Source organism: Bufo gargarizans, chromosome 4 (genome assembly GCF_014858855.1).
Source record: "Bufo gargarizans isolate SCDJY-AF-19 chromosome 4, ASM1485885v1, whole genome shotgun sequence".
NCBI classification, from domain to species: Eukaryota; Metazoa; Chordata; class Amphibia; order Anura; family Bufonidae; genus Bufo; species Bufo gargarizans.
Window position 1 is genome coordinate 333,000,190 of NC_058083.1, and position 239,506 is coordinate 333,239,695.

Below are 239,506 nucleotides of genomic sequence, written 5' to 3' on the forward strand. Positions count from 1 at the left end.
GGCAGCACAAAAACAAATACAATATTGAATCTAAAATTAGCAATAAAAATAGGAATAAAAATACATAAAAAAATGTATCCCTCCTTTATACTAAGCTGCGGAGCTCTCGCAGCTTACTCTATTATATGTGGACTGCCGCCCTACGTTGTTTCCTTATAGATTTTCTTAATTGGTGTATTTTCCATAGGATGGTAGAATGTTCTATGGAACGTATGTGAATGTCCAGTGTCTCAATTCACACTGATAAGTGCGTTAGATATTAACAGTGGTGGTGCGCAAGTCCACTTACGTGTCTGGTCGCTTCGGCGCCTTTGTAGTATAGCAGGTGATTTTTTTTTACAGCGCTTGTGCGCCTCTTACCCGATGTCAGTGGTATCTGCACAGTGGCGTCTATTGGCATGCAGTCCAGCTAACAGCCGCTCTACGGATAGTCTCCAGTTGTTAATGACGCTGCGCGCCTGCGCAGTGTGGTTTTCCAGACGCTGGCTGTTCTACGTGTGGACTCTGGTTGCCAGCAATGTTAGACACCTGCGCGATACAAAGTTTCAGACGCTCACAGCCCACAGATTATTGCAATGTGCTGGTTCAGCTTCACACTTGCGAATTTTCAATTCCCAAACATAGGAATATTACACCAATTGTAACAGCGGTGCATAAAAAACTTAGCTTTAGGCTACATGCACACGACCGTGCCGTTTTTTTTTTCCGGTCCGCAAACCGCGGATCCGCAAGAACGGAAGCCACCCGTGTTCCTTCTGCAATTTGCGGAACGGAACGGGCGGTCATTGATATAACTGCCTATTCTTATCAGTTTTGCGGACAAGAATAGGACATGTGATATTTTTTTTTTTTGCGGGGCTGCAGAAAGGAGCAACGGATGCGGACAGCACACAGAGTGCTGTCCGCATCTTTTGCGGCCCCATTAAAGTGAATGTGTCTGCATCCGAACCGCCAAAACGGCGGCTTGGATCCTGACCCAAACAACGGCCGTGTGCATGAGGCCTTATACGGACCCCTCCCCCAGATTAGATCATTTATTAAGGTCTCTAATTTATAAAATAAAAAAATCCTCTATCCAAATGGTCGGTCAGGTTGCGATATTGACAGTTTTTGCCAGACTCTAATTTTCCCCTTCACTTTGTCTATTACCGAGGAAAGATTTAAATCATAAAATCAACTTATAGGAACACCAATCTTTATCCTCAGGTAGTCCAGAGAATCATCTGAAGACAATATCCGGACGCCGGATACACCTTCGGGGGCATTTCGGTTTAGCGGGAGGAGTGAGGACTTAGCCCAATTGACTCAACTCCTCTATCACCTGGTTGACATACGGAACAACTTTCCAGCCCTCGTCCAAAAACAGTCTGCGTATAGCCTAATTTTATCACTCTCTCCCGCTACCCCAAACCCCCGAATTTGACTATCTAAGCAAACTTTACAGGCCAGCGGCTCCATAAATAATGCCAATAAGAGAGGGGAAAGAGGGCGGAAGTGTTAGGTTTAAGAACAAGCCAAATTTATCAAACAGCCTGTGACATTTGATAAATGTGGCACGAAGTACAACATCGCAGACTCTAGCAAAACTGACTTTTACCTTTTGCCTTCTTGATAATTTGCTCCCATAGACTTTTCTTATGGAATAAATGTGGAAGAAAAAAATTATCTGAAGAAAAAACTTCAAAGTTTCTCGTGAGAGTCAAATCTTGGATCGCTACATGCAAAACCAATAGTTTAACCTCTAAGCTATAGCATTACCACATAGAGATGTATGGTTTTTCTATACTTATAAGCTAACACATAGTACCAGTGATTTTATAATCATATATTGTGCTGTGAATAAAGCCGCAATATGTAGATTAGCTTTCTGAGAGTGGTGAAGCTATAGTACACACCCTGCGATTCTGCAACTTCTCCCACTTAGAAATCATGGAGGGGTCTGAAATTCACATTGTAGGTGCATTCCCACTCTAAAATAAAAATCAGGAAATCACATTGTATGATTTTTAAAGAATTTATTTGTTTTGCACTGCTGAACATAAGTATTTGAACACCTGAGAAACAGCAAGAATTCTGGATTTCAAAGACCTGTTACTGTGCCTTTAAAACGTCCACCTCTACTCCACTCAATAATCTAACTTAGTAACACCTGTCTGAGCTCTTTAAAGACCCCTGTGCACCCCACAGTCAGTCAGACGCCAACTACTACCATGAGTGCGGACAAGAATAGGCATATTCTATTAGTGTCGGTAATGTGCGGTCCGCAAAATGCACAAGACGCGGTGCGCTACAGCAGGGGAAAGGGGGTGGAAATGAAAGATGGGACGACCCCTTTAACCCCTTAACACCCGATGATGAACATGTACGGCATCTCTGGACGTGACTTATAAGTACATGTACGTCATGGTGATCGGGCGGGTGCAAGAGCTGAGCCCGCCCGATCAGAGGCAGGGGCCTGGCAGTCACTGATGTTTGGACCCCTGCTGTATGTGCCGGCAAAGGTGAAATCACCAATGCCGGCGCATTAACACCTGCAGTGCCGTGGTCAGCGCTGACCGTGGCAAGTACAATATGGTCCTTAAGGTGAAAAATGGCTTGGTCCTGAAAGGGTTAAGTGGAACGGTCACCATGAAAATGCTATAAGCTGAAAGCAGCAGGAGGAGCTGAACAAAGTGATATTATCACGACCGGCGTGCCTATCACATACGTGACACAAAGGGAGGGAAAAGGGAAGGCTCTGTCCAAGGGAGAGGGAAAGGTGCTGCCCTGACGTCCCTAGACGGGTTCCTCACCCGTACGCCGATCGCGTGCCTAAAACCCTGGCTTTCCCTAAGATGAGCCCTAGATAGTGAATAGGGCGGTGGGAACACTAGTCCGCACCACTAGCTCTAAAGGAAAACACCAAGGGGAGGACAGACAATACAGACAACATATAATCCCAGGTGGGCGAAAACAAAAAGCCCAACAGGGATCCGGAGGGTAACACTCTGGAACAACAACCAGGATTCACAGCTCCAGTGGGTTAGTATAGAAGTCCAGGCAGGAAGCTCTATATCTGGCAACTAGAGAAGTGTGAGAGGAGAATATAAGGAGGTTGGGAGTGCTGGACAAGGAACAGCTGAGGAGGAGAAGCTACGGATCCCTGAGTGAGACAAAAAGGATAGTAAGGCAAACACAGAAAACTATCATTAAGAAACAGCGTGATCTTTAGACATAGAGCGCGCAGCCACCCGCTGCGACTTCCTGACCCCGGGTATAACGGAGTCAGATGTGGCTCTTGACACCCTCGTGACAGATATATACAGTCATGTGAAAAAATTAGGACACCCTTTGAAAGCATGTGGTTTTTTGTAACATTTTTAATAAAAGGTTATTTCATCTCCGTTTCAACAATACAGAGAGATTAAAGTAATCCAACTAAACAAAGAAAACTGAAGAAAAGTCTTTTCAAGATCTTCTGTAAATGTCATTCTACAAAAATGCCTATTCTAACTGAGGAAAAAGATAGGACACCCTTGCCCCTAATAGCGAGTGTTACCTCCTTTGGCTGAAATAACTGCAGTGAGACGGTTCTTGTAGCCATCTACCAGTCTTCGACATCGGTCTGAGGAAATTTTACCCCACTCCTCAATGCAGAACTTTTTCAGCTGTGAGATGTTTGAGGGGTTTCTTGCACGTACAGCCCTTTTCAAGTCACCCCACAGCATCTCAATGGGATTCAAATCTGGACTTTGACTTGGCCATTCCAGGACTCTCCATTTCTTCTTTTTCAGCCAATCTTTGGTTGATTTACTAGTATGTTTTGGGTCATTGTCATGTTGCATGGTCCAGTTCCGCTTCAGCTTTAATTTTCTAACTGATGGTCTCACATGTTCTTCAAGCACCTTCTGATACACAGTAGAATTCATCGTGGATTCTATGATGGTGAGCTGACCAGGTCCTGCTGCAGCAAAGCAGCCCCAAACCATGACACTTCCACCTCCATGCTTCACAGTTGGTATGAGGTTCTTTTCTTGGAATGCTGTGTTTGGTTTACGCCAAACATGTCCTCTGCTGTTGTGTCCAAATAATTCAATTTTGGACTCATCTGTCCAAAGAACATTATTCCAGAAGTCCTGGTCTTTGTCAACTTTATCTCTGGCAAATGTCAGTCTGGCCTCGATGTTTCTCTTGGAAAGCAAAGGTTTCCTCCTTGCACACCTCCCATGCAAGTTAAACTTGTACAGTCTCTTTCTGATTGTAGAGGCATGTACTTCTACATCAACAGTAGCCAGAGCCTGCTGTAGTTCTCGAGATGACACTTTAGGGTTTTTGGAGACCTCTTTTAGCATCTTGCGGTCTGCTCTTGGGGTGAACTTGCTGGGGCGACCAGTCCTGGGCATGTTGGCAGTTGTTTTGAAAGCCCTCCACTTGTAGACTATCTTCCGGACAGTGGAATGGCTGATTTCAAAATCTTTTGAGATCTTTTTAAATCCCTTCCCAGACTCATAGGCTGCTACAATCTTTTTTCTGAAGTCCTCTGACAGCTCTTTTGCTCTCACCATGGTGCTCACTCTCACTTCAACAGTCAGGAGCACACCAAACTAAATGTCTGAGGTTTAAATAGGGCAAGCCTCATTCAACATGCAGAGTAACGATCTACTAATTATGTGCACCTGGTGTGATATACCTGTGTGAGATCTGAGCCAATTTAAGAGGGAATACATGTGAGGGTGTCCTATCTTTTTCCTCAGTTAGAATAGGCATTTTTGTAGAATGACATTTACAGAAGATCTTGAAAAGACTTTTCTTCAGTTTTCTTTGTTTAGTTGGATTACTTTAATCTCTCTGTATTGTTGAAACGGAGATGAAATAACCTTTTATTAAAAATGTTACAAAAAACCACATGCTTTCAAAGGGTGTCCTAATTTTTTCACATGACTGTACTTTAATGGGACAAAATTCAGTATAACTTGTATTTCATTCATTTAAACTCTTTTCTCAGGCTTATACTTCTATAACTAACAAAAGCATATGAATTGATGTTTACAAATGTATTGTTAATTATTGGGGAAAAAATCTCCTATTTTTTAGGGTTTAATTCACTATGGACTCGTCGCTGGATTATAGTATCCTTTGCCGGTTTCGTTTATCACAAAACATTTATACCCATTTGTTAATGTATCATTTACCTTATTATGTAAGGTAAAATCATGTGGTTTAACCCCTTAATGATGTGTTTTTTTTACTAATGTCACTGATTGGCTTTATTCTAGTCCGCTGCCTAAAATAAGCACTGCACTAGTCTCCCATGCAGCGGACAGTGAAGGTTCAACACTCACATGAGAGCAGGGCTCCTACTCTAACTTCTGCTTGTTTACTGCATTTGACCCTTCAATGTCTGAACTCACTTTTTCAACACTCTCATATTGACCCTGAGCTGTCTGCAATGACCTCTGGACTATTTACTAGATTGAACATACTCTGTCTGTCCTAACCCTGGCTCATCCACTGACTATGATGTGGTTCAAGGGTCACTGAACTTAGTCTACTCCAATACAGTATGTAGCAGCCTGGCGGTTTCCCTGCAACAGAGCCCAGATCCATGTACCGAATAAGGGTGAAAGGGTGAGAACCGGAATGTCCACTTAGATAACACCCTTAAAGGTAGCCCTAAGCCAAATCTATTCAATGGTAAATTAGGCCCACACCGGCTGAGTAATGAGGTTTTCCCACCACAAAAACTGATGGTAGGATTTCATACTTTGTCAGCTAATCTCACAAGTGGCAGCAAAATACATGAAAATGGTGCTTTGGCAGCTTTATATTGAGCTCTTTGATCCCTTCATTCCTATTGGTATGCCCTCCCTTTCATTTATGTGAAAACACATTATAAATCATGCAGCAGGAAAACCATGTAGGAGATAGTATTATAGAGGAACTTTTCGGCAAGGGCTGCACCCAAGTGGAAATCTTTAAAAAAAAACTTAAAACCGTTCATACGATTTCTCTTTCGTAAATTTCTAAATTATTACATATCATAGATGTTGGTCACATAGACCATTAAAGTCTAACTTTCTTTATATACTTTTTACTATCTTCACCTTTCCAATAATTTTCTAATTGTACAAAATGCTTTAACTATAAAATGCAGTAACTGTAAGGGTACATTCACAGTAGCCGGAACTGCCTGCCGGATCCGGCAAACCGTATACAAATGGAAATCCTTTTTTCCGGATGCGTTAGACGTATCCTGTATTTAATTTACTTCAAAGCTCAAAAGAGAAAATAGCTCCACCTATGTCCCGGCGCATGCACAGACCGGAAAACCGGATCTGGCAACGTAGCAATTTCCGGAACATTTGGTACCGGAAAATTAATGCCAGATCCAACAAGTGTGGGAGTGTTCCGGGATTTTGGCCCGGAAAAAATACCGCAGCAAGCTGCGTTATTTTGTCCGGTCAAATACCATACAAGGGATAGTGCATGATGCATACTGAACGGATTGCTTTCCATTCAGAATGCATTAGGACAAAACTGATGCGTTGTGCACATCCGTGTGCAGTCCGTATTTTGTGGAATGGAACAGCTGTCCCCTAACTGAATAGTACTATCCTTGTCCGTAATGCGGACAATAATAGGACATGTTCTATTTTTTGGTGGAACGGAAATACAGACATATGGAAACAGAATGCACATGGAGTATCTTCAGGGTTTTTTTGCGAACACATTGATATGAATAGTCTCACATATGGTCCGCAAAAAAACTTAACGGGCGCGAAAAAGAAAATATGTTCATGTGCAAGAGCCCTTAAGAACACAAACCATCATTATTTAAGGGCTTGTTCACACGAACATATGCGTTCCGTGCATTGGGCACCGCAACTTGTGGGGCCCAATGCACAGAGAACATTCGTGCAGGCTCCAGGACGGATCCAGACCCAATTAACTTGGATGGGTCCGCATCCTTCCGTTCCACAAAAAGATAGAGCAAGTTCTTTATTTTTGCGGAATGAAAGTACGGAACGGAACCCCATGGAAGCACTCCATAGGGCTTCCGTAGCGTCCGTGTTTCCGTTCCGCATCAAAGGATTTGCGGACCCATTGAAGTGAATGGGTCCGCATCTGTGATGTGGAATTCACACGGAACGATGTCCGTGTCTTGCGGATCCGCAATATGGAAACGGAACACATACGTTCATGTGAACAAGCCCTAACAGACATTTTTTGCATTGATGTCTTTCTGGGAAACGGATGCTAATGATGGTCCTATTCACTTGTATGGGGGCTACCGATCAGTGAAAACAGACATGGCAGATTTTGTTGCTGAAAATGTAGAAAATTAAAAATGTGCAGTTCAGTGAAATGGAGCTTGTACAAATCCATGTGCTTCCCATCAAAACCCATTCAAATTAATGGAACAGATTTTCAGTTGCAGTTTTCTGCAATAAATTATACAAAATATCTGTAATTACCTTGCTAGGGCTTTTCTGTCTTCCCTACAGTGTAAGCAGAAGACAGAGGGGCGGTCCTCCACACCTCATGCCTGCTTCAGAGTGAGGAGGCGTGTCTCTCAGTAATCCAATCTGATTCGCTGCTAGGAAGCTGCTGGCTAAAGCAAGTGTGTAGGTGAAGAGAGGGAAGGCAGTTTTGGCCTCAGAGAACTAAGATTGATCCATGCATAATGAAGCAGTAACATATGCTAAAATTGATCATTTTTTTTAAATTAGAAACATGACAGTTAAAGTTTAAGTTTTTAAAATATATTTTATCTGATTATAGAACACATGGAACGAGTGCAAAATACAGGCTATGTATATTTTCTTTGCTTTCTACCCATATTAAAATGCATAGATCTACCTAGAACTTTTAAATATGAGACTATAACAACTTTTACTGAGTTGATAACTTGATTACATTTTCCTGGTTTCTATCTTCTCAAATCAACTTCAGTCAGATCAGTCTGCTAAGTATAGAAAATCACTTAGAATAGTTTTGCTCTAATTGCTTATAAATCAATCTAATTTGATCATTATCAGTGGTTCTTTTTCATTAATCTACAGATTCATTTCTTATTCTTTTAGACAACATTCAAGAAAAATACTTCAGAAACTGGGCTTAAGGTGAATTGATGACAGACCAATATCAGCGATTTTCAATGCTGTCGAGGTACAATTTTAAGCAGTTCTTGACAACAATGTAGATATTTCTACTATGAACTTTTTTATATCTCCAGTTTGAGATTGCAATAGAATAAAAAGGAGGAGATATAGGGAAGAAGACTGTCACTCACTTTCTTGATGATATGAAGAGACCTTTATTCAAGGCATAATAGCATCATCGGTGACTAGTTTCAACTCAAGTCTGAGCCTTTTTCAAATTGCAGTTTGTTTGTTTGCATGTATCACAGTGTGCTGCCTTATTTTGTATGCTTTCTGTATGTTAGCTTTATGTGTAACATTTTATTTTTATTGAAAATTTTCATATATCAGGCATAATAAGTGCTTATGTCAATATATTCTTCATTTCCAAAGTATACATACAATGATCAACATAATATTGAGTACATATTATTCATAATCATGCACAAGATAATGTATAGAAATTTTCCTGTTAATGTGTACAAGAATATTTTGTTTTGAGAAACTCTTTATTCCTGGATCTTTAAGGACCGGAGTCTTTATTGATAGTCCCAAGATTCAAAATTGGATAATCCTAACAATGATAATTATGTAACCTCAGGATTCGTTTTGTTTCCAATCTAGAAAGGACCGTAGTCTTTATTAATAAACTTAGAGTCTGGAAATTAAATCACAGGATACAAAGCATTAATATTCATGCATGGTGTATGTAAAATAGGATTCCTTATAAGTGCAGTAAACATGTATATGTTGTATGCCTTTTTACTCTATCTAACCAAGATAACTGGGGGGAGGGTAGGAATAAACTAAGGGCCGGGGGGGTATCAGGGCTCAGGATGTGAGCTTGACTCAACTGTATCTATGTTCAAAGTCTAGAGAGGTTATAGAAACTTTAAGATGAAGTCACTTTTAATAAATGAGTTCCAAATATCCCAAGTTGTATGATAATGATGTAGCTTGTCTTCTCTCAGTAGTCTTGATTTCTCAAGGTTGTGTAGTAAGTGCATTTCATTCAACCATTCTCGAATTGAGGGGGGTGATTTCTCTTTCCATAATCTAGGGATTATGAGTTTAGCAGCATTGAGGATATGCAACGTGAGGGGATGCTTAATGTTGGAGGAGCGGTGATCAAAGACGCTGAAGAAAAGTAGTCTAGGTGGTATTTCAGTGCATGTACTGAAGATGTGACCTAGAATAGCAGTAATATTTCTCCAAAACACCTTCATGCATTTACAGGTCAACCATATATGTGATAATGTACCACGTTCTTCCTCACATCTCCAACACAGGGGGGACGCACTTGGGAACATACGCTGTAATAAAACCGGAGTTCTGTACCATGTTGATACCAGTTTAAAATGCATCTCTTGTATTTTAGGTGATGCTGACTTTGATCTGGCATTCATGATGATATCTCTTGTTTCTGTTTCATTGAAAGTGATCCCTAACTCAGAAGACCATTTGGGTGTATGTTAGCTTTATGGATGTACACCTGTGACTTTGGATGAGCTAGCCTAAATTTTCTTGCTATCAAACCGGATGTTGACACGCCGGGATCAGAGTAATAGTGTTGAGCACGAATATTCGAATTACGAATATTTATCGTGAATATCGCAACTTCGAGAATTCGCGAATATTTTGAATATAGTGCTATATATTTGTTTTTCGAATATTTGTCATTTTATTAACTCGAAAAATCGGCAATGTAATGATCGCATAATATGCGAATATTACACGATCAATACAGGCGTGGTTCAAAAAGGAAAATATAGCACTATATTAAATATAGTGCTATATATTTGTTTTTTAGAATATTCGTCATTTTTTTCCATCTGAAGTTATGTTTCCTCCCTGCTTAAGTTGCTTGACAAACAACTTAAACAGGGAGGAATCATAACTTCAGATGGAAAAAAATGACGAATATTCTAAAAAACAAATATATTGCGCTATATTCTATAGTGCTATGTATTCCTTTTTGGTCCACGCCAGTATTGATTGCATAATATTTGCATATTACGCGATCATTGCATTGCCGATTTTAAAATATTAGCGAAATATCGCAAATTCGAATATGACCCCTGCCGCTCATCAGTTGTAACAAAGGAAATGGAAGCCAGCAGTGAAGAGCAGATATGCATGCTTCCCTCCACAGGTCCAGTCAATTTGGCATCCTCCCAATATGCCCCTAAAGATGTGCTACCCCTTTTACTCTTAATTACAATGAACTATTATATTTTAAAAGACTTACAGTAATATACAATTTTAAAAATCTATCATCTGGTTTTGATATAAATGACCTATCCCGAGGATACATCATCAGTATAATGGTACAGGACAACATATTTAATGCTATTACAGGATATTACAGAATCATACATTACTTATACAATACATTAGTATATAACTTTTAAAACCCAACCACACAAATAAATCAGAATGATATAGAATACATTACATACATGATTGTGTAAACTTAGGCAGGCTGTCTAGACACTAGAGTTGCACCAGCTATCGAACTTTTGATACCAAAGCGATACTTTTGCACCTTGGTCGATATGATACCAGGATTTGCTGATACTACTCTGCATTTCTGCGCAGCCTAGTATCTTTTAGAGAACATGGAGCGTGCCGCCCTTGGCACACACCATGTTCTTATCAGCCTGTGCAGTAGAGAAGAAGTGAGTCCCTGCCCACTGTGATGTGGCCGCCACTGTCACCAATGAAAAGATTAAGGGGAGGGGGCTGTGAAACTGCCACTGGACACCAATGAATATAATAATGAGGAGGATAGGGGGCTGGTGACCTCTGTCATTTAGGCCGTTACCTGTTATTGAGGCCAAGTGCCAGCTGTGTGATACAGCTGGCCCTCGCAACGCACATTTGTATTTGGCTATTAATTATATTCATTAGTGGCACAGTGGCCAACAGGCCCTGCCCCTCCTCAGTATTATATTCATTGGTGGCTCAGTGGACATAGGGACCCTCACTTTAAGTATTTTCATTGGTGGCAGTGTGAGCATCCAATAGGAGCCCCAGCAATTAAATTGCGGGGCTCCGATTGGTTACCATGGCAGCCAGGGCACTACTAAAGCCATCCATGACTGCCATGGTAAGCTCAGTTCTGCTGTATGCACAGGGCAGTCATTTTAACCATATTTTAAGGAACCTATACCGTTAGTGGAATGCACAATATTGTAGACTGTATATGATATTGATATTTTTTATCCATTATATTTTTATCCATTGCGTTTTATGCTGTATGTACTATGGTTCACTTTGAATGTAATTTTAGTGCTTTTTTAATGTATTTGTTTAGCGGCTTCTTTTCAGTAATTAAATAAATAAATATTTGCCTCCACTTGATCCATCTGGTGAGTGCCTGCTCAACTATAATAATTATTGATTAAACGCAGATAGGGTGGATGTAACAGAGCAGTGCACCTTATCCACTACGACTGACAGGAGAGCCACCTTATTTTGTTTATTATCACTTGTCATGTCAATCAATATTGAAAGTTATATGAAATCCTTGGTTGAAATTGATGGACTTATGTCTTTTTTCAACTGTATCAACTATGTAACTATGTATACACTTGTAATAATATAGTACTTTACCTGCATATCTTTCATTGTAAATGAAACATCTGGAAAAAATATATGACTAACATTTTTTTGAATTTTTTTAAGGCTAGGTCTACACGACGACATTTGTCGCACCAATGTCGCGCAACAAAAATATGTTGCAACTTGCATGCTACATGCAGTCACATGTATGTTGCATGACATTTTTAGCTTTGTCGCGTGATAAACCACTTTAGCTCAGTTTAAAAAACAGACCTCATGGGCACAAGGATGATGCCTGTCTACAGCGTCAGTACCTTGCAAGTGGTGTTAATTTGTGAAATAGATGCCGATATTTTTTTGTACTCTATATTGGGTTCCCATCTTCTGGATTATGAGGAAAGAAGAAGGATACAGGCTTTGAAGGGGCGTGCTTGGGTACATCCTCTAAACTATCAGCATTTAACTAAAGGGTTGAGTTGCTATTTAGTGATTTACGCTGATATCCTCAGAAATTTCAAAATTATTATCACATGAACATTACAGCCTTTGATTATTTGCTGGATATTATGTGTGTGCATTTGACACGCCAAGAGACGAATATGAGGCGGCCTATTTCTCCAGAGGAAAGAATCTGTATTACTTTGAGGTATGTTTTTATTGAATTTATGTTTATTTATGCATTCCCATTCTGAAATCTGATAGTGTTTTTGTTCAACCTACAGGTATTTAGCTACTGGAATGAGTTTGTCTTCTTTACATTTTAAGTATCTAATTGTGGCAAATCCACAATTAGTGTTATTGTGAAGGAAACATGTGAGGCTATATGGTTGAACTTGAAAGATGTTAAAGAGCCTGAGCCCACTGAAGCAATGTGTTTGGAGAAAGCTGCAGGATTTTGGTCAAAAGATAATTTCTCAAATTGTTTGGGGGCCTTAGATGAGAAACACATTAGACTTCAAAAACCGCCTTTAAGTGGTTCTAGATTCTTTAATTAAAAATAAAATAAAAATTTCCATTGTTTTTCTGGCCCTTGTGGACAGCAACTAGGTTTTACAGTGATAGAAGTTGGGGGATATGGTAGTAGTAGTGACTTAAATCTTCTGAGCCTATCTGCATTTGAAAGTCGCCTACAGGAAGGTTCCCTTAACATTCCGCCTAATACTGCTCTACCAGGGACTTTGGGACCACCAATGCCTTTTATTTTTGTTGGGGATGAGGCATTTGCATTATCTCAACATATTTTGCGCCCCTACCCACAAAGGTATCTCTCTTTGGTAAAGCGTGTATTTAATTATAGGCTATGTCGTGCACGTAGGGTTGTAGAATGTGCATTTGTTTTTTTTTGCCTTTAAATGGCAGATTTTTCACACTGCCATGAATGCTTCTGTTGGTACTGCAGAAATTATTGTTAAATGTGCTTGTGTATTGCATAATTTGGTGCGCCTTCATGATGAAAGCTAGGATTCTGACACTAACAAATCCCTTCCCAGGATTACAACATCAACCCTACCATTCTACACAACATTTAATGTTGCTTCGTGTCGCCAGAAGGCTCTGTATCCTGGCAGTTTGAATCAATTTAAGATGCCATTGTCATTTAATCTTGTGGACTACTGTACCAATGTATATTTGTGGAAATAATAATGGTCATACACTTTTTTTTTCTGTTCAAAAACATATATTCTAGGGATAGAAGCAGTCACTTTTGACCCATTTCCTTTAATATAAAATAAACAAATTGACGTACACAGTTAAGGCCTCTTTCACACTTGCGTTGTCCGGATCCGGCGTGTACTCCACTTGCCGGAATTACACGCCGGATTCGGAAAAACGCAAGTGAACTGAAAGCATTTGAAGACGGATCCGTCTTCAAAATGCGTTCAGTGTTACTATGGCAGCCAGAACGCTATTAAAGTCCTGGTTGCCATAGTAGGAGCGGGGGAGCGGTATACTTACAGTCCGCGCGGCTCCCGGGGCGCTCCAGAGTGACGTCAGAGCGCCCCATGCGCATGGATGACGTGCCATGCGATCACGTCATCCATGGGCGTGGGGCGCCCTGACGTCATTCTGGAGCCGCACGGACGGTAAGTATGCTGCTTCCCCGCTCCCCACTACACTTTACCATGGCTGCCAGGACTTTAGCGTCCCAGCAGCCATGGTAACCATTGAGAAAAAGCTAAACGTCGGATCCGGCAATGCCTTTCAATGGGCATTAATTCCGGATCCGGCCTTGCGGCAAGTCTTCAGGATTTTGGGCCAGAGCAAAAAGCGCAGCATGCCGCGGTATTTTCTCAGGCCAAAAAACTTTCCGTTCTGGAACTGAAGACATCCTGATGCATCCTGAACGGATTTCACTCCATTCAGAATGCATTAGGATAAAACTGATCAGGATTCTTCCGGCATAGAGCCCCGACGACGGAACGTGGCTATAGCCACTGAGGAAGAGGGAGACCCCTCGAAACGCGTCTGGCTGGTCCTGCGAGTGATATACTACCCACCTGAACCCGAGGAAAGAGATCTACAAATTATCGGCAATATTATCAGCAAACACAAGCCTCTTGATACCAGCAATAGAGGAGCTGATCGGAACTATCGCGAGATTACGCGATCCCTGCATGCTGCTTCCTGGAAGGTGACACGCATCAACATCACGTGGTAACGCCGAGACCGGAGAGCAACAAGCGGGAAGTTTAAAAGCTCTATAACCGAGCGCTACAAAGTACCTTATACACAGCGACAAGCATTCTGAAAGTCAAGGTAAGAGGGTTTACAGTGAGGGGGATGCCCCATTCAAATAACCCGAATATTACCTATATCCTTGTACTTGGAGTGCGGACTCTGTGTGCTGCTACATTTGTATCTTCACTCTGCTACAGCAGTGTTACCAAATACTGGACTTAAATTGATGTAGGGAAATCAACAAGTTGCTACAACAATTTTATATGGACACAGTTCATCACCATTATCTCTTCTTTTTTCTCACTAAGATTATTATTATTATTATTATATTTTTTTCTTATTTTTTCTAATATTATTATCAATATTTCACAAATTCTCACTTATTAATATCACAATTCATTTATTGATGTAAGCAATTTTCTGAACCCCAACAGCATTTGTCAACCACAGATAAGCTAAACTAAGCTCAGTGCATTCATTTTTATGCTATATTTTATATGTTTTATAATTTTTATGTGATATTTTATTGCACATTTTACTATATAAATATTCTACTATAGACATACCAGTTGTTGAGTGCCTGTTTTATTTTAATTTTTATTACGCAATTATTATATTGGATGATCAGGTGAAACATCCTCAAAACAGAGCACCTTGACCACACTAACAGACACGGGTGAGCCACGTTATATTTGTGTCCTTTTCTTGACAGATTTATTGATGTTTTCTTTATTTGGAATAAAACTGAAGAAGAACTTAATAATTTTTTGGAATTAATCAATAATAACCAAAATAATCTAAAATTTTCCATGAACTATAGCACATGTCAAGTCAAATTTTTAGATGTATTGATTAAAACAGATTCAAATCAACTAATTTGTAACACCTATTAGAAAGCGGTATCCAAAAACAGCTGACAAAATGGCTTTTAAATATCCCGGGAGGTCAATTTAGAAGATTAAAAAGAAATTGCACTAAAGAGGAAGATTTTGAGAGAGAAGAATTAAAAATGAGGGAACAATTTATAGTTAAAAAATATCCAATGGAAATATTGGACAAATCTCTCACCAAAGTTAGGAACATGGAAAGGAATTGTTTCTTTGAACCAAAGGATGTAGGGGCTACAGTAAACCAAGAAGAACATATTAGAATGATATTACCTTATAACACACAGCATAAAAAAATAGAAGCTATAATAAAATATAACACTGGCACCTTATTTTAAGAGATAGGGCATTCGGCCCTTTACTAATCAATGGCCCACAAATCACCTACACAAAGGCCCCTAATGTATCACATAAAGTTGCACCCACAGTAATGGAGAAAAAATACAAAGAGCCCACTATACCTAGATGGTATCATTTGAAAGGTTTTTACAGATGTGGCCAATGCAAAACACAAAAATTCGCTCATCAACTAATACTTTCTCTTGGGACCAGTGGCGTACCAAGGGGAGGGTCGGGGGGGCGGGCCGCCCCGGGTGCCACTCACAAGGGGGGTGCCATGATGGAGTCACCCCGGCTCCATCCACTGCTCCCCGGCTCCATCCACTGCTGCACCGCGACGCGACTCCGCCAGGCGCCGGCCTCGGTGGAAGGAATCAGGATTATTGCGGCGGCGCGCAACATGACGTCACGACGCTGACGCCGCGCCGCCTTCACGGATCGGAAGCGGAAGGATCAATTATACCAGCGGTCGGACGGGCATCATCAAAATAAATGTGAGTAAAGTAAATAATTGTGTAATTAAGGGGGGGTGTACCGTGTAATTAAGGTGGGGAGGGAGGGGGTGTAATTAAGGGGGGGTGTTATTAAGGGAGGGGGTGTAATTAAGGGGAGAAGAGAGGGTGTAATTAAGGGGGGGGCAGGATTTGTTCATTTTATTGATGGGGATTTGGATTTTTTTTCTTTTTGGTGCAGATAGAAAGTGATTTTTTTAAGGGGGTGCAGGTTTTTATTTTATTAACCACCTCCGGACCGCCTAACGCAGATGTGCGGTCCGGAGGTGGCAGCGCTGCGCACAGCGACGCATATACGCGTCATCTCGCGAGACGCGAGATTTCCTGTGAACGCGCGCACACAGGCGCGCGCGCGCTCACAGGAACGGAAGGTAAGCAAGTGGATCTCCAGCCTGCCAGCGGCGATCGCTTGCTGGCAGGGTGGAGATGTGATTTTTTTAACCCCTAACAGGTATATTAGACGCTGTTTTGATAACAGCGTCTAATATACCTGGTCCTCTGGTCGTCCCTTTTGTTTGGATCGACCACCAGAGGACACAGGTAGCTGTGTAAAGTACCACAAAACACCACTACACTACACTACACCCCCCCTGTCACTTATTAACCCCTTATGAACCACTGATCACCCCATATAGACTCCCTGATCACCCCCCTGTCATTGATCACCCCCCTGTAAGGCTCCATTCAGAGGTCCGTATGATTTTTACGGATCCACTGATACATGGATCGGATCCGCAAAACACATGCGGATGTCTGAATGGAGCCTTACAGAGGGGTGATCACCCATATAGACTCCCCGATCACCTCCGTCATTGATCACCCCCCTGTAAGGCTCCATTCAGACGTCCGTATGATTTTTACGGATCCACTGATACATGGATCGGATCCGCAAAACACATGCGGATGTCTGAATGGAGCCTTACAGGGGGGTGATCAATGACAAGGGGGTGATCACGCATATAGACTTCCTGATCACTTCCCTGTCATTGATCACCCCCCTGTCATTGATCACCCCCCTGTAAGGCTCCATTCAGACATCCGTATGATTTTTACAGATCCACTAATACATGGATCGGATCCGCAAAACACATGCGGACGTCTGAATGGAGCCTTACAGGGGGGTGATCAATGACGGAGGTGATCAGGGAGTCTATATGGGTGATCACCCCTCTGTCATTGATCACCCCCCTGTAAGGCTCCATTCAGACATCCGCATGTGTTTTGCGGATCCGTAAGTCAACAAGTGTATTTACGTAATAAAATGCCCATGCAATAAACAATATATTGGCAGGACAAGGAGAACTTAAAAAAAAGAGTCTCCAAACGTGATTAACATTAGAAAAGGCTATTAAAAACACTCCCTTACCCTACATTTTAAACAAAAACACAATAAGGACCGTACAGGAATGAAATTTGCAGCCTTAGAAAAAAGTCAAAACACATTGGAGGGGGGAGATCATATTCTCAAGATGTCTAGACAAGAATCGAGACGCATCTATGAATTTGACACTCTACTTCCAGGGGGCCTGAAGTCAGATTTTGAGCTATATGGATTCCTATAGACATGTGGGAGTTTCCCACTGTAATGGAACATCGTGTGTCTGGTGGGACCTCACCAACCTCTTTTTCATTTAGACAAAATGTTGAAGATGCAAATATTTCAAAGTCTTATCATAAAGGGTATGAACAAGTCACATAAAAAATATTAATAAATATTGTACTATTTATATATATTTTTTAAATTAGTATTTTTATGTATTTTGTATGTGTAATTTGTATACATACTTCAACTTTGAACTATAGAAAGTCATCTAAATAAGAAAAAGCAACCAAAGAGCTATAAAACGCATAACAAAGAAAAAACGCATGCAAACCGCAACAAAAATGCAGGTGCGTTTTCACAGTGTTTCCTAAATTGTATCTCTATAAGTAAGACCTGTTACATAGAAACTTCATTAAATTATATAAAAAGGCAAAACTGCGCTGGATTATAAAAAGATCCATGTTGGGTTTTTGGTAGGCCCAATGAAAAAATGGTATAAAAGGAGGGTAGATAGGACTCACAATATGGCCACTGAGGAAGAGGTGGGAACACCTCGAAACACGTCTGGCACAAATAGAGACCATAATTACCCACCATAACCCATCTATATTGCCTATTTTTGACATAAAGGACGACAAAAGGACACTACAGGATAAACTGAGAAATATTTTCTTTACGATCTATTTAACAACTATCCAGGCATCACGTGACAAACATTGAATCACAAGCTCCGGTACACGAGTCACGTGACAGGGCATCACGTGGGACGCCAGCTACAGTGCGAGACCGAAGAAGTACGGCCGCTGCACAGAAAGCCAGGACATACACGCCTGCCGAAAATACAAGGGTGGGTGAGTGTACCAATACCAGGTGGGACGCCTCTGGTGTAGGTATAAAACAAGTCTTGAGTGAGTAGAGACGTTATTTAATCACTAATATATATTTGAAAGAAAAAGGAGGATACTAACAACCAAAAGAGGATCGTTCTAAATATGTCATGTACATGAATGGGCCCATTCTAATTGGTTATAACACATTATCCTTTTGGACATATTGCTTTGGATGATGCAAGAGTGATATCATTGGTGCCTTATTTATTCCATATTTCATATATATTGGACCTAATACAAGATCTCTTCTACTGTTCTGAACTTTTATGAATGGCAAGTTTCAATTTTAGTTTTGATTTTATATCGATCTAAACATCAGTACTGGTCTCAGAAAATCCAGTTGGTCAAAATAAAGATATTGCTTCCTCTTAGAAGACGAACTTCCACTTCTTCCTCTGTCTCGTATTTTCCGCAACTCCCAAGTGTAGCAGTCCTTTAAAAGATCGCCATCGTGTTTGCACTGCCTTCCCTGTATTTGGACAAATATAACATTATGAAGAACATGTACTTTGTATGGAAAACACAATCTTTTATTTACTTATAAAAAAGGGAACATGTGGTCTTGGATATGCATTTAGTGCACCATCCCAGAAATTATTTTAGTGCTTAGGAGTTTGAGAGTTTTTGCCCAAAAATTTACACTTTAATTAAACCTACTCTGAAACTGCACTTGTAAAAGGAGTCTGTGGAAGAAAAGAAGGGTGCGCTGAAATGTAAAACAAGTCAAGTTGGCCCTGGCCAAACACCACCTCCTCCAGCTTGTTTCAATTGTAATTGTACCCGTGGTATAAAACACTAAAAAAAGGTATTTTGCTCTGCTGAGGTGTTATTTAGTGCAGCAGTATGTTATTTATTGACCCTTTATGGCCCTAACTAAAGTTGCACCTAACTTATCATTTTAGACAAGACTACTATACTACATGGTGTCATTTATAGTTTATGTGGGCCAGGGCCTCTTTAAAGTTAACTACACCCTGGAACTAAAAACACAATACATCTCATCAAACACTGTAATAAAGCGATACATTGTTACTGTAAATCTTACTTTTAAGACTTTGTTGGCTGGGTGACAGTGATGGCCATTCCGGAAACACTGCAGTAACCACTTCATCCCAAGCTTTATTTTTTTGCCCACCATCAGCAAACCCTACATCCCTGCTGTCCCATATATATGATCTTTGCTGGACGGCAGCAATGACAGTTTCCTCGTCAATGTCTCGGCAGGACGCAGCCATTCTGGAACTTAATGACAAAACACCATTTTCATTTAAACACCATAAGGCACTGAGTCTATTCAAATATTAATACATTAAGAGCACAATACACACATCCAGCACCACTGCATACACTAATCAACTACACACACATATCCAGCACCACTGCATACACTGCTCAACTACACAGACTGGCAGCTCCAAGACAGCAACCAAGACAATGTTTGTAAATTGTAGTTACAATTTCAAAGTCAGTCTGTGCAAACCTTATTATACATCACCCAAATGATGACAGCCAGTAGCCATATAATGTTTGGAAAACCATTTACACCACTGTAAAATGCTAATAAAGATGACTAAACAAATTCTGATTACAAACACAAATTATTGGAGCAAGTAAGGGACTACTAGCACGATGTTAGACGGTAGCTGTGGCTGGCTTCATTAGGGAAAAAAAGGAGACACACATAGGCGTGTGCAGCCTATTGCAGTAGGGTGTGTATGTATGTATATATATATATTATACACACACACACATATATATACACAAATACACTGCATACATACATACAGACCCGCACTCATATAATTATCAATATAAACAAACATTTAAAAACCGTATTAAAACTTTTTTTTATTAAATAAGCATTTAGCAAACAAACATTTAACATTTTTTAACTTAAAAAAACATTTCAAACTAGAAAAGCTACAATTTCTGGGGAAAGTGTGTGAAGTGTTCTTGCCTCCACCAGTAGCTTACAACTGGAGTGGGCGGAGTAACTGGGTGGAGTGGCTTCAGTAACTGTTGTGTGGTTGGAGTGGCTGGAGTAACTGTGGAAAGGTTGGACTGGGCAGAGTAACTGTGTGGAGTGTTTGGACTGAGTAAAGATAGTAAACATTACACTGACCAATTGATTGATCGAATTTAAAAAGTGCACATGGCAAGCTTAATAGAGTGAAAAATGCATTTCAACTTTTATTTATTTATATAGCACATTTAATTTCAACGATGTTGCCCAAAGTGCTTCACAGTTACGTTAAAACATACATTTATAAAAACATTAGCAGCATTAACAAGCCTAACAGATGAAGGTATGACCACATGCATTTGGGGGGGGGTCTCAGCATCTTGACGAAGAATGGAGGTGAAGGTGTGCTATCTGTTTGATGATAATCAGTGTTTACAACCACTGTTTCCTGGCAACGCTCATGCCCTGTTTATGCAGGCTTTAAGCGTGTTCACAACCACTGCTCAAAACACAATACACGGGATCATGATAGCTGTAATAACTGTGCAGTACTCCTGACTGGAGACAGTGTTGCACCCTGGAGATGTAAATGTGATCCAACAGTGTATTTTTTTCTGTGGTGGCTGCCCAGACCAGTTGGGTATATCCTCTTGAGTCAAGAAGATCAGATATTGGCTTCTTTGCGCTGCACAAAACATCTTCATTGAAATCTCCACAGAGTATTATAGGTTGGCAATCCATTCTTTCCAAAGATTCCAAGAGGCCCAGCATGTTAGTAAGGAATTGGCCAATACTGTAATCAGGTGGCCTGTAAACAACGGCGATCAAAGCTTGTACAGGGGACTCCAGTTTGACAACCAAGAACTCCAAGTCAGTCACATTGTGATGATACTGCTTTTCAAAGGCCTTGAAATGGTTTTTGACATACAAGGCGCCACCTCCGCCACCTTTACTTGCAATGTCAGGACGGTTCGTGTATGAGAGGTGTCTGTTGCGTTTGAACAGGTTGTAATCCTCCAGCTGGAGACTTTCAGCAACAGAAGAGCCTGAGAGATGAGTTTCAGTGAAACATAAAACATCTCCAAGTGTCAACTCGTGGTGAGATTTGATATCTTCAATGTGAGCTGGTAATCCTTCCGTGTTGTGATGGATAATTGTTAATGTTTGTTGTTTGTCTGTTGTCTGTAAAAACTTTAAGAGGGGCATAACACTTTCCAGTGATGCATTCTTCATTAAGTCCAGGGAGGCTGTGATTTCAGGATCAGCAAAGATCTTCTTCTCATCAAAGTCTGTTATGTGCAGTCCTTGCAGTGTAGTCGTTCTACTCAGAGCTACATAGGCCATTCCCGGTTGGAAGACCCGTTTCAATGAGACCACTGCCGACTGTATCGACATCCCCTGACACTTATGAATCGTACATGCAAAAGCCAACTTCAGGGGGAACTGCCTGCGAACAACTCCTTTCTGTCTCAGGTTTTCCTCTACCCTTTCTATGTACACCAAGTTGTCAGCATCACAAGATGACTTGTTATGGTATCTCTGTCCTGCATTTGGATTGTCCAGCACAAGCCCAAGCTTGTTTAGCGTAGTAGCACCATTCTCAGTCTGGATAATTATTCTTGCAATCTTGCCAAATGTCCCATTAACAAGCCCGTCTTCAACATCAATGTTTCTTGTGATCATGATACGGGCACCTTCAGCTGCTTGCAGTATGTCAATCAGATTGTCTTTGTGTCCTTTGAAAGGTTGGTGTTGCCTCTGCATCACTCCTGTTTTAGGGTCTTTTCTGTAATCGTCGGCATCTACGTTGGTGACGTTTGAATGGAGAACAGACACAGTTGCAGCATTATATTTGTGAACCTCTTTGTTGGTGGCAAAGATGTGCAGCACGTCATTAGGGCAGTGGGTGGGATCTGTCAAAGCCTGAGCAAGCAGAGCTTTGTCATCATTGCAAAGTGTTGCCTGAAATGTTGAAAGCTGCTGTTCCTGTGAATGCAGTTAGTAAAACGCTGGGCATGGATATATCTGCTTCCTCACGTAGTCTGGTAAGTTTACAGAGTATCTTTGTCGCCTCAGCATAGATGCACTTTATCAGGTGTGATTTACCTGTCCCTGCGCCACCAGTGACAAAGTAATAGAATGGGTCAGGATTTAGGCCACGCACACGGTTAGTGCACCAGTCACAAACTGAGTAGAATGTCTGAGCTTGTGTCCGGTTAAGTTTTCTGTACATTTTATGAAGGAAATCATGGCACATTTGTGGGGCCTTCACAGTAAGCGCATTTCCACCTGTTTGTTTGTGACGTGTATACTCCGGAACATCTTGTTCATTCTCATGAAGTGGCTCCCATTCTTTGCGTTCCTCTATACATTCCAACCGATCTAACTCAACTTCTGGGGCAAAGGTGTTCCAAGCATCTTCAACAGGGACGTTTTTTACAAAGTCATCCAAGACTTGTTCCACAATTTTGTTGTGTTGTTCGAACTTCTTTTGGTTGCTGGTAACAATTGCAGACACTGCTCTGATTGCTTCTTCTCCTGGTAAGCTCACACAGGCGCCTTTGTAAAAATCCTGGTGTGTTGGGAACCTTACAGTTTTCAGTGATGACTCTGAACGGTGGGGGAGGTAGAGTTTAAGCAGTCTGCTGTAGTAGTTCTCGGGGTCCTTCTTCTCTGAGAAGCGTGCGTACCTGATGATTGCAGGCTTACCTCTTGTGCGTTTTTGAATCGTTCCCATTTCATTCAAAAGGCTGACACGCTTGCCATCTTCCTTTTGCTTCCCATCTTCCTTCTGCTTGCCATAGACAACCCTGTAATGGGATGCAAAGTCTGCCAGACACATGGACTCAAACTCTGGTGTTTCGGGTCTGGCTCTGTATTTGTCGACAAAACTCGGCATCCACACATTAAGAGAATCGGCTGGTTTGTTCTGCAATGCACTGAGCGGGAGACTCATTTTCAGTGCGTTGTCACCAGTTGGCAGAAAAACAACCTCACGTGAGCAAGACTTCATTTTCAGGCTGCACGTACGGGCCACAGACTCCTGGGCGCTGACCTCTCTGTGTTTTGAATAAGCCTGAAGAACTTCTTTCATTTCTTCTCGTTCTGTCTCTGTTTCTGGGCTCATTTCTTTGACTATTGTTTTGAGATGGTCACTCAGCTCGCGTTCTGGCTTGGATATGTAGGACAACATGTACATGATGCAACCATACTCATCAAGAATGTACTGGATGTCCATGTTGGCATTCCAGGCCGTCAGCAAATGTGGATTGTAGTTGTTCACCCAGCAGTCCTTGACATCTCGCTTCATTACAATCACGCTTGAGGAGGTCAATGCCTCAATGTACGAGTTGTATTGATTCAAAGTCATATCACACTGTGCCAGTAGCTGTGACATGTCTTCAAGTTGCACTTTCGAGTTATTAAGCAAATCCCAGACTGGTTTCAGTTTGTTTTTGGCTGCTTGTGGTTTCATTGCACAATCTCCTTGTTCTTCTGGAATCGGGTAAGTTATCCTCGTTTTTGTAATAGGTGGCTTTGGAAATTCAAATCTGCATACTCTGTTACCTTTCTTGCACGATTTTGAATGAGATCTGCTGTGCATTTGAAGTTCTGTTACAAATCTGTGAAGTAGGGCCTGTTTGGCTTCATCAGGCAGCTGGCATGAGATGTTATGATCTATAAAGGCACACACCTGGTCATCACTGTCTTGTCCAAATATAGGAGCTCCTGCTACCCAACAGAGACAATATATATGAGGGCTCCCTCTCGCCTGAAATTCAACCCGGTAAAAGTAATCGATAACTTCACCGATTGGCTGTGCAGGACCCAACAGCAGCTCTCGCATCAGATCATCAACCCGTTTGTCAAACATGCGCATGGTGGTCACTGGGTTGCCTCGAAGGATGTCACACTTTTCAGCCCAGTCTAGCTCTGCAAAATCCACCTTTTGACCTTGTTGCGCCTTTATTGCCGTGATTACCTCTGGCCATCTGAATTCTGCAGCAGAGAAGGTAAGAAAAAATGTTGGTTTACCCAATTGTCTGACCATGGCTAGCAAATTCTTCAGATTTTTATCCCAATAAGCTGGACTCCCTCTCAGTGGTTGCATGAACCTTGTGGCATCTCGGTTTCGCACCAACCTCTCAACCTCACGCTTGTCCTGTAGCAGCTTGTTGGATATTTTCTGTCCATCTCTGGTATTCGGTTTTCCTTTCCTTAACTGGATGGACATGCTGCTTTTGGCCATGTGTGTTTCTGTGACAAATTGCGCAAAGAAGAGATAGCTTGTGTCTCTAGCAAAACGAGTATCAACACAAAAAAGCCTTGCATTGAAATACATGCTCGGGGACAGTTTGACTTGTCTTGCCTGGTCCAATGTATTCTGTCCAGTAGGAAACTGAACAGGGAAAGCCATTGCCTCAAGCCTAGGAACTTTAAAGAATCTGACAGGTGTGTTTCCTTGTGCAGGTGCAATGCTGAATATTCCATCACCGTGTGTCAGTGCTTCCTCTCCAAGGTCAGATGGCTGCAAACAACTGTCTAGGCCAATTCCAGGTCTTAGTAAATCCTTCTCATCCTCAGCATTGGGAGGTTGTTGGTCATGGCCTTCCTGTTGCTCAGAAGCACCCAGTAAACATGCAGACTCTACCTCTGATGGATCACAATTTTCAATGCGTTCAAGTATCTCCATCATTTCAGTTTCATCACAACTGTCGAGTTCCATCCCATCATCATCATTATCCGCATTATCAGCAGCGATTGTCTCATCCACTCTGATTGAAATGTCACTGTAGTCGGGGTGTGTGTCAATGAGTTTTGACAGACCTGCTACTACATTTCTAATGTTGACATTGTGAAACAGCTGGTGGCCTTTGGAAGTCAGACGTCTTTTCAGCTTCACTCTGTGTAACTGGGATGTGCTGTGCGATCTTGGTAGAGTATTGACCGTGGTTTCCACCTCAGATGGCACACACACTACAGCGCCGTGTATAGCTGCCTGTCGACCTTTGGGAAGTGTGATGATCTTGGCAAATGGCAGTATTTTGGCCAAAAGTTGTCTTTCCAGCACATTCAAATCGCAAAGCTCTGGGGGAATGGGCGCCAGCTCCATGTTGTTAGCCACAGCGATGGATGATTTGTGTCCTGCTTTTAAAAGTGAATTACAGTAGTGACAAATCCATTCTTTGGTCCTTTCATCTGGTACGGTGCATTGTTCAGGGCCTTGACAGTGATTGTTGCACACATGGACATATTTCCCTGTCAAACAGGCAGCAACAATGTGTAGATTCGTCTTGTTAATTGCTGTAAATGCAATGTTTCACTTGGTTAGGGAAAAGGGTGTGATGACACATCGTGCACACAAAAGTTGGCCCAGCTTTAATGCATTCATGGAAAGTGGATATAGCTGTCTGCATTAGGCTGTTGTCCACTGGTTGACTGCATTCCTGCATGACATGAGTCCATCGTCTATATTTCATTCTTATTTTGAAGGCACATTGCATCTTATGGGTTATGCGAAAGTCTGCTTGAGTGTGACGCTTCATTTTCATGTAACTCATGCAATGTTGCAAGTGACGTTTTCTGAAAGTAGGATCATTATGATATTTTCTGGTGATGTATTGCTTCTGCTTCAAGTTAAGAATGGCATTTGTCGCATATTTGCTGGTTGTGTATTGCTTCTGCTTTAACTTGAAACCTGCATCTGTTGCATATTTTCTGGTGATGTATTGCTTCTTCTTCAAGTTAAAATTGGAATCTGTCGCATATTTGCTAGCTGTGTATTGCTTCTGCTTCAAGTTGAAATTGGCATCTGTCGCATATTTGCGAATGATATATTGCTTCTGCTTCAACTTAAAATCAGCATCTGCTCTGTATCGGCTGGTGATGTATGTCCTCTTAGTATTGGTGACAGACATCTTTGTAGCCTTGAAACCACGCCTTCTTTCATTTCTGTGTCTTGTCTTCAGTTTTTGTTGTGTTGTGCATTTAATTTGGAAAATGCCTTACTGTCCTTCCATATGCCCTGTGAGGATTTTGCATCAAGTGACCTTGGAGAATGCTTGCTGGCTGGGAATCCAGTGTGTGTTGCATCTTTGGTCATCTGTGTCACTTTGTTCTCCACATGCTTTCCATTATGTGGTTTGTCAGATTGCACCGGTGGGGACAGCAAACCACCTGACAGACGTCTTGCACGATGAAATGAGACTGGCATGAAGTCATACTGCAGTCCATCAATAGGGCCTCTGTTGTCTGTAAGGAGCAATTCATACAAATTATAAATCCTTGCCCCCATATCACTCAAATGTGTAAAAGTGATCATAACAGCTTTTCTTTTTCCAGTGGCAGGAAGTCCATCCTTATTTCGACTATGAGAATCAAACAGTCCATATCTCCCAGACTTGTCTCTGAACAATGCAATGCAATATGGCACTACTATAAAAAGTGCATGTGTAACATCTGCATTGAGGCATTGTAGTCTTGTGGAGAGGTCAACAAACCAACCTTGGTTGTCACTGTCTACCGTGGCTCTCACACATCCCGATAACACTGGAGATTTAACAACGTTATATTCATATTTTTCAGTGTTGACTCTGAGGGGCACTTCTTCCATTGTCAAGTGTTGGTACTGATAGACATTTCTTCGTTTTAACTGTTGTATTGTTGTGCCATACAAGCTGTTGCCCTTCTTCAGTATTTGATCAAGATCATCCTTCCTCACATCATCAAGCTCACTGTGGTATGCCAAAAATGTCAGAGCCATGCATGTACACTGTTTGTTCCTTAAACTTCCATAGTCATGATGACCCTGATGAAATGATGCCTGCACAGATATCTCACTTGGTATGCATGGTTCTTGCATGCCATGGTTTTCAGAAGTGCCCATCACACTGTCAGTGTGCTCTTGAACTTGACACTTAGTTGAACATGGGAATGACACCACAGGTTCACTATGTACCTCCTTGGCACATTCACTTTCACAAACCTCAATTTCCACTATGCTGCTGTGGGGCTCCGGATCCTAAAAACGTGGGTCTGAAAGGTGCAGTTTAGTCCAGCGCATCTTTGCAGATGGCATGATGATATTCACACAGCTCTAATTTTACCACATGACAGGCTTCACATTTGCATAACTCTCTTTACTGAAAATCCCCAGCAGCACAGAAACACAACAACCAATCAGAAAAGTCAGTAGGTGTACAAAAGGCCCTATCTATGACATCACTTCCTCTTTCTTTGCTGCTCCAGCCTGGCACAGGTCAGAGTATTTTGCCTCTCCTGATTACTTTTCATTCTTCAAACGGTCGTATTTTATTAACTGTAAATCCTACAGCGAAGAGCTTTATATTGTTGCATAGTATGTCTCTGCAATATTAACAATGAAGGCAAAGTCGCAGTTTAGAAATTGCCCTTCAAATGTGAGCTTTGCAGAGTGGAGTTTTAATGAATGTCAATGGACGGCGTGAGTTGCAAACAAATGGTCATATTGTGAAAACTATCAGGACTATGGCTTAGCCGTGGACATTTTTAGTGGCAGCAGGGATAGCTGAACGTTTTGACATAAGATTTGTGTAGGTGGGCCTGAAAATGAGGGAGTGGTGGCAGTTTAGAAATCATGTCCTGATTTTCAGCTTTTGCCAGCTCCCACTCTAGCTTTGCCATTCATTCCTATGGGACCACTTTCGCCACAAGAACCACGATATTCCGTGAACCATTCGGCGAAACGTTCCACAAAGTAATAGCAATCCGATCGGGAACAATCTGCACGTTTTGGTAAATTTTTGTCTATGTAGTGTAAAAACTGTGGGAGGAGTTAGGGTGGCAAATTTGGCTATAATAAGAATAATCTAGAAAAGCTACAATTTTTGGGGAAATTGTGTGAAGTGTTCTTGCCTCCACCAGTAGCTTACAACTAGAGTGGGCGGAGTAACTGGGTGGAGTGGCTTGAGTAACTGTTGTGTAGTTGGATTGGCTGGAGTAACTGTGGAACGGTTGCACCTAAAAGTCGGGGTGGTTGCACCTAAGAATCGGGGTGGGTGCACCTAATCGTTGGGGTGGTTGCACCTAAGGGTCGGGGTGGGTGCACCTAAAAGTTGGGGTGGTTGCACCTAAGGGTCGGGGTGGGTGCACCTAATCGTTGGGGTGGTTGCACCTAAGGGTTGGGGTGGGTGCACCTAATCGTTGGGGTGGTTGCACCTAAGGGTCGGAGTGGGTGCACCTAAAAGTCGGACCCCATGACTAAGTGACCCAAGTTTGGTGACTTTAGTTTCAAATCTGTGCAACTGGGAGCAATTTGAAAATTTTCCCTGTCAAAGTCAATGGGAAAAACTTGGATTGCTTAGCCGTGGACATTTTTAGTGTCAGCAGGGATAGCTGAACGTTTTGATATAAGATTTGTGTAGGTGGGCCTGAAAATGAGGGAGTGGTGGCAGTTTAGAAATCAGTCCTGATTTTTCAGCTTTTACCAGCTCCCACTCTAGCTTTGCCATTCATTCCTATGGGACAACTTTCGCCACAAGAACCACGATATTCCGTGAACCATTCGGCGAAACGTTCCACAAAGTGATAGCAATCCGATCGGGAACAATCTGCACGTTTTGGTAAATTTTTGCCTATGTAGTGTAAAAACTGTGGGAGGAGTTAGGGTGGCAAATTTGGCTATAATAAGAATAATATATATAATATATGATAATATATATCATTGCTATGCAAGAACACTTAATAATCAGTGGAGCATGCGATTGCATGAATTTAGAAAAACATATGGGCAGACGGGAAGACAGTTTTTGGGAATGCACAGACTAGAATGGGTTTTATCATGTCCCAGAGTAAGACAAAATAGTATAAATGGCTTCCTCAATCCAGTGTTGTGGGAGGAGGGGGGGGGGGTTGGGAGTATAACCCCCCCACCACCCCATCATGCTCGTTGCCATAGGGGTGGGTTGGGTTGTTGTGGGAGGGTAGTATAACTCCCATCATGCTCGTTGCCATAGGGTGGGGTTCTGCTTGTGGGGGGAGTATAACCCCATCATGCTCATTGCCATAGGGGAGGTGGGGATCACCCCCCATCATGCTCATTGCCATAGAGGAGGGGGGAAAAGCCCCATCATGCTCATTGCCATAGGGGAGGGGGGATCACCCCCATCATGCTCATTGCCATAGGGGAGGGGGGATCACCCCCATCATGCTCATTGCCATAGGGGAGTGGGGGATCACCCCCATCATGCTCATTGCCATAGGAGAGTGGGGGGATCACTCCTATCATGCTCGTTGCCATAGGGGAGGGGGATCACCCCCATCATGCTCGTTGTCATAGGGGAGGGGGATCACCCCCATCATGCTTGTTGCCATAGGGGTGTGGGGGAACACCCCCATCATTATCATTGCCATAGGGGAGGGGGGGAATCACCCCCATCATGCTCGTTGTCATAGGGGAGGGGGGAATCACCCCCATCATGCTCGTTGCCATAGGGATGGGGGGGGGTGGTTGTTGTGGGGGAGTTTCACCCCCATCATGCTTGTTGCAATGGGGGTTTGCCACACAGAACTAATGCTCGTTTGTCTAGGCGGGTACATTGGAACAACTTGCTCGTTGTCTAGCTGCTGCTGCCTCTGACGCTTCTCCGATGCTCAGCGAGGGAATGCAAGATGGTGCCGGCTCCGGATAGATGAAATCGCTCCAGTTCTCGAGAATCTCGCGAGAACTGGAACGTCTTCTCCCTGGCTAAGAACGGAGCGCGCTGATTGGATGCTCTCCGTGCCAGGGAGAAGATTGATGGCACTCCCGGGAGAACTTTTAACGCCAGCCCAGTTGAGCCTAGCTCATTAGCATACATGGCGGGAAATATTCCAGGGGGCATAGCGGACAAACGGGGGCACAGAAAGAAAAATGAATTAATGATGAAGCAATACCCGGGGCATGTAAGTAACGCTATGTCTTTAGTTTAATTTTTATTTTTTTGGTGAAAGGTCCTCTTTAAGCGAGTGCGACTGTAATAATACACTAGTCTCTATTGAAACCTAAACTACCTAGGTAAAGTTAGTGTTCAGCAGTATAACCCACAGAAGAAATAATGTCCGATATCAAAGCTGTTAACCACTTTTCCCAGATCTTCTCAAACTTCTCAGGTTTGTGTGCAGTAAGCCATCTTTTCCTTTCAAAATTATAGACTTTGAAAAATTCGGAGAACCAGTCATTCAATGTCTGAGGATCTTTTTGAAGCCATCTCCTTGGAACAAGTATCTTAGCTACATTTAGGATATAATTACATAGGTCTGATTTCACATCTTGTTAGTGCGTATTGTATAAGTTAAATAGAACCAAATTAACAGACAGAGCAATATCCGTATCAAAAATCTTGTTAATTACATTACATATGTCCCTCCAAAAGGGGGTTATAGAGGGGCATGAGTACCATATATGTTCATAGTTACCAATGCCTTGTCCGCATCTCCAGCATGCACTAGAAACTTCTGGATTGTATCTGCTTAGCAACAAAGGGGTTCTATACCATCTGGTGGTAATTTTATACTGGAGTTCCTGATAGTTGTATGCTGGAGAATTGGAGAACGCATTACTAAGTATTGCTATTTTCTGAGTTTCTGAAAGTTTATGTTGGAGTTCTTTGTTCCAGCTATTAAAAAATTCCGGTTCACTGTAGGGAGTATTAATCAGCTCATAACACTTTGAGAAAATACGAGGCATAGGAGTTTTAGAAGAAATTATTTTGAGCCACCATGTGTTTTCGCAAAGGGGTGGGATGGGAACCTCAAAAGTTTTTAGAAAATGCAGCAACCTCTCATACTGCTCCTCAGAGATATTCTGACAAGCAATAAGCAAACTCAATTCTGATTTTCCTATCGGTCTCCCCTTGAACCATAGTGCCTTCAAAGGAATCACCTCCCCCTTAGCATTAATTTTCAAATTGTCATGCCAGAATACCCAAGAGGTTGGAATAATGTAGGTAATTGGTGATTCTCTGAATAATTCCGGAACAAAATGTAACACAGCGTTTAAAGAGTGCCACTTCCTAATTGTTTCTTTGGTTATTGTATTTTTTATTCCCTTTAATCTTTTTGGAAAGGTAGAAGTCTTCCAAAGCATAGACCATAGGTTTATTCCCGCAAGATCATTTTCCACTGATACCCATTTTTTTCTTATCGGATGGAGAAACCATTCAAAAGACCTAGAAAGCCATGCAGCTTTATAATACTTCTCGATGTCCGGGAGATTGACCCCTCCACATTTTCTGGCTCTGGTGAGTAAGATAACCTACAGGTTTTGCCTTTCCAAATGAATTTTGCTAATAATCTCCTAAATTTGTTAAAAAAAATCTTTGGGAATATTAATGGGCAGTGTTTGTACAAGATACAGAATCCTAGGGACTATAGTCATTTTAATAATATTTATTCTACCTAACCAAGAAAGCCAGAGATCTTCCCAAGCCTTAAGTTGCTCTTTAGTCTGCTTGAGAATTTTGGGGAAGTTTAATTTGTATAATTCTCCCATATTATGACAAAGATTGACCCCCAGATATTTGAAAGCATCTAGAGTGGGTTTCAAAGCACTCAATGAAATAATTTCCTCCCAGGCATTGGACTGAACGTTAATGTTATAGATTTCGGATTTGGCCAGGTTCATTTTGAAGTCTGACACTTCCTGAAAAAGTGTAAACTCATCAATCAAAATCGGTAATGAGGATCTCGGGTTTGTCACTACGAATAGGGTGTCGTCCGCATAGGCCGCTATTTTATGCTCTTCCGAACCTGTGTTCAGGCCATTTATACTCACATTTGATCTGATTTTGGTCAGAAATGGTTCTAGGGAGAGAATGAATAAAAGCAGTGACAGAGGGCATCCCTGCCTCGTCCCATTTTTGATAGAGAAAGGGTCAGACAAGACCTCATTTACCTTGATTCTCGCACTGGGAATCGTATATAGGGCCATGACTTTATCTATAAAGATTTCAGGGAAACCAAATTTAAGAAGTACATTTCGAAGGTAAATCCAATTTAACCTATCGAATGCCTTCTCAGCGTCAGAGGTGACCAGGATTGTGGGAATGTGTTTAACTTTAGCAAATTGCATTAAGTGTAACACTTGTTGTGTTATCTTTAGCCTCTCGGCCAGGTATAAAACCCACCTGGTCACCTCCGACAAGAGAGCCTACTAAAGGTCCAATCCTACCCGCCAATAATGCCGCATACAGCTTTAGATCAACATTTAACAGCGAGATAGGCCTGTAGTTTGAACAGTCAGTCGGGTCTTTCCCTTCTTTAGGCAGTATTGTGATATGAGCGAGAAGAGATTCCTCCCTACATGACTCATCCTTTCCCACCGAATTAAAGTATTCCACTAGGCGAGGGGCAAAAATATCTTTACATTTTTTGTAGTAGCATGCTGTAAGTCCATCAGGGCCCGGACTTTTACCCATTTTAAGACTCTTTATGGCCTTAAGGACCTCCTCTATGGTAAATGGGGCATCTAATGAATTTTGTTGTTCCAGGGTCAGGCTGGGGAGTGTAATATTTCCTAAGTATTTTTTGATCTTGTTATACCTGGTATCTCTATCCTTTGGTGACTCTGTGGAATTTAAATTGTACAGTTTCTCATAGTACTCTCTAAATACAGAAGCTATCTCGCTAGAGTCTTGTATAATTTGGTCAGAGCTATTTTAAATCTTGTTTATATTATTTCTAGCTCTCTCTTTTTTTTACTAATCTAGCAAGTTCCTTACCGCACTTATTGGCGTAGAGATAGTGTCTATATTTAGCCATGTAAACGTACCTTTGAAAAGTGTGATCCATAATAGTCTTAACACTTGTCCTGAGTTCCGCAAGTTTTATTTCAATTTTTTTGTCTAGCGCAATTTTGAGAGTTTTCTCAAGGGACCTAATTTGTTTGAGAAGTGTCTCCACTTGTCTCTCTCTATCCCTCTTCTCTTTAGCCACAATTTTCATTAGTACACCTCTCACTACCGCCTTATGAGTTTCCCAAATTACAGAATTATTTATACCTTCTGTCCTGTTTTCCCTGAAAAAATGTTCTAACTCCTTGGAGACATACTTTTTGTTTTTTTGTTGTTTAGTAAGCTTTCGTTTAAGACCCAACTATTAAATCTTTTACTAGAGTGATCGGTATTGAACAACATAAAAATAGGAGCGTGATCTGATAGCAACCGAATATCTTAATCTGATTTTTGGACCAGACCTATATCCTTTTGATTTATTAGGAAAAAATCTATCCTTGAGTGTGATTGGAAAGTGTGCAAATAGAAAGAATAGTCTCTTGTGTTTGGATGCTTCACCCTCCAAATGTCAACTAGTAGGTGTTCCTCCAACATGGCTCCAAACCTTTTTAGCTTTTGTTTTGAGTAATTAGACCTGCCAGAGGAGGAATCAATGCTAGGGTCGGGAGCAATATTGAAATCTCCACCAACCAGTAGGTAGCCTTCACTAAATGTGCTAAGTAGTTTAAAAACGGACCTCAAGAAGATCACCTGTTTTTTGTTTGGTGCATATATGTTTGCAAAGGTATATAATGTTTCACCAATATATCCTTTTGCAAATGTATAACTGAATTCCACATTTTTGCCAAAAACAATCGAGACACCTTTTTGTTTCTTTAGTGGTGTGCATTGAACCATACCTTATAGTAATTGTTTTTCATTACTGGTGTGAAAGTTTTGCGAAAGTGGGTTTCTTGGAGAAACAAAACATCTACATGCTTTTTCTTAAAAAATGCAAAACTTGACCTCTCTTAGATGGGATGTTTAACCCATTAGAATTGAACGAAACACAGTGTAGGTCGGGCATTTCAGTAGATTATTTACTTTGAAAAGACTGTGCGTTAGATCACCCGGGGAGGAATATGAAGGAAATATATAAGGGGCAAGGTAGGGAAAAGGAAAAGTAAAATAATAAATTAATTACTTTAAATCAACTCTTCTCAAATATCTATATGAGCTTATAAATGAAAATACTGATTTGACGGCTACGCAGTAAGGGGGGTAATTAGAGGATGTAAGTATTTGGGGAGGTTGTGCAACCTATAAAAAAATGCAAATAGATGTAGGTACTCCTCCAAACAGCAGAGGAATAGTACCAAAAAAAGGTATTGACAGTGTCAGTCCTCCTAACAATAGAGGGACTGAGTTCCTACCACACTGACCGTGTGGTACTGTCAAGGATAGGGGGGAGAAAAAAGACAATTATGTGCTTTCAATAAGATACCGCTGAGTCCACCTCATTGACTCATGTGGTAGTCACGGTATCAGTAGAGTTCTTACACCTGTAGTGAGGGGGGAGAAAATGCCCTAAGACAAATAATAATCAGATAACCATGTATTAACTGTAAATTAACTGAAAATCTTATCTTTTCATGTTAAAAGGAAGGTCAGGGGTCTCTGGGAGTCCCAAGGCGTCCCCATGGGGGGTACTCTCTGGGTTCCAGTGACCTCAGACCAAATCATCAACAAAGAACCTCTAAATAGAGAATTTGGTAAATGATAAGACTTGTAACATTAGAGAACATTAATCAGTAAAACCTTCTACCATATTACATCAAGTATACCTAAATTTCCGTTGTCTGTATCCCAAAATAGTTGAAAGAGTTCCCTCAATGGCACATACTAACAACTATCTTTTACAGGTGAGAGTGTATTTAAAGATAAATGTAGTAACAGACTAAAGTAATCATATATCATAGAAATATATAGACTTAGTGAAAAGGATATGTCACCCATATTGTCAACCGGGTGTATGATGTCTGGAAGATGGTGTAGAATCTCTCGCCTGTTTCTTTGGGGCTCTAGGGCGATGTAGACCTTCTTCATCCCTTCTTCTCATCTGCGGAGTCGAGATCCGGCCCTACTTGGAGATGCTAGGGAGACCCGGTGGTGAGGGAGGTGATTCCTCGGGCAGCCATTCCGGAATGGAGATGTGGGTTAACTCCAATTTGTTTAATGAAAAAGCTAAATCTTCTGGTAAGCGCACCGTCAGCTGTTTCCCATTGAGATTAATTGATAGTCCAAACAGGTACAGCCACCTGTACTTAATACTTTTCTCTCTTAAGGACCTCATCAGTGGGATAAGTTGCCTCCGTTTCTCCAGGGTGAGTCTAGAGAGATCTTGAAAAATTAAGATTGTACCCCCTTCGTATCTTCGAATCTTGCTTTTCTATGTATCTCTTCTTTTATGGAGAAACTCAGAATATATCAGAGAATGTCTCTTGGAGAGTCTGCTGAGACTGATTTCAGCCGATATACACTATGTGCCCTCTCCAGGCCTATGTCAAAATCATCCTCTTTTCCTAAAAGTTCCAGAAAAATTGAAGTAAGGGCTTTTGGCACATCTTTATCATCCACTGATTCTGGCATGCCCTTAATACGTAAATTGTTTCGCCTAGAGCGATTCTCCAGGTCGTCTATATGCATTTGGAGATTGAAAATTTCAGTTTGCTGTGCGACCTCAATGGAGTCTATTCTATCATTCAAATGTTTGAGATCTGTCTTGATCTCGGATAGATCACTTTTTAATGGTGTGAACCAGTCCTTGAAAAGTCCTTGGATATTTTCTATAGTGGGTAAGTTTTTGATATGTTGTATAAGGTAATCTTGCTCCTGTATAGATTCTTCCTATGAATCTGAAACATATCTCGCTTCTTTTTGATATTTGTCAAGAACCTTAGATGTTTTTTCCTGTACAAATTGCGGGGCATCTGGACTGAGCTTTTGTGACCTAGAAACACTGGGAGTCCCGGAGGTTTTCCCACCTTCCATTAGATTCCTGGGCTTGGCCATTATTTTGGAGGTAATCTCACTCAATATGCAAATATCTATTTAAAGGCTTGGCGTTTCTGCTTAAGTCGATTTCTTGAGTTAGACAAGTTTACATGGTGATCACATGCGCATAATATTCTTTAGGCAGATCCCCCTAATTATTGCTATTAGCACATGTTTGATAGGTTAGACTAATGTGACCACTGAAATTATTCTAGACTGTATAAATAGGAGGATAACTGGTGCACTTGATTTTGCAAAGAGGAGTGTATCCCCTTTAAATTGCGCAAAGTAAGTAAGAGCCGAGCGTTTCACTAAATATCTCCTTTGCCAAATAATATAGCTCTGTTCCGCAGACAGGGTACCGGACGAGGCCTCCGCACCCAGCCGCGTTCCTCAAAGCTGATTTTTATGGCACTTGAAGGGAAATGAAAGTCCTGCCAATGTAGTGCAGCTGCCCCTATATTCTATTGGCCAGCGGCTTTATTTTCACAGGGCTACACAGAGATGTTAGGCAGTATAAGAGAAAGCGTCTCTATGTCAACGCTATGTGATTATTTCAGTAGCGCTTTTTACTTTACTGCACATCAGCTAGCAGTGTTTATGTCTTTTATTTAGCTGCCGTTTTTATGTTTGTATTTAGCTTAGTGTTTCTTGGCTCACTGACTCCAATTCACCGATCACTGACCCAGGTATGCTAGGCACTAGTTTATTGGTGTTGCTACAAAGTGTTGTCGCCGATCTGTGTTATATTATAAGGGCATTCGCCCCACACATCAGTCGGCTCCCCTGTGTCAGTCCCGATCAGCGCTATATTGCTTATGCCCGCCTGTCAGCTCTGCTAACAAGAGCGCTCAGGGAGACACACTCAGCGCTTCTAATTAACACTTACTTTGCGGAGGTGCAGCTCCAGTCAGCAATGGGACCTTCGCTGCAGTGTCGTTCCTCCTACAATCCAACAATGCGTCCCCAGAGCCGGCAGTTAGTAATCCTTATTTGTGATTTAGCAGCGGGACCTCCTTAGCAGTGCGATCAATTCCACCGATATATAGAGAGTCCTCTTGTGTCGGTCTTCTGTCCCCTCAGGCTCTTAATAGAGGGGCCGTCACTGCTTTCTTTTAAGTTCGGGTGAAGATCGCAATCCGCTCTTATCTTCAGTACTCTTCAGCCGTACTCTTGCTGTTCTTTTATGCAACGCTGTCTCTGGCTCGATTATCTGCAGGGCACCAGCGAGGTAGTTGGGTGATATTTATGTACACCGCCGGCTCTTCACATCCACTTGTCTTTTTATTTTAAGCAGAGGTAGCTTGCGATGCACTTTTAGGAATGCGCTATAGAGACTGTCAGTAAGAGCGCTCTATTTGGGATCCGGTAGCTTGATCTGCTCGGGAGTTCAGGGACCGGGTCTCAGTAGTTTTAGCAGCCGGTGGAGCAAACAATGGTCCCATTCAATGCTCTTAGTTAAGTGCCAACTTGATTTGTCACTGGTTCAGTGAATCTGTCTCATGCGATTGAACTTGCGATCCACAGAGTATCCCTGAAAACGGCAGCTAATATTCACTATTTGTAGCGCTGCGTCTCTTACAGGCAGTCGGGCACTAGCAGCGATGTACTGACTCAAACGGTCCGGCTGTTAGATCGCAGGAGCTGTCGCTTGTATTCACAAACAGGAGTTCTCTCTCCACCATGCGCCGCGATCTTTTCAGGTCCTGTCTATCTTTCTACCACTTCAAGCGGCTCTGCTGTAACCCCCAGTCAGATGTTATTCTGTTTGGTTCTGCTTCAGCAGACCTGCAACCGGGAAGCTGAGTGAATCGTGTGTAAACCTGGGTACGGCACTTTTTGTAGCGATGCGGCTCCAGCCAGCAGTGGGACCTCTGCTGCGATGTAGTTCTTTCTGTAATCCAACGTTGTGTCCCCAGAGCCAGCGGCTAATAATCCTTAGTTGCGGCTCAGCAGCGGGACCTCCTCGGCAATGCGATCATATAAAGAGTCCCTGGAGAGGTATCTTATGGCCACAAGGAATTACCGGGGTTTAATTAAAGCTGACTGTTAGTTCTATGTCCCAGCACTTGAATCGGCTACACTCCGGTGACGAGCGGGTACTGCGCAGACTAAACAGCTTTTCCTCTTATATTCGCAGCGATCCTCCTGCAACTCTGATAACGATCTCCCGGCATCGGCTTCTATTATAGCTCCAGTTCCAGCGCCTCTGCAAACTTTCTCCCTCTTTATCAGTAGATCATCAACGGTTAGGTCTGCTGGGGTTGGATATCAGGAATGCCGGTGATTCGGGCGGGTGTTTCTCATCAATAAACCGCACATACCTAATGGGCCCTCAAGACTACAGGGGTTGCATTTATATCAAAGGGAGGAAGATCTTCCTCAAACAGGCAGATCTATCTGTCCACCAATAGTATATAAGCGTTAGTTAGCTTGCGAAAGCAGTCGGGGATCTGCTTGTGTGCTAAACTACTTACTTTAGTCCGATGCTCTAGACTGTCCCACAGGCCGCAATATCAAATTTCAATAAAATCCGCTCCAAAAGATATCCTCAGGTGCAGAATGAGGTCCTGTTTCGGGATGTGATTTTTATCCAGATTGAGCAACTTTTAACAAAGTTATGTCGAATTTAGAGCTAGCTGTGTCCAGAGCTCCACACTTTGCTTCCTCCGCTCTGCTCCTTTCTGTGGCCAGACCTTTCTTCTTTGATTGACAGGGCCAGCAGTGGCAAAACAACAAGGGAGGGGCTGGCAAACGTGTAGAGCATGAATGCAAAAAGAAGAAGAGTGTCATAATTGCACAAAAGGCCTAATTTGCATAATAAGAGTATCATAACTCAAGAGCAGGTCCTCGGATCAGCAAAAGAAACAGACTTTTAATCAGATGAATCAGTGCTTATGTATCTATGCAAACAGCTGGATAGGGAGGTCACTGGTGATTTGATTTGCTTTAAACATACTACTTACCAGGTTGGAGAAATTATCTGCATTTTCTGATGAACATGCCTCTACTGCAAAACTTGGAATGACATTAGCAGACATTTCTTAAAAAAAAAAAAATGTATGTTTAATATTGCTAAAAAAAATATTTCAAGGATACATATTGTTAACGCATACCTTTTTTTTTCATACCAATATAAAAGTTACGTTTCCAAACTTCTCTATTTTCTCCTAGTGTTTTGTGTTCAATTAAAAATTCCAGTTTTTTCCATCTTGTTCCATCCGGATTGCACAAAATGAACTCATAGTGTTCATTGCTATGATTTGGCCAATATAAATCCTTTCCTTTTTGAATTAATAGCTCATAATCCTCCCGTAACCATCCTCCTTTTTCATAAAAATAAGAGATGACTCTTCATCAAGCACCTGGTAAACCTTCCAGTGCATTGTTATAATTTTTATCTGAATGTCAAATAAAATATGAATATGACAACATATTTTCCATATCTAACTGTTAAATATATGCAATCAATTAAGAATATATGTTTTTAACCACCTCCGGACCGCCTAACGCAGATGTGCGGTCCGGAGGTGGCAGCCCTGCGCACGACGACGCATATACGCGTCATCTCGCGAGGGCCGGGATTTCCTGTGAACGCGCGCACACAGGCGCGCGCGCGCTCACAGGAACGGAAGGTAAGCGAGTGGATCTCCAGCCTGCCAGCGGCGATCGCTCGCTGGCAGGCTGGAGATCCGAATTTTTTAACCCCTAACAGGTATATTAGACGCTGTTTTCATAACAGCGTCTAATATACCTCCTACCTGGTCCTCTGGTGGTCCCTTTTGTTAGGATCGACCACCAGAGGACTCAGGTAGGTCAGTACAGTCGCACCAAACACCACACTACACTACACTACACCCCCCCCCCCCCGTCACTTATTAACCCCTTATAAACCCCTGATCACCCATGATCACCCCATATAAACTCCCTGATCACCCCCCTGTCATTGATCACCGCCCTGTCATTGATCACCCCCCTGTCAGGCTCCGTTCAGACGTCCGTATGATTTTTACGGATCCACGGATACATGGATCGGATCCGCAAAAAGCATACGGACGTCTGAATGGAGCCTTACAGGGGGGTGATCAATGACAGGCGGGTGATCACCCATATACACTCCCTGATCACCCCCTGTCATTGATCACCCCCCTGTCATTGATCACTCCCCTGTAAGGCTCCATTCAGACGTCCGCATGATTTTTACGGATCCATGGATACATGGATCGGATCCGCAAAACACATGCGGACGTCTGAATGGAGCCTTACAGGGGGTGATCAATGACAGGCGGGTGATCACCCAAATACACACCCTGATCACCCCCTGTCATTGATAACCCCCCTGTAAGGCTCCATTCAGACGTTCGCATGCGTTTTGTGGATCCGATTCATGTATCCATGGATCCGTAAAAAATCATGCGGATGTCTGAATGGAGCCTTACAGGGGGGGTGATCAGTGACAGGGGGGTGATTACCCTGATCACCCCCTGTCATTGATAACCCCTCTGTAAGGCTCCATTCAGACGTCCACATGCGTTTTGTGGATCCGATCCATGTATCCATGGATCCGTAAAAAATCATGCGGATGTCTGAATGGAGCCTTACAGGGGGGGTGATCAGTGACAGGGGGGTGATCACCCTGATTACCCTGATCACCCCCTGTCATTGATAACCCCCCTGTAAGGCTCCATTCAGACGTCCACATGCGTTTTGTGGATCCGATCCATGTATCCATGGATCCGTAAAAAATCATGCGGATGTCTGAATGGAGCCTTACAGGGGGGGTGATCAGTGACAGGGGGGTGATCACCCTGATTACCCTGATCACCCCCTGTCATTGATAACCCCCCTGTAAGGCTCCATTCAGACGTCCACATGCGTTTTGTGGATCCGATCCATGTATCCATGGATCCGTAAAAAATCATGCGGATGTCTGAATGGAGCCTTACAGGGGGGGTGATCAGTGACAGGGGGGTGATCACCCTGATTACCCTGATCACCCCCTGTCATTGATAACCCCCCTGTAAGGCTCCATTCAGACGTCCGCATGCGTTTTGTGGATCCGATCCATGTATCCATGGATCCGTAAAAAATCATGCGGATGTCTGAATGGAGCCTTACAGGGGGGGTGATCAGTGACAGGGGGGTGGTCACCCTGATTACCCTGATCACCCCCTGTCATTGATAACCCCCCTGTAAGGCTCCATTCAGACGTCCGCATGTGTTTTGTGGATCCGATCCATGTATCCATGGATCCGTAAAAAATCATGCGGATGTCTGAATGGAGCCTACAGGGGGGGGTGATCAATGACAGGGGGGTGATCAGGGAGTCTATATGGGTGATCACCCCCCTGTCATTGATCACCCCCCTGTCATTGATCACCCCCCCTGTTATTGATCACCCCCCCCCCCCCTGGTAAGGCTCCATTCAGACATTTTTTTTGGCACAAGTTAGCGGAAATTTTTTGTTTGTTTTTGTTTTTTCTTACAAAGTCTCATATTCTACTAACTTGTGTCAAAAAATAAAATCTCACATGGACGCACCATACCCCTCACGGAATCCAAATGGCATGGCGAGTTCCTAGAATTTTTTATTTTTTGTCGCAAGTTAGTGGAATATGAGACTTTGTAAGGAAAAAAGAGAAAAAAAAAAAAATCATCATTTTCCGCTAACTTGTGACAAAAAATAAAAAATTCTAGGAACTCGCCATGCCCCTCACGGAATACCTTGGGGTGTCTTCTTTCCAAAATGGGGTCACTTGTGGGGTAGTTATACTGCCCTGGCAATTTAGGGGCCCAAATGTGTGAGAAGTACCTTGCAATCAAAATGTGTAAAAAATGGCCTGCGAAATCTGAAAGGTGCACTTTGGAATATGTGCCCCTTTGCCCACCTTGGCAGCAAAAACGTGTGAGACATCTGGTATCGCCGTACTCAGGAGAAGTTGGGGAATGTGTTTTGGGGTGTCATTTTACATATACCCATGCTGGATGAGAGAAATATCTTGGCAAAAGACAACTTTTCCCATTTTTTTATACAAAGTTGGCATTTGACCAAGATATTTTTCTCACCCAGCATGGGTATATGTAAAATGACACCCCAAAACACATTCCCCAACTTCTCCTGAGTACGGCGATACCAGATGTGTGACACTTTTTTGCTGCCAAGGTGGGCAAAGGGGCACATATTCCAAAGTGCACCTTTTGGATTTCACCGGTCATTTTTTACACATTTTGATTGCAAAGTTCTTCTCACACATTTGGGCCCCTAAATTGCCAGGGCAGTATAACTACCCCACAAGTGACCCCATTTTGGAAAGAAGACACCCCAAGGTATTCTGTGAGGGGCATGGTGAGTTCCTAGAATTTTTTATTTTTTGTCGCAAGTTAGTGGAATATGAGACTTTGTAAGAAAAAATAAAAAAAATAAAATCATCATCATTTTCCGCTAACTTGTGACAAAAAATAAAAAGTTCTATGAACTCACTATGCCCATCAGCGAATACCTTAGGGTGTCTACTTTCCGAAATTGGGTCATTTGTGGGGTTTTTCTACTGTTTGGGCATTGTAGAACCTCAGGAATCATGACAGGTGCTCAGAAAATCAGAGCTGTTTCAAAAAGCGGAAATTCACATTTTTGTACCATAGTTTGTAAACGCTATAACTTTTACCCAAACCATTTTTTTTTTTGCCCAAACATTTTTTTTTTATCAAAGACATGTAGAACAATAAATTTGGCGAAAAATTTATATATGGATGTCGTTTTTTTTGCAAAATTTTACAGCTGAAAGTGAAAAATTTCATTTTTTTGAAAAAAAATCGTTACATTTTGATTAATAACAAAAAAAGTAAAAATGTCAGCAGCAATAAAATACCACCAAATGAAAGCTCCATTAGTGAGAAGAAAAGGAGGTAAAATTCATTTGGGTGGTAAGTTGCATGACCGAGCGAAAACGGTGAAAGGAGTGTAGTGCCGAAGTGTAAAAAGTGCTCTGGTCATGAAGGGGGTTTCACCTAGCGGGGCTGAAGTGGTTAAAATGCATACCCTGAGAAAAGATGTTTTGGCATCATCATTTAATGGGTACTGTTTCTTTTTTACATTTTGTTTTATTTTCCTTGAAGGCAATTCCTCATCTCTTCAAATACTGTAGTTGCATCTTTAAACAAAGAACATTATTTTTTTCTATATTGTCAATTGAATTATCGCATATTCCCACATTAATTGCTTTAACTATTTCAAGATTGGACCATTCACACCCCCTTTCTGACAATACATTGTTAGTGCTTACATCTTTTACAGACATTCTTTTTTTTCTGCTTGGCTATGTAAATACATTTTGTATCTTTTTAGGCGATATATGGTGCTTTATTTTTGTCATTGTCATGTAGCTTTTTTTATATTCATGAAAATGTAAAATTAAAGTAACAAAAATTTGGATTTTTACATTTTTTCCGTTTTTGGATCTGAAAATACATTTTTTAATTATGTCCTCTTTCCATGACAAATATTTTGTTACAGGAGATGTATGAGTTAAGGTCGCTGTGGGCAGGCCTACAAGCTGTGGTATGCCCCCCATAATGTCAAAGACCTGTGGGGGCATTCAACTGTAATTTATTTTAGTTTGGTTGTTCTTTCTTCTGTTAATAGGGCTGACATATTAGTGTCACTTACAGTGGGAATACAGCTTCCATATGCTTCACAAGTAAGTTTGAGTAGATACCAAGCCACAGCAATCACAGGATCACTAACACCAGAGCAGAAAGTCGCATTGCCACCTGAGCTTTATACGCAGTGATCATTAAGCATTATGTATACAGTGCTGGAAGAAGGTGGATGTTAAAAAACATCTGTCTTCTCTATGGGCAGCTTGGTAGTTACTGATAAAAGTGCAGTTGCATGCTTGTCGACTTGTCCCAATTAAAGTGAATAGAGCCAGAGCTGACTTCCGGCAGCACTCATGGGCTAGGGTAAGCACAGATCCAACAGGCTGTTCCCAGGCCGGAACAGTATGTTGGACTCTGCTAACGCTAATATGAAAGTAGCTTAAAATAAATGGGCTTTTCACATTAAATTTTTTCCACTAGGTTTAGCATGTATGGTACAGACCAAAAGTTTGGACACACCTTCTCATTCAAAGAGTTTTCTTTATTTTCATGACTATGAAAATTGTAGATTCACACTGAAGGCATCAAAACTATGAATTGACACATGTGGAATTATATACATAACAAAAAAGTGTGAAACAACTGAAAATAGGTCATATTCTAGGTTCTTCAAAGTAGCCACCTTTTGCTTTGATTACTGCTTTGCACACTCTTGGCATTCTCTTGATGAGCTTCAAGAGGTAGTCACCTGAAATGATTTTCACTTCACAGGTGTGCCCTGTCAGGTTTAATAAGTTGGATTTCTTGCCTTATAAATGGGGTTGGGACCATCAGTTGCGTTGAGGAGAAGTCAGGTGGATACACAGCTGATAGTCCTACTGAATAGACTGTTAGAATTTGTATTATGGCAAGAAAAAAGCAGCTAAGTAAAGAAAAACGAGTGGCCATCATTACTTTAAGAAATCAAGGTCAGTCAGTCCGAAAAATTGGGAAAACTTTGAAAGTAAGGGCTATTTGACCATGAAGGAGAGTGATGGGGTGCTGCGCTAGATGACCTGGCCTCCACAGTCACCAATCCTGAACCCAACCGAAATGGTTTGGGGCGAGCTGGACCGCAGAGTGAAGGCAAAAGGGCAAACAAGTGCTAAGCATCTCTGGGAACTCCTTCAAGACCATTTCAGGTGACTACCTTTTGAAGCTCATCAAGAGAATGCCAAGAGTGTGCAAAGCAGTAATCAAAGCAAAAGGTGGCTACTTTGAAGAACCGAGAATATGACATATTTTCAGTTGTTTCACACTTTTTTGTTATGTATATAATTCCACATGTGTTAATTCATAGTTTTGATGCCTTCATAGTCATGAAAATACTCTTTGAATGAGAAGGTGTGTCCAATCTTTTGGTCTGTACTGTATGTCATAAAACCTCCTGAAGAACACATTAAACATGTCTACAGGACTCCATTGGTTAGAGGGAAGGTAAAAAAAAAGTAGCAAAGAAATATGAAGAATCACAATACATTAGTAAGTATCTTGTGTTAACTGTGTCTACAGGATAAATGCCATTAGCTGAAGTGAGGCAACCCCTTTAAACATATAATATATTTCCCCAGTCATTAAGAAAAACGTGCAGGCATAAAATATGTCCAATTCATAATTTTTGGAATCTTGGAGGGGTCTGATGGAGAAATAGAAATCAACACCATCTAGAAGCAGGCAGCTATTTTGTTTCTTAATTTACAATTTTTTTTTAGAAGAAGCTATATTATTATTAGTAGTTAAATTAATGGGCCCTCATGCCTACGGCAATTCATAAAAATAAAAAAAGTAAACATGGGAAAATTGAAAATTATGTGCACAGAAAGTACATTTTAACTGACATAGAAGTCTAAATAACTTCCTCCTATGTTTGATAGTATTTAGGATTGCATAAATAAACTAGTCAGTTCTATTAACATTAACAATGACTTAGGCTGAGTTCACACGGGCGTGATGTTTTGGCTCAGGAGCCAAAACAAGTCAGTTTTCACTGCGATTGCATTCAGTGTTTGTGTTTTTTTCTGCGCGGATAGCATCCGGATGACATGCGTTTTTAACGCACGTTAAAAAAAAACCACGAACATCCTGTTGAGTCACATGTTTACTTGAAACACAATATAAACCCGCCCAGCATGCTCTTCAGTTTGTGGCAGCTCCATTTTGTGTGGATCTAAAGTGTGTGGATTGTATTTTCAGGTGTTCCTTTTGTAAGCAGGATGTCGTCTTTGCCCGCGTCAACTCCTGATCTTCTGCTTTTGCACTGGTTGGTGTTTCGTTGTTTCGGAGAGCGGAGAGAAATGCTTGAGGAAGAACCGCAGAGGAAGAGGATGTGGGTTCACCCAATAATTGCACAGAGGGCTTGCAAAGGGCAGTTTCAAACTATGTATGCAGACCTGCGTGAGCACCCTGCCAAATTTGTCCGTTATTGCCGAATGTCCATCCCTACATTTGATCTGCTTTTGGGGGAGTTGAGGCCTGGCTTAACGTTCATGAACACCAACATGCGGCGTTGTGTTTCCGCTGAGGAATGGCTAATTATAACTCTGAGGTATGTACATTTTTTAGCAGTCAGGAAAAAAGCTATGTATTTTATGTCCGATATATAGCTGATTAAAAGCTGCATAATATCATGAAAAATGTGATGGTGATAGCGTTTATCAAACTCATTTTCCTCATTACATTTTGAATTCCGCATGGGGACCTCCACAATAGCATGAATAGTGAGGGCTACCTGTGCCACCATGTGGTTGCGACTGCGAGCTGCTGTGCTGCCACAACCAACAAGGCAGCAGTGGCTTCAGATTGCACAGGGCTTCCAGGAGAGGGCACAATTCCCCAATTGTATAGGTGCCCTTGACAGGAAGCATATACAGGTGAAGAAGCCACCGAACTCAGGGTCCCGATTCTATAATTCTAAACAGTTTTTCTCTGTAGTTTTGTTGGCCTTGGCTGACACAAACTACAGGTTTATAATTGTAGCTATCGGGGCCTATGGAAGTTCGGCAGATGCTTGCATCTTCCGGGCTTCCAGCGGTGGCTTCAGTCCAACCAACTGGACCTTCCCCAGCCAGCTCCTCTTCCTGGCTCTTCTGGGCTACCTGCGCCATATGTTATAGTTGGTGATGAGGGTTTTGCTCTATCGCCAAACCTGATGCGTCCTTTCCCTAGGCGAGGATTGAATGAGGAAAGGCGCACATTCAACTATCGTTTAAGCAGGGCCAGAAGGTATGTTGAGTGTGCCTTTGGGATTTTACCCAGCAAGTGGCATATTTTTCATTCAGCTATTCAGCTTGACCCTGAGAATGTCAATAATGTAATTAAAGCGTGTGTAGTGCTCCATAATTTCACTCGCATACATGAGGCCAGTCCAGATGACGATGCAGAGGTGTTGACTTCAGCAGTCCATTGAGACCCTTCTCTACTTGGAAGAGCTGGTTCAGCAGGACTGAGAGTGAGAGCATTATTTTCGGACTATTTCATGTCTCCTGCTGGTTCATTTACATTTAATCAACAGCCCTTTTCATCTGGTCAAAGATAATATTGTTTACATAAAGTCAAGATGACTATACATTGTATGTATCCTGGATGTATTTTTTTTTTTAGTTAGTTATTTTTTATAAAGTTAGGGACTCGCAAAAATATGAAGACCCTTGACGTGCGTTGCGAGCTGACATAATTCACCTGCATAAATAATATTAAAAAATGGATGTGAAATATTAACTAATCCCTCGTAATGTCATCTTTCCTGTACTGTGTATCTTACTAGTAATAAAACAAAAAACAGTCAAATTGTCTTTTTTTTGGTTTACAGGAAAAATAATATGAACACAAAATATAGTCATATTTGACATAAATAATCACATTGAAAACAATATATAACTTCCATCAGTTTACAAGTTGTAGTAACGTGAGGGTGTGAGAAGAGGGGGCAAAGTGCTGTGGTGGAGCAGCCTGAGCTGCAGAGGGAGCAGGTGGAGGATATGTTGCCTCTGCACTGTATAGGTGGCCATATTGTTGGGGTGGAGGGGGGAATGGTTGCCGAGGAGGAGGAGGATAATGGGGAGCCCTGTTAGGAAACTGCGAAGGAGGCCTAGGTGGTGGCCCATAGATGTTCCCATATAAGCGCCAATTTTCCAGCGCTATAAACAATTCTGTAGGATCTTTCGGCGGAGTGGCTGCCTGAATAATGATCCCAATGGCGCCTTGGGTCTGCAGATAAAGATCCTCTGGAACTTTTTTAAAAAGTGTTCCAAGACTGCGCCCATACAATTCATAATGGTCCTCCTGCCGGACTCTGGACAAATAGTCCAGTACCCGAGTATTGACCTCCACTTCAGCTTTGGGCATTGACAGTTTCCGACGTGCCCCCAGCTGAAGTGAAGGTGCAGACTCTGCAGGAGGGATGTGGGGCGTGGAGCTGGTGGATGGTCTGGCTTCAGCCATCTCCTCTGTGTCCAGGGAAGGGGGATTCTCTTCCTCAGCAGCAGAAGAATGCTGTTGGGCAGCCTGCTCTGTTTCTTTCTCCAGGTTGTCTTCTGTCCTTCAATAGAGAAAACATTATTAAAATACATGTTTTTATAGGGAACCTGTCAGCAACCTTATGCTGGCCATAATCACGCCAGAATAAAGTACAGACCGGTGAGTTGATTACAGCGGTATGTAATTTGGAATAGTGCAAAGGCATTTTTTTCTGAAAAGCCACATCACAATCATTGCAGACAGGGGCTGGAAAATTGTCACGATCACATGAGAAGAGTCATGGTTTTTACTCCAAAACTCTGGCTCTCAATGACCACCTGCTGATTGACAGTCTGTCAATCATTAGCAGATTGGTCGGGGAGAGTAGGAGATTATGAATAACCATGACTATTCTCAGGTAGATTTGACTCTTTTCAAGGCCTGGGCTGCAATGATTCTGATCCTGGTTCTCAGAACCAACTTACTTTTAGGTCATAAGTGACAGGCCACTGAAATCAGCATTTGTGTCACTAATTTATGCTGCACTCAGGGAGGTTAGCTTAAACTTGATGACAGGTTTCCTTTAAAAATACTCAATTTATTTTGAGCCATACGATAATTATTATTTAGGATTTATAGTAAGCATATATGATTACATATGTACTTACGGGCGCACGTCCATTATGTCTCGTAGGAACATGAGCTGTTCTATATAAATGTAGAGCCTTTTCTTCAGTGGCCCTGAACCACTGCGGCCGTGAAGGGCCATTTCCTTTCGAAATTGGTCCCGGCAACTCCACCATCTATTCTTTATTTCATCAACTACAAAAAAACAAAATAAAAAAAGGAATTAATACATGACATACTGTATGACTACCATGTGGTTTTGTAGGGATGACCTCTATAGCATAGCAAATGGCAAACTGTCTCCTCGGATAAAACATGTGCTATGTAAAATGGAGGACAATGTTACACATGTGCTATGCTACTTTGAACATAAAGTCATTATCACAAATGTGTATATATATATGGACAGTGCAATTACTTAAAGTACTGCGCTCAGGTGTTTTGCCCCAAACGTTTGAAAACACCTCCTTGGCTACTTCCTCCCAGTCAGCATCTTTCTTATATCGGTTATGGTAGTCACCAGACTGACTCTCCCACAGACAAGGCCTGTCCTGGACCTCCACAATCAGCTTCTCCACGTCCATGGGCTTTCTGGCTTGTCTTGGCATATTTGCAGGTCCTCAGAACAAGGGCAGCCAAACCAGGTTTGGGACATGTAGCAATGAAAAAACTCACTTCCTGTCTAATCTCCCTTTTCAAGTGTTGCTAAGAAACCTACGTTAAAAACAGAACGCAGCGCATTGCATCCGGATGCAATGCGTTATTAACGCATCCCCATTAATTTCTACGGGGCCTGTCCTGCGTGAAAAACGCAGAATATAGAACATGCTGCGATTTTCACGCAACGCAGAAGTATACTCATGTACACAGCCCCATTGAAATGAATGGTGCCGGATTCAGTGAGGGTGCAATGCGTTCACCTCCCACATTGTACCCTTGCGAACTCAGCCTTAAATTTGTACCTTTACTTTTCTCAGCAGATGCTGAATGGCAGCAATTCTCCAGTAGTTGTTTTACCTTTGCGTCAAAACCCTTCTCAGTAATCATTCCTGACAATCCAACAAAAAAATTTAATAAAATGAAGATTTTAAATATAAATGTTGCAGAAAGTAATAATGAAAACTTGTTAGATTAAATTGCTTTTCTGGGATTTTTATATTGATTACTTACACTCAGTATAGGTCATTAATATGAGATTAGTGGGGGTCTGACTGTCAGGACACTGGACAATCAGCTATATGAACAGTCTGCAGAACTTCATGAGCACTTAGGCCCCTTCCTACTCCAGTGACATCACGTTCATCAGTCACGTGGACTAGGCACAGCTCAGCGCCATTCCAGTAAGTGAGACTGAGCTGCAATAGCATGCATAGCCACTATACAATGTATGGCACTGTGCTGGGTGAGCTGCAGGGAAGCTTCAGCATTCAGGCTACTTTCACATTAGCGTTAGGCTTGTCCGGCAGGCTGTTCCGACAGGGTAACAGCCTGCCGGATCTCTACTAACACTAGCCTATGTGTGCCGCCCAAAGTCCGCTCCGGCCCTATTCACTATAATGGGGATGAGCCGGAGATCCGTCCGCAGCACGGCAAACATGCTGTGGTTTTTGTCAGGACGCCTTTTGGCATGTTTGCCATGCTGCAGCTGGATCTCCGTCCCATCCCCATTATAGTGAATGTGGCCAGAGCTGACTTTCAGTGGCACATGTGGGCTAGCATTATTTAGATATGGCAGGCTGTTCCCCTGCTGGAACAGCCTGCCGGACACTGCTAACACTAATGTGAAAGTAGCCTTACAGGAGTGCTGAAGTCTCCTCAAACAGCTGATTGGCGGAGGTGCAAGTAGTCAAACCCACACTGATCAATATTATAATCCAAGAAAACCACTTTAATGTGTGTAAAATGGTGCAGCAACTAGTTTTTTGGTAGGTGCTTCTTCACAAAAGATATTATACAGAATTTTGTCACATTGAACATGGTGTATGATCTGGAGACAAGTAGTTACAAGTATGAGAAGCTCTGAAATTGAGAATTATATATATCAGATTATTGAAGATAAATGTTTATATAAACGCTTGTTGCAAATAATTGGCCTGTGTAAAAAGGGTCTGCCAATCACCTGGTGAATGAGCAAACGCTCGTTCATCAGGTGACTGTCATTCTGTCCAACACCAAAAATCACGGTTCCTGTGCAGAAGATCATCCTGTTTAAACAACGCTTGGAATAATGAATTTCTATATGGACAACCAATTCCAGTATTGATTGGTTGTTCCCCGTCATGTTCCGAAGGACAGGCAGACCCCAAGAGCGTCTCACAAACACGACGAGACCAATAACAGACTAGGAAGCCTACTGAATACTTTACCACTGGACAAGCAGGGAAGGGTACTGTGGCAAAATCATCACTGGTTCAAGTGCACCGGTTTGGCTTGGGGCCAAACCCAGAGGGTGGGCACTAAGTGAGCCCTGTTTTTCACTGGTGGTGGGGATGAACTTAGCCGAGGGATCACCAGGTCGCACGTCCAGGATGGTCCCGGTGCACTTGGCCACTCACCTGCAGAGACAGATGCGGGTGCACACACCAGTGGTTTAGACATACACAAGACTAGACTGGAACCCAGGCACAAGAACAGTAACCCAACAAGAGCACAGGACACAGTTCAGAAAAGACAGAACGGGAACAGACAAGACACAGAACTAGAAAAGCAGATGCCTGTTTTCTATGCAGAGTTAGTCCATGGGCGAACAGACAGAGCTGCACAACAGGACACAGAACTGACAGATAACTAGACCGTATGAAGATGCTGTCCTAATCAGAGGTGCACACATGGACTAAAATATCTTCCCTCTGCAGAACCAACATGACCAGGCTACAATACAAGGCAGGCAAAGAAAATGCTACACCGTTACCGAAGGTAAAACATACAGTCAACAGGACAAGATCAGAAGCAGTTAAGCACTGCCAGGCTGACATGAACAAGGATACAGGCAAAACATGGTAAAACAGAGCAGACAGACATGAAAGCAAGGAAACATCAATACTTTACCATGCGACACTAATGGCAAAACACCCTCGGCCAGCTGCACCTAGCAAGGCTCAAGGACACAAACACAGGCAACAGTGCACAAACAGAGGACCACAGCCCCAAGCAACCAGCATACACAGGAATCAGCCTGCAGTCAGTACCCGAGGGAGAAGGCAGCCAGCCTACACGGCCACAACTGTTACAGTGATCCGCACTGTGACATCCCCATTTAGAAGAAACGATTCATGAATTGTACATTAATACAACAATGGTGGTGTTTATTGCATCAGGCCAAAAAAATATATCTATTTATTTTGATGGCTTTTGGGTATGATTTATAGCAACCTTTTTATTTTATTTATTTTTTCCATTTTTTAAGATAATAGTTTACAATGCATTATTAAATGCAATAATAATTTCTTGCTTTCTGTGGAATGATGTTGTATGGTACTTGTGCTTTACTGTGCTTTCTCGCTGTGTGTTAAATGGGTTCTACAGGTTTAGGGCTGAACCCAGATATAATCATTTTTTTTTTTATTCTTTTACTATATATATTAGAGGAGCATCGGAGCATTTGCAAGCCTGTGTTTGTTTTGAGTCAGTGACATACCTAGCTTTACATCGCTATGCTAGGCAGAGTCTTCCACCTAGCAGTAAACCTGGTGACATTACCAGCACAAATGGGTAGTCTATAGCACTGTGCTAGGCTGCTTTGGAGGAAGGAAGTCTCTGACTAGCATAGTGATGTGAAGCTCAGTGCATCACCAGCTCAAACACACACAGGCTAGCCCAGTGCAATGCAGCATGACAAAGGGGAGCATTGATGCAAGAAAATGCTTCAGGAGCGCCGCGGCCTTCTCACTGTTTACCGCAGGCCCATAATTAGTTCACTGGAATGGAGCTCAGCCACGCCCAGGCCAGCGATACTAGTTGTGACGTCAATGGGCCTGAACGAAACAGAGAGGAGCACCGCTGCCTTCTCAAACCGATGATCTATCCAGAGAATAGATCATCAGTAAAAAAAGAACTCCAAAACCTCTTTAAATACTATGGCCCAGATTTATCATTAGCTCAAGTCAAAATAATGGAGTGAAAAAGAAGCAATTTTTTGCGCAATTGTTAAAACTGCGCAAAAATTAGCGACTGCAACTTTTATTGGCTCCGCGCTATGCTCGTTGGTTTTCTGAAAGTGAGCGTGTTTTCTTATGTAAATGAATCTCTAGACAGATTTACTATTGCGACAAACAAATTGCGCAATTTCACTCCAGTGAGGACCATGCTTATCTTATGTGACTTTTTAATAGAACATGCAACTTTTTCGTAAAGACGTGTGACTTTTGTAAAGCCGCTTACTGAAGGATAAACTGCTACCGTCAAACCACATTTATCACAGTATTAAAGGACCATTAATAAATCTGACTTAGCCAAAAGTGACTTTGGACATACACTGCTGCCCATAATTATTCATACCCCTGGCAAATTTTGACTTAAAGTTACTTTTATTCAACCAGCAAGTAATTTTTTGACGGGAAATTACATAGGTGTCTCCCAAAAGATAATGCGACGATGTACAAGTGGCATTATTGTGGAAAAAAACACATTTCTCAGCTTTTATTTACATTTGAGCAAAAAATACAAGATGTTCCGCACTGTGGAAAATCTCAGAGGACGTGGTCGGAAGCCAAAAGTGACACCTGTGCTGGCCAGGAGGATAGTTAGAGAGGTGAAAAATAATCCAAGAATCACCACCAAGGCCATCTTGGTGAAACTGGGCTCTGCTGGTGGCAATGTCTCAAGGCAGACAACCCAACGGACACTGCACAATGCAGACCTAGGAGGATGTCACTTCTCCAGATAAGGCACACAAAAGCTTGCTTGGCCTTTGCAAAAGCTCATCTGGACAAAGAAGAAGACTTCTGGTCTTCTGTGTTATGGTCAGATGAAACAAAAATTGAATTGTTTGGTCACAATGATGTTTCCTTCATTTGGCGTAAAAAAGGAGAAGCCTTCAACCCAAAGAACACCATCCCCACTGTCAAACATGGTGGGGGTAACCTAATGCTTTGGGGTTGTTTTTCAGCCAATGCACCAGGGAACCTAATCACAGTAAACAGCACCATGAAAAAAGAGCAATACATGAGGATTCTCAACGACAACATCCGTCAGTCTGCAGAGAAACTTGGCCTTGGGCAACAGTGGACATTTCAGCATGACAATGACCCAAAACACACAGCAAAAGTGGTAAAGAAATGGTTAGCAGACAACAACATTAACGTTTTGGAGTGGCCCTGCCAGAGTCCAGACTTGAAACCTGAAAGATTTGGATCTCATTGCTAAAGATGAATGGGCAAAAATACCTGTGGAGACATGCAAAAAGCTGGTCTGCAATTATAGGAAGTGTTTGATTGCTGTAATAGCCAATAAAGGCTTTTCTATTTATTATTGAGAAGGGTATGAAAAATTTTGGACTGGACACTTTTTGCTCAAATGTAAATAAAAGCTGAGAAATGTATTTTTTTCCCCACAATAATGCCTCTTGTACATCGTCGCATTATCTTTTGGGAGACACCTATATCATTTCCCGTCAAAAAATTACTTGCTGGTTGAATAAAAGTAACTTTAAGTCAAAATTTGCCAGGGTTATAAATAATTATGGGCAGCACTGTATGTGAAAGTGGAGTAAGATGTAAGTGTACTGATAAATCTGGCCCTATGTGTAAGCCGAGCTTAAGGGTAAATGCACACATTCAGGATTTATGTGCGGACAATTCGCACTGAAATCCGCAGATGTTCGCAGGGAAATCCATGCAGTCAATCCGCTTAAATTGGTGCGAATTTACGTTCAGACGGATCTCCGGCTCATCCCCATTATAGTGAATAGGGCCAAAGCGGACTTTGGGCGGCACACATAGGACGTTTGATGCGGATTTTACTCTCCCTGTTGGAGTGAATGGAGAAAATCTAGTCAAGAAAAATAAAATAAATTGACATGCTGCGGATTTTAAAAGCCACACCGCAGGTCAAAATCCGCATGGAAAAAATGTGCATGAGAATTTCAAATTCTCATAGAATACAATGTACATGACCTACGGTGCATATTTTCCGCATGCAAATCGGCACAGAAAATCCTCACGCAAACCAGATAGTGTGCATTTACCCTTAGGGTGTTGCTACATATCACATCAATGCTGATTCAAAACTACAACAAAAATCAAAAAACCATAAGGGATAGTTACTGCCATTTTACACAGAGGTCTTAAAGGGCTTCACATGAGTATGCTAGGTAAAGACTTCCGCCTAGCAGTGAGCCCGGTGACGTCACTGGCACAAATGGGTGGTCTACAGTACTGCCCTAAGCTCTTAAAACAGCCTAGGGCAGCGCTGTAGATCGCCCATTTGTGACAGTGACATCACTTGGCTCACTGCTAGTACGTCACCGGTAGTAAAAGCTCTTTTCCTGTGCTATGCAGTGCAGTGCAAGGGGGAGCTATGATGCTCCACTTATACAATGCTATATGAGTGAATACAAGGGCTCAGAGCTGAACTCGGACAACTTTTTTGCATTGCAAAAAGTGATAGAGGGACTTTGGTCTAAAAGAGGGACAGTAGGTAGGCATGCTGTATCTACTAACTGGTAAAAAAAAGTTGCTTGTATGATGCCTAAAATGTCTATTATTTCAACTGCACAACAAATTAGAGGAAGCTATAGAGTAAAAACAGCATGACTAGACAGTTTTCAAAACTACTAGACAAATAGTGATTCTTGCTAATATGGAACTGCATACACACTTGAGAGAGGTGAATCAATGTATAAGCCATGTAAGATAGCGGAGGGAGAGCACACTTAGGCACCTTTCACACGGGCGAGTTTTCCGTGCGGGTGCGATGCGTGCGGTGAACGCATTGCACCCGCACTGAATCCTGACCCATTCATTTCTATGGGGCTGTGCACACGAGCGGTGATTTTCACGCATCTATTATGCGTTGCGTGAAAATCGCAGCATGCTCCTCTTTGTGCGTTTTTCACGTAACGCAGGCCCTATAGAAATGAATGGGGTTGCGTGAAAATCGCATGCATCCGCAAGCAAGTGCGGATGCGGTGCGATTTTCACGCATGGGTTCTAGGTGACAGTCTATTCACTGTATTATTTTCCCTTATAACATGGTTATAAGGGAAAATAATAGCATTCTGAATACAGAATGCTTAGTATAATAGTGCTGGAAGGGTTAAAAATAATAAAAAAGTTAACTCACCTTCTCCTCTTGTTCGCGTAGAGGCCGGTCTGTTCTTTAGCTGTGGCTGAAGGACCTTTGATGACGTCAGATCACATGCTCTATCACCATGGTGATGGACCATGTGATTGGAGCATGTGATCTGACGTCACCTCAGGTCATTCAGTCCACAGCTAAAGAACAGACCGGCATCTACGCGAACAAGAGGAGAAGGTGAGTTAACTTTTTTATTATTTTTAACCCTTCCAGCACTATTATACTAAGCATTCTGTATTCAGAATGCTATTATTTTCCCTTATAACCATGTTATAAGGGAAAATAATACAATCTTCAGAACATCAATCCCAGACCCGAACTTCTGTGAAGAAGTTCGGGTCTGGGTACCAAACATGCGTGATTTTTCTTACGCGAGTGCAAAACGCATGACAATGTTTTGCACTCGCGCGGAAAAATCGCGCATTTTCCCGCAACGCACCCGCCTCTTATCCGGGCAAAAAACATGACGCCCGTGTGAAAGAGGCCTTACAGTTAGATAAGTTGGTTTGCAGATCTGTGAAGAGGCAGTGAATCTGGCAAGTCTCCTCATCAGCTACTCCAGAACACTCCCACACTTCCTCCTGCCTGGATTTCCTGGAGAGCTGGACCATGCCTAACCACAGACAGTGGACTAGTGAGACCCCTAGTGGTCACATCTTTGCAGCTTATGTTTGGGTAGATGCCGACAAATAATTTCAATAAAGTGATTTACAGCTCTGATAATTGCCGTATGTTTTGCCCTATAAGATGCACCAGCCCATAAGACGCACCTAGATTTTAGAGGGGGACAATAAGAAAAAAATATTTTTCAGTAGAACTCAGGTCAGACCCCCAATGTTAATCACATCCCAACAAGACCTCAGATCAGACCTCATATAAGAGCCTCATGCCTCTCAACAGTCCCCAGCAGTCTCATATCAGCCCCATTGCCTCTCATATTAGCCCCCAGCAGCCCCTTATTGCCCCACATTATCCCCGAGCAGACCCATATTGCCCCACATTAGCCCCGAGCAGACCCATATTGCCCCAGATCAGCCCCCAGCATCTCCTTATTGCCCCATATTAGCATCTCTATATTGCCCCCATATCAGCTTTCAGCATGACCATATTGCCCCCAAGATGTCCATGTTGCCCCCATATCAGCCTCCAGCATGTCCATATTGCCCCCATATCAGCCTCCAGCATGTCCATATTGCCCCCATATCAGCCTCCAGCATGTCCATATTGCTCCCATCATCTCTATATTGCCCCCAGCACCTCATGTTTTATAAAATAAATAAAAAACACTTTCCGTCCTACTCTGGACACCGCCGCTCCTCACCGCCTAGCTTGGTCTTCCTCCTCCTCCGCCTGCTGTGCTGTGAACTGGCGCGCACAACGTGAGGTCACAGCGCGCCCTCACACTGTGCGCTGCCTTCACAGCTGAGGACCAGAAAGCAGTGAGTACAGAGCCTTCACCGCTTCCCGGTCCTCCGCTACTAATAAAGCGCTTCATTAGTATTCGCCAAATAAGATGCAGGGGCATTTTCCCCCACTTTTGGGGCAAAAAAAAGTGTCTTATGTGGCGAAAAATATGGTAGACCCCTTCCTAAGAAATAAGAATACATTATTGTATTGTACAGTGACTCTTTCAAGACAACAGAAATAAACAAAATAGCCTTCAGTAGCCTGGAAATAGATGAAGATACAGTAAATTTGTGCCCCCTTACTACAGTGCTGCCCATGTACTTTTTCATAAAATAAAAAAGGACTACTTACAGTACTCTGTCATCTATTTCATGTAATATAAAATTCCACGCTCTTTTTTTTTTCTTGTCCATTAGTGAGTTTTAAACCCTAGGACACTGCATGAGAGTCAGGCAACCCACCAGTAAGCTACAGGTCTACCTATTGTTAGTAGTGATTTCCTCTAGCAATGTGATTCAGAAGGCAAATACACAGTCTCTTTTCTAGGGCTCAATAAAATGTTAATTTTTGTTAAAGACTGATAGGGGTTTTGAACCCAAGAACACTGCATGTGAGGCAACCGTCTAAACCACTGAGCTATAGCTTCAGATAGCAACCTGATGGATTTTCTTCATTTATGTGATTGAGCATATTAAAAGTACAATGAACCTAAAAGTCATTCTGACGCTGACTTGTCAGAAGAGTCAGACATCAGAGCCACGCATCACTTGAATTTGTCTCTTATCTGATGTTTAAAAACATTAACTTCCAAAAATTCCAGGGTACAAACCAGCAACCTAACCACTGAGCTATGCGCTCATATAATACTGTGATAGGTCAGCTTGATAGCATTTCAGACACAGAGCTATAGCATACAAATACACAGTATATCTATGACTCATTCTCACTTCGACCCTGACCTATGAAGACGATAAGTCAAACTTAGATGTCAGAGTCAAATATCAAAGTCAGGTGTCACACTGGCATTATTCTGATACTTGACTATGATATCTGACCATGTCCTAAAATGAACACTGTTGGAATGGGATTATTAACTTGGCCTGAGTAATATACTTGGTACGGTAAAGAGCTATCTGGGAATGGTATGATGGAGCATATGTTTGTTGTTTCCAGATTGGCTGCCATGATGTAGTGTGTTTGGGGACGCAGAATATGTAGGCTGATATGTAGTTTGTTGTGCAGGATAGTAATGGACTGGGCCTGAACTTGAAATAGCTGGGTTTGTTAGTGTGCTTGTGTGGATTGAGGAGGCTGTGTTGAGTCAGATTCTATATAATTATTATTTTTTCCGTTTCCCATATTTAATTTCTACATGCCACTATTTTGCCTTTAGATTACTTTTGAGAACAGTGAAAGCGTGCATGGTAAAATGGTAATTTATATCCTCCATTAGTGGGTGGTTAACTGGCATGCTAATGGTTAGTTATCATCATGCTGGCACCTTGTACACCATGTGGTAGTGATCGTTGTGGCTTCTGCTGATGTGCCTTGACCACACTCTGCTGATGTTTCCTGTGGGGCATCTGCATTGTCATATTCTTGCTGTGTTGATGTGGTTGGATTCAGATTTTCCATAGTACTGTGTAAAGATATACATTAGTTTCAGATTTTTCATAACACATTTCAATATATAAGACATATTTATTTTCTAAGACAATGACTGGTCTTAGAAAATCCAGTTGGTTGACCTTGCAACAGACCTTGCTTTCTTTTAGAAGGGGAGCTGCCACTTCTTAAACACTTGTGAACATTTCTCAGTACTCTCCTGTAGCAGTCCTTCAGTGAACGCCATCTTGTTTGGGCCTCTTCTTCACTAGAGTTCAAATAAATGTTAAAATTAAAGTCAAAACCATGTGTCATTGACACTATATAAATAATTAACTTAATGTGGCTGGCTTAACTTGTTTTACTAACATTTTATTGTTTTTTGGCTGCAACTTAGGGTCTCCCAATTCTCATACAGTATTTCACACACTTCAGTCCAGCATTTATTTTTCTGGCCTCTATCAGCATATCTGACATCTTTGCTGTTATAAGGCTTTCATCTTCTATTTCAAAACGTGATGGGGCCATTCTGCCAAACAAACACAATTTGTTAAATTGATTTAGTTATGGCAAAAAAAAATTAAAATCACTACTAAAGTGTCAATTTAAGGTGTAAAATTATACATTCGCACATTTAATCTGCATGCATAACATCATATTTTCAGCAAATATAATGCACTTTAGAATGTATTGTGATTGACCATACTGCTTCATATGGTAGCTTGATTCCTTTTTTTCATCATTGTGCTCCGCCTATATCCAGGGATTTTAACCAGCCAGCACTCCAGCAGCAGTGGCTGTACAGTTCTGTGGTATTATGTAGAGAGAATCTGAATCGCACCTCCTCATTCCTATACTAATGACTACTGTATGTATTTTGCAGCATTTCTATTGATAAAACATGGCTATACAGCACAAGTATCAAACATTTGCTGTGCCCTAAAAGAGGCATTAGTATACAGTTTGATCAAAGAGCATAGGCCCACTTACCGTGACAAGGTTGCCTCTTATACTGTACATTGTACAGTTCTGTGGTCCCATCCTACAGAAAAACACATTTTCCTATAGCATGCAAGTGCGTCCACCGCATCTGAATTGCAGGGTGGTCATAACCCCTGAATACAAGCATCTTCTAATGTTATAAAACATTTTCAGAATCTGCCAAGAAGCCAATATGGAGACACAGGAGATTAATAAGTACCTTGGGGGAAAAAATATCAAAATGAAAAATTCTATTTGCAGAAATGAGACAACTATTTTCTACATAATGCATACCATTGTTAAAAAACAATAATGTAATTAACAAAATGGAGATTTAGCTTTTATGTTTCTTTCATAATCTTTGACTGGCTCTTGTGCATTTGGTCATAGTACAGTGTGAGGTATGCTAATTCCTGCTTGCATGATATTTCATGTTGGGTGTGACAGGTGCTGTAACAAAAACACGCTTTGAAAATAATGGAATTTAAGGTGTATACATACATATAGGCCAGTATTTGTCCTAAAAAAATTTTTAACACTCCTTTTCAAATCCTAAACCAATATATAGAAAGAGTAACATGGCTGTGTATTAAATATTATTTGTAGGGAACACTGTAGCTTATGTGCTGTGGATGATTATCTGGTTTTGGGACTTGAGCAAGATAAGGCTGGTTTCAGACAAGCGCGTGTCACGCTCCGGACTCGCAGCGCAAGACCTGTCCTGAACTTCCAGCACTGACGGGGGTCGCATAGCATTCTATTGATTTTTATGCTATGTAACTGTCACGAATACAGGGGAGGGGAGAGACACAGAACTAGGCCTCAAGGCTAGGGAGAGGGAAAAGGTCACCTCAGGAAGCCCCTAAACCTGGCCCTGACTCCTGTCAGGATGTATAGACCCTGAAGGTGAGAAAATACATATGCCGGAACCTAGACTCTAGGAGCCCTGAAATGCCCTAGGTAGTGCCGGCAGGGAATGAGACTACTGGTTCCTTCCAAGGTGAACGATCCAGCGTCTCCCTGAGGCCTAGTAAGAGCAAGCACAGGGGAACAACCAAATACAAAGAGCAGTACAGCTTATCTTATAAAAAATGGATGAGCAGGAACACAGGTAAGGTCCACACAACAACTCTTCCAAATCCAAGCCGAGAATATAAACCGCATGGTATGAAGTGTTAGACCAAACTAAGTAGGGAATGCAGTAATGACCACGGGCTGCACCTGACAAGAGGTGTGGCCATTACCAAACCACAACACTGAGAATCAAGAGACTGTCAGTTAACCTCACGTGCAGTCAGTCTCTCCGTTCTTCTAACCTCTGTCACAGAAGGACAGTGACAGTAACCCCCCTTTTTACGGGTGACCTCCGGACACCCAGGACCGACCTTATCTGAATTAGCCCTGTGAAACCCACATTCTCTTCACTGGAAGGGTTATGGTCCAGAGAACGAGATACTGGAGGGATCTACAGAGAATTCCGGAGTCCACTATCCTGGCAATCTGAAATTCAAGATTACCGTCCATCATGACAGGAGTGGGTGGGATGGAGGACAGTTCAGCAGGTTTGCATATCTCTTCAGTAAGGATTTGTGGAAAACATTATGAATCTTTAAAGCCTGCGGAAGGTCAAGACGAAAGGCTACCAGGTTAATAATGGCAGTGATCTTATATGGACCAATAAACCATGGGCCCAACTTCCGCAAAGGTACTTTCTTCTTAATGTTTATTGTGGACAGCCACACAGAATCACCCACTCTCGGGTCCGGACCACTCATACGTCTCTTGTCAGCCATTCGTTTATACTTCTTGCCCATCTTTTTTAGATTATTTCGAATTTTTCGCCAAATATATGACAAAGAAGAGGAAAATCTTTCCTCTTCAGGTATATCAAAAGTTTTAGTAACAGAAAATGTGCCAAACTGTGAATGGAACCCATATGCCCCAAAAAACGGCGACTTATCGGTGGACTCCTGCCTTCGGTTATTTATACCGAACTCGGCCAAAGACAAAAAAGAAGACCACATCTCAGATAAGTCTCCAGATCAGTCTGTCTGTTTGACTAAGGGTGAAAGGCCGAAGAGAAAGGCAATTGTACCCTCGAGCGAGTGAAAAACGCCTTTTCGAATCTGGAAACAAACTGAGTCCCCTTATCAGACACCACATCAGAGGGAATACCATGTAGCTTCACGATGTTGTCAACAAACACTTGTGCGAGAGTTTTAGCATTAGGTAGCCCTAGTAATGCTACAAAGTGCGACATCTTACTAAAGCGAACAACAACTACCAGAATCACAGTTTTTCCAGAGGAATTCGGCAAATCTGTGCTAAAGTCCATCGACAAATGAGTCTAAGTTCTGGATGGGAAGGACAACCGAAGTAGAGATCCTGAAGGCCGAGTATGTGTCACCTTAGCACTAGAGATGAGTGAATTTCGGTTTGCCGAATTTTTTGAAAAAATTTGTTTTGATCCAAATAAATTTGCAATGAATTGCGATAAAAAATGGATGGCTATTTCCGGGCTACATAGAGCCTTTATATGGGTGTAGAACACTCTGCCTTGCAGTAACATGCATAGGGAGTGTGCTGGGGTAGTGAAATAATACTGTCAGTCAATGCAGACTGCACACTTCACTTATTTGTGCAGTCACGGAACCAAAACTGACCAAATAACTCAAGTATTAACTCAGCCTTACAGGTCCATGTTAGTGTCAAAAAGAATGACACTCCTTTTACACCCTTGTCAGCTGATTCCACATAGATGTCTACAGAACCTGTTCTATTAAACGCTTATACAGAGTGGAGAGGGTATCAGCAGTAAGTTTGTGTTGAAGTTACTGCCCTTCCTCTGATCCTTTAAAACAATAACCCACAAAAAATGGATCCTGTCTGGGGAGCATACGCCTTCACCCGGTCAGCATTTGCTCAGTAAACCATGAGTATTGGTAATGCCAAAAAACAGGAGTGGATCTAAAACAGAGATGACACGTGAAGGTAATATTTGCATGTCTTCTGTGTTTTTTACCCACTCCTGCTTTTGGCTACAAAATCATAAGCCAATTCTGATGCGACCATAAAGGCCTTACAGCTGCTACACAGACAGGATCAGTTGTGCATCTCCTTTTTCCTTCCTTCTGACTGATCAGAAGAAAGGTCAAATAAATGGTGATTTCAAGAAGGCCAAACAAGGAAAATAGCGACCCTGTCATAGAGTGGGGAGGGTGGTAACAGCATGAGAAATCCATAAAGTGGCGCTATGACATAGTGGTGAGGTGGAAGCAGCATGAGGAGACCACCAAGTGGCACAATGATAGGGTCTGGAGGTGGCAGCAGCATCAGGAGGCAACAGAGTGGCACAATGACAAAGTGTGAAGGTGACAGCAGTATGATTAGGCCACAGAGTGACACGGTGCATAGTGTGGAGATGGCAGCATCAGGAGGCCACAGAGTGGCAAGGTGACATAGTGTGGAGATGGCAGCAACAGCATGATACCACAGAGTGGCATGGTGACATAGTGTGGAGATTGCAGCAGCAACAGCATGATACCACAGAGTGGCAAGGTGACATAGTGTGGACATGGCAGCATCAGGAGGCAAAGTGAAATATTGTGGAGATGGCAGCAGCAGCATGATACCACAGAGTGGCAAGTTGACATAGTGTGGACATGGCAGCATCAGGAGGCCACAGAGTGGCATGGTGACATAGCGTGGACATGGCAGCATGATACCACAGAGTGGCACAGTGACATAGTGTGGAGATGGATAATCTAATCTGATGCATCAGGCATTGGTGGGTGGAAATCCTGGCTGATCCACGCCTGATTCATCTTGACAAAAGTAAGTCTCTACACATTTTAGGTGGACAGGCAAGATCTTCTTGGGGTAACTATGGCCGCACAAAACACCCGCTCTGATGCCATACTACTGCCCGGGCAGGACAGCTTTTCCAGGGCAAACTCGGGCAGTTGCTGCGACAAATCCAGTTTGGCTGCCCAGTTGTCCAGCGGAGCTTCTATTAAGGCTGGCAGGGTGCTGTCAAAGTATGCCACCACCTGCTGGTTCAGGTCCTGTTCGAGGTCTACCTGCTGCTGCTGGTGAATAGTTTCTTCACTATGCGGGTGAAGAAAGCAGCGACTCTAGACTCAGGCTGCTGGTGCTGCTGTCACTTGCGACGAAGTCGCAGATCCGGTCAACCAATCAAGAACCACTGGGTTGCTGATCAAGACACGAACGCTAGCTGACATGTGGACCTGAGGCCTCGGGAAGAAACCCCTGCTGCCACGCCCCCTTACTCTGCTGCCACCTGTGCCTGCGCCAGAATCATTTACGCCTCTAACACTCCCCTGTGCAGGGCCTGGCACTTCTCTGTCTAACATACTTTTAGCTGAACTAAATAAATTAAAAGCAAATTAAAACACACCTAAAAGCGCCAAATATATTTTTCTTTTTTTACCAAGATAGGCAACTAAAGGATTTGAAATTGACAACAAAACTATTTCAGTATAAATAACAGCAAAAGTGAACTGTGTCTATTTTTCTCATATTGTAGTGAAATATGACAAGAAACGCTTTTAGCACAAATAACATCAAATGTGACAATAAACGCTTTTAGAGTAAATAACAAATGTGAACTGCATCTATTTTTCTCGTATTGTAGTTAAATATGACAAGAAACGCTTTTAGCGCAAATAACAGCAAATATGAACTTAGTCTATATTTCTCTTTTTATCTAGAAATATGGCAATAAACGCTTTTAGAGCAAATAACAACAAAAGTGACCTGCGTGAATATTTCTCGTATTGTATTGAAATAGGCCACTAAATGATATCAGCGCAGTTAACAGCAAAAGTGACCTGCATATATATTTATCTTTTTCCACATATAAAAGCCACTAAAGGCTTTTCAGCATAGCACTTGCACCCCAATAACTAATTAATGGAATGACAGAGCTGTATTATGAGACTATCTGGATCCCCAAGTAAATGTTTCCCTGCACTTGCAAATCGTTTTTTTTTTCACAATGAGGATTCTCCTATGACTCGCCGTAGCATCTGCACATGTCTCTCCCTGCCTGTGAAAATATTCCTCTCACTATCCTTTCCCTGCACTAGTAGATCGCTTCTTTCCTTTTTTTTTTTTTTTTTTTAACAATTAGTTTTTCTTTCACTCTCCCTAGCGCCTGCATACTCGTCTGTCCTTGAACAAAGTACAATAGTGAATGGCAGACTCTAAGGCTACTTTCACACTTATGGCAGAGTATTCCGGCAAGCGGTTCCGTCGCCGGAACTGCCTGCTGGATCAGGCAATCTGCATGCAAATAGACAGCATTTGTAGACAGATCCGGATGCGGATCCGTCTCATAAATGCATTGCAAGAATGGATCCGTCTCTCTGTTTGTCTATTTTTTTTTCACGTTTTTAAAGGTCTGCGCATGCGCAGACCGGAAGGACGGATCTGGCATTGCAGTATTTTTAATGCCGGATTTCAATGTATTCGGGCAACTGTTTAAATTCTTTTTTTATTCGAATTTTTAGGTTCAAAGAACAAATTAAAATAAAATGATAGTGAAAATCAATATCGTATACGTAAATCAGAATGGTGAACATATCATTAATGTCATGACATATGTTACCACAACAATATATAATAAGCAAATAACGGTATAAACGTATCAAGTTTTCTATAGCGATTGAACCTATAACCCTTAACGCTGAGGCGACAATCAAACAAATAGCAAATTAGGACCGCAGTCTTTAATACCTAGATGATAGCGTAGTTGCATTTGTTATATTCTTATGTCACTACAGTTGACTAATATTCAGCCAACTTCTTAATTGCTGCATGTGACAATATATTCGGGTCATCCCAGCTACATTACAAGAAGAACCGTAACTTGGGGGGGAGGGAAAACAATTAACATGGAGTACATGAAGGGTGGGGGAGGGGAGGGGAATCAGGCTTAATCTAACCCTATGATTACAGGGTCCAAGCGAGGAAGCTAAATATTTAAAGATGTTCAGTTATGGTATTTTTTTCTAGAAGTTTGATCCAAGGGTCCCATATTTGGTGGTACCTGGGCATCCTATCATCTCTAATTAATCTCAGTTTCTCGTGATTGTGTAGGATATGCATCTCTTTCAACCACTCTGAGAAGGATGGGGGCTCTTTACTTCCATAGTTTGGGAATAAGTAGTTTAGCTACGTTTAGCATATGTAGTGTCAAAGGATGTCTAATGTTAGACGTTTGTATGTTGAATATACTGAATATAATCAGGTTTGGTGAAATTTTTGCTATCGTGTTGAAGGTTTTACTTATTATCGTTTCAATGGATTTCCAAAATGTTTCTAGTTTTTTGCAGTGGACCCAGATATGGGATATAGTGCCTCTATTTGTCTCACACCTCCAGCACAACGGGGAAATGTCTGGGAGCATACGATTAAGTATAATAGGGGTTCTATACCATCGTGAGACTATCTTGAAGTGATTTTCCTGTATTTTGGGACTAAGTGATTTAGATCTTGCATTTGAGATGATGTCTTTTATCTCAGAGCTATTGAACTCCCTACCTAGCTCTGCCGTCCATTTTTCGAGGTATGAGGGGGGTGAGGTGGGATTGTTGAGTATATTGTAAATAGAGGAGATAGCTTTTTTTTTATCTATCGGGGTGTTATTTTTGATGCATTTTTGTATTGTCTTTAAGGGGTTGGCAGGAGAATTATAAGTTTCTGACTTCATTACGTGATCTTTGAGCAGCGAGTATTCCCTGAAGGAAAATATCTGATTCCGGAAAATAATTGTTAAGATCTGTATCTGAGATGAAGACATCATCATATGCTAAATTCCCTATTGGCACAAGAAGTAATTCTTCCACCTAAAATATATTATTTTTTAGATCTTTGAGATGAGGGGGGGATCAATGTTCCGACCGGGGTCACTGCTCTATCAGAAGTCAGAAATTGCGTTTTCATATTAGTTTTATGCCAGATTTTTTAGGAAAAACTGGTCAGAGGATCTCCTATTTTTTTTGTTTTGTGGGGATAAAGGTTTTTTACTGATTTCCACAGCAACAAGCGGTGTTCAGGGAGCAGCGATTCCCTTTCTACATCTATCCATCTCTTTCTGGACGGTTTAATAAACCACTCCATTAGTTTAGCTATATGTATTGACTGGTGATATTTTAGGAAATCAGGCACTCCCAGACCACCGCTCGCCCTAGGCATAGAAACAGTACTATATTGTATCCTACTACTATTTGATCTCCAAATAATTTTTTAAATCATCTTCCTGAGAGTGTTGTAGAAATATTTAGGGATGTCGATAGGCAAAGCCTGTAAAATATATAGAACATTGGGAAGTATCATCATTTTAATAGCGTTTATGCGTCCGAACCAGGATACATACAGTGTCTCCCATTCTTTGAAGGCTGACTCAACCTTTGTTAGAAGAGGGAGAAAGTTCAATGTGTATAGCTCCCGGAAGTTCCTGCTTATGTTGACGCCTAAATATTTAAAGGAAGTGTCAGATGGTTTTAAGGGGGTGGTAGAAATGATCTCCTGCCATTCTGATTGGGGTATGGTGACATTATATACTTCAGATTTATGCAAATTAATCTTGAAATACGAAATAGAGCTGAAATCTTCCAATTCTTTTAAAAGCGTGGGGATCCCATGTAGGGGGTTAGTTACCATGAACAGGGTGTCGTCGGCATATGCCGCTACTTTGTGTTGTTCCCTAGAAGTAGTGATACCTCGGATGTGAGGGTTGGATCTTATCTTTATTAGTAATGGTTCCAGAGAGAGGATAAATAGAATGGGCGATAGAGGGCATCCCTGACGTGTGCCATTTGAAATTTGAAAGGCAGTTGATAATGAGTCGTTCACCCTGCAGCTTATGGTGATGTATACATGGCTAAAAATTTTGAATATAAATGTCTGGGGAAATTCAAAAGCATTTAGGACCTCTTCCAAATAAGACCAGTTAAGCCTGTCGAACGCTTTCTCTGCGTCTGTTGCTACAAACGCTAGAGGTATGTTCTTTGTCTGGGCTAATTGTATAGTATGGAGAATTCTATATATGTTATCTTTAGATTCCCTACCTTCAGTAAAGCCGACTTGATCGTTATGGATGATATTTGGGATCATATTCTTTAGTCTGTTCACCAGGGTTTTCGCATAGATTTTAATATCCACATTTAAAAGGGAAATTGGCCTGTAGTTTGCGCATAGCGTTGTATCTTTGTCTTCTTTGGGTATTAATGTGATATGTGCTTTGAGGGATTCTGGACGGAATGAGTCGTTTACTGCTATATTATTAAAATAGTTGCACATGTGGGGGATTAGAGACGATTGGAATTTTCTGTAGTAACTAGCAGTCAGACCGTCTGGGCCGGGGCTTTTACCTTTAGGAAGAGATTTTAGAACCGACTCTATCTCAGTTTGTGAGAAGGGGGTTAATAGCTTCAATTGCTGGTCTGTGGTCAATTTAGGTATGTCTATTGAATTTAGAAATTCTCTAATTTTGGATTTCATGTCTACTTGGTCGGGAGCATATTTATTTATGTTGTACAATTTTTCGTAGAAGGATCTGAACGCTTTCGTAATATTCGCTGAGGTGGTACATAGAGAGTTGGTCTGATCTCTGATTCTAGTTATGTATGACCTATTTCTTTGTTTCTGTAGAATTCTGGCTAGTCTCTTGTTGCAACCATTATCTTCTAAGTATTTTTTATATCTGATAATATATAGGAATTTTTGGTTTTTCTGGTCCATTAACTCCAGGAGTTTGGACCGCAAAATTGTGAGATCCTTTATCACTTTTTTCTCCATAGATAGTTTGTGGACTGTTTCCAATCGCTTTATTTGGGATAGGATATCACAAATTTCTCTCTCTCTGAGTTTTTTTTTATATGAGCCTAGCCTAATTAGTCTACCTCTGATCACTGCCTTGTGCGTTTCCCATTCCAGGGAAGTGCAAGTTCTGTCCTGTAAATTGTCAGCAAAGAATGATTGTATATCTAACTCAATTGCTGCTAAGTCTTTGGGATTCGTCAGTAAGCTCTCGTTGAGCGACCAATTAAATGAATTGTTCTTAGGCTCTCCGGGAGAAAGCTGCACTATTAATGGGGCATGGTCTGATAAGTGGAATGATTTATATTCGGCTTTTTTCAGGATTTGGACATCTCTATTATGCATAAAGAAATAATCTAGTCTGGAGTATAGATTATAAGTTTGGGAGTAAAACGAGAAATCCTTACAGCTTGGGTTCAACATTCTCCATACATCAACCAACCCATGGAGGTGGAGTTTTTTCTTCAAAGTTTTGAGGTCACGGTACGCTATCCTAGCTTTGCCCACAGATGTGTCTATGGTTGGTTCTAAAGGAGCGTTCAAATCACCTCCTAGGACCAGAACGCCCTCAACAAACGAGTCTAGCTTGTTCAGGACATGTTCGAGAAAGCGATATTGTAGTGTATTGGGCGAATAGAAATTGGCAAATGTATATACTTTTCCATATAATTGGCCTTTGACGAATATATATCTGCCTTCTCCATCACTCAGTGTGTCCATGTGTTGGAAGCCCAATTTCCTATAAATAACACTATCGAGACTCCTTTTCTTTTAGATAATGGTGTGGTTGAGTTATACCAGTGGCAGTACTGAAACGTTTTGGAGAATGGGGTCAATGTTTTTTTTAAATGTGTTTCTTGGAAGAAGATCACATCCACCTTTTCTCTTCTCATGTATGTTAGGATCTTGGACCTTTTCTTAGGATTATTGAGACCGTTGACATCAGCCATAACTATCTTGTATTTTTGTAAGTGTCATGGCCTGGTATGTGTCTGATTCCCTGGATGTTAACTTGGGGAGGAGGGGGGAAACTGGGAGGGATAGAAGATTAGTAACAGTATTCGGGCAACTGATCCGGAATTTTGGACGGAGATAATACCGCAGCATGCTGCGGTATTGCCTCCATGAAAAACGTTGTTCAGTGACTGAACTGAAGACATCCTGATGCATCCTGAACAGATTTCTCTCCATTCAGAATGCATAAAGATAAAACTGATCAGTTCTTTTCCGGTATTGAGCCCCTGTGACAGAACTCAGTGCAGGAAAATAAAAACACTAGTGTGAAAGTACCCTAAGATGGCCACCGTATTTATAGGGCTGTGACATCACCGGGGTGGCTCGCTGCTGATTGGCTGCATGCATGGCATTATGGGTCATCCCGCCTTCAGAGTTCCTTGCCTCATGTCCTCACATATGTAGCCGCCATTTTAGCAACCATTGTAGCCAGCTAGACTCCATGTTAGGAAAAATTGTGATTCATTACCACGAAGCGCATGGGAATTCGCATTCGTTCAGAATCTAATTTTTCCTGAAATTTGGAACGAATTCGACTTTGTCAGCTTCGGTTCGCTTATCTCTACTTCGCACGTGCACAGGTACTACAGGCTGACACATAGCCCTCCACACATTTATGCAACCCTAGTGACTAGAATCTACGAAAGATGAGATCAACCGTGGATCTGCTCCCAGGGTGTCCTGTAAGAACTGTACAGTGATGTTGCTTGAACACCTTGTACCGTAATTCAGAAGGACCAAACAACTTTCCCGGAGGACAAGAATTCTGGTGCATCTCCCTGGGCCTCCAACACCTCTGCCCCAAGGTCGGGATAAAGGGCAGATATTACCACCCCTTAAGACAAGATAGGACCAGGATCTTCCAAATCCTTTCAGATTTTCGGGTCGATCCCAGTCTAACACCACATGGACCTTTTCAGGATCCATATGAAAACTTGAAGATAAGAGTAGGTAACCCAGGAATTGCACTTCCGGAACTGCAAATGCACACTTCTCCATCTTAGCATATAATGTATTCTCTCTTAGGATCTGCAACACTTGTCTCACGTGATCCTGATGAGTCTCCATGTCTGGAGAATAAATTACCATATCATCCAGATACACCACAACAAACCTGCCCACCAGATGATGAAAGATGTCACTAAGGAAATGTTGAAAAACCGCAGGGGCATTGGTTAACCCAAAAGGCATGACCATATTCTCAAAATGACCCTCAGGGGTATTAAGTGCTGTCTTCCATACGTCCCCCTCCTGGATCCTTACCAGATTATATGCCCCCTCATATCCAGCTTAGAGAACACCGGCACCGACAATCTGATTGAACAAATCTGGGATCAAAGGAAGGGGGTAAGGGTCATGGACAGTGATATGATTAAGCTCATGGAAGTCCAAACATGGCCAAAGAGTTCCGTCCTTTTTCTTCACAAAGAAAAACCCTGCATCAACTGGGGATTTGGACTGTCTAATATGTCCCTTAGCCAAACTCTCGGTGATATACTCTCGCATTGGCTGCTCTTTCGGGTTCAGAAAGATTATACAACAGAGATTTGGGCAATTTAGCTCCGGGAATAAGGTTGATAGGGCAATCATCATCTCGATGTGGGGGTTACTCTTGGTCTCCACTTTCAGAGAATACATCAGCAAAATCAGAAATAAAGGAAGGTAAAGCTTTAGTGGTTACAACAGAAAGTGATGTGCTAAGACAGTTGTCTATGCAATAATCACTCCAATCAAGAATCTGTCTCACTTGCCAATCGTTAGTAGGATTATGTTTACCTAACCTTGGTAACTCTAGCACCAACAGAGCAGGCAGATCCTCCAGCACAAAGCACGAGATGGATTCTTGATGAAAATCACCGACTTTTAAATGGATGTCCTGCACAATTTGTAATAAACATTTTTGAGTGAGTGGTCAACTAGGTTAACCCCTGCCCCACTGTCAATAAACACCTCAATTCCTACAGTTTTTGGGTCTAGCGCCACCTTGGCCAACAGGAGAAGTCGGGTACTACCAGTAAATGAAAAAAGTAAGTTTTCTGGCTCTCCATCCACACCACCAATAGTAAGTCGGGGATTAAAAAGTTTTTTTTTGTTTTCACCTTGACGCTGAATGTACGGACTGTGGGGTTTTGCTCTGGTAGACAGGCTAGCGGACGCAGTATAGAGGCAATCACAAAATCTTTAACTTAAACAGTTCAGTGTTTATTCACACATAAGGAAAAACAAAAATGACCGATCACATTCGTAGTGTTTGTTCACACCATGCAATGTCCATAGAACAAAATGGTCACCTGGTTAGCAGTTTTCCACTCACAGTCCACAGCAGGCTTTAGGGGCCTGTTTTCCGGCATTCGACTCTCAGCCCTTTAGCACGGCACAACTTCACAGGTCCCAAAACACAGAGATACCCCAGCTTCTCTGTCAGATGGAGGATAAACCACCCCCAGCTGAGTTTGCTGGCTGGGTTTTTTATATAGGCCAAAAACACCTGGCCTGGAGTGTGGGGAGTAGCCACCCACCCAGCCATACTAACAAAAAAAAACTGTGTCAGTCAGCACTAGCTGCCGCTGACACCTAAAACTACCGACTCTTACCTCACCGAGGCCAGGAATCTCGGTGACATATATCTTCCTTTAAAGATGGCCCCTTGCTCCTTCCTACAGAACATATATTCACAAAATGTCCCTTCTTTCCACAACAAAAACAGACTCCCTTCATATGACCAAAGCTCTTGCCAGCAGTTCCCAGAGCAGCTCCTCCTAACTGCATATGCTTGTCACAAGGCGTAACCACAGGTGTCTCTCCACCATAAGTGTCAAAGTAAGCTGGCACATTATTCGACAGTACGTTCTTAGGGTGAGGAACCCTAGATCTCTCTCTCAGGCGTCTATCAAGACGTATAGCAAGGGACATAGCTGCTTCCAATGACTCAGGATTTTCATGAAAGGCCAACGCATCATTCACCCTCTCAGATAGCCCCTGACAGAATTGGCTATGGAGAGCAGGATCATTCCACTCCATATCCGTAGACCCATCTCCTAAATTCAGAGCAATAGGTCTCCGTGGAGCACTCTCCCTGCCGTAAGGGTATCCCTTAACTACACTCAAACCAGCCTTTCACTCAGCACTTTCACGGGATCGAGTATCTCTTCTTACCCCTAAAAAACAAGATACACCCTTAGATGATGACAATAATGGAAATAAACGAGATATTCGGCTCCTAACTACATTTGATGAAGCTGCTCCTTGTGTAAGAGATATTATTTCCAAATATTGGCACATCTTGCGGATGGACCCTGATATCTGTACAGTCATTAAAGATCACCCAGGTATCACTTGCCGAAGAGGCATGAGTATACGTGACAGAGTAGTGAACAGTCACTTTGTAACACCACCTACAGTGAAAACCTGGTTGGATAGGTCTATTAAGGGGTGTTTTAAGTGCGGTGGTTGTGTTACCCTGTAAATATATGTCCTGTGGTAAGACATTCAAAAGTAATGTTGCCAACAGAACATATGAGATAAGCGATATGATCAATTGCAAATCCAAAGGTGTTATTTACAAGAAAACATGTAATATTGGAAAGACTACCAGGGAACTGAGATGCAGAGTTGGGGAACATTTGGAAGATATTTCCAATCAAAGAGATACGGTATCACGTCATGTGAGAAATGAACATGAAGGAAGGACTGACTGTTTAAAATTTATGGGCATTGATTGAAGAGGTAACTGGGATAGAAAAATCCTACCGCGTGAAGCAAAGTGGATTTTTTATTTAAAAACTGTACAATGGTCTGAATGAAAAAACGTAATTATAGATGTTTCTTATATATAAATAATGACCATGATTGTACCTGTGAATCTTGGGACCAATATTAATTAATGCGGGCACTGTTTATTAAGTGTGCATATACAGTACTGCCCATAATTATTCATACCCCTGGCAAATTTGGACTTAAAGTAACTTTTATTCAACCAGCAAGTAATTTTTTGATGGGAAATGACATAGGTGTCTCCCAAAAGATAATAAGACGATGTACAAGAGGCATTATTGTGGAAAAAAAAACATTTCTCAGCTTTTATTTACATTTGAGCAAAAAATACAAGATGTTCCGCAATGTGGAAAATCTCAGCGCTCCATCTGGATGTTCAGCAGTTGGTTGGGCATGTAACTGCTTACTTTAAGGCCTCTTGCATACAAACTTTCATTCCGTTTCCGTTCCGGGTTTTTTTGTGGACCGTATACGGAACCATTAATTTCAATGGGTCAGCAAAAAATCTGAGGGTACTCCGTGCATTTCATTTCCGTTAGAACATGTCCTATTATCGTCCGCATTACGGACAAGGATAGTACTGTTTTATTAGGGGCCAGCTGTTCCGTTTCTGCAAAATACGGAATGCACAAGGATGTTATCCGTATTTTTTGCAGATCTATTTTTTGCGGACCGCAAAATACATACGGTCGTGTGCAAGAGGCCTTACTCTGTTGGTAGTAGCACCTGTCCTATATAGAGTACTTTTTCCCCATTTATGAGACCCACTTGTTTTTTGCTTATAAAACCTAATAAAAAAAAACTGAACAAAACTTTTATGTGGAAACCCTTTCACACAAGCAAGTTTTCCGTGCGGGTGCAATGCGTGACGTGATTCCACTTGGATTCTGCCTTCAAGATTTTGTTATCCCAATCCCCCCCTCTACTTGGTTGGGGGATATGTTGGATGCCTACAAATTTAAGGCATGATGCATCCCCTCTATGTGTTTGGTTTATGTGCCTCTCCACTGAGGTATCCTTTTCCTTGGCAATATCATTGTAATGATCTCTCATGATGCGTCTAAACTCCCTCTTAGTCTTACCCACATAATCTAGAGGGCAGGTACACTGTGCCAAGTAGACTACTCCCACTGTCACACAGTTTATAAAATCCCGGATGTCGTACTCGACTCCCGTGTGTGAACTCCAAATATTTTTTGTGGGATTGACTTGGCTACAGGCCGCGCATTTGCCACATTTGAACATTCCTAGTCGTCATCTCGGCAGCCAGTTCCCCGTCGTTGGTTGTAGGGGTTGGAAATGGCTGTTAACCAGTCTGTCCCTTAGGCTCCGTCCTTTTCTGAAGGTAATCTGTGGATACGTTCCAATCACCTCCTTCAGGTTTGGGTCCACACATAAAATATCCCAATTTGCGCGTGTGCGTTGTCATACAGTACGTACCAATGACTCGGATCTGTCTATTTGATGACTGTTCTGCCTCTGCTTTTTTAGGGACCAGGAGCAACTCTCTTTTCGCTCTGCAGGCTGATTCAAATGCAGACCTGAGGATACCATCAGGGTACCCCCTGTCCCTAAACCTTGTTCTTAAATTATTTGCTTGCAATTTGAATTTGTTCATACTAGAAAAATTGCGACATAGCCTAAGGTATTGGCCTTTTGGTATGCCTTTACGTAGGGAGTAGGGGTGTACGCTGTCCGAACGAAGTAGGCTGTTCGTTGCAGTTGTTTTTCGGAGGACTGATGTCCTAATGTTGTTATCTGGGCCCCTCTTGATTAGTACATCCAAAAACGGAAGTGATATTCGGTCAGACACGGAGGTGAATCTCAGTCCTAGATCATTCATGTTAATGATTTTCACAAACTCAGTGAATGACCTTTGGTGCCATTCCAGAGTACGAACATGTCATCTATGAATCTATACCATAGAACTATGCTTTCATGCCACTGATTTAATGATTCAGGCCATATAATATTGGCCTCCCACTAGGCCAGGAGTAAATTTGCGTAAGATGGCGCACAGGGACTTCCCATCGCGGTACCCCTGAGCTGGTGGTAGTAGTGGTCATTGAAAATAAAATTGTTCCTGCTTAGACAGAATTGTAGGAGATCCAGTATGAAGGTGTTATGTGGTGCCAGTCTTCTATCCCTGGTGGATAGGTAGCTCTTTACAGCTCTCAGGCCTAGATGATGTTGGATTGAGCTGTAAAGAGCTTCCATGTCTATGGAAGCAAAAACCATTGTCTCGTCAATACATATACCATTAAGTCACAATAGCAGATCTGATCTATCTCGTATGTACGACGAGAGGTCTAATCAATTTATCCACATAAATGCCCACATTTTGTCCTAGTCCCCCTATCCCTGACACAATAGGGCGCCCCTTCAACAGTGTTGTCCCCTTGTGTATCTTGGGCAGGGAGTAAAAGGTAGGGAGAATAGGGTTTTTTGGCAGGAGGAAATCATATTCTGATTTATCAATCAGTTTACGTTTCAGTCCATCTTCCAGGATGTTTTTTAACTCCACCATGAACAGTGGACCTGGGTCATTTTGTAAAATCGTGTATGACTCTGTGTCATTAAGAATGTCTAGACACATTCTTTTATACACCACATTTCTGTCCTTTTCCAGTTTTTTAAGAGATAGAGATTCCTCCCTGCCTAAGTTATTGACCCCTTTCATCCTTGGGCTGATCTGTTCTAGATCTCTGGTGACTAAGGGCTGTTTCACACTAGCGGATGCCCTGTTCGACATCCGCTGCGTGAATGACAGCCAAGACCCGATGCGGACTGCAGAAGCGCGGAGGATTAACATGATTGATAATGCTCCGTACCTCTCTGTGATCTCTTTACTACGAAATCACAGTGACAACTTTATCTCGCTGTGATTTCGTAGTAAATAGATCACAGAGAGGCACGGAGCATTATCAATCATGTTAATGCTCTGTGCTTCTGCAGTCCACATCGGGTCTTGGCTGTCATTCACGGAGCGGATGTCACGCATGGCATCCGCTCTTGTGAAACAGCCCTAACTTGCGGAAAATATACATGTGTGAATTCAGGAGAGGTGGAGGCATTTGCGTGCTTTTTGGTTTTAATGTGGTGAAGGGGCCCTCTGCGCTGTCCCTTTCCCCCTCTTCCATCAGTCCCACCAGGGTTCTTGTTGCTGTCAGATCACTAGCATCTATATTCAGTTCCTCACATTTTTCCCTATCTTGTAGTTTAAAGTGTTTGTGCCACTGTAATTTCTGTATAAAAAGGGCAATATCTTTGCTCCATTCAAATACTAGAGTTAGGGTCAGAGATAAGTAGGCTTAGCTGTATATTCAATACTGAGCAATATCTGCAGATCTCGCCTAGAAGCAACCCCCACCATAAACCGCCATGGCCCCATAGAAGTGAATGAGGCTGTGTGAAAAGCGCATCACAACCGGATGCATTGTGTTGCATTGTAAATGCAAGTAACTTAGCAACAGTGAAGGGATTTAAAGACAGGAAGTTGCATTTCATAGCGCGTGCCTTCATCCAGTGCATGAGAGAGGAGAGTTTGGAGAAGATCACTGCCCTTCCAGAGCAATTTGGACCACGCCAAAGGCACCCAAAGCAATGGATGTGGAGAGGCTTATTCGGGACACAAGGTCGTAGGAGTACCACGACTTGTACAAGAAAGGAGGCAGCATGGGTGGACATAGCCCAGGAGTTATTCACAGCTATATGGGATAAAACTAAAGGCCAGTTGCCAGAGTTTGTGTAAGTGTCCAATCTATACATGTGTGAGCCTAGCTGTCCTTCCTAGCACATGGCATACAATGTCCTCTGTAGGATTGTATTGATTGCAAAAAAAAATAAAAAATCTGGTATTTTTCTTACAAAGTTGTTGACGTTAAGAATCGTGGCGGAGCTGCAGGGACCAATTCCGGGAGGAAATGCAGCATCAAGGCTGCAGTGGGTTGGGCCAATTCAAGAAAAGGCCCTATATGTTTCGAGACCAGCTGATGTTCCTGCATCAGGTCATGGAACTGCGTCCATAAGTGAATAATAAACAATGAGCACTACATGTTTATCAATACACACTGTATGTTGACTATGTGTGTAATGTAATTAGTAACAATGTGTAAAGGAGAAATGTCATAGTTGGCGATAGAAACCAGGCCGAATCCTCCTTTCACTTGCAAAAGTAGGTGAACAGCATTACAAGTGGAATCGGGTTATTTGCTATTGCCAGCTATGCCACTTCTATTTTCCCTAATGTATGTAATATGTTGTTTATTTAAAGAGGACCTTTCAGCACTCCTGACATGCAGTTTTACTAGTTTCATGCATTCCCCATGTAATAACAATCATGGAGCATCTTCTATTATGGCTGTAAGTTATACTGTTCCTTTACAGTTGCGTGCGAGCAATCATCCCGATAATAAAGAAGTGGTGTTACAGTGCGGTGGGGGGGGGGACTCCACACCGAACACCGATAGGAAGCGGGAGTTGAAACTAGGACTGGATGCCGGGATAAGGGAGCAGGTCACCCCCTATTGAAACCCTGATCCTAGCCCTGACTCCTATCCGTATGAGCGGACCCAGATGGTAGGAGGGCTCATACACAGGAACTTTGGACCCTGAGTAACCCTGATGATCTTCGAAATTAAGGTCAGGAATTAGAGATTACCTGTTCCTCCACAACATGGACGAACAGGAGTCTCCATAGGCCTAGCAGCAATTATAGGGGAAGACAGTGAACAGCAACTGGATCGGCCGGTAAGAACCCAGTGATACAACAACACACCTAAACAACAAGCACTTACCTGTCGCAGCAACAGGGTGGAACACCGACACCAAAAACTACCTGGACCCCCATGCGGACAGGATGCATGGTAGCACCAGGCAAAGCTGCTCACTGACCTGTAGTTCCCCCTCCAGGGAACCCAGGAGCCCTCTCACCAAAGGCACAGACAGACTGGGGAACATCTAGCATCCAAGCAGGACAATACACACCAATGACAGTCCATGCATGGAACAACAACTAGACATCCAACAGACCCTGAACATAACCCATACCAAACATATACTAGGGAAGGTAGGGTAGAATACATAGAAACATAGGGAAGACATTAATGTCAAACTAGGTGGCCCTCATACTGGACAGATGGAATATCCAGGATAGGAGCAAGGCTCCAGCACCAACCAAGGCTGGAATACCACAGACCTCAATCTCACAGCAACAGGATAAGTATAGCTATGAGACCACAGATCCACACCTACCGTAAACCCCATAACCACCAAACTGGGGAGAGGCCAGGAAACAGGAGCAGTGCACACACATGCAGAAACAATATGTTGCCCCAGCCAACTGCATGCATGGCAAACTACACTGGGACCGAGACACAGCCGTGACAAGTGGTGCCTCTAGCTGCAGTATTTGAGAACGGTACTATGAAATGCTTCCAGACTGCCAGTATGACAAAAATATAAAATATGTTTCATATCTTTTAGTAGTCTGGAATCAAGCACTATTTTTGATAAAGTATTAAAACTGACGGTTTTTAGACAACCATTAGATGAACCCGTTACCTTCATCTAAGGTGTCATGATTACAAAAAAACTGTACTGCCATCAAGATCCTTCCATTTGTGAATATTTATAATATGACATAAAACCGATTTCCATTATCTAACAAAAATTGGTTACACGTTTGGCGCTACAGTACCATAAGTGATTTTTTTACATGTGCTCAGACAGCTCATGGCAATTTTTTTTCTTACTAACTTTTTCTTTCCAATACTTTTTGCCAGATGCCAGATATTAAATGTATGAGTAATACCGGAATATTCCTCACAGGCCATCTTCCTGATTGACACATGTCTGTCAGTACAGATTAGTTTCACGTTTACCTTTTCTTCAAGTAAACTATCCAATGCAGTTTATAGGCTTTATTTTCCAAGTTCACAGAAGACAATACAGGAACAACCTGTTGTATATCAAAATAAATTATTTGCTTTGACTGAAGATCCATAAGGCTATCTACACAAATTTTGCACGGGTGAATCACATTGTCCATCACCAGACACACACACACACACACAAGTATAGACTTCTATTATGACAAAATGCCTCTTATAGGCTTCCGCGGTGCATGCCGTCATAGAATTCCGTTAGAAACACTATTTGTGAGCCAATGTTGGACAATATGTTCCTGTTCTCTTTTTCCCATATGGTATTGACAGAAGGAAATATCTAGTTTCTTTGGTGTCTAAAAAAAGTTGCTTCAGAAATTCCATGAATGCCAGTCAACATAAAAAACTGTTTTATCTTCATATAGGTGTTGCCACTTGTCAATATTCCACCAGCAATAACGATATTTCCAATAGGTATTTGACTTGTTCTTGGTTGACTTTCCCAAAATGTTAGCTGTGGCACTTCAAACAGACAACAAAAACAGAAATAAAGCTTCCTACTAAATGCTTTTTAATTTCCTTGAATTTCATTTTTCAACCTGAACGTTCTGTGCAAGTTAATCTACAAATGAGATTATCCAGAGCACTTTCAAAAATGATGCACTTCACTTCATGGACAGTAGTAGGATAAGATTGAGAAAGACCATCTTCTTGTAATTCAGAACAAATATCCATATCTGCCTGATTTTTTTTACAGATGCTATCCTCTTCTTCTTCTATCTCCAAAGTTCAGGATTCCACTTGCGATAAATGAAAATAGGTATCCTTATCTTTGGCATGTGTCGTCTGACAGCTATCTGAGTTTCCTGCATCAAGAATATATTCAAATTGACTTAATTTTTCATGAAAAAAACAACACAATTTAAATCATTTGGTCCTGCCAGTCCACTCTTCCTGCATCGGGGTAGAAATATTCAGCAAAGGAGTCTCTCATCCTAGAAACTGCTACAGTGGTCCGCGGTCCAAAACTTTCAATACTGGCCAACTCTCTGTCTTCAGGAATCTTGTGGACATTTAGTGGTTCTTTTATGAGGAGGTAGTTGTGGCACTAGGCAGAGCTGCTCACTGACTTGTAGTTCCCCCTCCGGGGAACCCAGGAGCCCTCTCACCAAAGGCACAGACAGACAGGGGAACGTCTAGCATCCAACATCCAAGCAGACACAACACATGCCTTCAAACACAACACATGCCTTTAATACCTCATCAACAGTTTCCATTTTCAGTTGAATTGGTTTGGTGAAAATCCACCATTTAGCTACCAGAATGCCAAATGTGCATTCCACCATTCTTCGAGTCCTACAGGCGGTAGTTTAATACTCGTTTGTTCCGGTTTAATCCGCGGCTGGAATAAGGTTTAATTAGATTGCCACACATCTGAAACGCCTCACCAACCAACACAAAGGGCATGGTGTCACGGTAGGTAAGGTAAGGGAAGGAAACCGAACACGACAAGGCAAACAAAACAACTGACTAGGCCCAAATGCTAGGGAACAAGGGGGTGACTGCCTAGCAATCCCTAAAACAATTTCCCTAAGCTGCTATGCCCATGTGCATATCTCGATGGTAGATATTCACAAGCCCACGTACCTTAGACTATAACACACTGAACCAAACCCTCAGCTGTAGGGAAGAGGGAAAAAGACACCCAGCTCCTTCAACAACCGAAGGAGCTAGCGTCACCCTAGAGGCCTAGTAAAAACAGACACAGAAGGAAAAAGGGAGAGGAAAAAGGGAGAAGGACTTATCTAGAGATGTATTGGAGCAGACGATCCACCAAACTTCCAGAGCTCACACAAGGCAGAACTATAACCCGCAAACGATATAGGGAGAGGGAGGAATAAATAGCCTCACCAATTACCTAAAGAACAACACCTGGGAGGAGATAGGATTCAGTTCAAACTCACAACAAAACAAACTGTCAGATCGAGTCACATGCAGCAGGGCGTGACACATGGGGGGAGCATCAGTACCTGGTAGAGGTTGAGGTGATGGAAAATCAAATTGTCTATTGTATAGCCTTCGCCCCATGTCAGAATTTTTAAACACCATGGAATCATTGGTTAGGACATAAGCCCCAACATTGATTGCCACAAAACGGTACTGGGCATCAGCTATGGCAATTAATATAATAAAAAAATATTTTTTGTAGTTAAAGTACTCAGAACCAGTGCCTTGGGGCTTGATAATGCATATGTGTTTACCGTCTAATGCCTCAAGACATTTTGGAAACTGGCACATCTCCCAAAAACTTTCTGAAATTTCGATCCACTGTTGCCAATTTGGGTGTGGGATCAGAAGAAAATAAAAAGACTGTAAATAAAGATGATCAATTATGTAAAAAAATAAACAATACAAGCTATATTATTTGGATGGCCTTGTTTGGGACCCTAAACTGGACATACCATTTAATACTCAAATGCTTTTCTTTGTTCTGTGGTAATTTTTTGGAAATCCAGTGATGGAACGGGCTCTCCATGGAGAACGATAGGCGTATGGTTCTGGCCAGTATTGCTCACAGTGCTGTCAATGTCTCTAATGGTCGAGACAGGGGTCAATCCTGACCATAGTAGCCGGTGCAGTTACAGTGAGCAATACTAATGCAGAGCCTCCAAAGCCCTTGGCCTGCGCAATCAAGAGCTGCACTAGGTAGAGTACAGTATCAAATAAATAAAAATTTTGTACCATGGGGTATAGAAATATGTCAGGTTTCAGCTTTGAACCCAGAAAAGCTACATTAAAAAATTATACAAAAATAACAGTTAATATACAAATATAAAAAAAATAATGAATTACCTTATGGTAAGCATTAAGCATTCTGCAGGTGAAACACTTAGACGGAAAGTGCTGTCCTGTCTTTCGATGTAGCAGATGGTCAAAACTGTCGACGCTTGTCCGGATAATTCCGCAGTTCGGGAAACAGAACTTCAAATGCTCCCTTTCTCATTCTGGCAGAAGTAATTGGATGCACCCAATAGCGACGGCGCTATCTGGCTGGAAGACATATTCTCCCGTGGGAAACAAGTATTAGTGGGGCAGCATCTGAGCGGTATATGACCTTCGTTTGTTTTTTATAGCCACTGTACAATTTGCATGTGAAATTAGTTCCTTTGATGTTTGAAAATGTAAATACCGGATCCGTTATTCCGTCTGAAACCAGATGAGACGGATCCGTTATTTCACTGGATTCGTCAGACGGATCCTTTATAAAATATCTCTGTTTACATATGATTTTCCAGGTATTTCCGGCAACGGACCTGGGGGGGGGGGGGGGGGAATATCCGTTTGCATGCCGTTTGACAATCCGGCAGGCATTTCTGGCAACGGAACTGCCTGCCGGAATACAATAGTCTGAAAGTACCCTTTATCTCTAAACTGTGCTACTGGATAACAAATAGATTTAGTTGACCACTCTGAAACTAGTTATAAGCCACTGGAAAAAAAATAAAAAGAAAACAGTTCCTTATTTTTCACAATAACAATAAAAAATAAAGGAATTTCCAACGTTACCTTTCATAAACAGTCCGGACCAATGTTCAAGTCAGAATAATTCCCTCCATTAGGTTGATGTAGAGACTGAAATTGAAATGAACTACGTTAGCTTTTCTAATGGTTTCTTCTACTGCATTCGATTTAGCAGTGGTCCCCCCAAAAAAAATTTAAGAAATTGGTAACAGAAAACCATATAAATGCCGTTACCAATCTTGCATGGCAATCTGTCTTGCCTGTGAAGGAGACAAATACATACACCACAGACTGGCAGTCTGTATATATCCCCTGCACCTACAGTCTATTGTCTTTATCTATATATATATATATATATATATATATATATACATATATATATATACATATACATATACATCTGCGCTCACAATAGATAGAGATATACAGTGGATATAAAAAGTCTACACACCCCTGTTAAAATGTCAGATTTCTGTTCTGCAAAAACAAAATGAGACAAAGATAAATCATTTCAGATTTTTCCACCTTAAATGTGACCTATAAACTGTACCACTCAATTGAAAAACAAACTGAAATCTTTTAGGTGGAGGGAAGAAAACAAAAAAAAAACTAATTAATGTGGTTGCGTAAGTATGCACACCTTCTTATAACTGGGGATGTAGCTGTGTTCAGAATTAAGCAATTACATTCAAAATCATGTTAAATAGAAGCCAGCATACACCTGCCATCATGTAAAGTGCCTCTGATTAACCCCAAATAAAGTTCAGCTGCTCTAGTTGGTCTTTCCTGAAATTTTCTTAGTCGCATCCTACAGCAAAAGCCATTGACCACAGAGAGCTTCCAAAGCATCAGAGGGATCTTATTGTTAAAAGGTATCAGTCAGGAGAAGGGTACAAAAGAATTTCCAAGGCATTAGATATACCATGTAACACAGTGAAGACAGTCATCATCAAGTGGAGAAAATATGGCACAACAGTGACATTACCAAGAACTGGACGTCCCTCTAAAATTGATGAAAAGACGAGAAGAAAACTGGTCTGGGAGGCTACCAAGAGGCCTACAGCAACATTAAAGGAGCTGCAGGAATATCTGGCAAGTACTGGCTGTGTGGTACATGTGACAACTATCTCCCATATTCTTCATATGTCTGGGCTGTGGGGTAGAGTGGCAAGACGGAAGCCTTTTCTTACAAACAAAAAAATCCAAGCCAGGCTACATTTTGCAAAAACACATCTGAAGTCTCCCAAAAGCATGTGTGGAAAGGTGTTATAGTCTGATGAAACCAAGGTTGAACTTTTTGGCCATAATTCCAAAAGATGTTTGGCGCCAAAAGAACACCATACCCACAGTGAAGCATGGTGGTGGCACCATCATGCTTTGGGGCTGTTTTTCTTCAGCTGGAACTGGGGCCTTAGTTAAGCTAGAGGGAATTATGAACAGTTCCAAATACCAGTCAATATTGGTAAAAAACCAAGAGGAACTTCATCTTTGAGCATGACAACGACCCAAAGCATACATCCAAATCAACAAAGGAATGGCTTCCCCAGATGAAGATTAAAGTTTTGAAATGGCCCAGCCAGACCCCAGACCTGAATCCGATTGAAAATCTGGGGGATGATCTGAAGAGGACTGTGCACAGGAGATGTCCTCGCAATCTGACAGATTTGGAGTGTTTTTGCAAAGAAGAGTGGGCAAATCTTGCCAAGTCAAAATGTGCCATGTCGATAGACTCATACCCAAATAGACTGAGTGCTGTAATAAAATCAAAAGGTGCTTCAACAAAGTATTAGTTTAAGGGTATGCACACTTATGCAACCATATTATTGTATTTTTATATTTTTTCTTCCCTCTACCTAAAATATTTCAGTTAGTTTTTCAATTGAGTTGTACAGTTTATAGGTCACATTAAAGGTGGAAAAAGTTCTGAAATTATTTATCTTTGTCTCATTTTTTTTACATAACAGAAACCTGACATTTTAACACGGGTGTGTAGACTTTTTATATCCACTGTATATATTGTGTTCACAGAAGCAGAAAAGATAATATCCCTTTAAGATTAATTATATGAATGTAAGGTTAGCTCAATGACACAGCAGACACAACAGAAAGCATAGAGTTAAACTGTTGTTACTGCCCAGGAGTCGTGACCAATCATAGTCATCCTCACACTGAGCTGGAGTCTTGACCAATCACAGCCAGTCTTACATTTATTCTGTGGGAAATCCCCTAGCTGGAATAATTATTCACCAGAGAGAGGAGCTGAACAGACACACAGTTCCAGTCAGAGTTCAGTTTTATGGGAACAAGAGGCCAAAATAGGTAATTGAAAAGTTACATATATGTTAGTATTGTGATTAGAACTGTATACTGAACTAGTTATATGTGTATTTTACAGTTCCACCACCAAATTAAATTGCACCCAAATTGCATAAAAGCATTCCAACTTCACAAAGCAATTGTAAAGAGCAAACTGCAAACCAAACAGAGCAAGTAAAACTATTGGTTAAACCTCAGATACACCTCTCAGAGAGATCATAAAGTTCTTAAATATGCCTCCAGACCACATCTTGGGAAAGCCTGCATAACATGGTGAGTCAGTGCAAACCCTTCATCATCCACAATTACAAACGGAGCCAGCAGACCAGCTGATCTGGGCAGTCTTCTGGGCTCTGGCATAGCAAACTCTGGCACAAATCCACTCACCCATTCTAGAAGCACAAATGATGCGAGCATCTGCTGTGCTCCCATAGGCCCCGATATCAACCATTATCTGAGGAACCGTCGAAATCCCAACCAGGAACTCGAAATTCAGTGAACTAAATGAGTTGCCAGTTGCCAAGAACCTGTAGAAAAGAAACAGAAATCACATTTATGACATTTAGTTTGCCAACATTATTCATACAAAATGGCCTAATACACATGACAGTGTGGGTTCCCTGGCCACATTGTGTACCACAAGCAGCTAAGCAATATATGGGCACTGGCCATGTGTACTCTGTACAACAGGTGAAAATCCATTCAGTGAAATTGGTGCACAATATGCTACATCTGGAGCGGTGCCAAGTGTAGGCAAGGATCTGAATGCTACGGAAGCACTACAGGGCATTACAGTGGATTTTCAGCACGTGCCTGCACAAACACTAAAAATATAACATTGTCACCGCCAGACATCTGAGAAGCTCTGACAGACGTTCTTCAGAACCTCCTGCCTGAGGTGCTTTTGTTTTGTCATCTCGTTTCCCTCTCTCAGCTGTCATCTAGTTGCACTGATTGCATCCCATTAAATCCCCTCCCATACTGCATCACTTTGCGGTTTATACAACTTCCTGGAGTGTGCTGATGCTAGAAGCTGTTACTGCTGCATCCACAAGATAAGTCTGTTTTCTTTATTTCTGTTTGCCTGTGGGCTTGATCCTAGAAGACCCTGACTCCCTCCGTATTAAGTGTAGGGAGCCGGTGGTCGTGTCCCCTCACTATTATAGGGTGTTCAGGTGTCATACAGTCGAGGAACGAGGGTATGCAATTATCTACCATTGAGATTTTTGCATAGGCTGAGCAGTAAGGGAGAGAGCTAGGGCTCTTACAGGGCTTACCCTCCTGTTCCTTAGTTTTGGATCAAGTCAGTCGGATCTTCATTTGTGTCTTCTAGTTTTCTGTAACACCATCCGTGACATTATAAACCGCCCAAACCGTCTCAAGCATGGATCCGGTTTCACTTTTGACTAAACGCATGCAGGGTAATTCATTGGAGGTAGCAGATCTCCGTAAAACTGTATATCAGTTTCAGGTCACCGGTTCAGCTTGCGTTCATGGAGTTTGTTCTGAGCCTAAGATCTCGCTCCCGGATACGTTCTCCGGGGGTAGTGAGAATTTTGTTCGTTTTAGAGAGGCTTGCAAACTCCATTTTCGCCTACTTCCCCATTCCTCTGGTTATGAGGAGCAGAGGGGGGGGGGGATCATCATCTCGCTGCTCAGGGATAACGCTCAGTCCTGGGCTTTTTCGCTGCCGGTGGGGGCATGGCACTCTGTTCAGTGGATGAATTTTTTTTAGCCCTGGGTCAGATATATGATGATCCGGATCGTATTGCTCTGGCCTAGAGTCTAGACTACGTCTTTTATGCCAGGGTAAACAGTCCGCAGAGATATACTGTTCAGAATTTCGGAGATGGGCAGCTGATACTGGTAGGAATGATGCTGCACTCCGAAGTCAATTTTGCCATGGTCTTTCAGAGGGATTGAAAGATGCATTTGCCTTTCATGAGAGACCTACCTCCTTGGACTCTGCCATGTCTCGGGCCGTTCGTATTGACAGGCGTCTTAGAGAGAGAGGAGAGATCACTCCTGCCTGTCATACTCAGTCCAAGGACAGTGTGGCGGTCTCATTCAGTGCACAGGAGTCTCAGTCGCTCTCAATCCCTTCTGAGCAGGGGCCCATGCAGCTGGGTTTGCTTGCCTCTGACAATAGAGGATTCAGCTCTCATAGGAAGGTTTGTTTCTGTTGTGGAGGTATAAATCATTTGACAAATGTTTGTCCCTCTAGGAGATTCAGGCAGTTTTTTGAGAGTAATAAAGAAACAAAAAGAAAAAAATCCTCTAAAAATGTTCCATCTGTTACTATTGGCAAGGTTGATGCGGAAATGGAAGGTTTTCCGTTTGCTTGTAGTTCCCATTTTGTCCTACCTGCCAGGGTGGCGCTAGAGAGCAAGAACATTTTTTGTGAGATTTTTGTAGATAGTGGAGCAGCTGTCAATCTCATTGATAATCAATTTGCTATAACTCATGGTTTCCAGGTATGCACTTTGGGAAAGGATATACCTGTTTTTGCTATTGATTCCGTTCCACTTTCTCATAAATCGTTAAAGGGCATAGTTCACAATATCCGTTTGATTGTGAGTGATACTCATGTTGAGGATGTGTCATGTTTCGTCCTAAGCGGGTTGCCTACTCCTCTAGTGTTGGGGCTACCCTGGCTCACTAAACATAACCCCACCATTGATTGGCAAGCGAGGCAAATAAATGGTTGGAGTGACTTTTGCAGAGAGAATTGCCTCACGACATCTGTTTCTGAGGTTTCTACTAAGACTGTACCATCTTTTCTCTCTGAATTTTCGGATGTGTTTTCTGAGAGTGGTGTTCAGGACTTGCCCCCTCACAGGGAGTACGAATGCCCTATTAATCTCACCCCAAGCTGCCTAAATCTCGTTTATACAATCTCTCCCAACCTGAAAGGGTAGCTATGCATGCTTATATCTCTGAGAGTCTGAGAAAGGGACACATACGACCCTCAAAGTCACCTGTTGCCGCTGTTTTTTTCTTTGTTAAGAAAAAAGATGGTTCTTTAAGACCATGTCTGGATTTCAGGGAGCTGAACAGTATCACAATTCGTGACCCTTATCCGCTTCCTCTGATCCCGGACCTGTTTAACCAGATTGTTGGGGCAAAAGTTTTTTCCAAGTTGGACTTAAGAGGGGCATACAACCTGGTCAGGGTCAGAGAAGGAGACAAATGGAAGATGGCCTTCAATACCCCTGAGGGCCATTTTGAGAATTTGGTTATGCCTTTTGGTTTAATGAATGCTCCAGCCGTCTTTCAGCATTTTGTGAACAGCATTTTTTTATCATTTAATGGGGAAATTTGTACTAGTGTATCTAGATGACATTTAGATTTTTTTCTCCTGATTTCAAAACTCATAAGGAACACCTATGTCAGCACTTGCTCATCCTGCGGGAGAATAAATTGTACGCTAAACTGGAAAAATGTGTGTTTGCGGTTCCAGAAATTCATTTTCTGGGGTTTCTTCTCTCCGCTTCTGGTTTTCGCATGGACCCCGAGAAGGTCCGTGCTGTGCTTGAGCGGGAGCTTCCTGAAAATCAGAAGGCGCTGATGCGTTTTTTGGGTTTTGCCAATTATTACAGGAAATTTATTTTGAATTATTCCTCTGTTGTTAAAACACTCACTGATATGACTAGAAAGGGGGTAGATTTTTCCTCCTGGTCGGTAGAGGCACGTAAGGCCTTTTCTAGTATCAAGGAGAGTTTTGCTTCCGCTCCCATCTTGGTACAACCTGATATCGCTCTGCCCTTCACAGTTGAGGTGGACGCTTCTGAGGTGGGTGTGGGTGCAGTCTTGTCTCAGGGTCCCTCTCCTGCCAAATGGCGACCGTGTGCCTTTTTCTTGAAGAAACTCTCCTCCACAGAGATAAATTACAATGTAGGAGATAGGGAGTTGTTGGCCATCAAGTTAGCTTTTGAGGAATGGCGCCATTGGCTAGAGGGAGCCAGACACCCTATTACCGTGTTTACCGACCATAAGAATCTGGCCTACTTGGAATCGGCCAAGCGTCTGAACCCGAGACATGCCAGATGGTCTTTGTTCTTTATTTTGTTGTCACGCTCCGCCCTGGGGTTAAGAATGTGAAGGCGGATGCCCTGTCACGTTGTTTTCCGGGAGGGTGGAACTTTGAAGACCTGGGTCCAATTTTGGCTAAAGGGGTGATTGTGTCTGCTCTTTATCCTGGATTGGAGGCAGAGGTTCAGGCAGCCCAGGCAGAGGCTCCTGATCTTTGTCCTCCTGGGAGGTTGTTTGTGCCTCTCACTTTACGACACAAGGTTTTTAACGAGCACCACGATACTGTCCTTGCTGGGCACCCGGGGGGTAGAGCCACAGTGGATCTCATTGCTCGGAGATTCTGGTGGCCGGCTCTTCGTAAGTCGGTTGAGGGTTTTGTGGCAGCCTGCGAGACCTGCGCTCGTGCCAAAGTCCCTCATTCACGGCCATCGGGTCCTCTCCTTCCGTTACCCATTCCTTCCCGTCCTTGGACACATCTGTCCATGGATTTCATTACAGACCTGCCTCGCTCCTCGGGGAAGACGGTGATTCTGGTGGTGGTGGACCGTTTTAGCAAAATGCCGCATTTTGTTCCTTTTCCTGGCTTTCCCAATGCTAAAACGCTGGCGCAGGCATTTATTGATCACATTGTCAAACTGCATGGTATCCCTTCAGACATAGTCTCTGATATGGGCATGCAGTTTGTTTCCAGATTCTGGAAGGCCTTCTGTTGTCATTCTCCTCTGCTTTCCACCCGCAGTCGAATGGCCAGACAGAGCGCGTCAATCAGAATCTGGAGACATATCTTTTGTGGCGGAGAATCAGGAGGATTGGTGTTCTTTTCTCTTCCTTGCTGAGTTTGCTTTAAATAACTGTCGTCAGGAGTCCTCTGATAAGTCACCATTTTTTGGTGCATATGGGTTTCATCCGCAGTTTGGGACATTCTCTGGAGAAGGGGCTTCTGGTTTACCTGATGAGTAGAGATTCTCCTCGTCTTTGTCATCTATTTGGCAAAAGATTCAGGATAATCTAAAGAGCATGAGTGAGAGATATAAGCGTGTGGCGGATAAGAGACGTGTGCCTGGTCCGGACCTGATTGTTGGTGATCTGGTATGGTTGTCTACTTAGAATATCAAATTGAAGGTTCCCTCCTGGAAGTTGGGTCCTAAGTTTATTGGGCCTTACAAAATCTTGTCCGTCATCAATCCCATTGCCTACCGTCTTGATCTTCCTCAGACTTGGAAGATCCATAATGTTTTTCACAAGTCCCTATTAAAACCTTATGTCCAACCCACTGTACCATCCTCTTTGCCTCCTCCTCCAATTGTGGTTGATGGTAATCTTGAATTTCAGGTCTCTAGGATTGTGGATTCCCGTGTTGTCCACGGTTCTCTCCAGTACCTCGTTCATTGGGAGGGTTATGGTCCTGAGGAGAGGATGTGGGTCCCAGTGACGAACATTAAGGCCACTCGTCTCATCAGGGCTTTCCATAGGTCCCATCCTGAGAAGGTGGGCTCTGAGTGTCCGGAGTCCACTCGTAGAAGGAGGGGTACTGTCACCGCCAGACATCTGAGAAGCTCTGACAGACGTACTTCAGAACTTCCTGCCTGAGGTTCTTTTGTTTTGCTTTTATTTTGTCATCTCGTTTCCCTCTCTCAGCTGTCATCTAGTTGCACTTTAAATCCCCTCCCATACTGCATCACTTTGCGGTTTATACAACTTCCTGGAGTGTGCTGATGCTAGAAGCTGTTACTGCTACATCCACAAGATAAGTCTGTTTTCTTTATTTCTGTTTGCCTGTGGGCTTGATTCTAGGTGACCCTGACTCCCTCCGTATTAAGTGTAGGGAGCCGGTGGTCGTGTCCCCTCACTATTATAGGGTGTTCAGGTGTCATACAGTCGAGGAACGAGGGTATGCAATTTTCTACCATTGAGATTTTTGCATAGGCTGAGCAGTAAGGGAGAGAGCTAGGGCTCTTACAGGGCTTACCCTCCTGTTCCTTAGTTTTGGATCAAGTCATTTGGATCTTCATTTGTGTCTTCTAGTTTTCTGTAACACTATCCGTGACAAACATGCTCTATTGTAATGAATACATTACAACAACTATAAAACTGTAAGCACATTAAATGTGAATATGTCCACACTGGCAACCAGGGCACACATGGACAGGACCCCTCCATTACTGGATGCAATTTGTTGCCCACACCATGCCCATGGGACACACACTGACATGTGCATGAGAGATAAATATATGTCACGTCACGTGACGATTAGCTTTTCCTCTGGAGAAATGCCGAGCCTCATGTTGGTGTCCTGGAAGGTAAGACCAGGACGTAGAGTTGACAGGAGGCGATCAAAGATAGCCATCAACATCCGACAGAAACCAAAGAACTTGTCTGGGTGCTGCCGCAGATCAGTGTAGAGAATATGGAAGTGGCCCTTCCTGTACCGTTTGGAAACAATTGGGTGAACCCAGGGTCTCCTCCTCGGTTCTTTAAACCAGATTTCCCCAACTCCAGTCCTCAGGGCCCACCTACCACTCAGGATTTGAGAATATCCCACAGAATGAACACCTGTGGTAAGTCCTAAGGCATTGACACTAAATATATCACCTGCTTAAGGGTCCATTCACACGTCCGTTTTTTCTTTCCTGATCTGTTCCGTTTTTTGCGGAACAGATCTGGACCAGATCTGGACCCATTTATTTTCAATGGGTTCTGCAAAAAATCGGACAGCACAATGTGTGCTGTCCGTTTCCGTTGTTCCATTCCGCATGTCCAAACAAATATAAAACATGTCCTATTCTTTTCCGCAAAAATCGGATCCTGGTACAATAAAAAGTCAATGGATCCGCAAAAAACGGAAGACATTCGTATGTCATTACGTATGTAATCCGTTTTATGCGGATTCCGTTCCTGGAAATTAAATCCTGCAAACAGAAACTTTTTATTTTTCTATTTTTTTTTCAAAGAAATCCAAACAACTTTATTTGCTTATTGAAATTTATACATGTTTCAGTTTTTTGCGGATCCGCAAAAAACGGATGACATACGTAAACATTTTCAGGAACAACGGATCCGCAAAAAACGGGATATAGAAAAATACTGACGTGTGAATGTAGCCTAATACTAAGGAAATCCTAAAAACATGACCGGTAGGTGGGCCCTGAGGACTGGAGTTGAGGAACATTGCTTTAAACAGCAGAGATAACTGTTGACTGTAGTCAGTGCAGCAGAACCTCATCCTCAGAGTCTTCCACCATGGTGAAAGAAAGACAGAAAGAGCAAGAATCCAATGCAAGACAAGCAAAGGAATCAAACCAAGCTCTCTAAACGGTAAAAGCAGTAGAAAATGCCCACCAATTAGTCAGCTGACCTACATACATACAAGTTTCCTGGATGTGGAAGGTAAAAATATTTTTCTGTTCATCAGAAGAACAGAAAGCTAAACGGCGATGTGAACTCAGCCTTAAGGTCCATTCAGACGGCTGTATGAGTGGGTGTGCACCCTTTTCGCAATTTGCGGACCACACACGGCTGGTGTCTGTGTTTTGGGGATGCGCAAAACACTACTGCCTTCTGAATGATGCCTTAGAAACGTGAAATCAAATTCTAACTGCCAGATGGCTTTAAGCCTCCAACTTGGTTTTTCAAGACTTCTTAGTGGGTAAAAGGATAGCAACCAAGCAGATTACTACTCCTTCCTTCCTTCCTTTATAAAGAAAAGTAGTCATCTGGTTGGTATGGGCAGCCTCTCCACTATACCTTAATATCTATGATTATCTAGTAATGTGCACTACCTGCTACTGCAAAATAAAAACATAAAAAATAAAAACAGTTCGGTTTGGATGCCTATAGAGGACTGAGAAACAGACCATGGTGGCTGATAACAGAGAGCAACAGGGAGCGAGTGCATCAGGACCTTTAGAACAACTTTCCCAGACACCTGATGTACCTATGTGCCAATTATGGGGTCAAATGATTCAGGCATTTGGATGCCTTTAGAGGACAAACAGACATTAGCGAGTGGGTTGGGACCTTCCTGGGCACTTGATGTACCTACACTTGCAAGAAAAAATATGTGAACCCTTTGGAATGATATGGATTTCTGCACAAATTGGTCATAAAATGTGATCACAACAGTCACAATAATAGACAATCACAGTCTTCTTAAACTAATAACACAAATAATTAAATGTTACCATGTTTTTATTGAACACACCATGTAAACATTCACAGTGTAGGTGGAAAAAGTATGTGAACCCCCAGACTAATGACATCTCCAAGAGCTAATTGGAATGAGGTGTCAGCCAACTGGAGTTCAGTCAATGAGATGAGATTGGAGGTGTTGGTTACAGCTGCCCTGCCCTATAAAAAACACACACCAGTTCTGGGTTTGCTTTTCTCCAGAAACATTGCCTGATGTGAATAATGCCTCGCACAAAAGAGCTCTCAGAAGATCTACAAAAGCCTTGCTGTTCATCAGTCCACGGTAAGACAAATTCTCTATAAATGATGAAAGTTCAGCACTGCTGCTACTCTCCCTAGGAGTGGCCGTCCTGTAAAGATGACTGCAAGAACACAGCACAGACTGCTCAATGAGGTGAAGAAGAATCCTAGATTGTCAGCTAAAGACTTACAAAAGTCTCTGGCATATGCTAACATCCCTGTTAGCGAATCTACGATATGGAAAACACTAAACAAGAATGGATTTCATGGGAGGATACCACTGCTGTCCAAAAAAAACATTGCTGCACGTTTACAGTTTGCACAAGAGCACCTGGATGTTCCACAGCAGTACTGGCAAAATATTCTGTGGACAGATGATACCAAAGTTTAGTTGTTTGGAAGAAACACACAACACTATGTGTGGAGAAAAAGAGGCACAGCACACCAACATCAAAGCCTCATCCCAACTGTGAAGTAGGGTGGTGGGGGCATCATGGTTTGGGCCTGGACGGATTGCTATCATCGAAGGAAAAATTAATTCCCAAATTTATCAAGACATTTTGCAGGAGAACTTAAGGCCATCTGTCCACCTGCTGAAGCTCAACAGAAGATGGGTGTTGCAACAGGACAACGACCCAAAGCATAGAAGTAAATCAACAGCAGAATGGCTTAAACAGAAGAAAATACACCTTCTGGAGTGGCCCAGTCAGAGTCCTGACCTCAACCTGATTGAGATGCTGTGGCATGACCTCAAGAAAGCGATTCACACCAGACATCCCAAGAATATTGCTGAACTGAAACAGTTCTGTAAAGAGGAATGGTCAAAAATTACTTCTGACCGATGTGCACCTCTGATCTGGAACTACAGGAAACATTTGGTTGAAGTTATTGCTGCCAAAGGAGGTTCAACCAGTTATTAAATGCAAGGGTTCACATACTTTTTCCACCTGCACTGTGAATATTTACATGGTGTGTTCAATAAAAACATGGTAACATTTAATTCTTTGTGTGTTATTAGTTTAAGCAGACTGTGATTGTCTATTGTGGTGACTTAGATGAAGATCAGATCACATTTTATGACCAATTTGTGCAGAAATCCATATCATTCCAAAGGGCTCACATATAGGGATGAGCGAACTCGAACTGTATAGTTCGGGTTCGTACCGAATTTTGGGGTGTCCGTGACCCGGTCATTTTCGTAAAAGTCCGGGTTCGGTGTTCGTCGCTTTCTTGGCGCTTTTTGAAAGGCTGCAAAGCAGCCAATCAACAAGCGTCATACTACTTGCCCCAAGAGGCCATCACAGCCATGCCTACTATTGGCATGGCTGTGATTGGCCAGAGCACCATGTGACCCAGCCTCTATTTAAGCTGGAGTCACATAGCGCCGCCCGTCACTCTGCTCTGATTAGCGTAGGGAGAGGTTGCGGCTGCGACAGTAGGGCGAGATTAGGCAGATTAACTCCTCCAAAGGACTTGATTATTGATCGATCTGCAGCTGTGGGTCATTGAGCTGCTGATACTCAATTGCTCACTGTTTTTAGGCTGCCCAGACCGTTTGTCAGTCACATTTTACTGGGGTGATCGGCGGCCATTTTGTGTCTTGTGGTGCGCCAGCACAAGCTGCGACCAAGTGCATTTAACCCTCCATGGTGTGGTTGTTTTTTGGCTAAAGCCTACATCAGGGTGAAGCTGTCACACCAAGTGCATTTAACCAGCAATAGTCTGTTTATTTTTTGGCCATGTACTACATCAGGGGCAAGCTGCGCCCGTCACCAAGTGCATTTAACCCTCAGTAGTGTGGTTGGTCAAGCTATCACACCAAGTGCATTTAACCAGCAATAGTCTGTTCATTTTTTGGCCATATACTAAATCAGGGGCAAGCTGCGCCCGTCACCAAGTGCATTTAACCAGCAATAGTCTGTTCATTTTTTGGCCATATACTACATCGGGGGCAAGCTGCGCCCGTCACCAAGTGCATTTAACCCTCAGTAGTGTGGTTGGTCAAGCTGTCACACCAAGTGCATTTAACCAGCAATAGTCTGTTCATTTTTTGGCCATATACTACATCAGGGGCAAGCTGCGCCCGTTACCAAGTGCATTTAACCAGCAATAGTGTGGTTATTTTTTGGCCATATCCCAGTCTAATTCTGTCACTAAATCCATACCGGTCACCCAGCGCCTAAATACTAGGCCTCAAATTTATATCCCGCTAAATCTGTCGTTACCGCTGTACTGTTGTGGCTGGGCAAGTTATTTAGTGTCCGTCAAAGCACATTTTTTGTTCAGGGTTGAAATACAATTCCCAATTTAGCAATTTCATAATTTAGTGGTTTCTGCTATATCAGAGCTATTTGAAATCTATCCCTAAAAGGGTATATAATATTCAAGGTGCACATAGGGTCATTCAGAATAACTTCACACACACGCTACTGTGCATTTCCAAGTCTAATTCTGTTAGTAAATCCATACCGGTCACCCAGCGCCTAAATACTAGGCCTCAAATGTATATCCCGCTAAATCTCTCGTTACCGCTGTCCTGTTGTGGCTGGGAAAGTTATTTAGTGTCTGTCAAAGCACATTTTTTGTTCTGGGTTGAAATACAATTCCCAATTTAGCAATTTCATAATTTAGTGGTTTCTGCTATATCAGAGCTATTTGAAATCTATCCCTAAAAGGGTATATAATATTCAAGGTGCACATAGGGTCATTCAGAATAACTTCACACACACGCTACTGTGCATTTCCAAGTCTAATTCTGTCACTAAATCCATACCGGTCACCCAGCGCCTAAATACTAGGCCTCAAATTTATATCCCGCTAAATCTCTCGTTACCGCTGTACTGTTGTGGCTGGGAAAGTTATTTAGTGTCCGTCAAAGCACATTTTTTGTTCTGGGTTGAAATACAATTCCCAATTTAGCAATTTCATAATTTAGTGGTTTCTGCTATATCAGAGCTATTTGAAATCTATCCCTAAAAGGGTATATAATATTCAAGGTGCACATAGGGTCATTCAGAATAACTTCACACACACGCTACTGTGCATTTCCAAGTCTAATTCTGTCACTAAATCCATACCGGTCACCCAGCGCCTAAATACTAGGCCTCAAATTTATATCCCGCTGAATTTGAATACAATACATTGGGCCAAATAATATTTTTGTTGTTGTGGTGAACCATAACAATGAGGAAAACATCTAGTAAGGGACGCGGACGTGGACATGGTCGTGGTGGTGTTAGTGGACCCTCTGGTGCTGGGAGAGGACGTGGCCGTTCTGCCACATCCACACGTCCTAGTGTACCAACTACCTCAGGTCCCAGTAGCCGCCAGAATTTACAGCGATATATGGTGGGGCCCAATGCCGTTCTAAGGATGGTAAGGCCTGAGCAGGTACAGGCATTAGTCAATTGGGTGGCCGACAGTGGATCCAGCACGTTCACATTATCTCCCACCCAGTCTTCTGCAGAAAGCGCACAGATGGCGCCTGAAAACCAACCCCATCAGTCTGTCACATCACCCCCATGCATACCAGGGAAACTGTCTCAGCCTCAAGTTATGCAGCAGTCTCTTATGCTGTTTGAAGACTCCGCTGGCAGGGTTTCCCAAGGGCATCCACCTAGCCCTTCCCCAGCGGTGAAAGACATAGAATGCACTGACGCACAACCACTTATGTTTCCTGATGATGAGGACATGGGAAAACCACCTCAGCATGTCTCTGATGATGACGAAACACAGGTGCCAACTGCTGCGTCTTTCTGCAGTGTGCAGACTGAACAGGAGGTCAGGGATCAAGACTGGGTGGAAGACGATGCAGGGGACGATGAGGTCCTAGACCCCACATGGAATGAAGGTCGTGCCACTGACTTTCACAGTTCGGAGGAAGAGGCAGTGGTGAGACCGAGGGAGCAGTGGGCAAAAGCAGAACACCCGCCGCCAAGAGACTCCGCCTGCTACTGACCGCCGCCATCTGGGACCGAGCACCCCAAAGGCAGCTTCAAGGAGTTCCCTGGCATGGCACTTCTTCAAACAATGTGCTGACGACAAGACCCGAGTGGTTTGCACGCTGTGCCATCAGAGCCTGAAGCGAGGCATTAACGTTCTGAACCTGAGCACAACCTGCATGACCAGGCACCTGCATGCAAAGCATGAACTGCAGTGGAGTAAACACCTTAAAACCAAGGAAGTCACTCAGGCTCCCCCTGCTACCTCTTCTGCTGCTGCCGCCTCGGCCTCTTCCTCTGCCTCTGGAGGAACGTTGGCACCTGCCGCCCAGCAAACAGGGGATGTACCACCAACACCACCACCACCTCCGTCACCAAGCGTCTCAACCATGTCACACGGCAGCGTTCAGCTCTCCATCTCACAAACATTTGAGAGAAAGCGTAAATTCCCACCTAGCCACCCTCGATCCCTGGCCCTGAATGCCAGCATTTCTAAACTACTGGCCTATGAAATGCTGTCATTTAGGCTGGTGGACACAGACAGCTTCAAACAGCTCATGTCGCTTGCTGTCCCACAGTATGTTGTTCCCAGCCACCACTACTTCTCCAAGAGAGCCGTGCCTTCCCTGCACAACCAAGTATCCGATAAAATCAAGTGTGCACTGCGCAACGCCATCTGTAGCAAGGTCCACCTAACCACAGATACGTGGACCAGTAAGCACGGCCAGGGACGCTATATCTCCCTAACTGCACACTGGGTAAATGTAGTGGCAGCTGGGCCCCAGGCGGAGAGCTGTTTAGCGCACGTCCTTCCGCCGCCAAGGATCGCAGGGCAACATTCTTTGCCTCCTGTTGCCACCTCCTCCTTCTCGGCTTCCTCCTCCTCTTCTTCCACCTGCTCATCCAGTCAGCCACACACCTTCACCACCAACTTCAGCACAGCCCGGGGTAAACGTCAGCAGGCCATTCTGAAACTCATATGTTTGGGGGACAGGCCCCACACCGCACAGGAGTTGTGGCGTGGTATAGAACAACAGACCGACGAGTGGTTGCTGCCGGTGAGCCTCAAGCCCGGCCTGGTGGTGTGTGATAATGGGCGAAATCTCGTTGCAGCTCTGGGACTAGCCAATTTGACGCACATCCCTTGCTTGGCGCATGTGCTGAATTTGGTGGTGCAGAAGTTCATTCACAACTACCCCGACATGTCAGAGCTGCTGCATAAAGTGCGGGCCGTCTGTTCGCGCTTCCGGCGTTCACATCCTGCTGCTGCTCGCCTGTCTGCGCTACAGCGTAACTTCGGCCTTCCCGCTCACCGCCTCATATGCGACGTGCCCACCAGGTGGAACTCCACCTTGCACATGCTGGACAGACTGTGCGAGCAGCAGCAGGCCATAGTGGAGTTTCAGCTGCAGCACGCACGGGTCAGTCGCACTACAGAACAGCACCACTTCACCACCAATGACTGGGCCTCCATGCGAGACCTGTGTGCCCTGTTGCGCTGTTTCGAGTACTCCACCAACATGGCCAGTGGCGATGACGCCGTTATCAGCGTTACAATACCACTTCTATGTCTCCTTGAGAAAACACTTAGGGCGATGATGGAAGAGGAGGTGGCCCAGGAGGAGGAGGAGGAGGAGGAAGAGGGGTCATTTTTAGCACTTTCAGGCCAGTCTCTTCGAAGTGACTCAGAGGGAGGTTTTTGGCAACAGCAGAGGCCAGGTACAAATGTGGCCAGCCAGGGCCCACTACTGGAGGACGAGGATGAGGATGAGGAGGAGGTGGAGGAGGATGAGGATGAAGCATGGTCACAGCGGGGTGGCACCCAACGCAGCTCGGGTCCATCACTGGTGCGTGGCTGGGGGGAAAGGCAGGACAATGACGATACGCCTCCCACAGAGGACAGCTTGTCCTTACCCCTGGGCAGCCTGGCACACATGAGCGACTACATGCTGCAGTGCCTGCGCAACGACAGCAGAGTTGCCCACATTTTAACCTGTGCGGACTACTGGGTTGCCACCCTGCTGGATCCACGCTACAAAGACAATGTGCCCACCTTACTTCCTGCACTGGAGCGTGATAGGAAGATGCGCGAGTACAAGTGCACGTTGGTAGACGCGCTACTGAGAGCATTCCCAAATGTCACAGGGGAACAAGTGGAAGCCCAAGGCCAAGGCAGAGGAGGAGCAAGAGGTTGCCAAGGCAGCTGTGTCACGGCCAGCTCCTCTGAGGGCAGGGTTAGCATGGCAGAGATGTGGAAAACTTTTGTCAACACGCCACAGCTAACTGCACCACCACCTGATACGCAACGTGTTAGCAGGAGGCAACATTTCACTAACATGGTGGAACAGTACGTGTGCACACCCCTCCACGTACTGACTGATGGTTCGGCCCCATTCAACTTCTGGGTCTCTAAATTGTCCACGTGGCCAGAGCTAGCCTTTTATGCCTTGGAGGTGCTGGCCTGCCCGGCGGCCAGCGTTTTGTCTGAACGTGTATTCAGCACGGCAGGGGGCGTCATTACAGACAAACGCAGCCGCCTGTCTACAGCCAATGTGGACAAGCTGACGTTCATAAAAATGAACCAGGCATGGATCCCACAGGACCTGTCCGTCCCTTGTCCAGATTAGACATTAACTACCTCCACTTAACCATATATTATTGGACTCCAGGGCACTTCCTCATTCAATCCTATTTTTATTTTCATTTTACCATTATATTGCGAGGCTACCCAAAGTTGAATGAACCTCTCCTCTGTCTGGGTGCCGGAGCCTAAATATATGCCAATGGACTGTTCCAATGTTGGGTGGCGTGAAGCCTCATTCTCTGCTATGACATGCAGACTAATTCTCTGCTGACATGAAGCCAGATCGTCTGTTACGGGACCTCTCTCCTCTGCCTGTGTGCTGGGCCTAAATATATGCCAATGGACTGTTGCAGTGGTGGCTGACGTGAAGCCTCATTCTCTGCTATGACATGCAGACTAATTCTCTGCTGACATGAAGCCAGATTGTCTGTTACGGGACCTCTCTCCTCTGCCTGGGTGCTGGGCCTAAATTTATGAAAATGGACTGTTGCAGTGGTGGCTGACATGAAGCCTGATTCTCTGCTATGACATGAAGACTGATTCTCTGCTGACATGAAGCCAGATTGTCTGTTACGGGACCTCTCTCCTCTGCCTGGGTGCTGGGCCTAAATTTATGAAAATGGACTCTTACAGTGCTGGGTGACGTGAAGCCTGATTTTCTGCTATGACATGCAGACTGATTCTCTGCTGACATGAAGCCAGATCCTCTGTTACGGGACCTCTCTCCTCTGCCTGTGTGCTGGGCCTAAATATATGCCAATGGACTGTTGCAGTGGTGGCTGACGTGAAGCCTCATTCTCTGCTATGACATGCAGACTAATTCTCTGCTGACATGAAGCCAGATTGTCTGTTACGGGACCTCTCTCCTCTGCCTGGGTGCTGGGCCTAAATATATGCCAATGGACTGTTGCAGTGGTGGCTGACGTGAAGCCTGATTCTCTGCTATGACATGCAGACTAATTCTCTGCTGACATGAAGCCAGATTGTCTGTTACGGGACCTCTCTCCTCTGCCTGGGTGCTGGGCCTAAATATATGCCAATGGACTGTTGCAGTGGTGGCTGACGTGAAGCCTCATTCTCTGCTATGACATGCAGACTAATTCTCTGCTGACGTGAAGCCAGATTGTCTGTTAGGGGACCTCTCTCCTCTGCCTGGGTGCTGGGCCTAAATATATGCCAATGGACTGTTGCAGTGGTGGCTGACGTGAAGCCTCATTCTCTGCTATGACATGCAGACTAATTCTCTGCTGACATGAAGCCAGATTGTCTGTTACGGGACCTCTCTCCTCTGCCTGTGTGCTGGGCCTAAATATATGACAATGGACTGTTGCAGTGGTGACTGACGTGAAGCCTCATTCTCTGCTATGACATGCAGACTGATTCTCTGCTGACATGAAGCCAGATTGTCTGTTACGGGACCTCCCTCCTCTGCCTGTGTGTGTGCTGGGCCTAAATATATGCCAATGGACTGTTGCACTGGTGGCTGACGTGAAGCCTGATTCTCTGCTATGATATGAAGACTGATTCTCTGCTGACATGAAGCCAGATTCTCTGTTACGGGACCTCTCTCCTCTGCCTGGGTGCCGTGGCCTAAATATCTGAGAATGGACTGTTCCAGTGGTAGGTGACGGGAAGCCAGATTCTCTGCTATGGGACCTCTCTCCAATTGATTTTGGTTAATTTTTATTTATAAAATTTTTATTTTTATTCATTTCCCTATCCACATTTGTTTGCAGGGGATTTACCCACATGTTGCTGCCTTTTGCAGCCCTCTAGCCCTTTCCTGGGCTGTTTTACAGCCGTTTTAGTGCCGAAAAGTTCGGGTCCCCATTGACTTCAATGGGGTTCGGGTTCGGGACGAAGTTCGGATCCCGAACCCGAACATTTCCGGGAAGTTCGGCCGAACTTCTCGAATCCGAACATCCAGGTGTTCGCTCAACTCTACTCACATACTTTTTCTTGCAACTGTTTGTGCCAAATTTGGGGTCCAATGGATCAGCCTTTTGGATACCTTTAGAGAACAGACAAACAGACATAGTGGCTGATAATAGAGAACAACAGGGTGAGTCAGGACAACCTTCCCAGACACCCGTGTACCTATGTGTCAAATTTGGTGTCAGGCTTTTGGATTCCTATAGAGGACAGATAGACAAACAGACTTTGATTTTTATTTTATATACAGTATATATATGCCACGCGACACAAAACGGAAGGTCTTGACCTCTGCAGAATTTGCCTATCCTTGTCTGTAAAACAGACAAGAATAGGACATGTTCTATTTTTTCTGAGTGTGCCACAGAACGGATATACGGATGCACACGGTTGTGCTGTCCACATCTTGGGCAGCCCCACTGAAGTGAATAGGTCCACATCTGACCCGCAAAAAATGCGGATCGGATGTGGACATAACCCACGGTCGTGTGCATGAGCCCTTAGATTATTTCATTAGGTTCTATTCAATAACATTTGACTATGTATGCCTTTTATATATCAGATTACCGTTTATTTATGATATTTGACATTCTTTCAGATATGCTTCAGGGGCTTTTGCCCTTTGTTATTTATCTCATGTACAGGTTCTCTTTTCAGATATGGTGCAATTTACATGATCATTGGGGCACATTTATCAAGCTCGTCTGTTTTTAGGCGTAAAATTAGACAGGGGTATTTTATTTGATTTTCTTTTGTTAAGTATTTATTACAAGTTGCAGTGTGAAGCCCGTGCTGTGGATCGCCATTTGCGGTCCGCAGCCCTTGCCAGTGCACGTCGTGTGCATCAGCCCTTATCCTGTAGAAAGAAGGCCATGCAGAGACACATTATAAATTAGTATAATGCCGTGCGCTCCTGCAAGACGAGCAGTATCCAGAACGGAGGATCACGCTCACGCATGGAGAGTGAACTGAAGATGCTCACACGCAGGTTCATATTCACTTAGATTGGTCTAATTTTTTTGTGCATGTAAAAAGTCACATCTGTGTGGAGAAACCCCAGCCCTGCATTGGAGAAGAAATTAGACTGTTTATGGAACAATTTAAGGTGCAAAAATTTGTAAAAAATGTACTTCCTTGGCCGGAGCATGCGCATTGCGATGCCCATTGCTGGCATGGCATCGCAGTAGCTTATGCGCATGTGCCGCCTAACGGCGTGAAAACTGCAGAAAGGAGGCGGTCCATCGACGCAGGAGAAGAGGAGGAAAGCCGAGCAAGCAAGTGTGACTGCAGACACAGAGAGCCAAGAGAGGTAAATTTATCTGTTTGATCCGTTAGCCGGCGCATGCGCATAAGCTACTGCGATGCCGTGCCAGCAATGGGCATCGCAGTGCGCATGCCCCGGCCAAGGAAGTCAGCGCGCAGGCGCGGGATCTCGCTGAGGAGGGAGAGATGGGCGGGTAGAGGAAGAGGCTGGGCAGGGATAAGAGCCGAAGAGGCAGAGCTGCCTGGGCACCAACGCGGTGGAAGCCGCTCCTGGGCATTTGCGAGCCGTCATTTACATATGCATCAAAGTTAGTTTTTGGCAGTTTTAGTCCACTGAAGCATATAAAGGTACCGTTTTGATCATCTGTGTTGCGGCTACAGCGCTATGGTAACTGTTAAAAAGGGGTAAATGTGCTGACAGACTCCCTTTAAGGCCTTATGCACACAACCGTTGTTTTGGTCCGCATCCGAGACGCAGTTTTTGCGGCTTGGATTCGGACCCATTCACTTCAATGGGGCCGCAAAAGATGCGGACAGCACTCCGTGTGCTGTCAGCATCAGTTGCTCCGTTTTGTGGACAAGAATAGGCAGTTATATCAATGGCCGCAAATTGCGAATTGTACACGGACGCCATCCGTGTTTTGCAGAACCGCAATTTGCGGACAGCAAAACACACAACTGTCGTGTGCATGAGGCCTAAATCTGTGAAAAGTGAGCCTCTGTGAAGATGTCCGGGAAGAATCCGTGTGTGATCTGTGTGACCGTTTTTGCTGTCCGTGTGTCATCCATTTTTCACTGACACTGCTCAGCTGAAAAATAATTTTCAAAGCATCTCTTCCAAATGATCCATAGATGGCATCCATGTTGCATCTGTGGTGTTCACAGACCCATGGACTATAATGGGCGATGGATCAGTGGTAAAAACACAGGCTTGTAGGTGGTAAACCTGTGGTAAAACACGGATGGGTGAGAACGCACATTAAAATGAATGGGTATGTGTGCTGTCATTGGAGAACACGTACCGCACATATCCGTGAATCACTGACATGTGAATGAGGCTTAAAACAGCATTTTTTTAGACTAAACACAGACACAAACACTTTAGTAAATGTGCCCCATTAGTTCTTATTCATAGGGCATGTAGGAGCTTTCTTGAATGCGACCATAGGATGTTTTGCGGTCCACAAATTGTGAATCCGCAAAACACAGATACCGGCCATGTGTACTCCGCATTTTGGAGAATGGAAAGGCCGGCTCCTAATAGAACTGTCCTATCCTTATCCGTAATTCAGAAAATAATAGGACATATGGACACGAAATGCACACAGAGTTATTTCCGTTTTTTTGCGTCCCCTTTGAAGTGAATGGTTCTGCATACATTAGCGCTGGACCTATTGGAATCTGTTTGTTATACTTCAAGTCTGTGGAATGGGCCATACCACCTTCTATGTTACTAGGATATCATTTACATCAGTTTGAGCTGTATCGCTTTCTTCTTGTTTATCCCTTAGAAAAATCTGACAAAAAGAACTAAAAACATTGAAGCAGCAAACTTTGTGAAAAAAAATAATATTTTTTTGTCATTCTTAAAAAACTTTGGTCACAACTGTATGTGCTGAAAGAGGGTCCCTTCCCCAACCTATATGATGGTAAAGGGCCGCGCAACTTTGACTGCAATGGGGTCTGGCAGTGATCAGGCCGATTTCCAGCAGAAATGCTGGGTTTTTAAGCCAGAAGAAAAACATTGCATGCAGCGGTTTATGTCTGACCGAAACCCAGTATTTATGCCAGAGATCAGCCGGATCACCGTCGGACGCCATTGCAGTCAATAGGGATCCGGTGGTGAAGTAGAGGATCCGGCATTGCAGATCCACAAACGGAGATGTGAATGAGGCCATAATTAGTATTCACTGAACTGAAGTGAATACTACTGAGGCTGATGATGCCTCAGACCCAAAGTCACTGGGCCCAGGCCCCCCAGCTACTGTGGACCCGTGCCTGCAGTACTGCCCTGATCACGGCCATGGAGAGAAGGGGCCATGATTGATTTGCTATTGGATGACAAGAAACTTTACAGTAATCCCATCTATAAAGGAACTGCATTGTTATATGTTCCAAGGGCATGGAAGGTGTGTGAAGGCCCTGCAATCTTGGGTGGCACCCTAATGGGGGCCCTTTCTCTTCCATGTATGCCACTGGTATACAGAGAAGTCACAGTCTAGGGCCCAGAACAGGTGCAGGTCCTTTCATTCCACCTTATCACTGTGTAGCCTGCACACCTGGCTATGGCTCCCACTCGGTAGGCCTATATCTGATACACATAATATAGCTACTGCTCAGAACAGATGCGGTTTGGTTTTCCTATTCAGAAAGGGGCTGTAAGGGAAGAATCAGTTCTCAGAGTCGTATCTTGCCCTCTATGCTGCACATGCTGACAGGAAGACTCGGTCCATGTGATAAGACTGCTCAGAGCTTGCTGTGACTTCATTACTAGAACAGTTAATGAGGGCTCCCGGGGTCGTACTGACTGAGCAGGAAGGAAAGGCCATGACGTATTTATTTCCACAGTAAGAAAAGAAAAAAAAAAGTTCTCTTGGTCTGAGAAGGTAAGAATCACTGCTGAGAAGGTAAGAATTAGGGCTTCAGCATATGTTCTGTACCATATATGTTTCAGTAAAGCTCTGAAGCTGTTTAGGTGGCAACGCTGACAGCTGTAAAGGGAAGCCTATGCCATGTTTTATCAGTTATGTCATCACTTATAGGCTCTGCTGGTTTTTCTTTCTCTGTGCAGACCCTGTAAAACCGGTTGCATGACGAAGGAATCTAAGTTTTAATCCTTCTGCCGCTGCCATTGGGGACTTCTCTTAATCTGATCTCTGCACCAAATTCTCCCCAAACCCCTTACCCCTGCTGTCGAATGCTACTGCTAGATCATCACTCAGAGGAGGGACTGGGGAGCATTCTGAGCAGACAGCCCAGGACTCTGCATTTGAAGAGAACACCCCCCACCCCCTCTTGCAGTCACAGCACCAAGGTGATTAAAACATCCATTCCTCAGTCATGCAATATGTATGACCATCAGGTATGTTTAAACTGCTCTCCACGTTGCCTATAGCGCTGTCAGCAGTTTTGAAGGGTCATAACTACTGACAGACTCCCTATAAAATATAACTGGTGCTTTTCACCTGGATTTTACCACATTTTTTAAAATTAACCTTTTGCTTTGTTACATAATAAATAAATAAATTAATTAGCTTTTTTTCACTGCACAGTCAGTATTGGTCTCTGATAGTGTTGAGTGAACTTGTGTTTCAAGTTCGGCGTACAAGGTTGAGTTATGTAAGGATTGTGCTGCGTGGTAGCGGAATCCATAACAGAATTCTTAGATAACCTTGTACGGCGAACTTGAAACACCAGTTCACTCAACACTAGTTAGGGAACCAACCAAGTGCCTGCTCCTGCTGTGAGTGTGCGGTGGTGATTTGAATTGAACCCCTTAGTGACCACTGCCTTTTTACTGTTGTAACCAAAGGGGGTTTTAGCGGAACAACTAGCTTTAATCAAAACTTTAACTTGTCCTGCAAAAAATAAGACCTCATACAAGTGCATTGATGGGAAAACTAAAAAGTTATAGGTCTTGGGATGCGATTTGAAAAAATTTGCGTGGTCACTTTCAATCTAAAGAATTGGTTCACATTTTGCAGTTCTGTAGCATTTTTGTAACTTCAAATTTTGTGTTATTTTACATATGAGGTAACAAATGAGGTCAGTCCTTGAAGGCTATTGTTAATGGATGGGTAATTATGTGCACCCACTACATTCCTGATCATGCAGTGCACATATTCTGAAATTGCAGCTTGATCTATTTAGACATATTGGGAATAGGTTCACATATAGCTTTTATTTTTTTTGTGTGTGGTTAAATGCCAACTCCAGATGTTAGCCTAATGTCTATGGCAGGGGTAGGCAACCTCCAGCGCTCCAGCTGTTGTGAAACTACAACTTTCAGCATGCATACTTCCTCTACTTAGAACATAGAAATGAATGGGGCATGCTGGGAATTGTAGTTTCACAACAGCTCGAGTACTGAAGGTTGCTGACCCCTGGTCTATGTTTTTTTTTTTTTTTGCAACTGGTGTTTGTGTTAATTAGGTAGCGGAACGGATGTGGTCTCATTCATACGGTCGTGTGAATGTAGCCTTATTGAGAGTCAGCCTCATATCCTATCTGTGTCTTTATTAATTGTAGAAATGTTTCAACTTTTTTTTTTTTTTTTTTTCCACAATTGCAAAATGTCTGTGGCCAAAATATACGCTTTTGGTTGCACTGGAAAATAAGTTTAATGTACCCTTACATAACTGTAGACACTTTGCAACAGGATTTGGGGTAAAAAGGCACAATTGTGCAACATCTGCAGCAAAATATACCCTACCGGTGATGTTGGAAAATGTATTTATTGTACAATTAACTGTAGAAGCTTTGCGAAGGGTTTTAAAAAAAATTGCGCAATTGCAGCATCCAGTGCAACTATTGTATTTAAAATATCATCAGCCAATAGATTTTAGGCTTTTTTTTTATTATTATTATTATTATTATTATTATTATTAATTAGGCTGGCTGCCTCCTGCACATAGAGTACTGTATCTTTAAATGCAGATGTGTAAAAGAGTCCATACATATATATGTGATCAGCTCAAGGCCAGTAACACAAAAAATGAATCGCCTTAGGCCTCATGCACACGACCGTTGTGTGCACCCGTGGCCGTTGTGCCGTTTTCCGTTTTTTTCTGCGGCTCCATTGACTTTCAATGGGGCCGTTGAAAACTCGGCTTGTGCACCGTTTTTACACCGTGCCCGTGACCCGTGTTTCTAGGCCGTGAAAAAAATATGACCTGTCCTATTTTTTTCACGGCCAACGGTTCACGGGCCCATTCAAGTCAATGGGTCCGTGAAAATCACGGATGCACCCAAGATTGTCATCCGTGTCCATGATCCGTGTCCGTTTTTTCCTATCATTTCAATGGCAAACTTGACTTAGAATTTTATTTCATTTTTCATGTCCGTGGATCCTCCAAAAATCACGGCAGACCCACGGAAGAAAAAACGGGCACGGATCACGGTACAACGGAACCATGTTTTGCGGGACGTTAAAAAATACGGTCGTGTGCATGAGGCCTAATCCTAACACTAGTATTAAAACCTGTCTTTCTTTATCCAGTAATTCAGTCTAACTAACTAAATATATTTCCCAATCTTAACACTGTCCCTATAAGGCCTTTAATTGTGACAAACTTGTCCTGTCACATCAGCTCAGAATGGCATTTCTGGTTGGGACCTCACATACAGCCTAAGGGCTCATTCACACAACCATAAGATCGCGGTGCCCGTGCTGCAGACTGCAAATAGCGGTCCACAATGCACAGGCACTGGCCATGTAAATCCTGTGTTGTGGTGTGGACCCATTTACTTGAATGGGTCCGCAAAATGCAGCAAAACATAGGACCATGCCTCTGCTCTGCAAAAGACAGGACATGTCCTATCTCTCGCCGTATCTTGCAGATCGTGGACCTGTTCAAGTCAATTGGTGCAAATGGGGTGCACATGGCCAGTGCCCGTATATTGCGGACCCGTTGTTTGCAGTCTGCAGCACGGGCATGGAGCCCTTAGAGACAATTCAATATCATCCCTTCTGATTGGCTGTGAGGCTGACTGCCAGGCATTATGCGCAAGCCATGTCCTGTAATCAATCCTCGGTTTCCCTCACTCGCATACTCAACTTGATATGTAAAATAGCGGGAACTGTTTTGTGCGATTTGTTTAAATTAAATCATCAAAACTATATCTTAGTTTGGAAGAATTTTTTTTTTGTAAAGTTGATCATAAATTTGATTTGTTTGACATCAATTCCCCATCTCTAATTAACAAATTAAGTAAAGGAAAAAAAGGAGAAGAAAGGTAACTCCACATATTCCCTGCTTAGGCCAAGTTCACACTTCAGTTATTTGGTCAGTTATTGTGAGTCCTCACAGAGAGAATCTATAATGGAAAGATCTGCATCTGCTCTGTGTTTTTGATCCGCACCTGGTTTTGGCTCACAATAACTGACCAAATAACTGAAGTGTGCACACGATTGCGCTGTATTTTGCGGTCCGTCCATAATAGAAATGCCTATTCTTGTCCACAAGATACGGCCAAAGATAAGACATGTCCTATCTTTTGCGGAGTGGAGGCACAGATCGGAAGCCCATGGAAACACTACGAAGCGCTTCCATGGACTTTCGGGTCTGTGCCTCCACACGGCATGTCCTATCTTTTGCCGTATCTTGCGGATCACCAACACATTCAAGTAAATGCAGAGTGCACATGGCCAGTGCCCATACATTGCAGACTGTTACTGCTCTGTGTCTCTGCTGTCTGCATCAGGTCTTGGCTGTCATTCACGGAGCGGATGTCACGCACGGCATCTGCTCGTGTGAAACAGCCCTAATATATCAGTCCAAATGTTATTAATACATACTCGGTGTATGTGTGTGTATAATAAAAATATATTCACACACAATACTAATTGTTTAGGTACACACAGTCATATTTGAAGTAGCCATGTTATGGCTTCTTTACTTGGAAATATGACTCAACACAGATAATCAAAGGACTCAATCTAATGTGGTTACGCTATGACTGATGTTTAAATTGCCATGACTGATATAAATAATGAAAATCAGACATTATATAGAACACGACAATCTCTTTCTAACAAAGTTAGAACCAGCCCTGTACCCCACATGGACCCAGAGCTCCCCCATTCATTACTTAATTAATTTGCATGAGGCCTAAGGGTGCGGCCGTGCTATGGTCCTGTACTGCTGCAGTCATAAGGGCTGCAGTGGCTTCTAATTAAACCAATGAGACTGCATTGTTCAGTTGGTCTGAATTGTTAATGGTCGTGCGGCCTCACGAACATGTATATTTCTATACAAATTAAACATGAGGGAGTGAAATTATAACTAAGTAAAAAGAATATCTCACAACTGAAACATGTATGCCAGAAAGTAATTTACAAAAGTAACTAGTTTTTAATGCCAAATTATACTAAAATAACATTTAATGGTGGCACAACCCCTTTAACAAAACAAAACACAAAATCCTAACACGTTTCCCCAAGGTGCCCTAAGTTATTGCAAAAGTTGATGCAACCCAACATTCACAAGAAATCCAGCAGGGTAGAGGTGAAGGTATGGGTTTGCAATGTGACCCCATTTACTTTCAGCAGTGCAATATTGTGATCTTTGGTCAAAGTCAGTGTATAGCCCTAGCCCAAGGCCTCATTCACACGGCCGTTGCCCTGCCGTGGCCGTATTGCAGCCTGCAAACAGCGGCTCCGCAATATGTGGGCACAGACCGTGTGCTCCCCATATCACGGATGCGGACCTATTCACTTTAATGGGTCTGCAATCCAGAGCTGCGGAGCGGAATTGAGGCACGGAAGCACTACGGCGTGCTTCCGTGGCGTTTCTGTCCGTGCCTCAGCACCGCAAAAAAAATAGAACATGTTAAATTTTTTTTGCGGTGCGGACGGATCACGGACCCATTTAAGTTGAATTAGTCTTGATCTGTCCTGGCACGCCTCACGGACGTTGCCCATGCATTGTGGACCACAAATTGCGATTTCCCAGTGCACTGAACGGCCGCACAACTGCCGTGTGCATGAGCCCTAAGAGTATGGCTACAGACATTCTGGGCAGAACTCGTGTCGTGCCCAAGTAGTGCAGTGTAGAGAGCTGCCTTATGAATAAATGGGGTCACAATATGACTCATATGTTTGCTGCCACCCAACAGCAACACGCGAATCACAAAAAATACAACACTGCTGGATTTTTGGTAACTCATGTAGCAGCTGCAGCAAACAAGCGAATCTTGCTGCAACCCCATTAATTCCTTGGGCAGCCCTGCTATACTGCGATAAATAAGTGTTTGGCTACACAAAGAAAGAGGACCTTTCACCTGGAAAAACATTGCGAACTAAGTATCTTCGTTTTAGCTACCTATTCATCAACTTTGCGAATTCTAGCAATCATATAGGAAAGTTTACTATAGAGACAGCTAAGTTTAATTCGCTATGCGATTATATTACTTAGCTTTTTTTTTTATAAATAGAATAATTATAATAATTATCAGGTATTATAATTATTCTATTTATTTTAAAAAAAAGCTAAGTAATATAATCGCATAGTGAAATAAACTTAGCTGTCTCTATAGTAAACTTTCCTATATGATTGCTAGAATTCGCGAAGTTGATGAATAGGTAGCTAAAACGAAGATGGAGAATATCTTCGTTTTGTGGAATAGACAAATACATTCGTTATCTTCGTTTTGTGGAATATGACGAATACATTTGTCATATTCGCAAATTCTACCAAGCCATTGAAGCCAACCATAGTAAACCAGGTCCAAGTTGAAATCGCAATGCGATTAATATAACTCGAAATAATCGCATTGCGATTTCAACTTAGCACTGCTATATTCCATATTAGGCTAGAATTAACGAATATGGAATATAGCAGTGCTTAAGTTGAAACCGCAATTCGATTATTATAACTTGAATTAATCGAATTGCGATTTTCAACGTAATTCTCAAATCCGACAGTACATTCTAGTATATGGAGACGTTCCCATGGTGATGGGGACGCTCCATGAGCACGGAAGTCGGCAGAAGCGACAACGGGCACTGACTGGAGCATTAAAACAAAAAAATAAAAAATATTCGATTTTGCAAATATATAGCACTATATTCTAAATATTCACAAAATCTCAAAATCGCGATATTCGAGAAAACAATTTGCAATTTGAATATTCGCGCTCAACACTACAAAAGAATACCAAAAACCAAACCATGTATTGAGAACATCAGATACTAGATACTTGCTGACTAGCAGTAGACATCTATTTTATAGTTATTAAAACCCCCCAAAAAACAAATGCAAACTCTTAATTCCATCCACTGTGGGTAGCATGAACACATATGGATTTTGGCGCGGAAAAGCACAGAAATCAACACACAGAAACTTGTGTGGAATTTCTCCTACAGAACCTGTCCCCATGTGCAGGTAGCCTTCAAGGTTATATTCGCACATTTGTTGCATAAATTCCTGAAAATGAAAATCAGTTCTGTTCATCTGAATGGAGTTACTTGACTACAAGCCCTGATTTCTGTAAGCCCCATTCAGTTGAAGAAATTTCTTCAACAAATCTGTGTAAATATACCTAAATCTGCTACTATTTAAAGTAATTGAAAACAATAGTATAATCGTGTGCACAATAATGATTGCACAGACATATTAGGCAGGGGAGTAGCTAGAACTGACTGAGCCCCACAGCAAATTTTTGTACTCCCAACAATGACCAGTCTGGCGCCACATGAGTGCATATCTAAGAGTGGGTTTATATCACATTTTTGCCATCCGTTCGACGTATACGTTGGGAAAACAAGGGATACAAAAAGTTGCACACCACTCTTTTGTATCCTGCAGAGTCTAGTAAAAAAAACAAAAAAAAACTTTCTTTTATTTCTTTTTTACACAATGGAATGCCACAGTATGGTATCAGTAATTTTTGGGATAAGTTAAACCGATGGCAAAAACGGGTTGTGAACCAACCCTTACGTGCCCCCAAAAAAAGGACTAGTACACAGAGGGGCAGAAAGTGGAGGCCGCCATGTACTGTATGCTTTAGTACAGAATGCTGGCAAAGCACACAGCCTGGTTCTGGTGGTCAGGGGTTGTGTTCCCCAAGGTTCATTTACTCTTTTGGGAAATACAGGGCACACTACAGTATAATATACTAGAATCTACAGTTTATTCTGTAAAGATATTAGCCCTACCCCTGAATAATAATACATTTAGTGACTATACATTATCAACATACAGAGACTAAATAATACTGTCATACTGGATAATGGCTCATACCATGACTGGATAACAAACACTGTAACATTATAGCGCCATACAGTGACTGAATAGCACCACCATACAGTGACCGGATAGCACCGCTGTACACAGAAGATTTATATGCTACAGTGATCATAAGATATTACTGAAACGGTGGTACTGTACAAAATAAAAGTTACATATAAAGCCAAAGTATAACTTTTTGTGGATCCAAAATCAGTAAAAAATAAAATAAAATAAACACTGCAGATGACCAGATTACGTTTTTTAACATACCTTGGAAACATGAAAGCTGGAATCTGCTGAAGTGATATGTAATCTTGTGCAGATCAGAAGGCTTGGCAGCTTGTAGAACATAACATCCTGCCACACTTACAAACTATAATTTCTGTAAGTGATCCCATCTTGCTGGATATCTAGCAGCAGAACCACCATTTACAGCCTCTTATCCCTGCAGCACAGAATGTAGATTCAGCTAGATTGTATTTGGGACGTAGCCCATTAACTATTGCTTGTCTGAATAATTCATAGAAATGTTCTGCATCTATAATCTTACTCTAAGAAACACATGGCCAAATGTATAATTGCCAGCAATCAAAAATAGGCAGAATGCACTTTAACGTATCTACATAGACTATATGTGCCACACTAAATATGTTATACTTGTTAGGGCTCTATGGTACACTATAGATTTTTTGGGACCAAGACTTTTGTAGCATTTTTGCCTAAAGTGTGTTACCACTTGGTGTTTTTTGTGTACCATGGGTGGACTGGTCATAGACACTACAGGAAAATTTCCCATGGGCCAGGGGGCGCTCCAAACCCTCCGCCAACAAGGTAGATAAAAATCTGATGGTTTCAGCATTAATGTAGGAGCATCAGGCACTTAAGCACTTGGTTGGTGGCCACAGGCCCCCTCCTGAATTCAACTGTATGGCCGTCCTCGGGCAGTTTTTTGGTCTGTTGGGGTGGTATTTTGTTCTGCATTGCTAAACCCCATCTACTTCTGTTGTCCCTGTCTACCTGTATTGGCCCTTCCTACTTGTGTTGCCTCATTGATTTGGACCTACCTACACATGGGGCCACTTTAGAGAGTTTTTCCATGGCCACTTTAGGTTCCCAGTCCATCCCTACATGTCACTTCCTCTGTAGAGCTGTGAGGGGAAAAACATTGGTAAAAAAATGCCTTGTAAAAACTGTCTATTTATTTATTTTTGTATGGGAGAAAAATGCCAGGCAATGGAGACAAAAGAAATGCCAGACCTAGATGATGATGCAAAAAAAACAACATTTTGACCCACAAAATGTTCCCTGAATTGTAACAAAACACCACAAAAAATGCCTGTTTGTCCTGCTTTTACCTGCTCAGTGGTGGTTACAACCTTGGCCATGTGGCTGTATCCACGGAACTCACGACAAATGGAGTCATGGTTGTCTCCACATTTAATTTCCCTCAGACAATAATCTGAGAGTAAGGCTACATGCACACGGCCATTGTTTTGGTCCGCATCCGAGACCCAGTTTTTGCGGCTTGGATGCGGACCTATTCACTTCAATGGGGCTGCAAAAGATCCTTTGAGTTCCGTGGTCTGCACGTTTTGCGGACAAGAATATGCAGTTATATTAAAGGCTGTCCATGCCATTCTGCAAATTGCGGAACGCACACAGACGCCATCTGTGTTTTGCGGAGCGCAAAACGCACAACGGTTATGTGCATGTAGCCTAAGGATACCGTTAGGTTGGCCGTACACATTACATGGGTTGACTGATATCTCTACTGCACCCCCTCTTATACATGCATGCTGATCTTGTACAGCCCTACAGGACTAACTACACACTATGCAGCTTTAAATATACAGTATCTAGAACAGCCATTTTCAGTATACTGTTTCACTGTAGAAACATACCTGTATGCCTAGGACTCTCGGTAACCTGATTATACTAGATTAGTAAACAGAACACATTTAGTTTGGTGCTGGCTGCCCAGACAGGCATTTTCAGTGCATACTTTGGTGACTGGCAACTATATAGGAATGACGTACAGTGCATCTGGAAAGTCTTTAGACCCTTTCACTTTTTTCACATTTTGCTGAAAACAAGGCAAATCAAATTTTCCCCTATCAATCTGCAATATTTTATTAAAAAGGAAAAACTAAAATTTTGCGTGGACATAAATATTCAGACACTTTGCTATGATACTTGAAATTTTGTTCTGGGGGCTTCCCACTTCTCTTGATCATCTTTGAGATGTTTCTACACCTTGCTTAGAGTCCACTTGTCCAATCAACTGAATTTACTACATGATTTGCAAAGAGCCAGCCTTGTCTATATACTGTTAGGCCTTTGCCAACCAGCGTTCCTCCCGCAGCGAGTCCGCATCGCAGCACCAGGCCTAACCTCCCAGCACTGACAGGATTCACTGGTAGCATTATGCCAGTGTTATCCAATACATTCCAGAATGGTAAGTGTTACATTGCATCAAAAATCAATATAATGTAACCCCTAGAAGCGCTGGGAGGTCAGGACGGGGGCTGCGTTGCGGACTTGCTACGGGAGGAACTCTCGTCTGCAAAGGGGCCTTAGTGTTCACAGTTGACCATGCATATCAGAACAAAAACCAAGCCATGAGTAGGAAAGCACTGCATGTAGAGCCCAGAGACATGATTAAGTGGGGACACAGATTTGGAGATAAAAAAAAAAAAACATGTGTATATACAGACGTGGACAAAATTGTTGGTACCCTTTGGTCAATGAAAGAAAAAGTCACAATGGTCACAGAAATAACTTTAATCTGACAAAAGTAATAATAAATTAAAATTCTATAAATGTTAACCAATGAAAGTCAGACATTGTTTTTCAACCATGCTTCAACAGAATTATGTAAAAAAATAAACTCATGAAACAGGCATGGACAAAAATGATGGTACCCCTAACTTAATATTTTGTTGCGCAACCTTTTGAGGCAATCACTGCAATCAAACGCTTCCTGTAACTGTCAATGAGACATCTGCACCTCTCAGCAGGTATTTTGGCCCACTCCTCATGAGCAAACTGCTCCAGTTGTGTCCGGTTTGAAGGGTGCCTTTTCCAGACTGCATGTTTCAGCTCCTTCCAAAGATGCTCAATAGGATTGAGGTCAGGGCTCATAGAAGGCCACTTTAGAATAGTCCAATTTTTTCCTCTTAGCCATTCTTGGGTGTTTTTAGCGGTGTGTTTTGGGTCATTGTCCTGTTGCAAGACCCATGACCTGCGACTGAGACCAAGCTTTCTGACACTGGCTAGTACATTTCTCTCTAGAATTCCTTGATAGTCTTGAGATTTCATTGTACCCTGCACAGATTCAAGACACCCTGTGCCAGACGCAGCAAAGCAGCCCCAGAACATAACAGAGCCTCCTCCATGTTTCACAGTAGGGACAGTGTTCTTTTCTTGATATGCTTCATTTTTTCGTCTGTGAACATACAGCTGATGTGCCTTGGCAAAAACTTCGATTTTTGTCTCATCTGTCCACAGGACATTCTCCCAGAAGCTTTGTGGCTTGTCAACATGTAGTTTGGCATATTCCAGTCTTGCTTTTTTATGATTCGTTTTCAACAATGGTGTCCTCCTTGGTCGTCTCCCATGTAGTCCACTTTGGCTCAAACAACGACGGATGGTGCGATCTGACACTGATGTTCCTTGAGCATGAAGTTCACCTTGAATCTCTTTAGAAGTCTTTCTAGGCTCTTTTGTTACCATTCGGATTATCCGTCTCTTAGATTTGTCATCAATTTTCCTCCTGCGGCCACGTCCAGGGAGGTTGGCTACAGTCCCATGGATCTTAAACTTATGAATAATATGTGCAACTGTACTCACAGGAACATCTAGTTGCTTGGAGATGGTCTTATAGCCTTTACCTTTAACATGCTTGTCTATAATTTTCTTTCTGATCTCTTGAGACAGCTCTTTCCTTTGCTTCCTCTGGTCCATGTCGAGTGTGGTACACACCATATCACCAAACAACACAGTGATTACCTGGAGCCATATATATAGGCCCAATGGCTGATTACAAGGTTGTAGACACCTGTGATGCTAATTAGTGGACACACCTTGAATTAACATGTCCCTTTGGTCACATTATGTTCTGTGTTTTCTAGGGGTACCATCATTTTTGTCCATGCCTGTTTCATGAGTTTATTTTTTTACATAATTCTGTTGAAGCATGGTTGAAAAACAATGTCTGACTTTCATTGGTTAACATTTATAGAATTTTAATTTATTATTACTTTTGTCAGATTAAAGTTATTTCTGTGACCATTGTGACTTTTTCTTTCATTGACCAAAGGGTACCAACAATTTTGTCCACGTCTGTATATTATTTTTTAACCACCTCCCGACCGCTGTACGCACCGATGCGTCCGGGAGGTGGTTGTTTAGTTCCTCCTGGACGCATCGGCGCGTCCTCTCGCGAGACGCGAGATTACGTCACAGCCGGCCCGCGCATGCGCATCGCGGGCCGGCATTTCGCAGAAGACTATTTCGTCAGCAGCCTGCCGGCCACGATCATTGGCTGGCAGGCTGCTGATTTTTAAAAAAACCAATCAGCAGCCATATAACCCCACATATTAGTAAATATGATGGGGTTATATGGCTGCTGTGCTCCTCTGCTCCTTCTTTTGGTCGGTTGGTTCCAGCAGAGGAGCACATCTACTGTGAGTACCCACCACACCACATTTAGCCCCCAGATCACCCCAATTAACCCTTTGATCACCCCTTTTATCCCCCCCTGTCAATCACTAGTGAAAGGAAAAAAGTGATCAGTGCAAACTGTCACTTTTTTTTTTCACTGTTATTGACCGTTAGGTTTTAGGTATAGTTTAGGTCCCTTGGTTAGGTAGTTAGCGATCAGTTAGCGCCCACCGCACCGCAGTCCGTTATTCGCTGATTAGCGTATCGCTAATCAGCATTTGTACTTTTATAGTATCTGAAAGTGATCAAAACTGATCACGGTCAGATCTATAATAGTACTAGTGTCACTTTAGTTCGCCCTCCACCCAAAACGCAGTGTTTGCCCGATCAGGCCTGATCGGTCGCCCACACGTGCGTTTTCCCACGCCCGCCCCACCGCAGTGACAAAAAAATTATTTTTTTTTGATCACTGCACATTCACTTTACACGCACTGCGGCGATAAAAAAATCAGTTTTGATATTTTTTATCAACCGCAGCGGCATCCGGTACTTCGCTAGCCTCCCATTTGTAAGACAGGCTTGCTTTTTTTTTCTTGGGTAGTCTCAGGGAATACCCCGAAATTTAGTTGCCCACATGTCTAACAGGGGGTATTCTTCTGAAGAGGCCTACAGGCTTCTGACCCAGTCGGATGAGGAGTGGGAACCCTCATCTGATGAATCCAGCGGGTCAGAATACGAACCTGTAGAAAGCAGTGGCTCTCTGACCCAAAGTTCGGACGAGGAGGCTGAGGTCCCTGATAGCACCAGGCGTACCCGGCCCCGTGTCGCTAGACCGCAGGTTGCGCAGGATCCGCTTCAAGAGCAGCAGAGTGGGGCTGGTGCTGTCGGATTACGTGGTGAGGCATACACCAGCAGCCCAGCCCTTCCTGGACCTAGTACCAGCACTGCCGTACAACCTGGTGAAGTAGCAAGCACCAGAAGGGCAGTTGAAGCTGGTACGGTGGCACGTGCAGTAGTGACCCCGTCGCAGCCACCGCAAAGACGTGCCCGTAGAGCCCCTAGAATCCCAGAGGTGCTGGCAAACCCTGATTGGCAGTCCCCAACTTCAGCCGCACCCGTAGTTTTCCCTTTCACCGCCCAGTCTGGAGTTCGGGTTGAGACAGCTCAGATCGATTCGGCCCTGGGATTTTTTGAGCTGTTCTTGACTGCGGAGCTTTTAGACTTAGTCGTGGCAGAGACAAACAGGTATGCCACACAATTTATCACCGCTAACCCGGAAAGCTTTTATGCCCAGCCTTTCCGGTGGAAACCAGTCCAAGTTTCCGAATTTAAAACTTTTCTGGGCCTCCTCCTCAACATGGGCCTGACAAAAAAGCATGAATTGAGGTCATATTGGTCCACGAACCCGATTCATCACATGCCCATGTTCTCTGCTGCTATGTCCAGGACACGATTTGAGGTCATCCTGCGTTTCCTGCACTTTAGCGACAACACCGCCTCCCGTCCCAGGGGCCACCCTGCTTTTGACCGGCTCCACAAAATTCGGCCCCTCATAGACCATTTCAACCAGAAATTTGCAGATATTTATACCCCAGAGCAAAACATCTGCATAGACGAGTCCCTAATACATTTTACCGGGCGCCTTGGCTTCAAACAATACATCCCAAGCAAGCGCGCCCAGTATGGGGTCAAATTGTATAAGCTCTGTGAAAGGGCCACAGGCTATACCCACAAATTTCGGGTCTATGAGGGAAAAGATCAGACCCTGGAGCCGGTCGGTTGCCCTGACTACCTGGGGAGCAGTGGGAAGACAGTTTGGGACTTGGTGTCACCCTTATTCGGCAAGGGGTACCATCTTTATGTGGACAATTTCTACACAAGTGTGGCCCTCTTTAGGCATTTGTTTTTAGAACGGATTGGCGCCTGTGGTACCGCGCGAACTAGTCGCGTGGGCTTCCCCCAACGGCTCGTTACCACCCGTCTTGCAAGGGGGCAGAGGGCCGCACTGTGTAACGAAGAACTGCTCGCGGTGAAATGGAGAGACAAGCGTGACGTTTACATGCTCTCCTCCATTCACGCAGACACGACAATACAAATTGAGCGAGCAACCCGTGTCATTGAAAAGCCCCTCTCAGTCCACGACTATAACCTCCACATGGGAGGGGTCGACTTCAATGACCAGATGTTGGCTCCGTATTTAGTTTCCCGACGCACCAGACGCTGGTATAAGAAGGTGTCTGTATATTTAATTCAATTGGCTCTGTACAATAGTTTTGTTCTCTACAGTAAGGCTGGGAGAACTGGATCCTTCCTCAAATTTCAGGAAGAGATCATTGCGAACCTCCTGTATCCAGGAGGTTCCGTGGCCCCATCCACCAGTGTAGTTAGCCGTCTACACGAGCGACACTTCCCCAGTGTCGTTGCTGGTACCTCAAACCGACCGCCACCCCGAAAAAAATGTCGTGTCTGTAGCAGGAGTGGAATAAGGCGTGACACCCGCTATTTCTGTCCTGACTGTCCCGACCACCCTGCCCTATGCTTAGGGGAGTGTTTCCGAAAGTACCACACACAGGTACACCTAGCATAGGGATCACATCTCACCAGGATAGGCACACAGGGCTATTAGGGCCCATTCACTCACAGCTGCTGCAAACGTCTCCTTTCACATGGGACAAAGTGCATAACGCACTTCGCCACATCTTTGGGCGATTTGCGCTTTGCACATTGACCCATGGGGAAGGAGAGGTTTGTTCTATAAAGGTAAAAAAAACAAAAAAAAAAAAAACAGGTAAGCAACAGGTTAATGTTTAGTTCCAAAAGTTAAAGTTACATGTTCTGTTCCAAAGTTAATAAAATTATTGCGTTGTGGCCTGGTTTTTTCATTTTTTTTTTTTTTTTTTGTCTTTTTACCTTCCAGGTGGACCAACCGATCGACCAGCTGCAGCACCGATGTGCCTTCTGACAGAAGCATTGCGCTGCTGTCAGATTACACTCAAGTCGGTGTATGCGGCGCTGCAAGACGGGATTTTCTCCTCTGCAGTGACAGATACGTTTGCCGAGGCATACGAGCTGAGGAGGAGGCGGCGTTCCTATGCTTTGGCAAGCACTTTGTATATATATATATATATATAAAAAAAAAAAATCCCGGCAATGATTTATTCATCCACATCGATTGATGCGAATGGAGAAATCTGGTTTGCCAGGGCATACGAGCTAAGTGGGTATGGATGTAGGGCGGAGCTCCTATGTCCTGGCAGACGCCTTTCCCCTCCATTTTTTTTTTTTGGCAGAGATTTTTTCATCCACATTGATCGATGCGAATGAAGAAATCTGTGCCGTTCATTTTTTTTCTTTCAGCCCAGAGGCTGAACGGAAAAAAAAATCTCATTACCTGTATGCTCAATATAAGGAGAATAGCAGAAACTCCTAATGCTGGCCATACATGTAATGATTGCGGAGACCCTCAAATGCCAGGGCAGTACAAACACCCCACAACTGACCCCATTTTGGAAAGAAGACACCCCAAGGTATTTGCTGAGGGGCATATTGAGTCCATGAAAGATTGAAATTTTTATCCTAAGTTAGCGGAAAGTGAGACTTTGTGAGAAAAAACAAAAAAAAATCAATTTCCGCTAACTTATGCGAAAAAAAAAAAAAATTCTATGAACTTGCCAGGCCCCTCATTGGATACCTTGGGGTGTCTTCTTTCCAAAGTGGGGTCACATGTGGGGTATTTATACTGCCCTGGCTTTTTAGGGGCCCTAAAGCGTGAGAAGAAGTCTGGGATCCAAATGTCTAAAAATGCCCTCCTAAAAGGAATTTGGGCCCCTTTGCGCATCTAAGCTGCAAAAAAGTGTGACACATCTGGTATCGCCGTACTCAGAAGAAGTTGGGGAATGTGTTTTGGGGTGTCATTTTACATATACCCATGCTGGGTGAGAAAAATATCTTGGTCAAATGCCAACTTTGTATAAAAAAATGGGGAAAGTTGTCTTTTGCCAAGATATTTCTCTCACCCAGCATGGGTATATGTAAAATGACACCCCAAAACACATTCCCCAACTTCTCCTGAGTACGGCGATACCAGATGTGTGACACTTTTTTGATGCCAAGGTGGGCAAAGGGGCGCATATTCCAAAGTGCACCTTTCGTATTTCACCGGTCATTTTTTACAGATTTTGATTGCAAAGTACTTCTCACACATATGGGCCCCTAAATTGCCAGGGCAGTATAACTACCCAACAAGTGACCCCATTTTGGAAAGAAGACACCCCAAGGTATTCCGTGAGGGGCATGGCGAGTTCCTAGAATTTTTTATTTTTTGTCGCAAGTTAGTGGAATATGAGACTTTGTAAGGAAAAAAGAGAAAAAAAAAAAAATCATCATTTTCCGCTAACTTGTGACAAAAAATAAAAAATTCTAGGAACTTCACATGCCCCTCACGGAATACCTTAGGGTGTCTTCTTTCCAAAATGGGGTCACTTGTGGCGTAGTTATACTGCCCTGGCAATTTAGGGGCCCAAATGTGTGAGAAGTACCTTGCAATCAAAATGTGTAAAAAATGCCCTGCAAAATCCGAAAGGTGCACTTTGGAATATGTGCCCCTTTGCCCACCTTGGCAGCAAAAAAGTGTGACACATCTGGTATCGCCGTACTCAGGAGAAGTTGGGGAATGTGTTTTGGGGTGTCATTTTACATATACCCATGCTGGGTGAGAAAAATATCTTGGTCAAATGCCAACTTTGTATAAAAAAATGGGAAAAGTTGTCTTTTGCCAAGATATTTCTCTCACCCAGCATGGGTATATGTAAAATGACACCCCAAAACACATTCCCCAACTTCTCCTGAGTACGGCGATACCACATGTGTGACACTTTTTTGCTGCCAAGGTGGGCAAAGGGGCGCATATTCCAAAGTGCACCTTTCGGATTTCACCGGTCATTTCTTACACATTTTGATTGCAAAGTTCTTCTCACACATTTGGGCCCCTAAATTGCCAGGGCAGTATAACTACCCCACAAGTGACCCCATTTTGGAAAGAAGACACCCCAAGGTATTCTGTGAGGGGCATGGTGAGTTCCTAGAATTTTTTATTTTTTGTCGCAAGTTAGTGGAATATGAGACTTTGTAAGAAAAAAATAAAAAATAAAAATCATCATCATTTTCCGCTAACTTGTGACAAAAAATAAAAAGTTCTATGAACTCACTATGCCCATCAGCGAATACCTTAGGGTGTCTACTTTCCGAAATGGGGTCATTTGTGGGGTAGTTATACTGTTTGGGCATTGTAGAACCTCAGGAAACATGACAGGTGCTCAGAAAATCAGAGCCGTTTCAAAAAGCGGAAATTCACATTTTTGTACCATAGTTTGTAAATGCTATAACTTTTACCCAAAGCATTTTTTTTTTTTGCCCAAACATTTTTTTTTTATCAAAGACATGTAGAACTATAAATTTAGCGAAAAATTTATATATGGATGTCGTTTTTTTTTGCAAAATTTCACAGCTGAAAGTGAAAAATGTCATTTTTTTGCAAAAAATCGTTACATTTTGATTAATAACAAAAAAAGTAAAAATGTCAGCAGCAATAAAATACCACCAAATGAAAGCTCCATTAGTGAGAAGAAAAGGAGGTAAAATTCATTTGGGTGGTAAGTTGCATGACCGAGCGATAAACGGTGAAAGGAGTGTAGTGCCGAAGTGTAAAAAGTGGCCTGGTCATGAAGGGGGTTTCACCTAGCGGGGCTGAAGTGGTTAATTTTGCAGTGCTGAAAGGTTCTCGAGAGCACAGTGGCATCCATAATTCTTAAATTTAAGAAGTTTGGAAGAACCAGGACTCTTCCTATAGCTGGCCGCCCCACCAAACTAAGTCATTGGGGGGAGAAGGGCCTTGGTAAGAGAAGTGACCAGGAACCCAATGGTCATTCTTTCTGAGCTCCAAATCTCCTGTGTGCAGATGGGAGAAACTTCCAGAAGGTACCGTTCCTGTACCATTCAGTTTGCCATTTCTCCAATCTACTTTATGGTAGCGTGGCCAGAAAGAAGCCTCTCCTCAGTAAAAGACACATGAAAGTTTACAGAAAATCACCAAAGGACTGTCAGACTGAGAAATAAGAATCTCTGATCTGATGAAACCAAGATTGAACTTTTTGGCCTCAATTCTAAGTGTCATGTCTGGGAGAAACTAGGCAATGCTTATCACCTGCCCAGTACCATCCCTGTAGTGAAACATTGTGCTGGCAGCATCAGGCTGTGCGGGTATTTTTCAGCAGCTGGCACAAGGAAACTGGCAATATTTTGTCACACAGACATTTTTGTGATGTTCTTACTACTTGGGAATGCCGAGGGCCAAGACATTGGGCCTGACACATTTACTAACTTGCCCTTGAAATCAGGCATAAAAGTGGAGTAAAAACTTCTCCAGTCAGTAGTCTTTACTTCAGGTGCACAGAGGGGCACCTCATCTTAAATAAGCGGTCATATTCTCCAACTGACTAGCAGCAAACATCTGGATGCTGCGATTTAACCACTTGCACATGGCTGATAAAATGTCACAAAACTTTACCTTGTTTTAATAATGTGAGCATGGATGTTGATATGAAGAAATTGTTGCAGTAAAAATTATTTTATATGTTTAGCTTTCTGGTGGTCCTGGCGAGATATGCTGTGATGGCTGAACAGCCTGATAGGAATGGAGTGCTGGATCACATTCCTCCATCCTGTTCATGTCAGGTTGCTAAGCCATGACACCATATCGCACACAGGATTGCATTATTTCTATCTATTGTAGAGCAGAGTTTCTGCTCTTCAATAAATGGTAATGGAGCAATCATACATAAGATCTTGAGTTCAGCAATTTAAGAAGCTCTGCAAGTGGAGGCAACCTGTCCTAGTCAGGGTCTAGGACAAGTTGCTGGGAGCTATTTGTTAGTGATTCCCAGAAAATCCCCTTAACTGGCAGTTGTACTATCCAAACGCAGCCACAGGTTGTAATGGCGGTTTCTGACCACTGATGTTCACCTACTCACCGCCGGGGTCCCGGGATCCATGTTCGGGCAAGCACTGTCCTCCCTGGCTGCCTCCGTCATTCTTCGCGTCCGGCCGCATTAAGGGGCCGGTAGCAGCGGTGATCTGCTTCCGGTGTCTTCCCATTTACTGCCTTGGTTCTGGGCTTTGTCATTGCAGATGTTGTCCTTTCTGGAATCTGCTCCATGGTTTCCTTCCGGTTTGTGTTCGCTCATCACTACTCTCGGTTCATGCCTGAACCACCTGAGAGACAGATCCTGAAGAACAATTGTTCAATACTTGTATCTAATCGGGCCTCTCCATAGCAACAAAACCCAGATGCTCCAGGCCTTGGCTTCCTGTACATACACACAAATAAAGTTTATGCATTTTACACTCCCATTCTGTACCCCATTTTAGTGTAAATCTATAACCATGTATCTGCCTTTAAAATTACCTATTACAAATTATAGTTTGTATTGACAATGATGGCAGTAATGATCTTTGCTAAAAACGAAAGGTTACAAATAACAGTGATGATTTTTGCTAAGAATGAAACTGCCATACATTTGTGAGGCTACGTGCATATCTGCGCTGTGAAATACGACAGGCTATTCTGGCAACTTATTCGCCGTCCCGCTGCATACCGCCAGATCCACATTGACTACAGTGGGATCCAGCGGGTATACGGCTGCTTTTCCTCATAAATGCCAGAGTGGGAGCTGCTTCCTACAAGCAGAATTCTGTTCTGGCTCATGGGGGGGATTTGGCTTGAGGATTGAATGTCACCATTATGTTGTCCACATGTCCTAATAGTGCATATGGATAGAGGTTGTCTCCTGAAGCTTGCTATCTCAAACCAATTAAGCGTGGGGGGGTCCTGAAATAAATCGATACCCATCCTTCACATTTTGTGGGGCTGACTTCCGGCACCCCAGCAGCCTACCAGCCATTTGAAGTGGCCACAGCGCTTGGGTGAGCACTGTGGCCCCCTTATAGTATATGGACCACAGCATTGTACATTGTGTAGCAGATGTTCTCCCAAAACTTTGCTGCTGCTAATGTTAAAGGAGTTTTGCATTTTTTTATTTTTTTTTAACTTGTGATCTATCCTCTGAATAGATCAGCAGCATCTGATCGGCGGGGGTCCGACACCCAGGACCTCTGCCGATCAGATGTTTGAGAAGGCAGCAGCACTGCAGGCCCAGTGACGTCACGACTACTATCCATGGCCTGGGTGAACATTCAAGTGAACAGAGCTTAGCCCTGCCCAGGCCAGTTGATACTAGTCGTGGCGTCACTGGGCCAGCGGTAAACAGTAAGAAGGCCACGGCGCTCCTGGAGCTCCGCTGCCTTCTCAAACTGCTGATCGGCAGGGGTCCGGGGTGTCAGACCCCCGCCGATCAGATGCTGATGATCTATCCAGAGGATAGATCATCAATTTAAACAAAGTGCAGAACCCCTTTAAGCTCCCTACTCTCAGCACATTTTTGTGTGTGGCATTTTTCCCCCAATTCTTTCTTGCCAAGATACACCAAGCTTTAGGTGTGATATTTTTAGGGTCATAATGATTGCACCTGCTCGTTCCTACATCCATTGTGTGAGAAACACAAGCTGTGACCCTCAAGTTGAACACCTGCTGCCTCTAAGCAGGGACCCTACAAATGTTCTCTATAGGGTAATACCTATTTGGGGCTCTTGGTAACCACAGCAGCTACCTCAGTGTAAACTCTTGCATTTATAAGACCAAATTAGCTAACATATATGATTAAAATCAGATAATAAACCCTAACACTATAGGGATCTGTAGATGATGCACACTGTTAGGATTACACAGGGTTTTCAGTAAACGTCAGTCTGAAGTGATCTTGGATGGAAGAACTACACCCTATGACTGAGCATGTGAAGAAATATTATTTGGCAGATTGTTCTACATACAATGCAGTGGAACACATTACAGAGTATATATTCTTGCCTTGTATTGTATAATCAATAACGGTGTAATTGCCGAAAAATCCTGGAGCTACACAGTCAGTGCTGAAGTGAGGCTGACGTCCCACTTCTACTGTGAGCAGACTGTTAATGGCAAAGCCTTTTCAGTTGGTCTGCAAGCTGTGTCTAGTGAATGGCTCCACTTAGCTGCTGCATATTATATCATTATATTCTTGGCACATTGCCAGGAATAAGTGGTTGTGTTTCCCACAGCTGCATTATGAAGCTGAATTTAAGACCAGAAGTACGTTCTCAAGTTAGCGACGTGAAACTACTGTGCTTTCTTCTCCACTCTGAAAAGCTCATCATTTTCTCCTTTTGAGTTACAAAATATGCTTGGCATTTGGCTGACAACACCTTCTGTAGCTCATATTGTCTAAAGACCTAAACAGAATGCTAGTAGAGACATGACAATCAGGATCTCGTTGTAGACTACTCCAGTGTCAATCCATGTGACAGAGAGAACTTGTCCTGTCTGTACTGATGCTGTGAAAGTCATGCTTCGTATGTTTGTCTACCCAGCAGATTTGCTCCTCTGTCCCTACACAATGGAACATTAAGCAGGAAGTTAATCCAAGCAAGAACTGCTACGATACCTGTGGAGAGATCTTAAGATTTTCAAGACTATGGCCAATGATTTCAACCTGAGCTTTCTCAAGGAGCTTGAGAGGGAGAGGGTTCTGGAGGTCCTGTATCGAGACCAGACTCTTCAGAAAGCAGAGGAAGAAAGAATAAGGTACAGTGGATGCCCCTATTCTGATGTCTAATATTTATGTCATGTATTAGCCAGAGCTCTAGGAAGGGACGTCACATTTGTAATGTTTCTATAAATCGTTTTCCAACAGTTATAACAGTAGATTGTGTGTCAGCTTTCTATGAGGAGGTGCAATCCTATACACCCCAGATTTATGGCACACAGAGTTTCGCAAGAGCTTTAGTTACTGATAAGAGAGATTCCAGAAAATGGCTAGTTAGATGTGAATGGTGCTGGTGACCACTTTAGCAGCACAGGCCACCTGACAATTGTAAAACCTTAAGAAATATTCTTATCTAACAAGTATAACAGCAGGAACTCCACTATACAGTATTCATGATGTAGTGACTGATTCAAGGAACCTATGTTATTTCCACATACCAAGAGCATTATAAATATCTTTGATGTAAAATCTTTAGAATGTCTTATGGACCTGCCCCTGCCATGTCCCTACACCACCCTCGCCACTCCCCAGTGTCAGGGGTGGCATGAAAATGCCTTATGTGACAAAAATGTGTTGCATGGGCATGAAAAAGTTGCAAAACGGAGTCTTGCAACTTTTTTTTACGCCTAAAACTGGTGTAAGGATCGTGGTAAGATTTCAACAGCACTTAGTCCGTAGCTTGCGCTGCGCAGGAAGGGGCCTTCCCCAAGAGCAATATGAAAGTAATCCCAGCAGTCATGTTTCAATACGGCACAGTGTATTCTTTTATTCCACCATACAGATATAGTTTTACAGGACGAGTTGCTCAACTGATATAAAAAATGACAAGTCGGCATAATTTTATAAGCAAAGTAATTAGGTCACATGCAAAGCGACGTCATCGGCTCATTAACAAAACAGAAAAGATAAACAAACCAAATGAAATCAACAGCACTGGTGAAAAAGATACAATAATCCCTGTAAATAACATAGTATCCATAAGTATCAAAAAATTACAATGCAACAGCACTCTGCAAACCAAATAAAGCACAATAATGCCATAGTAATAGAAAATATTCTGGTGCTAGTGCTACGCTTATTTTGAAAATGTGAGATTCTTGGCAAATACATTTTGTACAAAATTATTTGAGCCCGTCTGCCACACGTCAAGGCGATCTCTGTAAGACGGGAACCTAACACTTAAAGGGGTTCTGCACCTTCATTTAACTGATGATCTATCCTCTGGATAGATCATCAGCTTCTGATCGGCGGGGGTCCGACACCCGGGACCCCCGCCGATCAGCTGTTTGAGAAGGCAGCGGCGCCCCAGCAACGCCGCTGCCTTCTCACTATTTACCGCCGGGCCGCCCGCCCACTGACGTCACGACTTGTATCAACTAGAGTGGGCGCGGCTAAGCTCTGTTCACTTGAATGGAGCTTAGCCGCGCCCACTCTAGTTGATACAAGTCGTGACGTCAGTGGGCGGGCGGCCCGGCAGTAAACAGTGAGAAGGCCGCGGCGCTGGTGGAGCGCCGCTGCCTTCTCAAACAGCTGATCGGTGGGGGTCCCGGGTGTCGGACCCCCGCCGATCAGAAGCTGATGATCTATCCAGAGGATAGATCATCAGTTAAATAAAAGTGCAGAACCCCTTTAATGCTAACTGTTATGTGCCATAACGACCACTATAAAATTCAGGGAGTGCAGGTTCCACATGCATGCTCAGTCCACTCTGCCTTTTATCATTTCTGGTGCCAAAATGGCCTCCATTAAATTTGGGGAATGCAGGTACCAACATGCATGCTGTGCCCACTCTATACCTCTCCTGGTGCCAAAAGGCTTCCAGTGAGTGCAGGGAGAGCAGGCTACAGCTTTAGGCCAAATGCACACGGCCGTTTTTCACGGCCGTGAGCGGTCCGTGGAACCGCGGCCTGGATTCCTGCTGAGTGCAGGAGCGCACGGCGTCATTGGTTGCTATGACTCTGTGTGCTCCCTGCTGCCGGCGCAATACAGTAATACACTGGTATGATCTATACCAGTGTATTACTGTACTGTGGCGGCAGCAGGGAGCGCACGGCGTCATAGCAACCAATGACGCTGTGCGCTCCTGCTCTCAGCAGGAATCCAGGCCGCGGTTCCACGGACCGCTCACGGTCGTGAAAAACGGCCGTGTGCATTCGGCCTTATACATACACTAATTAAAATCAGCCTCTGGGGCAGACGGGCTGGTCAGGGGTGCAAGACTAAATGGAATTTGCCACACCTCCAGTACAAACTGCAAAGAAAAAGGGGGTTAGTCAGCAAAATGTATTTGCCAAGAATCTCACATTTACAAAATAAGCGTAGCATTAGCACCAGAATGTGTTCTATTACTATGGCATTATTGTGCTTTCTTTGGTTTGCAGAGTGCTGATGCCCTGTATTTTTTTCTATCCATAAGGCCTCATGCACACGAACGTATTTTTTAACGTCCCGCAAAACGTGGTTCCGTTGTACCGTGATCCGTGCCCGTTTTTTCTTCCGTGGGTCTGCCGTGATTTTTGGAGGATCCACGGACATGAAAGATGAAAAAAAAATCTAAGTCAAGTTTGCCATTGAAATTATAGGAAAAAACGGACACGGATCACGGACACGGATCACGGACACGGATGACAATCTTGTGTGCATCCGTGATTTTCACGGACCCATTGACTTGAATGGGCCCGTGAACCGTTGGCCGTGAAAAAAATAGGACAGGTTATATTTTTTTCACGGCCTCGAAACACGGGTCACGGGCGCGGTGTAAAAACGGTGCACAAGCCGAGTTTTCTACGGCCCCATTGAAAGTCAATGGAGCCGCAGAAAAAAACGGAAAACGGCACAACGGCCACGGGTGCACACAACGGTCGTGTGCATGAGGCCTAAGTATCAGTCTTCAACAGAACCAAGAACCTTCATTAATTATATAAGCGCATAACCTCGTAGGTTGTAGTGTATCTAATGTATGTTTCCAAAATGCTTCAATTTTTAGCAGTAGTTTCTTGATGTCACCCCCTTTTCTTGGTGGTTGAACCTGCTCTATCAGTATTTTAACTGAACCATAGCATGATTATGAAAAGGTATAGGTAATAAGAATCTTTTACTACCAAACGATCGATCTAGCTTTCTTATTGCTTCTGGGTCTCTATGTGCAAGACGTTTGGCCATACGTGAACACAATCCTTGTGCTGTTCTGGTTTGGCAGTACACACACACGTTTTAATTTTAGTTGATACAGTTTAGACTACTTTAACATTAGCGTTTTCAATTCCGCTATTGAGATCCGTCATAGGGTCTCAATTGCGGACGAAAACGCTTCAGTTTTGTCCCCATTCATTGTCAATGGGGACAAAACTGAACTGAACGAAACAGAGTGCACCAGAATGCACACAGTTCCGTTTGGTTGCGTCCCTATCGCGGACATAATAACGCTGCAAGCAGCGTTTTTCTGTCCACGATGTGGTGCGAAGCAAGACTGATCCGTCCTGACACACAATGTAAGTTAATGGGGATGGATCCATTTTCTCTGGCACAATAGAAAATTGATCCACCCCCCCATTGACTTTCAAGGGTGTTCAAGACAGATCTGTCATGGCTATAGAAGACATAATACAAACTGATCCGTTCATGATGGATGCATGCGATTGTTTTGTAATGGAAGCGTTTTTGCAGATCCATGACTGATCCGCAAAAAAACGCTAATGTGAAAGTAGCCTTATCTGTAATTTTTCCTTCTGCAAGTCTGTACCCTTTGTTTTGAGATGATGCAGTGGTCATTTTTAAATGTGACTTCATTGCCCTGTCCCATGAGTTTCTTCACAGACAACAAATTGCTTTCAAGACTAGTGACATATAGCACATCCTTTAGGCTGGGTTCACACAGGTGAGATTCCGGCGCGGGTGCAATGAGTGAGGTGAACGCATTGCACCCGCACTGAATCCGGACCCATTCATTTCTATGGGGCTGTGCACATGAGCGGTGATTTTCACGCATCACTTGTGCGTTGCGTGAAAATCGCAGCATGCTCTATATCAATGAAGGCCAACCTTTTAGAGGCCGAGTGCCCTAACTGCAACCCCAAATCCACTTATTTATAGTAAAGTGCTAACACGGCAATTTAACCTGAATACTAAAGTCCAGTATAGTATATCTTCCATGTACCTTATCATTTAGCTATAATAGCCTGCCTACATTCAATGTACTGCCTGTGCCGTTCATAGTGCGCCCTGCGCTGATGTATGGCAGGAAAAGTCTAAGGCATATTGGTACACCATAGACTTTTTGGTCAGGGTGCGGGTGCCCACAGAGAGGGCTCTGAGTGCCGCTTCTGGCACCCGTGCCATAGGTTTGCCACCACTGCTCTATATTGTGCGTTTATCGCGCAACGCAGGCCCCATAGAAGTGAATAGGGCTGCGTGTAAATCGCAAGCAAGTGCATGGTTGCTAAGATGACAGTATTGACTGTATTATTTTCCCTTATTCTTTAATACAGAATGCTTAGTAGAAGGTCAATTGAGGGTTAAAAAATAAAAAAAAAATTAACTCTCCTCCTCCTCTTGATCGCGTAGTTGCCGATCTCTTCTTACTTCTTTAATCATGAGCTGCCGGCTAAAGGACCTGTGGTGACGTCACATCACATGGTCCAATCACATTATTTGTTCCCGATAATTACCTGCTAAATCAGTCAAAATAAGGCCCATTTCACATGTCTGTGTTTTAGTGTGTCCTGTGTGGAAATCATGCTCCGTCTATGAGCATTATTTCCCATTATGGACACCTCTCATTTTGCACGAACGCATGGCATTATGCAGATTATTATATTATAATTTTTTTTATGCTGTGTCTCTCTGCATGACATTACCTCTACAGAATTATACTGACATATGCCTTCAGTATAATTCAATAGATACAGGTGTTACAGTTACACTCTGGCTGATACTTTGTTGCAACAATGTATTTCGGTTATTTAAGGCTACTTTCACACTAGCGTTCGATCGGATCCGTTCTGAACGGATCCGCTCATATTAATGCAGACGGTGGCTCCGTTCAGAACGGATCCGTCTGCATTATAACTTAGAAAAATTTCTAAGTGTGAAAGTAGCCTGAGCGGATCCGTTCAGACTTTACATTGAAAGTCAATGGGGGACGGATCCGCTTGAAGATTGAGCCATATGGCGTCATCTTCAAGCGGATCCTTCCCCATTGACTTACATTGTAAGTCGGAACGGATCCGCACGGCCAGGCGGACACCCGAACTCTGCTTGCAGCGTTCAGGTGTCCGCTCACTGAGCGGAGCGGAGGCTGAGCGCTGGCAGACGGATGCATTCTCAGTGGATCCGCCTCCACTGAGAGTGCATTAGGGCCAGACGGCTGCGTTCAGGGCCGCTTGTGAGCCCCTTCAAACGGAGCTCACGAGCGGACACCTGAACGCAGGTGTGAAAGGAGCCTAAGACATGAAAGCTGGGTCATTTGGTACTTGCCCGATTTGAACAGTGATACCCCAGATTGCTATGCCATGGAGCCCATTCGGATAACGAAAGACTATGTGAAAGTAAAGACTTTGGCTCCATGGCGATTCTACTGTATTTGTGTAGTCTGAGTGCCATTTACCTAATAATATGCACTCAGACTTGGAGCTATCTGGGGATCTGTTACATGTCTGTTTACTGCAAGGGTTGTGACATTGTATGTTTGAGTAGTGATTTCTGTCCTGTTGTCCCCACATGTATAGTGGCGATTTCCCTTTTGTCCTGAGAGATAATTGAATTACTCCTCGGTTGTCTCCAGGGCAGAGAGGAGGAAACCAAGGATGTATTGTGTCTGCGTGTCCTGAATTGTTGTTTATCTGTCCTGTGTCAGTCTTCCATCTAGTCCCCCTAGGGGAGTGTCCACCAGATGGGGACCTGCATAAATACGGGTAGCCCTCAGTAAAGAGATTCTGCTTCTTCCCCTTAATTCGTGCTTTGACTCATTTTGTAGAGCATTACTAATCACTCGCCTTTGTAAGAGCTCTCTGGATTTCGTCTACACTTACAGGAGCATGGATGTCTGCTAAAAGGAACCTAACAGCGCTCTCTAGAATTCGGGGACAAGGACATCTAAGCGGTCCAACCCTCAGCCAGCCTGAGGCAACCGTAACAACAGGTCATGCAGAGACACACAGCATTATAAATCCGTATAATGCCATGCACTCCTGCAAAACAAGCAGTGTCTACAACAGGGACTCACGTTCACACACTGAGCACGATTTCTGCACAGGACATACTCGTCTAAAACTAGCCTTAGGTCTCATGCACACAAACATATATATTTTTTTCTGTGTATGTTCCGCTTTTCTTGCTGCACGTATGCGGAAATATTCACTGGGTCTGCAAAAAAATGGAAATGACTCAGTGTGCGTTCTGTTTCCATATGTCTGCATGGCTGTTCCGCACGCGTTCAAGGATAGGCATTATTACAATGGATGCGCAAAAAAAACTGATGCAATATGGATCTCACATGGACATCATCTGTATTCTTGATCAAACACTAACCAAACACTGGGTGAACGAGGCATAAAAAGGAGCTTTGCTCAGTGTTCTCAAGTAACCTGTTTTGCTGTGTAAGTTTTGTATGTACTCATAGGATATGGCGACTATTTTATTTTAGACTGATGATTGCCCCTTAGACAATAAAATGATTTTATATTTATCAATTCCTGGAGAGGCCCTTTAAAGGGGTTTTCTGAGACTTTGATACTGGCAATACACGGCCACAGTTCCGTGTGCATTCCGCATCACGGATGCGGACCCATTAACTTCAGTGGGTCTGCAAATCCAGAATTGCGGAACGGGACCACTCGGAAGCACTACGGAGTGCTTCCGTGGGGTTGCGTCCGTGCTTCAGTTCCGCAAAAAGATAGAACAGGTCCTATCTTTTTGCGGAACGGGCGGATTGCGGACCTATTAAAGTGAATGGGTCCGCGATCCGATGTGACTGACCCATGGCCGGCGATCGTGCATTGCGGCCCGCAATGTGTGAACTCGGCCTTATTGTCAGGATAGGTCATCAGTATCTGATCGTTGGGGGTTTGACACCCAGGACCCCTGCCAATCAGCTGTTTGAGAAGTCACTGGTGCTTCTGTGAGCGCTGCGGCCTTCTCACTGCTTACCAAGAATAGCGCCGTACATTGTATAGCGGCTGTACATGGTCTCGTGCTCAGCCCCATTTCAATTTTTCAGTTCACATAGCCGTATGAGGGCTAAATACGGTGGATTTGGGAAAATAAAATATTTTCTAGGCCTGCGGCTCATAAATTAGGCGCATCCTCAGGCAGTACAGGGGATATTTATATATATCTCCCACAGATTTTTTATAATTTTTTTTTGGTACATTTTGTGAGGTAAAATCACCAATGTAAAATAAAACTCACAGTAACTTTTTTATTTTTTCCTTGCTATTGGTGTTTTTTGGGGCCTATTGTGCTTTTGCTTTTGCCGTTTTTGTCTTCTTGATAGGGAAATATGCTAGAAAAGAACACGCCAATATAAATTTGTGTATAGAGACTATTAAGATACCTGCACACAATGCAGATTAAAGGGGTCGTCCCATGAAAAACATTTTACAGTTTTCAAACCAGCACCTGGATCTGAATACTTTTGTAATTGCATGTAATGAAAAATGTAGCATAGCCACTTATTCAATATAATGTATCTGTACAGTGCGGCCTGCTTCTTTTTTTTTTTTTTTCTTTTCTTATTTCTTTGACATGCCCACTAAGAAGACCGCACATATGAAAAAAAAGAAACTTTAAAATGTATTTATTTTTCTTTTCATCGCCGTATTCTGACCCCCATAACTTTTTTTTTCTTATATTTTATTGAGTCAAACTATAGTTTTCAATACATATTGTACAACCTCATTATTACTTTTCTCCATTTTGTTTAGCCCACCCAAATACCCTTCCTACCCACCTCCCCTTTTGTGATGCGTCTCTCTAGAGGAGGCTTTAAAAACAGAAAAGGGCTATTATTTCCACATACCCCATATCCTAGTCCATTTTTCCTCTATATTTCTGTTTTGCAAAGAACCCTCTCATATCTCTTGATCTTGTTCACCAAATTTAACCATACAGCTACAGTTGGTGTATTCCATGAAAACCAGACCCTAGTAATCAAAAGTCTTGCCAAAAACATTACTCTTAACAAAAGGGTCTTTTTGTCTTTATGGCAATTTACCTTGGAGAGGTCACCCAATATCCAACATTCTATCATGAAGGGGATTACCATTTTAAATTTTTCCATAATAACCATGTCAATTGCTCCCAAATACTATTTTAATTCTATACAAGACCAGAACATGTGAACAAAATTAGCCCCAGGTGAATCACATCATGGACAATTGGATTTGTTTCTAAAACCACATTTATTAAGTATATTGGCGTAACATAAATTCAATGTAATATATTAAATTGAACCAAAACGTGATTAAAATTATGGGAGACTAATCTTAACCACTTCACATCCGGGCCATTTGCCCCTTCACGACCAGTCCTAATTTTGCAAATCTGACGTGTCACTTTATATGGTAATACCTGTGGAACGCTTTTACTTAGCCAAGCCATTCTGAGATTGTTTTCTCGTGACACATTGTACTTCAGGACAGTGGTAAATTTGAGTCGATATATTTCACCTTTATTTATAAAATAATCCAAAATTTACCAAATTTTGAAAAATTCACAATTTTCTAAATTTCGATTTCTGCTTTTAAAACAGAAAGTGATACCTCATAAAATATTTCTTATTTAACATTCTACTGTCTACTTTATGTTGGCATCTTTTTGTAAATGTCATTTTATTTTTTTAGGACATTAGAAGGCTTAGGATTTTAGAAGCAATTCTTAAAATTTGTAAGAATTTCCAAAACCAACTTTTTAAGGACCAGTTCATGTCTGAAGTTCCTTTGTGGGGCTTACATACTGGAAACCTCCCATAAATGACCCCATTGTAGAAACTACACCCCTCAAGTTACTTAAAACTGATTTTACAAATGTTGTTAACCCTTTAGGTGTTCCATAAGAATTAAATGAAAATGGAGATGAAATTTCTAAATTTCACTTTTTTGGCAGATTTTCCATTTTAATCAATTTTTTTTTCTTTAACACATCGAGGATTAACAGCCAATCAAAACTCAATATTTACTGCCCTGATTCTGCGGTTTACAGAAACACCCCACATGTGGGCGTAAACTGATGTAAGGGCGCAGAAGTAAAGGAAAGCCATATGGTTTTTGGAAGGCAGATTTTAGATGCCATGTCCCATTTGAAGCCTCCCTACAAATGGGACATGGCACCTTTACAGTAGAAACGCCAAAAAAGTGACCCCATTTTGGAAACTATGGGGTAAGATGCCAGTTTTATTGGTACTATTTTGGGGTACATATGATTTTTTAATTGCTCTATATTACGTTTTTTGTGAGGCAATCTAACCAAAAAATGGCTGTCTTGGAATTTTTATTTTTTACAACAATTATCTGACAGGGTTGCACATGTACTATTTTTATAGCAAGTTGTTACGGACACAATGATATCAAATATGTCTACTTTCTTGGTTTCAGTTTTACATAATAAAGCATTTTTGAAAAAATAATTGTTTGTGTCTATTTTTTCTTTCTGCCGATCGTTTTGTGCAGTGGCTCCTTTTTTGCAGGAAGAGTTGACGTTTTTATTGGTACCATTTTGGGATACATATGATTTTTTGATCATTCATTATTGCACTTTATGGAACAAGGTGACCAAAAAATTGGTTGTAGTTATTTATTTTTACAGCATTCAGCTGAGGAGTTAGGTCATGTGACATTTTTAAAGAGCAGATCGTTACGGTGTGGAAATACGTAATATGTATACTTTTTCTTATTTAAGTTTTACATAATAGCATTTTTTAAACCAAAAACAATGTTTAGTGTCTCCAGAGTCTGAGAGCCATAGTTTTTTTTTTTTTTTTTTTTTTTTACCGATTGTCTTAGAACTTTGGATAATCGTCCAAATCGAATTTTTCCAAATGTTGCTGAACTCTAGGGTGAAGACCCCAAATTTTATTCCCCAAGTATCCACTAATTGTATAAGATGTTTGCACTGACTTGTGGGTGAGAAAGGCCTCATTGAGCAGGCCGAAACGTTGCTGGCGAATAAAATTTGGGGTCTTCACCCTTTTACTGAAGCCTGGAAGTGCTGCCTCGTTTTTTGGAACGCATATTTCGTGGAGGAGAAGCCGGCCTCCAGGAGGAATTGTACCCACCCAGTACACACAGTCTGACTGTGCTGCTGCGGTATTTGATATATATTTATATATATTTAGTTTTTTTTTGTTAGGTCCTCAAATGGGCCACAGCTTGCAATCAAACTGTAACTTATACAGAATAATGGAAATTGCTCCATTATTCTGTATAGAAATCACTATATTACAGTTCAGTGCTGCCACCTAGTGGCCTGAACTGGGATATACTAATAATGAGCCTGGAAGCCTAGTACAGTTCATTATTACAAGAAGACATTGTCCATGGCATCTGACTGGTTAAATATCCGCAGTTGACATTGCTGCCAATCGTGGACATTAGCCATGGGTGCCTGCTGTATGAAACAGCAGGCAACTGGTTGCTATGGTTCCCACTCTGCTCCGGAGTAGGCACCATTTTTAAAGACCCGAGATTCATCATAAATACGGTGTTGGTCCAGAAGGGGCATGCTGTAGAGCCTATAAGACATTTTTAGACCGTTATCTATACAGGACTTCCTCTACACCTCTCCTTTCATGTGCTCTGATATATGTAGGTATTACCGGGTCCAGGATGAGCTTGTCAGCATACACATGTGCTTTCTCCTAGCCCTATCTAGGCTAAACTAAAATCTGTGAGAATGTTCCAACTCCTAATTATATAGAGGGCGACACCAGCAACATTTAGTGGTGGCTATAAATTATGGCCTATTGTTACCATGTGCATACATATAGTAAAGCCATATATTACACACAGATATATTGGTGCAGTTTGCAGTATACTACTACACTAGAACAGGATGATGAATAACTATCCTATTATGAAAAGTGCCCAAAATCATATTGAACATAGGAACTAGTGTTGAGCGAATCGAAGTTAACAAAGTGGAATTCGATCCGACCTTCTGGAAAAATTTGACTTGCCATGAATCCAAATTTCCTCACGCTTCTTAGTAACAAATCTAATTTTTTTTCTAAGAGGCTGCTGTACATTTTATAAAGTGAAAGTAAGTAGTCCTGGAATGAGGGGTCACCTATAATGCCATGCAGCCAGCCAATCAGCAGATAGCCAGACCTTGTGATGGAACAGCCCTGTAAAAAGCCTCATCCTGCCGAGTCTCTGCCATTTTCCAATGAACTGAGCATGGGGGAAGATGTGACAAGTACTAGGGAAAGTGTTTTACAGACCTTTTAATAGTATAATCTGGTGTAGGGAGAGTTTTCACACACTGTAGCGAGGGCATAGGGAGACTGCAGCACAGTGCAGGCTCTGTAAACTGAAGGGATCCTTAGGAGACAGTGCAGTTTGCATCAATTCTCTGTGTAGGGCACATAGCTAATTGAACAGAGCCCAACTTGTTTAATATATAAGCAATTCTATTACACCTTTTATTCTCAAATTGGGATGAATGAACTGTGCAATTTAACTGTTAGTATGGTGTCCACCTGATTTTCATAGATAAGTAATTCCATTAGGCCTTGATTCTCATATTGGGGTGAGTAACCTGTGGGATGTCCACATTGACATTGAATAATTTATTTTACATATTCAGTTACTGTTACCATTTCAGTATGTCCAAAGAGGTGCCAGGGAACTCCAAGGGAACTGACAGTGGCAAAAATTTACAATGCAGAATTAGCAGCAGAAGGGGTGGTGGTAGCGGCAGCCACAGCAACAGGCCATAGCTCCCACATCCCGCTGTCCTGGAATGGTTGACTCGATCTTCAACATCATCTCAATTGACATCGGACACCCACAGCCAGGAGTTGCTGGGTTCCTCTGACACCACACTTAGTTGCTATGGCCCATGAAGAACCTCTGTACCCTCACCTGTCCTGCAACTGCCTTTGCTGCTTTTTCAGCCAGGCAAGTGATGTATGCCGCCAGCTCTGCTCCACTTTTCAGCAAGGAAGATATTACAGAGGACAGTCAGCAGGTACTGCCAAGCACAGATTTGGAGGAGAGGTCTGCTGCTTCCTCCTGTAGACGCGCAAGTAGTGATGATGAGTTGCATTGGAGCAGGCATTGAGAGTGGTCAGAAACACGGCCATTAGGCTGGTGATGGTAACATAAGTGACGAGCAGACATTAGTGGATCATAATGTAGCATGTGGGAGCCGGGTAAAGAGGGGGGCTTTATCATCAGGGGGTGAAGGTGGAAGCAAGCCAATGAGCCAGCATGGTGGAAGCTTTGTGAGATCTGGAGCCAAACGTGCCTGGGGCAGACAGTCTACTACTCGGGAGCCTACCTTTCAGGAAACAACTAGCAGTGCACAGCTTCATAGAGGCAGGCAGTCAGCAAGGAGTCATGGGGGTAAAATGCCATACTCACCGGTGTGGGAATTTTTTCATCAAGTCACTTGAGGACGTCAGTGTGGCCATATGTAGGATCTGTGGGCAGAAGACATAGTACGGCCAGGGTGCCAATGTTGGCACCACAGTCCTGCGTTGACACATGGAGCATCGCCATAAAGTAGCCTGGGGAAACCGATGTGCAAATGTAGTGGTGCAGCCTGACACATCTCCCAGCGGCCCCCACCCCTTCTTTAGCACCACCACCTCAGCAGAAGAGAGCTGTGTTTCCTTCCCATTATTTGCTGGTCCTGATGCTCCTCCTCTTCTACCTACTCCTCGTCATGTGTTTTGCCAACAATTGATCACTAAGGCGATTGCAAAGAGTATGGAATTCCACCCTCCACGTGTTGGACCGACTACATGAGCAGAGGAAGGCCGTGAATGATTTCTTGATGATGCAGGCAAACAGCAGTACTCCCCTGTGTAACTTTGACATTAGCCAGTGGCAGCTCATGCATTACACCTGCTGTTTGCTTAGGCCCTTTGAGGAGGCCACTTTATTTGTCAGTCGTCAGGACTACGGGATGAATTATGTCATTCCACTCCTTCACGTCCTGGAGCAGATGCTGATAAATCTAGCTGGCCAGGGGACAGAATAGATGAAATGAGGGCAGCACTCCGGTCTTGTGGTGAAAAAAGTGAATTTCATTACACCCAACAGCAATGCAGCATTTCAGCTCTCTCAGTGTAGCCTTTGTCAAGCTAGTGACTATAGTGCTCACAACATATTTAAATAGGTCAATCTCATCAGTGTTACATACTTGGTCATCAATAAATTAATGTGAATGTACAGTGATAAACATGATTAAAAACATAATTCCCATGTGTTACATATATACAAAATACAGCATTATTACAAAGAGACCATGATTTACAATAAATAAACTTTCATATCCATCTAATACTGTCAAATACATAATTGCCAATAATACATGTATAAAGTGCATCTGTGCTTAATCATATGTTAATAAAAAAGGACAACCCACGTCATGAATCCTCACATGTTCATATCAGCCTCCGCGTCCCATACTGGATACTGCGCATGCGCTGACACATGTCAAAGGAACGCGAGATTCCCTCACGTCCCGCGCAAGTGCCGTAAATGAAATACTGCGCATATGCGCCAACATGTATCGTAGGAATGCGAGAACAACCTCATGTCCCGCGCATGCGCCCCTTACAACCTTGCCCATCCGTTCTAAACATATCACCACTGCGCATGTCAAGCCGAGGGATCAGACATTGTTATCTTCATGGTAACCATTATCATGTGGGGCAGGGAAGATAGAAAGAGACCGAAATTCTCTATTGCGGGACCAGCACTGAAAGTGATCGGAGACCAGGGGACAGGAGACGTGGCAGTTACATTTCACTGGCACCTGAGCCCAGTGGGGGCTGAACTGGTGGAGGAGGACATTAACACCCAGAAATTGTATACATAAATGGGTGTTGTATCTGCCCAAGCAGCAGGAGAGGAACAGGAGAAGCAGGAGGAGATTGAGGCAGGGAGTCCCTCCGAGTCCCTTGTGCATGCTGAGTTGCTTGCGTAGTGACAGCCGCATTATCACCATTCAGCTCTCCACGACTACTGGCTCTCCACGATGTTAGACCTTCACTACCGGGCCAAAATGGGGCATTTTTTACACCTCCTGAGAGGGATGAAAAACTCAACTACTATTGAGACATCCTATGTAGTCTGTTGGTCGCTTCCTATCTGTGCCATCACCCATCCTCATCATGGTCTGATCAGGGGGACCCCCTGCGCTGACTCTCCACCGCCATGACTGCTGGAGTGGGTTAATGGGGGAAGGAGCAGCATCAGCAGAAACTTAAGTTTGGAGTCTCTAATCACTTTTCTTCACCCGCTTACTGAACAAACCACCAAATAGCAGAAGGACATGGAGCGGAACCGGAACCAGCAGGTGGGGGCATACTTGGACTTAACCCTGCCACCCCAGATGATCCCCTGGACTACTGGGCAGCCAAACTTGATTGTGGCTGGAACTGGCCGAGTTTGCCCTGGACAAGCTTTCCTGCCCAGCCAAAGTGTTGACTCCTCATGCTGTTGCCACCTTCACCACTCTGTGACTAGGCCACTATGTTGACAACTCATGCTGTTGCCACCTTCACCACTCTGTGACTAGGCCACTATGTTGACGACTCATGCTGTTGCCACCCTCACCACTCTGTGACGAGGCAACTAGTGTTCCTGTTTGGCCTTGTTGACATCAGTTTATTTTACCCTTCTTGTGATCTCTTATAAAAACCGATAAATGAAAAAAAAAAAAAAAAACAGATCCTGTCTTTGGAGCAGCCATAAGGCCTCTATTGCACAGTCAGTATTTTGCATCAGGATTTGATCAGGATTTGAAAGCCAAAAGCAGGAGTGGATGCAAAACACAGTAGACATGCAAATATTCCCATAAGGTGTTATCTCTGTTTTGGACCTACTCCTGGTTTCTTTGTTCTACAGGTTCTGTAGATATCTATGTGGAATCGGGAGACGGTGTAAAATAAGACCGCTCTTTCACTCAGTAGAATCTTGGGCTACTGCACTGTTAAGTACTTTATACGCGACGCTAACATTGACCTGTAAGTCTGAGTTCACAATTGAGTTTTTGACCCTTCATTGACCAAATTAAGTAAAGTGTGAACTGATTCAAAGAGTGACGCCTGTCACCTGCCTATCATACTGATGCACAGTAACCGTTTCAATACTAGAGCAAACTACCTATGCATGTTTCTGCAATTCACAGTGCTGAACACCAAGATACACTCTCTCTGCAGGTCAGGAAATAGCTAATTTATAACAAGATTTGTGACAAATTAATTTGAATCTAAAAAAAAAAATGTAAAAAATTTGGCGAAGCGTCCAAATCAAATTTTTTAAAACTTTGCTCATTTCTAATAGCAACCTAACTTCTAAAACATGCATTATTTTCTTAGCTGCCCAATGGTGTTGGAAAGGCATTATAGTTACATGTATACTTCCGTATTGATATTGTACCAGTAGATTGTCATCAAATATGTTCATTGCAATTGCTGCTGTGATGAGCAGTCAATGTAATTTAATGGAAAATGTTTTTGTTTCTTAACCCCTTCACGACTGCAATCTGTATATATACGTGATAGCTGCACATACCCCGTGCAGCTACCACGTATATATACGTTCTGGCAGCTCTTTAATCCAAGCGCTGCAAAGCGCTTGGATTAAAGCTTCTGCCCCTGCCCTGTATGCTGTCACGGACAGCATACAGTGCAGTAATGCCGGCAAGGGACCAATCAGAGTGGCCCCTTGCCGACAATCGATCCGATTGGTTAGTCTGTGCAGACTAACTAATCGGATCGCTGTGTGAAAAAAATGCCGGTTTCAGGCTCTGATCTGCGGTCTGCAGATCAGAGCCTGAAATCGGTAATGTGTCCTGAAGCCCCCGTGCCCCCGATCTGTGCCCCGTTCTTGTCCTGCCCCCCCCCGATGCGGTCCGCCCCCTCCTGCCCCGACCTGCGCCCCCTTGTCCATCATCTTCTGCTACTTCCTCCCGATGCGGTCCGCCCCTTCCTGCAGCCCCTTCCTGTAAATAATGAAATGCTGCCCCCCTCTCCTCTCCCCAGTTTCCAGCGATGCCCCGTCCCCTGCCCCCGATGCGGTCCCCCTTCTGTGTGTGATGGCGGCGGCTCCATTCCTGAGCCGCCGCCATCAGCAGCGTGTGTCAGCTCTATGCTGACACTGCTGTAACCCCATAGATGCCGCTACTGCGGCATCCATAGGGTTAATAGAGGGAGAGGGCTCCCTCTCTCTCAACCATCAGGGCTGCTGCGATCGCAGCGCCCGATGGTTGCCATGGCAACCGGACGCTTTGCAAAGGCGTCCGGTTGCCATGGTATAGGCGTCCAGTGCTGCCACCTACAGGCATCTGATTGTATTATACTTTGCAATGCAAGAGCATTGCAAAGTATAGTACAATCATCAGCCCCACTGGATCTTCAAGATCCAAGAGGGAACTGATAAAAAAAAAAAAAGTGAGAATAATAAAAGTAAAAATAAATAAATAAAAATGTAAAAAATAAATTTCCTTTTCCTATAAAAAAAAACACACATATTAGGTGTCACCGCGTCCGTAACGACCATCTCTATAAATATATCACATCATCAACACCGTCCAATAAACACCATAAAAAATAAAAACGGTGTAAAAAAATAAGCCATTTTTGTCACCTTACATCACAAAAAGTGCAACACCAAGCGATCAAAAAAGGCGTATATACCCCAAAATAGTACCAATCAAACCGTTACCTAATCCCGCAAAAAATTTGCCCATATTTAAGACAATCGCCCAAAAAATAAAAAGCTATGGCTCTCAGACTATGGAGACACTAAAACATCATTTTTTTGGTTTCAGAAATGCTATTATTGTGTAAAACTTAAATAAATAAGAAAAGGTATACATATTGGGTATTGCTACGTCCGTAACGATCTGCTCTATAAAACTGTCACATGACCTAACCCCTCAGATGAACGCTGTAAAAAAAAAAAAAAAAAAACTATTCCAAAACAGCCAATTTTTGGCCACCTTGTCCCATAAAGTGTAATAATGAATGATCAAAAAAATTTATGTACCCAAAAATGGTACCAATAAAAACCTCAACTCTTTCTGCAAAAAATGAGCCCCTGCACAAGACGATCGGTAGAAAAATAAAAAACATACGGCGTTCAGAAAACCAATCCAGCAAAATCTGCCTTCCAAAAACCGTATGGCATTCCTTTCCTTCTGCGCCCTGCCGTGTGCCCGTACAGCAGTTTACGACCACATGTGGGGTGTTTCTGTAAACCGCAGAATCAGAGTAATAAATATTGAGTTTTGTTTGGCTGTTAACCCTTAATGTGTTAAAGAAAAAAAATTAATAAAATAGAAAATCTGCTAAAAAAGTGAAATCTAGAAATTTCATCTCCATTTTCCTTTAATTCTTGTGGAACACCTAAAGGGTTAATAACGTTTGTAAAATTGGTTTTAAGTAACTTGAGGGGTGTAGTTTCCATAATTGGGTCATTTATGGGGGTATACACTATGTAAGCCCCACAAAGTGACTTCAGACCTGAACAAGTCCTTAAAAAGTGGGTTTTGGAAATTTTCTTAAAAATTTTAAGAATTGCTTCTAAACTTCTAAGCCTTGTAATGTCCTAAAAAAATAAAATAACATTTCCAAAATGATGCCAACATAAAGTAGACATATGGGGAATGTTATGTAATAAATATTTTGAGGTATCACTTTCTGTTTTCGAAGCAGAGAAATTGAAGTTTAGAAAATTGCAAATTTTTACAATTTTTTGGTAAATATGGGATTTTTTCATAAATAAAGATGATATATATTGACTCAAATTTATGACTGTCATGAAGTACAATGTGTCACGAGAAAACAATCTCAGAATGGCGTGGATAAGTAAAAGTGTTCCAAAGCTATTACCATATAAAGTGACGCATGTCAGATTTGTAAATTTTGACCTGGACATTGGGGCATCAATGACCCTTGGTCATGAAAGGGTTAAATTACATCCTAATTTAAATTGTCTTGAGTTTTTGCTTCCTCTCGGGTTTGATGTACATTAATGTTATTTATCAAAGGTCAAAGGGGTTTAACAGGATTAGAAAAATGTGGCTGCTCTGGTATTGTAGCTCCACACACAACCTGTGAACTGGTATGGCATTGTTTTTATAGTAACTAATGTTTGTTTAATCTTGCACAACACCGCCACATTCATAGTGTTCTCTTGTTTTTCTACCTGATGCAGAAAGCTGAAGGCGCATTTACAACAACTTCGATGGAAAGGGGCAAAAAGTGCAACTAGAGAATGCGAAGAGCGATCATGTGCTCGATGCCAGAAGGCTCTTGGAAGGTTGCTGAACAGAGGTGCTGTCTGCAATGGCTGCAGTCACAGAGTGTGCCAGCAATGCCAGGTTTACTGCTCCTGTATTGTATGGAGGTGCACTGTCTGCAATGCTCATGGGTAATGACTGACTTCTCTAATTAATCACTTCTTGCATTCAGCTATGTGAAGAAGTTCCATATTAATAAAAATGTATTCATTACAATATTTTGGTAGCACCAGCATTTTTTTTTAATCTAATTACTCAAGTATTAGATGTATAGAAAATACAAAATGTGAGGATGCACTCACTGTCCAAGTAATGAGGTGCTTAGGTGGAGTGGGTATGATCCAGAAATAGGTACCGTAATAAAGAGAAAAACCACCGCACACTCTGGGGTTATATTCAATAAAGTATTTATTTTATGGCAAGTCCTCCAAAAGGTAGCAAAAGAAATGGAACATTTGCCAATAATGAGATTGTGAGTGTTTTCTTTTGACGTTTCGGTCACAGGCGGACCTTGGTCACAAAAGTCACTAAAAGGGAAAAAGAACACATTAGTGATGAAAAGGGGAAAATTTTAGAAAAATTGGGGCCATTGTGGAAAAGGGTAAGTAAAACTAGTGTAAAAATTACATCACATTCAGCGGCAGAATAGGGGAAAATATAATAACAAGTGTGACCTGTATATAAAGTGGTAAGGCTGTTGCTAATATAAGAGCTACAATGGGTGTCAAGTGCTAAAGTCCTAGTTGAGACTATTATAATGTTTTGGATCTAATGTGAGTTGGGTCCAATATAAGGAGTATGGAGTACATTGTGGTGAGTAGAGTCTTAAGCGTACACATAGAGGGAATTGAGATACAATTGCATTTAATGGTCGATTTATGACTGATTAGGTCACGTATTGGTTGCATGGTTTCTCCCACATAGAGGAGTCCACAGGGGCATTTGATCAAGTACACAACAAACGTAGAGTCACAGGTAAAGAAATTCCTGACTGGGTAAGATTTAGGCTACATTCACATGACCGTATGTGTTTTGCTGTCCGCAAATTGCGGATCCGCAAAACACGGATACCGGCCATGTGAATGTAGCCGGCACTATGATAGAAATGCCTATTCTTGTCCACATGTAGGACATGCTCTATCTTTTTTGCGGGGCCGCGGAACCGATCTACGGATGCGGACAGCACACTGCAAAATTGCAGAACGGATGTGGAGCCAAAACTATGGTTGTGTGAATGCACCCTTACCAGTGTGCGGATGTGTGATGTGGTCACCTTTTATGATGTTGGAGCAGCAACTGCAATGGAGGCAAGGGAATGTGCCATGGTGCTGGGTTTTAAGGAATGTTTGGATGTGGTTTCTGGCTGCCTATGTCAGCTTTGAGTTTGTCCCTGAGATTGGAGGTTCTCTTTAAACACATTAGAGGTGGGGCTTGGAATGATTGGATAGGAAAAGCAGTTTTTAGTAATGGCCAATCTTCTTTAAACGTATTTTCAATTTTAGGCATCAGAGGGTGGTAAATGTGTATAAAGGGAACCCGTTAAGGGGTTTATCTGGTAGTTTTAGTCAAAGGTGGTATGTAGATAATTTCCTTATCAAAATGCAAACTACAAATTGGTGGGGTATTAAAAAGCAGGAATGCTCAACCCCATATGCAGTGGTGCATCTATACCGGGGGGGGGGGGGGGCAGATCCTGCACTTGTGGTCCGCTGCTAATTGCAATCCCTAGCAAAAATGCATACAATGGAGGATGCCTGCAGCGGACCACAAGTACCACAATGGACATCCTACACAGGATAGCAATTTATTTATCAAGTAGATTTTTTGGGATAGCCTCTCTCAAGGAATTTGTTGGCCATGTTTTGAAGTTGTGTTTTGCAGTTGAGTGGATCTGAGACTATGCGGTTAACATGGTGGAATTGTGATTGAGGGAGAGAATTTTTGATTGAGACGGGATGACAGCTGGAGTAGTGTAGGATTCCATTGCGGTCAGTCTGTTTGGTATAAAGGTCTGTGCTGATGTTGCCTATGTTTCCTTTCAGGACTTTCATGTCAAGAAAGCTGATACAATTAGTGTCCTAGTTTAGGATTAATTGTAGTTAAGGTCTTGGGAGTTTGAGTAGGTGTGTAATTTCAAGAAGAGAGGTGTGGGAACCTTGCTATATACAGAAGATATCATCTATAAATCTGAACTAACACATGGCATATTGTTTGAAAAGGTGTAATGGGTATATGTATGTCTCCTCAAAGTGGGCCATGTATCCATTGGCATAGGGCAGCACCACGTTAGTGCCTATGGCGGTTCCGCAGGTCTGTAGGTAGAAGGTGTCTCCGTAGAGGAAAAAGTTGTCTCTTAAGACAATGTCAAGGAGTTCAAGTGTGAGTTTGGTTGTATTGTAATCATGAGTGGACTGTTCCAAAAGTGATTTTGTGGAAAGAATGCCTTTGTCATGTTCGATACTGGTATATAAGCTATTGACATTGAAAGTCACTAGGATACTGTCTGGGATTACCGGTGAGAGATCATTAAGTTTCTTTAGAAAATTATTGGTATCTAATATGTAGGATTTGGCTTTTTGGTTGAGGGGGGGGGTGAGAATCTTTTCAAGGAAGATGGAAATTGGGGCCGGTGGATGCAACGACTGGGCGTCCCGGTGGTTTTTGTAGGGATTTATGTATTTTAGGTAGAATGTATACGACAGGTGTTATAGGGTGGTGGTCGGCGAGGAATTCAGCTGTCTTTTGGTCAATGGTGTTGTGAGGTGTTTATCAAGGATGGATTGAATCTTTTGGCGAATGGTTGGTGTGGAGTCATTTTGCAAGATGGTGTATGTGTTAGGCCTCTTTCACACGGGCGTCATGTTTTTTGCCCGGATAAGAGGCGGGTGCGTTGCGGGAAAATGCGCGATTTTTCCACGCGAGTGCAAAACATTGTCATGCGTTTTGCACTCGCGTGAGAAAAATCACGCATGTTTGGTACCCAGACCCGAACTTCTTCACAGAAGTTCGGGCTTGGGATTGATGTTCTGAAGATTGTATTATTTTCCCTTATAACATGGTTATAAGGGAAAATAATAGCATTCTGACTACAGAATGCATAGTATAATAGGGCTGGAAGGGTTAAAAATAATAAAAAAAAGTTAACTCACCTTCTCCTCTTGTTAGCGTAGATCCCGGTCTGTTCTTTAGCTGTGGACTGAATGACCTGAGGTGACGTCAGATCACATGCTCCAATCACATGGTCCATCACCGTGGTGATGGAGCATGTGATCTGACGTCATCAAAGGTCCTTCAGCCACAGCTAAAGAACAGACCGGCCTCTGCGCGAACAAGAGGAGAAGGTGAGTTAACTTTTTTATTATTTTTAACCCTTCCAGCACTATTATACTATGCATTCTGTATTCAGAATGCTATTATTTTCCCTTATAACCATGTTATAAGGGAAAATAATACAGTGAATAGACTGTCACCTAGAACCCATGCGTGAAAATCGCACCGCATCCGCACTTGCTTGCGGATGCATGCGATTTTCACGCAACCCCATTCATTTCTATAGGGCCTGCATTACGTGAAAAACGCACAAAGAGGAGCATGCTGCGATTTTCACGCAACGCATAAGTGATGCGTGAAAATCACCGCTCGTGTGCACAGCCCCATAGAAATGAATGGGTCAGGATTCAGTGCGGGTGCAATGCGTTCACCGCACGCATCGCACCCGCACGGAAAACTCGCCCGTGTGAAAGGGGCCTTAGTGTCGGCTAACTGGCGTTCTAGTTCATCTTTGTAGTCCTTGATATTTAAAACTACTATAGCACTGCCTTTATCTGCCGGTTTAATAATAATGTCCCGATTGTTCTGGAGACTCTTTATTGCTTGTCTTTCTATTGCGGTGAGGTTATTCCGAGTAGAGAACAAGCCTCGTTTGTAGTCTGTAACAATTTTGTTAATGTCTCTGTGCATCAGTTGAATTGTAGTTTCTGTGGCATGATAGGTTTTTTTTTGGGGGGGGAGGGGGTTAAAGTTTCTTGGCTTGCAATACATATGGAGGGCCGTGTGGATGTATCGGTATTGGTGGTTGGAAAACGAATTAGAGAGTTCTCAAGATTGCCGAAATGTGTCTTATTGTCCGAAAAAAAGAAGTTCCTGCTCCAACTGAAAGTCATTCAGTTGGGGTGTAGGGGGTAGAGGATGAGTACTTTTTGTAATACTCTGAGTTCAGTGGGTGTGAGGGTGTAAGATTATATATTAATATATAAATTGGAGGTCCTACCTGTGAGCGGGTCTTGATCTGATTCTCTGGGTTGACATCTTGGTTTCTTCTGGTCTCTCTCTTTGTCGGATTGGACGGTGGCCTCGTTGTCCTTTATATTGGACCCAACTTGCATTAGATCCAATACATTATAATCGTCTCACCTAGGACTTTAGCACTTGACACCCATTGTAGCTCTTATATTGGCCAGAGCCTTAAAACTTTATACAGGCACACCTGTTATTACATTTTTCCCTATTCTTCTGCTGAATGTGATGTAATTTATACACTAGTTTTACTTCCCCTTTTCCACAATGGCTAAAATTTTTCTAAAAAATGTTTTCCCCTTTATCACTGTGTTTTTTCCCTTTTTATGTGACTTTTGTGACCAAGGTCCGCCTGTGACCGAAATGTCAAAAGAAAACAGTCACAATATTATAGGCAATTGTTCACTTTCTTTTGCTACTTTTTGGAGGACTTGTTATAAAATAAATACTTTATTGAATATAACCCCAGAGTGTGCAGTGGTTTTTCTCTTTGTCAAGTATTAGATGTCACGTCCTGCTGGAACACTTCTTTCCTTCTTCAAAGCAGCAACATAAATGCTTTAAAGAGGACCTGTCCCCTATTCTGACATGCCTGATTTAATAGTTACATGCATTCCCCATGTAATAACAATTCTGGAGCATTTATTCTTATGACTGTTGTGCCATTCTTTATTATTTCAACTAGAAGATATGAATGAATTGCCAGCAATCTGTAGTAAGGGTACAGAGGAGTGGTAACTAGTTGGGGGAGTGTCCCATAAGCAATCTCGCAACCTCCAACGTGTTACCACCACTTTGTACCCTTACTGCAGACTGCTAGCAATTCATTCATAACTTTTAGTTGAAATAATAAAGAAATGGCACTACATACAGACATAAGAATAGATGCTCCAGAATTGCTATTACATGGGGAATGTATGTAGCTTTTCAAACAGACATGTCAGGAGAGGTGACAGGTCTTCTTTAAAGGTGTGACCACATGGTGCGGTAGTGTCATGGTGCGGTCGGGTACCACGCATCTGTATAGGGAACACCGGGCCCTAATTAAATTCACGAGGAACGGACTGTTCATTTGGTCTGTTTAATGGCCGTGTAGTATTTTGGCTGCCACAGGTTCTTTAATGATCCAGACTGACTAAATGGTGCAGTTGTAATTAGGGCCTGCGGTGGTCTTAACAGCTATGTAGTACTTGCCGCATCGCAACCGCGAGACAACCATACTGTGTGGTTGTTCCTTTAAAATTACTTAACTGCACATGCTTCTGTATTGAGGACCAGCAGCCACCTTCCCTATGTACTACATGAGGAAGGAAGTGCTGGTTTCCATATGCTCCACCAGTCCATCTGCTCTATGGTGGGTGTCGCCTCAGGATCTCCATAGGAGTGCAGAGAACTGGCAGTTTCACCTATGCATATTACCAGGCAGACTTTTAAAGGGTTTATCCCATGATTAATGTAGAAAATAAAAACAGACATCATACAGTACATGACAATCTCTTTCTGTCCTTTGTCTCCCTATCACAGCTCATTGGGTATGTTCTTTCTCAGGGGGCATGTCATTTCTGTTGCACCTTTCTCCCTGTTACTGTTACAGCAATAGATAGGGCTGGTGGCAATTGAAGAATGGAAACAAGCATATGTGACCACCTAAGAAAAATAGGGGAAAAAAACTAACAGCAGATGGCACTATAATGATACATTTTATTCAGTAACTCAGTGGCTATAGTAAATTTTAATTTTTTTTTTTTAAATACAAAAGTGTTCAGATCCTGGTGCTAGTTTGAAAACTACTGAATATTTCTTTGTGGGACAACCCTTTTAATAAACAGTAATTTATAGTTATTCCTTTTACGAGTATGTTCACACGTGGCATATTTATGCAACTATCCCACTAATAGGGCATGCATGCAGAAAGTCATGCGCATGCTGCAGACGCAATCCTGTTTATAGGAACGAGAGCACCACAACTAGGAAATCGCATGAAGTAGAATTTGACCCTTACTTGATTTATGGACACTTTAGGATATGGTTATTATGGTGCCTTTAGCAGCTACTTACGATATTAGCATTGATAACAACCATTCTGTTTCCCCCATGAATAACAGGGAAGTTAAAATAAAGACTGGTGAATGGTTCTTTGAAGAAAGAGAAAAAAAATTTCCATCTGCAGGTAACATTCCTTCTAAATGATGTCTTTCACATATTAAATGCAGAGATTGAGATTTCATAAATTTTATATTTATTTGTTGCCCTGAAGATAACTAGCATCAAGGAAAAAAGCTAGTCACCTTTTCACTGGTCTCATCCTGGTTGCCTCCAGTTCTCTGTGGTCTGGAAGTGTGACATCCTGTCTGCTGTCACATGCATTGTTGCAGCCTTTCGCTGGCCTCAGTGGTGATATGTCCCCAATAGCATGTGACTACGGCCATAAAATGGGTGCAGTGGTGCATGTGACGACGGACGAAACGCTACACTTCTTGTCCACAAGGGAATAAAAACAGCAGGGAGTAGCAGTTTTTTTATGCTAATTACTTGCAGGGCCATATTAAAATAGTTTGGGGGTCAGACAGGTCGGGTGTGTAGAGTTCCACCCTGGCACTGATGCAGTCCTAGTGAGAGGCGGCCTTATAACCACATGGCAACCCACAGTCTAAAAATGACCTCATAATGACTGAGTGATTTTTATAACATAAGTCACCTAAAAAAAAAAATTGAAAGGGTTAAAGTGGTTGTCTCACATCAGCAAATAGAATTTATTATGTAGAAGATAGTAATATAAGTCACTTACTAATGTATTGTTATCCATATTGCTTCCTTTGGCTGGATTAATTTTCCCATCATGTTATAAATTGCTTGTTTCCATGGTTACGACCACCCTGCAATCCTTCAGTGGTTGCCATGCTGGCACACAATGGGAAAAAGCACTGGCCTATGTGAGCTCCCACAGTCCCAAGATGACTTTTCCTATAGTGTGCAAGCACGACCACCACTGAAGGATTGCAGGGTGGTCTGTAACCATGAAACAAGCAGTGTATAATGTAATGGAAAAATGAATCCAGCCAGCAAAGGATGCAATATGGACAATCACAATACATTAGTAAGGTAAGTGCCTTGTATTAACTTCCTCTACATGATAAAGCCACTTGCTGAAGTGAAACAACCCCTTTTAGTTTCACTATGAATATTGATTGTGAAAAAAAAAAAAAAAGTTTATAGGGCAAGTTTTATAATGTAATGTGACAGTAAGACTTTATTGCCACGTCCATACTGTGGATACAGTGGTCATGTATGAGCATGAGTCTTTTAATGGGACAATCCCTTTAAAGTGTACCTACTGTAAACCTTCACACACTCCTTTTATTAAAACATGTTCTAAATTTGATGGAAGTTATTTTTGTAATGTACTTTAATAATAAACACATATTTACTTTTCCTAGCAAAGTTACGGTGCCTATTGCGCTTTAGAACCCGCACTCACAGCATACACTGTGTACAGGAGTACGGATTCCACTCTCGCCCCACTGAGCGCTGTACAGTCTGGAGCATTGCTGTTCCTGCTTGAATCAGGTCTGCTCTTCTAAAGCCTGACCGGCATGCATATGTCTGGAAGTGTTTTTAGACCAACCAGCTAACATGTATTTTAGTCTATGACCAGAACCTCTGGAGGTGTTTGACCCATCACTTTCGCCAACTCCCTGATAAAATCCATAGCATTTTAAGCTTTAGCAGAATGGGTGCAGACAGAGCAGAGATTTGATATAGGGGTTGTTGCCCTAGCAGAAGCTCCAATATCACATCGCTAGCCTTTCTGCTGCCTGAGGCAAAAACTGAAATGCCCCCCCCATGCCAATTTCTTAACCTAACCCCTTTGCCACAATGAAAGCGCTCATTGCCCATGGTCCTTCTGCTGCCCCCCTCTTGCCCCTACCTACCTGGACTCATTGGTGGTGCACCTCTGGCTGCACTGCCTGCAAACATTCTGTTAAAGCCTCAAATGCTATAGATTCTACCAGGGAGCCGGCGGAGGTGATGAGGTAAACACCTCCAAGAGGTTTCAGTCACAGACTAAAACACTTCCAGACCTGGCCTGTATATCGCTCAATGCAGCCAGAGGGGAATCCACACTCCTGTATAAAGCACAATAGACTCCTAAACTTCAGATGCCTATTTCTCTAGGAAATATAAAAATAAATTGGATACCAAAGTGAGTAGAAGAACCATTGCTTCGTTTATGCTTTTTGGCATCAAAAATGTGTTAAAAAAAAAAGGTGGTTGTTCTCCTTTTTGATTTTTTTTGTTTTGTTTTTTACAAAAAAAAAAACCTTCTGATGAGACCTGCGAAGGAAAGCATACCTACATACTTCCTGGCGCTGGCTCTCGGCTCATTTACATCATGGGTTCTGATGTGATCTCTGGATGCAAACTTTCTGTTTGATGCTGCTGCAGCCAATCGCTGGCCACAGTGGTAATCTGCTCCCCTGGAGTCATGACACATCGTCACATGACACAAGGGGAGCAGGTTGCGGCCACCGATTGGCTGCAGTGGCGTCAAACCGGAAGGCTGTGGAGCAAAGGAGCCTGAAGCCAGCACCAGGAAGCAGGTCTGCTCAGAAGAGAAGGGGGGAACTTCTTTCTAATATTTTTTTCAGATAAAGTATACTGTTGTGTCAAATAACTATAAAAATAGTTTAAATATGTTGTACTATTATGTGTCTTACAGGAAAACATGAAACAATGGGTTCAAAGCTCTTAAAATCCTATGAAAAAATGAGGTTAGTAACTAATGACTTCTGTGAAAACAAATGCTTCAGTGAAATAGAGGCAACATAAAGTGCATTTGAAGTCTTCAGACCCTTTTTTCACATTTTGTTGTGTTGCGGCCTTGTATTAAAATAAAATAAATTAATCTGCAGTTGATACCCCATAAAAGCATAATGGTGGATTTGTCAAAACTGGTGTAAAGGAAAACTAGCAACCAATCAGATTCCACCATTTTCCAAGGTAGCACCAAAGGAGGCATAATCTGATTTGGCTGCTATGGAACAACTAAGCCAGTTTTCACACTGGTTTTGATAGATGTTCCTCTATTAGTGAAAACAGAATTTTAGACATCTTTGCTAATTTATTGAAAAGTTTAAATGTAAACCCTGTATTGACATAAGTATTCAGACCCTTTACTCAGTACTTAGTTGAAGCACCTTTGGTAGCAATTACTAGGTTATGATGTCACAAGGTTTGCACACCTGGATTTGGGGAATTTCTGTCATTCTTTCTCCTCTGTCTGGTTTGATGAGGACTGTTGGCAGACAGTCATTTTTATGTCTCTCCAGAGATGTTCCAGAGAGCACTGAATCAGGTTTTCATTAAGAATATATCTGTACTTTACTCAGCCAAAGTTACTATTGGGTTCTTGATCACCAACCTTGCCAAGGCCCATTTTCCTGATTACTTATTTTGGTGGGGCGGCCAGCTCTAGGTCCAGGTTGTTCCAAACTTCTTCCATTTAAGAATTATGGAGGTCACTGTGCTCTTGGGAACTTTCAATGCAGCAGAAATGTTTAGCTTTTTCTCCAGACCTGTGCCTCCACCCAATCATGTCTTTGGGCTCTACAGGTAGTTTGTTTTCTTTCTCTTGACTTGTTTTTTACTCTAATCTGCATTGTCAGCTGTTAGACCTTATACAGACAGGGGTGTATATTTCCAAATAATGTCCAATCAACTAAATTTACCACAGGTGGACTCCAATCAAGGTGTAGAAACATGTCAAAGCTGATCTAGAAAATTGGGAGGCCCTTAGAGCTAAATTCAAGTGTCATAGCAAAGGGTTTGACTACTTATGCCCTTGCAAAATTTTTAGTTTTTTCTTTTAAATAAATTTGCAAACATTTATTAAATTCTGTTTTCATCTTCTCAATAATGGCTCATTCGGACAGCCGTAAGTGTTTTGTAGTCTGTAAATTGTGGATCCTCAAAATACGGATACCGATTGTGTGCGTTCTGCATTTTGCCATTGCTGTATAGAAATCCCTATTTTTGTCCACGGACAAAAAAAAGGACATGCTCTATATTATTTGCGGGCCGCGGAATGGAACTACAGATGCGGACATGGATCTAAATGAATGGGTCCAAACCCGTTCCGCAATTTTGCGGACCAGTACATACAGCCATCTGAATGACACCTTAGGGTGATGAAACTTGATTTTATTTTTTATTTCAACACCAGGCTGCAAGATAACAAAAACGTGAAAAAAGTGAAAAGGTTTAAAGATTTTACAAATGCACTGTAGTTTAGTATAACCTCAAGTTACTTATGTCTTGTGGCTGTTTGAACTTTAGCTTCTAAGGCTATATAAGTTGATGGAGAATGTATTCAATGCTTTCCACATTACATGCCCCCAGAATCCATAAACTTTACAATGACTACACTGATGAGCCATAACTTTAAAGCCATCTGCCTACTATGGAGTAGGATTAGATGTTTTAAGTTCTGCAAGTCGTGCGATGGGGTCTCCATAGATCGGACTTGTTTTTCCAGCACATCCCTCAGATGCTCAATTGGATTGAGATCCTGGACATTTGAAGGCCAAGTCAACATCTTCAACTTGTTCTCATGTTCCTCAAACCTTTCCTGAACAATTTTTGCAATGTAGCAGGACATATTATCCTGCTGAAAGAGGCCACTGCCATAGGAGGTGAGCTTGGACTTCAAAAATATTTAGGTAAGTGGTACATGTCCAAGTAACATCCACATAAATGCCAGTACCTAGGTTTTCTAATTAACACGCTCTACCTTTGCTGACTTGCCTTCTTCCCATAAAGCAGAGATCAGCAACCTTCAGCACTCCAGCTGCTGTGAAACTACATCTCCCAGCATACAAACTTATTCATCTGTCTTTTGTAATTCCCATAGCCGTGAAAGGAGGATTCTGGGAGTTGTAGTTTCAGAACAGCTGGAGTGCTGGAGGTTGTTGATCCCTGCTATAGACCATCCTGGCCTCTTCTACATGCTTGTAGTGTGTGTGTTGTATGTATGTATGTATGTATGTATGTATGTACATATACATATATATATATATATATATATATATATATATACACACACGTAGAAGAGGCCAGGATGGTCTAAGGTGTGTGTGTTATATATACACACACGACCATCCTGGCCTCTTCTACGCATGCGCTTGTGGTGTGTGTGTATGTGTACATACACACACTGCAAGCATGTAGAAGAGGCCAGGATGGTCTATAGCAGGGATCAGCAACCTCCAGCTGTTCTGAAACTACAACTCCCAGAATCCTCCTTCCACTTCTATGGGAATTACAAAAGACAGCCGAATAAGTTTGCATGCTGGGAGTTGTAGTTTCACAGCAGCTGGAGTGCTGAAGGTTGCTGATCTCTGCTTTATGGGAAGAAGGCAAGTCAGCAAAGGCAGAGCGTGTTAATTGGAAAACCTAGGTACTGGCATTTAAGTGGGTGTTACTTGGACATGTACCACCTACCTAAAAATGTTTGCAGCCCAAGCTCACCCCCTATGGCAGTGGCCACTTTCAGCAGGATAAGGTAAACTATTCTAGTATTTGTATAACATGTATTCTACTTTACTGTGTGTAAGTTTTGTATGTGTTTTTCACAGTTATCGATCGTCTTATATCTGTAGAATATATATATTACTAAGTGTGGCCGATTGTTACATAAATTACACTAGTTGTGCCACCTTTACACTTCGCCATGTATAGGGGGAAACTCTCCCATACAGTCCTGATCAAAAGTTTAAGACCACTTGAAAAATGGCAAAAAAACATATTTTACATTGTTGGATCTTAACAAGGTTCCAAGTAGAGCTTCGACATGCAACAAGAAGAAATGGGAGTGAGACAAAACATTTTTTTGAGCATTCAATTAATTGAAAATAACGATTAAACTGAAACAGGCTGTTTTTCAGCTGATCCAAATTTTAGGACCACATGCCTTTAAAAGGCCAAATCTGTGCAAAGATGTGGATTCATTGTCATTTTCTGTCAGGTACAGGGGCGTTGCTAGGGTCTGAAAACATCTGGGGCACAAGCCCATTGCATCACGCCCCTGTGAAGCCACGCCCCCACCCCACGAAGCCACGCCCCCATGGGCCTTCACAGTAGTTATTAAGCCCTTTCAGCAGTCCTCCCTTCACAGTAGTTATTAAGCCCTTTCAGCAGTCCCCCCTTCAGTGAATGGAGGACTGCTGAAACAGGTTAATAACTACTGTTAAGGGCCTAGCCGTCTGGACAACCCCACAGATCATCCCCTCAGTAATCCGTATCCTGCAGTAACTGAACTTTAAATCGGCGCACATCTCATTACTATCTTGACTTAGACACTCAGCTCCAGTAACAGGCAGTGCGGGGGGGCGGCTCTCACTCACTGACGTCACGCACCTGCGCCACCTAGTGGGACAAACAGGCGCGTGACGTCAGTGAGCGAGCGCCGCCAGCACTGCATGTTTCCGGAGCTGAGTGTGTAAGATAGTAATGAGATCATAAGCGCTGTTACTGCAGGATACGGATTAGGACGGCGGGGCTGCGCAGCACAGGAGAGTCAGAGCGGCCGGCCCTGCCAGCCAGGGGCGTAGCTAGAACTGACTGGGCCCCACAGCAAAATTTTGTATGGGGCCCCCCCTCCATGACTATCCTGGCATCCTATATGTGCATATGTAAGGGAGAGTTCACATCACATTTTTGCCATCTGTTTAATGTTTACGTTGGAAAATGGGATACAAAAGCGCAGCACACTTTGCTTTTGTATCCTGCAAAGTCTGTTAAAAAAAAACGTATACATTAACGTATCATTTTTTTTTATGGTGCCAATCTGTATACATTACCAGGGGTCAGCAACCTTCGGCACTCCAGCTTTTGCGAAACCACAATTCCCAGCATGTTCCATTAATTTCTATGGGAGTTATGAGAAGAGCAGAGCAATAATGCATGCTGGGAGTTGTAGTTTCACAACAGCTGGAGTGCCGTAGGTTGCCTACCCCTGCATTAGACGAATAGCAAAACGTGATGTGAAACCGGCCTTAGTGTGCCATGATAGTGCCAAGTGGCAAGCACTAGAGACAGAGAAGGGAGGTTGCAATGTACAGGGCACAGTGTAGTATAGGGGGTACAGTACAGGGCAAGGGGGGGATGCACAGTGCAGCATAGGGGGTACAATGCAGCATAGGGGGGACAGTACAGCATAGCAGGCTCAATACATGGCAGGGGGCACACACAGTGCAGCATAGGGGGCACAGTGCATTATAGGGGGTACAGTACAGGGCAGGAGGCACACACAGTGCAGCAGGGGGCAGAATACAGCATGGGGTGCACAATACAGGGCAGGGGGCAAAATACAGCATATGGGGTACAGTATAGGGCAGGGGGTATACACAGTACAGCATGGGGGTACAGTTCAGGGCAGGAGGCACACACAGTGCAGCATAGGGGGTACACTAAAGGGCAGGGGGGACAGTACAGCATAGCAGGCGCAATACAGGGCAGGGGGCACACACAGTGCAGCATAGGGAGCACAGTGCATTATAGGGGGTACAGTACAGGGCAGGAGGCACACACAGTGCAGCATAGGGCAGGGGGCAGAATACAGCATGGGGTGCACAGTACAGGGCAGGGGGCAAAATACAGCATATGGGGTACAGTACAGGGCAGGGGGTATACACAGTACAGCATGGGGGGTACAGTACAGGGCCTGAGGCAAAATACAGCATATGGGGTACAGTACAGGGCAGGAGGCACACAAAGTGCAGCATAGGGGGTACACTAAAGGGCAGGGGGCAGAATACAGCCACAACATGCACCTAGAAATGCTCCATTCACATGTCCTACCTCAGGAGACGATAGTTCCTAGTGGGCAGAAGGACCTTTCATGATGTCAGGAGCACATGATCAGTCACATGAGTGGGCGGAGTCAGGCTCCGGGCTGTGCAGGAGATTGTGTGGAAATGACTGCCAGCATAACATTCGGGGCACTGGTCAAAACATCCGGGGCTCAAGCCCCGAATGTTTTGACCTAATGACTCCCCTGGTCAGGTAGTCACACGTTGTGATGGCAAAGGCAAAAAAGTCTCCCTTTTTGAACATGGCCGGGTTGTTAAACTGCATAAGCAGGGTCTCTCACAGCGCGCCATCGCTGCTGAGGTGGGACGCAGTAAGACAGTCATGAGGATCCAATTGGCTGTCTGTCAAGACACTGGACGATCCTCGACCCAAATTAAGGTCCTAACTGGTGCTGACTGCAGCCCCATAACCATCAGACGGCATCTGAGATGAAGGCCTTCAAAAACAAAAAATGTCTTCAAAGACCTCATCTCCTTGAACGCCACAGAACTGCTCATTTGGACTTTGCAAGAGAGCACCAAACATGGGACATTTAAAGGTGGAAGAAAGTTTTATTCTCTGATGAGAAAAAATTTAACCTTAATGGTCCTGATGGTTTCCAACGTTACTGGCATGACAAGCAGATCCCACCTGAGATGTTTTCTACGCGCCACAGTGGAGGGAGCCCCATAATAGTCTGGGGTGCTTATTTATTCAGTGGAACAATGGAGCTTCAGGAAGTGCAGGGGCATTAAACGAACGCTGGCTATGTCCAGATGTTGCAGAGAGCATGACTGAGGGCCCTCGTCTGTGAGGTAACGACTGGGTTTTTCAACAGGACAACGCTACAGTACTTAATGCCCGCAGGACAAGGGACTTCTTCCAGGAGAATAACATCACTCTTTTGGCCCATCCTGCGTGTTCCCCTGATCTAAATCCAATTGAGAACCTTTGGGGATGGATGGCAAGGGAAGTTTACAAAAATGGACAACAGTTCCAGACAGTAGATGGCTTTCGTGCGGCCGTCTTCACCACTTGGAGAAATGTTCCCACTCACCCCATGGAAACGCTTGCATCAAGCATGCCTAAACAAATTTTGGAAGTGATAAACAATAACGGCGGAGCTACTCATTACTGAGTTCATGTTTGGAAGTTGGATTTCTGTTTTGGGGGGTTTATTTATTTTTTTATTTTTTTGGGGAGATGTGGTCCTAAACTTTTGATCTGCTGAAAACCAGCCTATTTCAGTTTTTGTTGTTTTCAATAAATTGAATGCTCAAAAAATGTTTTGTCTCGCTCCCATTTCTTCTTGTTGCATGTTGAATATGATTTTTTTTTTGCCATTTTTCAAGTGGTCTTAAACTTTTGATTAGGACTGTATAAATCAATGGCCTCAGGTCCTGTCCATTGTGTCTAAGGCCCATATAACTACTCTTAAAAGACAGGAAGTTTTAACATATTTTAGGCCCAATGGCCAGTGTAAAAACTGCAGGATTTATGTATTTTTTTTGTATTTTGTAATTTTTTTTTATATAATTACATGGATAATAATAATATTTTAAAAAAATCACCAACAATTCCTAATGTGTTTAACATAACAAAGTGATGTAAATAGGTCATTTTCTGATTATACATTCCCTTTAAAATGTGATTGTCCATTTGCTACCTGATATATCTCACCTCTTGACAGATGCTATTGTTACAAAATAAGTCTTATGCACTTGGTTTTAAAGATATGGCTAAGTGTAGACTTTAAAAAAAGCTTTCCACAACTTGTGTATGCTGTAAAACGCCTCAAGACTAATGAAGGATAGACATTCACTAGGTTCAGTTTACCAGTATGTGTTAGATTGTTTGAGGAAACTGGTATAGCAGGAAAAAATGCACACATGTAAGGTATAGTCATAATTTGTGAATATTATCAAAATAATATCATGCTACTTTCATAATATGTAAAGCCATCCTTAGTAATCTTAAACAGAACCTATCTTGTGGAACGTTGTATCTGAGCTGCGGGCAGCATGTTATAGAGCAGGAGGAGCTGAGCAATTTAATATATAGCTTTAAGGAAAAACCTTTATCAAAACCTGTATTTCATTCATTTAAATTCCTGCTCATTCTGGGCTTTTAAGTCAAGTAGACGGTCTTATCAGTGATTGACAGCTATCTCTATTAACATAGTCATAGAAGGAAGGACCATCTCCTTTACTTCAAAGCCCATGAAGAACAGCAATTTAAATTAATGTAATATATGTTTTACTGAATATTTTCCCACAAAACTATATAGATCAGTCTGCTCAGCTCCTGCTCTATAACATGCTTACTGCAGATTATACTGCATTTTCATAATAACAGGTGTTCTGTCTTCATACAGGTTCATACAGTGTGCAGTCTGACATTCAGTATAAACCATTCCTGTCTTCCAAATAAGAGGACTATTATCTGTAGTCTAACTTGTTTATTGGCAAAACAGGAGTATTTGATGTGATCAATTGTGTTAAAACTATAAGAATACAAATAGCTTGTATAAGTAAAACATATAGAGTAGCATGTACAGTAATATTACATTAACAGAGCGCATATGTCTAAAATGGCTGCCTATACATAGAAATGCAAGTCTAGCATCTAACAGTACAACCTCTTTCCCTAAGTAACACTTATACCTAGCTAAACAGCACTGCATATATATTCTCCCTGAAACAAAGGTAGATGTCTTATCAGATATGCTTGTACAAGGATGGTGGAGTTTGAAAAGGAAATATGCAGGGGACAGCACTGCTGAGGTCCTGTAACATTAAGACTAAAGACTGGGCTTCTCTTTCCCAGGATGCATTACAGTCCCACAATGCTTTGCACCTTCCACAATACAATGATCTTTATTAACAGAAAAAGCAAGGTGTAGTACATTTTTAAAAATTGCTAGATGGTGCGATTACCAAACTAATAACTACAGCAATAGTAAACCCTGGCTGATGTGCTGGGCAGAACAACAGGTTCCCTTTAAACAGGTCAGTCATGCAGTGCCAACCTTGGAACTAAAGAGAACCATGCAAAATCAATGAAAAATGCCACAGTTTACAAATGGCAGATTATGTTGCTGAAAAATTCTGTGACTGATAATCATATGCATTCATCTGGTTGTAACTGTGACAAGGGGACATCCTCTGTGTCTGAAGGTTTGTACACAAACATAGAAGAGGATGCCTGAGGAGGTGGTGATAGTGAGTTCACTAAAAGAGTTCGAGGGGCCTGGATGTATTTCTGGAGTGTAATATTGCAGGCTATAGCTACTAGAGAGGGGTCGCTGATCCAGGGAATTATTCTGATTTCCTGATTGGAGTCGGGAAAATTGGCTTCTACCTCGCAGTTTTCTTTTTTTGCCTTCCTCTGGATTAACGTGCAGGATAACAAGCCGAACTGGATGGACAAATGTCTTTTCCGCCTTATATACTATGTTCCTATGAATGGGGTTGCCTTGGCGGGAAACACATGGATTTCTGCAAACCCTTCAGATTAAAGGAACTGATTGCCAGCCGCAGAAATTTCTGCAATAAAATCTGCTGTGTGAAGGAACCCTAAATGAGATAGTAGGCTGAGATTCTGCAATATAAAAATATCATTTACTTCATACATTTGCTTCTACTATGCTTCATTATAGTCCTGTGTATATTTTTTTTGTTTTAAAATATATATAATATCCTGTGTTAAATTGTTGTATTCTGTACGTACTTTTGTGTTCCAGTAAGATCTCCATTGTTCCGCCTACTCCACCTCCCTTCTCTGAAATCACTCCCGTGTATAACTCTGTGGTAACGTACAAAATCTTCTACAAATTGCTTTTTCATCAGTGAGAAATGTTGAGTTATATAAACGGCAACACATGGGCTGGTAATAAAATAAAGTACACAACAAATCACATTAGCTACATATGATGAACATGACTATATTTTTGGTCCACGTCAAATCTGCATTTTTGCATGTTGGATGCAGACCCATTTATGTAAACAGGGCTGAAAAAAGATGAAGATAACGTGCCGTGTGCTACTGTACAAAAAATAAATAAAAATATAGAACATGTCCTATTCTTGTTGTGTGTATGAGACCTTATCCTATTGTTCTTGGTATGGCTAAGGATTAGCGTTGATCGAGCACCAAAGTGCTCGGGTGCTCAAGTAGAACACATCAGGATGCTTGGGTATTCTACTGAGCACCCAAGCACAATGGAAGACAATGGGAGAACCCAAGCATTATACCAGGCAACCCTTGCTCTAAAGAGGGGAGGATGTCTGTTTCACATGAAAATGTCAGAAATTTATGGAAACACCACTGAAATGGTTCGGGAACAGCATGGATGTCTGGATGCATCATTGACTCCCAGATCGCTGCTGGGAACAATGTTTTCCGAGTAATACACAACTTTTACAGATAATAATACGCACCAAACCGAAGATAAAATTGATTTTAGAGGAAAAATTGTTAGGAAACATTCTTTCCTGTATATAAAGTGCAAGTGCTGCCAAAAATTACAGGGAAGAGGCACTCCGATACAACCTATATATCACATAAAGAAGGGTCTCATTCACATTGTGGTACAATTGTTCAAGTAGTGGGACTCCTACACTCATAAAGCCTATGCACTAAGTGAAAGGGCTGCCAAAAATTACAAGGAACCGGCATTGCAATAGTACCCTTTATTACACATAAAGGAGGGTATCATACACACCCTTGAAAAATTATGATTGATGGCCTGCTGGTGATCCTCAAAAACATTAGGAGCAACAGCCTGCTGGTGACCCTGTAAAACATTAAGGATGAGGGCCTGTGCTGAGCTGACCATCTAAAACATTAGGGGCGAGGGCCTGCTACTGAGCTGACCTGACCATCCAGAACATTAGGGGCGAAGACCTGCTGCTGAGCTGACCATGGAAAAAATTATTGGCAAGGGCCTGCTGCTGAGCTGACCATCTAAAACATTATGGGTGAGGGCCTGCTGCTGAGCTGACTATCTAAAACATTAGGGGCGAGTGCCTGCTGCTGAGCTGACCATCAATAAAATTATGGTCAAGGGCCTGCTCCTGAGCTGACCATCAATAAAATTATGGTCAAGGGCCTGCTCCTGATCTAACCATCAATAAAATTATAGTCAAGGGCCTGCTCCTGAGCTGACCCTCTAAAACATTAGGAGCAAGGGCAGCCTAATGAGCATGTTGATATGATAGAGGAGAAGGACGAGAAAAGGAAGACTGAACCATATACCCTTTTTTATGGTGGAAGGGGTGCATGGGAATACAGTGTATTCAATATACCATAAAAGCCACATTTAAAGTGCCTTTATGTTCAGCCGCTTTCCTCTGGTGGAGTAGAGAAGTCAGAGGCAATCCAAGCCTTGTTCATTTTGATAAGAGTCAACCGGTCAGCATTTTCAGTTGATAGGCCTACACATTTATCAGTTATTATGCCCGCAGCAGCACTAAATACCCGCTCTGACAAAACACCGGCGGCAGGGCAGGCCAGCACCTCCAAGGCGTAGAGCGCCAGTTCGTGCCACATGTCCTGCTTGGACGCCCAATAGTTTAAAGGCACAGAGGGATCATTGAGGACGCACACACGGTCTGCTACGTACTCCTTCACCATCTTCCAAAACTTTTCCCTCCTTGTGACAGTAGGCCGCACATCAGGGTGAGTGTGCTGGCGGAGTGTCATGAAACTGTCCCAGGCCTTGGAGAGTGTTGCCCTGCCTCTGTTGGAACTGCTGTGTGGTCCCCTCATTGGTTGCCCAAGGAACTATGTACTCTGTCGGCTGGAAAGTTTTGGAGAAATTTTTCCACAAGTTCCTTCTGGTATTGCACTATTTTGCTAGTCCTCTCTACCACAGGAATGAGAGATAAGAAGTTCTCTTTGTAGCGGGGGTCGAAAAGGGTGAACAACCAATAATCAGTGTTGGACAAAATGCATACAACGAGAGGGTCACGGGAAAGGCAGCAAAACAAAGTCAGCCATGTGTGCCAGAGTCCCAACAGACAAGACTTCACTGTCCTCATCAGGAGGATGACTCTCAATCTCCTCATCCTATTCTGCCCATCCACGCTGAACAGATGGAATAAACATGCTATGCGTACTACCCTCTGTAGCAGAAGCAACAGTCTCCTGCTCCTCCTCCTCCTCATCATCCAATTTGCACTGAGAAGATGAAATGAGGGTGGTCTGGCTATAACCCTGTGTACTGTCTTCCCCCATTTCCTACTCTTCCACATGCAAAGTGTCCGCCTTTTATTATGAGCAGCGAGTGTTTCAGTAGAAACAGAAGTGGGATGGTTACACTGATAATAGCCGCTCACCATCTGTGTTGATTCCTCAAAGTTGCATAAAACCTCATAGAGGTCAATCATCCATGCCCACTCGTCGCTTGTGAAGAGTGGAAGCTGACTGGAAAGGCAACGACCATGTTGCAGTGGTATTCCACTACTGCCATCTGCTGCTCACAAAGCCTGGCCAACATGTGGAACGTGGTGTTCCAGTGCATGCTCATGTCACACAACAGTTGGTGAGCTGGCAATTGCAAGTGCTGCTGCAGCGTTGCCAGACCAGCGGCAGCTGTAGATGACTTTCGGAAATGGACACACACGCAGCGCACCCTCACCAGTAGCTCAGGCAAATTGGGGTAGGTTTTGAGAAACCGCTGAACCACTAACTTGATGGCTAACTACTAACTGATGGCTGACTGGTGAAGCAAGATGACAATTCAGAGGTGGAAGAGGAGAAGGGGGTTGCAGCCACTAATGTAGGCGGTGGCAGAAATCCTGATGGAAGTAGGTCTCGCAATCCTTGACCATCTAAAACATTATGGGTGAGGGCCTGCTGCTGAGCTGACTATCTAAAACATTAGGGGCGAGTGCCTGCTGCTGAGCTGACCATCAATAAAATTATGGTCAAGGGCCTGCTCCTGAGCTGACCATCAATAAAATTATGGTCAAGAGCCTGCTCCTGATCTAACCATCAATAAAATTATAGTCAAGGGCCTGCTCCTGAGCTGACCCTCTAAAACATTAGGAGCGAGGGCAGCCTAATGAGCATGTTGATATGATAGAGGAGAAGGACGAGAAAAGGAAGACTGAACCATATACCCTTTTTTATGGTGGAAGGGGTGCATGGGAATACAGTGTATTCAATATACCATAAAAGCCACATTTAAAGTGCCTTTATGTTCAGCCGCTTTCCTCTGGTGGAGTAGAGAAGTCAGAGGCAATCCAAGCCTTGTTCATTTTGATAAGAGTCAACCGGTCAGCATTTTCAGTTGATAGGCCTACACATTTATCAGTTATTATGCCCGCAGCAGCACTAAATACCCGCTCTGACAAAACACTGGCGGCAGGGCAGGCCAGCACCTCCAAGGCGTAGAGCGCCAGTTCGTGCCACATGTCCTGCTTGGACGCCCAATAGTTTAAAGGCACAGAGGGATCATTGAGGACGCACACACGGTCTGCTACGTACTCCTTCACCATCTTCCAAAACTTTTCCCTCCTTGTGACAGTAGGCCGCACATCAGGGTGAGTGTGCTGGCGGAGTGTCATGAAACTGTCCCAGGCCTTGGAGAGTGTTGCCCTGCCTCTGTTGGAACTGCTGTGTGGTCCCCTCATTGGTTGCCCAAGGAACTATGTACTCTGTCGGCTGGAAAGTTTTGGAGAAATTTTTCCACAAGTTCCTTCTGGTATTGCACTATTTTACTAGTCCTCTCTACCACAGGAATGAGAGATAAGAAGTTCTCTTTGTAGCGGGGGTCGAAAAGGGTGAACAACCAATAATCAGTGTTGGACAAAATGCATACAACAAGAGGGTCACGGGAAAGGCAGCAAAACAAAGTCAGCCATGTGTGCCAGAGTCCCAACAGACAAGACTTCGCTGTCCTCATCAGGAGGATGACTCTCAATCTCCTCATCCTATTCTGCCCATCCACGCTGAACAGATGGAATAAACATGCTATGCGTACTACCCTCTGTAGCAGAAGCAACAGTCTCCTGCTCCTCCTCCTCCTCATCATCCAATTTGCACTGAGAAGATGAAATGAGGGTGGTCTGGCTATAACCCTGTGTACTGTCTTCCCCCATTTCCTACTCTTCCACATGCAAAGTGTCCGCCTTTTATTATGAGCAGCGAGCGTTTCAGTAGAAACAGAAGTGGGATGGTTACACTGATAATAGCCGCTCACCATCTGTGTTGATTCCTCAAAGTTGCATAAAACCTCATAGAGGTCAATCATCCATGCCCACTCGTCGCTTGTGAAGAGTGGAAGCTGACTGGAAAGGCAACGACCATGTTGCAGTGGTATTCCACTACTGCCATCTGCTGCTCACAAAGCCTGGCCAACATGTGGAACGTGGTGTTCCAGTGCATGCTCATGTCACACAACAGTTGGTGAGCTGGCAATTGCAAGTGCTGCTGCAGCGTTGCCAGACCAGCGGCAGCTGTAGATGACTTTCGGAAATGGACACACACGCAGCGCACCCTCACCAGTAGCTCAGGCAAATTGGGGTAGGTTTTGAGAAACCGCTGAACCACTAACTTGATGGCTAACTACTAACTGATGGCTGACTGGTGAAGCAAGATGACAATTCAGAGGTGGAAGAGGAGAAGGGGGGTTGCAGCCACTAATGTAGGCGGTGGCATGGAAATCCTGATGGAAGTAGGTCTCGCAATCCTTGGCGTCGGTAGAACCTGTGCCATTTCAGGGTACGACTCGCTCCTGGCCTCCTCAACGTTCACCCAGTGTGCCGTCAGGTAAATGTAGATTCCCTGGCCACAAGCACTTGTCCATGTGTCAGTCATTAAGTGAAACTTCCCCATAACTGTGTTGGTCATGGAATGGGTGATGTTACGGGACACATGCCTGGTGTAAGGCGGGTACGACACACCAGTAAAAATGGTGGCGGCTGGGAACTGAGTAGCAAGAGATGGCCGACGCCATCAGGCTGCGGAAAGCCTCTGGGTCCACAAACCTAAATGGCAACCTTTCCAGGGCCAGCAATTTGGAAAGGTGCGCATTTAGTGCTATGGCCTGTGGGTGGGTGGCTGGGTATTTGCGCTTTCATTCCAAGGCCTGGGGTATGCACATCTGTACTCTGCGCTGGGACACAGAAGTGGATGTGCTAGCTGATGGTGCTTGCGAAGGTCCAGGTGCAGGGCGGAAGGCATCTGGGCCTGCGTCTTGGATATTGGATTGGCCAGCACATAAAACAGGGGAAGAGGAGGCAGTGGTGTGACCCGCAGACACTGATTGTGGAGCCCGGCGTTCGGCCTAACTATTAGGGTGCTTTGATGCCATGTGGCGGATCATGCTGGTGGTGGTGAGGTTGATAGTGTTCATGCCCCTGCTCATTTTGGTACGGCACAGGTTGCAAATGACAATTCTTTTATCGTCCACACTTTCCTCAAAAAAGCTCTAGACTGCGGAACACCTACCCCTTGGCAAGGGAGATTTCTGCAATGGGGTGCTCCGGGGAACAGTTGCGGGCCTTCTCCCTTTTGTCAACGCACTGCCTCTTCCAGCCTGTTGCGGTGCTGCGGATCCCTCCACCTCTGTACTGCTGTCATCGCTCGGCTTGCCACCTTCCCAGGTTGGGTCAGTGATTTCATCATCCACCACCTCGTCTGCCACTTCCTCACTCTGGTCATCCTCCTGATTTCTTGACCTAACAAGAACATCACTTATTGACAACTGTGTCTCATCCTCATTATGTCTGCTGGGATTATTTCTTATTCATCCTCATCATGAACCTCTTGAGACAGTAATTGCAGTTGACTTATTGGAAACTGTGTCTCATTATCATCATCCACCTCGTGAAACTGACTGTGGATGCTCAAGTTTGGGAATCAGGGCACAAGATCTACTTATGTCCCTTTTCAAGCGGCCTTGGGGAGAGGGCTAAATCAAGGAATGGCAATGAAAAGAGCTCCTTGGAATATCCAAGTGTGGGATCACTTGTTTGCCAAGACTCTCCATAGTGGGAGGAAGGAGAATCTGGGTGAGTATTGTGTTGACCAGACTCCTGGCTACTAAGACTGGACTTTGTGGAAGACAGGGTGGTGCTTAACCAACTGGAAGCATTATCTGCTGCATTTTAACCGATCACCCGGTTGCACTAGTGTGGTGTCCTGCGCCGCCCTGCAAACTGGGACATGAAGCTAGGTATCGTGGATGAGTGTGTTCCTTGTGCTCTGGCAGCGGGCACAGTTTCACCACGCACAGGACCACGGCCTCTCTGTGCACCATCAGCATCACGGCTGCTCCCCGTCCCTTACTGCTCGCCTTCTGCATAATAAATGGTATGTATGCTTGCAAGTATGTCACACGTACAGTAGTGCAGGTTTTGTAAGTGTATGCGCAAATAAATTCGACTGTCACTGATCTTTCGGATGCGCTAATGTTATACTGGAGATGTAGTGCAGGTAATGTCACTGCCATCAGCAGCGAAAAAATTACACTGAATGTCACTGATCTTTCGGATGCGCGAACGTTATACTGGAGATGTAGCTCAGGTAATGTCGCTGCGATAAAGCAGCAGCCAAACAATTGCACGCAATTTAGTGTAGGTTGCGCTAAAAATATATATTGCTGCCAGACACAACAATAGTCCTTAAAAGGACTTTTGGGTTTCTAACACCACCCCTGCCTAACATAAAAAAATAGAATTCAATTGAATCAATTCCCTACACTATCTGTACTTTGTACAGCACAGCTCTCCCTGACTAACACTGAGCTGAACCACGTGTCATCCGGTGCTTTATAGCATCCGATGACACATTTCAGCCAGCCAATTACTGTAATGCCAGTAACCAACATGGCTACGGCATTACAGTGAGTGGCAGTACTTACCTGCACGTCTATTGGCTGTGTAGCAACCAACAAACGTGCAGGGAGGAGACTTGAGCATTGCGCTCGAGCACATGCGGTATTTAGCCGAACACTCCGATTATTAATAAAATTCGCGGCCTTATCTATCATGCCAATACCTCACTATACACCCCTTCCCACTGTGTGCCTTAGATGCTCTGGTCAGTCTATCAGCACCTGCATAAAGTTACAGTAATTGGAATAACATGGCAACAGTGGACCTAACAACTAGGTTGGTAGAAATCTAACAGATTGCCTGTCTGTTACTTGCTTATATAGATAATAATATTATTATTAGGGCTTGTGCACACAAGTGCATGTGCTCTGTGTTGCCGACTGCAAATAGCGGACTTGAATGGGTCCGTGATGGGTCTGCACTGCAAAAAAATAGGCCATGTTCTATTCTTTTGTAGTGTAGAGGCATGGACCGAAATCCCACGGTAGCACTCCATAGTGCTTCTTTGGGCTTCGGATCCATGCCTCCGCTCCGTATCTTGAGGATTGCGGACCCATTCAAGTCAAAGGGTCTTCATCAGTGGTAAGGAGTGCACACGGCCGGTGCCCTTATATTGCAGGCCTGTGGCACACATACCGTACTTATGTGCATGAGCTCTTATACAGATATTATTACCACTGGCTGTTACCAGTTGAGATCCCAATCTAAATTCCGTATCAGAATGTCTTTGGAGTGTGGGAGGAAACCAGTGCAAACATGCAAAAATCACAGATGTAGTCCTTGGTCAGATTAGCAGTGGTGCCCTGCAGGGCTGTGGTCCTAGGTTCTAAACACTGATCTATTGTGCTGCTCTCAAGTTTTTTAATATTTAATTGACATTTAATAAAGGATGTTCTAAGCAATTGTCGGAAATAAAGACTACCAGTAATATTGGGGGGTGGGGGGGGATATTATTATGTGTGTGTGTGTGTGTGTGTGTGTGTGTGTGTATATGTATACAGACGTGGACAAAATTGTTGGTACCCTTTGGTCAATGAAAGAAAAAGTCACAATGGTCACAGAAATAACTTTAATCTGACAAAAGTAATAATAAATTAAAATTCTATAAATGTTAACCAATGAAAGTCAGACATTGTTTTTCAACCATGCTTCAACAGAATTATGTAAAAAAATAAACTCATGAAACAGGCATGGACAAAAATGATGGTACCCCTAACTTAATATTTTGTTGCGCAACCTTTTGAGGCAATCACTGCAATCAAACGCTTCCTGTAACTGTCAATGAGACATCTGCACCTCTCAGCAGGTATTTTGGCCCACTCCTCATGAGCAAACTGCTCCAGTTGTGTCCGGTTTGAAGGGTGCCTTTTCCAGACTGCATGTTTCAGCTCCTTCCAAAGATGCTCAATAGGATTGAGGTCAGGGCTCATAGAAGGCCACTTTAGAATAGTCCAATTTTTTCCTCTTAGCCATTCTTGGGTGTTTTTAGCGGTGTGTTTTGGGTCATTGTCCTGTTGCAAGACCCATGACCTGCGACTGAGACCAAGCTTTCTGACACTGGCTAGTACATTTCTCTCTAGAATTCCTTGATAGTCTTGAGATTTCATTGTACCCTGCACAGATTCAAGACACCCTGTGCCAGACGCAGCAAAGCAGCCCCAGAACATAACAGAGCCTCCTCCATGTTTCACAGTAGGGACAGTGTTCTTTTCTTGATATGCTTCATTTTTTCGTCTGTGAACATACAGCTGATGTGCCTTGGCAAAAACTTCGATTTTTGTCTCATCTGTCCACAGGACATTCTCCCAGAAGCTTTGTGGCTTGTCAACATGTAGTTTGGCATATTCCAGTCTTGCTTTTTTATGATTCGTTTTCAACAATGGTGTCCTCCTTGGTCGTCTCCCATGTAGTCCACTTTGGCTCAAACAACGACGGATGGTGCGATCTGACACTGATGTTCCTTGAGCATGAAGTTCACCTTGAATCTCTTTAGAAGTCTTTCTAGGCTCTTTTGTTACCATTCGGATTATCCGTCTCTTAGATTTGTCATCAATTTTCCTCCTGCGGCCACGTCCAGGGAGGTTGGCTACAGTCCCATGGATCTTAAACTTATGAATAATATGTGCAACTGTATTCACAGGAACATCTAGTTGCTTGGAGATGGTCTTATAGCCTTTACCTTTAACATGCTTGTCTATAATTTTCTTTCTGATCTCTTGAGACAGCTCTTTCCTTTGCTTCCTCTGGTCCATGTCGAGTGTGGTACACACCATATCACCAAACAACACAGTGATTACCTGGAGCCATATATATAGGCCCAATGGCTGATTACAAGGTTGTAGACACCTGTGATGCTAATTAGTGGACACACCTTGAATTAACATGTCCCTTTGGTCACATTATGTTCTGTGTTTTCTAGGGGTACCATCATTTTTGTCCATGCCTGTTTCATGAGTTTATTTTTTTACATAATTCTGTTGAAGCATGGTTGAAAAACAATGTCTGACTTTCATTGGTTAACATTTATAGAATTTTAATTTATTATTACTTTTGTCAGATTAAAGTTATTTCTGTGACCATTGTGACTTTTTCTTTCATTGACCAAAGGGTACCAACAATTTTGTCCACGTCTGTATATATATATATATATATACACACACACAGGTCCTTCAAAAAAAATTTGCATATTGTGATAAAGTTCATTATTTTCTGTAATGTACTGATAAACATTAGACTTTCATATATTTTAGATTCATTACACACCAACTGAAGTAGTTCAAGCCTTTTATTGTTTTAATATTGATGATTTGGGCATACAGCTCATGAAAACCCAAATTTCCTATCTAAAAAAATTTGCATATTTCATCCGACCAATAAAAGAAAAGTGTTTTTAATACAAAAAAAAGTCAACCTTCAAATAATTATGTTCAGTTATGCACTCAATACTTGGTCGGGAATCCTTTTGCAGAAATGACTGCTTCAATGCGGCGTGGCATGGAGGCAATCAGCCTGTGGCACTGCTGAGGTGTTATGGAGGCCCAGGATGCTTCGATAGCGGCCTTAAGCTCATCCAGAGTGTTGGGTCTTGCGTCTCTCAACTTTCTCTTCCCAATATCCCACAGATTCTCTATGGGGTTCAGGTCAGGAGAGTTGGCAGGCTTATTGAGCACAGTAATACCATGGTCAGTAAACCATTTACCAGTGGTTTTGGCACTTTGAGCAGGTGCCAGGTCGTGCTGAAAAATGAAATCTTCATCTCCATAAAGCTTTTCAGCAGATGGAAGCATGAAGTGCTCCAAAATCTCCTGATAGCTAGCTGCATTGACCCTGCCCTTGATAAAACACAGTGGACCAACACCAGCAGCTGACATGGCACCCCAGACCATCACTGACTGTGGGTACTTGACACTGGACTTCATGCATTTTGGCATTTCCCTCTCCCCTGTCTTCCTCCAGACTCTGGCACCTTGATTTCCGAATGACATGCAAAATTTGCTTTCATCCGAAAAAAGTACTTTGGACCACTGAGCAACAGTCCAGTGCTGCTTCTCTGTAGCCCAGGTCAGGCGCTTCTGCCGCTGTTTCTGGTTCAAAAGTGGCTTGACCTGGGGAATGCGGCACCTGTAGCCCATTTCCTGCACACGCCTGTACACGGTGGCTCTGGATGTTTCTACTCCAGACTCAGTTCACTGCTTCCCCAGGTCCCCTCAAGGTCTGGAATCGACAATTTTCCTCTGGGTCCGGTCACCTCTTCTTGTTGTGCAGCGTTTTCTGCCACACTTTTTCCTTCCCACAGACTTCCCACTGAGGTGCCTTGATACAGCACTCTGGGAACAGCCTATTCGTTCAGAAATTTCTTTCTGTGTCTTACCCTCTTGCTTGAGGGTGTCAATGATGGCCTTCTGGACAGCAGTCAGGTCGGCAGTCTTACCCATGATTGCGGTTTTGAGTAATGAACCAGGCTGGGAGTTTTTAAAAGCCTCAGGAATCTTTTGCAGGTGTTTAGAGTTAATTAGTTGATTCAGATGATTAGGTTAATAGCTCGTTTAGAGAACCTTTTCATGATATGCTAATTTTTTTAGATAGGAATTTGGGGTTTTCATGAGCTGTATGCCAAAATCATCAAAATTAAAACAATAAAAGGCTTGAACTACTTCAGTTGGTGTGTAATGAATCTAAAATATATGAAAGTCTAATGTTTATCAGTACATTACAGAAAATAATGAACTTTATCACAATATGCAAATTTTTTGCGAAGGACCTGTGTGTGTGTGTGTGTGTGTGTATATATGTGTATATATATATATATATATATATATATATATATATAAGAAAATTTACCAGCAGCACCACCAGACCAAAAAACAAATAGAGGGTGCACTGTCCGAGTATGGTAACTGGTGCTTACCCCACTAATACGGAATAAAGAAATCGGACTGCACTCCAGTTAAATCTTCAGTGAAAAAAGGTTTATTCACCCATAGGTGGCACAAGCGACGTTTCGGCTCGCATATGAGCCTTTCTCATTGGAAAGGCTCATATGCGAGCCGAAACGTCGCTTGTGCCACCTATGGGTGAATAAACCTTTTTTCACTGAAGATTCAACTGGAGTGCAGTCCGATTTCGTTATTATATATATATATATATATATATAATGTATATGTATTACAGAATATTATACAAGCCCACCCGCGCTCCCCGATTCACTCAAATCTTTGTATCATGCAGGGAATCGCTGCAAGGTTCACTGCCACGGTCTGCTGCAGTGACCGTAATAAAAAAGTATTATTGAGGTCTGATTTGAACACAAATCAAAATCGGAACCTGCGCTGAACCTGGCAGCAGATCACTCACACGAGGGAACCCCAGTTGAAGTCCGGGAACTTGGCGTGTGACGTCACCGCACTGAGTATGGAAGCCTTCAGGGGACAAATTCAATCCGTGTGAGTGATCTGCTGCCGGCCGGAGCACCACCCACACTAGAGGTTGAACCTGAGGGCTTTTTGAAAACCAACCCACCGGATCCAACAAGAAGAACACTCTATGGACAGACAGACTACTTGCTAAATAAGGTAACTACTATAAAGACTACTGTGAACAAACTTTCTTACCCATGTACCAGAAATTGTGAACATTTCACCTTACTACTGTGAATACCTCTTGTACTCTGAGCCAATACTTGGAAACGTATCGGAATCAGCGCAGGTTCCGATTTTGATTTGTGTTCAAATCAGACCTCAATAATATATGTATTACAGTTGTGTTCAAAATTATTCAACCCCCAATGCTGTAAAGGGTTTTAGGGAATTTAGTGTACATTTGTAATTGTGTTAAGAATGAAATCTTACAAGGACTTTTTAAAGAACCAAATGCAACTAAAATGACATCAATTGTTTTTGTAATACAGTATTAAATGTTTTTTTTTTTTGTTATTTCTTCATTGACACAATTATTCAACCCCTTAACCCCTTAAGGACTCAGCCCTATTTCACCTTAAGGACTTGGCCATTTTTTGCAAATCTGACCAGTGTCACTTTAAGTGCTGATAACTTTAAAACACTTTGACTTATCCAGGCCATTCTGAAATTATTTTTTCGTCACATATTGTACTTCATGACACTGGTAAAATGAAGTAAAAAATTATAATTTTTTTGCATAATAAAATACCTAATTTACCAAAAATTTTGAAAAATTTGCAAATTTCAAAGTTTGTTTTTCTACTTCTGTAATACATAGTAATACCCCCCAAAATTGTGATGACTTAACATTCCCCATATGTCTACTTCATGTTTGAATTATTTTGGGAATTATATTTAATTTTTTGGGGATGTTACAAGGCTTAGAAGTTTAGAAGCAAATCTTGAAATTTTTCAGAAATTTACAAAAAAAACATTTTTAGGGACCACTACAGGTCTGAAGTTACTTTGCGAGGCTTACATAATAGAAACCGCTCAAAAATAACCCCATTCTATAAACTACACCCCTCAAGGTATTCAAAACTGACTTTGCAAACTTCGTTAACCCTTTAGTTGTTGCACAAGAGTTATTGGCAAATGGGGATGAAATTTGAGAATTTCATTTTTTTGCCTAATTTTCCATTTTAACCTATTTTTACCCACTAACAAAGCAAGGGTTAAGAGCCACACAAGACTGTTTATTTATTGCCCTGACTCTGCCATTTACAGAAACACCCCATATGTGGCCGTAAACTACTGTACGGCCACACAGCGGGGCGTAGAGTGAAAGGGGCACCGTATGGTTTTTGGAAGCCAGATTTTGCTGGACTGTTTTTTTGACACCATGTCCCATTTGAAGCCCCCTGATGCACCCCTAGAGTAGAAACTCCATTAAATTGACCCCATCTAAGAAACTACACCCCTCAAGGTAGTTAAAACTGATTTTTCAAACTTTTTTAACCCTTTAGGTGTTGCACAAGATTTAATGGAAAATAGAGATACAATTTCAAAATTTCACTTTTTTGGCAGATTTTCCATTTTACTATTTTTTTTCCAGTTACAAAGCAAGGGTTAACAGCCAAACAAAACTCATTATTTATGGCCCTGATTCTGTCGTTTACAGAAACACCCCATATGTGTTTGTAAACTGCTGTACAGGCACACAGCAGGGCGCAGAAGGAAAGGAATGCCATACGGTTTTTGGAAGGCAGATTTTGCTGGACTGGTTTTTTTGACACCATGTCCCATTTGAACCCCCCTGATGCACCCCTAGAGTAGAAACTCCAAAAAAGTGACCCCATTTTAGAAAGTACGGAATAGGGTGGCAGCTTTGTTGGTACTAGTTTAGGGTACATATGATTTTTGGTTGCTCTATGATACACTTTTTGTGCGGCAAGGTAACAAGAAATTGCTTTTTTGGCACGTTTTTTTTTTTAGATCATGTAGTAATTTTATAGAGCAGGTTGTCACGGATGCGGTGATACCTAGTATGTATACAATTTTTTTTATTTATGTAAGTTTTATACAATAACTTCATTTTTAAAACCCCAAAAATGTTTTAGTGTCTCCATAGTCTGAAAGCCATAGCTTTTTCAGTTTTTGGGCGATTATCTTGAGTAGGGTCACATTTTTTGCGGGATGAAATGACGGTTTGATTGGCACTATTGTGTGTGGCATATGACTTTTTGATTGCTTGCTATTACACTTTTTGTGACGTAAGATGACAAAAAAATGGCTTTTTTTACACCGTTTTTATTTTTTACGGTGGTCACCTGAGGGGTTAGGTCATGTGATATTTTTATAGAGCCGGTCAATACGGACACGGCGATACCTAATATGTATACTTTATTTTTATTTATGTATGTAAGTTTTACTCAATGATTTCATTTTTTAAACAAAAAAAATCATGTTTTAGTGTTTCCATAGCCTAAGAGCCATAGTTTTTTCAGTTTTTGGGCGATTATCTTGAGTAGGGTCTCATTTTTTTGTAGGATGAGATGACGGTTTGATTGGTACTATTTTGGCGTACATGCGACTTTTTTGATCACTTTTATTACCTTTTTATAAAAGTGATCATCCAATATCTCCTCTACCAGGAGATATTGGATGAAAATGTGATGCAGTCCGTCACAAACCTGAGGCTTGGGAGACGTTGGACCTTTCAACAGGACAATGATCCCAAGCATACCTCCAAGTCCACTAGAGCATGGTTGCAGATTAAAGGCTGGAACATTTTAAAGTGGCCATCGCAGTCACCAGACCTAAATCCGATTGCGAACCTCTGGTGGGACTTAAAGAAAGCAGTTGCAGCGCGCAAGCCTAAGAATGTGACTGAACTGGAGGCTGTTGCCCATGAAGAATGGGCGAAGATACCCGAAGATCGCTGCAAGACACTTGTGTCAAGCTATGCTTCACGTTTAAAAGCTGTTATAACTGGAAAAGGATGTTGTACTAAGTACTAAGATTGAATGTCACTTGGGGGTTGAATAAAACTGATAATGATGTGAGCACAGAAAATACATTTGTGGTTATTTCATTATAAATGTTATGTTATATTTGTCTGACTTACAAGTGCCTCTTTGATTTAATTGTGAACAAGATGATTGAAATGATCAAAATCAATGTCAAACTGGCCAAAACACTTAATTTCAGTGGGGGTTGAATAATTTTGAACACAACTGTATGTATGTATGTGTATATATATATATATATATATATATATATATATATATATATATATATATATATATATATATATATATATATATATATACACATACTACATCACCACAGTCCTATAGACTTATAAAACCTAATTATAGTTCATTTATAGTTGCTATTTTTTGGGTCACCCCCTCAAAAAACGAAGCCCTCATATGACTACATCAGTAAACAGTTATGGCTCTTACAATGCGGAAACACATTTTTTTTTCCTTCTATGTACTGTAACATGTGCCTATTGTGCAAAAGGAAAAATTGATATTTAAAAACTACGAAATTTCAATCATATACAGGATCACCTCTCCCCTTCCCTTTCTAAATAAAATTTGCTGAACATGAATAAATTGTATGTAACCCAGAGTTGAATGTAACTCGTTCCACACACAGGGCCTTATATTGCGTCTTGAATACCGCAAAGCATTCTTTAAACATTACAATACTTATGTGTGGGCCGCATGGTGGCTCAGTGGTTAGCACTGTTGCCTTGCAGTGATGGGGTCCTAGGTTTAAATCCAACCAAGAACAACATCTGCATGGAGTTTCTATGTTCTCCCTGACAGCAATCCTGAAATATGAGCAGCTAAAGCAGCCCTCGCCCTACTGCCTGAACTCTGCTCAGGCTGAACTGTTCGGGTGCCTTCACACACTGTGAATTTTGTTGCAGAATTTCATTTCATTGGGGCTTGCAGAAGTCCATGTGCTTGCTGCCCAATTAAAATGAATTGAAAGGATTTTCTTTCGCTGAATATACTGCGACAAAATCCGTGGTTAAATGAAGACCGGGTGAGATTTATCAAAAATAGGTTCCCTTAGCAGCCAGTCACATTGCACTTTCAATGCCCAAAGGCCCCTTGAAAATATTAGTTTGAAAGCATCTCTACCCTTCACCTACACTAGTTTTAATAAATCTCCACCAGCGTAACGTCTACATGTTAATAAAATTCAGCACCTTATGTTAGGCTGTCTCTTCCAAATACCCATATCTTATCCTTATTTCCAAATTTAAACAGACAAATGTATATGTATGCGGTATACAGAATGCAGAATTAGTTTTTCTATGTTCAAACATAACATTGTATAAAAGAAAGCAAGACAGAGTGCAAAAGAACAATAAATGGTTTACAAAACAATGCTCATGCAATACTGTAATAAATAACAAAATCTGTAGTGTGCCTTTTTTTTTTTCTTATTTAATCCATGGATGTTGTATGGTTTTCCAGCTCCACTTCAGAGGAGCTGAGCTGTAATACCAGAGACAACCCCTGGACCGGTGTGGTGCTGTTTTGGGAACTAAGCTATGATTTCTAATCCTATATCAACCCTTTTAATGGCATTGAGCATGTTTGCAGAAATGTGATAACAGGTTTGTGAAAATTAAACTCTTGAATGAATTTAAAAGAATTGCTTAATAAGTGTGTGTACCCAATTCTATTTTGCAGGAGCTCACCAAATCGAAAGGTTTTCATAAATCTGTGGAAAATATATTTCTTTCCCTCACAACTCAAGTAAAAAGTAAGTGCAGGTATACATCATAAAATAATGTGTTATATTAAAGTCTATGGAGAATTTTAAACGCAGGCTGTACCTGAAAAGAAGATTAGGGAGCCGAGATCAAGGATGCAAAGTGCACTGGTCTAGAAAAAAAAAAGCTCTCTAGGTGTCTTTGTATAAAAATAAATAAATATTAGATTGTGATTGATATACTTTTTGTTGTTGTCTCAATGTCCTGTTAGGACGTACATGTAATAAATTCATTATCTGCACATGGAATACCGGTAAATATATTATCTGCACATGAATGACATATATATCCGAGTGGTAAAATAAGTATAAGTAATAAAATGTAAATAATATGAAAGCTACTATTAATAAAAAATATAAAAAAATATAACTCTGGGCAGCACCGCAATCCCGACAGTAAAGGAGTGCCAGCGACTGTAGATGCCATCCACCAACCAAATATTTAAAAAGAAACTCCACGGCACTTCCCAAAAGAATTTGCGTATTTTATTCCACCAGATGCGAACTTTAAGTCCTCTCAATGGAAGGTTTTTCAAGCAATGAATTGAGTTGAGAGGACCGAAACGTTGCATCTGGTGGAATAAAATACGCACATTATTTTTGGAAGTGCCGTGCAGTTTATTTTTTTATATTAATAAAAATAGTGATACTTCTAAAATCTAAATAGATCCAGACCAGGGGAATGTGTGCACAACTCAGGGCACTCGCATAATAGTGATGAGCGGCATAGGCTATATTCGTTTTTGTGATATTTCGCGAATTTGTCGCATAATATTCGCAATAAACTCGAGAATTCTAGAATTCGTGATCTCCAGTCATTATTTTCGTCATTGCGCAAATCGGCACTAATGATGCGTGTATTTTTTGCGCAATATATGCAACTTCCCATTTTATCAGGTCTGAGTAGATATTACTGATTGGTGCACTAAGTATTGTTGTGACATCACAGCACTATGTCTGTAGCATGTATGTATAATTTTGAATATTCTTTTTTTTTTTTTTTTTTCAGTGACCTCCCTTTTTGCTTGTGGGCCAATGAGAAGGCTGCAATGTCTTTGAGCTTAGCAACATCCCTAGCAACCAATAGAAAAATTGCCTACCCCTTACTATATAAGAACCTCCGCAGCAGCCATTTTCTACAGTTTTTTTTAACTCTTTGGCTACCGGAGTTTTTTTTTTTTTTCTTCGTTTTTTTGTGTTTTCATTTTTCTTCCCTATATTCCGTGAGCCATAACTTTTTTTATATTTCCAGTCACATAGCTGTATGAGGGCTTTTTTTTTGCTGAACAAGTTGTACTTTCTAATGCCACCATTAATTATGGCATAAAATGTTGTGGGAAGCATTCAAAAAATTCCAAATGGGGTGGAATTGGAAAAAAACGCAAACCCTCCACCGTTTTACGGGTTTTGTTCCCACAGCGTTTTGTTTATGGCAAAACTGACCTATGTTCTTCATTCCCTTGGTCAGTACGATTACAATGATTCCCCATATGTATAGGTTTTTTATGTGTAAATAGTGTAAAAATTGATGTAAACTGTGATATATATATCTATATATATATATATATATATATAATTTTTTTTTTTTTTATCACCATATTCTCACACCAATAATTTTTTTTATACTTATGTCTACTGTGCTGTCTAGGGGCTAATTTTCATAGTTTTTATTGATACCATTTTGGAGTGTGCATGACTTTTGGATCACATATTTTTTGGGGTAAGAGAAGCAATGAAAAAATGGCAAATCTGCCATTTTGACCCTTTTTTCCGTTATGCCTTTCGTCTTACTTTTTTTTAATATTATGGGCGTTACGAGTCGTGGTGATACCCAGGATGTTTATATTTATTGTTATTTAGTTGTTGTTTTTTTATAATACGGAAAGGGGGGTGATTTAAACTTTTTTATATTTTTTTATTTTTTATATATTTTTTTAAACTTTTTTATTTTATTTTTTATAATTTTAAGGCTCATAAATTACCTTATAAATTGTGGTGGCCAAAATAAGAATTGCAGCATTATTGCTCTGATTTTCTTCATAGAGACTCAGCACATGTACTAAAGTCCCGATTGGCCACACAGGGCTTCAGTACTAAGCCCGGAAGCGTGAGCTTCCAGGTTTTTGCGCATTCAGGTGCGCATTATTGCCGGTTGCAGTAATTAGCCGCAAGTCTCTGCTGTTTGAAACAGCAGAGACTTGCCGGCCATGATGGTGTGTGTGTGTATATGTATATATATATATTTACAGATAGTGGGAGATAGTCAGTGTAGGTTATATTCTGATATAGTGTAGCTGTTGCAGTGCAGTGTGTTAGGTAGTGTGATAGGTTCTGCTGTCCATACATACATACATGCATACCTGCTAGAATGTGACGTTTCACGTATCGTGCCCAAAATATTCACATCATTAGCGCAATCGCAAATATATTGGAGCACTCTAACTGCATATAAAGCCATATTTTATGTTCTGCCGTGCCAACCATTTTCTCCAGTCTCAGGAAACTTCTAGCACCTTGGAAAATGTAGCAAAAGTGAGCCACGCCTGTATTTCACGCGCATTAAGCAAATATTACATTGCTAATTTTTCGCAATCAAGAAAATAATATTGAATTTGCGAATATATTACGAATATTCACCCAAATATTTGTGAAATATTGCGAATTCGAATATAGCCCCTGCCACTCATCACTAATGGACAGCAGAGAAACAGTAATTCCTATCACACTACCTATCAGCTACACTATATCACTATCTAACCTACACTGACTATCTCCCACTAACTTTCTGTATTATATATATGAGCTAACTATCTAATGTAATTGGATAAGGACTAGGATCCAGATGACAGCACAGAGCACAGCAATGTCGCTGCTCTCTCTCTCTCTCTCAGAACTCCAAAAAACTGAAATGGCTCCTGGGGAGTTTCTTATATAGTAAGGGGTAGGTAACTTTCCTATTGGTTGCTAGGGATGTTGCTAAGCTCAGACAAAGATATTGTAGCCTTCTCCTTGGCCCACAAGCAAGAAGGGAGGTCACTAATGGAAAATAAAAAAAATAAAAGAATATTCTCGATTACGAATATATAGCACTATATTCTACATCTTCGGGAATTCTTAAAGTGCCGATATTCGCGCAAAAAATTTGCGATTAGAATATTTGCGATCAACACTACATATATATAAATATTATTTATGAACAGTGTCACCAAACAGTAGCCATTTATGTAATACATCACAGATACAATATAAACACGTATGAACTCGATACAAAGTTCTGTGCCTGATTAAATAGAACCAACACTTCCGCCTCCTTTACTACCGTGATGCAAAAATCTGTCATAATTTAGTGAATCTAGGTTTACAGAAAATATTTTAGGTGACAAAGGATGTAGCTGCTTAGAAAAAGGGGTGTGGAATTGGGGACATGGCCTAATGTGAAACATTGCATCACAATTCTTTCGTAAGTCTGTGTTAAAGTAAGTCAACCAATAGTTGGTATATAGTCAGAGGAAAATGTCTATCTCTGAACCTGTACTACAGTCATGTGATAAATCTGGTGCAGGTCTAGACGGCCTGTCTAAGCTCAGGGTTAGTAAATCTACCCTTTAGCTCAGTGGAGAGATGTCCAGTTGTATATTATTCTGGTCAGTAGTTCAGAACTGAATGGCTTCACAGGTGATTCACTTCCAGTATATCACCATTATTGAAGGTATAATCCAATATGTAGTGTGGTATTACATTCTATGCAGATTCGTGCCACAAATTCCTGGTTACTATGACTTTATATATGTAGGTGGGATAATATAGCTACTCTGCCTCCGATTAACAGAAATCTCAATTGGAGATGTTATTAATAAAGTCTCTGTATTTTTGGGGAGAGCATGTCATGTATATCAGATGGAGGTCTGCTAGGATCTATTGTTCATATGGTCTTTATTGCCGCTGATACCACTGTTAGGGCTAGTTCACATTTTGGTGATTTCTATCAGTGATTTTGAGCCAAAACCAGGATACTGATAAGATATAATGGAAAATATTTGCACCTCTTTCTCTACTCATTCCTATGAGGGCCTTGATGTGAGTCTCAATAGTAAGGGCTCATTCAGACAGCCGTATGCTGTCTGCAAAAATGCGGATCCATTTTTTTGCAGATTAGATGCTGTCCCATTAATTTCTATAGCCCTTTCTTCCATTGCACGGCTCAGCAAAAAAATGAAACGTGTCATATACTTGTCAGTGAAAATCAGGTTATGGCCCTATTGAAGTCTATGGATCAACATGCTGAACTGTCTGCAAAAAAACGGATCCGCATTTTTGCAGACAACATACGGCCGTCTGAATGAGCCCTAAAGAATAGAGAAGCTGACTTCTTGTCCATAGAGAAGATGCTGTGTGAGTTGTAGCGTCAGAGAGGTAAATTTATCAAAACGTGTCTGCTGGATCTTCGCACGAATGCCGGAAATGGGCCAGATCCCATTCTTGTCAATTGGGTCTGGCAGTGCTTCAGGAGGTTCTGGCTATGATGGATGCGATGAACTCTGGCAAGCTCTTCCTCTACTGGAACAGCCTGCCAGAACAGTTTAGAGCTAGTGGGAAACTAGCCTTACTTGCCCATAGGAACCAATCGGATTCCATCTTTCATATTTCAGAGCTACGTTGGAAAATCAAAGGTGTAATCTGATTGGTTGCTATGGGCCAACAAGTCACATGACACAGCGTGAGGATCAGAAGGGAGTGGAAAACTCACAAATACAGCTAATGGTAAGGAGATTACCTTCACTACTACCATATTTCCCCATCTACATTTATAGTCAGAGGGAAAGTTATTATGCCCTTCACTCCAGAATTCTGTTTTACACAGTCTCAAAATAAGGTTTTTGATGTGTTCTCAAGCTTATTTGCAAAACAAATGGCAGGAAAGTGGATGGGGAAATAGGCATGGTTAGCTATGTGAATTCGTTTCACTCCAGATTTATCACTGCAACTTTTTTTTTTTAAGTCACAACAAAAAAGTCACAGTCTCACTCCAGTAGAGAGGTGGAGCAGAAAAAAGTATTAATTACTCTTACCGGTAATTGGGTTTTCCGATAGCCTCCCCAACGGCACTGACAGGAGGGTGATCCCTGCCTTCAGTACAGGAAACAACACAGAAGCTCAACTTTAAAAGGGGGCCTCCTTCCCTTACCTAATCGGTAAATGACAAAGTACATGGTAGTCATGCAAAAAAAAAATTATATTAATCCAACCGGAATATAAAAAAGAATATGTAATCATAAATAAATGAAATCATAATTAAGGGTGGGAAACCCCCAGTACTATTGGAAAATCCAATTACCGGTAAGGGTAATTAACACTTTTGCCTGGTGCCTCCCCCAATGGCACTGACGGGAGGAATAACAGAGTTTTTTCTAAGTTGGGATTACGGTAGAATTCTGCGCCCAAAGGATAAGTCCTGATTATGTAAGACATTTAATTTATAATGGTTAAAGAAAGTCATTGGATTTGCCCAAACAGCTGCTTTACAAATCTTCTCAATTAAAATGGACGCATTTTCTGCCCAAGAGGTCGACATAGCCTGTGTTGAATGGGCCCCGAGTCCCTTCGGAGGATCTAGATTCTTCTGAGTATAACAAAGAGAGATTGCCTGCTTTATCAGTCTTACAATGGTGACTTTACTGGCTGCCTGACCCTTGTTAGGCCCCTGAAACTGAAGGAGGAGGTGATCCGATTTTTCTATCTTCCTCCCAGATCTTTAAGTAGGTAAGCACAAGTCTCACATTTAGGTTATGAAAGCGCCTCTCCAGGTCTGTCGAAGGTGATGGACAGAATGATTGTAAATTGATCTCCTGATTACAAAATCTGGATACTACCTTTTGGGAGGAAGGATGGACAATGTTTTGAGATTATCCTGTCGTCTAGGATCCTGAGATAGGGAGGAAAGCACAAGAAGGCTTCTATTTTTCCCCACCCTTGCCTTTGTTATGGCCAGGAGGAAGGTAGTTTTTAAGCTCAGGAGTTTGAGGGAAATATCGTCAATCTGTTCAAATGGAGAACCCATCGGTACCTTAAGGACAAGATTCAAGTCCCAAGGTGGGATGGTAGAGTGTAACCTCTGGAAATCTCTGGATGCTCCCTTGATGAATCGCCTGATCAAAGGATGGTCAGATAGGTTTGTCTCTAGAAAAACGGTTAATGCAGAGATTTGAACTTTAAGGGTGGATGGCTTGAGCCCCTTATTCAAACCTGCCTGTAGAAAGTCCAGAATGACAGGGATGTTGATTGAGGAACTTTGCTGGATCTTGTTACCTGAAAACAAAAGGAAAGCCTTCCACGTTCTGTAATAGATCTTGGAGGTTATAACGTTCTGACTTTTTAGAAGGGTGGAGATTAAAGGCTCAGAGAGCCCCTTCTGCCTCAGATTCTGGCGTTCAATCTCCTTGCTGTCAACTTTAACTTGGAGATCCCCGGATGGTGCACTGGTCTCTGTTGCAGAAGGCCTGGAAATACTGGAAGAGTCCAGGGAATTCCCTGCTATAGTTTAAGAGGGGAAACCATGCCCTTTTGGGCCAACAGGGAGCAATCATGATTACCTGAGTGTCCTCTTCTGCCACTTTCATCAGAGTTCTCGGAATCAGGTTGAATGGGGGGAATGCATATAACAGACCCTTTGGCCAAGGGTGAGATAGGGCATCCACCATTTCTGGACTGTCTAGGGGAGATGGGGAACAAAACCTCTCTACTTTCCTGTTTATCTGATCTGCGATTAAGTCCGGAATTGGAACACGCCACATATCGGCAACTTGAAGGAAGACATTGGGATGTAGAGTCCATTCTCTCTCTTTTAGAGTCTGACGGCTGAGGAAGTCGGCCACCATATTGCTCCTTCCTTTTAAGTGTACTGCTGTTAGAGAGGATAGGTGTTTTTCTGCAAAGAGAAAGATATCCCTTGATGTTGCTGCCAGCGATCTGCTTCGGGTGCCTCCCTGCCTATTCAAATAAGCGACTGTCGTCATATTGTCTGACAGGATCTTGACATGATCGAAAGGTTTTTCAGTGAAGGGCCAGAAGAACCTCATAGACTGCTCTGAGCTCTCTTGGGTTTGAGGATGCCTTTCGCATGGAATTGTCCCAGACTCCTTGAACCATAAGGTCTCATGTATGACCTCGTCTGCTGGCATCTGTAGACACTACTAGAATATTTTCTTGATGCCAGAAGACTCCCCTCTGAAGATTTCTTCTTATCCTCCACAAAGTCAGGGGACATTTTACAAACTCTGGAATTGATATTTTCTTGTCCAGAGTTTCTGCTGCCATTCCAAGATGCTATAAGAAAGTGCTGCAGGATTCTGGTGTGGCTTTGTGACCACCTGACAGCCGGGATTGAAGATGTTAGAACTCCCAGGGCTGTCATTAAATGTTTCTGATAGTAGTGGATCTTAAACTTCAAAACGGATTCACTTTTAATTGAAGGGATGATTTGCTTGCTAATGTCCTTTCTTCCAGAATAAAAGCAGAAGGACCCCTAAAAAGACTGTTGAGCCAGGACGAGGTTGGATTTTTTGGACATTTATGATCCATCCGAGATCCGTGAAGGCCCTTTGAACGAGGTCTAGATGTACCAAAAGCCGACTTTCTGATTCTGCTGTCAATAGAAAGTCGTCCAAGTATGGTATTATAAGAATGTCCCATTGATGAAGATAACAGGTTTTTTTCTGCCACTACCTTTGTGAAAATTCTGGGAGCTCATGACAGGCTAAAGGGGAGTGCTTGAAATTGAAAGTGACAGCGGTGACCTCTCATAAATACTGCTATCCTGAGAAATGTTTTATGATCTCTGGAGATGGGTATATGGTAATATGCGTCCTGTAAATCTATTGTCACCATGTAACAATGTTGAGGAAGCGGATTTATTGTGGACTTTATGGTCTCCATCTTGAATTTCTTGTAAGATAGGCACTTGTTCAGACTCCTCAGGTTTACAATAAGCCTGACGGACCCCCCTAGTTTTTTTATGAGAAAAACCTGGGGAATAAAATCCTTGCTGTTGCTGGTTCTTTGGAACTGGTAGTAGGACATCTGGTTTGAATTAAGTTTATTTCTTCCTCTAGCAAAGACTGTTTCTCTTCTTTTGCCAACAGCTTGTTGACAAAAAAGTGGTCTGGTGGATAGGTGCTGAATTCCAGCATGAAACCTCTCTGAATGGAGGCTAGTATCCAAGTGGAGGTTCCTATATCTCTCCATTGTGGAACAAATTTTTTTAATCTTGCTCACACCTGGCCTCTGGCGTCATTGAGCGGCTTTTAACGCGTTGTCAGGATTGAGGAGGAATCCTTTGTTTCACCCTCTTGATGATTGCCATCTTCCTGAGTATTCTCGCTTCTTTCGATCGGGTTTAGGCTTCCTTTGACTACGAAAGGAGCGTCTCTGATGAAAATATTTTAAGTCATTTGGAAAAAATACATCATCCAACACTGACCCAAAAAGCCTATCCCCACAGGGGATGGAACATAACCGGCTCTTTGAACCAGCATCTCCCGACCAAGAGCAGAGCTATACGGCCCTGCGGGTGGCATTAGAAATAGCCGCTGATCTTGCTGACAACCTGACTAAATCCGCCGTGGCGCCAGCTATAAAATTTTAGGCCTGTCTAGGCATCAGTAATGAGGCTAAAATTTCTTCCCGCTGCAAGATGATCCTCTAACATTGATTGAGCCATACTGACAGGGATCTGGTGGTACAGGTTGATGCAATGCTTGGTCTAAACATAGCTGTATTTACTTCCCAAGCTCTTTTCAGTAGGTTCTCACACTTCTTATCCATTGGATCACGGAGTAATCCCATGTCCTCAAATTGAAGGGAAGATTTTTGAGATATCTGTGCTACTGGAGCATCAATCTTTGGAGTCTTATCCCAAGGATTTGAGTCAGAGTCAGAAAATGGATACTTCCTTTTGAAAGTGTTAGTAACCGGGGCTCTCTTTTCGGGATATTTTGATTCCCTTGAGATTAGGGCCTTGACATTATTATGGATTGGAAAAACACGTCTTTTCCTTTCTCCTAGACCTTGAAACATCTGATCCTTGATGGAACGACTTTCTTTAGATTCTTCCAGGTGCATAGTAACCCTTATAGTTTTTAAGAGACTATCTGTATCTACTGGGAGAAACAATGGTCTACCCCCTTCGTCAGATAAGTCAGTCTGTCAGAAGCAATCTCCCCTTCATCCAAATCCAACCCAAATAACTGGGAACTCTGGGATTCTTGGGATGTAGAGGCTTGCAGTGAGAAGGGAGGTAACCTAGACTCCACGGCTGCATTCACTTCTTCCTGAATAATACTCCGCATAGAGTCTAAGAAGTAAGGCGATTCTTCATCCACTACTTTTTCAGCACATCTGGGGCAAAGTGATTTTTTGGCTTTTGATATAAATAACTTTTTACAGATAGCGCAAATATTTGCGCTTAGAATCAGGCCTGGGTGCCTTGGAGGTGTCTCTACCCTTCAATTTTTAAGAAAAAAATAAGAATAGGGTTTAGAGGCTTTCCAGAAAAGGACACAAACACCAGACACCTAGGTGAATAATAGGTGTAACCCTATACATCAATATCTGCCCAAATCAGGAGAGAAGGCTTACCGGGCCGATGGTGCTTGTGGGCGGTATCCGATTCCACAGGAGCTGACATATCCAGGAAGGGAACAGCACGAGTCGCTGCCCACAGATCTCCATTTAAATTTCCTGACTCTGAATGACATCCGTACGTGCGTACATGACACCTGTACTGCCCGCGATTCAGAGCAAGACTTCCAACCTCCGGGAGTCTCCAGCTTCATCATGCCACAAGATGTTCTGCGCTGCTTCAACGGAGCCTCAGGATAAAGCCCCAGGCTGCCTTGAACAGAACTTACGCCGAAGCTACAGGGAAGGGAGGCCATGCATCCCCGGAGCCCCTGTCCACTGCAACAGCCCTCCCCCGAACTAGGCTGTGTGAAGGAATCTTCTGCGAATCTGCACACACAGGTAGGAGCTTCCATGCTGCCCAGGACAGGAAACAGCACTGATTAGGTAAGGGGAGGAGGCCCCCTTTTAAAGTTGAGCTTCTGCGTTGTTTCCTGTCCTGGAGGTGGGGATCACCCTCCTGTCAGTGCTGTTTGGGGAGGCACCAGGGAAAAACTGGAGTAGCATTTCTAGACAGAAGCGTTGGGTTTAAAGATGAGCCAAATTCTAAAAACAATGAGGCACATTTTACTTCTTGTGGTGTAAAAAAAAAAAGTCGCAAATTACGGCACACGCCATAGTGTCTCTATAATTAGTGACTTTTTGAGCTTCTCAACAATTTTTATTTATTTTTTTAAAGGGGTGAGTCTGTGTGGCCCACTGGATTTACTAATTTACTATAACTTTCAGCAGAAACTGGCGTAGGTTAGAACTCAAGCCTACTCCAGCCTGTAGCTGACGTAGACTTGAGTTTCTAGCACATGGTAGGGCAGAGATGTGCCTAATTTATTGAGAGGCATCAGGAGCATCTCACTCCATTGCAGGGAGATCAAGACTGGCATATGGGTACGTCATGGGTCTTGATAAATGTCCCTCAGTGTGTGTGACATTTGATAAATTAGGAGAAAAGTACGCCAACACAGACTCCTGCAAAACTGACTTCAAATATTACACTCATGATAAATTTCCCCCATAGTATCCGGCCACATATCCAATATATAGGACTCTTATGATCTATAACTAACCACTGATAAATAAGAATACATCTGACCTACTGCTGAAATAATAGTATTACCATTAAAGCAGGCAACCATAAAGCTACTGTAATGGTTATAGTAAGATAGGCTTCATATAGGAATTCATGGCCTGGATACATATTAGATACCTATTGCATAATACATTTAACAGTGATACTGGAAGGTGGGGGGGGGGGGTCACCTGTGATACCAAGTAATACTGAAGTGACAAGTGTAATACAGTATATCAGACCTCTCTCCTCCAATCAGAGTGTTTAGTTTTGTATGAATTTCATACGCTTGTCTTTTATCATTGAAGTGTGATCTAAATGGCTACTGTCTGGAGATGCGTTGTTTATATACGCATTATAGTATGGGTCCCGAGTTGTGCACGATTACCTCTGGTTTGGATCTATTTTCATTTTATATGACCATCACTATTATTTTTTATTATTAGTAACTTACATATTATTCATATTTTATCAATTATATTGTATTTGTTTTACTACTTTGGATGTTTAGATGTCTTAATTGTGTGAATACCGTTAATGCATTTATTCCACGTATGTCATAACAGACTATTGCAACAACAAAAACATATCTCAATTTTTACCTAATAAGTTGTACAGAGGCGCCTAAAGAGCCGTTTTTTTTTTTTTTTATAGATAATTTTTTTACTGGAATGGTTTTATGGATTTATCCAATCAGTGCACCTGGCAACCTTTGAGTTGCACTCTTCTGTAAGTGAGCCACCCATCACAATATTGTTTCATACTTCATAATAAGCTTACTGGTTGAGTTTTAAGGTCAAATGAGACAATAAACAGACATTTGCAAATACGGGTGCAGGATCTCCTCTTCTCTGGGTGTGCTGTGTATAGAAGACATCATAGCAGCTAGTCTGCACCCACTAGCACAGGGAGAAGTGACAATTCTAGATTCAGCCTACAGCGGAGAACACTAGTGAGAAATACAACCTATAATTCAAATGATGACCAGACAGTGTTATTCCTCAGGACCCCATATTCTAAAATGACTGGTATGCTAATGTCATGGAAGGTGTACAGGAAACAAGACAATGCAAAGTGAATATATGACTCACTGGATCCAAAACTAAGGAACAAAAGGGAGACCCCTGCATCAGACCTGGCTCTCTCCCTTTCTGCTCAGCCTATGCAATAATCCCAATGGTGGACGATCGCATATCCTCGTACCTCGACTATATAACACCTGAACACCCTACAATAGTGAAGGGATACGACCACCGGCTCCCTACACTAGACACGGAGGGAGTCAGGGTCACCTGGGATCCAGCAAACAGAAAATCACAAATTAATTTACAACACTTAACTTGTAGAAGACTGGGAAATAGGATCAGCATGCACACACACTCCAGGAAGCTGTATAAACCGCACAATGCATTATGGGGAGGAATTTAAAGGGATGCAATCAGTCCAACTACATGACAGCTGAGAGAGGCTAACAAGATGAGGAACTGAAAACCAAAACCAAGAAAACTCAAGGAGGAGGTTCTGAAAGGCTTCTGTCAGAGCTTCTCAGCTGTCTGGTTGTGACAGCTTTACATTAATGTGTATTGATTTATAGTTGTTAGCTAAGGCTGCGTTAGGTGCAGATCCGTCTGGTATCTGCACAGACGGATCCGCACCTATAATGCAAACGCTTGTATCCGTTCAGAACGGATCCGTTTGCATTACCATTGCATTTTGTTCATGATAATGCAAACGGATCGGTTTTGACTTACTATGAAAGTCAATGGGCGGTGGATCCGTTTTCAACTGCACCATATTGTGTCAGTGAACATGGATCCGCCCCTATTGACTTACATTGTAAGTCAGGACGGATCCGGTTGGCTCCGCATCGTCAGGCGGACATCAAAACGCTGGTGTCCGCCTCCAGAGCGGAATGGAGGCTGAACGGAGGCAAACTGATTTATTCTGAATGGATCCTTAGGCCCCTTTCACACGGGCGAGTTTTCCGTGCGGGTGCGATCCGTGCGGCGAACGTATGGCACCCACACTAAATCCTGACCCATTCATTTCTATGGGGCTGTGCACATGAGCGATGTTTTTAACGCATCACTTGTGCGTTCAGTTGAAATCGCAGCATGCTCTATATTGTCCGATTTTGACGTGACGCAGGCCCCATAGAAGTGAATGGGGTGTGTGAAAATCGGATGGCATCCGCAAGCAAGTACGGATGCCGTGCGATTTGCACGCATGGTTGCTAGGAGACCATCGGGATGGAGACCCGATCATTATTATTTTCCCTTATAACATGGTTATAAGGGAAAATAATAGCATTCTGAATACAGAATGCATAGTAAAACAGCGCTAGAGGGGTTAAAAAAATAATTTAACTCACCTTAGTCCACTTGCTCGCGAAGCTGGCATCTCCTTGTGTCTCCGCTGCTGATGAACAGGACCTGGGGTGAGCTGCTCCATTAAATAGAGCTTAAGGACCTTCGATGACGTCACTCCGGTCATCACATGGTCTTTTACCATGGTGAATCACCATGGTAAAAGATCATGTGACGTACCATGTGATGACCGGATTGACATCATCGAAGGTCCTTAACCTGTATTTAATGGAGCAGCTCACCCCAGTTCCTGTTCATCAGCAGCGGAGACACAAGGAGATGCCAGTTTCGCGAGCAAGTGGACTAAGGTTAGTTAAATTATTATTTTTATTTTTTTAACCCCTCTAGCGCTGTTTTACTATCCATTCTGTATTCAGAATGCTATTATTTTCCCTTATAACCATGTTATAAGGGAAAATAATACAGTCTTCAGAACATCAATCCCAAGCCCGAACTTCTATGAAGAAGTTCGGGTTTGGGTACCAAACATGCGCGATTTTTCTCACGCGAGTGCAACGCATGACAATGTTTTGCACTCGCGCGGGAAAATCGCGCATTTTCCCGCAACGCACCCGGCTCTTATCCGGGCAAAAAAACTGACGCCCGTGTGAAAGAGGCCTTATCCATTCAGAATGCATTAGGGCTAAACTGATCCGTTTGGGCCGCTTGTAAGAGCCCTGAAACGGATCTCACAAGCGGACCCAGAAATGCCAGTGAGAAAGTAGCCTAAAATCAATCAGTTATTTTATCTAATATACATTGTTTTTTTATTAGAAATTTCCCGGTCACAGAATGATATGACTGATAAATTCTACCTAAGCACAGATTATGGAAAGAGTGCAGATAGAAGAAAGGAAAGGAGAAGTCATTCAGACACTGCCATCAATATAGCTAGTGAGGTATGTGATAAGTGGCATATTGAGACATGAACTGGTTTGTCAACTTTACATGTCACCATTTCACAACAGTGAACAACGTAATCCCAAAACCTCAAAAACCTTGTCTGAACTGTGGATTTATTTCAATTTCACCTCCCCCCCCCCCCCCCAATTTTTTTTTATTTTTTTTTTTCATTTAAAAAAAGTTATGGCTATTGGAATGTGGGGAGGAAAAAACTAAAATGCATATGATTTTTGGTTGCTCTATATTACACTTTTTGTGAGGCAAGGTAACAAAAAATAGCTGTTTTGGCACCGTTTTTATTTGTTGTTATTTACAATGTTCATCTGACAGGTTAGGTTATGTAGTATTTTTATAGAGCAGGTTGTTACGGACGCGACAATACCAAATATGACAACTTTTTTGTTTGTTTCAATTTTACATAATAAAGCCAATTTTAGTGTCTCCATACTTTGAAAGCCATATTTATTTAATTTTTTTTTTTTTTTGGGGCGACTATCTTATGTAGGGGCTAATTTTTTTTCGGTATGAGATGACTGGTACTATTTTAGGGTGCATGTGACTTTTTGATCGCTTGCTATTACACTTTTTGTTATGTAAGGTGACCAAAAATAGCTTTTTTTCACACCGCTTTTTTTTAAAGTTTTTTTTCGATGTTCATCTGAGGGATTAGGTCATGTGATATTTTTATAGAGTAGGTCCTTACGGACGCGGCAATACCTAATATGTATACTTTTTTATTTTATTTTTACATACACACAAACAAAAAAAATCAGTTTCAGTGTCTCCACAGTTTCAGTGTCTCCATAGTCTGAGAGTAATATTATAATTTTTCTTTTGGGCGATTGTCTTAGGGGCTCATTTTTTGCATGATGTGGTGACTGTTAGCTTGGTACTATTTTAGGGGGCATACGCCTTTTTGATCGCTTGGTGTTGCACTTTTAGTGATGTAAGGTGTTTTTTTAGCACAGTTTTTATTTTATTTTCTTGACTGTGTTCACCTGAGGGGTTAGGCTATGTGATATTTTTATAGAGCCGGTTGGTACAGACGTGGCGATACCTAATGTGTTTACTTTATTTTGGGAAAAGGGCGCTTTTTTTTTTATTACCTCTTTCTTCACTTTATTTTTTGTCCCACTCTGGGACTTCAACTTTTGGAGGTTTGATCCTCTTTACAATGCATTACAATACTTCTGTATTGTAATGCATTGGCTGTAAGTGCATTACACACTAATACCCTTACAGCCTTCCTGCCTGTGAGGTCCAGGGGTCTGGATCTCACAGGCTGTTACGGAAGGAAGGCATTGGGCTGTCACAGCAGCGCAGGGACCCGATGGCCACCCCGCACGATCCCACGCGTACCGTGGTCAGCGCCGACTGTGGCAGTGCGAGGGTTAATGTGCCGGCATCAGTGTTTTCACTGATGCCAGCGCATACAGCAGGGGTCCGGCTATCAATGACTGCCAGACCCCTGACGCTGATTGGACAGGCGCAGCTCCTGCACCCGCCCGATCAGCCCGCCGTACATGTACGGCGCTGGTCCTTAAGGGGTTAAAGCAGGTTATATTGCAGAAGATACTGAGCAGATTAAATAGTTTTGATGGAAAAGAGTGGGGTCCCTCGGATGTCGCTGGAGTCATGATACTGATCCAGAATAGTGTGGCTGGGAGCCACAATACAGATGTGAACAGTCTTAGGATGCATTCACACGGCCGTGTTTGTTTTGCAGACTGCAAAAAGCGGATCCGCAAAACATGGGAACTGGCTGTGTGCACTCCGGATCGCGGTGTGGACCCATTGAGCTGAATGGGTCCAATATCTGCAAATTACGGTCAAAGATAGGTCTTTTGCAGTGTTACCATATTTACCTGGAAGCACACACTATTTATGATAGGGTACCTGTATATGGTTGCAGTTTTACTATGTGTGGATTCCAGTGACTGTTTTATCCGCTCCATGTGTTTGAGGTTTTTTAAATCTGCAGCATTTAAAGGAGTTGTCTCACTTCAGTAAATTGTATTTATCATGTAGTTAAAGTTAACACAAGGCACTTACTAATGTACTGTGATTGTCCATATTCCTTCCTTTGCTAGCTTTATTTTTTTTTTCTTTTGCATTTTGCACTGCTCATTTCCAGGGGTTCCTGCAGAGGTGGCCATTGCGTGCACGCTATAGGAAAAAAAGCGCCGGCCTTTCTGGGGGCCGGGACCATGCATGCTACACATGTACAGCAGCGCTTCATTTCTGTGCTACAGTGGTGACCGTAACCCTGAGAAACGAGCAGTGTATAATGTGATGGAAAAATAAGTCCAGCCAGCAAAGGAGGCAATATGGATAATAACAATACATTAGCAAGTGCTTTGCATTAAAGGAATTCTGTCATCAGATTTGCATCTATAACGCTGACTGACCTGTTGTATGTGCACTTGGCAGCTGAATGCCCGCATTGCTTAGAAAAATTATGTTTTAATATATGCAAATGAGCCTCTAGGACAAGGGTACTCAACTGGCGGACCGCGGTCCAAATACGGACCGCGGCCGCCAGTTGTCCGGACCCCGGCCATTCTTCAGAGCGCTCCTCCTCTCCTGCACACTGTACCGTGCAGGAGGAGCTTACCGGCGCACTTCCTCCTTCCCAGGGGCGCAGTGAGAGACGGCTCCCTCCACATGCAGGCACCAGCGCTTTCATACGGCACCTGCACATGGAGGAAGCTTTCTCCCTCAGTGCGCTCACAGGTCCATCCTCCCCTGCAGCAGCAGCAGCAGCACGTAAGGGAGCTTCAAGCTCCAAAGGACACTTACGTGCTGCTGGAGAGGGGAGGGACATCACCACTGCCACCAATGAAATAAATGTCACATTTGGGAAGGAAGGGGGGCGTGGAGAGGGCTACAGAGAGGCGGGAACACGTCACTGACTGCAGGAAAGGAGTCCAGTCAGTGTCGTGTTCCCATCTCTCCTGGGCCATCTTCTTTAGGTAACCTGATTAAATAAAGTGATTAAGCCCCATCAAACCATGATAGTTTTGTTCCGCATCGAATTCCCATTATTGGGGCATTGGATGCGGACCCCTTAGTTTCAATGGAGCGGAAAAAGATGCAGACAGCACACAGTATGCTGTCTGCATCTCTTGTGGCCCCATTGTAATTAAGGGGCCGCATCCAATCCCCCAATAATGGGAATTGGATGCGGAACAAAACTATCATATGTCTGTTCTGTGGCTTGGGTTGCCACCCAGCCAGTAGTTCACCAGCAAGGCTGCTATTTTAGTTCTCTTGCCGGTGCCAGAATTTTCCTGTAAGGACTGTTAGGCTACTTTCACACTTGCGGCAGGACGGATCCGACAGGCTGTTCACCCTGTCAGATCCGTCCTGCCGCTATTTCGCCGGACTGCCACTCTCCATTGACTATAGCGCGAGTGGAGCTACGGCGCAGCATGGCAGTGCACGGCGTGAGGCCGCCAGACGAAAAAGTCGGACATGTAGTACTTTTAGTCTGGCGGCCTCTATAGTCGATGGGCACAGAGCAGCGGCACGGCGAAGTAGTGGCAAGATGGATCTGACGGGGTGAGCAGCCTGTCGGATCCGTCCTGCTGCAAGTGTTAAAGTACCCTTACTAATGAGCGCTTCCATCATGGAACGCCCATTAGTACAGCCTTTACCTCCACCACTAATTGTGCTAGTAAAAATAAAATTACGGTACCTCCACCTCCATTTGCTCACGCTGTGGAGAACACACCCTGCTGACTAGAAGCTCAGGACAGGACCTACAAGATGTCATCACGTTGGAGCACCGGTCCTGAGCTTGCAGTCAGCAGCGAATGTTCACCGCAGCCAGGTGAATGCAAATTCTTAAAAAATTTTTGCAAAAGCAGAGAAGGGGGGCACTAATGGGGGCATTACTCTTACTGGGGGCACTAATGGGGACATTATTCTTACTGGGGGCATTATTCTTACTGGGGCACTAATGTGGCCATGACTAATTCTTGGACTTACCCGGGGCGCTCCACTGTAACGTCAGAGCGCCCCACGTGCATGGATCACATGATCGCATGGCATCTTTACTCTTGGTGTTCAGCTCGGACCTTCACCTGACTGCAGACCCAGGTATGTGGACCTTTAATAAAACTAGTTGAGTACCCCTGCTCTAGGAGAAATAGGGGCGTTGCTGTTACATCTAGAGGCTCTGCTCTCTGCAGCTGCCGCCCCCTCTGCAGTTCGACAGGGCCAGGTGTGATGATGTTTACACTGCATTGCCCTGTCAATCAATGTGCATGGTGCGCAGAAGTTGCAGAGAGAGCAGAGCCTCTAGGTGTAATGGCAATGCCCCTGTTGCTCCTAGAGGCCTATTTTTATATATTAAAACATCATTCTTCCCTTACGCCCATGACAGCACCCTTGGGAGAGCCCACCTTCATCCAGGAAACAGGAACCCTGTGGAGAGCTTTAAAGGAGGGACATTGCCCCTATAGCTCCAGTTTCCTGTCTTATGAATAGGATGGTTCGTGGAGAGCAAACTTTAAGGCTGCAGGAGCCCCTGACTTGGCGGGGTTATAGGGGTTGTCTGGTATGGCATAAGTCTCCTCTAGGAGCCGCTTAGCTAGACTGGGGCACTCTTGGACTAGTGTAGGGCCATGTTCCTGGGCAGTCCCAGCATGACTGGGGAGGTCATGTTGGTTCGCCGAACCCTTCTTGCGGTGTTGAGGAGGTCTGGGGCCTCTGCGCTCTCCTTCCCTGGCTTGCATCGGCAGAGGGCAGGTGGAAAGTGTTCCTCACGCGGCTGTAGGCTTGGGAGAAGATTTCAGCAAGCCCATGGACAAATGGAATAATAAAAAAGGGTTTTTGCCTACATTTTGTCTCCCCTCATCTGGAAAGGCTAAAAATTACAGATCTATCTGCAAATTCAGTAAAAAAAAAATGTGGCATTAAGGGAAGAAATTTTTTCTCTATTAAAAATAAGTTTTAGTCCCTGTCCCGGACTCGGAAAAAGGCAAGGTTTTCTCGTCCCTGTTTCAAGTACCCAAACCAGATGGCTCTTTTCGGATGATCATAAATTTGAGGAAATGAAATCAGTACCTCAAATACAAGAAGTTGAAAATGGAATCCATTCAGTCTACAGTAAAACATCTATTCAAAGACTGTGTAATGGCTACCATAGACATAAAGGACGCCAATTATCATTTTCCAATTCATGCAGATTTTCAAAAATTCCTCAGGGTTGCAGTATCTTTAGAAGGTCAAATAACTCCTCTACAATGCAGAGCTCTTCCTTTTGGCATATCCCAGGCCCCTAGACTTTTAACAAAGTTAATGGCGGAAGTGATGGCCCACATAAGAGAAACATTTTAATTATTCCCTATTTAGACTATCTCTTGTTGGTAGCAGAATCAGTAGATCTTCTATCTTTACGTCTTTTAGAAGTTTTAGGAATTCTTCAAAAGCTCAGTTTGCAGTTAAATTGGGAAAAGTCAAATCTGGTCCCTTCTCAGAACTGTGTCTTCCTGGGATTAATCCTGGACTCGGTACAACATAGATGTGTCCTCACTCAACAGAAGATATCTTTCCTAAGGCAAGATGTTCAGGCTCTGGTAACTTCAAAGAGACGAACCATCAGACAGGGCATGTCTGTCTTAGGCAGGGTGACCTCAACAATTCCAGCTGTCGGTTGGTCCCATTTTCATTCCAGAATATTTCAGTGGCAAATCCTGAAGGAATGGAAAAGTTTGTTGTCCCCTCTGGATGCCACACTTCCCCTCACTCCTCAGGTAGTACAGTCCCTAACCTAGTGGCAGGATCCTGCAAATTTGTCTCGGGGGTTCCCGTAGGATCTACAAGAACAGATAATGATTACCATGGACGCCCATCCTACTGTCTCAGGTTGCTAATACAGCTTATATGTTTATACAGCTAGACCTGCCAATAACCTTAATACAGTTCCTATGTGTGTTAAAGACAAAAGCAGAGTTATTTACAGTGACTTCATGGTTGGATGTCATATAACTGTTATATATATATATAGTGTTTATAGAAGCAGAAAACATAATATGCCTTTAAGATTCATTATGTAATGTGAGGTAAGCTAAATGACACAGCAGAAACAACAGAAAGCATAGAGTTAAACTGTTGTTGCTGGGCAGGAGTCCTGACCAATCACAGCCAGCCTCACACACTGCCTGTGTGGGAAATTCCCCTAGCAGCAGCTGCTAGAATCATTACACCAGAGAGAGAAGCTGAACAGACATTCACTCCACTAGGAGCTGAGAGGCCAAAATAGATATTTAAAACGGTTATATAATGTTCCTACTGTTAATATAGTAATTAGAACTGTATACTAAACCAGTTATGTGTGTTTACTTACAGTCTCACCAATTGCAAACTACAAAGTTCACAATTGCAAACATTCAAATTCCATATTGCAATCAAAATTGCATACAACCATACCAGATTATACTCAACCAATCTGCAAATAGTTACTGCATACTGCAAACCAAGTTGAGCAAATAGAGCTATTAGTTAGACCTCAGATATACCTCTCAGAGAGATCATAAAGTGCTTAAATAACTTAAAGTGAGAGTAGAGATACTCGAGAGAAATATATCCACCATTTTATGTTTGATGACGAGTTAAACCACCATCTTATGCATACTGCCATTTTTTGATATCTTTTCAACACGTGTTATGTACATGGACTATCTGCGGCAGAGGCGGCAGTGTTATATATGAAGAAAAGTTAAAGTTAATAAAGCATTTGGTGTGCTCTTTAAACCTACTGTTTCTATAGAACGGCGCTAGAGGAATTACAGAGTAATAGACAGTCTAGTTAGACTAAAAGTCAGAGATATCAAAATTATTCTAATGCCACAGCGCAAAAGACACTTCATAGTGCTGCACCTGCCACATGAGGGGCGTTTTATTAATAGGGAGTTCTGCAGGGAGTCTCAAATCTACAGGAGAGTTAGGATTCAGAAAATGTGAGGGAGTTAAGAGCTGTTATCCTAGCCCTGAAGGGGTTTCTGCCAAAACTTCTAGGAAAAAGGGGAAAAATCTTTTCTGACATTGCTACCGTAGTATCCTACCACAACAGACAGGGAGGGATCAAATCAGAAGATCTAATGGCCTTAACAGTGGAAATTTTTTCTCTAATTATGCCCCTTGTTCCCTTTATCAAGGCGGTGCACTTAAAAGGGTCAGAAAACAAAGTGGCAGATTTGTTAAGCAGAAACCACCTAGATCAAGGAGAGTGTTGTCTGAATCAAGAGGTCTTCGATCAAATTTGCCAGCTTTGGGGTCATCCCTGGGTAGATTTGTTTGCTACAAGACAGAACAGCAAACGCAAACGTTTCTTTTCCCTAAACCCAAAGGATCTTCCTTTTGGGTCTAGACGCTTTCTTTTCCGTGGCCACATCAACTTCTGTACACTTTTTCTTCTCTAAGGCTACTCCCGAGGCAGGAACAGACCAGGCTTATTCTCATTGTCCCTTTCTGGCCCAGGAGGACCTGGTTCACTTGGCTGAGAAAGCTGTCCCTGGCAGACCCCTGGATTCTTCCATCAAGACGGGACCTTTTGTTTCAGGCGCCAGTCTTTCATCCAGAAGTGAAAAGCCTTCATCTGGCAGCTTGGTTTTTGAGAGGGAGACCCTAAAACATAGGGGTTTGTCGGATAAGGTTACTTCGACCCTTTTTATCCTGCATAAAAATGGTAACCTCATCCATTTACCTTAGAATTTGGAAGGCTTTCTTAAACTTCCCCAATGTCCAGGTTGATCCTTTAATTCCTCCGCCTACATGTCTAGGATTCTGGATTTTCTGCAAGAAGGTCTAAATAAAAACTTAAGACCTAGCACTCTTAAAGTCCAGGTTTCTGCCTTTTCACTCCCCTATTGCGAACCATCCCTGGATTAGGCAGTTCTTTAGGGCCATTAATAGGATTAAACCCTTGAGTAAATCTTCAGTTCCCCGTGAGATCTAAACTTAGTCTTGTCTAGGATGATGGAGCCTCCTTTCAAACCAATTCAGGATTTATCTGTCGGAACTCTATCCTTTAAGACAGCCTTCCTTGTTGCTACTACTTCGGCAAGGAGAGTTGGGTAGATTTCTGCCTTCTCGGTATCCCCTCCCATATTCTGAAGAATAGAGTTCTAATTAGACCAGATCCTTCCTTCCCAAGGTGGTTTCACCTTTTTTATAAATCTCAAGACATTGTCCTTCCTTCCTTATGTCAATCCCCAAAGAACGAGAAAGAAAAGAGGCTCCATTGCCTAGACCTCGGGAGGTGCCTCTCTAAATATTTGAAAGTTACTCGCCAGTGGGGAAAATCTTCTAGGCTGTTTGTGCGGAAAGGCTAAGGGTGATGGTTTCTTCCAGAACATTAGCCAGATGGATTGTAGGCACTATTTTCTTTAGCCTATTCTGCAGCGGGTGAGTCTCCACCTTCGGGGTTTGGGGCTCACTCAACTAGATCAGTCTCTACCTCCTTGGTGAAAAGAGCTGATGCAACATTAGAGCAGATTCTTAGGGCAGACACCTGGAAGTTCCCTTGTACCTTTTTTCGGTACTACAGACTGGATTTAGACTCTAATGAGCGATTGTCCTTTTGCAGGCAGTAGTCTCCCCCCCCCCCCCCCCCATCCCCAAGCTAGTTCTATTCTAGTCGTCTGTCAAGGGTGCTGTCATGGGCGCAAGGGAAATTGAGGATTAAACTTACTGGTAATCGTTTTTCCATGAGCCCATGAAAGCACCAGGGATTTATTCCCACACTATTTTTGGAGTTTTCCCATGGGTCTATTTGTGTGTGTGTATATACATATATTATAAAAAAAAGAAAAATGTAATAGTAATAAAAAAAGTTAATATAAAAAAAGAGAATTCTTATAGAGTTTTACAGTAGTAAGATGAGGACGAGTTTTGTCAATTAACTGGTGCTGTAGGGGCAATGTCCCTCTTTTTTAAAGCTCTCCTGTCATGGATGGAGGCGGTCTCTCTCAAGGGTGCTGTCAAAATTACCGGTAAGTGTAATCCTTAATTTCTCAGCAATGTGGGCACATATCAACATTGGACCAACACAGATGCCTTCAGCTGCCAAGCGCACATGCAACAGGCCATCCAGTTTCATAGGTACAAATCTGCTGACAGATGTTCTTTTATCTACATAAGGGATCAGCAACCTCTGGCTATTGAGAAACTACAACTCCCAGTATGCTTCTTTCACTTTCTGTGGGAGTTCTGAGAACAGCCAAGTAAATGTGCATGCTGGGAGTCGTAGTTTCACCACAGCTGGAGTGCCGAAGGTTGCTGATGTCTGATCTGCATCATAAATGCCATTTACTGAAATGAGACAACCTCTTTATTCTAAATGGGAACATACCCTTAAAGTCAATTGCCCTGACTAAATGACTTGAAGGGCATATTTTGTAACGTCAACATCTTATTTTTTTTGATAGTATATATTATACTTTATTAACGCAGCTTGAGAAGTCCAGCAGTCTACACCAGCTTATTCACAAAGCCAGAGAGGAAGTACATGAAGACAGAAATTATGCAAGTCAAGAGGCAAAGGAGGGTGATGATCCAAACAAGACGATGTTCTTTGGGAGTTTGAAAAGGGTACGTTTTATAATTTATATCTAAATAGCTAGTATGGTAATAATTGTAATAGATTATAAATAAATTCAAACAGTGATACTTAAAGTGGTCATGTCATCTCAAGCATTGTGGCATATCGCTAGGATCCTGGAAAGTGAAGGATAGCGAATGGCACATGCGTGGGAACCCTTTATTAATTTCTTTCAGACTGCCAAAAATAGCGGAGCACTGGCTCAGCTATTTCCATCAGCCCCATAGAAGTGAATGGAGCAGTGGCCATGTTTGCGCAGTGCACTTCCTATTCATTTCTATTGGACTTCCAAAATAGCTGAGCGCACCGCTTGGCTTTTTTCGGCATTCCAATAGAAATGAATAAAGGGTGGCCATGCATGCACAGTCCACTCTCCCTCGCTTTGTTGTATTTGTTTACGAGATGGCCGTGGGTTCCAGAGGTTGGAGCCGCAGCTATCAGACATTGTTGGCATATCTTAGCAATATGCCACCAGTGCTTGAAATGACACAACCCCTTTAAGGGGATGTCCAGACGTTTATAATTTTATCATTTTAAGGCCCTATTCACAATACCATATTTGTGGATCGGATGCGGCCCCATTCATTTCAATGGGGCCGTACACTGTCTGCTGTCCGCATTTGTCCATTCCACATTCCCGCAAAAATGATAGAACATGTCTTATTCTTGTATATTTTGCGGACAAGAAAAGGCATTGTTACAATGGGTCTACACACAATAAAAATACCACACAGACATCATCCGTATTTTTTGCGGACCACGAAATACATACAGTCGTGTGAATGTACCCTAATGGGAGCAGCTCCATCCATTACACAGTGGACGGACCTGTGTAGATCCAGTATTCAAGCTACTAGGGAATGGATGACTGCAGGTATGCAGGTTCCCTGCTGTCAGACCACCACTGATTGTACTGAGGATAGGCAATCAGTATATAAATCCTGGACAACCCCTTAACAGGTATTAATTTTGATGCAGATATGATTCATCACATGGTTGAGTTGCTAGAATTGTTATCTATATATCTATATTCATTGGAAATGTGAAATTATGTGTAGAAAACTTCCAATCTCAGATTTTTTTCTAATTAACCATTTACTGATTATTATCACCCTTACATCAAATGAGTTGTAAATAACAACGCAATAATTTCTTATCTTAGGATAGAGTGATATATTTTTTATAATATGAGATATCCTGCACCCACACCGATCGGCTGTTTCAGGGTAGCTCTGTCCAGAACTACATAGCACCTTCCATTGTGTTGTGGACGGACTTATAACTGCAGAGCTGCTCTGATTCACATCAATAGGAATACTACTGCAGTAATCAAAATCCGTCCAAAATATAATAGATGGGGCTCTGCAGTTCCGACACTGGAGCTACTGCAGAACAGCTAATCAGCAGGAGTGAGTGGTGTCGGACCTTCACCAATCATATATTGATGGCCTATCCTGAGAATAGCCTATCAATAGTTAGAGTGGAAATCCCTTTTACCATGGAGATATCAAGAAAATATCACAGAAGAGAAATGCCCCCCAAAATTTTTACTAGGTACAATTAAGATTTGAACACACAAACCCCAAAATCAATTGTAAATAATTTAAAATCAAAGAGACGTGCCCACACTATGATATAAATGGTGCATGTATATATCAACAGATAAGCGGAACAACCAGGCGACAGTATCAGGGTAAAGTATACTTCAAACAAAGCAAGGCAACAAGGGTCATGAATAAGGATCAGTATTAGAGCGTCTGAAACATGTAGACTTGCTTGCCGTGTTGGATTTTTTATTCTGTGGGATATTGGAATAAAGAACTACGTCTTTTTTGGAAGCTGGACATCCCGTCTTATTTTTATATAGTCCTAACTGGTGCCTTTTCCAAGCACAGTCCGTGCTTCCATTGCAAGACTGATCAGGTGAGCGCAGCCTACGGAACTTTTTACTTTTGTGTTTTCAAAGCAAGGCAACAGCATTAGCTGAGATCCATAACTCACGGTTACTTGATACCAAATGCTACGCTAAGCAGGTCTTCAGGGGTAACAGCCAAGATGAGGTGGTAGGGAAGATCTGTCCCTAAGGTAACCCTACCACTCTCCCTGCCTAAATGTGAAACAGCCACCCAAAGGGGCAATCCCACCTATAGGTAGCCGACACCTGTAATACCCTGGTTATCCCTCCTACAAACTTCACTTCCCAACGCGTTTTCCCAGGTGGAGATATCCACGTGGTTCATCAGGGGAATTGGGGAGCGGCAAAGGATGATACCCAATGCTGCTCACACATATCCATTAGAATCAGATAAAAAGCACATTACATTGTGGGCACCTAGATAAAGAGAGCGCACTTAAGTTCAAACAGGTGCCTCCTTTATTGCCAAAGGAATCACTGACGTCTCACGTGTTTCCGGTCCGAGGATCCGGAGCAGAGAAGGATATCCGGCGTCCTGTGAGGCGCACGACAGATGGAAATCCCTCACAAAAGCAGAGAAACCCGGTCCTAAGATACATAGTGCACTGGACAAGATAAGGAGATAAAAGATAATGAATAACATATATTCCTAAGGCTAAGATATACAGATCTAGCTATCCAGAGTGCCCATTTTGAAAGGGCAAGTTTACAGAACTATAGATAAATATTCTGGGTATTTCAATAAGATTATAAAAACCCAGCTAGTCCCTATTGGTAATCATGTATAGTAAAGCCAATCTTGGCCATGATATGTATGCAGGGTCCTCAGCCTATACATTCACTAGGGTCCTCCGATGGAAACATCATATAGAAAACACAGGGCTAAAGTATAGAGCTACAGGAAGCAAGAGAAGGAAATCTGCTCATTGAGACCAAGCGGACTCACAGTTTTAAGACGGGGAATCCACTGGGCCTCCCGACACAGAATACTTTTATCCCAATCTCCATCTCTTGGAGATTTACGCACCACCTCAATCACCTGGAATTGCAGAGTTCTAAAGTTGCCAAAATGATATTCAGCAACATGTCTCGCTATCGGTTTGTCCCTGCGATTCCGGATATCACCTACATGGTCCCCTACCCTCCGTCTTAGTTCTCGCTTGGTCTTTCCCACATAGTTAAGTGGGCATGGACAGGTACACAGATAGACAACACCTTCAGTTCTGCAATTTGCAAAATCCCTCATCGTGTAAGTTATATTTGTGGAGGCTCTAGCAAAACTGGTAGATTTAGCGATCAGGGGGCAGCAAATGCAATCTTTCCCACATTTGTTTTTTTCCTTCCAAGCCACATGCCGGTAAGGGGAGGCGCTTGGTAGTGACTGTGTACAAGTCGGTCCCTCAGGGACCTACCTCTCCTATATGTAATGAGTGGTCGAGGGCAGACACAATCCCTTATATCTGGGTCTGATCGCAAGATTCCCCAATACCTTTTGAGAATACCAAGAATTTTTTGATTCTGGGCATCAAAAGTTCAGACAATCCTCATTGCATTCTCCCCATCTGAGGAGTGTGCGTGTGGAATAAGTAAAGATTGCCTATCTCTTTGTAGAGAGTGCTAAAACGCATCTTTAAGAATTTCAGTCGGGTAGCCTCTCTGGACAAACCTATTTCGCATATCCCTTGCCTGAATATGAAATGACTGGTTGGATGAGCAATTCCTCCGCTTTCTCAAATATTGTCCCCTGTGGGTGCCCTTTTTAAGACTCAAGGAATGGTGACTGTCCCAACGTAGCAAACTGTTGCTAGATGTTGGTTTCCGATAAATGGTGGTATGTAATTCACCATTAATCTTGGAAATCCGAATGTCAAGAAAAGTAATGCTCTCTGATTCAATCTCCGAGGTGAAACAGAGGCCAATGATATTAGTATTTAGACATTGGACAAAGGACTTAAACAGTTCAACATCACCATCCCATAAGATCAGAATATCATCAATATAATGGCCCCAGAAGACAATATGAGAAATGAATCGATCAAGCCCATCCACGAAGACCATGGTATCTTCCCACCAGCTCAGGAGCAGATGAGCATAACTGGGGGCACCGGGACTCCCCATCGCCGTGCCCCTAAACTGGTGGTAGTACTGAGATTCAAACAAGAAATAATTATGCGTAAGCACAAGCCGCAATGTAGTAAGGATACATGAATTATGTGCCTGAAAATGAAGGCCCCTAGATTTTAAAAAATGTTCAACGGCTCAAAGGCCACTCTCATGTGGAATGCTTGTATACAGTGCCTCCACGTCTATTGAGGCCAGAAAGGTCTTGTCACCTACCACAATGTTGTCAATCTTTAACATTAAATCCGTCGTATCCCTCAGAATCGAGGGGAGGATGGTAACAAAGGGACGAAGAATCTTATCGATACAGATGCTGGTATGCTGGGTCATAGAATCAACCCCTGACACTATGGGACGGCTTTTCGGGGGGGGGGGGGGACCCTTATGAATCTTGGATAAAGTGTAAAAAGTGGGAATCTGGGGATACTTTGGTATCATGAATCTTAGTTCATCACAGGAGATAATTTTATCCTCAAAGGCCTTTAATAAAATAGATTCCAGTATACTCATGAATTCAAGGTGGGATTTCTGTACAAAACTGGGCAGGATTCTCCTGTGGAGCAGGCATCTTAATGTCCCCTTGTCATGGGTTTTGTAGAATTTTTTCCACTTCAGTTTACGAATAAACAAATTGATGTCTCTGACCCAATCACATGCACTAAACTTGGTTGTTGGCACGAAAGATAAACCCCTAGATAACACTCTTTCCTCAATGGGGGTAAGTATGTGAGCTGATAAATTCACAACCTGATTATCTCGTAGAATCATTTTGTGCTTCTCTTATTTCTGTACGGACCCACCCTCCCTTTCTCCGAGTTGATAAGGAAAGGAACTCATCCCTCCTTTTAAAAAAGAGGAGAATGAGGTAGAGGAAGAGGATGTTCCAGATACGGGCATTTGTCCTGATCTTGAATGCATTGGCGGGGGTTGAGACAACATATTGCCATACTGTCGGCCCCTACCCCTTGCTCCTCTCATAGGCATTCTTCTTTTCCCCTTTCCCCTAAACTGTGTTTTTGGTCTATGAGTAGTACTAGTCAACTTTTTATTGTCTGAGGAGTCAATATCCGTAGTCGAGCTATTAACAGACTTGGTTGTGGAGTGATGGCTCATTTAAAGACTCTCTTCTTTCTAAACTCTGTTAGATCATATATGAACTGCCTATGTTTGCGTTCTTTTAAGATATTCTAATACCGCTCCACACCATTCTGTAGAATAGACTCCTGTCAGCTAAAACCAGACTCTGTTTTAAACTTAAGAGCTGATTCAATTAGACTATTCAGATGTTTAGAAGTTCTCTCAATGATACACTGTTCCTCCTCAAACAGTATTTGCATAAACCTTAGTGAACTAGATAATGATTCTTGCTCCCATTTTTCCAATAGGGAAGGAGAGCGCGATCTTGAGGCTGGTACAAGATGTACCCTCAGGCCCTTGGGAACAATATTGTGTTTTATATAATTCTCAAGGGACTGGGCCTCCCACCAAGACCTTAGGCTCTCCTTGTAACCCTCATAAAGGTCTTTAAAGATCGTCTTAAGAGTCGGTGTATTATCTAAACCACTCTCACCCTCCTTCTCCGAAAACACCTCCTGAGCTTCAGTTAGCCAGGAATCTGTTTTCGTGGGTCCCGGACTCATGCCATAACAACCCCTTTGGGTGGCTGTTCGACATGTATCACTCCACAACGAACTGAGTCTGTTAATAGCTCAACTACGGATATTGACTCCTCAGACAACGAAAAGTTGACTAGTACTACTCATAGACCAAAAACACAGTTTAGAGCAAAGGGGAAAAGAAGATGGCCTATGGGAGGAGCAAGGGGTGGGGGCGGACAGTATGGCAATATGTTGTCTCAACCCCCGCCAATGGATTCAAGATCAGGACAAATGCCTGTATCTGTAACATTCTCTTCCTCTACCTCATTCTCCTCTTTTTTAGAAGGAGGGATGAGTTCCTTCCTTATCAACTCGGAGAAAGGGAGGGTGGGGCGGTACAGAAACAAGGGAACCACAAATGATTCTACGAGATAATCAGGTTGTGAATTTATCAGCTCACATACTTACCCCCATTGAGGAAACAGTGTTATCTAGGGGTTTATCTTTCGTGCCAACAACCAGGTTTAGTGCATTTGATTGGGTCAGAGACATCATTTTGTTTATTCATAAACTGAAGTGGAAAAAATTCTACAAAACCCATGACAAGGAGACATGTCTGAAATTAGGGATTACTACTGAGGATTTGAAAGGAGTAAGAAATCTCAACTCCCTCCTAATTGACAACGAGCGTCCTCTAGGCCAGGGGCCTTTCACTGCATTGAAAGAAAAGAGTATTAAGATGCCTCCTCCACAAGAGAATCCTGCCCTTGATATTTTTACAAACCTGGTTGTTGAACAAATGGCACCGGGATTGTATTCAGGAATTCTTTCTATCAGGAACCTAGATAAGGGGAAACTGTCTGCACTAAAATCCCTGGAAATTGAATCCTCTCTCATCTTTAAGCCCTCTGACAAAGGAGGTAATATAGTTTTGATCGACCACACTATCTATTGTAAAATGTGCCTCAATCTCCTTAGTGACAAAACCTGTCACAAGGTTTTGGACAGAAATCCCACCCTTGAATTCATGAGTATACTGGAATCTATTTTATTACAGGCCTTTGAGGATAAAATTATCTCCTGTGATTAACTAAGATTCATGATACCAAAGTATCCCCAGATTCCAGCTTTTTACGCTTTACCCAAGATTCATAGGGTTTTCCCCCCCTGAAAGGCCGTCCCATAGTGTCAGGGGTTGATTCTATGACCCAGAATACCAGCATCTATATCAATAAGATTCTTCGTCCCTTTGTTACCACCCTCCCCTCGTATCTGAGGGATACGACGGATTTAATGTAAAAGATTGACAACATTGTGGTAGATGACAAAACCTTTCTGGCCTCGATAAATGTAAAGGCACTGTACACAAGCTTCCCACATGAGAGTGGCTTTCGAGCCGTTAAAATTTCTTTTTTAATTCTAGGGGCCTTCATTTTCAGGCACATAATCCATTTAATCTTACTATATTGTGGTTTGTGCTTACGGATAATTATTTCTTGTTTTAATCTCGGTACTACCACCAGATCGGGGGCATGGCAAGGTGGAGTCCCTGTGCCCCCAGTTATGCCAATCTGCTCCTAGGCTGGTAGGAAGATACCATGGTCTTCGTGGATGGGCTTGATCAATTCACTTCTCATAGTCTTCTGGGGCCGTTATATTGATGATATTCTGATCTTATGGGATGGTGTTGTTGAACTGTTTAAGTCCTTTGTCCAATGTCTAAATACTAATATCATTGGCCTCTTTTTCGCCTCGGAGATTGAATCAGAGAGCATTACTTTTCTTGACATTCGGATTTCCAAGATTAATGGTGAATTACATACCACCATTTATCGGAAACCAACATCTACCAACAGTTTGTTACGTTGGGACAGTCACCATCCCTTGAGTCTTAAAAAGGGCGTCCACAGGGGACAATATTTGAGAAAGCGGAGGAATTGCTCATCCAACCAGTCATTTCATATTCAGGCAAGGGATATGCAAAATAGGTTTGTCCAAAGAGGCTACCGGACTGAAATTCTTAAGGATGCATTCCAGCACTCTCTACAAAGAGATAAGCAATCTTTACTTATTCCACGCATACACTCCTCAGATGGGGAGAATGCCCTGAGGATTGTCGGTACTTTTGATGGCCAGAATCAAAAAATTCTGGGTATTCTCAAAAGCTATTGGGGTATCTTGTAATCATACCCAGATATAAGGGTAGAAATTGTAAATTATCCAGCTCGCCCAATTTCATCCTGTTAAATAGAGGGTCCAGTGGCACCCCTTTTCATCTGGGGGAGTGAAGAGGGGTGCCACTGTATTTGTATATACAATTTTGGTGCAAAAAAGACCGGGATCGACAAAACCTTACCACGAGTGCTGGAGCCTCTATTTTTCTACACTTCAGATATAAGGGATTGTGTCCCTCCTCGACCACTCAATACATATAGGAGAGGTAGGTGTCTGAGGGGCCGACTTGTACACAGTCACTACCAAGTGCCTCCCCTTACCGGCATGTGGCTTGGAAGTAAAAAATGTGGCAAAGATTGTATTTGTTGCCCCCTGATCGCTAAATCTACCAGTTTTGCGAGTGCTTCCACGAATATAACTTACATGATGAGGGATTTTGCAAATTGCAGAACTGAAGGTGTTGTCTATCTGTGTACCTGTTCATGCCCACTTAGCAAGAACTAAGACAGAGGGTAGGGGACCATGTAGGGGATATCCGGAATCGCAGAGACAAACCGATAGCTAGACATGTTGTGGAATATCATTTTGGCAACTTTAGAACTCTGCGATTCCAGGTGATTGAGGTGGTGCGTAAATCTCCAAGAGGTGGAGATTGGGATAAAAGGATTCGGTGTAAGGAGGCCCAGTGGATTCACTGTCTTAAAACTGTGAGTCCGCTTGGTCTCAATGAGCAGATTTCCTTCTCTTGCTTCCTGTAGCTCTATACTTTAGCCCTGTGTTTTCTATATGATGTTTCCATCGGAGGACCCTAGTGAATGTATAGGCTGGGGACCCTGCATACATATCATGGTTAAGATTGGCTTTACTATACATGATTACCAATAGGGACTAGCTGGGTTTTTATAATCTTATCGAAATTCTCAGAATATTTATCTATAGTTCTGTAAACTTGCCCTTTCAAAATGGGCACTCTGGATAGCTAGATCTGTATATCTTAGCCCTAGGAATATATGTAATTCACTATCTTTTATCTCCTTATCTTGTCCAGGGCACTATGTATATTAGGACCGGATTCCTCTGCTTTTGTGAGGGACTTCCGGTCTATGGAACATATGATGCGTTCCTTCTGTCGTGCGCCTCACATATGCGTCTCGCAGGACGCTGGATATCCTTCTCTGCTCCAGATCCTCGGACTGGAAACACGTGAGACGTCAGTGATTCCTTTGGCAATAAAGGAGGCACCAGTTTGAACTTAAGTGCGCTCTCTTTATCTAGGTGCCCACAATGTTATGTGCTTCTTTTTTTTTTTTATTCTTTATTTATGAGTTATAAGAATATGAAAAAAGTTGCAATATGTTGATACACATATAACAAAATGATAAAGCCGGAGCCAGTCCGACAAACAGTCATGAGTAACATGTTGATATCCTGACAAAAAGGTCTAAATATATGTAGCATACGATAGCCATGATAATGAATGATATAAAATAAATTAATCACCAGTCCGCAATAATGCTATGCAGCAGGTCCGAAAAGTGTTGTGGGATCAGCCACGCTTTAAGCAGGTAAAAATATATAGAGTTCGGACCGCGCTTATCATCAAAGCCAGTATGCAAACAATTTTTCTTTCTTCCTTTTAAAAGAGAGCCGAGGGCTGCAAATATCCTTTATATGGATATCCTGCAACTAATAAAGGTTAAGATAGTGTAAGTCCGTATGAATAGGTAACCTGCACTGCACAGATTATACTTACACAGCACTATGTAAAACCAAGGTGTGTATATAATCCCTCCGTAGCCAGTTGTCTATATTCTATCGGAGATCCACATTCCCATGCAATCCCGCAGGATCTACACACGGACTAAATTCAGATATACCCCAGGTGAATCTGCAGTTATTTTCTTCGATTTCTTTTCCTATAGGTTTCTGTGAATACAAGTGGCTTCTGCAATAGTGAAGCTCCGTTGATGATTGGTTAAAAAAAAATATTTGTACATACTCACAAACAACTCTTTAAAATTTGCATTTAAAATCCCAGCGTCTTCCACTTTTGCCCGACCCGGGTTTAACTCCTTGAGCTTCGTCAGGGGCCCCTAATAATAATAATAATCAGTGATAAATGTGTTTTTTGATTTTTACTTTTTTTTTTTTACCCAGACCCACTTGGTTCTTGAAGATCCAGTGGGTCTGATGTCTGTATAATACAGTACAGTACAATATATATTGTACTGTACTGTATTTTACCTACACTTTGTCTGAACAGATCTATGCCTTTAGCACAGATCTGTTCAGCACCATGGACAGCAGGATGCCTGAGAAGGCGTCCTGTTGCCATGGGAACCTTCCCCGTCTGCTCAGTTGTGGCCACAACTTCGCAGACGGGGAAGGGTAAGGACGGGGGCTCCCTCCCTCTGTCACACCATCCTGTCGGGGGGCTGCAAAGGCACAGCAGCCCCCCAATGGGAGAGGGAGGGAGCCGCATCTTACTGTTAACTCTTTCCATACAGCGGTACGCCCTGCGTCCTTAAGAGGTTAAAATTGATTTTGGAGTTTTTGTGTTCAAATCTTACATTTATCTAGTAAAAGTTAAATTTTTGGGGCATTTCTCTTCTGTGATAATTTCTGGATTTTTCCCCCTGCTTTATTTATCCTTATTTTCTGTGAGAAAAACATGGAGATATCAAGTCCAAGTCTTGTGCACGGTATTTTAGTCTAGTAACAGTTACTTGCTAGACATCTCTGATAATGCACATCTATAGGCCTCATGCACACGGCCGTGTTCCGCAGCCGAGAGCGGACCGTGGAAACCCGGCCGGGATTCCTCCTGACAGCATGAGCGCACGGCGTCATTGGTTGCTATGACGCCGTGCGCTTCATGCAGCCGCTCCTGTACAGTAATACACTAGTGAATTACTGTACAGGAGCGGCTGCATGAAGCGCACGGCGTCATAGCAACCAATGAGGCCGTGCGCTCATGCTGTCAGAAGGAATCCCGGACGGGTTTCCACGGTCCGCTCTCGGCCGTGAACATGGCCGTGTGCATGAGGCCTTAAGGCCCCTTTCACACGGGCGAGTTTTCCGTGCGGGTGCGATGCGTGCGGTGAACGTATTGCACCCGCACTGAATTCTGACCCATTCATTTCTATGGGGCTGTGCACATGAACGTTCATTTTCACGCATCACTTGTGCGTTGAGTGAAAATCGCAGCATGCTCTATATTGTGCGATTTTCACGCGAGGCAGGCCCCATAGAAGTGAATGGGGTGCGTGAAAATCGCAAGCATCCGCAAACAAGTGCGGATGCGGTGTGATTTTCACGCATGGTTGCTAGGTGACAGTCTATTCACTGTATTATTTTCCCTTATAACATGGTTATAAGGGAAAATACTAGCATTCTGAATACAGAATGCATAGTATAATAGTGCTGAAGGGGTTAAAAAAATCTTCAGAACATCAATCCCAAGCCTGAACTTCTGTGAAGAAGTTCAGGTTTGGGTACCAAACATGCGCGATTTTTCTCACGTGAGTGCAAAACGCATTACAAAGGAAGAAGTAAACAAACAAACCTAAGACCAGAAGATGGAGACGCAGTTGCCAGCACAGAGGACTGGAGGGGTGGGAAGCAGGTAAGTATGATCCTTGCAGTAGGGGGGAGGTTATGTATTCCCAGACAACCTCTTTAAAGGGTTTTATATTTTGTATTGTATTTGGTTAATGACACTTAAACATTGTCAAAATGAGAAGTTACTCACCTTAATTTACCCAGAGAACATTGCCTAGACTGGATACAATTGCATCTGCCTCACAGCTGAGAGCAGGTCTAACTATAGAAAGTAAGACTGAAAAAAGACTGTTATTCACTGACAGCAAACACAAATCTTGAAAATGGAGAGAAATTGAAAGACAAAGGGCAGATTTACTAACCCGGTTTGAAATGTAGAAAACTTAAGACGATACATGGGTAATTATCAGGAACAAACTTAATGTTCCTTATAATTACTTGATCGTGAGAGGAGGTAATGGGTGATTGTTTGTCCCCATAGAGATTCATTGTTTGCTGACAGCACATACATTTACATAAGGTAATGTGCTACCATAAATTAATAATTTAGGTGCAGCATGAAAGCTGTGACCATCTGATGAATGGGTGTTTGGTCATTTATGGGGTTTGATCATGGCACATTGACATGGGGCAATTATCAGAAACAAGTGTTCCTACAAACGTTCGTACGTCATTATTTTCCCCAATCCTTGTCCTATGTAAAAGGGTCTTTAGACAGGCAGTTTTAAAGATGTGCCAAATGTATGACAGTGGCTGATGCTGGATGATAAATTTGTTGCATGGCTAGAAAATATCAACGGTTAGTTGGCTTCATTTGTGCCCAAATTTTCTACCTAATTTTGCCATAATTTTGAATCACATCGTCACATCTTAAAGTGGTATTCCCATATCAGACAATTAGCCCCATAGAAATCAATGTGAGCGCACTGCACTTGCATAGCCACCACTTCCATTCACTTCAGTGGGGCCGACGTAATTAGCCAAGCCAGTGCTCGGCTGTTTTTGTCAGCCCCATAGAAATTAATGGAGGGCATCCGTGCATGCTCAGTGTGTTCAGTTTACAAGATAAGTGCGAGTCCCCGCAGATATCAGAAGATAGGGAAATATCCTAGAGATATGCTCCCATTGTCTGAGATGGGAATACCCCTTTAAGTCACCACCCTTTCCATAAGCCATGCCTCCTTTCTGGGTAAGACATAAACCCTCTCGAAGCAAGGCACAGTGGATGAATATCGTAAATATATAAAACTGATGTGACATTATAACGCTACCAAACCACAGGGGAAACGCATGAGGCTCACGGTGGGCCGATGTGTGCAATAGTTCATGTACTCACGGTTAGCAGATGCCTCCCTAGGCTGGTGTACAGTGGATGGGAAGACAGCACGAAATCCTCCATTACACTCTTGGTTGCGGGGAACACCAGCCAGATGGAAGTTGAGGTGCCCTTGATGGTAATTGGTGTTAGGTGCTTTTGCGGCTAGAAATGGCAGACTACATGTTGGGCGATGCCTTTTCCTCTCCTGCATGAACTTGCTTCTCCTCCTCTCACACTCCAACTTCAACTAACTCAGACTCCAACTAACTAACTTCCTGTCTAGACACACCCAAGCTATATGTATTATGTGGTGCCAGCACCACCTAGGGGCAAATGAGTGCAAATTACATTGTCAGTCTGATAAAAGGAAAATACTGTACAATGCAAATAAACATGTGTGTGTGTGTGTGTGTATATATATATATATATATATATATATATATATATATATACAAAGATGTTTGAAGTGTCCCATTTACACACATATGTGGGACGCTGCAACATTATACAACAGAAATGTGCCAAATGTTGGAACATTTTGTGCTACGTTCTCTGCTCAATCATATGTGCATCAATGTTTATTAGATATTTGTCGAACTTTCATTCATGGTGATTAAGCATAATTTACATAAAAACATAAAACCTTTTAAAATTGTTGTCGAAACCTGTCAGAATAATTCTGATTTGCTTAATTTAGCAAATCAGTATTATTTTGACAGGTTTCGACAACAATTTAAAAAAAGGTTTTATGTTTTTATGTAAATTATGCTTAATCAGTATGAATGTAAGTACATCTCAATAAATTTAAATATCATTGAAAAGTAAATTTATTTCAGTAATTCGATTCAAAAAGTGAAACTCAAAGTGGATTACACACAGAGTGATCTATTTCAAGCATTTATTTATTTTAATGTTGATGATTATGGCCTACAGCTAATGAAAACCAAGTCAGTATCTCAGAAAATTAGAATAGTGTGAAAAAGTAAAACAATTTCTCGAGCTTAATAATATTACAGGCTATAGCTACTAGAGAGGGGTCGTTGATCCAGGGAGCTATTCTGATTGCCTGATTGGAGTCGGGAAGGAATTTGGCTTCTACCTCACAGGGTTTTTTTTTTTTTTTTGCCTTCCTCTGGATCAACTTGCAGGATAACAGGCCGAACTGGATGGACAAATGTATGTATTCGGCCTTATGTACTATGTTACTATGTTAATATTGTAGACTCATGGAGGGGGGTCATTTACTCATCTGAAATATGCCTAAATTAGACGTATTTCAGGTGCAGATGGCAGCACAATGCTTAGTTGTGCCGCTGTCTGCGACTTTGCCCCCGCTCATGCCAGGTCTAAAATTGTGGGCGTGGTGTGCCCCATGGTGTCACACAATGATCAGCTAATCAACACAAAACGCCTGCAAAGGATAACTGTAGCCTTGAAATGATTTGTCAAGAAAAGCCCATTAAAGAATTTGGGGGAGATTCCCAAGAAGTGGACTGCAGCTGGAGTCCTTGTGTCAAGTAACTCTTGACCCAGAGACAATGTTAGAAGCATCTTACCTGGGCTGTGAAGAAAAAGCACTGGACTGTTGCTCAGTAGTCCAAAGTCCAATTTTCAGATAAAAGTAAATTTTAACATTTTACTGTATTTGGAAATCAAGGTCCCAGAGTCTAAAGTAAGAGCGGAGAGGCACACAATCCAAGTTGCTTGAGGTCCAGTGTGAAGTTTCCACAGTCGCTGATGGTTTGGGGAGCCATATGCTGGTGTTGGTCCACTATGTTAGATGAAGTCCAAAGTCAGTGCAGTTGTCTACCACAAAATTTTAGAGCAGTTCCTGTTTCCCTGTGCTCAAAATCTTTATGGAGAGGCTGATTCAACTTTGCAGCAGGCTTTTGCATCTGCCCACACTTCTAAAAGTACCAACACCTGGTTTAATAACCATGGTATGACTGTGATTAATTGGCCAGCAACTCGCTTGACCTAAACCCCATAGAGAATCTATGGGGCATTGTCAAGAGGAAGATGAAGGCCACGATCATAGCCACCTGGGCTTCCATAATACCTCAGCAGTGCCACAGGCTGATCGTCTCCATGCCACGTCGCATTGATGCAGTAATTCATGCAAAAGGAACCACAACCAACTATTGAGTGCATATACTGTACATACTTTTCAGTAGACCAACATTTCTGTATTATAAATCATTTTTTTAATTGGTGTAATTTTCTGAGATACTGACTTTTCAATTTTCATTAGCAGTGAGCCATATTCATCAACATTAAAAGAAATACACTTGAAATAGATTATTCTGTGTGTAATGAATCTAATGTTATATCCATATGACCTTCACTTATTGAATTACTGAAATAACTTTTCAATGATATTCTAATTTATTGAGATGCACCTGTGAGCTAATTGTACAAGCAGTTCAAGAGTAAGACCTTCTTCACTCACACATTTATCCTGTATTTTTTATCTTTTTCAGTCTAGCATGATCAGCATCAACAGTGTTGGCACTGATGTAGGCAGTGTGACTGGGGAAATTGAACTTGCAATTTCATACAACCTGAAGACCTGCACGCTGGAGATCTTAATCAAAGCATGTAAAAACTTAGCTCATGGGGAAGAGAAAAGAAAGAAATGTAATCCGTAAGACTTAGCTTTGAACTCTGCATGCTACAAAATGTTCACTTTCTTTACTAGGACCTGTTCTGTCCTCATATAATTTTGCAAACGCATCATCCATGATTCCAGTGGTGCTGGATATATATCCCATGTAGCTCTCCCTAGATACTATGTGGTATCTAGGTACAATTTCATGTGTTTAATACTATATTTATGGTGTTTCTTTTTAATCTAGGTATGTAAAGACGTATTTACTTCCTGATAAATCTCCAAACAGTAAAATGAAAACGAGTGTTAAGAAAAATACAGTTGATCCATCATTTAATGAAAGTTTAAAGGTAAACTACACCTACATAAATGAGAAGCGCTGTAACATACTCTAGGCGACCTTTCCCTAATTTTTGTCATCCATTATTTATGGTAGAAGACAGGTTTTTTTTGTTGTTTGGCTTACTTTGCCCCAAAATATTGACACAATTTAAAGGTAACCTGTCACCTCTACTATGCAACCCTCCCTGAGCATTTCTAAATGTTCATTGTGTTACCCTAAACATATAAATTACACTTTTAATTTCATTTGCAGACGAATTCAATAAGTATTATGCATTTTTGTACTTCCCGCATTTTATGAAAATTAACATAAGAGTCATATCTTGCTTGTGTGACCAGAGAAGTCATATTTTCAAGCTCTGACTCATCTCAGGTTAATTTGCATATGTATCAAATTGTTTTTTTCACACAATAAAAGCACACCGAGCTATGGGGATTGGGTATTGCGGATGTGCTAGCGGCCATCTAGCAACCCATGTCCTCAGCTCTATACACAAAATCCCGGTGACCGGTTCCCTTTAAGCTACACCTCTTTCCCACTAAACTGTTAAAGCTACATATACAATTTATTTACCAATGCATGTCATACCAAATTGTACGGCTGTTTTCTGTTGTTTTCCTGCTGTTGAAATGAATGAAAAACCATAGGCTTTGGTCCTTGATGAAACACTGTGAAAATCTGCAGTAAAATCATAAAGGGGTTGTGTACCCTTCAGCAAATAGAATTTATTATATAGAAAGGCAGTTACTAATGTATTGTGATTGTACATATTGCCTCCTTTGCTGTCTGGATTCATTTTTACATTATACACTGCTCATTTCCATCTTTACAACTACCCAGCAATCCATTATCAGTGGTCATGTTTGCACACTATAGAAAAAACCACCAGCCTATGTGAACTCCCATGGTCCCAGCCACCAGAAAGGCCGGCACTTTTTTTTTTCTATAGTCTGCAAGCACTGCCACAGCTACTGGATTGCCGGGTGGTTGTAACCATGGAAACGAGCAGTGTATAATCCGATGGAAAAATGAATCTAGCCAGCAAAGGAAGCAATATGGACAATAACAATACAGTGACTTGTAATAACTTTTTCTACATAATAAATGCCATTTGCTGATGTGAATTTCTTTGTAGGTGAAACCCACAGCAACTTACACATTCCGTCCTATCAGCTTAGGCTACTTTCACACTAGCTGGATCTGGCAGGGTTCAGCAAAAACGCTTCCGTTACTGATAATACAACCATCTGCACCCGTTATGAACGGATCTAGTTGTATTATCTTTAACATTGCCAAGACGGATCAGTCATAAACTCTATTGAAAGTCAATGGGGGACGAATCTGTTTTCTATTGTGTCAGAGAAAATGGATTCATCCCCATTGACTTGCATTGTGGGTCATGACTGATCCGTCTTGCTCCACATGCCAGGGCGGAAAGCAAACCGCAGCATGCTGTGGTTTGCTCTCCGGCATGAGAATGGAACGTAATGCATTTTCCTTATTGACTATGAATGGGGAAAAAAACAGAAGCATTTTTTTCTGGTATTGAGACTCTGACGGATCTCAATACTGGAAAATATTAAAGGGAACCTGTCACCGGGATTTTGTGTATAGAGCTGAGGACATGGGTTGCTAGATGGCTGCTAGCACATCCGCAATACCCAGTCCCCATAGCTCTGTGTGCTTTTATTGTGTAAAAAAAAAAGCGATTTGATACATATGCAAATTAACCTGAGATGAGTCCTGTATGTGAGATGAGTCAGGGACAGGACTCATCTCAGGTTAATTTGCATATGTATGAAATCGTTTTTTTTACACAATAAAAGCACACAGAGCTATGGGGACTGGGTATTGAGGATGTGCTAGCGGCCATCTAGCAACCCATGTCCTCAGCTCTATACACGAATTCCCGGTGACAGGTTCCCTTTAACGCTAGCGTGAAAGTTGCCTTACCTAAAGAATGATTCAGTTACTAGATTTACCCTGGGCACAGTGGGCAGAGCCTTCTGCTTCCAGCTTTGCCAACGGTATTGTTTCCAGTGCTGGCAGCTGTCCTTAACAGCTGATCGGTGGGAATGACTGAGCCCCAGAAATCTGATATTACCTATCCTGACGATAGTTCATTAAGTCCTATATCTATATCAAATATTTTGAAGCACACATTGTTATGCAATACTTAACATTAGCTTACTTTGTTAGATTGCCTCCTGCTGAATATTCTTCTCCTCTGCAGTATACCATGAAACGTTCCCAACTGGAGACACGAACTCTTCAGATATCAGTGTGGCATGCAGGCAGACTAAAGAGAAAAGTCTTCCTAGGCGAAGTGCTTATTCCACTAGAATTCTGGAACTTTGAGGACAACTCAACTAAATCATTTATTTGGTACCAACTGAAAGCAAAGGTATAGTACAATAAGTGAAAAGGGTTGCTCAAGATCAGGAAAAATGGGCCAAGGAAGGGAAATTAAATAAAACAATAAAATAAACATTACCATTAGTGCTCTTGCCAGTCTTTGGGTACTGTGCTTCAGCAGTGATGTCATGTCAACAAATCTGACTGCTGAGGCCAATCACTGGCCTCAAAAGTCTGAGCAGTGTGTTGGAAAGCTTGTTTTAACTACTATTTATAGTCCGTCCCCTCATTACTATCCTACTGGTTTACATAGTAGTTTTCAATACCCACACACAAGAAATCCCCTTGTCTCTATCTTCTATACTGTAGCCAAAAAAGACCGAAGAGTTATCTTTGCAGTATCATGGTGAACTGTGTGTGAAAATCAGACTTGAGAGACCTCCAGTTTCTAGAACATTCCTGTATGAGCATATGTCAGATGGTAAGAAGCTTGAGATAAACCAGAATATGATTCATATTTAAAGTAGAATATATTTCTTTTATTAAACTTTTGTTCATGACACATGCACAGATGTAAGACATATTGACGTGGTCCAGCTCCATCTTGTGATAAAAAGTGCCTGCAATTTATCGTTGAGACCAGATGGTTTTGTAAGCCCTTTTGTTAAGAGGTAAATTGCCAGATCTTGATTTCTAACTTTTACACAAGATCTTACTGTGCATAAAGGTTTATATATTTTTGTTTTTTTTATTAATTTACTAGTTGTCTTATTCTGCCAAACAAGCAAGAAATAAAGCAAAGGACTCCAGTGCTGAGAAGAAAGTCCTTTCCAGAATGGAATCACACAATCATTTACAATATTGAAAATCCAGGTGATCTCGGGATGTCTCGACTGGATCTAACTGTATGGGATCAAGGTTTGAATGAGCGATTTCTTGGTGGAACCAGTTTGAGCTCAGGTAGAGTATAATAATTCATTCCCAACGTATTCCCAAAGTATAGAAAATAAACAAGGGTTAAACATTGTCCAATACTCTCTCACTTAATAAATGCAATTTAAAGAGCGCCTGTCTCCATGATCAATCCTCTTAAACCAGGCATGCTGCCTTGTAGTGTTGATCATGATTACTAAAATGAGCCCATTCTCTTTACAATTGGTACATGACAATGAGGGGTTTAAAGCACCAAGGAGCTGGCTGAGGTGATTGGAGCACTGAGGGCCTGGCTTAGCCCCTCAAAACACCGCCTCTCTCCTGTGCCACTCCTCTTCCCAGTGATATTGATGGGGCCAGGCATCCTCACTGCCCCATTTGCCAGCCTAGTGAAGATCTCATGTGGTCATCCCCACTCTAAGATCTTCATTGCACATGTGCCAACTGGGAGTGAGAGTGGCAACAGGAAGAGGTGAAGTGGTGCTCCAGGCATCTTAATTTGCATGCAACTAAAAATAAAAAAAATTCTGCAACAGTAATACCGATTGCAGAGAGAAAGGGCTTGATCATGGTGATAGATGCTCTTTAATTTAGAAACTCATATGGCGAGTAGAAGACTGAGCTACTATGACAAAGTATAAATCCCCTCTAATATATAGAAGCATATGTTATGTTAGCACTTTGTTTTGTGCTGGGGTAAGGGAAATTATCTACCTGAACAAGTGAACTGTATGTTGGACTAAACATATTCAGAATTGTTGATAATCTGGCACCTGTCAAGTCCCATTTATGACAGATTAAAGAAATTATACTTTATAACAAATAAGAATAAATATGTTACCATGCATTAAATGACAATATATTTTACATATTTAAAAAATGGACATCCTCTCAAATTGTTGTGTTCAGTCATTTCACACTAATTGCTAACAGGAGGCATAATATCAAGCATACAGCATTGCATACCCCACCGAGAATAACTGTGTATACACATTAGTAAACATAACAGTAAACATAAAAGTATGAAGATAATGAGTAGGGATGAGCGAACTTCATATTTAAAGTTCATGTGCGGCTATATGCTGAATTGCTTTATGGATTCCGTTACCACGTACCATAATGCAATTCCATGACGGAATTCATAACGGAATGCCTTTAGAGGCATTCCGTTATTCATTCCGTCATAATAGAAGTCTATGTCCTGCATAACTGATCCGTCCGGTTTAGGTTACGCTGGAGTCCACTAAACGGAACCGGACGGATACTTTATGTAGGCCATAGACTTCTATTATGACAGAATGAGGAACGGAATGCCTCTAAAGGCATTCCGTTATGAATTCCGTCATGGAATTGCGTTATGGTCCGTGGTAACGGAATCCATAAAGCAATTCAGCATATAGCACGTGAACTTCAAAATATGAAGTTCGCTCATCCCTAATAACGAGTCTTCTTTCAGGTGAGGAGGATGTCGCCATTGATTGTGACCAATCGGCACACCTTTTATGGGAGCAGCTGCTCAGTACACCCAATGAATGGATGGAAGGGACTCTTCTCTTACAAGCCAACAAGGGAGCGTTTCATTTTTGACTTTCATATACAATTATCACATGCTGACTTGTCATATTTGGACCTATCTTAATGAATAATGATAACAACGTTTCCAATATTTTGTGGCTGTGAAAATATGTGAGCCTCTTCTAGGAAAACTATCAGAGAACGTAAAAGTCACCCTGTGCCTCATAGCAGCCAATGATAGCTTGTGTGCCATTTGTCTAGAACAAGCATGACATTTAAACTGATTGCAGTTTCTGTAGTGATTTGAATATCTTGCACGACTAAAATACTGAAAGAGTTATAACAGTAAGGCCTCATGCACACAACTGTAGATTCGGTCTACATCTGAATTTTTGGTGGATTGGAAGCAGACCGATTCATTTCAATTGGGCCGCAAAATACGCTGTCCGCTTCTGTATGTCCGTTCCATGACCCTGCAAAAAAAAAAGAACATGTCCTATTCTTGTCTGTTTTGCGGACAAGAATAGGCATTTATTAAACAAAGTGGAACTTGCAAAAGGGGAAAATGAGGGAAGCACGCGGCTGGTATACGTGTTTTGCGAATCCTCATTTTGCGGACCACAAAACTGATATGGTTGCGTGCATGAGGCAGGCTAAAGCAATATATATTTGGCTTTGTCTGTTTGGTTTGTTTTAGCCTCTTACTATTTTTAGATGTGAGTTACATAACCTGCCTTAAGGTACTTTCACACTAGCGTTATTCTTTTCCGGTATTGACTTCCGTCCTAGGGGCTCAATACTGGAAAAAAAAAAGATCAGTTTTATCCCAATGCATTCTGAATGGAGAGCAATCCGTTCAGTATGTATCAGGATGTCTTCAGTTCAGTCACTCTTACGGTACTTGGCCGGAGAAAATACCACAGCATGCTGCTGTATTTTCTCCGTCCAAAATTTCAGAACACTTGCCGGCATTATTTTCCATTGAAATGCATTCATGCCGGATCCGGCACCAAGTGTTCTGGCAAAACTGATCCGGTTTTCCGGTCTGCGCATGCGCAGAGCTTTAAAATTGCACAATAAAAATACCGGATCTGTTTTTAGTAATGACACCGGAGAGACGGATCCATTGTTTAAATGCATTTGTTAGAGGGATCCGCATCCGGATACAAATGCTATCCGTTTGCACACGGATTTCCGGATCCGGAAGGCAGTTCTGGCATCGTAAGTGCCTGCTGGATCTTTATAACGCAAGTGTGAAATTACCCTTAAAGGGGTTAGCCCATCTTGCATTGGGGCATATCGCTAGAAAGGTAAGAGAGATTCCTGCCATGTGGCGCTGACATCAAAGCAGCCTCATAATATATATATATAGATAGATAAGTAAAACAAGCAGCACTTCCAAATAGAACCCGGGTGCAAATCCTGAGATATATATATATATATCTCCAAAAAAGCAAAAGTCAGGGCAGCACACCTTGTTTCTCAGTTCAAGAAAGGAGTGCCAGCAGTACAAACTTGACCGCAGTAATAAGCATAAAATAGGAAAAACCGCAGCACATCCAAATGGTGAAAAATGTGTGGTCCTTTATTAACCCATGCTTGAGAACGGTCCCAGCAAGTGGACTGAAACATTGTATGGGCGAATAAAGGACCACACATTTTGCACTATTTAGATGTGCTGAGGTTTTTCTTATTTTTTTATATATAAAAAATTATTTCTTATTTTATATAGATAAAAAAACTACTCGGCCTTAGGCCCCTTTCACAAGAGCGAATATTCCACGCAGGTGCAATGCGTTAAGTGAATGCATAGCACCCACACTGAATCCTGACCCATCAGTTCTGTGTTGTGTGAGAATCGCAGCATGTTCTATATTCTGCGTTTTTTACACCGCCCCTGGCCCCATAGAAGTGAATGGGGCTTCAGTGAAAAATGCATTGCGTCCGGAAGCAAGTGCGGCTGCAATGTGTTTTTCACTGATAGTTGCCAAGAGATGTTGTTTGTAAACCTTCAGTTTTTTATTAAGCGCGTGAAAAACGCATCAAAACGCTTTGCACCCGCACGGAAAAAACTGAACGCAATCGCAGACAAAACTGACTGAACTTGCTTACAAAATGGTGCGAGTTTCACAGAACGCATCCTGAGCCAATCCGCCATGTTCGTGTAAAAGGCCTTCCTCTTTTCTTTATTAAAGATATTCTAGAATGATTTCTTGGGGAGTTTGTGTTTACTAAAACCAAATATAAGGAGAACTAATGGGTCCGCTTTAGACTATATTTACTGGATGTAGTATAGAAGCTGTACTGACAATGTGGTCACGGGTTATTCTTACTAGAAGGAATGACGATTTTATGAATCATTTAAACAGATGAAAATGTTTTGAATACATTTGTATATACACATAAGCTTTTACTGTATCTCTTTTGCCTATTATATTAAAGTACAATATATCAAATAGAACTTTAGTGTGATATTAAACTATTAAATTTAAAGCTTAATGGATTTTGATAATGATTGCCTTTCCTCGGGAAAGGTTGCTGATCCCTGGTGTAGTGGATGTAGCTTTTCACCGCAGTGCTGGAATGGGGACACCTGTGCAGTAACCACATGAAGGAGGTACAAGAGATCAGCTGATTGGTGGCTGTTATCATATCAAAATCCTGGACGACCCCTTTAAGGCGTTTCATGTACTTTATCATTGACCCTCGCTGTCCTTTTGTAGAGTATACACATGGGAAATGGCATTTGAATAAACTTCATTTTAGCAGATAATACCAAAGTGTGCTTGTGATTTGAAATCTGTTCTATATATCTTTGTCGGGCTGACCAAATTTTAGTTCCTAAATATTCTACATAGAATCAAAAAGGCTAAATAAGTGGCAGAATCCACATGATGAAATATTTTGCTGTGCATTTGCCATACAGTCAACCCTTTGCATTGCCTAGAGTAGAATATTCACTGGCATTCACTGGAAGGGATTTTGGCTGGCAGTTCCCTGCTATGAGTAAACTACAATTGGGGGAACAGTTTACTTAAAGGGAGTCTGTCAGCAGATTTACCCCTTTTTAACAGTTGCCATTATGCTGTAGCCGCAAAACAGACGATTAACACGGTACCTTTAAACGCTTTGGTGGACTTTTAAATCTGCAAAAAACGAACTTTGATGAGGGCTCGCAAGTGCCCAGGGCGGAGTCCACCGTGTTGGAGCCCAGGCAGCTCTGCCTCTTCGGCTCTTATCCCCGCCCAGCCTCCTCCTCTGCTCGCCTATCTGTTGTCTCTCCCCCTCAGCGAGATCCCGCGCCGACGCGATGACTTCCTTGGCCGGGGCATGCGCATAAGCTACTGCGATGCCGTGTCAGCAATGGGCATGGCAGTGCGCATGCCCCGGCCAAGGAAGTTATCGCGTCGGCGCGGGATCTCGCTGAGGGGGAAAGACAACAGATAGGCGAGCAGAGGAGGAGGCTGGGCGGGGATAAGAGCCGAAGAGGCAGAGCTGCCTGGGCTCCAACACGGTGGACTCCGCCCTGGGCACTTGCGAGCCCTCATCAAAGTTCGTTTTTTGCAGATTTAAAAGTCCACCAAAGCGTTTAAAGGTACCGTGTTAATCGTCTGTTTTGCGGCTACAGCATAATGGCAACTGTTAAAAAGGGGTAAATCTGCTGACAGACTCCCTTTAATGTTAGTCAACTTACTAATAGGCTGGCACAAGAGTATCTGTGCTGCTGTCCCCTTCATTGCAGCGCCTGCCCCTTGTGCTGACAGACAGCTCCTGGGTAAACATAATGATTCTTCCCCCAACATGACTGGTGATGGAGGTAAATGTGACCAGGGCTTCCGGGTCCATGCTACCACACTGCAAAAATAAGACCTGTCCTATCTTTCACCGCATATGTCAATGGGTCTGCACAGCAATGCGGAGTGCACACGGCCGGTGTCCGTATTTTGCAGATACGCAGTTTGCGTTCCTGAACATTATCACGGCCGTCACACGGTTTGTTAATGTAGCCTAATTCTATTTATTTTAACATTTTACAATTTCTGAAAGATAACGGATTAAGGCTGCTTTCAGACAATCCGTGTTTCGTCAGTTATTTCCATCAATGATTCAGAGCCAAATCCAGGTGAGGGTCAAAAACACACACCAGGTGCAACTGGTTCCATTATTCTTTACCTCTGTGTAGCATCCACTCGTGGGTTTGGCTCACAATCACTGATGGCAATCGTTAACCAAACACTGAGGCCTCGTCCACATTTCTGTTTTTTCACTGACGTGTGCTTTCTGCATTCTCCACAGACAGCACATATTCTCATTGATTTAAATATCTGTCCACAAGTATTTTTTGTACTGATTGTGGGTCAGTAAAAAAAATCACGGAGACATGCACTACTTTGGTCTATGATGCGGACCAAGCTCGCCCATTGAAGTCTGTGAAAATCATGGGCACAACGTGGATGACATCCATGGTGCGTCTGTTTTTTCACGGAAGACGGATAGGAAATGCTCTTGAAATTTTCAGCTGAGCAACTTCCGTGGATTACGGATGATACACATACGCTTTTTTTCACTGACGTGACACTGACACAGGAACGTGGACGAGGCCTGCCTGTGTACGTGGCCTAAGAATTATTATTGTAGCATTGTCACTGATGTTGTATTCACACAGTGTGGTTGTGTGCGAATGAGAACCACACAGCAAAAACTGCATGTGTTTTACCTCAACCATGTTGCAAAAACGGTGGCACAAACACCTGATAATTGTGTACATGTGAAACCATACATATAACAGAAAGCTTTTATTTTGTATCATAGCAGCAAAAAACATTAGCACAATGCTATATATATATATATATATATATATATATATATATATATTCTGCTGTACTGTGAAATTTCTAGTAATCTTCTTAGCGATAGGTAATGAATACAAGTATAAAACAGTCCTTTCTTGAACAGAAATAGCATGCAAAATTGAATTGATGAGCTGCAAAAAACTTCTGATGTTTCCATGATTTTAAAAGAAGAAATACTTTCTATTAGTACTTATGTATAGTAAATTTAACATAAGCAACTTATTTCTGAAATATGTATTTCCCTGTTGTCCAGTACATGAAACACTATATAATAACAGGGGCAGCACTGTGGCTTTGCCAGTGCTGGGGTCCTAGATTCAAATCTGACCAAGGGCAACATCTGCATGGAGTTTTTATGTTCTCCCCGTGTTTGCATGGGTTTCCTCCGCATGCACCGGTTTCCTCCCACACTCCAAAGACATACTGCTAGGGACCTTAGATTGTGAGCCCCATTGGGGATAGTTAGATGCTAATGTATGTAAAGCGCTGCGGAATATAGTAGCTCTATATAAGTGCATAAAGTAAATAATAAGATGTTAGTACTGCAAGTCCGATTCATTCTCCTCTATGAATATCACAATGTAACTGCTAACGTTTGCTTACATCAATCATAATCTACAGAGGACAATGTGAAGATCTCAGGCCTAATTACTGTACATCATCATAGGGAAGTAGTTGTAGATCCGCATCATCTGGAGAAACCTAAAGTATCTAAATAACAATTTTTTTCTTTTGGAATTAGATTAATTTCCTTTTTTGGGAATAAAAATAAGGAAGCTCATAAGCCCTCAAGTTATGTTCAGACATTATGTGGCCGAAAATCCACATTTCAGATGAAAACCATTGGTCCAGCTTCTCGGCAAATAATGTAATTTGACGGCGAGGTTGCCATCAGCCTTGAATAAATGAACGGCCAGCCATGTAACGCGTGATCGGACAGAGTCTGCCGTATCTGGAGCTCCTGCTTGTTTATGGCTCTCCTCTCTGACTCAAGGAGTGTGTTGACCAGCCCCCACCCACTATAAGACATCCATATGCCCTAATAGGACATACAGACACCAGTTAGATTTGTGAGGGAAGACAGCTACAGTTTGAATTGAAAGTTTTGTAAAGGGAAGCCTCATCTGGTTATACAAATGAGTGGCCAGCCATGGTCTGCCAAAGCAGTCCGAAGTTCTGACTGATAGAGAGTTGTTCCTGGCTTGGATGCCGCCCCTTGGACGATCAGCAAACTCCGGCACTCCAGCTTTTCAGAAACTACAACTCCCAGAATTCTTCATTCACTTTTGTAGGAGTTAGTACAGCTGCGCATGTTTGCACGCTGGGAGCTGTAGTTTCACAGCAGCTGGAATGCCGAATGTTTCTGATCCCTGCTCTATGATGTTCATATACGCTAATAAGGCATACATTGTTTTTTCTTTTTTAGTAAAACAACCCCTTTAAGCTGTGACTGTGGAGCCATTTATAATTTAAATAAATTGCAATTGATCCTGTGAGGGAACTTTCACACTTGCGTTTTTCTTTTCCGGCATAGAGTTCCGTCCTAGGGGCTCTATACCGGAAAAGAACTGATCAGGCATATCCCCATGCATTCTGAATGGAGAGTAATCCGTTCAGTTTGCATCAGGATGTCTTCAGTTCAGTCGTTTTGACTGATCAGGCAAAAGAGAAAACCGTAGCATGCTATGGTTTTCTCTCCGGCAAAAAAAACTGAAGACTTGCCTGAACGCCGGATCCGGCATTTTTTCCCATAGGAATGTATTAGCGCCGGATCCGGCATTCAGAATACCGGAATGCCGGATCCGTCATTCCGGCATGCGCATGCGCAGATCGGTAAAAATGAGAAAAATGTGCAAGACTGATCCATCGGTCCGCATGACAAGCGGAGAGACGGATCCGTCCTTACAATGCATTTGTGAGACGGATCCGCATCCGGATCCGTCTCACAAATGCTTTCAGTCAGTGGCAGATCGGCGGATCCGGCGGCCAGTTCCAACGACGGAACTGCCCGCCGGATCACACTGTCCTATAGTTGATGAGAAACGCTGTAAAATGTTTCATTTTCACGTGTATGGATCAAACGTCATACAAGGCCACAAATACTATGCAAACTAAATCCTGTTTGTGGTTGGGAAATCATTAACCCGTTTACATGCAGCATCTGGTCGCTTTATATATAGTCACCACCCCCCCCCCCCCCAAAAAAAATATATGTTTATAAAAAGCACAACAAACATGGCCTGTGTAAAGCCAACCTAATCTAGAACATTTTTTTGTGTGCCTGGGATGACCTTTAACGTGTGAAGCATTATTGATACAATGAAATGATTAGGCTCTGTTCACATCTGCAGTAGGGTGCAGGGCTGCATCTGTCAAAAAACAAATCCAAATGGTGTCTGACGCTTTGGAATCCCTTTAAATTAAATCATTTTAATGGCACAATATGCGCCATCATTGCACATCTGGGACACTTCTCTGCAATTCAGAGGTGTACGAAAGCCGTAAGCAGACACACTTGCGCAGTATGTGCCCCATTTTAAACTCAGGGCAAGTTCTCTATGTATCCATATTTTGACCATGTTTTGAAAAGGTGTTCCATTCAGGTACCATATAGGTTCCATGTATTTCTATATGATTTCTGTACAATGTTGTGCATGGGTACCCTCTGTGTTCCAAAGTATTTCTGAATAATTAATTTACAGGCAAAGGACTCCATTCTTTTACATTATTTGAATCCAGAGGCGAAAAAAAAGCTGTCTGGTTTGAGAGCTGCACTTATACAAGCAGGCAAACAATGTGAGTTTGTGAGCGTTCGTGTGTTTGAGTTCAAATGTGTGTGACTTTAGATTACATGACTTCAGATTAAGGGACTTTAGGTAAGTCAGTTTCTTATCACTGCACTGTATTGTATTTTTCTCTTTCTTGTGTAATCCCCATTTAGTATGTGTTCCATTATTGACAGCGCAGTCCAATGCACATCTTGTCTTATGTATGCAGTCCTGGAACAGCTGTTTGAGGGTGCATATATTTGTTCAAAATGTGAGCAAATTGACCGTTTGGAATTTCACATTGAGTATCTAACCGGGCGAGTTTCAACACTGAGAAGCATTGACAATTTGGAAAAGAGTTTCCTGTTCACTGAGCAAGCACTATATGGGGTAGATGTGGGGAGGGTGGTAGTGAGGAGGCTCAGGAAAGTGCGGTAGCTAGCTGGATAACAGTTAGAAAGCGGGGAAGAGTGCCAGGGAGGCTATCCCTGATCTGACACACCCCAACAAGTTAGCAAGGTTGGCAGATGAGGGGGAGTACAGCTGCAGCCGGACCCTTCCTCTGCCAGTCAGGGGAATGTTGGCTCCAGTAAGCAGGAGGGCAGGGCAGGCTAGACAGGTTCTGGTAGTGGGAGACTCAATTATTAGGGGTACAGATAGGGCAATCTGTCACATAGACCAGGATCGTCGAACGGTGTGTTGTCTTCCTGGAGCTCGAGTTCAACACATCGCGGATCGGGTTGACAGATTACTGGGAGGGGCTGGAGAAGATCTAGCAGTCATGGTCCATATCGGAACCAATGACAAAGTTAGAGGTAGGTGGAGCGTCCTTAAAATGATTTGGGGGATTTAGGTCACAAGCTTAGGGCAAGGACCTCAAAGGTAGTGTTTTCCGAAATACTACCTGTACTACGAGCCACACAAGAAAGGCAGCCGGAGATTAGTGAGGTTAACAAGTGGCTCAAGAACCGGTGTAGGAAAGAGGGGTTTGGGTTCCTGGAGTACTGGGCCAACTTCTCTATCGTAGGGATGGGTTGCACCTCAATGGGGAAGGGGCAGCTGTTTAGGGGGAGAAGATGGCTAGAAGGTTGGAGGAGTGTTTAAACTAGGGATGGGGGGGGGAGGGTAATTACATTATAGGATGGGAAGATAGTGCAGATAGAGACTGGGGCAAGGTATTGTGACTGTGGGAGGAATGGAAGGAGGGACTAGAACAGTGCAGAAGGAAAGGTGTAGGGTAAAAAATATACATAAACCTCTTAATTTTATGTATACTAATAAAACCGGTGAACTGGAATTAGTGATGTGTGAGAAGGACTATGACATAGTGGGAATAACTGAGACATGGCTGGATGATAGCTACGACTAGGCAGTTAATGTACAGGGTTACAGTCTGTTTAGAAAGGATTGCAAAAACCGTAGAGGGCTCTGCCTTAATGTAAAGTCCTGTCTAAAGCCCACAGTCCGAGAAGATATAAGTGAGGGACATGAACATGTGGAGTCACTGTGGGTAGAAATACATGGAGGCAAAAACTATAATAAAAAACTAATAGGAGTTTATTATACACCACCTAATATACCAGAGTCCACATAAAATCTACTACTAAACGAGATAAACAAGGCGGCAAATCATAATGAGGTTGTTATTATGGGGGACTTCAACTACCCAGATATAGACTGGGAAACTGAAACCTTTATATCTCATAAAGGAAACATGTTCTTGGCAATAACTATAGATAATTACTTTTCCCAACTGGTTCAGGACCCGACTAGAGGGACAGCCATACTGGACTTAGTATTAACCAATAGACCTGACAGAACAACAGATGTGCAGGTCAGGGGACACCTGGGAAATAGTGACCATAAAGTAATAACCTTCAAATTATCATTCAAAACAGTGTTTCTTCAGGGAGGAACAAAAACACCAAACTTCAAAAAAGCTAAATTTAGCTAACTAAAGCTATTAAACATTTTTTTTCTCCACTGTATTCACTGAGGAAAATAAACTGTCAGATGAAATGCAGAATGTAAAAGTAAATTCCCCATTAAAAGTGCCCTGTCTGACTCAGGAAGAAGTACAGCGGCGTCTTAAAAAGATTAAAATAGACAAATTGCCGGAACCAGATGGCATACACCCCCGTATCCTAAGAGAATTAGGTAATGTCATAGCCAGGCCCTTATTACTATTTAAGGCCCTTATTACTGATATTTAAGGACTCTTTATTGAAAAAGGGTCCAAAAACATACCCTGGAAACTGTTTGAAGGTTTTCTAAGAGATGCTGTATTAGAGTACCTCAATGAAAATAAGCGAATAACGCAATATCAGCATGACTTCATGAGAGATCGGTCATGTCAAACTAATTTAACCAGTTTCTATGAGGAGGTAAGTTCTAGACTTGACAGCGGCGAATCAATGGATGTCATATATCTGGACTTCTCCAAAGCATTTGACACTGTACCACATGAAAGGTTAGTATATAAAATGAGAATGCTTGGACTGGGAGAAAATGTCTGTAGGTGGGTAAGTAACTGGCTCAGTAATAGAAAACAGAGGGTGGTTATTAATGGTACACACTCAGATTGGATCACTGTCACTAGTGGAGTACCTCAGGGTTCAGTATTGGGCCCTATTCTTTTCAATAAATGTATTAATGATTTTGTAGCAGGCTTGCACAGTAAAATATAAATTTTTGCAAATGACTCTAAACTGTGTAAAATAATTAACACGGAAGAGGACAGTATACTGCTACAAAGGGATCTGGATAGATTGGAGGCTTGGGCAGATAAGTGGCACATGAGGTTTAACACTGACAAATGTAAGGTTTTGCACATGGGAAGAAATAATGCAAGTCACCCGTACATACTAAATGGTAAAACACTGGGTAACACTGACATAGAAAAGGACCTAGGAATTAGGGCTGCACGATATATCGCAAAATTAATCGAATTGCGATAATCTGCAAATGCGATATGGCGATTTGGCCGACCCAAAAATGCCGCGATAATATATGAAGGGGCCCCGCGCACATAACTGGCTTTGTGTGTAAAGTATTATACTAGTGTGTGAAACAATCTCTCTCCTATTGATAACAGGTCCAGCCTTTGTACTCACTTTCAGGATGAATGCACTGCAGCGAGCTGGCCGGCTGGCGCGTGACTGACGTCACTTAGTAACGCTCCTGCTTCCTGAAGTGGGAGGAGCGTTACTAAGTGACGTCAGTCATGCGCCGGCCGGCCAGCTCGCTGCATTGCATTCATAGTGACAGTGAGTACAGAGGCTAGCCATGTTATCAATAGGAGAGAGATTGTTTTACACACTAGTAAAATACTTTAAACACAAATCCAGTTATGTGCGCAGTTTAGGACACATAGGGCCATGAGGGGGACCAGCATAAGATGCTATATGTCTTATGCTGGCCCCCCTCATGGCCCTATGTGTCATAGCACACATGCCCTATAACAGCGTCCTCCACAGATCCACCCCATAACAGCGTCCTCCACAGATCCACCCCATAACAGCGTCCTCCACAGATCCACCCCATAACAGCGTCCTCCACAGATCCACCCCATAACAGCGCATCATCCACAGATCCACCCCAAAACAGCGCATCATTCACAGATCCACCCCATAACAGCGCATCATCCACAGATCCACCCCATAACAGCGCATCATCCACAGATCCACCCCATAACAACGCATCATCCACAGATCCACCCCATAACAGCGCATCATCCACAGATCCACCCCATAACAGCGCATCATCCACAGATCCACCCCATAACAGCGCATCATCCACAGATCCCCCATAACTATGTCATACCCAGCCACGTCAGCAGCTCATATGGGAAAATCCAAGCAAATAGACCTCTAGCACAATTCCCTTAAAATATTGCATCGCATATCGTTATCGCAATTTTTAGGGCCCTAATCGCACAAAATTCCCATATCGTGCAGCCCTACTAGGAATTTTAGTTAACAGGAAACTAAGCTGTAGAAACCAGTGTCAGACAGCTGCTGCCAAGGCCAAAAAGATAATGGTTGCATCAAAAGGGGCATAGAAAATTTCACTGGTATAACTGATATATGGTATACGTTCCACCTATCAAAATCAAATCACTGTCGTTTGGAACGCTACATTTCTGTTAAAACTGTTACTTTATTAATCAGAAAAACAAAAGGGAAGGGGGACTAACCTATATTAAAATTCTAGGACACCATCCATTCAGTATAGGGTCGATATGAGGACCTATAAGCCGCATACACGGTAAATGCAGCTGCGGATGGGGTCACTAGAAATGCCGCAGGCTAGTGCTATACTGCAAGTGAAAGCAGAGGGCCATGGGGCCGTGCTAATTGATTCCACAGAAGTAAGCACTAAGGTGCGGTCAGTGTGCTCTGAATCACTACCAGCTCATGGATCCCTCGACTAAAGTTATGGATAGACTAATCCAGTGATAAACATCTGCCTGCAGAAGCCGATCTCAATTGAATCCATCCGTTCATGTGAAACGGATGTCTAAGAATCGGCCCTGCAGACACGAATCACTGGATCTAAGCTAAGCTGGGTGAAACAGGCAGATCTGGATTGCTGTTGCTCATCTAACTGCAGAGGGCTGAGAACCGCAGACCTCAACTGCAGTGTGAGCGCAAAGCAGATACAAATGAACATTGATTCATCCCCACACCACACTCAACGCGTTTCGCCATAAGGCTCGTCAGGAGCGTGTATCTGTGGTTCGCAGGATAAATATTCAAAGCTGCTGAGCCTCCATTACAGAGGCTGCAGCTGTAAGTACGAGGTGGCCGAGATGCCCGTGATGAGAACATAGTCCTGCCACTTTACAAATCACTGGTCAGACCACACATGGAGTACCATGTATAGTTCTGGGCTCCTGTGAACAAGGCAGACACAGCAGACCTGGAGAGGGTTCAGAGGAGGGCAACTAAAGTAATAACTGGAAATTATCAAAATTAAGGTTATTCACTTAAAAAAAAAAAAAAGGGAGATCTAATAACTATGTATAAATATATCAGGGGTCAGTACAGAGATCTCTCCCATCGTCTATTTATCCCTAGGACTGTGACGGGGAAAAATCCTCTGCGTCTGGAGGAAAGAAGGTTTGTACACAAACATAGAAGAGGATTCTTTACGGTAAGAGCAGTGAGACTATGGAACTCTCTGCCTGAGGAGGTGGTGATGGTGAGTTCACTAAAGGAGTTCAAGAGGGGCCTGGATGTATTTCTGGAGTGGAATAATATTACAGGCTATAGCTCCTAGAGATGGGTCGTTGATCCAGATTGTTATTCTGATTGGAGTCGGGAAGGAATTTTTTCCCCTTAAGTGGGGAAAATTGACTTCTACCTCACAGGGTTTTTTGCCTTCCTCAGGATAACAGGCCGAACTGGATGGACAAATGTCTTTTTTCGGCCTCATAAACTATGCAACTATTGCATTGCCCTTTAGGCTTAAAAAAATAATAATTCCAGTAGGTCTTTTTACGTGTATTACAGGCTCTGTCCTCTTTGGAGTGAAATCCATCAGATGCTTTCTCGATCTGTAGCCCTCATCTCTGGTCTTCTGAAAGCTCATGCACACTTTAAAGAGGAGCTGTCGCCAAGAAATGCAATGCAATCTGAAAGCACCATGTTATAGAGCTGGAAATAAATGTATACATCAATCCACTCAGCTTCTCCTGCTCTATAACATACTGCTTTCAGATTGCATTTAATTTTTTGGTGACAGGTCCTCTTTAAGCTAAATTCATATCAGTGTGATAAGTAATCAGCTTCGCACCGTCAGTATTTGGTTATTGTTTTTCATCAGTAGCTGTAAACCAGGAGTGGATCAAAAACATGGGAGGGGCAGAAATCTTTCTATTATACTTTTTACTGTAGATTCCACTTGTAATTTTGGCTTACAAATACTGACCATGTGAAACTGAAGTGAGTGTTTATGAGCTCTCAGGAGACCAGTGATCAGGGCTACAGGCTGAGTGGTCAGACAGCATTTCTGGTGGATTTGCCTGTGAAAGTATAAAGAAGTCTCCAACACAGTGATCCCTCAACTTACAACAGCCTCAGGATACAATATTTTCAACATACAGTACAATGGTTCTTCTTGGGCAATGATAACAAAGCCAAAATCAACATACAATACCTCAGCCTCAGACACTGTGACTGGCTGGAAGATCCACCTATTCAACATGGGCGTTTCACTGGTAAAACACCTGTGTTGACTGTCTAGAAGCTCCTCTAGTCAGTACAGTGCAGCACTACATGTCACTGGTAACGGTCAGTACAGAACAAGACTAGCTGCTTCTTTGAACACCAGGTAAGGGCATCTCCATGTTATTTTCTGGCACAGTGTGTTCTCTACAAGCATCTGAAGAAGCTCCTGTCTTTATCATAGAAAGTAATTTACAACTTTCAGCAGCCATTAATGTAAGGATTTTCTTTATTTGTATAAATTTTTTTTCTTTAAACCTAGTTTCCTCTTATTTTGGGATGACATTTTAAACGGGTTATCCGCGCCG

At 42.6% G+C, this 239,506-nt stretch overlaps 2 protein-coding genes across 7 annotated transcripts; one reads left to right on the top strand and one right to left on the bottom strand.

Annotated features, from left to right (window-relative positions):
• Positions 1-35,712: 35,712 nt before the first annotated feature.
• Positions 35,713-83,049, bottom strand: LOC122935411. The gene is made up of 10 exons (XM_044291182.1): positions 82,659-83,049; positions 60,298-60,465; positions 59,677-59,836; positions 59,463-59,575; positions 59,204-59,341; positions 49,041-49,194; positions 47,809-48,454; positions 39,599-39,680; positions 39,246-39,322; positions 35,713-36,132 (listed from the first exon to the last, which is right to left on the bottom strand). Exons 5-10 carry the CDS (start codon positions 59,295-59,297, stop codon positions 35,713-35,715), a joined length of 1,473 nt encoding a protein of 490 aa, XP_044147117.1. The 5' UTR covers positions 59,298-59,341; positions 59,463-59,575; positions 59,677-59,836; positions 60,298-60,465; positions 82,659-83,049.
• A 23,267-nt stretch (positions 83,050-106,316) lies between these two features.
• SYTL3 (synaptotagmin like 3) lies at positions 106,317-226,181 on the top strand. 6 transcript variants are annotated; one of them, XM_044290328.1, is made up of 16 exons: positions 106,317-106,429; positions 127,958-128,168; positions 146,520-146,735; positions 153,006-153,070; positions 155,621-155,672; positions 164,492-164,558; positions 181,210-181,282; positions 195,173-195,297; positions 204,761-204,898; positions 220,077-220,240; positions 220,452-220,554; positions 222,781-222,951; positions 223,272-223,383; positions 223,474-223,573; positions 223,666-223,862; positions 225,292-226,181. In XM_044290328.1, exons 2-16 carry the CDS (start codon positions 128,059-128,061, stop codon positions 225,420-225,422), a joined length of 1,824 nt encoding a protein of 607 aa, XP_044146263.1. In that variant the 5' UTR covers positions 106,317-106,429; positions 127,958-128,058; the 3' UTR covers positions 225,423-226,181. The 6 variants fall into 6 exon arrangements, with proteins under 6 accessions (XP_044146263.1, XP_044146262.1, XP_044146264.1 ...); XM_044290327.1 differs by having other exon boundaries at positions 106,321-106,429; positions 127,955-128,168; XM_044290329.1 differs by having other exon boundaries at positions 106,362-106,450; positions 127,955-128,168.
• Positions 226,182-239,506: the final 13,325 nt, after the last annotated feature.

Bases quoted from the DNA above. Each gene is read 5' to 3' on its own strand.
- SYTL3 (XM_044290328.1), top strand. From the start codon at position 128,059: ATGGCCAATGATTTCAACCTGAGCTTTCTCAAGGAGCTTGAGAGGGAG. The intron at 181,283-195,172 runs GTAAGTGCAGGT...TTTTTTTATTAG, and splicing joins CCTCACAACTCAAGTAAAAA to AAATTTCCCGGTCACAGAAT. The intron at 223,574-223,665 runs GTAAATTGCCAG...TTAATTTACTAG, and splicing joins GTAAGCCCTTTTGTTAAGAG to TTGTCTTATTCTGCCAAACA.
- LOC122935411 (XM_044291182.1), bottom strand. From the start codon at position 59,297: ATGACAATGCAGATGCCCCACAGGAAACATCAGCAGAGTGTGGTCAAG. The intron at 39,681-47,808 runs GTAAACTGATGG...TTTGACATTCAG, and splicing joins CCCTCACGTTACTACAACTT to ATAAAAATTATAACAATGCA. The intron at 36,133-39,245 runs GTAAGTAGTATG...TCAGATTCATAG, and splicing joins CAGATAATTTCTCCAACCTG to GAAGAATCTATACAGGAGCA.